At 45.6% G+C, this 243793-nt stretch overlaps 5 protein-coding genes and 2 long non-coding RNA genes across 44 annotated transcripts; 3 read left to right on the top strand and 4 right to left on the bottom strand.

Annotated features, from left to right (window-relative positions):
• Positions 1 to 1202: 1202 nt before the first annotated feature.
• On the bottom strand, positions 1203 to 13647 carry ZBTB47 (zinc finger and BTB domain containing 47). Of its 3 annotated transcripts, none has more exons than XM_063805633.1 (6): positions 13461 to 13647; positions 7529 to 9085; positions 5728 to 5875; positions 4233 to 4348; positions 3420 to 3564; positions 1203 to 3124 (listed from the first exon to the last, which is right to left on the bottom strand). In XM_063805633.1, the coding sequence occupies exons 2-6, from the start codon at positions 9002 to 9004 to the stop codon at positions 2763 to 2765; spliced, it is 2247 nt and encodes a 748-aa protein (XP_063661703.1). In that variant the 5' UTR covers positions 9005 to 9085; positions 13461 to 13647; the 3' UTR covers positions 1203 to 2762. The 3 variants fall into 3 exon arrangements, with proteins under 3 accessions (XP_063661703.1, XP_016796301.1, XP_054536556.1); XM_016940812.4 differs by lacking the exon at positions 13461 to 13647 and adding an exon at positions 12649 to 12839; XM_054680581.2 differs by lacking the exon at positions 13461 to 13647 and adding an exon at positions 12649 to 12805 and having other exon boundaries at positions 3420 to 3675.
• Positions 12956 to 25903, top strand: LOC107970615 (uncharacterized). The gene is made up of 2 exons (XR_008546954.2): positions 12956 to 13350; positions 25509 to 25903. It is a non-coding gene; the product is annotated as an uncharacterized LOC107970615 (long non-coding RNA).
• Positions 18608 to 68642, bottom strand: NKTR (natural killer cell triggering receptor). Of its 13 annotated transcripts, none has more exons than XM_009445280.5 (18): positions 68588 to 68642; positions 68290 to 68370; positions 49733 to 49807; positions 48258 to 48365; positions 47677 to 47721; positions 45869 to 45956; positions 36802 to 36831; positions 36062 to 36207; positions 34558 to 34780; positions 33646 to 33801; positions 32681 to 32768; positions 32017 to 32162; positions 28470 to 30514; positions 27629 to 28388; positions 24783 to 24878; positions 23982 to 24038; positions 23374 to 23478; positions 18608 to 21456 (listed from the first exon to the last, which is right to left on the bottom strand). In XM_009445280.5, exons 2-18 carry the CDS (start codon positions 68345 to 68347, stop codon positions 21369 to 21371), a joined length of 4314 nt encoding a protein of 1437 aa, XP_009443555.3. In that variant the 5' UTR covers positions 68348 to 68370; positions 68588 to 68642; the 3' UTR covers positions 18608 to 21368. The 13 variants fall into 13 exon arrangements, with proteins under 13 accessions (XP_009443555.3, XP_054536554.1, XP_009443557.3 ...); XM_054680579.2 differs by having other exon boundaries at positions 23374 to 23475; XM_009445282.5 differs by having other exon boundaries at positions 27629 to 30514.
• SEC22C (SEC22 homolog C, vesicle trafficking protein) lies at positions 68267 to 121420 on the top strand. Of its 14 annotated transcripts, none has more exons than XM_009445291.5 (8): positions 78509 to 78624; positions 88872 to 88906; positions 100320 to 100528; positions 105729 to 105892; positions 108121 to 108300; positions 111685 to 111803; positions 113387 to 113452; positions 115938 to 118814. In XM_009445291.5, the coding sequence occupies exons 3-8, from the start codon at positions 100347 to 100349 to the stop codon at positions 116136 to 116138; spliced, it is 912 nt and encodes a 303-aa protein (XP_009443566.1). In that variant the 5' UTR covers positions 78509 to 78624; positions 88872 to 88906; positions 100320 to 100346; the 3' UTR covers positions 116139 to 118814. The 14 variants fall into 14 exon arrangements, with proteins under 14 accessions (XP_054536569.1, XP_009443563.1, XP_054536570.1 ...); XM_063805646.1 differs by lacking the exon at positions 115938 to 118814 and adding an exon at positions 120729 to 121420 and having other exon boundaries at positions 78520 to 78624; XM_063805645.1 differs by lacking the exons at positions 78509 to 78624; positions 88872 to 88906; positions 115938 to 118814 and adding exons at positions 87027 to 87156; positions 89756 to 89872; positions 120729 to 121420.
• On the bottom strand, positions 73982 to 78478 carry SS18L2 (SS18 like 2). Its single transcript, XM_016940844.3, has 3 exons — positions 78363 to 78478; positions 77722 to 77798; positions 73982 to 74557 (listed from the first exon to the last, which is right to left on the bottom strand). The coding sequence occupies exons 1-3, from the start codon at positions 78429 to 78431 to the stop codon at positions 74470 to 74472; spliced, it is 234 nt and encodes a 77-aa protein (XP_016796333.1). The 5' UTR covers positions 78432 to 78478; the 3' UTR covers positions 73982 to 74469.
• Positions 121421 to 131814: 10394 nt separating the features above from the next.
• VIPR1 (vasoactive intestinal peptide receptor 1) lies at positions 131815 to 167493 on the bottom strand. 10 transcript variants are annotated; one of them, XM_016940827.3, is made up of 13 exons: positions 167146 to 167493; positions 155539 to 155644; positions 150060 to 150167; positions 143392 to 143498; positions 141889 to 141992; positions 141262 to 141394; positions 138450 to 138603; positions 137851 to 137911; positions 137513 to 137579; positions 137049 to 137140; positions 134279 to 134408; positions 133999 to 134040; positions 131815 to 133293 (listed from the first exon to the last, which is right to left on the bottom strand). In XM_016940827.3, the coding sequence occupies exons 2-13, from the start codon at positions 155597 to 155599 to the stop codon at positions 133102 to 133104; spliced, it is 1251 nt and encodes a 416-aa protein (XP_016796316.1). In that variant the 5' UTR covers positions 155600 to 155644; positions 167146 to 167493; the 3' UTR covers positions 131815 to 133101. The 10 variants fall into 10 exon arrangements, with proteins under 10 accessions (XP_016796316.1, XP_016796313.1, XP_016796314.1 ...); XM_016940824.4 differs by lacking the exon at positions 167146 to 167493 and adding an exon at positions 166579 to 166758; XM_016940825.4 differs by lacking the exon at positions 167146 to 167493 and adding an exon at positions 166579 to 166742 and having other exon boundaries at positions 141889 to 141989.
• On the top strand, positions 136112 to 138522 carry LOC107970616 (uncharacterized). 2 transcript variants are annotated; one of them, XR_010155170.1, is made up of 4 exons: positions 136112 to 136200; positions 136712 to 136816; positions 137287 to 137361; positions 138424 to 138508. It is a non-coding gene; the product is annotated as an uncharacterized LOC107970616 (long non-coding RNA). The 2 variants fall into 2 exon arrangements; XR_008546953.2 differs by having other exon boundaries at positions 136133 to 136200; positions 136667 to 136816; positions 138424 to 138522.
• Positions 167494 to 243793: the final 76300 nt, after the last annotated feature.

Here is a 243793-nt window from a genome sequence, read left to right as displayed (position 1 = left end):
GGCTTGAGTTCATCACTCTAGCCACCCATCGCCAGCTGGCCTGAGACCAGAGAGCCCCAAGGAGCTGGGGAGGGGGCAGACCCAGACTCCAGGCCTGAGTTCTAGCCAAACAGGCTGAGAAGTCCAGATGGACGGTGGGACCCCCACAGATCTCCTTGGGAGGGGATGATCCTGCGTCCCCTTTCCCCCAGCCCTGGAAAGTGAGTATGGTGCCCTAGTCTCCTCATTCTGACATCTGGGGGCACATTGTCTTTTTGTTTTGTTTTAAATAAAAAGATGTAAAAGCTAGTAAAACAGGAACCCCTATCCATACTGGAACTGCTGAGGTGCCATTATTGCTTCTGGCCTTGTGGTCTGGCCGGAAAGCAGCCCCCACCAACAATGGCCCAAGTGAAGAGAGTGCTTAGCACCAGGGACACAGGCTCCTATCCCCAGTGGGGCAGGGGCCTCCCAGGAGAGGGGTTGGTTGTGCCCACCTAGAGCTCCCGTGACTGTCTTGACCAGCTGTCAAGCTGTCTGGTCAGCTGTCTGGACCCCTCACCTGATCCCAGAGGGGAAGTGTACAAGAACAGGAAACCCATGTCCCAGGACAGGGTTTCATTGCCAGCTCCCCACCAGTGTCTCTGACCTCTGCTTGTCAGTATGGCCTGACAGGTCTCAGCCTGGCCACGGCCACTCAGGCCTACTCAGGCTGTAGTGGGGCCAGCAGGTGATGACACCACCAGTGCCTGTGGGAGATCCTGGTGCCAGTGATGGGGGTTGGAAACCCATGGAGGTCCCTGCCTACAGCCCACTGGGAGAGATCAACTTTTTTTGGGAAAATGTGAGCCAGCTCCAAAGAGCTGCCAGGCACTGGGACTAGAGATTAAAAATAGCAACAGGGAGGGGGGGACCCTGAGGACATCACGGAAGCCCAAAGATCAAGGAGTGCAAGGAAGAAAAAGAGCTACAGTAAAGCAGGAGCCTGGAGTCCCCAGCCTTGGGGTGGGGGTCCTGACCAGAAGCCTTCTTCCTCGGGGAGGGGCGAACCTTCTCTCCCCCAGGACAGCAGGAGCGCCTGAGCGTACGTCTACAGCTCCAACATCAATTGGGCAAGGAAGCTGCTGGCACTGTACCCTCCAAGCCCAGAGAACAACCAGGGTGGTGTGGCTTGGATTATAAATCCTCAGATCACTCGGGCACCTTGGGCCTGCCCAAATCTGTACAGAATAAAGTGCTTCGTTTATTGATGATTAAAATGTCCCCAGCTCCCTGCCCCAGTGCCATGGGCCTCATAAGGTCAGAGGGGTTCAGTCCCCCTAACCATTCCCCTGGGGCCCAAGCCTCTTCCCACTCCAGCCATGCTGGGAAGGCAATAGTGTCGGGGAGTGGTGGGGGTTTAAGGTGCAAAGAGTATAACAAACAAAACTGTATAAACACAATAGGAAAGAGCTTAACTAGGAAACATGTAGCTTATGGAACCTTCCTCCCCATATTAAAGGCAGGAATAAAGACATTAAATGACAACAAAAAAGGGTTTCCTATTAGTGCTAGCCTCATGGGGGCAAGCAATTGGGTCTAGGCTGCGCCTCCCCAGTCCCCCCAATCCCCCGAGGGGCCTGAACATGCAGGCTCCTTTACCGGCAGTGCTATGGGCGCCCCACCCACCGGTGCCTAGGCCCAGGAGGGACGAGGATGCTGGAGCCAGCCAGGGACAGGTTGTGGCAGGACCTAGAGGGAGGATAAGGCCTAGAGCGGGCCTTTGGGGGAGCAGAGATGGACACAGCCACACTTGTTCCTTCTGGTGTGGGATATATGGCCAGAGTAGCTGGTGAGGAACTGGGGTGCTCTGTGAGCAGCCGCCCTGCCCCTGCCCCAGCCCCACTAATAGCACCTTGAAACCCTACCAGCACTGCCCAAGCCTCATCCTAGGACTCTGCCCCCAAAGCTGGTGCTGCCAGTCAGCCTGTCTGCCCACAGAGGGTCTGGCTCACAGCGCTGTGAGGCACAGCAGCTTCTGGGGACATCTCCAGGACTCAGGACCCTTGGTGCCACCTGGTGCAGGTCAGGGATCCCTGGGCCTGCTGGCAGCAGAGTGGGTGGGGAAGGCAAGTCCCTGGGGTCCAGCCCCTGCCTGCCCCACTCCACACAGTGAAGCACTGGTCTGCAGTCTCTGCACCTCGCCATCCTCCACCCCCCACGCTCACCCAGGTCCAGTCTCAGGCCCTGCCTCAGTGCTTGCGGCTCTCAGACTGGGTCTACACCTCCTCAGGGGTTGTGGGGGTGGCACGCCAACTTCTCCCCAAACCCTCCAAGATGAGGAAGCAAATTAGGGGCATAGATGACATGGGGATAGGCTGCTGAGGCTGACCCAGGCTCCAACTGGCCAACCCCTCTGGCACAGGCCTTGGCAGAGGGACTGGCCACACCTGCTGCCCAGGCCCCTTTCTTTCTGCTGCAGACCCCCAGCACCCCCCTCACCTGGAGGGGAGTGCTGTAAATAGTTTCTTTTTCCTTCACTTCCAAAAAAAAAAAAAAGTAAAGGCTTCAAGGAGTCACAGAAAGGGGGGGCACTTGGGAGTGAGATGCCCTCCACCAGCTCTGGGGCCTGCCAGCCTGCATACCCCTCCTCGTCGGGGCCTCAGGCAGGGTACATCCAGCCACTTCTGGAGGTGGAGCAGGGCCCAGGCCCGCACTGCTGTGCTCCCTGGGAAGGCAGTGGGTCCCTCCTGGAGTGGGCCCTGACTCCAGGCCCCAGCGGGTGCACGGGTGCAGCTTGGCAGCTAGTTGTTGGCGTTCATCCTCCCGCCGGGGCTGGCAGTGGTGGGGAAGAGCGGAGGCGGGGGCGGCAGGTGGGGCGGGGGCGGCAGGGTCTGGGGCAGCCCCGGGAGCAGGGGCAGTGCGTGCGCCTGGGGCTGGGTTGGGGGCAGGCCCGGGGCAGCGGGGACGCCGTCGCTGGCCAGGGTGTGGCTGACGCGGAAGCACTTCTCCTTGTGGGCCTTGAGCATGTTGGAGAAGCGGAAGCGCTGGCCACACACGTCGCACGGGTACGGCTTCTCGCCCGTGTGCGTGCGCCGGTGCCGCTTCATGTTGGGCCGGCTGGTGAAGCTCTTGCCACAGATCTCGCAGATGTACGGCTTCTCTCCTGGGGGTTGGGGGTGGGCAGCAGGGCGTCAGTGAGGGGTCGCCACACCCCAGTCTGGGGCCAGCCTCCGTCTCCCATGGAGCCATAGTGGGGCCCAGCCCTGGCGCTCTCAGATCCTCCCCGACCCTGGGGCATTTTGTGCCAGCCTCACCCAACCCTGGGAGGCAGGAAGCATGGGTAAACGGAGGCCCAGACTTGAGAAGGGGTGTGGCCAAGATTATTCCAGGTGTCCTGAGCGGGGCTGAGAAGGGGTCCCAGGCCCGGCACCGAGCTCCGTCCCCAGGGGCAGCCGCACCTGTGTGGGTCTTCATGTGCTCATCGAAGTACTGCTTCATGTTGAAGTCCTTGCCGCACCATTGGCACATGAACTGCTTGTGGCCAATGTGGATGCTCATGTGTGACCGCAGCTGGTACTTGTACTGGAAGCGCTCATTGCAGTTCTGGGGGTGGGGTTTGGGGGTGAGGCCCAGGCACAGAGCAGAAGAGCAGCCTTTGTGGAGGAACAGCTCCCCTGTGGCCACAGGGCCAAGGAGGGACACACTCAGGGGCTCCTGGGCAAGGAGATGGGGACATGAGGGCAAGCCGAGGTGCATCTGGGTGGGCAGTACATGGGCACAAGAGGAGAGGCCACAAGCACCCAAGGCTTAGGTGGGGAATGGGGGTCGGAAGTGGGAAAAAGCCAGAGAGTAGAGGGAGCCCCATGCTTAAGGCACGAGGTCCCTCATCCTTCCTCCTGATCAGACGCCCAGCCCCTGCCCCCACCTCCCCACCTGCAGCTCTGTTGTCTCATCTGAGCTCCAGGCCTGGGATGCTCCTGAATCCGCCTCCCCAGAAAGCCTGCTCCTGGGGCTGTAGCCCACACACACTTCCCACCCTGAGTGTGTGGGGCTGGGTTGGGGAAGGAAGGGCAGGATGGGAGTGGGCCAGAGAAGAGTAGGGGCTGGGTGGGAGTGGGAGGCAGGGGCTGCAGACCTCAGAGGGCAGGGCTCTCTCTTTCTGGACACTACATTCCACCCCCTAGCCCTTTGTTTTTCAGCAGCTGTGCTCCCTGATTCCTGCCCCTCCCAGGTGGCCCCTCGGGCAGGCCAGGCAGGAGATGGAAGCTCACCTCACATCTGAACGGCTTCTCCCCTGAGTGCTGCAGTGAGTGCACCTTGAGGGACATGCTGCGCTTGAAGGACTTTCCGCAGGTCTCGCAGGTGAAGGGCATGTCCTTGGTGTGGGCTACGAGGTGGGCACCAGGGCCATCATGTTTTACGGGCCTGCCCAAGCACCCCGACGTTGGGCCCAGACCCTGCCTCCTAGGGCAGCCCTGTGCCACCACCCTTCTCTGGGGCTGGCCTTATACTCTGTCCCAGGACCTGTGCTGATTCCCAGGAGAGGCCCCCTGCCTCCATGGCTGGGTCTCCTATCTGCTCTGAAGGTCTGCCTCAGACATGCTGGGGCTCTGTGGTTCTTTAGCCTCTGGTCAAGGGAAGTGGCCAAGGCTGCCTTGCCCCCAAAGCTTCAGGGAAGGATGGAAGGTCCCTGGGTGGACCTGGCTTCAGCTCAAATCCTGGCCCGACCACTGGCTTCCCACTCAGTCTCTCTGGGCCTCCGCTTCCTCTCCTATAAAAAGGGACTCATAGTGGTCCTGAGCTTCAGGGGTGGTGGGCTTTATAGGGGACATATGCAGAAAGGCCCTGGCCTCAGGCCCTAGCCAGCAGTCTGGAGGAAGTTAGCTGCACTCCTCCCAGCACCCACGGATAGGTGAGGACTAACAAACTCTTCAAGGATCTGGTAGGTGGCCACTGGAGACAGAAGGCTCACCTTCAAGCTCACAGACACCAGTCCTGGTTTACCCAGCATGCTCCTGGCTGAGACCTAGGCCGCAGGGTCCCAGCTTCCAGTCAGTTCATGCTGGAGGGCCCCCAGCACTGTCTCATGGAGAAAGGGATTAGGACCTGGCCAGGGGCTCACTGTCTGCCTTGGCTACCCCTCCCCCTCAAGGCCCAGACTTGGAGCGGGCAAGGAAGGCAGGGCTGTAGGGACATGAGACTCTGCCAGGCCCACATACAGCGGGTGGGCAGCCTTGCCTGGGGTAGTGGAGTGGCCAAAACACACAATTGGGGGACCTCCTTACTGTGTCCAGGCATGAACCCTGAGGGGAGGCTGCATTCAGAGAGGCCTGAAGCCCTATGAGGACCAGAAGGTAAGAAAGAATCAGAGGCACAGCTGTCATCAAACTGACACAGGGCCTGTACCAGCCCATACAGCACTTTGTATAATTAGGAAAAGGTATTCTTTTCCCTGGGTGGACACGAGCCCATGCCAGGATGCACAGCCTGGTTAGCAGTGTGCCAGCTTGATTCCGGTTCCCACCTGCCATCTTGTCCAGGCACCCTTGTGCAATGTGCAGCCTGCCCAACTGTACATGCCAGCCCTGGCCCCAGAGCCTGTCCAGGCTACACCTGCCACTGGAACCAACCTCCCCAGGCCTCCTAGCTGACAGGGGCCTCCTCACCCCTTCACATTGCCCTTGGATGTGAAGTCTTTCCCATCCACCAGCCAGAAGCTGGTCCATCTCTATCCTCCGGCTCCATCCCCCAGTGGCCCAGACTTACCAACCATGTGCTTACGCACGTGGGCCATGGTGTAGAACTTCTTCTCACAGATCTCGCATGAGAACTTCTTCTCTGCGTAGCCGTGCACAATCTTGTTATGCTCATGGAGGGACCAAAGCTTCTTGAAAGCTTTGCCACATGTCACACACTGCAGAATAAGAGGACTTGAGGCCCTGGGTCCTGAGTCCCCAGGGTCTTGGACTTGGGCAAGCTACTGCCCCCGTCTGGCCTCAGTTTTCCCACTTGAAATATGCTGGAGAGCCCTTGATGCCAACAGCCAGCCAGCTCTGATGTTTCTAAGGTTGGGGATGAAAACTCCTTAAACACCCCCAAACACACAGCCTGGTGTCCTCCTTCATCCTTGAGTTAACTAGGGTCAGGGGTCACCTCTTCCAGGAAATTCCCCACTCTGGGCTCATTTCAACAAGGGCTTCCAAAGGCATCACCCTTTGTCTGTCTATAGAGGTAAGGCAGACAACTAGCTGAAGGGCGCCCTCTGGTATGGAGGCTACACGCAGAGATAACAGGTCCCACAGAGTGAGCCATTATCACTGCTGCCTCCTGCTGGGACCTGTGCCATGACACCATGAATATCGCCAAGAGGATGAGTCCCAGAGGCATTAGCTGAGGAGGACAGCAGGAGGCTCAAGGTCCCATCAGGCACAGAGAGTGGTGGGGGATCTTGGGGACCATGTCCCCCCACTTGTTCTCCTGGACCCTTGTCCTGCCCATCTATGCAGGACACCCCACAGGGATGGAGGCTAGGCCAAGGCTTGGGCAGAAATTGGTCAGGGTACTCAGGTTGGATGGGGCAGAAGCTTCTTTTTCCTTCAGGAGGGAGACTCAGGTGCGCAGCAGTTAGAGCATCAAAGGGCAGCCCAGCAGGCGGGCAAGTGGGCACAGGTACACAAGGGTGGGGCAGGATACCAGGTGACCCCCGGGTAACACTTTCTCCACAGGGCACTGCAATTAGCAATTAGCGCAGGCAATTAGCACCCACCTACCTGCTACCTTTCCCCCTTCTCCTGGGCCAGAAGAGGTGAAAACCACCCGTGGGAGCCTGGCTGGCCCTGTGCCACCCCACCCTGAGAAGTGAGGCTGGCACAAACAGACTCAGGCTGGCTCAAGGCCCAGCAGCCAGCTCAGCTCCCCTGCTTACCCCAGCAGCCTCTGCTCTTCCCAAATTTCTCACCCAATCCCTTTTTCCCAGGCCCATGAGAGCTGGCATCCCCAAAGAGCTGAAAGTGGGGGCTGCCTCCTGCTGGGCTGCCCCCTCCTCCATACAGCACTTTTGTGGGAAGTGGAGGATGGCATCCCTCTGGGCAAACCCCTCCTCCCATTGTGTGCTCACTTGCTGCAGTGCACAACCTGTGAAACTATACACAGTGGCCCTGCTGGCCTTCCTACAGCCCCAGTGTTTGTTAAAACCCCGTCTGACTCATCCCACCCAGAGTGGCCTGTCTTCTGGCCTTGTCTGCTCAGACAACTCTCCACTCTCATCCTCCCAAGTCCATGTGTACCCTTTGTCCCTCTGGCCAAGGGTACTGTTTGTTCCAATCCTCTGCACATCTCTTCATGCGCCCAACTCTATCCACCTCTCCCAGGAAGCTCGGCTTGATGTTACCCCTGAGCGCTAACCACCCTGAGAACTGGGCCTGGGCCAGCCTGTCTGGGGGCTAAGTCTGGTCTCCGCAGACCACCTAGGTAATGCAGTCAGCAAGACGCTGGGTGCCCAGAGCCCAGTTATGGCCTAGCCCCACCTGGACAGCCTCTGCCCTGCCCCCAGCCACGTGAGGCCCACCTGGATGTTGCGCTCGCAGTCTGTCTGCCTGTGCAGCAGCAGCTCGCTCTCCAGCAGGAAGCGCTTGCCGCACTGGTCGCAGATCTGCATGCGGCTGTGGGTCACATTCATGTGTTTCTCCAGGTACCAGCGGTTGTTGAAAACTCGTGGGCACTTCTGGCATGGATGGTGCTGCTTCTCCTCCAGCTTCACCTTGGCCCCCAGCCCATCAGTGGCTGGCGGCCCTCGGGCCGATGCAGAGGCCACTCCAGGGGGTGGCTTTGGCCTCTTCCCACCCCGCCGCCCAGCTTCTTCAGGTTCAGGGGTACCCCGGCGCCGGGTGTTCTCCCGGGACCGTGTGGCCATGTGACTGTGGGGAGGGGGGTCTGCCCGGCTGCTTCGGCTTCCCCGTGGCCCCTGCTTGCCCCCAGCCTCCCCCTCCTCCCCCTCCTCCTCCTCCTCAGAGCTCTCTTGATCCTGCTCACTAGGCCCTTCCTCCTCTTCCTCCTCCTCTTCCTCTTCCTGCTCACTGTGCCCGTCCTCCTCCTCTTCTTCCTCTTCTCCCTGACTGCCACCCTCTTCCTCCTCCTCCTCCTCCTCCCGTCCACTGCCACCACCTTCCTCTTCCTCCTCTTCCTCCTCCTCCTCGTCCTCCTCCTCCTCCTCGTCCGAGTGTCTCTGCAGCCCGTCCTCCTGGCCCAGAACCACGGTGGCCGGGCTTGGCCCGGCACCTGGCTTCCCCTCTGGCCCCGTGGACACGTGCAGTGTCTGGTTGTTGAGGTTCACCTCCACGATGATCTGGGACTGCTCCCTGCGGCTGTAGGTGCCAGAACCCCCAAGCTCTTCCTCCAACTCTTCTCCACCCTCCAGCTTGCACAAGCTGGCTGGGGGCCCACCGGCCTCCTCGACACCACCCTCCTTCTCCTCCTTAAAGAAGGGCTGGGCTGGCCCAATGGTGGCAGGCACTGTGCCACCAGCAGTCCCTGCCCCGTCCTCAACACGCACCGAGTAAGGGTCAGGGCCCTCACGGGCATAGATCTTGGGCAGGCCTGGGGTGTCGGCCTCCTGCTTGATGTCACAGTAGTAGGGCGGCGCAGCTGGAGTGCAGCTGGCAGCCGGCTGGGCCAGGGCCACAGTGCCCGGACCTGGTGGGCCTAGAGAGCGGGCGTCCAGCAGCTCTTGGCAGGACGCAGCGATGTCAGCCATCTGCAGCAATGAGGCGGCGCTGAGCACCTCGTGGACGTTGGCCGCGTTGACCAGCAGCTTGGACGTATAGATGAAGTTGAGGATCTGCTGCAGGCCACCAGGTGCCAGTGCCTCCAGGGACAGCTCCACACGCTGCAGCTGCTTGTTCTGGGTGAAGAGTGAGTGGAAGAACTGGCTGTAGGCGGCTAGCACACCCTTGTGTGCCGGAAAGACGCTGCGCTGGGGCACCAGCACCAAGTCCACGTCGCAGAGGTCAGGCTGGAAGAGGCGCTGCTCGTTCAGGCGGCCCATCAAGCAGGCAAAGTGCAGCGCCACGTCCTCCACCAGCGAGAACTCAGCCGCCGGGGAGTCAGTTGTCTTCTCAACCAGCAACTGCGGGGACAGAGGGCACAGGAGTGGGTCAAGGCCAGTGGGCCCCTGCCCGCCCTTCCCCCAGCACCACTCCCAGCATTGCCAGCCATCCAGGAGGCAGCCCATCACTTGTGGCTCCACTTTACAGCAACAGAGCCGAAACTAGCAAGGAAGGGATTCAAGCCTGAGTGAGCTGCCTCAGAGCTCAGGCTCCACTCATGACCCTCTGAGGCTGAAGATCAGGTCCTGTCACTTTTCTGGGCCTCTGGGTCATCTCCTGGGAAATGGGAAAAGTCATCCCAGGAAGGGAAAGGGAAGGAAAGGGGATGAAAGAGAGACCACAGTGACCAACCATCCAGGTTTGCCAGGGACCTGGGCATTTTCTGGGGTGCAGGGCTTTCAGTGCTAGAACCAGGACCATCGCAGGCACACTGGGACCAGGTGGTCACCCCAGGAGGGCCACAGGCATTCCTTCAGCATTTCCTCAGCCCCGTGGATTCTCTCCACATATTCACTCACACATACCAATAAAAGCAAGCTTGCCCAGCCCCAAACACCTCAAGAACAGAAGCCGGGCTCACTGCTCACTGCCCGGTCTCTGGCTACAGAATCCAAGGGGTAGCACCTGAGGGAACCCCTCATTGCAACAGCCATGTGGCTGCTGCAGAAGTTGAAACCTGTGAAGAAATCCAGGCTCAGGGCCTATACCTTCTCCCCACTCTGGTCCTGCTGCACTGCCTGGTGAGGTCCCCTCATCACAGCCAGGGCTTGGGCCAGGCTGCCCCCAACCCCTGCCTGCAGCCTCAGGCCTAGCCCCCAGCAGCTCTCTCTCACTCAGGGGCTCTGCAGGGGTGGAAGGACACAGCTGTGGAACCTGCCTACCATGCTTGCAGGCAGGAGGCCCCCAAGGCCTGCCCCAGACCCTTTTCCCTGTAGACCCCCAGACCCCAGGTCAGGTACGGTCCATGTCCACAGGCTCTGGGAAAGCCCTGCCTTAGAGGCCACACCATCTGGGGCTTCCAGAGCCCTAGGGGAGGCCCTCAATGTCTGATGGGTCAGACTATCAGGCCTGTGGGCCACATCCAGCACCTGTGAATTGCCTGGAATAGAGGCCAACTCAGTCACCCCCAGCTCTACCACAGCAGCCTCCCCAAAAGGTGGGCAGCACAGACAGGCAGCCTGCCCAGTCCCTGCATGAGGACTATCGCACGTGATGTGCAGATGTTGTTAATATCCACCAACCACCAGCCCAGCTGGACCAGCACCACTGGTTCCAGGTTCTGGCTCTCCTCAGGGCCTGCCCAACCAGGTCTGAGCCTCCTGCATTCGGGAGGTACCTTGCCACAATATTTTGATGGCCACAAAACCATCAGCTCCATAGCTGTCAGTGCCTCCCTGGGGACCCTGGGATGAATCCTGGCCCCATTCATCCACAGCCTACCGCCCCCCTTCCCCATGCCAGGCCTTCCATCGCCAGGACAGCAGTGGGTAGGCTGGGATTGGGCAGGGGTGGTGGTGGTTGAGCTCCACTTCTCAGTCACCTGAATGAGAAACCTACCGTGGGCCTCAGGAGGAGCCTCCCTGAGCCACCAGGGGCCACCTGTCTCCAGGCCTGCCCTGGACCCTGCCCCCTACACCCAGCGGCCAGGGCAGCAGCCATCCTGTGTTCCCTCACATCCCAGTCTGGCCAGGCCCCTGGCCAAGGCTACCATCTACCCCTTACCCCAGCCAAGAAGCCATCCATCTGCCCCTCTGTCCCAGGCTGTCCAGGCCTGGCCAATCTAACTGGGACGTGGCACCAAGCCCCTCCCATCTCCCTCCTCTGACTCATTCTGATTCATCTTCTGGGACCAACCCCTACTACACAGATGGAGAAACCGAGGCTCAGAATGAGAGGGTTCCACAGTCCAGAGCCCCTGGACTCCCAGCTCTGCTAAGACCACCCCTTCCTTGCTAGACCCCACATGGCTGGATTTCTGAGCCTTTAATGACTTAAAAAGCGAGAACATCCCGCCACCTGGAGACCAGCCGTGCTTCCCCACACTCACCATTATCCCCTCTACCTGCTCCCTCCTCCCTAGAGCCACTGCACCTGCAGGTCAGCGAAGGATCAGGGTACAACTTGGGTTGCAACAGGGGCTCCTTAGGGCCTCCAGGGGCCAAAGAGTGGCAGGAGAAGTGGCTTGTATAAGGGCTTGCTGAAGCCAGGCCTGTTGGGGGAAGTCCACCCCAGGCAACAGAGCCCCAGATCTCTCTGCTCTCCCTTTATGGAATGCCCTCCACTGCCCACCTGTGCCCACCTGCCACAGGGAAAGGGCAACCTTCCCATGTGCATTTTGGCCTCTAGGTCAAATGAGGCCTGACTTTGGCCCTCTGGCCTCTCAGCAGGAAAGGAGGGGAGTGCTTTCTCAAACACTCCATTGCTAAGGTAGTACTCTCAGCCAAGGCAGCACCATCCTTGGCCCTTGGGGGGCCCTAAACCTCACGACCTGATTGGACTCTCTTGACTGGGCACAGAGATGCTGCCCAAGTCCACAACTGGCAGCCCCTCAGCAGGGTTCAGCCACCCCCATGTCTGGCCCCTCCCACACAATGCCCACCAGCTGTGCTGGCCTCCACAGCCAGATGTGCTGGTTCCCGGAAGCAATGCGTGCCCCTCCCCATCCGGCTGTGCCAGCTGCAGTCCAGGTCACTCCAGCCTAGCTAAGATGCAGGACCAGGGAGGTGGTCAGGTACTCTGGTTGCCAGGGGGTTTCATGCCCTCAAACCCTTGCCCCAAGTCAGGCTGGGGATTGGCCAGGTGCCAGACATCTCTCCAGGCTGCTCACCCAAGTCAGAGCCTTCTACACCTGAGGGGTACCTTGCCTCACTGATGAGAAGCCTCATCTCTCTACCCTGCCTCAGCGCCTCCCTGGAAGGCCCCATGATGAAACCTGGGGAGTCCATCTGCGCCCCGCTCCCATGTCAATTCTTTCTATGCTGGGCAGCAGTGGGTGGGCCCAGACTGAGCAAGGGGGCACAGGCTCATGACCTCTAGGCTCCTCCTTTTGGTGAGGGAGTGTCCATGCCAGCCTCCTCTGTGCACTTACCTCCCCTCTTTCCCTTGGAAATAGACCCAGAGAGGGCGGGGGATCTGCCCAAGGTCACACAGGAGTTGGTACGGGAGCTCTGGGTGTCCTCCCACACCCCCTTGGCCCGGGTCATCCCGAATCCCCAGGCAGGGCGGCTCCAGCGCCCACGTGGCCCAAGGCCCAGGCGGGAATCTGACTCCCTCTTCCCCCCATTACCCAGCCCGAGGGCGGCGCCGTCCGGGCGCAGGGGAGCGCCCCCCTTCGCCGGTGCCTAGCAAGACCTCAGCCTCGCGCGCCGGCGCCCCCACCACAGGAATTTAACCCCCTCCCCACCGAGAGCAGCGCCACAGCGCCGCATTCCCGGCCCGCGGGACCCAGCAGATGGAGCCGGGAGACCGGGGGAGGGGGGAAGATCCCTCCAGCCCCTCCACCCGAGCCCGCGGGCCGTGTGCCTGGGAGGTCAGAGCTGGCAGGTGGGCGGATAAGCGGGGGGACAGGCAGGGCCCTGCGTACCATGGTGCCGTGGCGCTGGGGGCTCACAGGGCCCCGCGGGATCGCGCTGCCCCCGGCGGCCAGGCCAGGGCCGCTCCATGAAGCGCCGCGCTGGGGGCCGCCCCCGCGCAGGGCCCCGCGACCATGGCCCCCGGGGGCGCGGCCGGGCAGGCGGAGGCGCAGGGCCGCGGCGAGTCCAGCGCCGAGCAGCTGCGGCCCCAGAGCCTCGGGCGCGGCGGGCGGGGGGCGCGGGGCGCCGATTGGAGCCCGCGCGTCAGCTGGGGCCGCCGTCTGGACGCTTAAAGGGCCAGGCCGCCTGCGTGCCGGCGGGGGGCGCGGACACGCGTGGTGTGCGCGGTCCCCGTGCAGCCCGCCCTGCCGCAGGCTGCCCTCCACCCCCAGCCCCAGCCCCAGCCCCCAGCCCGTCCCTACTGCTCATATCCGAGCAGATAGACCCCGGCCCCACCCTCCCGTGCTGAGCCTCCTTTCTGCCGGGAAGTTCGTCCGGGAGTCAAACATCGCTGCCCTCCGGTTGCGCCACGGAGGGGGAGCCAGGATAGGAAGCTGCCGTGAAATCAGGAAGCTGAGCGCGCCGGGCCCCGGATCCGATCAGAAAAGGCTTCCACCCGCTCCCCTGAGGGATCCCACGCTGAGGGACTGAACCCCGCACCCCAGCCGCGCTCACCACCCCCACCCTCTCGCCTGGGCTGCTCTGACCTGGGGGTGAGTCTGGGGTCCCCAACTGGTCCAGTCCCCCATCCCTATCCCAGGGCGGCGCAGGGCTCACTTTGCTCTGTGCCTCCAGGACTTGGCTCCAGTGGACCCATACCTACCTGGCGGCCTCATGCTGCATAGGGCCACCCAGGGCAGGAGATTTAAATCCCAGGACTACAACTGCAGCGATCAAATCATCTAAGGTGACTGGCCCAGGGCCAGGAGACAGAGGGACCAGAGGAGTAGGGACCAGAGGCCCAGGCCCCACTGTGCCCCTCTAGCCGTGTGACCTGACCACTGCTGAGTGGCCCCCTTGCTCAGCCTCTGCTGGGGAGATGCAGCCAGGCTTGCGGAATGCTGCTCTGGCATGGACACCCGTGGGGGCAGGGGGCTGGCTCTGTTGGTAGGAGGCTGTAAAGGAAGGCCGCCAGGCTGAGCAGGCAGCAGGGTGGGGACCACGGGGCACTAGACCTGGCAAGGTCTGGATGGTGACTGGGCCACCGTTGTAGAGGAGAGGCCTCTGTGGACATCCCCTACTCCTACCCCAAGCTCACTACTGCCCATCCTGGGTCACTCTCATGTTGCCCCCATCCTGATATTCCACACCCCTCCCCACATATGTGCGCTTGTGTTTACATACAAGTCCATGTCCAGCTGCAGCAGTATCTCCTGGGTATGTTGTCCTACTCACGAGTGGGCAGGAACTCTGGCGCTGGCTCAGGGTGACTTGGTTCTAGGTGCCAGAGGAGAAATGGAGGAGATACCAGGGTATTAGGCAGGTGCCGTGAAACAGCCTGATGGTCTGTCCTGTAAGATTGCAAGGGCCTCCTCCCCCACCCCCACTCTCTGCCAGAATACAGAGGGCCTCAGGATAAGGCTATCCCAGAGCTAGGGAGAAAATGTCTCAGGGGCCAAACCTGGGGCATCTGGAAGCCCCTGGCAGCTGCTGCAGACATCCTGTACCTGCATGGGTGCACAGACACCTGGCCCAGCTCCCAGAGGCCCCAGGTTAAGGCCAGGCCAGAGCAGCTTACAGGCTTCTGACCAGCTAGCCCCCTGAGGGCTGCCTTCTGTCTCTTCCTCCCAGCCCACTTCCTCATCTGACTCACAGTGGATCCTAGCACCGGCCCAGGAGGTAGTTAGGGAGGGGCTGTGTGCCCATTGTTTGGATAAGGACTCTGAGGCTCAGAGCGGGACAAATCACTTAGGCATCAGCATCAGGAGCCAGGGGAAGGGGAGGTGGGGAGAAAGGACCCCTCCACGGGCTGGAAGAAGCCTGGCAGAGAGAGCTGCATGGGACATTGCTAGGCCCACTGCCAAGCCAAAGCTTGACAGAGGGTGTGGCCAGCGTGACTGAGGTAGTGATGCTGGCCCTATGGGGCCTTGTTGGGGCCTTAGCTCCAGCAGTCAAGCTGCAGAAAGGGCTGGAGGTTGGGTGAGAAGGGAGGGGACAGGTGGTGGGGAGGCATTCAGTCTCCCTGAAGGCCTCGGCTGTTCCCCTCTTGCTTCTCTGGCCTGCAGCTCATCAGCTGGGGAGTCCCAGGGCAGAGCCTGAGCTCTGTGAGCAGCTGTGGGCACCTGGCAACACTGGACCTGGCAGGAAGGAATGGTTTGAAGAGCTGTCTGGTGGGCCCACAGGGCTGCTCAGAGCTGAGGCTTGAACTTGAACATTAACTAGAGCAATGAGGGAGTGAAAGGGCTTTCCAGACAGAAAGCCTGCAAAGGCCAGGAGGTGGAGACAATTTAGCATCTGCAGGGAACTAGAGGGGATTTGGTGTAGTGGAGTCAAGATTCCTATCGATCAGGAGTTGTCTGGTTGGTGGGAGTGAACAGGTGGAGCTAGGCAGAGGCAGAATTTCTCTCTTGGTCCTGATGAGGGGCATGCAGTAGGAGCTTCACTTCAGGGAGGTCAAGGCAGGCTTTCTGGAGGGAGGGACTGAGTTATTGGGGAGTTGACTCCTGGGCCAGAAATGCATGCCCAAGGGGTGAGTCAGGAGTCTGGAGATGCTCACCCAGCAAGGGCACAGCTTAGTGATCTTTCACATATTTGGGATTGGGTCCTGACAAGGTCAGCAAAGCTATGCCCCTGCCTCTAGAAGACAGCTCATGGGTTTTCTCTCAATTTCCCTAAGTATCTACCCTCAGTGCTGGAGTGTCCCCAGGCTTGGTTGGGGAAACCAGATTCAACCCCACTGAAGTTAGAAAGAACAGCCCAGGTTGTGGGTATGCCTATGTGTGTGGGAACAATGCAGGACTGAGTCAGCCCGGAGGGCATGGAGCTGTGTGTAGCTGAGCCTGGGGAAGAGGGAGAGCAGAGTGGGCAATGCCAGAAAAATACAGGCAATGCAACTCAACTCGCACAGCATGGGGCCAGTGGGGTGGCAGGGAAGTTCAAAGCTACCCACTAGGCGCTGATCCAAAGCCCAAAGTTCTAGTAGGGCGGGAAAACATGAATCCCCAGGGTGTGGGGTGGGTTAAGGGTGGAGTTTACACCTGAATTCTGCCTCCACTGAACCCAGCACTAATAGGCTACAGCTGCCCTGGTTTGGGGGCCTCATGCAAACCGGTAGGTTGCCTGGTTCCCTCACAGCATAAACATCATGGCTTTGGCATTTCACGTCTCTCTTGCAGCTTCCAGGATCCTCTCCTGCCCTGTTGGTTCTGGGGGCCTTGGGCCTCTCCCTAGTGATTGAACCTGGCTCCACACATGAACCCTCTGGGACTCCTTCACTTCTCCTAGAGGCACCACCTCAGGGGCCACCACCTCTGAACCACTGATGTATGCTTGGTTTTCTAAACGTTTAATACACCACAGTTCTAGGAGGAGGAATCCCTAGCATCCATTTTTTAGATGAGCTGAATTATAGAGGTCAAGCAAATTGTCCTCCTTCCAGTTACCCAACTGGGAAGTGGCAGAGTTGAACTTGAACCCAAGCAGCCTGGTTCTGGCCCAGAGTCCTTAATGATTGTACCATAGCATAGTTGCTCATAGAAGTCCCCCTGCTTCTTCAAAATAAAACCAAATTAGGCTGGAGGCATCGAGGTCAGTGGGGACTCTTCTCAGGCTTTCTCTGGGAACCTGGCCTGATGGGAGATTTTAGTTGCTAAAGGTCCTAGGTGACCAGAGGTTGGTGAAGTGCCAGCCTATACACCCAACACCCAACCCCTGTGGGCCAGGTCCACTGGGAGGCAGACTCGTCTGCAGGCTGGGAAGGGATGAGCAGCCCTGGTTGTCTCTCATGTCTGAGTGTGCCAGTCATATATACCCTCTTTCAGGGGTTTATGAGCCATAGGAGGCCCAGGATCAGGGCTTAAGATGCAGAATGCAGGTGTTTGTCCTGAGACCTCAGGTCACTCCATTTGTTGTTTCTCAGACAGGGTCTTGCTTTGTTGCCCAAGCTGGGCAGAGATGCAATCATGGCTCACTGTAGTCTCCACCTCCTAGGCTCAAGTGATCCTCCCACCTCAGCCCTCTGAGTAGCTGGGACTACAGGTGTGCATCAGCATGCCCAGCTGCTTTTTGTTCTGTTTTTGTCCTAATAGTCTTGCTATGTTGTCCAGACTGGTCTTGAACTCTTGGCCTCAAGCAATCCTCCTGCCTAGGCCTCCTAAAGCACTAGAAATATAGGTGGCCACTCCTTTTACCCTGATGTCCTCAAGGCTCTGGGCTGAAGAGACGCAACCTTCTCCAAGCTAGCCTGGGTTCTGCAGGCTGTGAAGCTCAGCTCAGTCTAGGGAGCTGGAGTTTGATGGGCTATAGTAAGTGGTGGGTCTGGGGTCTCCAAGAGGCAGCAGGCCTACCTGGGGCCTTCTGATTCACAGTGAGGAGTGGAGGCAGCAGCAAGGGAGCACTATCTCTACCTTGTACTGAAACTTTGAAAGAAAACAGACCACTAAAGCCTCCTAGCCCTGTGTGTATGTGGCCAGGGCAGGTTCTCCTTGCCTTGCACTTACCAGGCCCCGACAAGCTTCCCAGTCTGTCCTGAGATGAACAGGTGTTCTTTCAGGGTACCCAGCGTCCCCCCTGACACCTCTGGACTCCTGAGGGGCCTTTACTGCATCAAAGAACTTCTCCCTGCTGTCTTCCCAGCTCATTCTACCACAAGGCCCTCATGGGCCTGCAGGCTCTTGCCTCACTGTGGGTAACAGCAGACTTGATTCTCTGTTCCAAAAACCAGAGTTCTCTGGAAATCTGAACCCAGTCCCTTTCACCTTGTGAGGCATGGCTTCCACATCCTTTCACCTGACCACATTAGTTTGCAACACTCCTTCAAGGCTCAGCATTTGCCTTGAAAAAGTGAGTAGAGCTTCTTTTTTCAGTAGAGACAGGATTTCACCATGTTGGCCAGGCTGGTCTCAAACTCCTGACCTCAAGTGATCCACCTGCCTTGGCCTCCCAAAGTGCTGGGATTACAGGCGTGAGCCACTACGCCTGGCCACCTCCCGTCTCTTCTAAACAGTGATGCCCAGTTAGTGTCCATAATCTCTTGCAAGAGGGGCATTTTCCTTGAATTACCTTCCCGCCTATTTAATGCCCAGCTAATTCAGAAGAGTCAAGACCAAAGTCCTTGGCACATTTTCCCCCCAATACTGCCCAACTATCAAGTTTACCACTATCAGAACTTGATCCTGCATTTTCTTTACATTTTAAAGGAATGCATCCAGATTTGACAAATTTCAGGAGTTGCCCAACTAAGGAGTCCACTGTTAACTCAGTTTAAAAACTGAGTATCTGCAGTGAGAAGTTAACTACAATAAGTTATGTTGTATTCACTAAGAAAATAGACATTCCTTTCAGTTCTGAGGAGACAAAAGTTAATTGTACTTCCCCTGCAAATTCTTATGTGTATGCTAAAAATATCACCATGAATGTTTTCTCTGGGAGTGAGTGACATGTGCTGCACTGCCTAGTGCGCTGCCGTTAGGGAGGGAAATGTAGAGGCTGTAGGTAAATGGACTGTCTCTAGGTAGAAACTCACACATGGGATGTGACATATTCCTCCCTCAGCAAAGACATCTTTATGCAGGTCATTTTAACTGGATGACAACAAAGTGTAGAGGAAATCTGGATTTTCCAGGGGAGGAAGACCAAACATCATTAATGCTTACCTGTGTAGGTTAAAATCTCTGCCTGACATTCTCTCTAGCTCCACCTCCTACACCCACCACTAACACTCAGCTAGGAGAAGAAAAGGAGGTGCCAAAGGAGATGAGGTGTCTTCACTGGCTGGGTCAGCAGAAAGATAAAACATGAACAGACTCAGACTTAGACTAAGTATATATTTTAATTTCTACAAGGTCCCCTTTCAAGTTTTAGGGAAATTTAACTGAAGTGTATACAAATTAGACATTGCTAATATGTACAAAAGTATTTTATACAGTTTTTGAACGATACTAGCTATTTGCAATAAACAGGATGTTATAAAAACAGTCCAATAATGCATTTCCTATTAAGAAGCACAATACACAACATAATTCAATTTTATTAAAAAATAACTTCAAAATGTAGAACAATCCCCTTTAGGAAGAAAAGCTATTTCTGTAGTTCACTCTGTCAGTAAACACACAAGTTGAACGCTGCAGCAGAGGGCTGTCCTTTTCCATGGAGAAAAGAAATGAGGCTTCTAGGGCCTATCTTTTCTGGATAAAAATTCCACCTACAGCTGAGATGGGCAGTTATTGCCTGTGGTAGGCAGAATTTGAAAATGCCCCTCCCCCTTTCAATGAGCTAATCTCCAGAACCCGTGAATATGATGAGATGAGACAGTACTCCTGCAATTATGTTCTATCGCACAATCAACCTTAAAATATATCTGTGGGCTTGAGCTAATCATATGCCCCTAAAACAGGAGGACGGGAGAGAGATATGAAGCATGAGAAAGAGCAGGAAGGCTGGTTTGAAGCTGGAGGGGACCACATAAGAAGGAATGCAGGCAGCCTTGAGGTGAGAGAGGGGCCTCCAGCTGAGAGCCAGCAAAGAACTGAATTCCGCCAACAACCTGAATGAACTTAGAAGCAGATTCTTCCCCAGAGCCTCCATGAAGGAATGTTGTCCTGCCAACCCTTATTTCAGCCTTGTAAGACCCTGAGCAGAGAATCCAGCCACACTGTGCCAGACTCATGAGCTACAGAACTGCTATGGGTGTTGTTTTTTAAACTGCTAAATTTGGGGTAATTTGTCACACAGCAATAGAAAACTAATACACTGCCCAAGGGTAACTTTTCTTAACCTAATTACATTTGGCAGTTTCTGCTTGGGTTCTGAATGCATTTTTTTCCTGCTGACTAGTAGTAATATTCTCCTTTGCAGGCAACTTTTGGAAACCTTTAATATAAATCATACTGTTTTGTATTCAGTATCCAGTATTGTTTGTTTGGCCTAAGTCCTGTTTTCTAATGTACTTTCTGTCTATTGAGCTGGCAAACAACTGACCACCTTACCCTGTTTTCATACCTTCTTTGGGTGATAGTTTTAATACATTCAAGGGCACCCTCCCTCCACCAAGGGTTGTCAGCTCCCTCCAACTGAGGGCTCTTTTCCACTTCCCAAATACACCAGACAAGGCCTGTGGTAGGGTGGTGCTGAGCTCAGCATCAGGCAATCAATATGAATTTCTTCTGCATAACTGGATTAAACTGGCACTAAGGTGATTAAGTACACTTGGGGAACAAATTCAAAGTAAAGATTAAAAAAAAAAAACCACACACACACACACATACACACACACTAGTTTTTACAGGTCCAATTATTTTTGGAGGAACCACCCAAAGCCATGAAAATATATAATTTATGCTATACCCTCTATCCCTCTTCCCCTGTCTCTTGCACCTGGGTCAGGTCACGCAAGGCTTTGAGTCAGCTGCAGGTCACAGTGGAAATAGGAAAAACATGCTGGTTACAACAGTTCAGCTGCTGTTGTGGTAATATCCTGTACTTGAAAGACTTGAAAGGAAAGCCCTGCAAAATGTCTCCAGGATGGTGGCAGTTAGATTTTTGATGTTACTTTTGAAGTCCATTCTTCACTCTTCCAGAGGCACACACACACAGCAGACTTGAGTGGCCAATATCTCTTACTGCCAATCCTGCCTGCTCCAGGGGACCCCAACCCACATCTGTACTTGAGAGAAGCCCCCCAAATAGTCAAAGTGAAGACAGCTCAGAATAAACCATTTTTGGTGCCAGTGATTTTTTTTGAATTTCATTTTTCTCTTTTATGGTATTTTAATATATGATATATAAGAGTAATGCTTAAAGACGCACCAAAAATTACCAAGCACCAAAGCATGAAGTAGAATTGTTTTTATAACCTAAACTTCTGATTGGTATTGATTAAAAAGAACATAAAATAGTAAGTCCTCAGAGACAGTGCAGGTATTTATAGTTAAGGCTGATTGATTCTTCCTAACCTTGCCCACAAGCCTGAGGTAATACAGACTGTGTGGGATGTATGATGACCACTTTCCTAATCCTGTGAAGTATCAAAGAAGTTAGGAATGAATTAAGAACCCCAGAGCCACTGCCTTATACTCCTGGTTACCAACAGTATCAATTCTGGGTGGTTTGTTTTTAGAGCACATATGTACAAGACTCTATGTAATCAGTATATAAATATTTGGCCGCCTTTAACAGTTCTCCTTCACAGTTCTATGCTTGGCAGCATATATGCTAAAACTGGAAAAACAGGCAAAAAGAATCTGTATTCTAAGGGATACGTAAGATAGAGTGAAATAGACTTAAAATAATATTGCAAATTATACATAGATAAATTTCACGATTTCTTGATTCAAGAAAATGAAATTCATTTCCATAGTTGGCTACTGTAAAATGTGGCATAAAAATATTTTTAGGAGACATATCTGTATTTTAAATTCTTCTCCCCACATGTAAATGAACCAGTAACAATTAAGAAGTGTCTATATTTGAAATTCACCTCTGATATTGAAATAGAACAACAGACTGTCATTACATTTCTTAAGCTAAGTTGCCAGATATTTACAAATAAGATATAATTTGTATCCGGACGTTTTCAACTATATCTGCTGCTCTCACTGGGGCTCCGGTGATGAGAGTAACTTCGGTCACTTTCACTGTCAGAGCCATAAGATCTACAACTCCTGTAATAACAAAACAAAATATATAAAAACCTTGTAACTGTAAAATCTTTGAATTCCTCTTATAGCTTGTTTTTTATATGAGTGGCTTGAAAACATCAATAGTGTTTTCAAGCCACTCATATAACTGATGCACTATTGATGCAGCATAACACAGAGGTAGGGTACTGACTATGGCAACACCATGGACTTTTCTTTTTCTTTTTGAGATGGAGTTTCACTCTTTTTGCCCAGGTTGGAGTGCAACGGCATGCTCTCAACTCACTGCAACCTCCACCTCCCGGGTTCAAGTGATTCTCCTGCCTCAGCCTCCCTAGTAGCTGCAATTACAGGTGCCCGCCACCACGCCCAGCTAATTTTTTGTATTTAGTAGAGACGGGGTTTCACTATGTTGGCCAGGCTGGTCTTCAACTCCTGACCTCAGACGATCCACCTGCCTCAGCCTCCCAAAGTGCTGGGATTACAGGCGTGAGCCACCGTGCCCGACTCACACTATGGACTTTTCGAAGCTGTTTTAAATGACAAGTTGTAGTAATGTCAAGATTAAGATAAAATAAATAAACATCACATCTTAGGAAATTTGTGTGAAATTCATTCATGCAAATGCTGGGACCACAAAAACAAAAAACCAATGAGCAGAATAGTTTCCCCATATTACCCAAAATGAGTATCAATATTTGAATAGATTACCTGAGAAAAGTAATGGGGAAAAGGTGCACAAATAGTTTCATTCAAGGAATGGAAACCAAAATGGGGTCCAATGAGGGGTGGGGGTGGCCCTGGGCATGAACAGGACCACTGGGATATTGAGTCAAGAGGACCTGGTCATGGGTCCCATTCAGTTATTTTGAAAAACATTCACTGTGAGCCAGGCATTTTGCAAGATGCTGGGAACACATACATACACACACACACACACACACACACACACACACACACACACACACACACACAAAACCAAGTATAGTTCTCTGGGGTTCAGGGACAGAATAGAATAGTCAGCAAGACAAGTAATTTAGGAGCAAGGGGAGCCACAGTAGGAGCAAAGGCTGTCTTAGAGGCACATGGGAGGGACTGTATCCTAGGATTAGGCATCAGGGAGGGCTGCCCAGGGACAGTGGAGATCTGCAGGGTAGATGGGAACTGGCCATTTCAAGTGGCAAAAGGGGAGATGGTGAAGAGGACACGTGTGTCTCCAGGCAGAAGGAAAAGTCCCAACACTTTAAAGGAGGGAAGCCAGAAAGAGTGTGAGCTGGAGTTGGTGCTGAGGAGGCTGGACCTGATCATGAAAGCAGTAGGGAGTCCTTGAAGAGTTTCAAGCAAGGGAGTATCCAGATCAGACTGATATTTACAAGCATCATTGCAGTTGCAATGGACAGGGGAAGGCAAGACCAGAAGCCACCAGAAAAGGACAGTACAAAAGTTAACATAAAGACTTTTGCAGAAGCCAAAATATGTTAAACATAATACATATAATACATAAAAAATGTATTTTACTAAATAATTGACAACATATAAACCTCAATCCTGCTGCTGAAGCAAATGATATTATGTATTTTTTTATTTTAAAAAAATGAGAAACTGGCTACTGCTAGCAAGTAGTTCTATTTAAGCAAGTGGCCATGGTTTGGGTGGCCTTCTTTCTTTCCAAAAGAAAGGTCTGTCCAAGATATGTGAATATTTAGAAACCCATTTTAGATTCAAACATTAATAATAACCAACAAATATTACCTGGCAACTCTTAATATAAAAGCCACTTTTAGTGGCTGCTTGTGGGTTGTTCAGATTTAAAGGAAGAAGTATTTCTGTCCTTGGAAGATTATACCACTTTCTCTTCCACTAGCAGCCCATCACCCTCCCACATCAAGTGCCCATCGTGGCCTACAGTGCGATAAAGGACGATAAAGGAGAGAGACCCACCTGGACCGCCGATTATAACTTCTGCCTCGGTGGTAACTGTCACTTCTCTGGCTTCTACTTCGACTCCGACTCCTGCTATAGTAGCTATCGTAGGTGTAGGACCTGCTTTAACGGCAACAACAAACACTAAATTTTCCCACTCAGATACTTATATGTTCCTATTTCTTTTTAGGATCTCAGGAGTGTTCTAGCTTAGAACATGGGCACTAGGTGACAGCATGAGGATATATTTCCAAAACAAGTACTGGAAACATTTAACAATTGCCCCAAATGAGACTTACCATAATTAAAGAGAAAAATGTTAATTTCTTTTCTGCATTGAAAAATATCACAAAGTTAACGAGTTAGTTTGAACCTGGTGGATCTCTGTAGGCAATTATATTCAATAAATACCTGCCATTACAATTTGATATTGTCATTTTTGACACTGGAGTACAATGGGCCAACAGATAAAACTTGTCGAACAGACCTCATTTAGAAAAGGTATGGTTTCAGGAGACAAATATATGCATTTAGTTACTCAATAAAATACCACTTTGAACAAACAGTTTACAAAACAAGATCTTTCAGTTCTGCCCCACTGGTGGTTTCCCAATCCCTGTTCATACCTGGATCGACTGTGGGGATCATATGAGCTGCTCCTGGATCTGCTCCTGCTGGACGTCCTAATATTAATCACATGAAGGACCATCATCTTACAGATCAGGGCAGGACAGGCTATACCAAATATCTAGACATTTATTTGCCCATCAAGGTGAAAATACAGTGAAATCCCACAGCTACATTTGTTTTGTTTTCATATCAAAAGTATATTGGATTTTTTAAAAAGCCTATTGGATTTCATAAGATCAAGTTTTATGCAGTTCTTCTCTGAGATGCATATAAAGTCACTAGGGAGGCTCTAAACTGGGTGGAGTTAGGGGAAAGGTCTGTACAGGTAGGACCTTTGTAAGTGAAGTGAAGTGACAGCAGTAGAAAATACCTCAGATGCCAAAGAGGGAAAGAAGCTAGGAGAACTAGAAATCTGGGGCCACCCTTCCCACCATATATATACTTCTTCCTCTTGGTCCCCTCTCTACAATCTTCCTATCCCAATCTCTAACCCATGTCAAGAGGTGAATGCAGGTGTAAAACTTAGGTTAAGGAAGATGCATGTGGGGGAGGTGGAGGTAGGGGTCAAGGCTTCTTAAATATTTCTACTGCTCCACTTGCCTCACTCTGATAAGATCCCAACAGAGGAATAGTCAAGAATTCCACAGCTCTTACATAGAAAAAACTACATGAGAAAATAGGCCAGTAGTATATTCAGTAATGACATGATTCTTCTCAACAACTACCCCCTCTGCCTATGTAGCCTTAAAAAGCGGACATGATGGAGACCACATCACAGGGCGAGATCACAAGCTCACCTGTGACTTTTGTAACTCCGGTAGGAACTGCTCCGGCTTCTGGTTCGGCCTCTGCTGTACCATCCTCTGCTCCGACTTCTAGAGTAGCTTCTTGATCTACAATTAAAGCAATTGAAAAAATATATAATTATGTTGACTCATCATGGTATTAAAATTAATTACTGGTAGGGCAGGAAGGGGAAAACACAACAAGAAGAAAGGCCTCTCACAAACTCCTCACAGTGGATATGACAGTGTCAGCTAATGAGGAAATCTCAAAACAATCATGGTTAAAATCAAACAGAAGAAAATACAGAAAAACAAGAAAAGATTGGCACAAGTATGTTCATAGAAGCCTGATTTATAACACCAATAACACTGAGAAGAAAATAAACCAAATCTCCACTAATGGTAGAATGGGTTAAAAAAAATTAAGGTAGAGATATATAATGAAATATTCTGAAGAAAATGAACTATAGCTACATGTTTCAGCAAGGATATATCTCTAGAACACAATGTTGAATGAAGAAGGCAAATGTAGAACATCTATATATATAAAAGTATTTAACTTATAAAAAGTGCAAACATGACATTGTATAAAGATAGAAACACTTGGGGTAAAGCTATAAAGAAAGACAACAAAATTATAACCAAAGTTTAGAATAATGGTTAACTTTGGGACATAGGTGTGCACCTAGGGGTGGCACTGGTACATCAAAGCTCTATTTTTTTTTCTTTTTTTTTTAGGAGTCTTGCTCTGTCGCCCAGGCTGGAGTGCAGTGGCGCGATCTTGGCTCACTGCAACCTCTGCTTCCCAGGTTCAAGCAATTCTCCTGCCTCAGCCTCCTGAGTAGCTGGGATTACAGACGCGCACTACCACGCCCGGCTAATTTTTGTATTTTTAGTAGAGACAGGGTTTCACCATGTTGGTTAGGCTGGTGTTGAACTCCTGACCTTGTGATCTGCCCACCTTGGCCTCCAAAAGTACTGGGATTACAGGCGTGAGCCACCACACCCGGCCCAAAGATCTATTTTTTAAGCTAGATGGCAGGTACATGAGTATGTATTATATAGCTTTTTATAATTTTATCATTTTTTATGTCTAATACTTAATAAAACAAGCAAAAATGTAAGCAGTACAATTCTGCCCCTCTGCATTCACTTGGCTCCCCACCCTTCTCCCCTACTTTAGGCCTGTCGTTCAGGAACAGAACAATACCTCTGTGTACAGGTGACATTATGTAATATCACCATAGGTTTTATTCAGTATGCACTATGTTTTGGAAGACATGACCTGCTTCCAGTATATCTGCAAGAAAATGAATACGTTATGTTCTAATAAGATTGTAGTCATTTATTCAACCAAAAATAATAAAGCCAGACCCTGTGAGGTGACTGAACGATGAGTAACACACAGTTCCTGACTTCAAGGAGTTCACAGCCTAATGGGGGTGTCAGGCCCAGGCAGGTAACCAAAACAGGGAGGCAGGGCAGCACCCAGGCTTATCCATCTCAGTCTACTACCTGTTAGCTGCATAGCCTAGAACAAGCCCCTTAGCCTTTCTACGCCTTGCTGTCTTCATTACAAACTGAAATACCACCCACTCCAAGGCAGAGGTGGGAAGGTAAATGCGAAGAGTGGCCAGCATCACGAATAGCTCAGAGCTGTCTCTGTGTAAATGGTTAAGGCAGACCATAAGCAGACAGGAAGCTGGAGTCGCTCAATAGGCAACTGCATCTATCAACAGGAACTCAGAGAGAAAAGGCCATGAGGAGGAAGAGAAGCCTAGAACACAAGGACGAAATGGCCTGAGTGGGAGAAAGGAGAGCTAGCAGAGGGCTCCAGAAGTGAGGCTGAACATATGCCATGGTACTGGCCATCAGAAGTACCTGAAAGTCTTAGTCAGTAAACTAAGAGATGCGGGGAGGGGAAGGCACAGAAGGCAGCAAGCACACAGCCGAGGAGAAAATGGGAGACCGAGTATAGATGGCACGTGGCAGTTCCTTTTTTAGGAAGTCTGGGTAGGCAAGGGAAGAAAGACTGATGAATAACTAGAAAGGAAACAAATGTCAAAGATTCTTGTGGTATTTTCAGTTCAAATGATGAATATCAAGCACAATAAAATAAGGGATATGAATAATTAAGAAACAGGTAAAACCATAAAATATTTACAAGAAAAAGAATGCAACACAACTGCTTACTAACTTCCTATTACCATCACAAATATTTTTAGTTTTTAATTCTCATCTCTGTTATCCATTCTATGCTGACAAGTTATGATGCAATTTATAACAATAACAAAAAATCTTTTCATGAAGGTGCAGAGTGACAAAGATGAGAAAAAGGTGTTTTAAATTCTTATATTGCTTTTCAAACAACAAAAATCTAAAGATGATCATTTTTATCCCTATCCCCCATCTAAACTAAGATGCATGTCTTGGGCAGGTAACTTTGTCTCTCTGGCCCTCACCTTCCACATGTGTGAAATGGAAGGTTAGATTAATGATCTGCAAATTCTATATATTCTGTCAATTCAGGATTCCCTTCTAAGGCATCACTTGACTGGCAAGAAGCAGCCTCACACCTTTAAAGATGGAGAATTTACCACCTATCATGGGAACTCATTTCTAGTGACAGAGAGCTTTAAACTGATAGTAATAGAGTTTTGTAAACCCAGCCCAAATTTCTCCTCCTGAAATTCCCTCTCCCTAAGTTTTCAAGCTACTCTCTGAATCACACAAAACAAGACTTCTTATTCCTTTCAGATATTTGAAAATAGTGATTCTGTCCCTAATCCTGATATTCTTCCAAGCTAAACAATAACAGACTCTCCTTGGGAGAAGAAAGGAAAGAGAATATTGCTCACCGATAAGATGATGTGGAACTTCTCGATCGACTTCTTGAGTGACTATAGGAGACAGACCTTGTTCTGTGTCTTGATTTGGTTTCAGATTTACTTCGAGATCTACTTGGACTCCTGGACTGGCTATCATCATCCCGACTAGGCGTCTGCTCATCACTTGAACTCTCCTGATTTCTTGGTCTACGGTTTAAGCGTGCTGTCTTTCTTACTTCATCAAAGAGAGACCCAGGCCGAACTTTATTTTTGCTTTTAATTTCTATTCTCAAGCCTTGTGGTTTCATTTCAGGCACAGTGGTCAACACCTTAACTTCCACAGCACTGGATGTGGCATTAGGTGCTGCCAGGTTCCCCACACCTTGCAGGGGCTTCCATTTCTTATCAATGAGGTTGATCTGGCTCTTCTCAGCCACCTCCTTCTTCCCAGTACTTTCTCCAGCACTAGCCAAGCTAGCAGAGCTGCTGTCCTGTTTCCCCACTTCACCCAACACTTTACTTTCGGACATGCTGCTTTCCTGTTTTACTACCTCTGCTTGAGGATGTTCCGCTGCCATATCCTGCTTCAAAACAATGTTTATATCTGGGGTATCAAGCCGTGCATTTCCTAGAGGGGAAGTCTCCTCTACTTTTGCTGGGGAACTCCTATCAGGAGTACAGATCTCCATGTTGTCATCTGTTTGAAGCACATCTTCCACTCCATTGGGAACACTTTCTTCAACGTGCTGAATGTTTTGTAAACAGGCCACATTTTCCTCAGTATTTAAAGCTGTGGGAGAAATACTGAGTTTACTATCATCTTTAGTAAACTGATCAAGATCTGATGAAACAGTCACTGTATTATGTTTACCTGAAAGGTTGTCCTCTTCACTGGATTTCTCAGTTTTTAGAATATTATCTTTTATGGTTTCATTGTTTTCAGAAACTTTTTTCTCTTTTGATTCCGGAGTAACTTGCTTGTCATCAATCTCCTCCTCCTCCTCTTCACCAAATTCTAGTGGAGGCTGCCAGTGAAATGCTTGCTTTCGTTTTGGAGCCTTATGCTTTTTGTCTTTTTTCCCTTTCAATTTCTCTTTCACTTTTTTGGTGTGTTCTCTTTTAAGACTTTCCTTTGACCCATGTTTGTGCTTTTGTGGCTTTCCCCTATTGTTTTCCCAATTGGAACAGGACCCCTCAGAGTCAGAAGTTGATGTGCGCTGTTTGCTTGATTTCCAAGCACCATTATCATCAGGCAGTGAAGTATTTGTGGACGACCTGGTTGTGGGTTTGACTTTGATGTGAATTTCACTAACCTCTGATTCAGAATCGGATGTGGCCTCACCTTCCTCCTTGTCAGAGGATGGATGGGAGTCATTTTTACTGTTTTTAGTTACATCTCGTTCTGAATTTGACTCAGAGTCCCATTTACTACCAGCATAATTCTTCCTTTTGGGCTTACTGCCATTTCTAAGGTGATCAGAAAGATTCTCTTTCGAAGTTCTTTTTTTTGAATGAGGGCATTCCCGTTCAGACTTGGATTTTTCTTCACCTCTGTTTTTTTCTTGTTTATTATGTGTTCTTTCCATTTGGCCCTGCTTCTCTTTTTCCTGGGCTGACTGTGTGGCCTGAACACTTGACTGCTCACTGTCTGAAGAATAATCTAAAGATGATCTGCTCTCGCTATACTTTCTCACACATGAAGACCTGTCTCTACCTTTGACATATTTACTGTGAAGTGTCTTTTCAGAGCTGCTGCTATGCTTTTTATGTGAAACACTATTTTTTTTCCCACTGGATCTAAGTCTCCTCTTAGCTCGCCTTCCATCATCACTGCTAATAGAAGTATATGAAGATGATCTACTACACTGTGAATGATCACTGTATTTATTTCGTGAATGAGATCTAGATGATGGAGACCTAGACCTTGAATGTGAACTAGCTAGACTACGTGATCTTGTATATGATCTGGAATAAGATCTACTCCTAGAAGATCTGCTCCTTGACCTTGGTGAGCTTTCTGAACTTCTATCACTGTATTTTGAATAAGTGCTCTGATCACTTTCTGAATTTTTTTCTCTTTTATGGTAGGATGATGAGCTACCAGTCTCTTTAATATTTGCTAAACTGTAAGTGCTTTGGATGGGTAGCAAATGGGTTGTTTTAGCTTTCATTTCCTGAATTCGCTCATAAGAGGGCTTCCAAGGTTTCTGTCCAGGCTTCCATCTTGAAGGGGGGGGACTGTCACTCAGTGGTATTACAGGAATATTTTCTGCTACAACTGGTTGTACTACTACATTTTCATTTTGTGCCATGGTTGCTCTTAAAGGTTCTGTTTTAACTGGTTTATTTTCACTTAACTGAGAAGCTGTTTTTCTTGGTGATTTTGATGCTCTCTTTCGGTGCCCAGACTTGGAACTAGATCTGGACTTTGATCTACTTCGAGAATGTGATGAGGACTTTGACGCAGTCCTTGATCTTGAGCTTCCTCTAGAATAAGACCGTGAGTGAGATTTTGATCTGTATGAGTCTCTGCTGGAATGGGTTAAAGAGCTCTGGACATCCTTATCAGATTTAGACCAGTCTCTCTTTGATGAGTGATGAGACGACAATGAGGAAGAACGAGAACTCCTTTCTCTATCACAAGAGGATTTCATTCTTCGAGTGGAAGATTTTGAGGATTCTATGTCAGACGGTATAAGAATCCTTCTCTTCTTTGTTTGTTTGTGTCTTCTGCAGTGTTTCTGCTTTTTCCCTTTCTTTTTATGCTTAACCTTTTTTTCTTTTCTGCGTTTTTTATGGTGGCCATCAGAGTGTCTTGCTGTACTAAGGTCTGAATAATATCCATTATAGGACCATGATCTGGATCTCTGAGACAAGCTTCTTTCATCCCATCGGCTTGAACAGGGGTCACTTAACCTATAGAAAGGACATAATATTCATGCGGTTATGTATAAGCATGTTTTCTACACCTTAAGACACAGCTTTGTTAATAACAAAGTTCTTGACCCCATTAACACTTTAAGCACACGCAGGAAGCGTGAATCAGAGTTATAGGCCTGGTCTTGTTATACTTTCAGAGACACACACTAAGAACTACTAACAAATTCACTTACAAAAGGATTTTTTTTTAAGCTAAGCAAAGAACCTTACATTTGTTAGGAAATGTTTTTGAAAACCAAACCAACTAATCACAAGAACACTGCTGAACTCAAATCACAAGAGTTCCTGGCTGTTATCTGCTCACAACCCTCTGCCTCTAGGAACAGTTTTTGAGGGTGAGTCAAACCAAGGTCTCAAACAATCTGTTGATTTTCTGAAGATGCAGGATAGCTGCTTGAAACTAACATGAAGCTTGTTTTTTCTCCACCTCAGACAGGTAATCCAGATTTCCCCTAAGACTGTAAACTACTTAAAACAGAAATTGAGGAAAAAGTACACGAAAACAGATACAGGCTTTACAATCTGAGTGTTAATGTCAAGGCTCAGAATTGAAAGTCCTCAGCACCACTGTGTCTGAGCCGCTTCTATACAGCAGATGCATTCCTTTTCCTCCTTTTCACAATTCCAAACCACTCTGCAGGATGTCCCCAGAGAAAAAGAGAATACTACCATGGAGGATTACACAGGGTCCCATTAGTATATTTTTCACTAGCTATTCTGGGGCCTATCCCCTTCCTAAAATAAATATTCAACTGTGGGACATCACTGAAGGTAAGAGATGTGTACACTTCTAAAAAAGCAAGTCTCTGCGATCAAAAGTCAACATGAACACCGAGTGCAGGTTTTCCTATTTACCAATGAACTCATCAGTGACCTGGCTGGCTAGGACAGAATCTGCTATATAATTTCTAAGTCCTAATTATTATTATTATTTTTTGAGACAGAGTCTCGCTCTGTCACCCAGGCTGGAGTGCAGTGGCACGATCTCAGCTCACTGCAAGCTCCACCTCCCGGGTTCACACCATTCTCCTGCCTCAGCCTCTCTAAGTAGCTGGGACTACAGGCACCCGCCACCACGCCCGGCTAATTTTTTGTATTTTTAGTAGAGATGGGGTTTCACCGTGGTCCCAATCTCCTGACCTCGTGATCCGCCTGCCTCAGCCTCCCAAAGTGCTGGGATGACAAGTGTGAGCCACCACGCCCGGTCTCTAAATCCTAATTATTTCTAAAATTGACTAAGAGGTCATTAAAAGACACAGGCTTATAGTTTTTGTTAAGGAAAACAGGATTTTGATTTAAAAGCCCAACTAGTTAACAGTACTACTTTCATCAAGTAGTCCCAAATGTATTTCCTTTGGTCACAGTCTGACTGTGAATCTTTCACTGAATCTTTAATGAAAAGTCCAGAATTGTATCCAATCCCTTTAACATTTAAAATATAACAGACACAGGATTGTGCTTATACTCAAAATTCTTACTTATCTCCTTTACTCCATTTTTCTCCACTAGGTGGTCTATATGCTCTTAATCTCTGCATTTCCTCTTTCCAGTGAGGAGGAGTTTCACTGCTGTCATCATCATCTGACTCAGAACAGGATCTTGATCTTGGAGGTGTGTGATAGCGCTTTAAAAACAAAAACAATAGTATTTTAAAAAATGCCTCTCCACGACAGTCTGCTATGTGACAGAGTTAAGTAAAAGACCCAATCTCAGATCATCCCATCAAAGGTAATGATTGAAGTTACCAAAAGGATGGTCTAAAGTTCTTTTTTTTTTTTTTTTTTTAGTTTTTAACTTTTATTTTAGGTTCAGGCGAAGTTATTTCAAACAAGGCATTAAAAGAGATGGGCAAGGCTGAGATTCACCTGTAATCCACATAAAATTTTCCTCTTTAAAGTCTTAATGATTTCTCAGCATACTCACTGATGGTTTCACATGTTCCTCCTTTCATACTCAATTAAACCCATTCAAACACAGCAGTATACTTTGATCTAACAGCAATACCTTCCCATAACCATGGAAAATACAATTAGTTCCCTGAACAGATTTTGTATTATATCTAAAATTAAAGCTAGGACTTTGAAAATAGGTAAAAATTTTTTATTAGATACATAATTTCAAAAAAAGTCTTATCACACATACAATTGTGCCCCTTCCTTTAATCTTCCGTCCAGACTTTGATACAGATGGTTTCTGATCACTTACAATGGGTGCAACATCAGGAATCTTCCTAGGAAAAGAAGATTGTGATGAAAATTAAAAATAAGCAAAGAAGCTAGAATTTTTAATAATGAAAACACATTATGTTAAGCTATTAATTCAAAGATACATGCCATTTTGCAATAGCTTTTTAAAACAAGACAATATCAGGCTTTAAAAAATATTTAATGAACTAAATGATAACTTTATGCAGAGAGCTAATTATAAATAAGGACTCTTATACTTTTCAGCTTTCAAAATAACTCTTCATAGGGAACTTATCAATGACACCAGCCATTATGATATTTCTGTTCATGAAACATTTTCTTTCAATAATTCTAAACTTGAGTCTAACACACAAAATACATTAAATACTATTTTCTCAGACCAAATCTAAAGCGACACATTCACTTTTCCAATGCAGGAAGTAATTGTTGAACAAGTTAACAAAAGTAACTTATTTATGATACTAAATTGTATCTCCAATCATCATGCAATTAATTATGCACTATTCAAATCGGAACCCATGCTTCATCACTCAAATGGATCCAAAGAATTCAACTAACTCTCTATTCTGATAACTAAAACCTCACCTCTCTAATAAAAGGCAAAGGCAAGAAGATCAGGAATAAAATCTTTCCAGATCACCAATAAGGGCTTCCCTGACCAACTTGCCCAACCTCCTCTCCCTACTAGAATGTGAATTCTGAAAGGTAGGGTACGTATCACTCAATAATCTGGTATCCCCCATATTTCCTACGTATCATTCATTAATCTAATACTCCCATACTATCTTTCAATGTGCTTCAAACATGGATCATGTTCCATACATGAGTGTGGAATGCAATGAGCTGACGGAACTGTGTTATCGGAGAAATAAAAATAAATAGTTTAGTCATCCTACTTACGGTTCAGGTTCTGCAGTAACAACAGGCATATCTCTTCTCAGTAAAAATCGGTTCTCAGGCACTGGAGGAATCTCTTCTGGGCGGACCACAGGTTTTTCCCTTTTAGCACTGGAATCAACTGACCTTTTTTCATTGGTATCACTCCTCTCAGAGTGACTTAGAACAAACCAAGTCACTGATTAAAATGTATAATATTTGCATTTCATAATAAAAGCACATAAAATTAGTTACTAAAACAACAGCATAATTAACGATAGCTTACAAGTCTCACTCAAAGGAGTTATATGATTTTCACAAAGAGAACAATATCAACCCAGTGAAAAACCCAAAGACTAGAATTTTGATAGGAAAATTGTTAAATGATCCTAACTTTTTTATTTTAAGAGTTCCAGGAGGCCAGGCATTGTGGCTCACACCTGTAATCCCAGTACTTTAGGGGTCTTAGGTGGGAGGATTGCTTGAGGACAGGAGTCAGAGACCAGCCTGGTCAACATAGCGGAAGACCCTGTCTCTACAAAAAATTTAAAAATTAGCCAAGCATAGTGGTATACGCCCGTAGTCCTAGCTACTCAGGAGGCTGACGCAGAAAGATCTCTTGAGCCCAGGAGGTGGAAGATGCAGTGAGCTATAATTGTGCCACTGTATTCCAGCCTGGATAACAGAGCAAGACCCTATCTCTTAAAAAAAGAGTTCTTAGGACTATTTTCACCCGAAAACTGAAAACACACAAATCTTTGAAATGAAATGCCTATGCTACCTACTCCTAGATTTGCCAGATTTCAATTTAAAGTTTAAAAAATGCTATCCTTTTTCAATAACAGGTAATAAAATTGAGTTTATAGAATTATACATACTTTTCCCATTCCAGAGTGTTTGTTTTTAGGTAAGAGTACATTGGTGTTTTACACGTACCCTTTTGGGTTCATTACATGTTTATTCCTTGGCTCTTCTGAACTGCTTGCTTCCTTTCGCCTCTTTTTAGAATGTTTAACTTTTGGCCTCCTCTTATGTTTCCTCCTTCTGCTTCTCTCATGTTCAATTTCACTTTCTGAAGATGATTCTGAAGAAGAAGAGGAATTGGAAGAGGAATCCGAGCCTTCTGAATGAGTTGGTTTCTTCCTTTTTTTCTCAAAAACTTTTAAGAAACATTAATAAAAACATTAGTACTAAATTCAGTGCCTACCTTTCAGAGTAAAAAATGTGATTACTGAATATCATAAAATATGCTTTACATACAGCAAACAAAAAATGAAATGTAGACAGTTTTTTTCAAGTTTATAATAAAATTACTGGCAAGATTGTAAGGTAGTAAGTCCCTTGTCTTTATGAAGCCTATATTCTTGTTGGGTCAAGTAACAAGAAATAGGCCCGGTGCAGTGACTCATATCTGTAATCCTAACACTGTGGGAGGCCAAGGTGAGCAAATCACTTGAGGTCAGGAGTACAAGACCAGCCTGGCCAACATGGTGAAACCATGTCTCTACTAAAAATAACAAAAATTAGCCAGGCATGGTGGTGCATCCCTATAATCCCAGCTACTCCAGAGGCTGAGGCAGGAGAATCACTTGAACCCAGGAGGCAGAGGTTGCAGTGAGCCGAGATAGTGCCACTGCACTCCAGCCTGGGTGACAGAGCAAGACTCTTGTCTCAAAAAAAAAAAAAAAAAAAAAAAAGAATTGCATAATATGACAAATGATAAGTGCTAAGACAGAAAAACAAAGCAGTGTAAAGGGAATAGGAAGACTAGGGGTAGTTTAACATAACATTTGAACAGAGACTTAACAGCAAGGGACAGTGTCATGCAGATATCTTAACAAAGGGTGTTCCGGACAAAGAGAATAGGCAGCACAAAGTCCCTGAGTGGTTGGCATGTCTGAAAAAAGGTCAATGTGCCTGGAAGGCAATGAATAAGGGAAAAGAGTTTAGAGAGACAGCAGAGAGCCAGACCAGTCAGGGCCTTAGAGACCACCATAAAGACTTCTGCTTTGGATGATTGAAGAAGGGAGTCCTTGGAGGGTTCTGTGCAGGCGTGACATGAATGCAAACTATGGTTCAAAGGGATCACTCTGGTTGCTGTTAAGGACAGACCACAGCAGGCCTAGGATATAAGCAATGAGACCAGTTAGGAGGCTATTGCTGCTGACAAAAGATTATAGAACGGAGGCAAGGTAAACAGTTACGACGCTACGGCAATAATTCAGACACAAAATACTGGTGGTGTGGATAAGGCTGGTGGCAAGGAAGTAAGAAAAAGTAAGATCTGACAAGATATGCTAAAAGATTAAACATGTAGGGTATGATTCGGGGCACCAAGGGCTATTGCTATACCACTAGTTCCACTACTCAAATCTAGTTACAGTCTTCAGCAATGCTTTACCTGCATCTTAGCTTCATCTACTGTCAAAAAAGTTCTTACCATCTTTTATTGATTTTGTGGCAAGTACTCCACAGTCAATAACTCGCACATCTGCATATGGTCTGCTTGCAGCATCGGTCTTCAGATTTTCAATTTGTTCGATTACTTCAAAACCAGAAATAACCAGTCCAAAGACGACATGCACCCTGTCATAATACAAATTCAAGAAACAACTGGTTTGATAATTAAGCTATAAACAGTAATCAAGACAATTAACTGTAATCAATGACATGTCCACACACCTGAAAATAAAACCAAACTGTTTGTTGTATGAAGCAACTAGAATGGAATGAGAACTTGAAATCTGCTTCATAAAAGGAAACGATTATGCAAACTGGGCCTCAGTTTTCTGCCTTTAAAACAATGGTTCTTAACCATTATAGGGTAAAGAGTCTGGTAACATTCAGATTTCGCTTGGTACTTGGGAACCTTCCTTACAGGGACACATGATATTGTACTGCTTACTATCTGACCCATTTTGGAAAACTGAAGAGAAAAAAAAAAATAAAAAGAATTATATTGCTGAGAAGCCCATCCATGAGCACAGATTGACTCCTTCAGTCACATGAGAGCCATGGGGTCTCAAAACAAGTATATTCTGTGATCCTAAGGAATAGCTTTTGCTATGAGATTAAGCCAGACATCAAGAGTGCTCCCTTGAGGGCTCAACCATGGTCCAATCTCTCTTTATGGCTGGCCACCCAAACACTTCCCCAATGTAGTAAGAATGTAACTCTTACCCATCCAGGTGTGGAGCAGGCTTTGTGGTACTATGTAATAAACATCAACACAAAGATGATGTCAAACACGATGTGTTCAGGTGAAGAGAGCAGAAAGGTTTAAACACAGCATGTAGAGAACAAAGAAGTAAAGATAAAAAGATAGGGGAAAAAGTTAAACATGATATATATCTAACCTTAAAAACCCCAAAACAGCAATAGTAGCCATCTTACTAATTTAAAAAACTCAAGATTATAATGAATTACAACCATCTCTATTAGACTATATGTATGCATACATATGAAATCAGTTTGACTTGTAGCCATAAATACACAGCATGAATACACATAAAAATTAAAGTTACTCTCAACTCCAAAACAACAAAACAAAACACTTAAAAAAAAACCCTCAAAATTTATCAGCGTAATTAAATAAGAAAAGCACCTCCTATTTGCCCTATGGAAAGAAAGTGTGATTAACATTTGCCCCAAACACTTAAATGTTTTCTTATTTGTTATTTCTCATACTGAGTCAGTCCACATTTTTAGGCAGGCAGAGGTAGGTCTCAGGAGTTCTGTTTCCAGAATTCCTGCCCATCTTCCTTCACCCAAGGTGAAGCTCTGACACAGCAACTCTGAAAATGCGATAGGGAGAAAAGCTTCAATCTGCCATCCCTTCTGACAGCAAAAAGTAATGATGGATAACATTACAGACATTTTAAATTTCCTTGGCCCAGAAAACACCCAACTGGCTTCTTCTACAGTCACCAACTGATAGACAGTCACTCTTGGGAAGCCTACAGGGTATATTTGGTTAAGATATTTTGAACCCAAGCTAGTTTTCCCATAGCATTTTCACAGATCTTCACATTATATGAATTGCAGTGGAAAAAATTCAAAAGCAGATAATTAGTCTCAGAATTATATACTACAAGCATCTTGATTTATAAGAATGAGAAACAGATATTTAAGAGATAGAAAACAGAAATTTGAAAGAGAGAAAAATATCACTAGATGTCAGGCCATGTTAAAGCAGTAAACTGTACTAGAAGCTGCCATATAAATTTCTGTATTCATTTTAAGGCAATTTTAAGACATGTAAATGAACAAAACCCAGTTTTTAACCTTCGTAACAATGCTAAAAATATTTATTCTACGAGGATTTGTAATGCTTATACTTACATTAAGAATATTCGGTTCTGTAAGAGCACTACAGAATTTAATTTAAAAAAATTAAAATGTCAACTTAAGAAGTTCCAGAATTTTAAAGGAAATACTAAGTTTTAAAAGCAAAAATCTCAAATATTCCTTAGAAGATTGAAAAGTGGAAATTCATGCCAATGTAATTATAAAAATAAAAACAGGCAGCAAAAAGAAAACAGAACAAAAACTATCTAGTGAATTAGTGAGCCACTAGTATTTAAACCATTAAACTAGCATCCAGAAACCACCTTGGATGGTAACTTCAAGATAGAAATGTGCTTTAATTATAAAACTTTACCAAAGTACACTAAAGACAAGAAATTGGTACAGAAGCTAGTGACTCTATTATATGAAAGATGTAAAGAGTGCTTTTATTTTTATTTGTTTGTTTATTTTGAGATGGAGTCTCACTCTGTTGCCCAGGCTAGAGTGCGATGGCACGATCTCGGCTCAATGCAACCTCTGCCTCCCGGATTCAAGTGATTCTCCTGCCTCAGCCTCCTGAGTAGCTGGGATTACAGGCATGCGCCACCAGGCCCATCTAATTTCTGTAACTTTAGTAGAGACGGGGTTTCACCATGTTGGCCAAGCTGGTCTCAAACTCCTGACCTCAGGTGATCCACCTGCCTCAGCCTCTCAAAGTGCTGGGATTATAGGCGTGAGCCACCACGCCCAGCCAAAAGTGCTTTTAAAAAAGTAAATTTTTCTACAGTGTAAGGGATCAGCCCCAAATATGTAGAAGTAAAAACGATGTATGGTTTCCTGATTAGATACATTCCTTCTCCTTCTTTGATCCTTTCTCCCATGACTCACAGATCCTGCAGTATTGGGGAAAGCCTGCAAATTTTTCTTAAAACATAAAGAGCCCAATTCAATTTGCCATCTTGGCTGATAGAAAGGCTGTAAAAACCACTTTATGGCAAACCTTTGGAGAAAATGGTGGAATAAAACATTCCAGAGTAGTGTAGCGATGCAGCAACATACTACTTGAGACTCAATTTGAGGATGGAATAGCTATCTTTATGACATTCAAGTTTAGTTTTTAATTCAAATGAAAACTGCCAAGAATAGGCAAACTTGGTCCTTTATAGCAGTAGTGCAGAAAACAAATGAAGACACGAATGACTCTTTCAAGGACAACTCAGCCTGCCCATAGTGCCTAAACCTGATAGGAATGATTAAAGTCCATTACTTGCATCTGCAACTCAAGATACAGAAATATAAGTCTGCACTTTAATTGGGTTAGATTACATATTAAGAATACTAAAAGTATTTAACAAAAAGAAGCCCTCTGGGGTTCTCAACCTACATTCCAGGAGTAGAAATCCCAATGTAAAGCAGGGTTACTGGCACTTGGCTAATACGTGGATGAACAGAGGACATTAGCCAAAGAGGGTTACAAAAGGGCCGAGAGAAATAATATTCACAGTCCAGACTATTCAATTCTACTAAAAGAGGCAGAGAGCTCATCTCACTAACTCTTAATCTTTCAAAACCTTCAATTAAAAAAAAATTGCATTGATCTTAAAAGCGGCTGTTTAAAGAGCTATGCAATGGTGACACATGCTCAGTAAGTTAAGGCCAGAGGCTATCAAAAATGTTTAAATTTATATATGCTTATGAAAACATACCTAAAAAAGAAAAAACCACAAAGAACATTTCAAATTATAAAACCTTTCAATATTTATGCATTTCCATTTTTCTCTTGTACTTAAAGACAGTGATTTTTCAGTTTTCCCGACCCCTGAATCTACTTTAAAAAACATGTGTGCAAGGTATTTAAGCCTTATAAATCCTAGAAATTGACAAGTGTCACTGCTACTCCAAAAACAATCTATAGTTTTATACCATTATCAGAGAACCTTTTGCCCTTATACAGAAATGACTAATTCCACACTGAAATGAGAACTAAAACCATACTATAAACTAATAACCCCACTCCCCCACCAGAAGATGTACAGGAACTTGGTGGAAACAAGCCACTGAAGTTAAAATATAGTTCCCAGGATTAACCATGAAAAATAAAATGCACTTGTTTTACATGTACTGCTGCTATACAGATAAAGCAGAAAGTTTTTTTTTTCTTAAAATGTTTCAATGCACATAACAACAGAATTAAAGAGATAAAGGCAAAGAAAGAGAGAGAGCCTTAGAGTAATGAGACATTACCTGTGGAGCGCACGGTGTAACACTCTTTCTGTAAATTTTACACAAAAATGGCAAGAAATAAATTGTAATACACTTTTAAGACAAGACTGAATCTATGTTTTAATATCAATATAACTTTGAAATTAATTATTTTCAAGTTTTATGCAGAGCAAGAAAGCTTTTTTAAATGGAGGGCTCTAAATTTTCTTTCATATGGGATATTTACGTAGAGATGAATTATGCTTAAGAAAAGCATAGTGGCTAAGTGGGAATCTATTTAGATCCTTAATATTGTAACATAGAGTGCCAATAATAGCTATTAACATATTACATTTCCTTTCACAAATCCCAGAAATTAGCTAAGACAACATTTTCTCAAAAGAGAATAGTGTATCTTGCATACATACATAAATATAAAAATCTGAATGCCCAGGACCAGTTACTACCAGTTGAAAGCAAAAATTTCATTAGAAAAAGGTGAGTTAAGATCATCCAAAATAAAATTTCAAGGAACTTTTAACTAATTCACATCAAATAATTAAAGAACCTTTCATGCTTCTACATTTGAAACCTTTGTTTGGTGACATATCACAACAGACTACTTTCAGGAGTTAATGAGCAAATGTTTGGACCCTAGTTACTGTTCAGTGATATTAGATACACATTGAAGTTAAGTCACTGAACATAATAATAAAGCAGCATTAACTACAATTTTAGGGACCTTCTCAGAGAATAAAAAGGCAAGAGAGATGAAAGCGTAAGTGCAGTCAAATCTTAGCCACAATATCTTCTTTTCCTGTCTAATCTCTGATTTTCCCCATTATGAAGTTTTTTTTTGGAGAACACACACTGACCAATTTTTATCTATATTTAAACAAATAAATCTATTACTACTCAGATCAAAATACTATTATACCATGAACAAAATGCTTTATAAGAGTTTTGAATGTAATAAATCTTGAAATATTTAAAAATAAGCTTAAAATTATCATAAAGGCATTGACAACATGAATAAGTCAAAAAAGAACATAATGTTTGAAATAATGTGGAGTTTTCAATGAATGTTGCAAAAAAAAAAAAATAAGTGACTGTAGGTGTAAAGTAGTACAGAAGAGGGAAATAAAGATAACTTCTGTCCACTTTAGCTTTTAACATGCAATGCTTTCCCTTCAACTCCTGAAACTATCACGCTGTCAGGGAAGAGGCACCAAATTGTAAAGAATGACAACACTTGTATAAGGGTAATGGAAACTAACCAAGCCACTTGACAATGCTCTACCCATGTGTTCCAAAAGTCACCAAAATAGAAGTGCTTTCTAAAATTCAGCAATAATGTTAAGATAATACACACCAAACATTACTCGATAAAAAATTTCTTCCACATTGCTAGCACATAAGTCACATAAACATTAAGTTACTAAGCCTGAATGTTAGGGATGACACTTGATATTCAGAGAATATGGTTTATGGCTAAGTTTCACGAACATCTTTGCTCATGAAAAAATCTGAAATTAACATATGAAGGTATTACCCCAAAAAAAGGAAGGAAAAAGCTAGAGCTTCTCAGGTTATTAACACTTACTAGCATTTCTTCTTACATAAATTTATGAATATGTGGGTAGAAAAAGCATTTCTACCCCGAATCTAGTTTTATTACCCAAAACATCAACACAGCTTTACAAACCCCTTAAAACCAACTACTCCTCAACTCTCCTTGCTCCACTACTTTGTAATAATCAGCACTTCTCTCCCATTCAGGTACTTGCAAGTCAGATTCTTAAATGACATAAAACATATTCTAAAACTTCTTATGCCCCGCCCCCCCCATTGCCCTATTTATGACTGTGAAAATGTAGCAAACATGTTTTGTTTAAAGTTCAAAGTTTGACTCTTCTATATTATCTTGTTTTCTTACATTGTTATAATTATTAATGACCACTGACAGTGGCCAGTGACAGGAACTGTTCTTGCAGGGTCTGCAGATCTCTACTCTATGGCTGCGCAGACTCATGTTCTAACAGCAGCTGAAGAGACTTCTGTTGCTCTTGATTTAAGATGAGCCCAATACTTCTTTAAGACATTTTTCAGACTAATGAAAACTAGGCAATTATGACTATTTCCATTAGGCAAGACAATGTTTGCACATAAATCATTCCACACATTCAGGAACTTACAACTACCCTACAAAATACCTTCTTCCTTTTACATCCATATTTTCATACCAATGTTTAAGAAAAACGAACTCAAGGTACATAGGAAACTAAAATCAAGGTTTCCTGACAGCTATATTAGTGTCCTATCCCAGAAGTTACTACAACGCTATAAACTATTTACTCAATCTTTTTCATGACTATTTTATACAACATATTTGTCTTTTTCATTAATGTATATAAAGACAAAAAAATTACAGCCAGAATTAATAAGCTATCAGTAACAGCAAAAGGAGAAAGAATGTTTCCCCAAATGTCATTTTGTTTTCCAGCAAAATGTTTGATGCTTCTAATCCTTAACTAAAATAAATTCAGAGCAGAGTGGTTAATAAAATTTTGAGCTTAAATAAGCTTAAATTTATAGTAAAGGCATTAATAATATGAATAAGTATGCAGCATTCTTTTTCTAGCTATCAGTTTCTTCCAGATTGTAAATAAAATTTCTATAACCTGGACTTTACATGACTTTTCAAGAATTTAGCATAATCTACAGAATGAAAAGGTCGGACTAGATAATCTCTAAATCCCTTTCCACTCTATGACTTTATAATTCCAGCTTTTACTGTGGTTTCTTCCTATTCTTTAACCTAAAAAATAAGAATACAAAGGACAAAATAAATACCAAATTAACTTGGTAACTTTAGTCCCAAATCTTTGAATTTCTTCAAAAATGTTCAAAATAAAACCACTGTTTCCTTAGTGATTCATGGGGATAGTGCCATATATCACTTCTTCCACATTTCTTGAGCAGTACTATTCCAAAAAGAATCAAGTTTTCTTCTATATAGACCCCCGAGAGCAAAATCATTATGACAAATACAGTACTAGAAATAAAGTTACTGTAAAAATTACAAATAGATTTATAGAAGAAAATCTGATTTTCATCATATATATAATTGTTCCAGCCAAAGAAAGCAATATATGCAAAATTATGTTGAATAAAAATGACATATGCCTAAGGAAGGGGGAGTTTTTTAATGTGTAAGTAATGAAGACAGTAGTTAATGCACAAAACATAAGAATCCTTGAGGGATGTCTTGCAAATACCCACACTAACAGCACCAAATCTACTCCTTAGGAATTGCAAAGTAGCAGATTCGTAACAAAAACTACAAAAACAATTTTGCAAGGATGTATTAAAAATCCTTATTGAGACTATAAAGCAGGAACTATAAAGACAGTTCTTTTTATTTTACCACCATTCTTACACTATCCTTTCTTTTTCAGATTCCAGAACTGCCACTCAAAGTGCCATATGAGGAGCTGTGGTAACAGGGTAAAAGGCAGGAGCCATCCTTTGGAAGCCATCAGCAAGCTCTGTGACCATCAGAGCTATTATCTGTGATCATATACATAACCTGAAGATAGCATATCATACTTTTTTTAATACTTTCAACTCCAAAAGGCTTTGGGCTTGTAAAAACATAGTTTCAAAGATTTTTATTTTATCAGCCACCATCTCCATTTTTACCTATCCTTCCCATAAATGCAAGGATATGTTTTAGTTCTGAAACATGAAAGTTAATTTGATTTTATCCTGCAACTCTTGAGAACTGATCTTTCTAGCCAGCATAAAGAAAGTATACTGACACAAAAATCTTCAGAAAAAATATAGGAGGATTAAATACTCAATTACTTCCAAGATTGCTTACTCCTTTCCAAAGGGACTGCAAACCCCTTTCCAGAAGGAAATTTCAAACTAAAAAATTTTCTTTCAATCGGAAGTTCACAGTGATTTTACTGCCATCTAAAGTAAATTAACTTTGAAAATAAGTATAAAAATCATAATTGTAATTTATTGATTCAAAATTTTGTATTTGGCATTCCTTCTCAAAAATTGTAGTCCAATATAAAATTAGGCCATGTGGAAAACAGTAAAGGGCCTTTACTAGATATTCCTAGAAAATACTGAAGCAAGTACTAAATAAAATAAAAATAAGATGTTTTTGAAGGGAGAATCTCGTATACTGAATTTTAATTAGTGTATGTTTAACGATAGCATTTTTAATGAGTTTTAACTCTAACATTTTATGAACAAGCTAATGTATGTAACAATATCAAGAAGCTGCTGCTACTTGATAAATCAAATTTTAATTGTACTGATATAAAAAAGGAAATCTAAAAGAAACTTTAGAGCCCTCAAATGGTAGCTTCTTGACCAATGAATCATTATGTTTTTCATGTTCACAGTTCAGATAAGCTTAAAAATGGAAATGGGAAACCTCAACCAAAGGATAAACAATTTTTACATTAAGTTACTATTAAAAAGGCTTTCTGAAAGTATTTCTTTCTACTCTGTATTGGCTCTTAAGAAGGTTAAGAACAGAAAATCACTCTGTTAAAGAAGAGTAATAACAAATAACCTATGGGATCAAAACAAGAGAACAACTGTTGTAGGTCTTTTACCTGTATAATTCTAAGCATAATCTTTTATCAGCTTTCCATTTTTAGGACATTCTTAGGAACAGAATGCCCCTTATCTGAACTTTATCAGATCATGTAGAAATATATTTTTCAGACAAATTTAACATTTGAGTTTTGTATGTCAGTAATATACTCCTTTAAAGACAGGGAAGCGCCATTCATACTCATTCATTCAGAAAGATGACAAAGAAAATGTTTTCAATAAATCATTAATGAAATATTTCTCCAACATACATAGCACAACTGAGATTCACTTCCAATCAAAAGCAATAACCCTCATGCTGGACAGTTATCTTTCACATTTTATATGATACAATTATGATAAAAATAGGTTTTGAAGCAGCCTTAGATAAGAATATAACTAAAAGGATGCCAAAGGATTTATTTAGAATTTTCAGATAATAAAAAGGTAAGTTTTTGGTTGTGCAATGCACATCCATGTAAATATATTTGCTTTTTCAAAAGCAAATTTAGTATTCTTAAGTTTCCTGAGTGACAATCTCATAAATTTTGGTGGAAATGACAGCAACATTGGGTTATTTCAATTATGCATGGAGACCTCATAAAATGAGTTTTTTAAAATGCTTGCTCAACAGCAGGTCACCTATCTCTATACAACATCAGAAAATAATAGTACCTCTCTCAAAATTGCCTCAAAGAGCAACAGTAAGAGAAAAAAACAACCATGCAATGGTTTACTCAAACTGCTTTCCCTGTTGAGGGGGGGTACAGTAACTGAATACTCGTCTATGAACAATTTTTACATGTTCATCAATAGTTTATGTTCCAATCTAGTTTTGGTAAAGTCAGCACTCGAATTTGACAGGGGCTTAAATATGCCGTCATCTTTTCTGAAGATGACGGCATATTTTGAAAACAATGTATAAGTTTTAAGTTTTTTAAGTCCCATTCTTCCAATTCAGGATATATGCTGAATGCTGAGGCAGTTGTTAGACCTTATAAGTTACTATGATATTAGAAATTAATAATAAAAATAAAGCTGACAGAATTTTAGCATTAAACTTGGTTTAACTATACCATCTTTCTTATGAACAGCGCTTCTCTGTTTAAGAAAAGCTCATCTCTGAATTATGCCTACTCACATGAAAAACTGGGAACCATTGGTATGTTTCCCTCGATTTGCCATTGATAAAAGGAACGCTCTGTCATGTTTGAGAATAAAGTTTTCATCTGTTTGAAGAAAACACAAATTTGTCAGTCTCCAATTATAAGTCACTTTAAAGTAATGTTCAAGTAATAAATAGAAAGCAAAAGATGAAATTCCTCTTCTGGTCAGTACAGATAACTTGACTGAACACTCAGAAAAGAAAAATTTAAGCTAATCAAATAACAAAAGCATAAAAAGGCCAAAAGATACTAATTAAAGCCTTGAGGAAAAGAACATATATTTAATACTTCACACAAACAGCCTTAGAACAGTCACTTTTAGTAGTAACATACTTTGGCTAAATGATATTTAAATTATTAACTTTCAGGGAAAACTAGTAAAATTTTAGAAAAATCTCTAGCCTACTTCCTCCAAATTTTCAATTAGCTTGCCTAATGTGCTATACATGGAAGAAGTTTAATAATCTTTTTAGGTGTTTAATTTTTATACGGTAAATTTATTATTCAACTTAATTGAAGCTAGACTGTAAGACAAAAAAATTATGTTATATTAAGTTACAGGAACATATCTAAATTAAGTATGTGTATACTCAATTGTATCACAAAATTATCTAAGGAAGAAAGCCCTGTGAAACAAAAATTTAAATAGCAAAATACAATTTTAAGGTACAAAAGTATCTGCCACAGGGAACAACCACAAAGTGGCCTACAGCATTAGTTTTAAATTGCTACATAATAGAACCGGCTAAATAGCTGTTTCCTACTAGTTCAAAGGAAAAAAAAATCTGTGATAAAGATCACTTAGAGTTATTTTAATTCCAGCAGGAATATCCTTGAAAACTAACTTAAATGTCCTTTTAACATTCATACAAACAAATCTTCTTCAGAACAAACAGAAACACAGAAAACTTTAAAAAGTGATTACCTTGGGAACAGGCTTCTGAAAAAGAGTAGTAATCCATTTTCCCCCAAAGGAAATATAAAAGACTATTATAACACTGAAGCTATTATAGCGTTAAAACCTAGTAATATTAGATTTCATTACAAATCTCTGCAACTGACTTTTCTAAGGCTTTTTGGGGCAAGTGCAATAGTTAGATTTATGCAGATGCTACTATTATGAGAATAAACACAGTCATAGTTCTAATATACAAAAGAAAACATACAAACCTTTGAAAAAGGAAATTTCAACTTTTATTCAAAGAAATTGCTTGGTTTAGGGGGAAAAAAACCCCACAACTAGACTCTTTTCTCTGATGTGAAATTAATAACCCATTGGGAAATGAAAAAAGATACAGAAGCATGTATGAAATAATACACAGAATTTTCCAAGTCTTCAAGCAATATAGAAATCCAGCCACAACCTGACCCAGACTGTCCATAAATTTATTAGGAAGGGTGCAAGGGAACAGAATTGGAGTTTGTGTTACTGAGCTTCGTTCTCTTACCTTTTCATTTTGCAAAAGACCACATTCTCTATAAACAAAAGAATATGTTGACAGTTTTAGGCAGGAAGATAGGAGTTTTCATGTATATAGTTGCCTAACCTCCATGCTGAAAGTCATGTTTAACCATAAAGTTAGCCTTAATTAATCTTGTCAATTAAAAATTATATATTACAATATAATTTATCCCCAAATTCATGCAAATAAAGTATTTTCATGCAGCATTAGTTTCATGCAAAAAGTGAACTATAAGTAAACCTCTTCTCATTAAAAGTATATGATCAAACTTGCTTTAATATCAGAACTGAAACAAAAGACCGTAAAATATTATGCCTTACCTTTAAAATATCCACCATAAATTGATTCTCCACCTTTTCCATTACCTGCAAATAATCACCTACTTTAAGCCATAATGAACATTAAAAATATACTAACACAGAAATCATTTTTGATAGCTTCAATTTGCTGAAGGAAACCTTGGAATGTTATAACTGCTGCAATAATCAAAATTCTCAGAGTCCTCAATTAACTTCATCTTTAAAATATATGTCAAGTCCCATTACAATAAATACCATCAAAAAAGTCATCTTCACAACCTACTTATTTCAAACAGTAATAACACCAAAAACATTCCAGAACAAAAGCAATCAGACAGTACTTTGGCATTCATTGTAAAGGAATTCACTAAGTAACTATAATATTAATAAAATAAACTGCATAAAAACAAAATAAAATGTCTTACGTGGTACTTTGCTTTTTCATACATTCTGGATCTATAATATTCACTCATCCAACAAGTATTCACTGACCACATTTTATATCATACTGTAATTGACACAATATTTAGAAGTAAAAGTAATAATGAAATACTTTAAAAACTGATAGATGGAGTTATTAGGAACACAACTTTTAGCTCTACCTTCACTGAAGTCCCCACCCTGAATCATAAAGTTTTTAACCACACGATGGAACGTAGAACCTTTATAACATAACTTCTTCCCAGTTGTTTTCCCAAGGCCTTTCTCTCCTGGAAAAAAAAAAAAAAGAAATTAAGTTTAATTATATATACATCCTTCCATGGAAAGAACAAACCAATTAATCCTGTGTCAAATCCTTCCTGTGTGCTAGGCACTAGAAGAGATATAAGAAATAGATGACATGATAATTTAACATACACACATGCACGCAAACCAAAATAAATAATACAAAGCAGCATGTAAATGTAAAATTGTGTGGTACAGATTCTACATGCTATAGGACATAATATTAGACACACTTATCACTCTAGTCAAAGAATGAGGTCAGGCGCAATGGCACACGCCTGTAATCCCAACATTTTGGGAGGCTGAGGCAGATCACTTGAGGTCAGGAGTTTGAAATCAGCTTGGCCAACAGGGTGAAATTCTGCCTCTAAAAAAAAAAATACAAAAATTAGCCAGGTGTGGTGGCGCAGCCCTGTAGTCCCAGCTACTCAGGAGGCTGAGGCAGGAGAATCACTTGAATCTGGGAGGTGGAGGTTGCAGTGAGCTGAGATCACACTACCGCACTCCAGCCTGTTTTTGAGACAGAGTCAGACTCTGTCCCAAATAAATAAATAACAAAATCAAGGAGTTAGTGCAAAAATTGCATATGTGTATCCAAGTAAGAATTTAAAATTTCAGTGTGTTCTAATTTTTTTTTTTTTTTTTTGAGACAAAGTCTGGCTCTTGTCCCCCAGGCTGGAGTGCAATGGCGCAATCTTGGCTCATTGCAAGCTCCGCCTCCCGGGTTCAAGTGATTCTCTTGCCTCAGCCTCCTGAGTAGCTGGGATTACAGGCGCCTGCCACCACGCCCGGCTAATTTTTGTATTTTTAGTAGAGACGAGGTTTCACCATGTTGGCGAGGCTAGTCTTGAACTCCTGACCTCAGGTGATCCACCTGCCTCGGCCTCCCAAAGTGCTGGGATTACAGGCTTGAGCCACCGCACCCGGCCAGTTTGTTCTAATTTTAAAGTAACATTATAGATGTTTCCCTCCCCATTTTTTCTATTTATTTAAAATTTATTGTAAAATTTGGAATACTAAATTTTTTCAAAGTAGTGAAATTCATAAAATTCTACCAAATCAGTTTTGAATGTGTGCTATTATTTTATAAATTAAAATGTATAGAGAAGATTCCATTATATAACGTATATTCTTACTCTCTTTTTCATTTTTGAGATCATTCCTTTCTAATCTCTTCCCCTTAAGAAATGCTTCCATGATTTCATATAAAAGTCAGTATAAGTAACTTTTTTTTTTTTAATTCACAAAACTAATATCACGAGTCCATTATTCTTCCAGGAAAATATCTATTCTGTTCAGCAAGGTAAAACTGTAAGCCACAGCTTCTCATTGGAAATAATAATTCACTTACCTGAGCACAAGCAAAGGAAGTTTTTGCATGTTTTTGGACATATGTCTGAGAAGAGCTGAAACATAATGCGACCAACTGAAATAAAATACATAGGAAAAAAATAGTAAGCAAGTTAAATATATCACATTTAAATGGGAGAAAGAAACAGGGCTAACAAATTAGAAAGTCTATTTTTGTAATTCATTTTAATTTTTTAAAAGATGTAATGGGAAAGCATTTAACTGGGTGATACCTATGAACAAGAACACCATTTTATTTGTTATTGTTAAAATTTACATGCAGCCAAATTGGTTCCAGCCCCAAAATTATAGGATTTTAAGTGTGTTTTAAAGGAACTTTGTATTATTAGATTCCTCGTAGTATAGTTCCCTATCTGAACTATAAATCTTCTTTAAAAATACTCTCAATAGTTGTTTGATTTATGCTTGGGCCCTTCCAGTGAAGAGAGTACATCAAAAGACAGTAATTCTGGCCAGTATTGTTAAGAAACATCTCTGTCTCTTTATTTTCAGCTTTCTTCCTTTAAGCAAGAACTGTTAAGAGCCACCTTCCTGAATTGCACCAACCACACTTAAAATTCACATTTTAAGCTGGGCATGGTGGCTCACACCTATAATCCCACTTTGGGAGGCTGAGGCAGGGAGGGTTGCCTGAGGTCAGGAGTTTGAGACCAGCCTGGGCAACACAGAAGGACCCCCGTCTCTACAAAAAATTTTAAAAATTAGCTGGGGATAGTGGCACACGCCTGTAGTTATTGGGGAGGCTGACGTAGGAGGTTCACTTGAGCCCAGGATTTCAAGGCTGCAATGAGCTATGATCATGCAGTGAGCTTTGATTGTGCCACTGCACTCTAGCCTAGGTGACAGAGCAAGACTCTTAAAATAATACTTCCCATTCTATCCCGAGAGAGCAGAAAGAGAAGAGGTTATGCTTCCCTACAACAAACACGAGATTACAAGGAAAAGTCAGCAACTTCAATTTAACTCTGCCAGAGAAAAATGGTTCTCAAACTCTGGTCTCAGGGCTCTTTTAAACTCATTACTGAACTTTTGTTTATGTAGTTCATATCTATTGCTATATACCATATTAAATGTTAAAACTCAGAAATGTTTAAAACACAAGAATACACAAGCACACATTCCATTAGCTGTCAGGGCAGTGATATCATCACATATTAATATATGATCTCTGGAAAACCTGACTGTATATTCACAAGAGAATGAGAGCACAAAAGGCAAATCATAATCTATTACTATAAAAATAATTGTGACTTCATGGACCTGTTGAAAGCGTATCAATAAAATAAGAAACGTAATTCTGATTTGCAATTAATTACTCTTCAGTTCCTTTCCCCTTTATTCTACAAGATCTTTTCCATTATAAACCTTTTTATTTATTCAAAAGGACTTACAGAATAAATAAAAATTAACTGTGGATTAAGCATAAATCATGTTCAGAACAGACACAAAATGACTCTGTATCACTAAGACTGTATTGTATTCCTGGCCATATCGGTCAGTTCCTGTGAGGAGGAAACAATGATACTGCATTATAGACATCGTTAATGGGTAAAGCAGGATGGAAGACCTTCCTGTGTCAACATTCTTAGCCTATAGCTTTAAAAGAGCCAAACTATAAAACAATTTCAAAACTTTGTAGCTGTTCTTAAAACCTAAGGGAATGAAGAAAAAGACGGAAAGCAAGCAAAAAGGAGGACTCAAGACTTTCAAGCAGGGAGCAGTGTATCTAAAGTCATTTCAGAATTAAAAAAAAAACCTATAATATCAGTAATAGTAACTATCACTGTATTTATATAGAAACATTTTACCAGTATAATAAATGTATTTTGATCAGCCCTCATAAATCTCTGGGAAATGGCTTAGCTGGTGTCAAGTTCAAAATCATCCAGCTTTGCATACCAGAACAGACTTAGATCTTTGCAATCCCTGTAAGATGGCTACTTTTCAGGATAGAAGACATAATCGAAATAATCAAAACATAGGGCTTTTCTTAGGGCCATAGTAACTTCAACATTAGGGTGTTTTTTGTTTTGTTTTTTTCAAAATCTTGTAATGCCTCAAAATGAAAGCTGTTCAAAGTTTCAAATGTTTTTAGTTTCTCCTTAACAGATAATTGGAAATTGTGTACCCTCCAGTAGTACAACACACACTTGAAAACAGTTAAAATGTGATTACATTCCTATCCAATATTCGGAGAGGGATAGCTAACTAGAGTGGTTTAAAAAAAAAAAAAAAAAAAAAATCTCGGCCAGGCATGGTGGCTCCAGCCTGTAATCCCAGCACTTTGGGAGGCCAAGACAGGCAGATCACCTGAGGTCAGGAGTTCAAGGTGAGCCTGGCCAACATGGTGAAACCCCATCTCTACTAAAAATACAAAAATTAGCCAGGTGTGGTGGCAGGCGCCTGTAATCCTAGCTACTCGGGAGGCTGAGGCAAAAGAATCGCTTGAACCTGGGAGGTGGAGGTTGCAGTGAGCTGAGGTCGCATCGCTGCACTCCAGCCTGCGCGACACAGGAAGATTCCATCTTAAAAAAAAAAAAAAGAAAAAACAAATCTCACCTCTAATATCTTACCCTCTTCTAGCTTGGAGCAAAAAAAAAAAAAAAAAAGTCTTTTGCCCTCCGAACCTCATGGCACAAAGGATAGAGCAGAGGTTGTATCTCCTCTATGGCATTATATTGTTAAGAGCAAGAGGAAAAATACAACAAAACTGAATTGTTTCCGCCTCAATAACAAGGTGCAAGATTAAACCTGGCACATAAGAAAAATAATTTTAAATTCCTGAAAAAAACACATTAACCTAATTAGGTTTGCAAAGCATGACAAAGGCTGAACTATGGATATTCAGACATTAGTTGAGACTTTCTTAAGTTAAAATGCTTGTATATATGCAATTTGAAGGGTTTAAAAACAAAAAGCAAGGTCAAAAAAACAAAACAGCATTATGATTTATACCTATAAAGAGGTAATCTAGTATTAATTCCCTTCAAATTAAATCCTGAGATTGAACACTACAGGATACAGATCAGCAAATACTAACTTGAACTGAAGCTCATTAGCAAGATTAACAGGTTTTCAACAAATATTTTTTATTGAATTGTATGATTTTATAGAAAACAGGCTACCATGTGATGATACTTCTATTCTGAAACTCAAAATAGACAATATTCTAAAGGTATGGTCTTTAAAAAAAAAAAAAAAGTCAATGTGGTTCACTAGTTTAGTTAGTAAATATTTTCGGTGATGGCAAGCATAAACTATGATTACAAAACGTATTGAAGATAAAAAAAATTAAGCTGTAGTTACAATAAAGAACAGACTTGGAATGAATTTGCGCAAGTCTCTCTGGCTCCCAAACTGATGAGAAAAATGAGTGTGACAGTAACCCCATCTCTGTAAAGAGTTAAGAACCCCTGCTGATGATGCCTCTTTGGAAACTAACTGCTGCTGACTAAATAAATAATATCTAAGAAAAATTTGTTACTCAACAAATACTATTTATAATTTAGTGGAATTTAGTAATCTTTTAGAATCAGTTGATACCGGCTGGGCACTGTAATACCAGTGCTTTGGGAGGCAGAGGCTGGAGGATCACTTGAAACCAGGAGTTCAAGAATCAGTCAATACTATTGATAATACTCTTATACATAGTTTTCGTCCACAGAATTAATGTTATGCCAATAGATACTCAGCTCTATAATAAGACTAAAATCTACTGTTAGTGTAAACATTAGTATGTTGCTTTTATACATGGCTAAGGACAAAAATGACACAAAGCAGGACTAGTTTCTAAATTTAATCCGAAAATACCAACATGCAGATCCTTAAAAATAAGACAGGTGAACAATATTAAGATTAATCAGGTAATATCAACACATGTTAAGCTTTGACTACAGACAGGAAAAGTCTATGTCATGGTGTAGATTCTGATTTGGCCACTAGGTGAAAGGAATAAAATCACCAAGTACACAGATGGAATAAAATCAAACATCATTTTTCAATACTGTTCCTTGTTTTCAGAAATAGTTGCGCTGGAATTGCAGATTCAATGGTTTAAAAAGGAGACATGTATTATGTACATAGAAGATATGGTAGTTGGAAAAGTGAGCATCAATTAGAAAAATGTTGCAGAGGTTGATAAACTACAGAAGGCAAAGAATAGCCCATAGAACAATTAATTACAAGCAAGGGGTGAGGAAAAGAGCAAAGGTTAAGAACAGATCACACTAGGTAGGCCAAGAGCAAAATCTAGGAAGAAGATTAAGAAACAGGAGCAGCATTTCAATAACATCGGGCCATTTACTCAAATATTATTTACTGAGATCTTACCCATATGTCAGGGAATCCAACAGTATTATATACTGTTGTGCCTGAGTTTCAAGAAGAAAGTAGTGCCTAAGTTTCAAGAAGCTCACATCTTGGCTAGGAATGACACATGCAAATGCAGCTGCTACACAATATGAGCTATCATTAGTATGAACTAAGGGCACTTATATATAACCTAGGTCTGACTGATGTGTGTGACCGCAGAGAGATAGGGACCATGACTGCTTTACTTACCACTATATCCCCAGAGACTTACGTAGTGCCTGGTACAGTTAGGTGCTCAATAAATATTTAATAATAATAATACTCAAAACAAAATTATTCAAAGACAGATTTACAAAATACTTTCATAAATGAAGGAACACCCAAATATACAGATTAAAATTATTCACTACATACCAGGAAAAAATATGTAAGTGGAGCAACACCAAGATATCAATTAATAAAGCTATTTAGTTTTGGAGATATAAATGGAAAAAAAAGCCTCCTAGTATCCAGGCAGTAGAATCATATCGTTCACAAAGAAAAAAGAAAGAAGACCAGCTTCAGACACCTTATATTACAAACTGGAGACAACTGAGCACAGTCTACCATTTTTAAGGAATAGGCTGTGAAACAAGAATTCTATACCTAGCAAAGGAAATACAATTACATTTTATCCTGAAATATCTATTTGAATACATATCCCTGAGATATAAGTCAAAAAATTAATGAATGAGAACTAGTAGGAAGAGTGGCATTGGGCACTGAATCTATTACATTACAAAATTAAACCTAAATCACTATAATTATGGTTTTAAAATAAAAGGAAATGAGGCCGGATGTTAGAGCTGCCAGGTATGACAATGCAAACTGTTAATTATAGTTTTAAATGTTATCAGTATTAGGAAACAAAGTTATGTAATGGCAAAATTTTTTTTATGTACCATCTGAAAATGTTCTTTCTTTTGAATAGGTAATGTTCTCACGACTCAAAAATCAGTGGAAAAAGGTACAGGATGAGAAGCCTTGTTTCCCAACCCTATCAACAGGTACTCACTTTCATTAATTTTCTGTGTATTTTTCCAGTTTCTTTTCATACACAAGCAAATATTGATAAATTCTTATTTTTCTTCCTTTAAAAAATGGTAGATTATGCACACTGTACTGCACCTTGCTTTATTTACTAACATATCATGAACTTTTCTCATGCCTGTGATATAAAAATAATGTATTTTATTTTTTAAGAGACAGGGTCTCGCTCTGTCCCCCAGGTTGTAGTGCAACGGCACAACCTCTGCTCACTGCATCCTCAACCTCTTGGGCTCAAGCAATCCTCCTGCCTCAGCCTCCTGAATAGATGGGAACATAGGGGCATGCCACCATGCTTGGCTAATTTTTGTATTTTTCGTTAAGACAAGGTCTCACTATGTTGCCCAGGGTAAAAATAATTTCAGTTGGAGGAAGGCAGTGGAGAATCAATAAAAACCAACAAGAAGGATTTGGACTGGTGAAAGAAAATACGCATCCTCATACTTCATAGTGGGAATCAATAGGTAGACTTTTCTGAAGCAGAGAGGAAATAAGGGTTTAGGCATACATTTTTTTTTTTTTTTTTTGAGACAGAGTCTCACTCTGTCACCCAGGCTGGAGGGCAGTGGCACGATCTTGGCTCACTGCAATCTCCGCCTCCTGGGTTCAAGCAATTCTCCTGCCTCAGCCTCCCGAGTAGCTGGGATTATAGACACCTACCACTACGCCCAGCTAATTTTTTTGTATTTTTAGTAGAGATGGGGTTTCACCATGTTGGCCAGGCTTGTCTTGAACTCCTAACCTTGTGATTTGCCTGCCTCGACCTCCCAAAGTGCTGGGATTACAGGCCACCATGCCCAGCCAAGGGTTTAAGCATACTTAAACAGGTATTCACAAGTAGAACTAACAACATTTTACATCTTTCAAGCTTCTTTGGTGGGAGGGGCAGCAACCTAGTAAAAGATATAAAACAAAGGAAATAGCCAAAAAAACATAAAATATAAGGCCGAAACAATTATTTAGCCACATGAAGCTTTTTCCATGACATGTCCATAAACACCCAGCTAAAGGTTTCCTGCAGATAGTACAAGCAGAAACTCAAAAGAGAACATATTTACTGGCTCATGTAGTTATGACGAGGATATTAGTGCAGATCAGAGAATCAAAGGGCCAGGATGTCAGGAAATGAGGTCAGATGTTAGAGCTGCCAGGTCTGACAATGCAAAGAGTGTTAAATACCACTTATTTATCCTGATCACTGCATATAGTCATAAATATTTTCATTAATGAATAAAACTAAAGATAAATTAATCACTTAACTCAGGAAGATAAAAGGAAGAATACCAAAATTTAGAAAAAAGAATTATAAGATAGTATACAGAATAAAAAACAGGCCCAATAAAGAAACTAAAATGCTGCTAACTATCCAAAAGAGTGCTGCTATTAATTCTTTAGATATAGATGAATTACTTCTAATCTTCAAGTGACATTAAAGTGTAACACCATATCAACTGTTCTAGAGCACAGCAAAAGATGAAAAGCTTAATTTTTTTGAAACAAAATAAAATCGAAACCAAAGCCTGGGAGAGATGATATAAAACAAATTTAAAACCCCATATGCCAATCTCATTTTAAAAGAGACACTATTCAACATTAGGAAATCTACTAATATAGTTTATTGAAGTGAAGGAAAAATCCTATAAAAATCCCATGATAGAAAAAAAAAAATCCCACGATAGAAACCAAAAGTACACGGTGAAATTCAACATTCATATCTACTACAGAAACAACAAAATAAATTTTAAAAAAGAAAAATATAAATTAGAAAAAAAGAAATTCAACATTCATTCCTTTATATGACACACATATTCTCAGATATTTTTCAAATCAACAATCAGCATTATGGTTAATGGTGAAACACTCCTGTAGCATTAATTCCAGTGAAGCAGGAAACAAGTCAAAAGTAGTTGTTAGCATCACTACTGTTTAATGCTGTTTCAGAAATTCTAGTCAATGTAGGCTAGGCGTGGTAGCTCACGCCTATAATCCCAGCACTTTGGGAGGCGGGGGGGGGCGCGGATCACCTGAGGTCGGGAGTTCGAGACCAGCCTGACCAACATGGAGAAACCCCGTCTCTACTAAAAATACAAAATTAGCGGGTGTGGTGGCTCACTCCTGTAATCCCAGCTACTCGGGAGGCTGAGGCAGGAGAATCGCTTGAATGCAGGAGGCAGAGGTTGCAGTGAGCCGAGATTGCACCATTTTGCACTCCAGCCTGGGCAACAAGAGCGAAACTCTGTCTCAAAAAAAAAGGAAATTCTAGTCAATGTAAGTAGACAAGAGGACAATATGAGAGATTTACAAGTAAAAAAGAGCATATTTATCACCATTTGAAACATTAGCTATACACCTAGAAAGCCCAAAAGAACCAACTGAAATACCAACAGATACTGAAGTTGTTGATATTTATATTATGACAAACAAGAACTAGTAGAAAAAAATACAGTAAAAATCACATTCTCAAAAACAACAAGAAACATTCTAACTACATAACCATAAGAGTATAGGATCTATAAAAACAAAACTCCAACTTTGAGAGGCATAATGCCAACATGAATAAAGGGAGAGATACCTTGTTCTTAGACAAGACTCAAAATTGCAAATGTGCCCAATATTCCCTAGAGTAACCTATAATAACTTAATTGCAACCTTCAAAAATACCAGTGAGATTTCTGAGGGAACTTGACAAAATGATCCTGAAGGTTGTCTGAGAGAATAAATGTGCAATTCCCCTTCTTGAACTTTTGTTTTGAAATTTTCAAATCTACAAAGATGTTTTGCCATATTTATCCCTCTCTATACACACAATCTTCTGGAACAAACTGAAAGTTAAAGACACTGTGACACTTCACCCCTAATTATTAATACTTCAGCTTATATTCCTAAAGAATAAAGATATTCTGCTACTTAAATCCAAAACCATTACTACACCAAAGAAATTTAATAGTGATTATCATCTACTCCATAGCTGTGGCATAACATGAAACATTACATTTGACCTCTGTCCCCAGTTCCTACATTTGACCTCTGTCCCCAGTTTCTAGCACAGTGCTCCTAAAACTTGTAATTTTCTAAGTGATAGGACTGATAGGAGCATCTTTTGTTCTATTTGATCTTTCTTCTTTTTTTTTTGATATAAGAGTCTTGCTCTATTGCCCAGGCAGGAGTGTAGTGGTATGATCTCAGCTCACTGCACCCTCCACCTCCCAGGTTCAAGCAATTCTCCTGCCTTAGCCTCCTGAGTAGCTGTGATTACAGGTGCTCGCCACCATGCCCGGCTATTTTTTGTACTTCTTTTTAGTGGTCAGGGTTTCACCATGTTGGCCAGGCTTGTCTGGAACTCCTGACCTCAAGTGATCTGCCTGCCTCGGCCTCCCAAAGTGCTGGGATTACCGTCATAAGCCACCACACCCAGCCTACTATTTGATATTTCTCTCAGATTCTTGACAGAGAACACTTAAATCCCTTAGCATTCGCATCCAAAGAAGAGACTCTTGGCAGACCCCCAGATAGCTTCAGGATAGGGCTGGTTGCCAGAAAAACCATGCCTTGGTTAGAGGTCTGTAACTTTCAGCCTCACTTTCCAACCTTCAGAGAGAGAAGAGGAGCTGGAGATTCAGTTAATAATTGATCACACATATGCAATCATACGTGATGAAATAATTGATCATACATACATATATTTTTAGCCACAAAACCCCCTAAATGGCAGGGTTTAGAGAGAGCTTCCAGACTGGTGAACACAATGAGGGAGGGCGACATGTCCAGAAGGCCCATGCATCTCCCCACCCTCTGCACCTACAATACCTTGCCCTAGGCATCTCTTCTGTTTGGTTGTTCCTGAGATATATCCTTTATAATAAACCGGTAATAGTAAGCAAACTGGCTTCCTAAGTTCTGTGAACTGCTCTAGCAAATTACTGAAGCTGAGCAGGGGGTTGTAGGAATCCCTAATTTACAGCTGGTTGGTCAGAAGTAAGAGTGACTCAGAAGCCAGGCGCAGTGGCTCACGGAGGCTGAGGTGGGTGGATTACCTGAGGTCAGGAGTTTAGGACCAGCCTGACCAACATAGTGAAACCCTGTATCTAATAAAAAATACAACAAGTAGCCAGGTGTGGTGGTGGGCGCCTGTAATCCCAGCTACTTGGGAGGCCGAGGCACGAGAATCTCTTGAACCCGGGAGGCAGAGGTTGCAGTGAGCTGAGATCGCGCCATTGCACTCCAGCCTGGGTGACAAGAAGGAAACTCAAAAAAAAAAAAAAAAAAAAAAGAGCGACTCAGGACTTGCGATTGGCATGCCTGCAGTGGGAGCAGTCTTGTGGAACTGATTTCTCTTAACTTGTGGAATATGACACTAACTCCAGGTAGATAGTGTCCAGAATCAAATTGAATTGTTGGACACTTAGTTGGCTTTGAAGAATCTGTTACTGTGGGAAAAAACTCCTCATAATAGTCCATATTCAAATTTACCCAACTACCCCTACAATGCCCTTTACATGTTTTTTCCCCTTTTCATTCTTTTTAATGGCTGAATGGAATTCTGTTGTTTGGCTATATCAAATTTTACTCAACCAATCCTCAACTGATTAGCATTTGAGTTCCTTCTAGTTTACTGACAAATATACATCTATTTTTTAAAATCCATGAATCTCATTCAAGCATTATATACCCATTTGGTTTTCATTTGTTGGCCTCTTTTAATCTAAAACAGTCTCCATCTCCATCTTTTTTTTTTTTTGGCACCCCATTAGAAAGCATGTCAGTCGGACCTGTTAAAGTACCTTTATAACTGAGATATTAGCCACATCTTAGTTGTAAAGGAATTTTCCTCCATTTTAAATTAATAATCTGTTGGATACTTTGCACACAGCACAACTTTTCACCTATGGTTTGGCCACTGATGACTACTTTCTGAACCAGTTATTACCATGGGGGTTGCAAAACGATGATTCTTCTGATTCCATCAATTGTTCTGTATCTATTAAACTTGAATCTTTCTGTTAAGAGCTGCACGCCTCTCCCTCTCCCTCTCCCTCTCCCCCTCCCCCTCCCCCTCTCCCCACGGTCTCCCTCTCCTCTCTTTCCACGGTCTCCCTCTGATGCCGAGCTGAAGCTGGACGGTACTGCTGCCATCTCGGCTCACTGCAACCTCCCTGCCTGATTCTCCTGCCTCAGCTTGCCGAGTGCCTGCGATCGCAGGCGCGCGCCGCCACGCCTGACTGGTTTTCGTATTTTTTTGGTGGAGACGGGGTTTCGCTGTGTTGGCCGGGCTGGTCTCCAGCTCCTAACCGCGAGTGATCCGCCAGCCTTGGCCTCCCGAGGTGCCGGGATTGCAGACGGAGTCTCGTTCACTCAGTGCTCAATGGTGCCCAGGCTGGAGTGCAGTGGCGTGATCTCGGCTCGCTACAACCTCCACCTCCCAGCAGCCTGCCTTGGCCTCCCAAAGTGCCGAGATTGCAGCCTCTGCCCGGCCGCCACCCCGTCTGGGAAGTGAGGAGCGTCTCTGCCTGGCCGCCCATCGTCTGGGATGTGAGGAGCCCCTCTGCCTGGCTGCCCAGTCTGGAAAGTGAGGAGCGTCTCTGCCCGGCCGCCATCCCATCTAGGAAGTGAGGAGCGCCTCTTCCCGGCCGCCATCCCATCTGGGAAGTGAGGAGCGTCTCTGCCCGGCCGCCCATCGTCTGAGATGTGGGGAGCACCTCTGCCCTGCCGCCCCATCCGGGATGTGAGGAGCGTCTCTGCCCGGCCGCCCCGTCTGAGAAGTGAGGAGACCCTCTGCCTGGCAACCGCCCTGTCTGAGAAGTGAGGAGCCCCCCTGCCCAGCAGCCGCCCCGTCTGAGAAGTGAGGAGCCCCTCCACCCAGCAGCCACCCCGTCTGGGAAGTGAGGAGTGTCTCCGCCCGGCAGCCACCTCGTCCGGGAGGGAGGTGGGGGGGTCAGCCCCCCGCCCGGCCAGCCGCCCCGTCAGGCAGGTGAGGGGCGCCTCTGCCCGGCCGCCCCTACTGGGAAATGAGGAGCCTCTCTGCCCGGCCAGCCGCCCCGTCCGGGAGGGAGGTGGGGGGGGTCAGCCCCCCACCCGGCCAGCCGCCCCGTCCGGCAGGTGAGGGGCGCCTCTGCCCGGCCGCCCCTACTGGGAAATGAGGAGCCCCTCTGCCCGGCCAGCTGCCCCGTCCGGGAGGGAGGTGGGGGGGTCAGCCCCCCGCCCGGCCAGCCGCCCCGTCCGGGAGGTGAGGGGCGCCTCTGCCCGGCTGCCCCTACTGGGAAGTGAGGAGCCCCTCTGCCCGGCCAGCCGCCCCGTCCAGGAGGGAGGTGGGGGGGTCAGCCCCCCGTCCGGCCAGCCGCCCCGTCCGGGAGGTGAGGGGCGCCTCTGCCCGGCTGCCCCTACTGGGAAGTGAGGAGCCCCTCTGCCCGGCCACCACCCCGTCTGGGAGGTGTACCGAACAGCTCATTGAGAATGGGCCATGACGACAATGGCGGTTTTGTGGAATAGAAAGTGGGGAAAGGTGGGGAAAAGATTGAGAAATCGGATGGTTGCCATGTCTGTGTAGAAAGAGGTAGACATGGGAGACTTTTCATTTTGTTCTGTACTAAGAAAAATTCTTCTGCCTTGGGATCCTGTTGATCGGTGACCTTACCCCCAACCCTGTGCTCTCTGAAACATGTGCTGTATCCACTCAGGGTTGAATGGATTAAGGGTGGTGCAAGATGTGCTTTGTTAAACAGATGCTTGAAGGCAGCATGCTCCTTAAGAGTCATCACCACTCCCTAATCTCAAGTACCCAGGGACACAAACACTGCGGAAGGCCGCAGGGTCCTCTGCCTAGGAAAACCAGAGACCTTTGTTCACTTGTTTATCTGCTGACCTTCCCTCCACTATTGTCCTGTGACCCTGCCAAATCCCCCTCTGCGAGAAACACCCAAGAATGATCAATAAAAAAAAAAAAGAAAAAAAAAAAGAAAAAAACAAAACAAAACAAAAAAAAGCTGCACGCACCCACCCCATGTCAAAAGTAACACAGTATCGATACAAAAAGAGCCTGGATCCCTCACATGGACAGCCCTGATCTGCTGACTCTGAGTGCTGTGTGACAGAAAAGCAAAACTTTTATATTGTTTTAAGTACCGTTATTTAACCTTTATGTTAGAACCAATCTTATCATTTAGCCTAACTAATACAAGGTATCTTCATATGAGGGTAAACTACAGTCACCAAAAGTGATTACATATCAGAAGGCTGAGGTGGGAGGATCATTTGAGACCAGGAATTTGAGGCTACACCACACTATGATCATGCCTGTGAATAGCCACAGTACTCCAGCATGAGCAACACAGTGATACCCTGTCTCTAAAAAAAAGCCAAAGGAAATTTTTTTTTTAGGGATAGTGTCTCACTATGTTGCCCAGGTTGGTAGGTTTCTAACTCCTATGCTCAAGCAATCCTCCTGCCTTGGCCTCCCAAAGTGCTGGGATTACAAGCATGAGCCACTGTGCCGGGCCAAAAAAAATAAATAAAAATTTAAAATAAAAGTAAAGACAAAATATTAAAAAATGTTAAAAGTGATTACATAAAGATTAACTGGTGTTTAATAAAATAAACATTGCTGAATTAAGAATCAGGCTTCAATTCTTTGTACAAGTATACATACATAGTCAGGGAGTGAAAGCAAGAATTCAGGATTTCACTTTACAGCACTGTCTCTCGGACTTTAAGATACAATCTCTGGGAACAAAAGGGACCAAAATCAAAGGTCTACCTGCACAATACCTAAATATGAAAGTCCCTTAACTTGACTTAGTGTCCATACTCCTGCACATGCAATACTTAAAGCAACTTAAAAAAAAAATCAGATACTGTGCTATATATACTTAACAAATACAGACTGCTCTACAAGAACAGTGATAGAATTTTAAGAAACACTGCATTATCGAAAATCACATATAAAAATAACTGTTTCCATATAAAAATGGGAACTGGGGGGGACAAGGGAGTTTCCAGTTGCAGTAAAAATATTTTTTTCTTTAGGAGTATCAATAATAAATTTTAGCTATAAGAGGACGTTATAAAATCTAAACATCATTGAGGAAACCCTACAACTGACCAAACCTCATTTCTGCCTCCATTCCCAGCACTGTCATTAGCACAGTGGCCTTCAAATCAGTTAGGACAAACAAGAATGACTCAGAGCAGCAGAGCTATCCAACTGTTCTTCTCTCCCACGCCACTCTTCCCCACCTGCTTATCCAATTGTTATACCAAACAGTAGTGTGCCTAATTAAAATTGTGCTCCTTAATCCACCCTATTAAAGTTCATGTTATTCTAATACAATCTATAAGATGGCATTTATTTAATTACTCTTCTCAACAATCTTATTATGTAAGCACTATTACACTGGAGTCCTATTATTAGGTTAATAATATAACTAATAGGTTAATGAGCATATACAGTGCAAGTCATTTAAATTTCAGGACATTGCATCTAGTCACTCTACTCATGAGCTTATGACCCAGGGTGACCTTGAGAGCGGAGATGCATTTCTCCTATGCCCTCAGAACAAACCAGATCCCATATACCTCACTCGAAGTATGAGCTATTTTGAATGTGAGTCTAAAGTTTAGTTTAATTTTGAATATAAGCAAATTTTCCTGTCCTGTTAGCTTTGGAACCAAATTAAGAACAAAACTGTATAGTAGTTCCATTTCACAAAGAGGTTGTTAAACGGCTTGACCAAGGACACAAGTAGTACTCAAACATTTGCCTGAATCCTTTGTCACCTCTTAAGACTAATTTCTTGGTATCACTTCCAAATACTTTACAATGTTTGCTAAAAACACATTTTCCAGTCTGTTTTTATGAATCTTAAGCAGTAAAGCAAATCTAAACATAACTAATTATATTAAATGTATACAGTTAAACATACTGACTAAAAGACATTGTCAGAGTGGGACAAGACCCATCTATTTGCTATCCAGAAGAAATCCACTTTAAATATTATATAGAAAGGTTAAAAGTAAAAGGATTGAAAATGATATACCATGTAAACACTAATAAAACGGAAGTAACTACATTCATATCTGAGGCAAAGGAAACTTCAGAGCCAGGAAAGTTACTAGGAATATAAGGTGTCATTACATAATAATAAAAGAGTTCACTAAGAAGACAACAATCCTAAATATGTATGTACCCACCTAAGAGCCTCAAAATGAATGAAGCAAAAACTAAGAGAACTTAAAAGAGAAATACGGCTGGGCATGGTGGCTCATGCCTGTAATCCCAGCACTTCGAGAGGCCGAGGCAGGTGGATTGCTTGGGCCCAGGAGTTCAAGACCAGCCTGGGCATCATGAAGAAACCCTGTCTCTACTAAAAATACAAAAAATTAACCAGGCATGGTAGCTCACACCCGTAGTCCCAGCTACTGGGGAGGCAGAGGCACGAGAATCACTTGAACCAGGAAGGCAGAGGGTGTAGCGAGCCAAGATCATGCCACTGCACTCCAGCATTCCAGCCTGGGCGACAGAGCAAGACTCAGTCTCAAAAAAAAAAAAAAAAAAAAAAAAAAAAGGAGAGAAATAGATAAATCCACAATTACAGTTGTTATAGTTGCAGACTTCAATACTCTTCTCTTGGTAATCAGTAAACAAGTAGAAAATCAGCAAAGATATAAAAGAATTGACCAACACTAATAACCAACTGGATTTGACATTTATAGAACACACTACACAAAAATGTACATTCAAGTGCAGAAAGTACATTCAAGTGCACAAAGAACTGAAATCATGTGTGTTCTCTAGCCATAATGGAATTAAATTAAAAGTCATTTGAGACTGTCTCAAAAAAAAAGGTATCAAATCAACAATCTATGCTTCAACATTAAGAAACTAGAAAAAGAACAAAATAAAAATTGAAGCAAGCATTAGAAAGAAAGAAAACAATGAAATTGAAAACAAAAATAGAAACAAAATTCAATCAGATCAAAATCTGGTTCTTTGAAAATGTATAATGAATAAACCTCTTGTCAGACTGACAAAGGAAAAAGACAGAAGGAAGAATTATCAATATCAGGAATGAAGAGAGACATCACTACAGACCCCACAGATATTAAAAGAGGCTGTGACAAACAACTCTAAGCACATAAACTTGACAACTTAGATAAAATGCACCAATTTCTTTAATAAAAACCACAGGCTAGGCACCGTGGCTCACACCTGTAATTCTAGCACTTTCGGAGGCCGAGGTGGGCAGATCACTTGAGGTCAGGAGTTCAGACCAGCCTGGCCAACATGGTGAAACCGTCTCTAATAAAAATACAAAAAAATTAGCCAGGGGTGGTGGCACATGCCTGTAATCCCAGCTACTGGGGAGGCTGAGGCAGGAGAATCGCTTGAACCTGGGAGGCGGAGGTTGCATTGAGCCGAGATGGCACCATTGCACTCCAGCCTGGGTGAAAAAGTGAGACTTTGCCTCAAAAAAAAAAAAAAAAAAAAAAAAGTTGTGTAAAATCCACTATTTAGTTAATATACTCAAAAAGTGCTAGTTATTTTACAAGACTGAACCATATGAAATTTCCAATTATCAAATGATTAAACCTAGAACAATGTAAGCATTGCATTTCCTTGTTTTATATGATTCGGCGTTCTCAAGAGTGCTAATCACATCTACACATCTATCACAATGAATTGCCTTGGATTTTGAGGACTGAGGTTCATTGAACATTTGTCAAACATATTCTGGAGATTTTTCACAACACAGGTTATGTGCAAATCTAGGATCTGAACATTTACTAGGAAAGGAGTACTTAACTACAGAAATTTTTACTTGTACTTTTTCTTAAGCTTTTTTTTTTTTTTTTTTTTTTTTTTTAGAAACAAGATCTTGCTCTGTTGACCAAGATGGAGTGCAGTGGTGCAATCATAGCTCGTGGCAGCCTTAAACTCCTGAGCTCAAGCCATCCTCCCACCTCACCCTTCCAAGTACAGGTGAGCACCACTCTGCCTGGCTAATTTAAAAAAAATTGTTTTTTGTAGAGACAGGGTCTTGCTATATTGCCCAGGCTGGTCTCAAACTCCTGGGTTCAAGCAATCCTCCTGCCTGGGCCTCCCTAAGTACTGGGATTACTGGTATGAGCCACCATGCTTGGTCATACTTCTACTCTTCAGCAATCTACTATTTTTCTTTTCTTTTCTTTTTTTTTGAGACAGGGTCTCACTCCGTCACCCAGGCTGACATGCAGTGGTATAATCTCTACTCACTGCAACCTCTGCTTCCCAGGCTCAAGCAGTCCTTCAGTCTCAGCCTCCCAAATAGCTGGGACTACAGGCAAAAACTAAGAGAGCCACCATGCCCAGCTAATTTTTGTATTTTTTGTAGAGATGGGGTTTCGCCGTGTAGGCCAGGCTGGTCTCGAACTCCTGACCTCAAAATGATCCACCCGCGTCTGCCTCCCAAAGTGCTGGGATTACAGGCGTGAGCTATTTTTAATTCTTAATAAAAAATAACCCTGTTATCTGAAGCATGGATTCACTACAAAATAAAGATTAAGGTCCATCAAGGCTAAGTAACACTTATTTAAAAAAAAAAAGATCAATCAAGGCTAAAAACATTAAAAAGAGAGAGAGAAGGCAACCAGATTTCTAGGATTATCTCATCCCTTTGCTCAAAACCCTTTAATATCTTCCTACCTCACTGAGTCAGTCCTACAGGCCATTTCTTACTATTCTCTTTCCTCTTCTACTCCAGCCACACTGGGCACCCTGCTGTCCCTCAAACATGCAAGTACAGTCCTCCATTGTTTAATAACCAGGACGGATTCTGAGAAATGTGTAATTAGGCAATTTCGTCATTGTGTGAACATCATGGAATATACTTAAACACACCTAGATGGTACGGCCTACTACACACCTAAGCTATGTAGTCTATTTGCTCCTAGGCTACAAACCTGTACAGGATGTTACTCCACTGAACACCGTAGGCAACTTTAACACAATGAAGTATTTGTATATCTAAACACAGCTAAACATTAAAAAGTTACCAAAAAAAGGTATTATATATAAGACCATTGTTAAAGATAGAAATGTCATTTGGCGCCTGACTGTATACTACTCCTCACCTCAGGGCTGTGCTGTTTCCCTCTACCACGAATGCTCTTCTTAAATACGGCTCACTTCATCTCCTTCTGATACCTGCTTAAATGTCATCTTCTCAAAATGGCCTTGTCTGACCAACTTATTAAAATAGTATCCCAACTACAAGTCACTGTTATTTTTTTCCTAGTTGTCTGTCTTCCCCCCAATAGAATATAAACTATAAAAGGAAGAGCCCTTTGTTTTATGCTCTGCTCTATCTCCAGACCCTAGAACAGTAGCAGGCTCTCATAAGAATATGCAGAACAAGATGTTGCACAAAGACAACACATATATATATGTCTCCAATTAAAACTTTTGTCACGGATAACAAAAAAAGCTAAGAAAACAGTTTGAAACCCTGCACGCTCTGCTACTTAGAAAGAAATAACTATGCTTTAGAAGGAAATGTTTCATTTAAAAAAAAACACTAACAAATGTCTGGATTCCCTAAAGACAAACATTAATGCTAAGTGCACGCATGCTGCAATTCTGCTGGTACAAAATGCTCTGGTTTATCACAAAAGATCTTCACTAAGCCATTTTCCCAGGAACCACGAAATTCTAGCTAAAGATTCTTAAGGAAAAATAGAGGCAAAATTAACATATTAGTGATATATCGTGATTAGGAAACACACAATATTTCCTACTAGTTGAAACTTCATAGCACCAAGCAAGATAACCGGAAATCGGATCGGGAGTGTCTGCCTCACGGAGACACTGGGAGAGAAAAAGTCCTCAAAGAACTGCACCTCCTTTTCTTGGCGCCAGGCTGGCTACGAGGACTCAGTCCGGAGATGCAGCTGGGTGTGTGGGGTTTGGCAGGAAGAGGCCCGGACTGCGAGTTAGGGGTGTGCCCAGGCCACCTTCCTCTCCCACTGATTTTCTCTCAAGAGAAAACGGAAAGTTGCCTGCGCCTCCTACCCGCTTCCAAAAAGGCCGGGGGGAGGGTTGCTGAGGGTAGACCCCTCCCCTTCGCCAAGGCAGGCCTCGGCCCCAGCAGCGCTCCCCAGTTTCCAGCTCACCCGGCTCCCGGTTGATCTCGATGTCGAAGTGGCACTGCGGCCGGTCCTGCGCCCCCATCGCGACCGAGGTGGCGGCAAGAGCTGGGAGAGAGGGGGAGGAAAGCGGTCAGGGCAGGGGCGAGGGCGGGGGCGAGGGCGGGGGCGAGGGCGGGGGCGAGGGCGGGGCTGAGACGAAGTCCGCGCCACGGTGCCTCACGCCGGCCCGTCGCGACAGCGCAGGAGGCCAAGACGAGGCCCCCTCCCGCCCCGGGCCTCGCGGCTCCCACGCAGCGCGCACGCATGCGGGCGAGCTCTTCACCTGGCTGGCCTCCAGCCTGAGCGGGTCCCCGTGAGCAGAGGAGAAAGCACTTCCACTGCAGCCAAACCCCAACGCCGCTAACGGAACGCCGTCTCCTCCCCCAGGCCGGGCCTCCCAATGCCACGCTAAACCCCGCGAGAGTCGGGACAAATACCGCGAGAGTACAGTCTAGATGGGGGTGGTCAACCGAAGGTGGCGGCAGCGGGGGCGTACGCACGGGGGCGTGTCTGGGGAGCTCTCGAGGAGCCTCCAGCCAGCGCTCCTATACCTGCGCGCTCCCTGTTTGCCCCCGGCTTTGAAGTCAGTCGCCCAATCTGAAAGCCGTGGGTGCGCCTGCGCCCTCCATCTCGTCAGGTGTGGCTGTGAGCGTCGCGCATTTTCCGATACCGCGAGACTTCCCTGTTTCCGAGCGCTGTAAAGGAACTGAGTGAATTGAGGCTTTGAGTTTTCGTTAGCCAAGACGTTGTGTTGCTCTGTGTTCTTTTTGGCCGGGGGTGGTTATGTCCGTGTCCTACTGTTAGGTCTTTTAGGCTGAAGAATGCGTTCCTTCCCGCTTTGGCACCAGCGTCACTGGCACCGTTTTTGTCCTGTGCTTACTGGCCATTCTGCATCTTTTGTGAAGTTTCAGTTCCAGTCTTCTGCCCGTTTTTAAATCTAGTCCTTCGTGTTTAACAGTTCTGGATACAAATGTTTTGTTAGATATATGTATGCTCTGAATGAAAATCTTTTGTTACATAAATGATTGCGAAGTCTTTTTCCCAATCTGGGCCTGTCGTTTCATTGTTTTGACTTTTTTGGCAAAGAAGTTTTTAATTCTGATTAAGTCAATTGGTCAGTTTTATGTTTTAATGGTTTGTGCTTTTTCTGTGCTAGGAAATCTCTGCCTACCTCAAGTTCTTGAAGATATTCTGTGTTCTCATATATGTTTTACATAGTCTTTAACGTGTAAGTCTATGATCTAATAGCATTAATTTTTGCTTATGTTGTCAAGTAAGTGTCAACATTTTCCTATTGGGATATACAGTCGTTCCATTACAGTTTGTTGAAAAGACTCTTATACATTGAATTACCTTCGCCTTGTGACCATATATGTGTGGGTCTGTTTCTGGATTTTTGTTCCAATGATCTGTGTCTGAGTACCACACTATTTTATAAGTTTTTTTAAAAACTATAAAATACACATTACATGGGCGGGCGCGGTGGCTCATGCCTGTAATCCCAGCACTTTGGGAGGCCGAGGCAGGCGGATCACGAGGTCAGGAGATCGAGACCATCCTGGCTAACACGGTGAAACCCTGTCTCTACTAAAAATACAAAAAATTAGCCGGGCGTGGTGGCGGGCGCCTGTAGTCCCAGCTACTCGGGAGGCTGAGGCAGAAGAATGGCGCGAACCCGGGAGGCAGAGCTTGCAGTAAGCCGAGATCGGTCCACTGCATTCCAGCCTGGGTGACAGAGCGAGACTCCGTCTCAAAAAAAAAAAAAATATAGATATAGATATAAATACACATTACGTGAAAGTTGCCATTTTAACCATTTTTAAGTGTACAGTTCGCTGGCATTAACTGTATTTCACACGGTTGTACAACCCTCAGTACCTCCCATCCATCCACAGAACATTTTCCATCTTGCAAAACTGAAACTCTGTATTATTAAACAGTAACTCCCCATTTCCCTCTTTTCCCAAGTTCCTGGCAGCCACCCTTCTACTTTCTCTCTGTAAATTTGTCTACTCTAGTATTTGTCTACTCATATGTGAGTAAAATCATATAATAATGTTCTTGTAGGCTAGGTGCGGTGGGTCACACCTGCCTCTGGGAGGCCGAGGTGGGTGGATCACATGAGGTCAGGAGTTCGAGACCAGCCTGGCCAACATGATGAAACGCCGTCTCTACTAAAAATACAAAAAATTAGCAGGGCGTGGTGGCAGGCACCTGTAATCCCAGCTACTCAGGAGGCTGACGCAGGAGAATCCCTTGAACCCGGGAGGCAGAGATTGCAGTGAGCCAAGATTGCGCCACTGCACTCCAGCCTGGGTGACAGTGCGAGACTCTGTCTCAAAAAAAAAAAAAAAAAAAAAATTGTTCTTTTGTAGCTGGGTGATTTCACTTAGCATGTCTTCCATTTCATCCATGTCGTAGCATGTCAGAATTTCCTTTTTTGAGGCTGAATAATATTCCATTGTATGTGTATATCATATTTTGTCTATCCATTCATATGTCAGTGGATATTTAGATTGCTTCTACCTTTTGGCTGTTGTAAATAGTACCGTTATGAACGTGGGTGTACAAATACCTCTTTGAAACCTGCTTTCAATTATTTTGGATATATGCCCAGAAATGGAATCACTGGATCATAAGCTAATTCCATTTAAGATTTTTCCAGGAATTACCATACTGTTTTCCATAGCTGCACTATTTTACATTTCCATCAGCAGTGCACAAAGGTTCCAATTTTTCCACATCGTCACCAACACTTGTTATTTTTTGGTTTTCTTTATTGCCATCCTAATGGATGTGAAGTGGCACACTGTTTTAATTAATGTAGTTTTATAGTAAATTTGGAAATTGGGCTCACTTAGATTGGGTGTCCAATCTTTTGGTTTACCTGGGCCACATTGGAAGAATAATCGTCTTCAGCCATACATAAAATACACTAACACTAACAATAGCCAATGAGCTTAAAATCGCAACAAAATCTCATATTTCTTGAAAGTTTATGAGTTTGTGTTGGGCTGCACCCAAAGTTGTCCTGGGCCACATGTGGCCCATGGGTGGCGGGTTGGACAAGCTTGACTTAGATCATTTCCGACCTGTTTCTGCACCTATGTCACCTTTTTTTTTTTTTGAGACAAAGTCTCACTCCATCGCCCAGATTGGAGTGCAGTGGCACGATCTTGGCTCACTGCAACCTCTGCCTTCTGAGATCAAGCGATTCCCCTGCCTCAGCCTCCAGAGTAGCTGAGACTACAGGCACACGCCACCACACCTGGCTAATTTTTTTGTATTTTTAGTAGAGACAGGGTTTCACCATGTTGGCCAGGCTGGTCTCCATCTCCTGACCTTGTGATCTGCCCGCGTTGGCCTCCCAAAGTGCTGGGATTACAGGCATGAGTCACCGCACCCAGCCATCCATGTCACCTTTTTAAAGTACAGTCAAACCTTTGGTACTTCCACACCATCACAGAAGTGCTGTCCTTTGTTAGGGCTTGCCCATTCTACCTCCCTGAGAGTCCAGTGTGTCTATTAGAGGAGCAGTCTGTAGGCTGAATTGAGAAGCTAGCGGTCTTGGGTCTGATTTTGCTGACAATTACAGACTTGAACAGTATGAAATGTACATGCCTTTCTGGAGATGAAATAGTTTGATAAAGCTAACTTTCATACATGGATTCATGAAAGGAAAGGATGGAGACCATTACCCAGCTTTGTAATTACTGTGTTTAGGACATCAGGCTTCAATGTAAATAGGTTTTAGAGCTCAGGAATGAAATATTTAATTTGGGATGTACTTAAAGAACTTTAAACCTAGAATTCATTCTTATCTTGACATTCCAGCAATTCTCTTCTTTCTGCCACTGGTTATGTGACCTGAGACAAATCACTTTGATCTCTCTGAAGTTTACTTTCTTCATCTGTAAAATAAATGAGATAAAATATCTCCTTTCTAAGGTCCTGCCTCTCTCAAAGATTATTTTATTCTGTCTTGTGATTTGAAATTATATTTTAGATGATTCGAAGATTAAAGTATGCAATTTGGTCTGTGATTAAGGTGAAGAAACTCCTGGGACAAGGCAGGCCTAGGGCTAGTATCAACCAAAATGACTGACACCTCCTCCATCTCTTCCAAGAGTGGTAGAAAGTTGGTATCCAAAGAGTTTACAAACTCAGGCTTAATTTGTCCATGATTTATCATGAAGGAGAAGCACTGGTAGTACGAATTTTCAGGTAATGATTCTGGGGTTCAGCCTTTTAGAGTGTGATTACGCCAGCAATTAGAACTTCAGGGGATAGGACTCTGGAAAACCATCAGGAATGCTAGTGGGGAAACAGACAAAATAATTTTCTAGAAAACAGAAATGATCGGCTGGGCGTGGTGGCTTACGCCTGTAATCCCAGCACTCTAGGAGGCCGAGGCAGGTGGATCACCTGAGGTCGTGAGTACGAGACCAGCCTGACCAACATGGAGAAACCCCGTCTCTACTAAAAATACCAAAATTAGCCAGGCATGGTGGCACATGCCTGTAATCCCAGCTACTTGGGAGGCTGAGGCAGGAGAATCACTTGAACCCAGGAGGTAGAGCTTGCAGTGAGCCGAAATTGCACCACTGCACTCCGACAGAGCGAGATTCCGTCTCAAAAAAAAAAAAACAAAACCAAAACAAAACCCAAAAAAAGAAGAAAAAGAAAAAAGAAAGAGCCAGAGCCCTCAGCACATTAGTGCTAACATAGATTAACATGTGCCCAGTTCTCAATCACGTTATCTCAATCTCACAACCTCAGGAGGCAGATGCTATTTTCATTATCCTCACTTTAGAGGTGAGGAAACAGAGCTTTCAGAGGCTAAGGGATAGAGCTGGGATTCAAAATGAGTTATCTCTTCACTATTTACATGTATTTTACAGTTGCCCTAGGTTGCAACCCTTGACTCCAAAAAAAGGAGCAGGGACCTGGGCTTCTAATTTTGGATATACTTACAAGAATCTCTTTGCCTCATCTTTCAGATAAATCTCCAAGAGTGAAATTTTTTTATAGAATACAGCTAATAAAGTCAGAAAGAATGATAAATTAGAAAATCCTCATTATGTAATCCCTAATGAATTACCAGATCAAAGCTGGGTGGATCATAATTTAAGTGAAAGGCTGGTTGGGAACTTGAAAGTCAGGTCACTCCTTGTGTGATGCAAAAGCAAGTACTTATCACCTTCTAATATATTCCTGCTAAAAATATTAGAACATGAGTCTGCATGAGCCTCTAGATCTACTAGTTTACAGGAAAAGTGGATGATAGTGGCACATAGTTAACAACACTACAGAGATACAACTGTATGTAGAACACGAGAAAATTCTAGGGTAAACACCTAGTTATTTCAACAAATAAAGAAAAAAAGGAACTATTAAGTATTCTTTAAGTAACTTAAAGGAACATCAACAAAATACAACGTGTGACTCTTATTTGGATTCTGGTTCAGACAAATCAACAAAAGACTATCTGATAACTGAAGAAAATTAAACATCATCTATTATCAGATGATATTAGATAATAATTAGAAATCACTATTCATTTTGTTGGCAATTATAATAGTATTGTTTTATATACTTTATGGTTAAGTCCTCACAGTTATTCTTGAAAACCAAATGGAATACTTATTACATGAAAACTTCTATACCTCCACATCAGTATTTTATAGAAAAATAAGCTTTATTTCAAAGCAATCTGAAAACAGCAGTCAGGGGGACCACATTTACAAACTGATAGGAAGGAGCACACAGTTACATGTCCATTTAGCAAGGTCTCAAGTCAGGAATCTCACCAATTCCTGCCCAACACCTACTCAGTTTCCTCTTCAGGTTGAAACTAAAAAGTAGACTTGAACATCCCAGTGATGTCTTTGTTATCCAAACATGCTCCAAGTTCAGGAAAGAGGACACCTGGGCTCAACTTATTGAGGGATTTGCTTAATTATTTAAAAAATATTTACATTGAGAATACAGCTAAGTTAGTAGCTTTCTTCACATTTTCACGTTTTGAAAGAGCCACAGAGGTTTCATTCATGTTTTAACCAGTTGAGTTGGTAAAGACCCTGTCTCCATTTTGTAAGAGATGGATTACATTCAATTACTCCTCACGACAGCCAAATGGAAGATTATTCTATTGCTTTTGAAAGATTATTCCATTGCTTTTGAAGTGCTGGTTGGACTGGCATCTGCAATGGTAGCCAAATAAATGAGATTTCTATGTAACACATGCTGGTACCTATGGGCAAAAAAACAGGCAAAAATCAGAGGCTTGTTTTTACCGACCATGAACAAAAAACTGGAAAATAATTTACCCACTCTAGTGGAATGGCTCATCCACTGACTGGATGATTCAGTGTTATCAACCTTCTTGTTTAACATATTTAAAGAAAATATAGTCAGATTCTCACCCATTCTTACTGATTACTTTCATAGCTACCATCATTTCTTGCTTGAACTATTGCAGTAGACACCTAGTCTCCCAGATCTATCTTTGCGCACCTACTTTATTCTCCACACAACAGCCTGAGAGATCACTGTACAATTTAAATCAAAATCATGTTATATGTCTATTCAAAACCTTCCAAAGGCTCCCATCTCATTCAGAGTAAAGGTGAGCTGTTCTTGTGTCCTAATAAGGCCCTACATGATGGGGGCCTCCAGTCCCCCTCTGATCTCACCTCTTATGGCTATACCTTTGTTCACTGAATACTGGCCACAGTGGCCTCCTTCTGTGACTTGAAGATATCCGGCACACTCCTACTAGGGAGCTTTTCCACCTGATGCTTTCTCTGTCTTACTTATCTCACTATGCCTTACTACTGCATAGCTGGCTCCCTTACCCCAGGTCTCTACTCAAATGTCACCTTATCAGACATACCATGTATAAAATAGCACTCCTCCCCCCACTTACTCTGCTTTATTCTTATTCAAAGCACTTATTATTATGTGCCTAATTATACATTTCCTTATAGATTCTAGAGTCTAGAATGTCAGCTCTGTGAGTGCAGAGCTGGTATCTGTTTTACTATGGATTTCCCAGAGTCTGAAACAGTGCCTGGTACCAGGAGTACAATTGTCCCTTGGTATCCACAGAGGATTGGTTCCAGGACACCTCCCTCCTCCCCTTAGATATCAAAATCTGAGGATGCTCAAGCTCAAGTCCCTTATATAAAATGGCATAGTATTTGTATATAACCTACACACAGCCTTCCATATCATATACTTTAATTAATTTATTTATTTATTGAGACGGAGTCTTGCTCTGTCACCCAGGCTAGAGTGCATTGGCGCAATCTCAGCTCACTGTAACCTCCACCTCCCAGGTTCAAGCAATTCTCCTGCCTCAGCCTCCCGAGTAGTCTGGGACTACAGGCATAAGCCACCATGCCCAGCTAATTTTTTTTGTATTTTTAGTAGAGATGGGGTTTCTCTGTGTTGGCCAGGCTGGTCTTGAACTCCTGACCTCATGATCTGTCTGCCTCGGCCTCCCAAAGTGCTGGGATTACAGGCGTGAGCCACCGTGCCTGGCCCCGGTTTTTGTTGTTGTTGTTGTTATTGTTGTTTTTGTTTTTGTTTTTTTGAGACAGAGTTTCACTCTTGTTGCCCAGGCTGGAGTGCAATGGTGCAATCTCGGCTCACTGCAACCTCCACCTCCTGGGTTCAAGCAATTCTCCCGCCTCGGCCTCCCAAGTAGCTGGGATTACAGGCACACACCACGCCTGGCTAATTTTTGTATTTTTAGTTTTTAGTAGAGATGGGGTTTTGCCACGTTGGCCAGGCTGGTCTTGAACTCCTGACCTCAGATGATCTGCCCGCCTCAGCCTCCCACTGTAATGCCACAGTGCTGGGATTACAGGCGTGAGCCACCACACCTGGCTCACAGTTTAAATAATCTCTAGATTACTTATAATAACTAATACAACTTAAATGCCATATAAATAGTTGTTATACTGTATTGTTTTTTATTGTTGTGTTGCTATTTTTTATTGTTTTGTGCTCCCCAATATTTTTGAAATGCAATGCAGAACCCATGGATACAGAGGACCAACTGTACTTATAAAATATCTGTTCAACAACTTCAAGAAGGGACAAAACATTTTCATGATCAACATAAGTTTACGGTGGGGGGTGGGTAGAGTTCTTCACCCAAAAAAAATAAATCAGACAAGGGGTCAGAAAGCATGGCCTGTGCAATTGAAAAACCCCACTAGGAGATTTTGATAACTTTCTTACCCTTGGGTTGAGAATTACTGTACCAAATGGAACATTTTGCAACCATTTTTCATATAGAAAAAGGAGAAGGTATTTACTATAAACTTTTAAAAATCAAATTACCAAATGCCAGAGTCAGATGTAAAGATTTACCCAAAAACTGATATCTCTACTATTCTATTAAGGTATTCAGTGAGGGACTGTAGGTAATTTTTCTAGGGGGTAGGGATTGTGAAACATTTCTTCAGTAACAATGAAATAATATATTTTTCTATAAGAAATGGGTATAAGGTCGGCCGTGGTGGCTCATGCCTGTAATTCCAACACTTTGGGAGGTCGAGGTGGGTGGATCATCTGAGGTCAGGAGTTTGAGACCAGTCTGGCCAACATGGTGAAACCCTGTCTCTACTACAAATATAAAAATTAGCAGGGCGTGGTGGCACACGCCTGTAGTCCCAGCTACTCGGAGGCTGAGGCACGAGAATTGCTTGAACCTCAGAGGTGGAGGTTGCAGTGAGCCGAGATTGCACCACTGCACTCCAGCCTGGGTGACAGAGGGAGACTGTCTCAAAAAGAAAAAAAAAAAGAAAAGAAAAAAATGGGCGTAATACCTGGACTAGATTCGGAAAAGAGACTCAGACTCTATTTTCTCTCATTTTGGTATCTACTTAGGGAGTGCATTAAATTATTATGCAGAATTTACCTTTGACTTAACTTGTAAATCCTTTGTTTGTCTTTGTGTATGTGTCACTAACAGACTGACGGGAAGTTAGAAATGAGAGGGAGCTTAGCAGCCAAATGGCCTGACCCCTTCACTTAACAGAGAAAGGATGAAGCACGGATCCAAGATGAGAAAGGGGCCATGGCTCTAATCTCCTGAGCCTAGTTTTCTGTGTGCTCTCACCCCCATCCCTGTTGTCATCAGCCGGCATAGCTTTGAGTGAAGGAGGCTTTGCAGTGAGAATAATTCACGTTTTGAAGAAAGAGCCACGTCTGACTCCAGGCTCCGCAGTGTACTCGTTGTATGGTCTTGGGCAGGTTAGCAAACTCTTTGAGCCTCTCTTTCCTCAGTTCAAAGAGGGGCTTAACTGCGATCAATCACCCAAGACTCTTAGTTCGAGAAAGCACCTTATCACACAGGTTTCCCCTCTACCCACAGGTCAGGGGCGCGGGGGTGGGGGCACTTACTGGACGCACTCGTTCCCGCGGCCCTTGTTCTGATACTCCACAATACAGCGGATCAGCTGGTCATTCTCCTCAAGGAGCTGAAAGATCAGAGAAAGAAAGGGTCAGTGCAGGCCGGGCGCAGTGGCTCACGCCTGTAACCCCGGCCCTGTGGGAGGCCGATCTAGGCGGATCACGAGGTCAGGAGTTCGAGACTAGCCTGGCCAACATGGGGAAACCCCATACTAAAAATACAAAAATTAGCCGGGAGTGGCGTCGCGCTCCTGTAATCCCAGCTACTCAGGAGGCTGAGGCAGGAGACTCGCTTGAAGCCAGGAAGCGGTGGTTTCAGTGAGCCAAGATGCGCCACTGCACTCCAGCCTGGGCGACAGAGCGGGACTCCGTCTCAAAAAAAAAAAAAAAAAAAAAAGAAAGGAGAGAAAGGGTTAGTGCAGTGTGACGTCTGGACGGCGGGGGACCGAACCCCATGCCGGGGTCCTGCCCCGGCGCCTGTGCTGATTTCGTGCCCATCTCACCCCGCACCCCGGCTGCTCAGCACCCTTCACAGTCATCTGGGAGGCCGCTCACTACAGGATGCTTCTCGCACCCCGCAGCCCCTCGGGATCCCGACTTCTCTCCGCCCGCCCGCCCGCGTGGATGCTCACCCGCTGGATAGTCTCTTGATTGACTTCCGCCTTGCCCCTCAGCCAGTCCGGTACGAAGGCCACCGACATCCCGAGGAACCTCCGGAACCACGACCGCCAAGCGACTCGATCCACGATAGGTGGGGCCTAAGCTCTCGAAGTTGATTGGATGCTCCCGCCTACAGGGCGGGGGACAGAAGGGACGTCATTTGTGACTGGACGCGCATGAGCTATACTCAGCGCTTTCCTCGGTCCCAGCCCCCAAAACGCCGGGGGCGTTTTCGTATCCTTTGCACTTGCGCAGTCTGGAGAGCGAAACTTGTGGGTTGGGGCTGGGTCTACTGCTGACCTACCTGGCGTCAGCACCTCCAGTGTTAGGCTGTGCATGCTTTTTTTTTTGAGATGGAGTCTCGCTCTGTCGCCCAGGCTGGAGTGCAGTGGCGCATCTCGGCTCACTGCAAGCTCCGCCTCCTGGGACTACAGGCGCCCGCCACCACGCCCGGCTAATTTTTTGTATTAGTAGAGACGGGGTTTCACCATATTAGCCAGGATGGTTTCGGTCTCCTGACCTCGTGATCCGCCCGCCTCGGCCTCCCAAAGTGCTGGGTGTGCATACTTAATCTATCTGCAGGAGCTGTTTGCTCGGCTTCACCCAGCATGTCTGGCACTCAGATACATGGCTTCAGATCCATTGTCCTCTCTACATCACTCTGTGCCTCCAGGTCTGCATCTGGAGCATGAACATTGGCTATGGCATTGTCTCCTGCCAGGCCAAATCTGCAGGGCCAGGAAAACTTTGGTATTAGCTTTACTCTTTGCTGAACGAGAAATTCGCGTTTTTCCACATAGCCTGGACTTATTTGGGGCAGGAATAATGCTTATTAGGTTGGCAACCCTAAAAAGCAGTGGTATTTTCTCTATTTTACAGATGACGAAACAGGTTAAGTAACTTGCCCAAGGTTCCTTAGCAAAGCCAGTCTCTGAATATGGGCAGTCTGGCTTTAGAACTCTCACCCTTAACAACCCGGGACTGCCCAGGCACCATACCGCAAAGGTGGTGTGCCGCAAGATGCAAGGAGGAAGCTGGACATACCTTCTTGGGCCACATGGTTACTCCTGGTGACCACTACAACTGAATTGGTTGTAGTCTTCTAGACCAGTGGTCCCCAGCCTTTTTGGCACCAGGAATTGGTTTCGTGGAAGACAATTTTTCTTGTCTTCCACGGAGGTGGGGGTGGTTTTGGTATGAAACTCTTTTACCTCACATCAGCAGGCATTAGATTCTCATTAGGAGGGCGCAACCTAGATCTCTTGCAAGTCCAGTTCACAATAGGGTTCACGCTCCTGTGAGAATCTAATGCTCCCGCTGATCCTAATGCCCCCGCTGATCTGAGGGGGCAGAATGCTCGGCGGTAATGCTTATCCGCCCTCTGCTCATCTCCTGCTGTGCGGTACCGGTCCCGTGTTCTAGCCATCCGTGGTGGATGTGGTAACAAGATTCGTTTTCCCTGGAGTGAGCAGCGGCCACTTCATTTAGGAGGGAGATCTTGGGAACCTACACTCCTAAAAAGGGGAGGTCCCTAGAGCTTTATTCCCCTGAGTGGTGGCCCTGATCCTGAGCAAGCTCATCTGCTTTACTGGGCTTTCTCTCCACAATCCCTTTATTCAAACCTGTGAAAAGGCAGCTTTCATCCCATTTCTTTTTTCTTTTTTTTTTTTTGAGACAGAGTCTCGCTCTGTCACCCAGGCTGGAGTGCAGTGGTGTGATCTCGGCTCACTGCAACCTCTGCCTCCCGGGTTCAAGCGATTCTCCTGCCTCAGCCTGCTGAGTAGCTGGAATTACAGGTGCCTGCCACCACACCCGGCTAATTTTTTTTTTTTTTTGGTATCTTTAGTAGACATGGGGATTCACTATATTGGTCAGGCTAGTCTTGAACTCCTGACCTCGTGATCCGCCCGCGTCGGCCTCCAAAAGTGCTGGGATTACAGGTGTGAGCTACTGTGCCCGGCCTGCTTTCATCCCATTTCACAGAGAGGTAAACCCGGTGAGAGAAGTGAGGTAACACCTGAGCTGGGGCGGACTCAGGGCTTCCTGGTTACCAAGCCTGCACTGTTAACTCCGCATCAGGCTTCCTCCTCAGGAAAATTCCCCAGAGCTTTCAGAGAAACAGAGTGGGCAGAAAAGGAACCATCAGGAGCAGGATGCAGGTCTTCCTTAGTTCCACTCAGCCCTATACCTGTTTAGACAAGTGAGGAATGACAATAACATGAGATGGTCCAGACAACAATCCTCCCACCTGTGAAAGCTTCCCTGGGATTACGGGCATGAACCACCATGCCCGGCCTATACTTTTGTTCATAAAGTTTAAGTGACTTGCTTACCAATCTTATGCAAAATTTCATGTAATTTATATAATACTATATAACATAATGCTACATATGGTATGTATATATACACACAAAGATCTGTCCTGGGTATTAAGTATCTTACCTGTAGGCTTTATGTTTATGGCTCTGAAATGGAGGGAACTGGGACATACATGTTTTGAGGAATAAAGTGAAGGGGTTTTTTTTGTTGTTGTTGTTTTTTGATACAAAGTCTTACTCTGTTGCCCAAGCTGGAGTGCATTGGCGCAATCTCAGCTCACTGTAACCTCCACCTCCCAGGTTCAAGCAATTCTCCTGCCTCAGCCTCCCGAGTAGTCTGGGACTACAGGCATAAGCCACTATGCCCAGCTAATTTTTTTTGTATTTTTAGTAGAGATGGGGTTTCTCTGTGTTGGCCAGGCTGGTCTTGAACTCCTGACCTCATGATCTGTCTGCCTCGGCCTCCCAAAGTGCTGGGATTACAGGCGTGAGCCACCGTGCCTGGCCCCGGTTTTTGTTGTTGTTGTTGTTATTATTATTGTTGTTTTTGTTTTTGTTTTTTTGAGACAGAGTTTCACTCTTGTTGCCCAGGCTGGAGTGCAATGGTGCAATCTCGGCTCACTGCAACCTCCACCTCCTGGGTTCCAGCAATTCTCCTGCCTCAGCCTCCCAAGTGGCCAGGATTACAGGCATGCACCACCACGCCCAGCTAATTTTGTGTTTTTGGTAGAGATGGGGGTTTTTACCATGTTGGTCAGGCTGGTCTTGAACTCCTGACCTCAGGTGAACCACCCACCTCAGCCTCCCAAAATGCTGAGATTACAGGTGTGAGCCACAGAGCCTGGCCTAAAGCGAAGGTTTTGAGTGAGGTTTATATAAGGATTTGATTTTTTTTTTTTTTTGAGACGGAGTCTCGCTCTGTCGCCCAGGCTGGAGTGCTGTGGCACGATCTCGGCCCACTGCAAGCTCCGCCTCCCAGGTTCATGCCATTCTCCTGCCTCAGCTTCCCCAGTAGCTGGGACTACAGGCGCTCGCCATCACGCCCGGCTAATTTTTTGTTTTTTTTTTTTTTTTTTTTTTTTTAGTAGAGATGGGGTTTCACTGTGTTAGCCAGGATGGTCTCGATTTCCTGACCTCATGATCCGCCTGCCTCGGCCTCCCGAAGTGCTGGGATTACAGGCGTGAGCCACCGCACCTGGACTGATTGGTTTTTTAACATTAAAGTTTCTATCAGGTAAAAAAAAAATGAGATGGTGTTAGGGTGAGGCAGGTGTTATAGGGGACCAACCTGTTCCAGCATACAGGGAAAGACCTCCAGAAGAAAAGGTTTATAAAGGCAGTATAAAGGCAAAGTGGAGGTTAAGCAGGACACAGGTGTCCAGATTCTGTACTCTCCTAGGACCAATGGGAGCCATGGATGGTTTTAGGCAGAAGAATGATGAAGCCCGAGATGCATTTAGAGTTTTATTGGCTGTAACATGGTGAAAGTTAGGGAAGACGCCCAGATGAGAAACAAAAAGAACGGTGACAAGGCTGCTACAAGCATGCAGGCCAGAGATAGTGGGAGCAATGAGAAAAGAAGTGTGTGCATTTGAAAGACATTAGAAGTAGATTTGGCAGGCCTTAGTGATCAAGTGGGGAGGGAAAGAAAAGGGAAATTAGGGATGCCTTCTGGGGTTCTGGGTTAAGCAACTGAGAAACTGGTGATGCCCCTTATGGAGGCAGGGAACAGTGGGGGAGATGCTGGAGTGGAAATGAAGGTGATATATTCAGTTGTGGAAATGTACAGTGTGAGGTGATGTCAAATGATGTTGAGGCTTGTGGCTATTTGGGGCTGTAACTCAGGGACAAAGGCTAGGTTGGAGATACAGCTTTGAGAAACATCACTTGTAGAAACTGACTGGAACTATGTAGTGGATAAGACTGCCTAAGGAGAATGTGATAGTTGCTCTTATGGCAGAGGAAAAGAAGCTGCACTGGAGACTGAGGGGAGAAAGAGACTAGAGATATAGGAAGAGGAAAACCAGGAGAGTGGGGTTATGGCTTTTTTTTTTTTTTTAAACAGTGACTGAAAAGGACATACAGGACAGCAATGACAAATGCTGTTGAAAGGTCAAGGAAGGGGTGGGTGCAGTGGCTCACACCTATAATGCCAGCACTTTGGGAGGCCGAGGTAGGCAGATCACTTGAGGTCAGGAGTTTGAGACCAGCCTGGCTAACATGTTGAAACCCTGTCTCTACTAAAAATACAAAAATTAGCCAGGCATGGTGGCACAGGCCTGTAGTCCCAGCTACTTGGGAGGCTGAGGCTGGAGGATCACTTGAATCCGGCAGGCAGAGGTTGCAGTAAGCCTCAGTGCCATTGCACTCCAGCCTGGGTGACAGAGCGAGACTCTGTCTCAACAACAACAAAAGAACAAGGAAGAATAAAGACTAGGTCTTTGAGGAGGGCATTTTCAGTGATATGGTGAAACAGGTATCAGAACTGCAGGGGACTGAGAAATGATGAAAGGTGAAGGTGAAGCAATGGAGTGTTCACATATAGACCACTTTTTCCATGAGGTTTGGTTGTAAAGGGGAGAGGGGAAAGAAGGTGGTAGCTGGAAGGAGAGGAGTTGTCTGGAGCTAAGGGACATCACTTTGATGGTTGCTCTTTCTTCAGTAATGGAGGTTCCTGGGAGAGCAAGCGGGGGAGGGGGGGTTGAAGAGTGGGAGATCTGGGGAGCATGCAGGATATTTGGAAGTTGATTTTGGGGGAGAGCTGGAGAGAGAGCTGCCTTGGCAAATAGGACCGCTGAAAGGTGTTGAGGACCTAGTTGAAGTTGACAATGTATGTAGCACTGATCTGTGTGGTTGTGAGATTTTGTCCAGCAGCACTTAGAGCCAAGAAGCAGATTCAGAGAAGACAGAAGGTTGGATTCTTCCAGGATTGTAGTGCTGCCAGATGGGTGTTACTATCCTTCTAGTTATGCCAGAAAGATAACTGTGCAAGGAATATAAGTATATTGGGAAGAATGTGATGGAGGTGATAAACCCTGAACTCTCAGCTGATGGGGAAGGAAGTGAAGACTCGATGGAGCTTATAAATAAAACAAAGTAGAGGGACAAATGAACTGGAAGTTTCTGCAGGCTAGAGAAACCATGAAAGGAATTCAGAGAATAGCAGGACAGATGAAAGATCAGGTGTCTGCATTTATAACTTCAGAGGTGGAGCTCTTCTGTGGTCCAGGGTGTTACCCTAGGAGTGGAGGACTGAAGAGGACTGGAAGAGAAAGACTCTGGAGTTGACTGTGAACCTGGAGCCAAAGTGACCAATGATTGGAGATGAGAGCTAGGACTTTAGGTACTACATCTCACCCCTGTTGTCCAATCTACCATAGTGCCTGAACCACACCAGTTGCACCAGTCAGAGAGTGTAAGGTCCTGTTCTAAAGCACTCGCACCACAAGTTTTGAGAGCCCAATTCCCCATATTTGTTTGTTTTGTTTTGTTTTGTTTTGTTTTGTTTTGTTTTTTGAGATGGAGTTTCGCTCTTGTAGGTCAGGCTGGAGTGCAATGGTGCGATCTCGGCTTACTGCAGCCTCCTCCTCTCAGGTTCAAGTGATTCTCCTGCCTCAGCCTCCCAAGTAGCTGGGATCACAGATGTCCACCATCACGCCCGGCTAATTTTTGTAATTTTTCAATAGAGACGGGGTTTTGCCATGTTGGACAGGCTGGTCCCTGACCTCGTGATCCACCCACCTTGGCCTCCCAAAGTGCTGGGATTATAGGTGTGAGCCACCACACCTGGCCCCAATTCCCCATATTTGAAGAGCACTTATGCTACAGGGTTTTCAATTGCCTTTACCAACCGTGAATCTCCTGGTTTTTCTCCTTCTTTGTGCCTGTTATGACCTACCCTCATTATCAGAGACTCATTGTGGGAGGGGACTACACAAGGGTATAAATCCCAGGAGGTGGTGAACCCTGGAGGCTATCTTAGACTGTATCACAATTCTCTTCAGTTTTCATTTTGTAATTTTTCTCTGGCTATGTAAGCCCCACTTCGATTTCCGCCCATACGATGCTGACTTTCAAAAGTCTATGTCCCGGCTAGGCGTGGTGGCTCACGCCTGTAATCCCAGCACTTAGGGAGGCCAAGGCGGGCGGATCACTTGAGGCCAGGAGTTCAAGACCAGCCTGGCCAATATGGTGAAACCCCCGTCTCTACTAAAAATACAAAAATTAGCTGGGCGTGTTGGCAGATGCTTGTAATCCCAGCTACTTGGGAGGCAGAGGCAGAAGAATCACTTGAGCCTGGGAGGCGGAGGTTGCAGTGAGCCGAGATTGTGCCACTAAACTCCAACCTAGGCCACAGAGTGAGACTCAGCCTCAAAAAAAGCCTGTGTTCAGCCCAGACCTCTACATTGACCTGCAACCTGTATATGCAACTGCTGTGTTGACATCTGTATTAGTCAAGGTTCTCCAGAGAGAAAGAACCAATGTGATATCTATATATCTACAATATAGATCTATATCTATAGATATATGGGAGGGGATTTATTAGGGGAACTGGCTCACATAGTTATGGAGGCTGAGAAGTCCCACAATAGGCCATCTACAAGTTGGAGAACCAGGGAGGCTGGTAGAATGCTTCAGTTCAAGACTACCTTGTCTTAGACTTGGCCTCAGAACCAGGGAAGCTGAATGGTGTATCTCCCAGTCCAAGGCCCAAGCCGGGAGAACCTGGGGAACCACTGGTACAAGTCTTGGAGTCCAAAGGCTCAATACTTGCTAAATGAATAAATGGACGGACTCTACTACCTAATCTCCTACAGTTAGGAGATTAGGGGAACGGGGAATTCTGATGCCAAGGGCAGAAGAGGGGTGTCCCAACTCCGGAATAGAGAATTTGCCTTTCCTCTGCCTTTTTGTTCTATTAGATGGTGCCTGCGCATATTGGATGAGGACAGATCTTCCTTACTCAGTCCATTGACTTAAATGCCAATATCTTCTGGGAACACTGTCATAGACATACCCAGAAGTAATGTTCCCCCAGCTACCTGAGTATCCCTTAACCTAGTCAGGTTGACATCTAAAACTAATCATCGCAAAATCCTAACCAAGTCTCAAAGGTGCCTCAAATTCAACTTGTCTAAGATGGAGCTCAAGATCAATCTTATCTCCTCTTCCAGTGTTCTCCATATCTGTGAATCCCTCCACCATCCATCCATTTATCCAAGGCTGAACAGTGGCATCATCCTTGAAGCTGCTTCATCGCCCCTTCACATCCAACTCATCACCAAGTCCTATTGATTTTGCTCCTACATTTCTCTGCAGCCTTCTTAGATCTCTTTTTCTTCACTCTCACCCTAGTCCACACTCCAGCTCCATTCTCTCTTGCCCAGATGACTGCACTGGCTCCCAGGCCAGTCCCACCTTAGCTCTATTGAGACTTCTCCATTTTGATCTGCACTTTAGCAGCCAAAGTGAGTTTTATAAAATGCAATTTTGACCAGTGTTCTATGGTCCTAAACTTTCCACTATGGTCCATAAAATCCTACATGGTCCTGCCCCTTCTATTCGCTCTAGTGGATCTCACTCCACTCCTTTATTCTCTAAACTCTGAGTTTCTTTTCTTTTTGTGGTAAAATGTACATAACCATTTTTAAGTATGCAGATCTGTGGCATTTGGTACATTCACATTGTTGTGTGATCATCACTACTATCCATTTCCAGAACTGTTTCATCTTCTCCAGCTGAAATTCTGTACCTATTAAGCACTAACTTTCCCTTTCCCCCTTTCTGGGTTTCTTTTCATCCCTCAAAGGAGCTCTGCTGCCTTCCACAGAGTTCTTATATACATGCTAATCTCTCCATCTGAAACACACTTCCTCTCCCCTTTGCCTAGTTAGCCTCCTGTGATTACCAACACCAGCCTAGAAGCTTCTGTAAATTCTCCCAAAACCCCTGCTCCTCCCTGAAGAGCAGTTTGTATTTATACAGGTGTTTGATTGTTTGAAGGGTGCTCTCACCCTGCCTCCTCTCTTAACATAGTTTTTCGTGTCAGGAATTCCTCGCTTTGTCCACAACCCCTGGCACATAGCAGGTGCTCAATACTTGCTAAATGAATAAATGGACGGACTCTGCTACCTAATCTCCTTCCAGCCGGTCATCCATCTGTGGGTGCCTCCGCCCCCAGCTTGGGGTGTGTCCCCCTGGGTCGGACTTTGGCGCCCCATCCAGGCTGGCAGTAGGTTGTGCTCTTTGGTTTGCCTATCTCGGGCCTCCCGCCCAGCTGCGCGGACCGCAGAACATACGCCCCGGGCGTATCACTCTGTCACGCGGAGCCTCCCCGCCTCCAGACGTCAGTCCGGTTGCTACCCCGGCAGGAATCGAGCTTAGATCACGAAGGCTCCTTCTCACCTCCGGACGTGAGAATTACAGGCTTGGACCTCAAACCGCCGCGGTGAGAGCCGGGAGGTGGGAATTAAGTTGGGAGGCGCGCGCCCCCGTCACACTCCCTCTCTGTTTGGGTCGCAGCCCTTTAAGAACCACTACGTTCGCGCCTTCGCCGGGACGGGGGCTGTGGAGGCGCGCCGGGATTGGTCGGTTTGGGTGCGGGTGTCGCTTAGCAGCAGCGAATGCGGGGTAGGGGGGAGGTGGGGAGGCTCAAGGCTCGCGCACGCGCACCACGGCCTACCTGCGCCTGGGCTGCCGGTGACCTGGGCCGAGTCCTCCCGGTCGGCTAAGGTTGCTGAGGAGGCGGCGGGTAGCTGGCAGGCGCCTACTTCCGAAGGCCGCCGTCCGGGCGAGGTGAGGGCTGGCGGGCGGAGGCGGGTGCCGCGGCCCGTTAGCCAAGAGCAGGCGGGTTAGGGTGTGGCGCAGGGCGGGCCCAGAGGTGGAGGCGGCCCAGGGCCCACCCGGCCCTCAGTCCCGGCCTTGACCATGGGGCTCCCCACGGGGCTTCACTGGGCTTCTTGGAGTCCTCTGTCCCCTTTCTCCCTCCAGCCTGTTCCCGGACACCGGGACCACCCAAGGCACGCGCCTGCAGGAACCCTGGGCTGACAGATGGGCGCCAAGGGCTTCTCCCAGTTGGAAGAGATGGGGAGTGAGAAAGGGGACGATTGTTCCTTTAACCATTCACGAAGCTCACGTCAGAGCATTGTTTAATCTGAATAGCAAACTTCCCTTAGCATGCCCGTGTTATTAGACTTTAAATATTGGATACACTGAACCAACTTTTCAGAGCACTAGGTGTAGGACGTTCCATTACAGGTTTTGTGTTCATTACAGATTTACACATGTACCTCCAGAGCCAGAAGGATAAAGCACTCGGGGAAAAATTAGATTTGTAGAAATAAAAGCCACGAAAGACTATTGCCAGTGTGGAAAGTAATTGGTGAAATTTGTGACATGGTCAGAAAAAAATACAGCTCAGAACCAACATATAGGGTAATATTTAATTACATTTTGCAGAGAAGAGTTGATCCCACTAAAGATAATTTTAGTAAAATGAAAAATGGAAGCAACTGGAAATGGTTTAACGTTGCCAGATAGAATTAAATAAACAAATAGTGTTTCCTCTGGAAAGTACATTTTGGACAATGTTAATAGCTCTGATTTAAGTGTTTGCATTTGCAACAGAAGCCATCTTGGAGTCAGTGTTTTTTATTCTTAGAATAACTTAGAAATCAACTAAATTCAAAAAGTAACATGATCGTAGAGAGGACAACCTGACTTCAAGGTAGTACAGTGGATAAAGAGCAGTTGTAACAAGTGTAATCTCAGGCTCCTTCCTCTACCAACAGGTCTCTGATTAGCTTATTAGTGCTCTAAGGAGAAGAAATTATTTTAGAGAAAGGGAGTAGCTGTAATTCCCAAGGTTGGATTTGTAGAAGAAGGATGTGGTGGAAAGATCGTAGGCTTTAGAATATTTGAAGTAAGGAAGTCTGGGTTGAATCTGGCTTTACCTCTTGAGCCTTACAGCTGCAGTTTTCCCACCTATCCGGTGTAGATTATGTCTACCTTATAGTTACAAGCATTTAATAACATTATCAGTGTAAAAGGTCCTATCAAGTTTAGTTCCCTACCCCTCTTAGTTCCTAACAAATGACAAAACTGACCTCTACCCTCCTCTTCACTCCATCCCCAAGCAACTTGGAGCCTTAATAGAATCTACAGATTTGGTAACCAGTTCTCAAGTCCTGTGGCTGAAGGTGAATTCAGTAAGGGTGGCACAACTCAGTTTTGTCTTCTGTATTGTGTATTTGAGTCTTCTGTATTCTGTATATACTTTATGGTGAACACTTTGTGTTTGAATATTTGTGTGCCAAATGAAGCCTGTTTTGTCTAAATTCCTATTTTGCAAGGTGCAGTCATCTCTCTCTTTCTCTCTGTTTTTGTCTTTCTTTCTGTCTCTCTCAGCCTCTCTCTCAGTGCATGTGGTAGGGGCTTGAGGAGGGGTTAAGGGTAAAAGGTGGAAATAAAAACAGGATCAAGGGTAGCCTGCAGCATAGGCATAAAGTCTTTGTTAATAGAACAGAGATAATCTATGACATGAACAGTTTATAAACAGATGCTGGGAAGAAGATTTAGGAAATAAGGGAGGCAAATTAAAATATGTTTTTATAAAACCTAGTAACACGGATGCTGTGTATTTGATTATTACTTCACTCTACTTTTAGACAAATTTCATCTGTATAAACCTTTCTCTTTTTCTCTCCAAATACAGATTTATTGTGGAAAAGTGTTCAAACTGTAGATCAGAATTATGGCAAGGGATCTGTAAACCTGCATTTCTTGTTTCAGTGAGCAAAAATAAGGCAGCCCTTAGGTCATTCATTCATTTAACTTAGCAGTGTTTACTGAGTGCTTCCTAATATGTACCAGGCAAGGTGGTAGGTTATGACATCCACTGCCTTGTGGAAGGATCTGGTAAGATCTGGAAGACATTCCAGTGTCTCTTTGTATGAACATTCTGAAGCTGCCTTTGTCCTTGTGGAATTGATTTTTCTTTTCTTTTCTTTTTTCTTTTTTTTTTTGTTTTGTTTTGTTTTTTGAGACAGGGTCTCACTTTGTTGCCCAGGCTGGAGTGCGGTGATGCAGTCGCAGCTCACACAGCCTTGACCTCCTGAGCTCAAGTGATCCTCCCACCTCAGACTCCCAAGTAGCTGGGACCACAGGTGTGTGCCACCATGCCTGGCTTTTTATTTATTTATTTATTTATTTATTTATTTATTTTTTGTAGAGATGGGGTGTCATTGTGTTGCCCAGGCTGGTCTCAAATTCTTGGACTCAAGCAGTCCTCCCGCCTCAGCCTCCCAAAGTGCTGGGATGACAGGTATGAGCCACCATGCTCAGCCTGCTTTCCTAGTTTTTTGTTTTGTTTTGTTTTGTTTTGAGATGGAGTTTTGCTCTTGTTGCCCAGGCTGGAGTGCGATGGCACAATCTCGGCTCACTGCAACCTCTGCCTCCTGGGTTCAAGCGATTCTCCTGCCTCAGCCTTCTGAATAGCTGGGATTACAGGCATGTACCACCATACCTGGCTATTTTTGTATTTTTAGTAGAGATGGGGTTTCTCCATGTTGGTCAGGCTGTTCTCGAACTCCCGACCTCAGGTGATCCGCCTGCCTCTGCCTCCCAAAGTGCTGGGATTACAGGCATGAGCCACTGTACCCAGCCGCTTTCCTGTTTTAAGTTGAATACTAGTTGTCTTTGAGCAGCTTTATTTCAAAGAGTCCTGAGATTATAGTACCTTCCAGTTTGGAAATGTGATGTAGTAAAGGAGCTATTCACTATAAAGTGTGCCCTTCAGTGTTCATGCATAAAACATCAAAATTATAGTTAATTAGCAGATAAGATATTGGTGGGGATATTTAAAAATTATATTTAAACAAAAAAGTATTAGCATAATTTAAGTAACCAGTACATGAGGATCTTAAGTTAATACTTTTTTTCCAGCTTTTATTTTAAGATAATTATAGTTGCAGGAATTTGCAAATATAGTACAGAGAAGTCTCATGTACCCTTCACCTAGTTTTCCCCATTGATTACATATTATATAATTCTAGTAACAGCAACTCCAGGAAATTGATGTTGGTATAATGTGTGTGTGTGTGTGTGTGTGTGTGTGTGTAGTACTGTCACTTTATCGTGTGTAGATTCCTGTAATCATCACCGCAATCAAGATACAGAATTATTCCATCACCAGATGCCTTTGGCCATTCATTCATAGTCACACCCATTCCCTTCCTCTCTACCATCCCTAACCTCTGACAACTGTTTATCAGCCCTCCATTTCTATAATTTTGTCATTTCAAGAATGTTACGTAAAAGGATGCATATAGTATATAACCTTTTGATAACGGGCTTTTTATAACCAAGCATAATGCACTTGAGATCCATTCAAGTTGTTCTGTGTACCAGGACCGTAGTTTATTCTTCTTCTTTGCTGAGTAGTATTCCATGGAATGAATATACTGCGGTTTGTTTAACCATTTACTATTTGTAGGACATTTTGGTTGTTTTCAGGTTTGGTTGTTACAAATAAAGCTGCAATGAGCAATTGTACAGAGGTTTTTGTGTAGACACAAATTTTTATTTCTCTGGGATAAATGTCAGGAGTGTGATTGGTAGATTGTACAATAATTGCACGTTTAGTTTTAAAAGAAACTGCCAAACTGTGTTTTGTTTTTGTTTTTGTTTTGAGATGAAATTTCATTCTGTTGTCCAGGCTGGAGTGCAATGGTGCAGTCTTGGCGCACTGCAACCTCCGCCTCCCAGGTTCAAGTGATTCTCCTGCCTCAGCCTCCCAAGTAGCTGGGATTACAGGTGCCCACCACCATGCCTAGCTAATTTTTGTATTTTTAGTAGAGATGGGGTTTCACCGTGTTGGCCAGGCTGGTCTCGAACCCTTAACCTGAGGTGATCCACTCACCTCAGCCTGCCAAAGTGCTGGGATTACAGGCATAAGCCACTGCGCCTGGCCCAGACTTTTCTAGAGTATACCATTTTACAGTCCAGTAATGCATGAGAGATCCAGTTTGTCTCCATGCTTGCCAGTGTTTGATACTGTCACTATTTATCATTTTAGCTGTTCTGATGGGTAGGTAGTATTATCTCATTGGGGTCTCAAGTTGCATTTTCATAATAGCTCAATATCTTTTCATGCTCTGATTTGCCATCCATATATCCTCTTTGGTGAAATGTCTGTATGTGTGTTTTTCCCATTTTAAAATTGGATTGTTTGTGTTTTTTCACTGTTGAATTTCAAGAGTTCTTTATACATTCTAGATTTGAGTTGCTTATCAGATATGTGGTTTACAGATATTTTCTCCCAATTTCTAGCTTGTCTTTTCATCCTCTTCACATGGGCTTTCCTAGAGAAGCAAAATTGAAAAGTGTTCAATTTTGTTGCAGTCCAGTTTTCCAAATTATCTTATGGATTATGCTTTTGGTGTCATATCTAAGAGCTCCTCACCAAGTCATAGGTCCTGAAGATTTCCTCCTATGTTTTCTTCCAGTTTTATAGTTTTATTTTTCATATTTATGTCTATGATAAATTTTTAGTTAATTTTTATGTAAGTTGTGAGGTTTAGGTCAAGATTCTTTCTTTTTACTCCCGGCACTATTTGTAGAAAAGACCACCCTTCCTCCCTTAAATTACTTTTGCACTTTGTAAAAAATCAGATATACTTATGTAAGTATATTTTTGGGTTCTGTATTCTGTTTCATTGATCTATGTCTATTCCTCCAACAATACCACACAATCTTGATTACTATAGCTATATCATAAGTCTTGAAGTAGGATAGCATGGTTTTTCCTATTTTATTCTTTTTTCAGAATTGCTTTAGCTATTTTAGTTTCTTTGCCTTTTCATACGCATTTTAGAATAATCTTATCTATAGCCACAAACTCTCTTGCTTATTTTTTTTTTCAGTAGTTGCGTTAAACCTGTATATCAGTTTGGGGGAGAATTGACATCTTTGCTTTGTTGACTCTTCCAATCCATAAAACATGATATATCTCCCCATTTATTTAGCACTTTGATTTCAGGAATATTTTGTAGTTTTCAGCATACAAGTTCTGTATATGTTTTGTTAGATTTATATCTAAGTATTTTATTTAAAAAATTATAGCTTTATTGAGATTATTTTTTAGAGTGATTATAAATGGTATTTAAATTTTGGTTTCCATATGTTCATTGTTCGTATATAGAAATATAATTTTTTTTAGATGAAGTATCACTCTGTCCAAAGGACCAACTTTTTGTTTCATTGATTTTTCTCTGTTTTAAAAATTTTCCATTTCATTGATTTCTACCCTATTATTTCCTTCCACGTTTGTGATTTAAGTTTATTTTGCTCTTCTTCTAATTTCTTGACTTGTGAGCTTAAATTACTGTTTTGAGACTTTTCTTCTTTTGGAATGTAAGCATTTAGTGCTATGGATTTCCCTCTCGGTACTGTTTTAGCTGTGTGTCACAAATTTTGATATATTTTCATTTTCATCTAGTTCAATGTATTTTTTAAATTTCCTTTATATTTCCTTTTTAACTTACGGATTGTTTTAAAGTGTGTGTTTAATTTTCAAGTGTTTGGAGGTTTTCATTACCTTTCTGTTATTAATTTATAATTTGATTACATTGTGGTCATATAACACACTTTGTATAAATTCTTTTAAATTTATTGAGTTTTGTCTTATAGTCCAGGATATGGTCTATCTTGGTAGACATTCTGTGGTTTCTTGACTTAAACTCCTGTCCTCAGCAGTCCTCCCACCTCGGCCTCCCAGAGGGCTGAGATTACAGGTATGAGCCATTGTGTCCAGCCTATTCTGTGGGGTCTTCAAAGGAATTCTTCTGTTGTTGGATGCAATATTATAAATCATGATTATATCCTTTAGTTGATAGTGTTTTCTAGTTCTTTTTGTAAATCTTTGCTGATTTCTGTTTACTTGTCTTATCAATTTTTGAGGTGGAGTTGATTGAAGTCTCCAGCTATAACTATGGATTTGTCTGTTCCTCCTTTCACTTTATGAGTTTTTGCTTCACTTATTTACATCTTTGAAGTTTGGTGCAAACACATTCAGGATTATTATGCCTTCTTAGTGGACTTATTCTTTTATCATTATGTAATATCCTTCTTTGTTCCTGGACATTTTCTTCACTCTGAAGTCTATCTGATGATAATATAACTCTTGCTTCTTTTGATTAATGTTTGCATGCTATATTTTTTCCATCCATTTACTTTCAACCTACCTATATTGTTATACTGGAAGTGAATTTCATGTAGATAGTATATAATTGGGTCATGTCTTTTATCTACTGTCAGTCTCTGTTTTGGCAATTGTCATATTTAGACCATTTACATTTAATGTAATCATTGATATATATTAGGGAATAAGTCTGCCCTTTTTTGTTTTGTGTTTGTTCTGTTTGTTGTTGCTATTGTTGTTATTTCTCCATTTTCTTTTCCTTGACTTCTTGTGGGTAATTTGAACATTTTAAAATAATTACATTTTAGGCCAGGCCTAGTGGCTCATGCCTGTAATCCCAGTACTTTGGGAAGCTGAGATGGGAGGATTGCTTGAGACCAGGAATTCAAGACCAGCTGTGGCAACATAGCAAGATCCTGTCTGTACAAAATATATCTTTTAAAAAATTAGCTGGGTATAGCGGTACATGTCTGTAGTCCCAGCTACTTGGGAGGCTGAGGCAGAAGGATCACTTGAGTCTTGAGGCTGAGGCAGAAGGATGACTTGAGGTTGAGGCAGCAGTGAGCCATGATTGTGTCACTGCGTTCCAGACTGGGTGACAGAGTGAGACCCTGTCTCAAAAAATAATAATTTCATTTTATAATCTATAGTGTTTTTTAGTATATCTCTTTGTATAGTTTTTAGTGGGGTGTATATGTGTTTGTGTGTGAGTATGTGTATGACTTGTCGTGGTTTCCTGATGTGTTTTACTATTTCAAATGAAATGTAGAAACTTTACCTCCTTTAATGTCTTTGAACCCTCCCATTTGTAATTGTCTTAAATAGTTCCTTTACGTATGTTGAGAACCACATGAGACATTATAATTATTGCTTCATTTACCAAACATAATTTAGAAAACTCATGAGAGAATAATCTGTCATATTTTTAAAAGTTTTTACCCTTTCTATTGTTCTTTCTTTCTTCCTGATATTCCAGGATTTCTTCTTTTATCATTTCCTTTCTGTTTAGAGAACTTCTTGACAAATTCCTTTAATGTTCCTTCATCTAAGTATGCTTTAATTTTTCTTTTATTCCTTTTTTTTTTTTTTTTTTTTTTGAGACAGGGTCTTGCTATGTTGCCTAGGCTGGACTTGAACTCCTGGGGCTCAAGCAGTATAGCTGGGACTACAGACACATGCCACTGCACCTGGCTGCTTGAAGGATATTTTTGCTGAATACAGGATTCTGGGTTGGCAGTTCTTTTCTTTTAGTATTTGAAAAATGTGCTACTTCCTTTTGGCCTCCATGTTTTCTGTGAGAAATGTGCTATCATTTGAATTGTTTTCCCCTTATAGGTAAGGTTATTATTTTTCTCTTGCTGCTTTCAAGATTTTTTCTTTGTCTTTAGTTTTCATAAGTTGGGCTTCTGTCTGTGTGCTGGCATGGGTTTCTGGGTTTATCCTTTCTGGGATTTGTTCAGTTTCTTTGAATCTCTGGGCTTATGTCTTTTGCACAGTTTGGGAAATATTCAGAAATTATTTCTTTGAATACTTTTTCAGCCCTGTCTTCTTTCTTTTGGCCTCCAGGACTCAAGTAACATGAATAGTTGGTCATTTTTTAGAGTCTCACAGGTCTCCAAGTCTCTGTGAAATACTTTTCAATCTAGTTCCTCTCATATTGTTCAGATTGAGTAATTTCTATGTTCTGTCTTAATGTTTACTCATTCATTCTTTTCTTCTCCCCCCCCCCCCCCCATATTTCTATTGAGTCCATCCATTGCATTTTTTACTTTAGTTAATTACTTTATTTATTTTCACACAGATGGGGGTCTCATTATGTTGCCCAGGCTGGTCTCAAACTCCTGGTCTCAGGTGATCCTCTTGCCTTGGCCTCCCAAAGCATTAGGATTATAGATGTAAGCCACTGCACCTGGCCTCAGTTTTGTTTTTTGTTTTTTTGTTTTTGACGGAGTCTCGCTCTGTAGCCCAGGATGGAGTGCAGTGGTGTGATCTTGGCTCACTGCCATCTCAGCCTCCCGGATTCAAGCGATTCTCCTGCCTCAGCCTCCCAATATCTGAGACTACAAGTGTGTGCCACCATGCCCGGCTAATTTTTGTATTTTTAATAGAGAGGAGGTTTTACTGTGTTGGCCAGGCTGTCTCGAACTCCTGACCTCAAGTGACCCACCTGCCTTGGCCTACCAAAGTGCCAGGATTACAGGCGTGAGCCATCGTGCCTGGCCTCTTCGGTTTATTTTTAATTCTAGAATCTCCATTTAGTTTTTATATCTTCTGTTTCTTTACTGAGAGTTTTTATTTTTCATTTTTTAAAAGTGGCTGGGTGTGGTGGCTCACCCCTATAATCCCACCACTTTGAGAGGCCGAGGTGGGAGGATCACATGAGCCTGAGAGTTCAAGATGAGCCTGAGCAACATAGCGAGACCCTGTGTCTACAGAAAAAAAAAGTAGTGGTGTGTGCCTGTATTCCCAGCTATTCAGGATGCTAAGGTGGAAGGATTGCTTGAGCCCTGGAGATCGAGGCTGCAGTGAGCCATGATTGCACTGCTGTATTCTAGCCTGGGAAACAGTTTATAATTGACCATTGAAGCATTTTTATGGTGGCTGTTTTAAACTCTTTGTTAGATAATTCTAATATCTCTGTCATCTTGATGTTGGCATCAATTAATGTCTCTTCTCATTGAAGCTGAGATTTTTCTGGTTCTTAGTATAGCCAGTGATTTTCTATTGAAACTTACATTTTGGATGTTTTGAGATCTGAATCTTACTAAAATCTTCTGTTTTAGCTGGCCCTTCTGAACACCACTCCAGCAGGGGAAGCAAGGGACTGTCTTATTACTGCCCAATGGAAGTAGAAGTCCAGGTTCCCTACGTAGCCTCTGTTAACACCCTGGGGGAAAGGGGCTGCTCATCATTGCCTGGGAGAGATAGGAATTCTGTCTACCCAGTGACACAGTGGGAGAGAATGGCTCATTACTGCCCTCTAGCCCCCTACTTGGCCTTCTCTGATGCTACCCCGGCAGGATGGGAGGTGGAGAATGGGGCACTTCATTACTGCAGGGCAGTGGTGGAAGTCTAGGCTCTTCACTTGGTCTTCGTTGGCAGGTGTGTGGTGGCTACAGTTTTTTTGTGATGTTTGGCTGGAGTAGAGCAGTTTTTTATCTGCAAGTTTTTTGTTTTGCTATGCATTACCTTTTCTAGTTTTTTTGACTGGAGAGAACAAAGTTTTTTTGGCTTTTTTTTTTTTTTGGTCTGTACCCATTGGCATTTCTTGCTAGCTTCTCCAACACTCAGTCTGTGATATGTGAGACAAACAAACAAACAAATAAGAAAAAACAAACTCAGCAGACTCACAGCTGTGTCATTCCTCAGACCCCAAGGTCCCTAGCCAGTCTTCTTCCTTCTCCACCTTTCAGAATTTTTATTTTTGAGACAGGGTCTCACTCTGTCACCTAGGTTGGAGTGCAGTGACACAATCTCAGCTCACTGTAACCTCTCCCTCCCGAATTCAAGCAATTCTCGTGCCTCAGCCTCCTGAGTAGCTGGGATTACAGGTGTGTGCCACCACGCCCGGCTAATTTTTGTATTTTTAGTAGAGACGGGGTTTCGCCATGTTGGCCAGGCTGGTCAGAATTTTTAAATGTTTATTTTATATATAATGTCCAGGGTATTTCATGGGAGAAGTAGGGAAAAGTACTTCTACTTCATCTTTCCAGAAACAGAAGTTCATTCTGTTTTGAGCAGTGGTCAGATCTCTTATTTGAGTACAGGCTGTCTCATAATAGCTCATAACCTGAATTCACAAATATCAAATCCCTGTAAAGATAAGCCCCTTCCTTTTTGTATTATTATTTTTCCATCTTTTAGAATACAAAGTATATTTTTACAAAGGAAAATAATGCCAAGGATGTTGTCTTCATTCTTAGACTCTTCCGTGGCAGCCTATAAAATCTTTTAACCCTTCAGGCAGCTGCCATCCTGTACATTTCACATACACTCACAAATACACACAAACAAGTTAGTATCACAGTGTCATCTTCATTAAACCATCACAAATATTTAAAAAAGACTTTTAAAAAATAGATGTGAGTTTCACTAGTTTGCAGTACTAGTAACTTGATAGAACTGAAAAACAAGAGGAGTATTTATTTATCTTGAATACTAATATTTGAGGAAAAGCAAGTTTGATCACCAAAGGATAGGATGGAGAAGTAGAGAACCTGGAGGGGTCATTTGGGTCCTTTAGAGAGTGGTAAAACTAGTTCTTCTAATTACCATCGCTTGGAAATGTCACCCTTTTCTTTTTTATTGGCTTAAGATAATACCTGGCATAAGGTAGATGCTCCATAAAGACAGAACTACAGAGGATGTTTGGAATTGACAGTTGGAGTCAGTGCACACTGCTTTCCTTTAGAGGGGCATACAATTTACTCAGCTCCCAAAAAAGTACCTTTCTTATTTTGCTTTAGGGTGTTTCTGTCCTGTCTCTAACTGTTTTGGTATCTCATTGACTGTCTCTTTTTGGCCTCAGTGTCTTCTTCATATCTTGGCTTATGGTTCTTTTTGGAGTTATTGTTGAGAGCCTAAGCCCTGGTCTCAAATTGATCTTGTAGCCTTTCCCTATGTCTGTCAGGGCTTTGTGCCCTATAACTCTTTTTTAAAAATGTTTTAAAATTAAATATTTCAGATACTTACGAAAGTATAGAAGATAGAACAAAAGGAATCCCCTGATTCCTTTTGTGGTGCCTTGAGGTCTCATCATTGGCTAGGCGTCTGCTGTAAAACCCACAGTGTCTTCTGGCAGTTGACCTGGTCCTGCCGTTGGTGCTGCAAACTTAGTAGCTTTTATGTGTGGGCGTATTTTTCCTGGGGCTTTTCACATTTTTACTCCCCAGTGGAAGGTGTGGAGAAATGGGTCAAATGGACTGTGTAGGATCTGTTGGCTGGTAGCCTAATTTTTCTTTTTGCCTCCTTTGTGTTTTTATATCACTGTAGTTTCTACATGTATATTGTGGTAATAATTATTCATTCATTCATCCATTCCAGACATGGTATTTATTCTTAGAACTTATATTTTGGTAGTGGAAATGCAAAATCAGTAAAATAGAGAACAAAGAGGTAGGTTTCCTAAGAATTTAAAAGAGGGAGAAAGTACTTCCAGCTGGACAAGTCTGAGAAGGTGGATTTGAGACAGTCTTTGATTTGCATTTGGATATGGAGAGATGAAAGGAGTGGCATTGCAGACACAAGTGAAGAATGCATAGAGGTACAGAGATGAAGAGTAGTGTGCATCTTGGGGTTCTGAGATGAAGAACTGAGATGCCAAATAAGGTTGCATCCCTAGAGTTCTTTGGAAGAGAGGTCCACTGGTATCCTGTTATCATCCTATCAAGTAAAGGGCCTGATAGTAGAGGATCCTGTCAAGTAGAGGATTTGTGAAATACGATGTGTGGACACATCCTATTGGAAAGACTCATCTGAGCTGTAACAGCCACCTCACTAATCCCTAATTGCAGGGCTGCCACTCACAGATGTACAGGTTATGCCCTGAACAAGCACCCTGCAGTGTTAACAGATAGGGCTAAAACACAGCCAGGCTCTGCTAGCAGAAATGGTGCAGGCCTGTTTCCACCAAGAGAGGCATCCTTTCCTAATCTGCCCAAGGCACCACGAGGGTTCAGATCTGTTTCTTTCTGTTTCTTAATGGTATTCACATATCATGGTATTCACATATCACTGTAATATGATTTGCTAAATGATTGCCTTTAGCCATAGGTAGGGATTCAGTCATCACTTTGAAGACTGACTCTGTATCAGACATTTGCAGAAATTCAGAAGGACATGATCTAGAGGTTTCATTTTTGCCTTCTGCTCTCCTTGTCACCAGCATTAGGTTAGATGCTCAGAATCTCTCCACCTTCTTCTATCTCCTTGCAAGTGAAGATATGGCAGCTAAACTGCTTAGTGCCTATCTCCATGGGTGACCTGAAGTTCACAGGTCACTGACATCAATCCTTGCTGCTTCAGTGTCTGGTGCTTCCTGTCTCTTTAGGGCTGTCTTGCTCTATGTCCTGCTACCTGCCATTACTACTGTTGGTCCTGAGCCCTCTGGTCCTGCGTCCGTTCTTCTCTATTCCTTTCCCCATCATCCCAGTTGGCTTAATTCTGGAAAGGGAGAGACTCATTAGAGAAAAAGAAAAAGAGAATTACAAGTGCAGAAAAGGCAGGGAGGATAATGAAGGGAGGAAAATTGGGAGTGATATAGCAGTAGAGGCCAGGGAAATAACAATAAAAGCAACATTTGCAATTATAGTAAGAATGAGGGTGAAAAACCCTAGAGTGGGCATTTCACAGGTGGGGGTATTTCTGGCACTGTCATTTGAGCCTCAGTAACAAGGTGACCTTGCTTTCCTCAGGTGTCCTCATGACTTCTCTTGTGGACCATGTCCATGATCTTTTTTGCTTGCGTGGTACGGGTAAGGGATGGACTGCCCCTCTCGGCCTCTACTGATTTTTACCACACCCAAGATTTTTTGGAATGGAGGAGACGGCTCAAGAGTTTAGCCTTGCGACTGGCCCAGTATCCAGGTCGAGGTTCTGCAGAAGGCTGTGACTTTAGTATACAGTAAGTGAGCATATTCACTTTTTCAGAATATTAGCAAAATTTGGATTACTTTTAACTACATGTAGTGATAATCTTATGCTGATCACATTGTGTATTAAAAGTAGATCTAGCATCAGTGGTCTGAGATCATGTGTGTCTACAACAGAATCATAAAAGAAATGGGTTTTCTTAGAGCCTCAGGAATGGCTGCTCCAACTTTTTTTTTTTTTTTTTTCTTTTGAGGCAGAGTTTTGCTCTGTCACCCAGGCTGGAGTGCAGTGGCACCATCTTGGCTCACTGCAACCTCCGCCTCCTGGGTTCAAGCAGTTCTCGTGCCTCAGCCTCCTGAGTAGCTGGGATCATAGGCACACGCCACGATGCCCAGCTAATTTTTATATTTTTAGTAGAGATGGGGTTTCACCATGTTGCCCAGGCTGGTCTCGAATTCCAGATCTCAGGTGATCCACCTGCCTCGACCTGTCAGAGTACCGGGATTACAAGTGTGAGCCACTGCACCCAGCCGTGGCTGCTCCACCTCTTAACTTCTGTTATGGAGTGCCCATGAGCATTGGGAGACCTGGGTTCATGTCTTTAGTTTTGTAGTTTTTTCTTCACTCAGATGCAGGGGAAGAGAAAAGGTAAGGAGGGAGGAGATACTAGATTATAATGTGGGGAGGGAAAATAATGAGAGTTAGAAAGCCAAGAAATAAGAAAAAAATTTCATTTTTACTTTATTTATACCTTTGCTTTTTAATTTTTTCACTTTTTTATGTTTTAATTTTTCACTTTTTAATTTTTAGTTATTTATTTTTTTGACACAGTTTTGCCCTTGTGGCCCAGGCTGGAGTGCAGTGGCAAACTCTCTGCACACTGCAACCTCTGCCTCCTGGGTTCAAGTGATTCTTCTGCTTCAGCCTCCTGAGTAGCTGGGATTATAGGCACCTACCACCACGCCCGGCTAATTTTTGAATTTTTTAGTAGAGACGGGGTTTCACCATGTTGGCCAGGCTGTTCTTGAGCTCCTGACCTCAGGTGATCTGCCCACCTTGGCCTCCCAAAGTGCTGGGATTACAGGCGTGAGCCACTGTGCCTGGTCATTTTTAAATTTTTATTATGTGACAGGAGCAGGGGAGTGAAAAATAAGTGAGAGTAGGTCTCTTTTCTCAAGGAACTTAAAGTCTAACAAAGTAACAAGAGAAATATATAACTAACTATAATACAGTGGGGAAAATGTTCCATTGGAAGTAGGAATCAAGTGATTACAATAATCCTGGTTACAATAACTGATATTATTGAGTGTTTTCTATATGCCAAGCACTATTCTGTGTTTTATGTGGCTAATGATGTAGGTAATAGTGTTACACCTGTTTTGCAGAGGAGGAAACTGAGGTTAAAAAAACTTAACTAAGTTTACACTGTTAGTAACTGGTCAGCCCAGGATTTGAATGCAGGCAGTTAGACACCAAAGTCTGCTTCTTACGGGTTATACAATTTCCTGTTCTAGGACTCAGAGCAAGAAGCCAGTCATTCTATGGAGGCATCAGGGGCAAGGCAGATTTTAGAATATCAAAATGACTTGTTAGATTTTACATCTATTTTCTCTTGTTTTAGACCTTTACTTAGCAAGTCCCTTTTGCTCTCCTTGTATTTTTATTTTTTATTTTATTTTTTAGAGACAGGGTCTCAGCTGGGTGCAGTGGCTCACGCCTGTAATCCCAGCACTTTGGGAGGCTGAGGCGGGAAGATCGCGTGAGCCCAGGAGTTCAAGACCAGCCTGGGCAATATGATAAGACCCCATCTCTACAAAAAAATTAAAAATTACCCAAGTGTGGTAGGGTGCACCTGTACCAGCTACTTGGGAGGCTGAGGTGGGAGGATTGCTCAAGCCCAGGAGGTCGAGGCCACAGTGAGCCATGTTCACACCTCAGCCTCCAAAGTAGCTGGAACTCTGTCTCCAGATAGATAGGTAGATTAGATAGATAGATTGATTGATAGATAGCCTCCCAAGTAGCTGAGTCTACACACCACTATACCCAGCTAATTTATTTTTATTTTTTAGAGACAAGGTCTTGCCATGTTGCCCAGGCTGGTCTTGAACTCCTAGGCTCAAGTGATCCTCCCGCCTTGGCCTTCCAAAGCCCTGGGATTATAGGTATGAGCCACCTTGCCTTGCCCCCTTTTGTTCTCCTTGAATAGTAAATTTTTTTTTGTTTGTTTGTTTTTGAGACGGAGTCTCGCTCTGTCGCCCAGGCTGGAGTGCAGTGGCACGATCTCGGCTCACTGCAAGCTCTGCCTCCCGGGTTCACACCATTCTTCTGCCTCAGCCTCCCGAGTAGCTGGGACTACAGGTGCCCGCCACCACGCCTGGCTAATTTTTTTTTGTATTTTTAGTAGAGACGGCGTTTCACCGTGTTAGCCAGGATGGTCTCGAGCTCCTAACCTCGTGATTCTCCCGCCTCAGCCTCCCAAAGCGCTGGGATTACAGGCGTGAGCCACCGCACCCGGCCTTGAATAGTAAATTTTTAGTTGACCTGCTAAGCTGAGGTCCTTTTAGGGGAATTCAGTCTCAGAATTATAAAAACAAAAGGAAAAGTCCAGGCCTGACCCCAGGCTAGGTGGTAATGTCAGGCTAGAAGGGCCATGTCCTGAAGGGGGTGACAAATAATAGGCACATGCAGCTGTCACCTGGTGATGTGGGCTCTGGATGTTTAGGAGCAAACACTGAGTTGCATCTGCCCACATGTGCAGCCCCTTTCTCTGGACATGCTGAACATGCTGTCCTTGATGGTCTCTCCTTTACTATGCTGTGATTAACTGATTTGTACTTCAAATAGGAAAGCTTTTCTCTGTTAAAGGCTATTTTTCACAGAAAAAAGAAGTCTAAGACTTCAGATTTAAATCCTGGATACTTCAGTAGTATTTTGGAAAAAGGAATAAAAAATGTTCTACTCATTTGTAATTTTGAATTAAATATTTACCATTATTTTCGCAGAGGAAATAGACTTTCTTTTCTTACAGGTGAGCAGTACCATAGCTTTTAATAGTAAGGAGTGTGTTAGTTCCCTAAGGCTGCCATAATAAATGACCACAAACTGGCTTCAAACAACAGAATTCATTCTCTCACAGGTATCGCAGGGCCATGTTCCCTCTACAAACTTTAAGGAAGAATCCTTCCTAAACCTCTGCTACTTTCTGGCAGTCATTGGCAATCCTTGGTTTTCCTTGGCTTGTAGATGCGTTACTGCAGGCTCTGTCTCCATGGTTGCATGGTCTTCTTCCTTCTGTCTCTGTGTCCAAATTTCCTTTCATATAAGGATAGTAATCATTAGATGAGGGCCCACCCTAATCCAGTATGACTTCATTTTATCTTGGTTACATCTTCAAAGACTCTATTTCTTTGAGTTAGGACACCAGTAAATCTTTTTGGGGGGACAAACTCAACCCATACCAGGGGTCCTCTTTCAAATAGAAACACCTCCATCCTAGAGTGGCCTAGACCCTTCTGAAGGATTTCTTCCATAAGGAGGAGAGTTGTCCTTTTTTTTAGATGGGAAAAGTTTTTATATAGGGAGTTACAGTTTCAAAAAGTTGGTAGAACAACATAACCTAAAAACCGTCCTGCTGAAAACATCCAGAAATGAGGGTAAATATATATCGACAATTACTTTAAATGTGTAGTTAATCTTGAAAGAAAGAAATCCTAAGATGCTAGAAATGAAAGGGGGGCAGAATATTAAGGTAGTAAGTGTGTGAGCGGACAGTGAGGCTCCTGGCATTCAGTCACCATAAAATTGGAGCTCGGTTTGGGCTTACATAGGATGGAGTGTCAGAACAAGACCCTTGTGGCTGCGTGCAGTGGTTCACGCCTGTAATCCCAGCACTTTGGGAGGTTGAGGCAGGCAGATTGCTTGAGCCCAGTGGTTCGAGACCAGCCTGGGCAACATAGAAAGACCCCCATCTCTACAAAAACACGAAAATTAGCCAGGTGTGGTGGCACACGCCTGTAGTCCCAGCTACTCGGGAGGCTGAGGTGGGAGGATGGCTTGAGCCTGGGAGGTTGAGGCTGCAGTGAGCTGAGATTGTGCCATTGCACTCTAGCATGGATGACAGAGTGAGACCCTGTGTCAAAACAAAACAAAACAAAACAAAACACTCTTGCATAAAGGAAAGTTCTTATCAGGCCACAACCTAATGGAATGGTGATAGGTGAGGGAAATAGTTTTCCCATTGATACAGGGTAACTCACGTCTACTTGGCTTTGTGTGGGAAGGAAAAATAAATTTCACCTAAGAAATTGAAATGTTGTTCTTGCGCCTTGTAAAAGGTTGAAGTTGGAGTGTATACTCCCCAAAGTCTAGGAATTCCTAAGCCAAGGTTGAAACATCAGTATTGGTCCCAGAGTGATGACACTGCTATGGTAGCCAGCCAGAGCAAATGCAGAACCACGCTGGAAGAAGTGTGCCACAACTTGGGCTTCAGGGAATTCTTACAAAAAAAAGTCCCATAGGGATGAGTTCTCAGCAAAAAATGACAAAACACAAGAGGAGACATTCCACAGTGAGTGGGAGTCAGTAGACACACAGATAGGTGACCTAGAACCCCTGTACCCTGAACTTGAAATGATTGCATGACAGCCCAAAAGGGAGTAGAAAAAGAAGAAAAGCCCTGTATTTATTTTATGAGACCAAAATAACGTAAATACCACAATCAGATGAAGACAGTATAAGAAAGGAAAATTATAGGCCAGTCTTATTTGCATAGACACAAAAGTCCCAATTAAAATGTTAGCAAACTAAATCCAGCAGTTGTATGTTTATGAATATGTAGGAACTTAGATCCAACAAGGGCTTATTTTAGGATGCCAGGATCATTTAACATTAGGAAATCTGTTGATGTAGATTAAAGAAGAAAAACGTTTTCTCAATAGATGTGGAGAAATCTGAGGCTAATTCCCCCATTAGAATATGCATCCCTCATGCATGAATAAATAAGAGTGATCACAGGCTGTCATTGATTAAGACTACTAGACATTTTAAAGGAAGTGGAAGAAAGACAGTCTCAGGAATAGGTCAAACTGAAGAGACAATATACCTGCAGCAAACAGCTACAGGACTGTTTAAAGCCAAGCAAGTGCAGAATTGAGGTAAGGTTGTGTCTGGGTGTGGGATGGGAATACATGGGGCTGTTTCCAGGTAATACAGATATTGCCCTTTTGTTTCAGTTTTTCTTCTTTCGGGGACGTGGCCTGCATGGCTATCTGCTCCTGCCAGTGTCCAGCAGCCATGGCCTTCTGCTTCCTGGAGACCCTGTGGTGGGAATTCACAGCTTCCTATGACACTACCTGCATTGGCCTAGCCTCCAGGCCATACGCTTTTCTTGAGTTTGGTTTGTAACCCTCTTTCATATTTATTGTTCTCTTCCATGGTGTTATATGTGTAGAATTTACAGTTTAGGTTTGGCTTTGACCATCAAGGAAAACCACTGGAGATGCAAAAACATGTCATTGAAGAACAGACTTGTACCATGAGATTTCATAGCAATTGAAGTGTCCCGGAAAGCGTCAAGGTTTAACACTCTGGCTTTTCATCTCCACAGAGCCTGGGGGCAGGGTGGAGGAAGGGTGAAATGTGTAGGTTATAACCCACAGCTCTCTGAAGCTGGGGTCAGCAAACGATGGCCCATAGGCCAGCCGCCTGTTTTATAAATAAAGCAGAACGTGGCTATGCTTATTCTTTTACATGTTGTCTGTGGCTGCTTTTGCCCCACGACAGCGGAGTTGAGTTGTGACAGAGACCATGTAGCCACCAACCTAAAATATTTACTAACTGGCATTGTAAGAAACTTTTGTTGACCCCTGCCCCAGAGCATTACTGCTGAAAGGGTGTTTACCATCAGGAGGTAAGCACAGAAAGTGAGAACTGGTGTTTAGAAATTCTTACAGTAATTTGACATTCCTGTGATTATTTTTTATTGCTTTTTTTAAATCAAAATATCAGTCTGCGGTGGTTTGGAAGTAAGAAAAAAACAGTTCCTTGACCCAGAAGTTTGCTCTGGAAAATGATACTTCTTTTCTAGGCTCTGCCAGAAAGGCCTTGTTGAGGCTTAGAGACTTTGGAACACAGCATAATAATCAGTGTGTGCCCTATTTTGGTCAGGTGTGGGTCATTTTGAGCTCTTGGGAGAAGAGGAATGGAGATGGGAGTTGGGGGACAGTCTGTGCTCTCCGTGTAAACAGCTGCTGACTCTGTGATGTTCTTAAACAAAGGTTTGGCAGCATTTGTTATAAATGGTCAGGGGGCAGAACCAGCACCTGGAAGTGTTGCCACTTAGGCTTTCTGGCTACTCCTGCCATAGCCCTCACATTCCTTCATGTGTTCTACTGGCTAGCCCATCGGGAATGGGGCTAGCACCCTCTTTTGGTGTCACCCTGGTAGGCAGGCTCCAGCCTGGTAGAGTTCTGCCCCTGAGTCTCCCTGTGAGGTCTTAGTCAAGCTTGTGCTCTGGGCCACACTTCTTTCTCTGAGGAGGGCTGCTAGTCTAAAACAGACCACAGCTGCATCATCCCTGGGCTGTGAGTTGATTTGGAGCTCGGTAGACCTGTGTTCTTCTCTCCCCTTATCTCTGCATGTGCCTTCCTTCTAAAGCCATTTGCTTGATCTGATGGGAGCCCCTTTTCCAGCATCATGTTTGCTCATTGTTGAGTGGGAGTAGAATGAGTCAAAGTACACTGAGAGTAGAATTATACATGATTTTGCTTTGCCAGTATGTATGAAACTTCACTTCAAGAACTGTTCAGATGTGATAATGGATTTATACTAACATAAATTTAAGAATTAAGATGAATACTTTTCAAATATATAATCCTAGTTTCCACAACATATTCATTTGTATTTTTTTTCAAACAAGCCCTTTTTTTTGAGTTAATCAGGTCAGGAATAACTGTCTCCATTTTTCAAGCTTAGAAATATTCTGTAAATTGCCTAGGGTTGTACCGTACTATCAGAAGTGGTAAGGGGCTAAGACGCGTGCCCCTTTCCCCCGACTCTCTCATCACTGAGGTTCTGTGATGCATTATTGCCTTTTTAGTCAATCACATTTTAATTATCCTGCTCTGAAGTGATTGATCAGACCGTGTTCATATTAGCAATCATTTGGCCTTTGTGTTTAACTTGACGCTTTTCAGAATCTGGCTGATTTATTAGCTCTTAGAAATGTGAACTTCAGCTGGGTGCAATGGTTCACGCCTATTATCCCAGCACTCTGGGAGGCTGAGGCAGGAGAATCCCTTGAGCTCAGGAGTTTGAGACCAGCCTGGGCAATACAGTGAGACCTTGTCTCTACAGAAAAACAATTTAAAAATGAAAAAAATTAGCCAGGTGTGGTGGCACACATCTGTGGTCTCAGCTACTTGGGAGGCTTAGGTGGGAGAATCACTTGAGCCTGGGAGGTCAAGGCTGCAGTGAGTTGTGATCGCACCGCTGCACTGCACTCCAGAGTGGGCGACAGTGAGACCCTATCTTCAAAAAAAGAAACGTGAACTTCATTTTGTACATATTGTCTTATAATATCCATTCTGATGAAAATGCTTAACTTGTGTTGCTCTCTTTTTGCAGACAGCATCATTCAGAAAGTGAAGTGGCATTTTAACTATGTAAGTTCCTCTCAGATGGAGTGCAGCTTGGAAAAAATTCAGGAGGAGCTCAAGTTGCAGCCTCCAGCGGTTCTCACTCTGGAGGACACAGATGTGGCAAATGGGGTGATGAATGGTCACACACCGATGCACTTGGAGCCTGGTAAGTGGCTTGTTGTTCCCTGATGTTGATGAAGTGATATTATGTATTTCAAATGGACGTTGATTTTTTTTTTCACTAGAAAGCTATTTTTTGGGGAGAGGGAGTAGTATAAAATATGCTGAGAAAAATATGGGCCCATCCTGTTTCTTGGTGGCTGTTATAAAAACTTTGACTACAGGCCAGGCGTGGAGGCTCATGCCTGTAATCTCAGCACTTTGGGAGGCCAAGTCAGGCGGATCACTTGAGTCCAGGAGTTTGAAACCAGCCTGGGCAACATGGCAAAACCCCATCTCTATCAAAAATACAAAAAATTAGCCAGAGGTGGTGGCTCGTGCCTGTAGTCTCAGCTACTGCAGAGACTGAAGTAGGGGAATCACCTGAGCCCGGGAAGTCGAGGCTGCAGCGAGCCATGATTGTGAGCCACTGCACTCTAGCCTGGGTGACAGAATGAGACCCTGTCTCAAAAAAGAAAAAAATTGACTATTATGACAGTGGATTGGTTTGAGGGGAAGCTATTGTGATGAAATTCAGGAGCTGAAGAGTGACTTGGCAGGTTATTTTTGTTTTTCTTTTCCTTCTTCTTCTTCTTTTTTTTTTTTTCAAATAGAGACAAGGTTTCACCATGTTACAGCCCAGGCTGGTCTCGAACTCCTGGGCTCAAGCCATCATCCTCCTGCCTCGGCCTTTCAGAGTGCTGGGATTACAGGTGTGAGCTACCACGCTTAGCTGGCAGGTTATTTTCTTAATTAGGGTGAAGTCTACAAGTTTATTATTTTTAAATTTTATGTTTTTATTTATTTATTTATTTAAGTCCAAGTTGTTCTGACAGAACTACAAGTTTAAATGTTATAAAGAAGATTCATTCTCTTTTTCTGTAAGTTACTTATTGAACTGTATAGATTGGTATTATATATATTATATATAAAATATATATAATATATATAAAACAATTATTTATATATATATATATAGAGAGAGAGAGAATCCTTATCATCTTATTTACTGAAATGTTGTAGATCTGAAACCCCTACTCTTCTTGTTGGAGGGAGGACAATGGGGATGAGAGCGTTGGACAGGGGGCTGGAGCCAGGGCTTCTAACGTTCTCACTGTCTGGCTGTCTCTGAGACCTGGGATCTCCCTGTATCCCTGTGGATTTCAGAGACCTCATGTGAAGGAAGAGGTCTTAATGAACGTGATCACAGTGTGCTGACATTCCATGCCTTTGTCATTAATGTCATTAGCCACTCAATGCTTATCACATAACAAAGTATGATTTTTTGCATTCCTGTTTATAGTTACATACAATTAAACTAATATTTAATTAAATTGGATATTTACATTCGAAGAATTCTACAATGGCATAAGAGCTGAATCCTTTGCTAAAAGAACTGTCTACACTATAATAGTCTTAATTACTTTGTTTTTAACTGTTTTATGCTAAACTCATTTCTTGAATTTTAAAAGTGATGTATTATATTCATGGTTTTGACTTAACTTTGTGTTTTAGTTTAATGTGTTTCAACCAATACTTGGATTGGCTCTCATTCCAGTCAATAAGTGTTTCTAGTTTATGTTGAGAATAAACTTAATTTTTGTAAAAGGAAGACTGGGTAATTGATCTCCAAGATTTTCCCTTACCATATATGAATGCAGGCATATCTTTGTAATGTATGTTTTGTTTTTTAAACACTTAGACAAGAGGAGCAAATCCAGAAAGTGTCACCTTGCCCGTCTTTCTAGGACATTTTACTGTGATTTGATTTACCCTATTGTCCTGAGGCTAGAATCTTTACAGGTAGCATATTCTGTTCTAACAGTAACTTTTAATTGCTCAGTGGAAACTCTAACACACTAACAATAGGCATAAGTTGGATTGTGGCGAGGTATTTGTGTGTGTGTGAAATATAAGGGTAAGAAAGGAGTATAGCGAGAGAATGGGAGGGACACCATTTAATTGTGTGAACCAAAATCAATTTCAGTGGTTATCTTTACAGAGAAAATGAGCATTTGTTCTAATTATAGTTCTAGAAACAGCTTGTAACCTGAATAATCAATGTTTCCCTCTTTCCAATTATTTTAGAATTTTAAAAATTGCATTTGCTGTGAATTGCTCTAGAAGTGCACGTGACATCGTATATTGTTATTGTCAGAGAAAGAGGACAAGTTGAATGTTGAGGCATATAATAGAAATGCTTTAAACATTTGACAACCAATTACAAATAAAGCCTTGGTCCTCTCTGGTAGTATAAGAAACTGTTTTATTTACTTACTTATTTAATTTTTTTTTGAGACAGGGTCTTGCTGTGTCACCCAGGCTAAAGTACCATGGTGCAATCTTGGCTTACTGCAACCTCCACCTCCAGGGCTCAAGCTATCCTCCCACCTTAGCTTCCTGAGTAGCTGGGACTGCAGGCACATACCACCACACCTGGCTAATTTTTGTATTTTTTTTTTAATAGAGATGGGGTTTCACCATGTTGCCCAGGCTGGTCTTGAACTCCTGAGTTCAAGTGATCCTCTCACCTTAGCCTCCCAAAGTGCTGGGATTACAGGCATGAGCTACTGTGCCTGAACTTTTTTTTTTTTTTTTTTTTTGAGACAAGGTCGCTATGTTGCCTAGGCTTGAGTGCAGGGGCGCAATCATGGCTCACTGCAGCCTCAACCTCCCAGGCTCAGGTGATCCTCCCACCTCAGCCTCCCAGGTAGCTGGGACTACAGGTATGCGTCACCATGCCTGGATAATTTTTTGTATTTTTTTTTTTTGTAGAGACAGGGTCTCACTATGTTGCCCAGGCTGGTTTTGAACTCCTGGGCTGACATGATCTGCTGGCTGCCTCAGCCTCCCAGAGTGCTGGCATTACAGGTGTGTGCCAAAAATTGTTTTAGAATTTTTCAGCCTGATCCCTATTGACATTTTTGCATCAGATAATTCTTTATTTTGGAGGCTGTCCTGTGCATTCATTGTAGGATGTTTAGAAGCATTCCTGGCCTCTATCCACTAGATGCCAGTAGCAGCCTGTCTCTAGTTGTGACAACCAGAAATGACTCCAGACATTGCCAAATATCCACTGGGGGGCAGATTGCCCCTGATTGAGAACCACTGCTTTAGATAGAAAGGAAATTAAGCACTTGAAAAACCTGTGTTTGCCTGGAAAAGAGCCTTTTTCTGGAAGAAACTTTACTCAAATACCCACATCCATTCTGTCCATCATTTCTTGGCTTTTTTCCCTCTAACTTCTGCTGCTTTTACAATTAATATGTTTGTAATTCTATGTTTAACATAGTGAACCTATCATTAGTGTAGGTCTAGTTAATGTCTTCGTTTATTTTTCTTTCATATAGAAATTACTTACACTAGACACTTGTTTTTTTCCATTGTGAAGCTCCTAATTTCCGAATGGAACCAGTGACAGCCCTGGGTATCCTCTCCCTCATTCTCAACATCATGTGTGCTGCCCTGAATCTCATTCGAGGAGTTCACCTTGCAGAACATTCTTTACAGGTAACCTTTTTTTTTTTTTTAAAAACAGTTTAAATTGAAGGACATATGGTAGAAGAAAGTGATAGGGATACATTTTATCTATAAAACTGAGGTTTTATAATTTTTCAAAACTAATATGAATTTTATTATAAATTTTATTCTTTGTAGTAAGTGCATGAATATGAAGGTTGCTCTTTTATGTCTATTGTCCTAAGAGGCAGGAGGGGCCTGCCAAGATATTGCTAAGAAATGGAGAATTTGCTACAAGGACATTAGACCACCCTGTGGCTCTTGGGACCCCAGGAGTCACTCCAGGGACTGGATTATTTACCCAGGACAAAAGTTTCATTCTCTGATTTTAAGGTTCAGGCTCTTTTTCTCCTGAGAAAAGGTTGTCCCATAATCTGATTTGTATAATGCAGATGCCACCTTCCTTGTGTCTTTGTCGAAGAATTATATGTCACTAGGAAGTTCCTTCACTGGTCTGCTCATTTCAAAGGAACTTACTATTTCAGTGCTTTTTAAAAACAGTCTTAAAATTTTGAAGTATTTTAAGAAGTATTTCAAGAAGGTATCGGCCGGGTGTGGTGACTCACTCCTGTAATCCCAGCACTTCTGGGAGGTTGAGGTGGGTGGATCACATGAGGTCAGGAGTTTGAGACCAGCCTGATCAACATGGTGAAACCCCATCTCTACTAAAAATACAAAATTAGCTGGGCGTGGTGGCACATGCCTGTAATCCCAGCTACTCAGGAGGCTGAGGTGGGAGAGTCGCTTGAAACTGGGAGGCAGGGGTTGCAGTGAGCCAAAATTGCGCCACTGCACTCTAGCCTGGGCGACAAAAGCAGAACTCTGTCTCAAAAAAAGAAAACAAAAACAAAAAAGAGGAGGTATAGAACCATTATTAGCATCAACAAATAGATATTACTTTTAAAGATAGTGCCACCATACTCACACCCATGCATATAGTGGGTAAAGTCTGAAGCATGACTGTTGTTGAACCTCAGGAGACTGATGTAGACTGACCTGTTTGGAGAATGGCAGCAGGCCTGTGTTATGAGTGGTAACTGCCTGTTACCACATCCTGTCTTTGATCAATGTGTGTTGTGGTTTCTACTCTTATTGTTTATGATTGCTCTTAGCCAGATACTTACCAACTGTCTGTTTGTTTGTATACATTAGAATTAGTACCTGGCCAGCAAGATGGTTAAGACATAGTCCCTGCCTTGGGGGCTCTCATGGCCCAGAACAGTGTGTGGTGGCAATCCTAAGGAGGCGGCAGTGCCTGGAGATGGGAGGAATTAGAGAAAGCTAGGTCTTAACAGATGCTTAGGTTTCTGAGAGGTGGAGGGATTGGCGGCCCATTCCAGGTTGCAGACTTAGCACAATCACATGGGGACAGGAGGCACATGCTGTGACCAAGCTGTTGAAAACGATTGTATGCTAACCCTGATCTGGTGCACAAACAGGAACTTGTGTCTCACCCAGCCAGGGATTTTGTACTGTCAACCATACCAGACAGAAGGCAGAGTAAAGTGCTTTATGTCACAGTGTTTCCTTTCATCTAAATATCCCTTTCCTTGTGTTCCTTGTATTTGTTTTAGGTTGCCCATGAGGAAATTGGAAACATTCTGGCTTTTCTTGTTCCTTTCGTAGCCTGCATTTTCCAGGTGGGTGAAACGATATTTTGGTCAGTGGATTAAATCCATGACCTTACTTTGTTCTTCTGTTCATCTATCAGCAAGTTTCTAGATGTGATTTTTGTTCCACCAAGGTCATGGTTCACATCATGGACAATACCAAGCCCTTAGTGGAGGACCTTAGGCCCATCCTGGCCAGTCCTCTCATTTTACAGAGGAAGAACTTTGTGCTCAGAAAGGGAAAGCCCCTTGTTCCAGGCCAAGGGGCTATTGACAGCAGCAGAACAGAAACCAGCAGTTTGGATTTGACTTCCCAGAAGGGAGGGATGAGATTACATGGGGATTGGATTAGGCCTGACTAGTGAGTGGCAAGATATTGCCTTGTGCTTATTATTAGGATAGTCCAAGCACAGAAATGTCCTTCTATAAAAGTAGCATCTGTGTACATGTAGTTTTTAAAATATAGGTCTAGGCAGGCATTGTGGCTCACACCTGTAATCCCAGTACTTTTCAAGGCCAAGGTGGGAGGATCACTTTAGGCCTGGAGTTTGAGACCAACCAGGGCAACATAGCAAGACCCCATCTCTGATCTTTTTTTTTCTTTTTTTTTTTTTGAGACGGAGTCTTGCACTGTTGCCCAGGCTGGAGTGCAGTGGCACAATCTTGGCTCACTGCAAGCTCTGCCTCCCGGGTTCACGCCATTCTCCTGCCTCAGCCTCCTGAGTAGCTGGGACTGTAGGTGCCCACCACCACACCTGGCTAATTTTTTTTGTACTTTTAGTAGAGACGGGGTTTCACCATGTTAGCCAGGATGGTCTCGATCTCCTGACCTTGTGATCCACCCGCCTCGGCCGCCCAAAGTGCTGGGATTACAGGCATGAGCCACCATGCCTGACCTCCGCAAAAAATTTTTTAAAAAATATATACATATATAAGACTAGGTCAAAGAACTGCTGTTTTTTTTTTTTGTTGTTGTTGTTGTTTTAAATAGTAATACCTTCTGACTCAAACCTGTTCTTTAGGAACTGAAGCAAACATTAGAACATTAACTAGAGGGTTTTGATTAGTTATTTTCATATAAGCTGTGTACTAAGGGGTGGCATAAAGAGGCGATTTTGAGTCCCTCATAAGCAGAGTTAATTCTAGTGAAAGCGTGGCTCTAATTCTCCTTCCTTGTCCTCCATATGGAGTAGGATTTTAGCACTGTCTCTGAATACATATTTTTTCTCCCTTTTTTTAAAATTAAAATTTCTGTTCTTAGGACACTTTCCTTCTCTTCCACATACATCCTAGAATGGTTTATTCTTAAGAATTACCCAGGCCAGGTGTGGTGACTCATGCCTGTAATCCTAGCACTTTGGGAGGCCAAGATGTGTGGATCACTTGAGGCCAGGAGTTCAAGACCAGCCTAGGGAACCCCATCTCTATTATAATAAAAATACAAAAATCAGCTGATTGTGGTGGTGCATACCTGTAGTCCCAGCTACTTGGGAGGCTTAGGCATGAGAATTGCTTGAACCCTGGAGGTGGAGGTTGCGGTAAGCTGAGATCACGCCACTGTGTTCCAGCCTGGGCAACAGAGAAAGACATTGCCTAAAAAAAATGAAAAAGCATTACCTGATTATGCAAAAAGAAATTTTCAACCCATGAAAATGCACTCATTTTTTAGAAAACAAGTCTCCAAGACCTTGGACATAGCCAGTGGCAGTTTCCTAGAGCTATGTTTTAGGACTGCAGGGATTGTACAGTTCCACCTCATTCCTTCAACTGTGTTCCTGGTTGGATAGCTCACTCCCTCCCTCTGTAGATTGAACCTTTGTCAGATTGATCCATGTTCAGCGATGTCCTTTTTTTTAAAAAAAAAAAAACAAAGCATTGAACCAAAATGCCGTTTCCACCTTTTGCAGAACAAGAATGGCCCCTTTTATGTGTGATAGTCATACACAAAATACCAGTCACTCTCCCTGCTGTGAGACCTTTCCCTGACTCAGAGATGCTTTGGAAGACATGATAAGGAGGGTGCCCAAGGGAAGGGTGGTGCTCAATGTAGTCGTGGCTCAGGAGAAACCAAAATAGTAAAAGCATGGCTTTCTCTCACCAGCTTGCTTGCCTGTCCTGGCTCCCTGAAGAAAAACTTCACTGGGGGGCCAATCAGTCACGTTAGGGTCCCCTGTCTGCAGCCTGGCTGTCTGCAGCTTACGTGCAGCTCTTCTTTCTCTACTGCCAACAGCCTGGTCATTTCTGTCTATTTCTTTAACTTCTTTCAGATGTGCCATGCACTGATTCTTCCTGTGACATCTATTTCACTTTCCTTTAATCTTCCAAATCCTCACTTTCATCCAATAATTAGCAGCAGCCTAACCAGTGGGTCCACGCTTTACTGTAATGAATTCAGTTTAATCAGCTAATGTGAGGGAAATGACACTCTTCATGGAAGCTGTGGGAGGTGAATTTTGCATATGATCTAGTGGCCATTTTATCTCTGATTGGAATTCCTCTTCTGGTCTCATTTCAGTGTTATTTGTACCTGTTCTACAGTCCAGCCAGGACTATGAAGGTGGTGCTTATGCTGCTCTTTATTTGCCTGGGCAACATGTACCTGCACGGGCTGAGGAACCTCTGGCAAATCCTTTTCCACATAGGAGTGGCTTTTCTGTCTTCATATCAGATACTAACAAGGCAGCTTCAGGAGAAGCAGTCTGACTGTGGAGTATGAGGATGACACTGTGATGAATGGATTCTTTGATTTTCTTTTGAGGATCAATCTATGTTTCTCTTTCTGCTTCTCTACTTTACACTCCAGTTTCCATCCTTTTCAGCCAACTGGACTGAAAAACCAGGAATTGGGGATGTTAAACAGTTGCAGTGGAAGTCATGAGGTTGCTTGATACCCAGCCTTGGTTCTGTGCCAAGCATTAGTGCAGGATCTCCAGCCAGTTCAGCACGTTTACTTAGGACAGCTGGATCTGGGGGCTCATCCAGAAAGAGCTTTATTGGAAGAGAGAAAGGAAATATTTTGGTCTTTTAAGTTGAATGATACAGTAAACCACTTGATTCAATAACACTGGTTTTAGTAATTGAGAGTTGTCTCCAAGGAACCACTTTAAAATCCAAATCAGCTTTCAGTCTAAACATAACTTGATTAGTTTTTTTTTTTCAGAGGGTCAGTACAGGATGAATTAAAAACCTAAAAATATGGTTCATAAATGTAAGCTAGATAAATTTTGTTTACATTTTTTCGATATCTTAGGTTTGATATACCTTTGGAATATTTAATTATATTTTGGATATAAATTGGACTTCATTTAGGGTGAGGGCAAACTTAAGCTGAGAAAATGGTTAAGAAATCTGAGTTTAATTTATATGTAACCTTTTATAGTGGTGGGACTGTTTGGGTACAGAGATGTTTTATATTTATTTGCAGGGTATATCCGAATATTTTAAAAATTAATTGAATAACCACTACTTCTAGATGATAAGTTTGTCAGCATGAGCAGAAATGAGAATTTCAGGATTACTTACAATTGACCACAACCTGGAGTAGGTGAATGAACATGGATTCAGTGGCACTTTACAGATCCGCTTGGGAGGGGCTGCTGTCATCAGCCTTTTCAGTAGAGCTGAGTGCCTGTTGTTTTAATTATGATGACTACTGTACCCTGTGTACCTGTTCCCAGAGCGCCTCCAAAATTAATTACTCCTCTGCACCTTTCCCAGTCATCTTAATTAGCTTGAGGGCCTCATTTTTTATGAACAAGAGTTAAGTAGCTGTTAACTTTTTAAAGCTTGATAGAGATATAATTAACACATACTCTGGAAAGTTACTCTCTTTCACTGTCAAAAAATTGATTGATCACAGTTTTCCAAAATATGGTTCTGGATAAGATCCCTTAGGTTTCCCGAAATTTCAGCCTGGCTTGTTTTGTACCACGCAGGAGGTCATTTTGGGAGTTTGCTCTTTGGATTGTTCTTGGTAGAAGTCTGGAATCTGAATAGTTCAACCACAGTTGCATGGAACACTTTGAGTGTTCAACTGCATTATGTGGTCTTGATACATTTTTAAAAATCCTATTTTGATAGTTTTTAAAAGTGGAAAACCATTACAAGAGTTGAGTGGATAGGGAATGTAAGAATGTAGTTTTAGAAAAATTCAATTATATTTGGTTATCACTGGTATTGTATTGTTATTGAGCTACCTTGTTATCATTTTAAGAAAAATAAGTTTATATACTGGGAACTATGTTGGGAAAATGTTGCCATAGTAACTTTATTTTTTATAATAGAATTTTCTATTTTTGACCAAACATAAAATATCTGGATATGGGCCAGGCATGATGGCTCATGCCTGTATTCCCAGCACTTTGGAAGGCCAAAGCAGGAGAATCAGTTGAGGCCAGTAGTTTGAGACCAGCCTGGACAACATAGTAAGATTCATGTCTACAAAAAAAAAAAAATTAGCCGGATGTGATGGCACATGCCTGTAATCCCAGCACTTTGGGAGTCTGAGGCAGGAGGATCCCTTGAGTCCAGGAGTTTGAGGCTTCCATGAGCTATAATCACACCACTGCACCCCAGCCTGCGTGACAGAATGAAACCCTGTCTCTAAAAAGTCTGAATATGAAAATTATATGGGCAACATACTCAGACATAAACTCCAAAGTTGTCTCTACACTGATTTCACATCTGCATAATTTTCTGCATACCCAGCAGGTGAATTTTCAGTTTTTCTGGGAGACAATTTTGAAGAGATGGTGAAATAGAATGGGAAGTTAAGGAGGGGAGGTAAAATGTTTTAAATGAGAAGAACAAAAAAGCTTTAAAAGTCAATAACACTTCGGGAAGCTGAGGTGGGCAGATCACGAGGTCAAGAGATCGAGACCATCCTGGCTAACATGGTGAAACCCCATCTCTACTAAAAATACAAAAATTAGCTGGGCACGGTTGCTTGTGCCTGTAGCCCCAGCTACTCAGGAGGCTGAGGCAGGAGAATCTCTTGAACCCGGGAGGTGGAGGTTGCAGTGAGCCGAGGTCGAGCCACTGCACTCCAGCCTGGTGACAAAGCAAGACTCCGTCTCAAAAAAAAAAAAAAAAAAAAAGTCGGTAAGAACGGCTTAAAAATGGACTGTTTTCTTTTCCTGTGTGGCATTGGGTTGCCATGTAGACCTGTACCCCAGGTGCTTTGGGCATCTGAGCCTATGATCCATATTCAGCAGGCAGTAAAGAAACGGTCCTTGAAGATGAGTCGTTCCTGGTAATGCTTCCTGACCACCGAGGCACTACCAGAGATGTTATCCACACCAGGTCGAATGTGTGGATATCAGTTAACATCTACATGGGGTGAGATTGACTTTTGCAAACAAAAGGGAAAAGATGCACTAGAAAAACAGTACAAGTAATGACCACAAAAACATTGTTTGACTGAAATCCAGCTAGCTAAAAGAATCCTCAGCTCACTGAAGGAAGAGACTGAAAATAGGAAAGAAGTTCTGGTGATTTCATCTGAGAGAAATCCCCAGGCTTAGGTTTGACTTGGTTCAGGGTTGGAGGTTTATAGCCTCTTGTGTGATCCTTGATACCAGCCAACTGGTTCCAAATCCCAGGAGTTATCCTCACTCCACCATGGACTCACTGTTGTTGTAGCACTTTTGTTTTCCCAGTAGTTAAATGCTACCTGTGCAGCTGACATCACTGGACTAGATCTGGGAATAGATGAAATAATGTTGAAAACAAAACTTTAGAGGTGCCTTCTGGTATCAGATGCTGCAAGGCCTTGAGCATCAGAGTGTGTTAAGTCCCATCTACTGTATCAAGGCCAGAGTGTGGCTCCGTGCTCTTAGGAAGGGTTTCCCAACCACGGGGCCAGAGCCCAAAAGGTTTCCCCTTCCCTAATATGCTAATGAACGAAACATGTAAATCTGTTTTCCCCTGTTAGGCTAGTCTTACTGTGATGAGGACTGTACCTGGCTTTCCTTTTCCTGGGTGGAGACAGCTGGGGCATATTCGGGTGGCATTCCCTCTCAGTACCAGAGGCCCCACTGCCTGCAGCTGGAGGCATGTGACCATAAGCTCCTGCTTTTGCTTTTTGGGCTTGCATCCCTCTTTTCTGTGAACTCTGGAGAATGCTGGAATTAAAACATTTAAGCATTTTGATTAAATGAGCTTGTTCTAGGTGCTCTTGTTCTCCAACTCTCCTGCCTCTTTCTACCTCTGCCCTATACACTCCAGCTCTGGAGACAGAGGCTGAAACTGGAGTCTCTGGAGGGATGAGAAAACCATCTTTAATTGTAACAAATGGGGTGGGTAGACGAGCTTCAGAGTGGGAGCAGATTGCATTGAGGTTCAACTCTCCCACCCATGCCTGGGAGTCAAGTCTTGGAGAGGAGTAACACTCTTGGTGGTCAGCACAGCTCAGAGTCAAAGACAACAGCCAGCAGGCCAGCAGCAAGGCTGACTGTGTGAGGCACAGGAAGCAGGGCATAGGTAGGGAGCAGAGCTGGGGGTTCTCTCTCTGCTGGAAGATAGCAGCTGCCCCTTGGCATATGGGGGTTGCACACTGCACCTTGTAGCCAGGGCTGCTATTTGCTGTTCTGTGAAGGAGTTGGCCACTCATTGTAACATGCAGGACAGTGGCCTTCTGAGAACCTGCTGCTTGCTTGCACAGTGCAGCACAAGTGAGGACAGGCAGGGGTGGGAGCATTTATGGTGATCAGATGTGCCTGGCAAGCCCCTGTTCAGACATTGCTCACATTCCAAATGTTTTCGTGTAGAATATTGCACAGGTCTGGGGACGCTCTACCTGTGCCCTGTGAGTGTTAATAATGGTGGAGAAAGAGTGTAGCTGTGCCTTTGAGAGATAAGGTGAGGGAAAGAGTGCACCAGTCAGCTGACCGTCAGCTGGCTAGGCTCTTCACTGAGTCCTATGTCGCAGTGCACAAATCACTGCCCATCAGGCCTCAGTTTCCTCATCTGGTAAATGGTGATAACATCAATCTGCCCCCCCCCCCCCCCCACCAGGGTGCTGTTATGAGGGTCAAAAGTGGTAGTGGAGGATAATACTGGGTGAATCCATTGTGTGTGGGAGGAGAAAGGCTTTACATTCACCTGGTACATGAAGGTTTTTCTGCTTCAGGCAGCACAGCACAGCCATTTCTTCTGGCCTTTACAAAAAGGCATTTTGTTATACTACAGTGTAAACCTCATTTTTTTCACTCCAAAAGGTAGCAGCCCCTCTTCTTCCCACCCTGGACCTGCCTTTCACTCCCTGGGCACAGAGCGCATGGTACCATTGATGTTTGGTTTATTCCAGGATCCAAGGAGCTGGTTCTGCTGGTTGGACCAAACCTCGTGAGCCAGCCACCCCTGACCCAAATGAGGAGAGCTCTGATTCTCCCATCCGGGAGCAGTGATGTCAAACTTCTGCTGCTGGGGAAATCTCATCAGCAGGGAACCTGTGGAAAAGGGCTTGTCAGTGAAATCTGGGAATGGCTGGATTCGGAAACATCTGCCCATGTGTATTGATGGCAGAGCTGTTGCCCACAAACGCCTTTTATTTAGGGTAAAATTAACAAATCCATTCTATTCCTCTGACCCATGCTTAGTACATATGACCTTTAACCCTTACATTTATATGATTCTGGGGTTGCTTCAGAAGTGTTATTTCATGAATCATTCATATGATTTGATCCCCCAGGATTCTATTTTGTTTAATGGGCTTTTCTACTAAAAGCATAAAATACTGAGGCTGATTTAGTCAGGGCAAAACCATTTACTTTACATATTCATTTTAAATACTTGCTGTTCATGTTACACAAGCTTCTTACGGTTTTCTTGTAACAGTAAATATTTTGAGTAAATAATGGGTACATTTTAACAAACTCATAGTACAACCTAAACTTGTATAAAAGTGTGTAAAAATGTATAGCCATTTATACCCTATGTATAAATAAATTAAATGAGGTGGCTTCAGAAATGGCAGAATAAATCTAAAGTGTTTATTAACATGTGTCTTTGCACTTATGTGAAAAATTCTGAGTTATGGATCCTTTGCTAGACAGTGTGATGTGGGCCTGACATAATGGGAGGGGGTTGTTGAAAGAAGTGAAAGTCAGGTCATCTTGTCCAGTGAGGCCTAGACAGGCGCAAGGGCTCAAATAGTCTTTAGTACTAACCCCCAACGAAAATAGCAGTCACAACAATGCCCTGGGGGCTGGGAGGCCTCCCCACTTTGCAGGCTCTGCCCCTGCCCTGCCATGTGCAGCAGGCACTTTCCGTGCTCTGCGTTTTGGGCTCTTGTCTACTGTGAAGGTGAAGTTTCATCTCCCAGGACCAGCCTGACCACAGAATGGCCACCAGGGGGCGCAGCTGCTGGCCACCTCCTCAGGTTACCAGCCAAGGGAAGGTGGCCTTTAGCAAAGGCTGTTCCTATAGCAGCTAATAAAATTCCCAGAAAGAAAGCAAATGCACTATCCTCTCCTGACCATCCTCTAAACACATTGGGGAATTCACTCTCCAAGAGTCTCTGCACCATCTGTCCTGAATCAGAATCTTTTGGAGGAAGGCAGTGACTTCCAAAATAAACATCTGAGTTATTGGGTGCTGGGATTTGGTAGTTGATAGTTTTCAGACACCATCTGCTTCAACCACTTTTTTGCTCAGGTTGAGAAGCTGAGGCTTGTTCTAGGGAGCCAGTGACAGTAAAGTTTGGAGCTCTGTTTCCCCTGAGGAGGAAACAAGTGGCTGTCCCCCACTTGGCAGTACCCACAAAGAATAAAAGATGCTCCTTCTATGCCAGGAGGGCTGGATGAGAAGTTCTGGCTGGTGAGTTGCCTTCTTTTTTCTTGGGGCCTACCCCTTGAAGGGGGCCAGGTAGCAGAAGTGCTACCTGACAGCTGCCAAGCATCTTTGGGCAGTGCTAGTGGAGGAGAGGCTCTAAGGAGCCCACCTGGCTCTGCTGAGTCAGCACCAAGACATTGCTGGGATCAAATGTGGTCGGCAAATTCTATGGAATACATTGAAGAACTTGAAGATTATCTTTGTGGCTTGTGGTGGAAAAGGACTTCTTAAGTCAAATGTGGACGGCAAAATCTGTGGAATATGTTGCAGAACTTGAAGATTATCTTTGTGGCTTGTGGCGGAAAAGGACTGCCTTAAGGCAAAATGATTGATGAATTTGACTATATACAAATAAGGATTTCATGGGCAAAGTTAAAAGAATGGGAGGAGATATTTATGATGCCAGAAACCACTAAGGGATTAATAACAGAAGAAATTCCTGTAAATCAGCAAGAAAGAGCAACCCCACTAGAAAATGTGCAGACAATTAACAGAAGAGAAAACCTAAAAAGCTAATAAGCATATGAAGAGATTTCAAATCATTAATACACATTCAAACAACAATAAGACATCACCTCACACCTATGAGTTTGGCAAATCTTGCAAAGCTGGATGGCACTAAGTGCAAGAGGGAGTGTGGAGATGCAGGACTTCGTGCGAGGTGGCAGTGAGTAGAGAGGCACGGCCAATCTGCAGAGCCATGCCACTGTTAAGAGCTGAATTCTGTTCCCCCAAAATTCACATGTTGAAGTCCCAACCCATGAGAAAATAAATGTCTGCTTAAACCACCCAGACTGTGCTACTTTGTTAAGGGCAGCCTAAACAAACTAATACAGCCTACTTACCCAAGTTAAGAGTGCACACCTTGTGAAGCGGAAATTTGACTTCTGGTTATTTGTCCCAGGAAAATTCTTATACAGATCCTCAAGGGGACATGTTCATTGAAGACTTACTGGTGTTGGTGGAAAGCAATCTGTGTATCCATCATGGAAAGAAAGTGTGCAGGCTCACCACAGAGCATCACGATGCAGGCAGATGTACCAGATTTAGATGTAACATCACAAGGATGAATCCTCAAAACTTAGAGCTGAGTCAAAAACAACCGTTATATGATAAGAAATATATGCATACAAGACCATAAAATATTTTGTGAGGATATATGCAAAAAGATACATGTTAAATACACTTGAATGGCTGCTTACAAGGGACCAGGAGCTTGGGAGTTAGGTATAGGGATAATAAGGAATTGTTTTAAAAAGAGGGTTGCTTGTGTCAGCAGTCAGTTCTGAGAGCTCTGGGAGAATGGGGTGGGCCTGCATTTCCCCTGGGAGATCTTGTCCTGGCCTTGCCCAGCCCTGCAGTTGACATGACAAGGTTAAGAAGACTGGCCTTTGGGGGCCCTAAAGCCCCATATGCTGCCAGAGTGTTTAAGCCTGCACAGGGCTGCAGTGGTGGGGGAAGGGGCGGGGAAACAAGCCTGGGGTTATATTGGTCAGGGAAGGCTCTGGAAGCCATGGGGGGCTTGGGTGGGGAAGAGCAGAGAGGAGAGATTCCAGAGGGGAAAGTGGGCAGGGGGAGCTGGTTCTGACCCCCAAGCCACTAGGGACTCTCCTTCTCATATTCGAGCCGTCTGACCAGCAGTTTCTGGCCAAGACTTTCCCATATGAGGCACTCAGCTAAAGGGCTCTCATGAGGACAAGGAACACAGCTGCAGGGGGACAGAGGTGCCCTCAAGGCAATTTCTTCCTCCTAACCCAGAAATAGCCTGTTCTGGCCACAGAGCCCAGAGTGTGGGCCTGGGGAAGTGAAGCCAGAGGCGGGTGGGGGTGGGAGGAATAAAGGTGACCAGGACCTTTATTCCCCCAGCCCTGGGGGTTATTCCAGGCGCTTTTCCTGAGGCCCCAGGGATCAGAGCAAGGGCCGGGGCAAGGAACACAGGGCCAGCATTAGAATGAACTTTCTCACAGAGCTGTCCAGCAGGGGCTGGAGAGGCAGTGAGCTCTCCACTGTGAGGTGTGCGGGCAGAAATGAGATGTGTCTAATGGAACCTTGGAACATGCTGTCCCCATCTCACAGACATCGTCTCATACAGAATGCTGGCGTCTGAGGGGACATTTGCCTATCTCCCGGAGTGCCTCCTGTTGTGTCCATCCCACAGGGCGAGTCAGACGCCAGTTGCAGGAAACAGCCTGTGCCAGCTCTTGTTTGAAGAGTAAATATTAGTCTTTTCAAGAGCTGCTTGTTCTGTGTCACTTGGCACCGAGGACATTGAGCTGGAGGCGGGCGGGGGGGACACTCCACATCCAGATGGAGTCTGTGGGCCTGGGTCACTGCTGCAATGAGGGACCCAAGAAACAAGCCTCACCATATCCAGCCAGGCATCCTCTCCTTACTGCTTGGTCAGCCCCTGAGCCCCTGCCTAGGGGAGTTCAGACCCTGCTGAGGCCCCAGGCCACCTGGTTCTCCTTAGCTACTGTCCAGGCTGCTTCTGCAGAGGCAGGGAACTGGATGTTTTGACCTGGACTGCAAGATCTCTGAGGCCCAGCTCTGATGCATATGGTTTAAATTCCTCTGATCATCAGGGAGGGGGAATGACCTGCTCTTGCCCCACTGTCATTCCCTCTGGCCACCCCAACTAACAGAGCACCCCCCTCACTCTAACCCTCATCCTGCCTTCTTTTTCTGTAACTTTTCTCATTTACTATCTGTCTCCACCATTAGAGGGTCAGTTCCATGAGGGCAAGGGCTCTGCCATGTTCACCACTGCATCCTCAGTGTCTAGAACTGTGCACACAGTAATTATTTGCTGAATGAAAATATGATGGTAATACTTTGAAAACATTAAACAGATACCATTCTCATTACCTGGCCCCTGAGATTATATCCCTCTGAAGCCCTCCACCATTATGACCTGGGGAAAGGTGGAGGAGGGGTATGTCATCTCTGCAAGGAGAAAGTGACGATGGAAGGAAGGGAGGAAAGCCCACCTGGTCTCATTACCTAGGAAATATTGAAGGGACACATTGAAACCTGAAAACAGAGGGTGTGTGTGTCCCACTCTGTGTTAGGAAGTCAGTCCTCCAAGCAACCTGTGCCCCTTAAGTGGCCCTTCTAGATAAAATGGTGGATCTATAAATTAAACGCCAAGTAGATCTGAGTGAACACCACCAAGCTACCCTCAGCTCCCAGAGGCCTGGAAGGGACTCAGAAGTTCCTGCATGCTCCCTGGGGCATGAGAAAGGTGGCAGAGTTGGAACTGGTGGGTCTGTCATGGTGTTGCCATGGTGAATGGTGAAGTGAGTGCCACAGAGGCCATGGCGGGGGGAAGCTCACACCCAAGGCTGGGTGATGGCATGGCTGAGCCTGGAGCGGTGTGAGGGGCCAGAGTGAGCCTCAGTGGGGCCAAGTCAGCTGGGTAGACCCTGGGGCTGCAGCCAAGAGAGCAGCTATGAGTACCCCAGCCAAAGACCTTGGCAGCAGGGCCAGTGAGTGTCTATGCAGACCTTAGTGCACAAGGACCTTTGTGTGGGGCTCCTCTTCTCTGCCCCAGGAGGCCACCTGTGTTGGGTCCTCTGCCTCATTCCCTATTGGCCAACTTTAGCCAGCTTCCTGGTGGGGGATCCCGACAGCTCCTCACCCTATCTCTACCACATAGCTGGCCCTTTCTGCCCTGGAGTTCCTCTGACTATGTGATGGGATGCCTGCAGGAACCTGCTTCTTGTTCATGCCTGTCAAGCCTGGAAGAGTGAGGGGGCTAACGTGGGCAAACCTTGAGCAACAGAGGCTGGGAGCCAGTGGTTAATGCTTTCCTTCTCTGTCCCTCAGGAGGACAATTTTGGGCGTGTTCTGCCAGCCCTGCAGAGGGTCCCAGTGAATTGAGTCCTGTTGCCCCAGTAGTGGCCAGTGCAATAACTCACCTTTATCGTGAGACAGGGTCTTGGTCTGTCACCAGACTGGAGTGCGGTGGCATAATCGTGGCTCCCTACAGCCTCAGCTTCCTGGGCTCAAGTGTTCCTCTCACTTCAGCCTCCCAAGTAGCTAGGACTACAGGCGTGCACCACCACACCCGGCTAATTTTTTATTTTTTAATATTTTTGCAGAGATGGGGTCTCACCATGTTGCCCGGGCTGATGACTCACCTTTATATTGGCTTTCCTCACTTCCCCGTTTCACTCTTCTGTTTCCTGGTCACAGGCCCTTGTCTCAGGCTCTGTTTTCTGGGACTTGGGCTACAGTGCCACCTGAGCCGCTGTGCTAGAAATTATCTATTGGCATTCAGCCTCTTCTCTAGCCCCTTCCATGTTCCCCTGCTTCGTTGGGGTTGGAAGGCTCAAGGCTTCCTTTCCGGAATTCTCTCACTGCTAGGAATGTGATGCAACTTAGGCTCTGCCAGAGGGAAGCACCACCAAGACAGTTGGGAAGCAGAGAAAAGTAAAGGCTGTGTTTCCTGCAGCGTGGTGGCTGATGGGTGGGATATGGCAGACCTGAGTTTTCTGCAGCAGCAGGACACTATGTTCCTTCTGCTTTCTTGTCACTAGCTTTAATGGATGTGCAACCGAGATATTGGCAGTAATGTTCGGCAAGGTGGCAGCTGCAATGGTGTGACCATGGATAGAGGTGCACCCAAACTTCCAGCCCTCCAAGCCTTCCTATATTTAATTCCCTACACTCAATCTCTTTCTGTACAAAACACCCGGAATGTTTTCTGTCTCTTACACTGAAGCATGACTGATTTGGATCTCTCCCCTCCCCCATATACTGCACCACCAGGCTCAGGTGGAGGAATATGAAAGATCACACATTTATCCCAAGAAATGTCCAAAAAGAGACTGAGAGTCAGACTCTGTTGGTTACCTACTCAGCAGCCATCCACATTTCTTTCTCAGTAGATCAACTTCCCTTATAGAACCCTCACCAATCTTTGCAGCTGTGGTTTGGGTATGTGACCTAATCCTGGCCTGAAGAGAGTGTGCGAAAGGTGGGTCCTGGGATAGATGACTGTCCCTGATAAAAGGAGACATATAGAGGAAATTCTCCTCCCTGCCAGTGGATGGGGTTCTGTGGGAACATGATGCTTGGGCAGCAACAGTCATTGTGCAGTCATGAGGGGGTAAGTCTGAGGATGAAAGTCCACATACTGAGATGGCAGAGTGGACAGACAGAAAATACCTACATCTGCGGTGACATTGCTGAGCCACTGAATTTGCCCTAGAGCTGCCTCCTTCTAGTAGACATCACCCTGACAGGATCCTTTCCTTCTGAGACACATAAAGACCAGTCTGGAGCTCTCCAGAGTTTCTTCCATGCTAATATCCTGGGACACGGGGATGCTGGGAACCCGGGAGCTGGGCTGGGATTAGAGTGAGGCAAGCAAGATACTTGCTTCAGGTGCAAAATTGAAAGGGGTGGCAAAAAAACCTCAGTGATCGAGATAATATTTTAATCTAATATTTTTTAAATATCAAAATTAATGCAAAACATATATAATCAGCAAAATATCAAGATTTTAAACAAAGAATCAGTGTCACTGATTAGGCCTGCTCTTCATGTGTTTCCACAGAGGGCATCCCTAATGGTCTCACCTATGATGATCTGTGTAATGGAAGAGGCAGGGCTCTGAAGTTTGGAGAACTGGGTTCAAGGCCAGGCTCTATCAGTGACTTTCCTGGTGATCTCAAGCATGTCCTTTCCCTTCTCTGGCCTTTGGTTACCCCGTCTGTCCTGTGTAGAGGCTGGGGCATTGCCAGGGTGGCCTTCTGACCTGTCTTCCTTATCCCTATAGCCTACTGGGGTTACTGTCCCTCTTCCTAGGAGACTGTGTCTCCAGGGTCATTGGCTCCTGCCTATTAATATCTTGGCCATCCCTGGCCTGATTGGAGTGTTTAATGACTGCCAGCTGTGGCTCCGGCCCCCTCCCCTGGGAGAGATAAGAGCAGTTCCTGTTCCCACATTGGGAGAGGCTGGGTCATTGTTCATTAAAATAGGCCCTGGGTGAGTGGTGAGAATGGAGGGGCTGATTCTGACTCTTCACCCCACCCCTGCCAGCACAGCAGATGGGGTTGCCTGGGGATATACGCTCCCCACACACCCCTCCCCAAGGGGGCTGCCCTCTGTCCCCACCTGCCACCTGAGCTCTGTCACTTTGGGTCCTGATTCCAATTGCCTTAGAGCTTCTCCTCAGATGTCCTGCAGACATTACATTCAGCATGTCCTAAACCAGGTCATCATTTCCCCAGCCCTCCTCCTCCCCACCTGGATGGGGGACTGGCAGCTTTTCCCAGCCTGCCCCTTGGGCCCTTCTCAGTAGCCAGAGTGGCCCGCCCCAAACCCACCATCATCCCCTCGGCCTCACTTAGGAAGCCTCCACTGTGCTCCTGCTGCAAAGGACCCCTGATGCCCGCCCTCTAGGATTCAGGTATCCCTGGCACCCATCATGTTCTCTTGGGACCCAGAGACCCCTACCTAGCCCTCAGAGACCACCTCGATGTTCCCTGAGACACCGTCCCCTATCCATACTGCTGGCAAACTGGCCACCCTCCTTGGGCAGCCCATGCCCTGGAGTGGCAGGAATCGCCCAGATGGTGACCTCTGCCATGGAGGGGATGGTGGCTCTCTGCACAGGGATGGTGGGGTGCTCCTTGTCCTTGTCTTCCCAGGAGGTACCCACATGAGTCAACTGGGCTTTGCCCTCAGGGACTGGGCTTAGGGCTCAGTCAGTGGCTAGGGTCCAGCCTGTGGCCAGTCAGAGGCTGGGCTCTATCGGGGGTTACAGCTGGGTCTGAGGCAGGGTTTGTGTGCAGCAGAGGTCAGTGGCCTGGGTCTAAGGGCCAGGCCCCGGGTCGCCTTAATTTCAGACTAAAGCCTGATAACCAGTCCTGCGGCCTCACTGCCTCGCCGCCTCCTCCCTTTTGTATCTCACTCTGCATGGCGCTCAGGAGAGAGGCCCGCCCTCTGGATCACTTGGCCTCCTAGGAATGGGCCTCCACCCAGGTGTTTGGGCACTAAGGTCAATCTTAGTGAAGTCCTTGAAGCATCCACCAGGGGGCGATAGAGATGAGTTGGCCTGGCCGGACAGGTACCTGGCAAGGGACCTGGGAGTGGGCGGGGCAGGGGGAGAAGGAGGGGACCAGGAAAAGTCCTGCTTGTGGCCAACCCCATTATTCCACGGCTGTTTCCGGCCTGGGAGACTGTTTCAGCTTCTCGCCATCCTTAAGTGCCCATCACTAAGCTTTGCCCTTCCCAGTAACCTCTCTGAGCAGGGCCCCACCTATGTCCTCCCTTTTGTTGCCCACATCTTGGATCTCTGCTTCATTCACTCTCCACCCTCTTGGCTGACAACTGGTCCCCTACCCAGGCTGTCTGCCTTACCCCAAAGCCATGACACACGAATACGGGGGGATATCAGGGACTGTGGTGGGTGGGGCAGATACAGTGTGGTGTGGGGGCCCCTCCCAGCCTTCACACAGCCCAGGCAGTCTATAGGGTCCTAACCTGGAAGGCAAGGTGCTGCCCTTTCCTCCGCATTTCTGTCCCCCTCTCCCTTCTCCTTTCTTCTACTGGCCTGAGTTAATCTCTCAAGGAGTCCTGCCAGATCTCTGACCTTGTTCTCTGCACAGCCTCCATCCTCTGTGTATGCCTTAGCCCCCAACTTCTTGGGGCTCCTCCCACCAGCTGCTGTCCTTCCCCTGAGCCCAGGGGGCAGAGTGGGTGGCAGAAGGCTCTGGGCAGCCCCTCGTCATTAATCATCTGTGCCTTAGCCAGGGACTAAGCAAAGTCATCTAGAACACTCCCTATTGTGCAGGTGGATGGAGAGATTCATAATCAGGAGGAGACCTGCCCATGATCTCTGAGAAAGTCTGAAGCAGAATTGGGATTAAATGACAAGGGCTGGGTCTTCTGGACCTTACTGAGAAGTATGGGGTGGACAGGGTCTCTGGAAGCAGTTCAGAGTGGCACCAAGTAGGGAGTGGGAGGAGGGAAACCAGAGAGAGAGAGGGAGAGAGAGAGAGAGAGAGAGAGAGAGAGAGAGTGGCATGCCCCAACTGGATGAGGGGAACATGGACAGACTGTCTGTCCCCTGTCTCTCAACTCCTATGCCTTGGAGTGGCGGGAATGCAAGATGCTCAGGGTCAGTAGACTGGGTGCCGTGGCTTACACCTGTAATTCCAGCACTTTGAGAGGCCGAGGTGGGCGGATCACCTGAGGTCTGGAGTTCAAGACCAGCCTGGCCAACATGGCAAAACCTCATCTCTACTAAAAATACAAAAATAAGCCAGGCGTGGTGGTGCATGCCTGTAGTCCCAGCTACTCAGCAGGCTGAGGCAGGAGAATTGCTTGAACCTGAGAGGTGGAGGTCGCAGTGAGCCAAGATCACACCACTTGCACTCCAGCCTGGGCGACAGAGCGAGACTCCATCTCAAAAAAAAAAAAAAAAAGACGCTCAGGGAAGAATGAAAGAAGTTCTAGATGCCCCAGCTCAGCTCTCCACCACCAGTACCTCACTGGTGGTCACCACTGTTGGTCTGGGCAGGGGTGGGGGCTACTGACAATGTTCTCTCTAGCAGGCCTGGGGGTACCTGAGGTCAAGGTTAGGAACAGCGCCTCTTTCTCGATCCTATGGCTGACCATGCACAGGGTAGGGCATGGAGTGTGAATCTAGATGGAGAGACCGTGCCACTCCTGGATATGCTGGGCAACTGATCAAAGGGCATTTCCCTGGGGGTGCCTCTGCCCATGGCTCACAGTCACTTCTATTCTGGCCTGAACACCCCTGACTCTGGCCTCTGAGGATACTGGGTTGGAACTGTCATTGATGATGGGTCCTGGAATGGTACTGGGTCAGACAAGGCATTGAAGTAGCTGGGCAGGCAGATCTGAGCCTTTGCCAGCCCATTCTGACCACATTTTACCAGCTTGACATCCCTCTCCTGCTCCTCTAGCAAGTTTGCAGGAGGTGGGACCCAAGGAGGTCAGCATGGGCAACGGCTTTGGAGACATCTCTTGCTGACTGATGTTATTTGCCATACTGCCTCTGTGTCTAAACCTTTTTATTAGTGCCATATTGTCTCTGCTCACTCAACTTGTGTTGGTGACATTTGTTTTGTCCACTACCTACCTCCTCTTAGCTGAGCCCTGGGTAATTGCAACATGGTCATCCTAGACCCTTGTTTGCAGCAATGTCTGCGGCCTGTGAAACACTCACACTCAACCATTTCTGGGACCCTGGGCAGCTCTGCCAGCTGTTTTGTATTGATCTGAGATTAGAATGGTCTTTTCTTGGCTGGATTTAAGGAGTGGGGGGACACAATGGGGACCTGGTCTTCATCACACTCAGAGGAGAGAGGATACCACTCAAAAAGATGGGAGCTGAAGGCCCTCAGAACTGTGAACGCCTCATATGAAAATATGGATTTCTGTCAAAAGCCAAAAGAGTGGAGGCATCTGGTTTCAGTAATGTATTAGATCACCCATCCTTTGGGTGGAGGAAGATGGCTCCAAGTTGGAAGCTGGTCCCATTTTAGGCCATATGAGAACATCAACCACCAGGGGAACCAAGCCAATCCAAGCCAACATTTATTGTTGCACAAGCCTGTTGCAGTCCTGAGGGGATCTTCTGGCAGAGGTGTGGGTAGGAAGCTGAGTGGCCACTGGGGTGAAGGGCAGACAGAGGAGGCTGTGACCAGCAGGCTCCTATCCAGATGATACATGAAATGGAGGCCTCCTCAGCCACACTCCAGGGAGGGTGGGGTGGCAAGGGGGATTCAGGGATAATGGCATTAATAATACAAGTGGTAAACAAATAACCAAGAGGATCTGGCTGGTTACGATACACAAAAGTTAGCAGTAAGAGTCTGTGCTTTCACATTCCTATCAGACAGATCTGAGTTCAAATCCTGTATGTGTAGCAGGGTGAGGTATCTGCTTTCTGTCAGAGCCCATGGGTGCACATCTCTGAGCCTAGTTACAACAGTTGGCACATAGGTGGGTGGACAAGGAGGGCAGCTCTTGATTCCTGTTGCTTCCACAGCACAGAGGGATAAGTATGGCTGGTGTGACAGATCCCACTTGACAGATGAAGCCACTGAGACTTGGAGAGCAGGTAGGCTAAGTCTGAGACCTAGCATTCGCTGGTGGCTGCCTTCTCATTTCCCAGAGGCTTCAGAGTCCCTCAGTCCTTGGGTTGCACCGTCCTCCCACCAGACTGACCCTGGGGCCACTCTACTTCGGTGGGGAACCACTAAGATACGTGTGCTCTCAAAACAAAAACTCCAGAATAGCCCACTTTGAAGACCTGATAGCTAAGCGTAAGAGAGAATGGGGTAGTGAGCTGCATCTTCAGTCAAATGCCTGAGTGGTAATGCTTAACCCAAAGGAACTTGACAGCAATGGTGAAATTTCAGGCACTATCGTGGTGTTGGTGCTGGTGACCTTCCCGGGCAGAACCTTTCTGCCCTCAGATCACACCAGTGTTGTCTGAGGATCCACCGGTTGCTTTCCTCCAATTGGGCAGAAGAGCCAGCAGGGGGCAGAGTCAGGATGAAAGTATGTAGACTTTTTGCCCTTGATTGGCGTAGGGGGCCTTTGGAGGAGGAGTCTAATGACTGAGTTCCACCTGCAATCCTCCAGGAGAGGAGCTCCCATCTCTCTTACTTGCTAGAAACGCTCCAGGCAGGCTCTAGGGCTGCGTTCTCTAGGAGTGTCCGGACCAGAGACCAGGGGGCCGGGGGGCAGCCTCCGAGCCCAGGGCCGGGGCTGGCCGCGCCCGGGCAGGCCTCTGTCCCCGGCGTCTGCCGGGGTGAGTGGGAAGAGGCGGGAGGGGCCGCCTTGGGCCCCTGGGATCCTGGTGGTCAGACCAGGGAGACTTCGGCTTGGAAGCTGGAGGAGCGGCGGGCACCGGGGCTGACGCGGGTCAGCATGGAAACCTGCGTGCTGCACGTGGCGCCGTTGCTGCCTCCCGACGGGTGCCGGTATTTGGGGTTCCAGCCCAGGACGCCCTGCAGGTGCCAGCGCCGCCACTTCCGCCTCAGCTCCGCCTGCACCTAGGAGAGGGGAAGGTGGTCAGGCCCGCTGTTGTGGAGCCTCTTCCACTGCTGATTGGGCTGCCCTGGACTTAGGGTTCTGAACTAGCCAGTCTTATTCTCTTCAGGAAATCAAAATGGAGGGACCCCTATGCTGCCTCGGGCGGTGCAAACTTGGGACTGGGTTGAGGCCAGGTTCAGAAGGAAGCCTTGGAATGGCAGGAGGTAAGAGGCAGAGAGGATCCTAGAATACAGTCCAGGGAGAGGGAGGGATGCTGCCTAGGGGTGACTGTACTCCAATTCTTCCCATCCTGGGTCTCCAGCTCACTTGAGTGGGTTTTTTGTGCAATGTAACCAGAGCTCCACAGCAACTCAACCTTCACTGGAAGCCCTCACCCCTCCCCACTCACTGCACACAGCCACTTAACTAGGTGTTTCTCAAACTCTGTTGTGCACAGGAATCCCCCTGGGGTTTAGTAAAAAGCTGTTTGTTTGTTTTTTAAAATAATTATTAAAATGCAGATTCTAAGCCAGCAGGTCTGGGGTGGTCCCAGAGATGCGCATTTTTAACAAGGGCCTAGGTGACACCAGTGCTACTAGTTTGAGGACCATACTTGGAGCAGCAAGGTTTAACCCGTCCTTGCTCTGCACATATCCCACCAATGTTTCTGGACCCTGGTCCTGGGAGTTCCATTGCCTGAGCCCCAAGGACTGGGAGGGGCTTACCTCACCATTGAGGAAGCAGTAGAGGATAGCCACCACAAAACCCTGAGAAGGAAGATGACAGGAGAGGTGAGGTAGACAGATCAGAAGCCCCCAGCCCTGCCCCACCCCTGGCTCCAGCCCCTGTGTTCCCCTGGTTAAGGAAAGAGCTAAGCACAAAGTAGGTGCTTATCTAATACTTATTACAGTAAAAAGATTGGAATCCAGTGGCAAGGGCCAAGACTCCAGGTTGAATTCCCTTAAAAGCCAGGGAAGAATGCAGCCTTAAGTCAACAGCCCATACCTGGAAAGACCCCACGACGAGCTCAAAGACCATCTTCACTTCAGGCTTAAAATTGTCCGGAAAGAAGGCGAACATGATGTAGTGTACTCCAAACAGGGGGATCAGCAGGAGTGTGGACCTGGCTAGCCTCCTGGAGACAGGGGAGGGACAGGCCATGGGTATGTGTGTCCACACATGTGGATATGATAGGGTGTGGCATGGGGGCAGCTAGAGGCACAGAAGATGGGGACAATGACCAGGAAGTGTGAGGATGGACTGTAGGTTCCTCTGAATATTATGCCCTTGTCTGCTCCTGTTCCACAGCTGCAGTGCCTCTGCCCTTCTGCCCCCAGCCCTCCTGGCCTGGAGGGAAGCATGAGAGAGAAAGAAACCCCCTCTATTCTCACCCTTCTGGAGGAGAGAGGGTAAGAGGTAAAGGAGAGGCCAGTGAGAATGATGCTAACAGGGACATGTTAGCTGAAATCCACTATTGGGAGTTCTGTTGCCTGGGCCTCCTGGTCTAGGAGAGGCTTACCTCATCATTGCAGTAGAGGATGCTCTCAGCCATCAAGAGCAGTAGAAAATCTCTTAGGCAACAAGAGATTCTGGTTCCTCCTCTCCTGGTCTCAGTTTTTCCAATTTGTATAATGCAGTAAGTGTATGCTCGACATAGTCAAATTATAGAAACAGAGGCCCACTATGAACTTGGAAGTGTTTTGGGTACTATGAAGTATAGTGCATCCACGAGAGACCATGAGAGAAGACGTACTAGGAAACAAGTCTTTCTAACTGGGTGCTGACCACATATGCCCAGGGCCACTTGGGAGGGTGATGGGGACCCAAGTTCATACCTGATCACCAGGGACAACTCAAAATTAATCAGTATCGCCCTCTATCTGTGTTTTTTCTGCTGTGTCTGCTTCTCCAGAAGTTGCCACCTTCTCTGGGGTTGCATCCCCCTCCTCCTACCTCCCCACACCAGTGCATATACTCCCAGCGTGCTCTGAAGGACCAGCTCCTTCTTCACAGCTTTGTGTGCTCAGTAGGGTCAGCATTCATTTTAAATGCTCACCCGCCTCCCGTGGCCCAGAGCTCTTCCTGGTTCAGGCCTCCCAGCCACCTGACCTCATAGCTGATCCAGGCAGTGTGAACCCATTGCTCCCTGGCTAGGAGAGGTGGGGTGTGGATAGGGAGGGTCTCTGACTCTGTCTCTCCTGCCTTAGCAGTCAGTCCAAGGAAGTCTAGCCCAAGGCCTGAGGTCCCACAGCAAGCTGGGGGCAGAGGAGCTGGCCTTGCCCCTCCCACTCCTTCCTGGACCTGGTTCTCAGCCATGCCAAGATCCTGAGCAATGCCCACCCCTCTTCGGCTGCAAAACTATCCCACACACCGGAGGCTAACAGATGGAGGCTTTCTTTAAATCAAAGGCTTATGGGGAGGTGGAGAGTGGGAGCTGACAGCTCTCCTTGAGGAGCTTCATCTCCAACTGCCCCCACCCCTTTTGCCTGCTGACAACTGTTTCCTTTCTGTCTCACCACACAGACCTGGCCCTGACCATGGCCAGCTCTGTTTGCCTCAGATTCAGGCCCTTTTGAACCATTGTAAGTTGGGGGAAATAAGGTCCCATCGGCAAAGGATAGGATAAGGGTGCACAGGCCCGATGTGCTGCCCCTCAGCAGACTGTAGATGCCCCCCCGCCCCCCAGCCTTTCCTTCTCAGACAGGAAGGGAAGCTCCACCTACACACCTGGCAGGAGAGAATGCAGTCACACCAGGAATGTGAGTCTTAGTCTCATCAGGGAGAATCACAGGATTCCAGAATAGAATCCTAAATCCAGCAGTGTGTGACATTCTAGCCAGGAATCTTAGAACCACAGCACAGACTCTCCAAAGAGAAGCCAGGCCAAGAAGAATCCCAGGACTGGAAGGCCTTGTGGGACGTCCCAGGTTTGTCTTGTGTCAATAGCACTGATACTCAATCTCCTACTCCCATCTATGAGCATGCAGACCCTACTTGCCTTCCCACAGCCTCCCTTTTCATATTTTTCATGTTTCTTTAGCTCTGTCTTCAAGCCTTGTTGCTCCCGCAAAAAAACCTGCCTCTTCCTCCAGTCCTCCCAAGCAGGGGGAACAGTCCTGACACCTTTCCAAGCCCTGGTCCATGGACATTGTGCCCCCTTCTCCCTGCCCATGGTGACCTGCTCCAAAACCCTCAAGGAGAAGGGAGTGTATGTCAGTTTCCTCCCTGTAAAGTAAAGATAATTTTGCAGGGGACTGTGTGGATGAAATGACATGATGCATGGAAATCCCTTAGCATGTGCCTGGCATGTAAACTGCAGGTGTCATCATTATTACTGAGGAATACTGAGTCCCGAACATGGCTGTCTCATTGGTGGACTGGGGTCTCCCCCAGGGCATTCATCTACTATGTGTTTATTGCACCCTTTTTCCATGTGAGGCACATGCCAGGGACTGGGCACATGGTATGAACAAGACACAGGTCATCGGTGTCCTCTTGAGCTCCCTGGCTTGGCAGCAGATGCATACCTGGGAAGGATGCTAGGTGAGTGTGGGCAGGAGAAGCATGCATGGGGCTCTGAGTGCAGCCTGGTGAGGATGGGGCTGGAGCAGGGGATGGTGGTGGGCTGAGCCAGGCCATGGTGGAGGTAGGAAAGAACAATGTGGCTTTTTGGTGACTCTGGATGTTTGGGGTGGGAGGACTTCAAGGAGATGTGGGATGATTTGAGGACTGGGGATGGAGGTACCGGGGGCTGAGGCACTAGGCCCACACTCACGAGTATGGACTGCTGTCACTCTTCCTGATATCTGGGGGCCGCAGTTTCTGAAGCAGGATTCGGATGATGCAAATAAACAGGATGAAGTTTACCTAGTGGGTGGGGACCCGAGTTCGGGCAGTCAGAGCGGGAAGGCTGAGGTGTTCAGGCCCCTCGACTGCTGGCCTGTCTTCTTTCCCAGGGTCCTGCTGCCCCTCTCTCTATCTTACCTCTCCTCTGGTGTTTCCCCTTTGGGCAGGTCGTCCGGGAACTCTACCTCCTTCAAATCCCTAAGGACTGTGCTCCCAATCCGCTTACGCTCAAGGAAGAACTGGTAGGACAGGGGTGGGGATGATCCTGCATTGGGCATTAGGAAGCTACGTTTCAGTTCTGACCTAGATACTAATTTCCCATGTGACCTTGGGCTAAGTTGCCTGCCCTTTGGGCCTGTTTCCCCATCTCTAGGTGGTGGGAGGGTATCTTACCAAGATGGAGGTGAGGATGGGGCCCTTTATGATCCACCACAGTGAGGAGTTGATGGTGTCCCAGCACCTGAGCAGACCGTGGGGAGGAATGAGAGGGATTGTCCTCAGCCAGAGAGAGACTCAGCAGCACCTCCCCCAATTGTCCCCAGCTCTGCTCCCGAGCACTTTAGCAACCCCGGGCCCAGAGTCTGTTGCTCCCCAGGTCCTCCTCCAGCCTCCCCTCTGGCCCGAGAGCTGTGGTTTTTGTCCACTCACCAAGGCCAGATGGCATTATCATCCCACCCAGGGGGTCTGCCCAAGTGATGGCGGCCGGGGGAGTGTGTGGGGCAGCAGCTCACCCATAATCCTCAAAATGGATCCTGGCGATGGTCCACACCATGGTGAATGTGCTGGGTACCCCTGTCAGGCCCAGGGAGAGTGAAAGAGCAGAGAGGGCACAGGAAGCAGGGGTAGAGGGCATGAGGGGGAGATTTTGGAGAAAAGCAGGGAGAGGGAGGGAGAGAGAAAAGGGTGGGTTGTCAGTCTACTGTGTTTGGTTGCACAGGTTGTTCACCACGGAGGGATGCTCCACTGAGGGGGTGAAGCTGTATGCCTGAAGGGCTGTGTCTACCTAGACGGACATTCTCTTTCTAATTGTGACAGAGGCCCTTTATAGATTAGCAGTGGCCCTGTGTATTTCGGGAGCTAAAGGGAAATGGAAAGATGTTCACAAAATCTGTCCCACAGGTCAGCCCTAGGTGCAGCTGCAACCTGAGGGACTTGTCCTGGGCTCAGACATTTTGAGGACTTTCTTGACCCTTGGCTGATATCCTTGCAGGCAGGACCTGCAGCTAAGCAAGACGTAGGACTGCAAGCTGGGTTGGCACCCTCCCCCTAGGGAGTTCTCCAGGCCTTGCCCCCTCTGTCCCCAGCCTGGAAGCCCTCCCTGGTACCATACCCCAGCCGATGAGTATGTACCCCCAGAAGTACTTCCGCTCAGAGAAGAAGGAGACGGCAAGCAGGGTGTACAGGTAGAGGCCCTCCACCAGCAGCCAGAAGAAGTTGGCCATGACACAATATTGGAAAAAGACCATGGCTGCCTTACAGCCCACCTGCAGGGGGAGGAGAAAAGATGGGGTTCACTGGGGCTGTCAAGGGTCCTTGACTGCCCACACCTGTGTCTGGGGGGACAAACACAGTTGCAGTGCAGCCAACTTAATCTCTTTGTTGTTTTGCATTATCCCCTTAAAAATGTACTCATTGGTTTTCCCATTTTCCCTAATTTTAGATCCTCTGATACTTTGGGATAAACTGGTGATTTTAATTATCCATCCATCAATTCATCTATTCACCTTCCCATCTATATATCTACCCATCTGCCCATTCAGTCATCCACCCACGTATCCATGTATCCATTTATTTACCCACTCACCCACTAGACATTCACTATCAACTCACCCATTTATCCATTTTTTATCCATGTGTCCATCCATCATCTATCATCTTCCCATCTATCAATCCATCCACCCATACACCTATCTCTCCATTCTTCTACCAACCCACTCAGTCATCTACCCATCCATTCATCTCTGCACCCACCCATCAATCCACTTGTGCATCCACCCACCTATCTACCTACCTGCCCCTCTGCCTATCATCTGTCCAATCTTCCTTACTTAACCCATTTATCCTGCTGCCTACTTAGCCATCCACCAACCTGCCCATCCACACTCCCACCCCACCCACTCATTCATCTAATGCCAATTTGTATTGAAGGTAGCTGGAAGGTATGAGGGAGAATTCTTGCTTGAGTTTGCAAGAGTCTGCTCAATGTGGGGGAGTGGAGGGCTGTGGACTGTGGAGTGGGGCCCAGATGGAAGTGTGGAGGGAGACTGGGACTGAGAAGAGGGTGGAAGAGGGGGAAGTAGAAATGAAGAAGAAGAGGAGAGGGGAGGGGTGGCCATTCCTCCTGGGGTTCAGAGGACTGAGTGGAAGAATGGGTTTCTTAGGCAGACGAGGACCATGAAGGAGTTAGGGAGACCCATGAGTAGAGCAATCACGGGGCTCTGGGTGGCCCACTTGGCATGACTGGAAGGTATTCTGGGCCTTCTGTCCCCTCCCAGAAAGTCCCCCATTTCAGATCAAACCTAGATGTCTGTCAGCCAGGGCTTAAAGCCACCCTCCACCAGGAAACTGTCTGGCTTCCACTTCCCCCTGTACCCAAAACATTGGTTCCCACCCTTCCTTCCTGTACCCTTGGTTTGCGACATCCTCAGAGAGAAGGCTCCCCCTGCCCCCACCACTCCCTTTGGTTGGAAAGTCCTTCCTCAGGTCTCGCTTCAGTCCCTCCAGTTACAGGAGTTCTTGCCTCCCCATCTTCCTCCCATTTGCTTTGGGAGAATAACTCAACTCTTTTTTTTTTTTTTTTTTTTTGAAATGGAGTCTTGCTCTGTCACCTAGGCTGGAGTGCAATGGCATGATCTCGGCTCATTGCAACCTCTGCCTCCTTGGTTCAAACGATTATTCTGCCTCAGCCTTCTGAGTAGCTGGGATTACAGGTGTTCACCACCACACTCGGCTAATTTTTTTTATTTTTGTATTTTTTGTAGAGACTGGGTTTCACCATGTTGGTCAGGCTGGTCTTGAACTCCTGACCTCATGATCCGCCCAACTCAGCCTCCAGAAGTGCTGGGATTAGAGGCGTGAGCCATAATCCGCGTCTGCCCATAACTCAGCTCTTTACTTCCTAGTCTGTGCTTCCTCCTAGTCTTAGAAAAGCTTCGCAGTAATGAATTGGGAAGCCAGTCTCCATAATTATCTGTAACATGTGCACAGGAGGCAGCAGGTTCCTCCACAGGTCCTGTGGCTCACAATGCTCATGTCTGACTTGGCCTCACAGCTCCTGGGACAGAACCTCTGAGAAGCTCTGGGAATGGCCAAAGTGGGTCCCCTAGGTTTTCTCTCCCCCTTGTTGAAATGCCTGAGATTCCAGTATGATCATTTCACCCTTTGGGGAGAAGGTACTGCTGACCCCTGATATAATGCACTGCCTCTGGGGTCATGCATGAAGCAATGAGTTACTGACCACAAGGAATGAGTGGGGGCTGGGGCTGATCTCAAGCTCTCTGTCAAAGCTTGGGGCACTCAGAGAGGGTCCCTCAGAATCCCTTGGAGATGGCCCCCTTAGTGACTGGCAATGAATTCCTTAGATGATCCCTTTACCTCTCTTCCCTAGGAAGGCCCAGAACCAGCCTGCTGTCAGGATCAGAACAAAAGAGGAGGACTGCATATGTATGGACCCACTCCAGATGGCATGGGGACGGGGGGAGTAGGAAAAGTGGCATGGTGAGCAGAGCCCTGGCTATGCAGGTGGCAGATGGCAGAGTTGGAAGGAATCTTGGAATTCCTTGCACAGATGGGGAAACTGAGGCTGTAAGTTCCCCAAGGCCACATAGGAAGTTAGCAACAGGTGGGACAGGTGCTCTGGGCTGTGGCCATGAAGTGTCCCATTTCCCATCTGCTTTTCTCACTGGCGGCGGCAGGTCTGTGAGCGCCCAGATGGGTGAGCAACATCTCCTGTTGCCGGAGGGGAGTGTGATTTGAGTACTGCCAGGTGGGGTTGGGTGGGGGTTAGGCTATCCTTGGATTGAGGGGTGGGGTGGGAGGGAAGAGGGAGGAGGGAGAGGGAGAAGCAGGGGGAGAAGAGGAGATTACAGTGGCTAAAGATAACGGCGAGACTGAGGGAGGTGGGCCAGGGCCAGGATCCTCACCGAGCCCTCGGAGCACTGGTCCGACTCCCCGCTGTCGAAGAGGGCCAAGTCTTTGATGAAGACAGCGGCAGCCCTCAGGATGAAGGATATGAAGAGGTGCATGTGGATGTAGTTCCGCGTGCAGTGGAGCTTCCTGTGTGGGGTGGGCAGATCTGGGAGGCCAAAGGGGCCTTGGATCCCCACCCCAGCCAATGCTGTCCTATGTGCTGAGCAAGGGTGGGGCAGGGGAGCATGTGTCCTCCAGAGGGCAGGCCCCGCCTCAAAGGGGATCCCATCCTGAAATACGAGCCCCACCCCCAGGTACCCCATCCACCTGTGCAGCTGGGCTCCCAAGTGCCTCAACCTCGTGTGTGGCCCCAGAAGCCTCATTCCTGTGTGCAGGCCCCACCCTCTGGTGCCCTGTCCCCAGGTGCAGGGCCATCCTAGGGGAGACTAGGCTGCAACACATGGAACAGCTCAGCCACGTGCCTTCTCCAGGGGAAGCTGGCCTGGCAGGAGCTGGGGAGTGTGTGCTGCTGGGGGGCAACAGTGGAGGGGTCGGGGCACGCCTGGGCCACGCTGGGCTCCACTGTGGGAGGGACACTTGCCAGGTTTGCTTTGAGGCCTGTCGCTTGGGCTGGGCCTCACCTGAACAGGCTCAGGATAGCTGTGGCGACCAGAAGGGTGGCGAGGGACAGGCCATAGCCGATGGTGTAGCCGGTCTTCACAGAACCGTAGAACATGGTCTGCTGCTGTTAGAGGGACAGGGAGAGGCTCTTGGGTGGTGGGGTGGGAGGCTCATCTAGGGGGTATTCGCAGGGGTGGGGTGCCCTACACACTCTGCCTGCCCAACCCTGCCTCAGCAAATGAGGAGGCTGAGGTCTGGGGCTCCCAAGAGCAGCTGAGCCCCTGACCCCTAACGCCCTGGTTTCCACAGACAGGGCAGGACTGTGTCTTAGGGTGGGGTGGGGGTTGAATGTACTTCCTGTCTTTGCTTCTTTACGAGGGACAAGTTGGTGAGGGAGAGAATGAAGACCTTGCCCATCCCTTTTGTTAATTTCATGTCTCCAGCCATGTGCCCGGCTTCCCTTCTGTGCCAGCTCTGAGCTGGGCACCCTAGGGGTGGGGTCTGCTTGCCCTTCAGACACCCCTCGAGGCCCTGTCTCTGTATAGGGAGGAGAGGTATGCAGAGGTTGCAGGGTGTCGAAGAAGACACTGGCACTAGTATGTCCCATTTTGGGCCCTTGGGAGTTGGGGTCGGTGGGATGAGGGCAGTCTGGCCTTTCTGGTGGAGGAGGGCAAAGCTAGGCCCCGAGGGTGTCTTGCTTGGTCCGCTCTCCTGATGCCCTCCCCATGGACACAGGTGCAGTGCAGCACAACAGCCACTAGGCAAGCCACTCCTTCCTGTCCGCCTCCCACGCTTGCCTGAGGAGAGGCAAGTGGTTAAGGGGAATGAGGGCCTATAGCTCCAGTGGGCTTCAAAGGCCTCTGAAGAAATTGCTGTCCTCGGGGGTGGGTGGAGTGAAAGCCCGGTCTGAGAAGGGCGCCTGAGGGTGGGGCAGATGCCATCGCAGACAGACACACACACATGCATTTGCACCCCAAAGCAGTGAGGGGCTCCTAGCTGAGGACTCCAGCCTCCCCATCAATGTCCTTACCAGGCTCCCCAGTCTTTACAGAGACCATGTTTTAACTGCTCCGGGGAAGATATCTGTCCTGGGACTGAGAATGACAGGCTCTGTCCCTGTTCCTGACTGGCTATTTGGTAGCCAAGGCTGGTTCCTTCCAGGACCTGCAGCACCTCGGTTTCCCCTCTGGATGGGATGGGGTGCTGGTGTCTGCCTGCCCTGCCAACTCCCAGGCTGAAGTGAGGCTCCCATGAGGCAGTGGGGTGGCCCAGCCTGGGGGAGCTGCTTCAGGTTTTGCTGCTCTGGGGGCCCCTCCTGTGGGAAAGCCTCCTCTCATACCCTGTCAGGGGGAGCCAAGGGTTGGGACCCCAGAAAGGCAGGCCTGGAGGAGGCTAGAGGAGGGCAGACTCCAGGAGTCCTGTTCCCACACAGACAGCAACCACACCCCTCGGTGGGAGAGATCAAAGTCTCCTAGGTGGGCCCCGGCGCTCTGCAGGTGGGGTGGGGGTGCCCTGAGACCCACCTCATCCAAACTCGCTGCCTTGTCATCCAAACCACAGGCAATGGGGTACGGGCCAGGCTCCAGGTGCGTCCAGCCTTCGTCGGTGCAGCTGCGGCTTACATTGCGGCCTGGGTGGAGGGCAGGGGCAAGGACAAAGGCTGAGGCCGGGAGCATGGGGACCTGGCTGTCTCTGCTTGGAACAGGGCAGAGAATTCAGCCCTACTCCCACCAACCCTGGTGCTGTCAGGTTCCAGCTGCCCTGACCCAGTTACCCAGGGCACCGTGGGGGCACCTGGGGCAGGGAGAAGCCTCTTCAGGGCTCCCGCACCGATGACAGAATCAGAGCAGACATTCTTGGGCTCAGCCCTTTTGTTATGGTCTGAACCTGACCCCAAGTACAACATACACTCTTATCCTTGTCACAGACCCTGCCTGGATCCTTGTCACAGAATGATTCCTGACCCTTGCTGTGAGCAGAATGCTGACCCTTGTCACAAGGCCACGGCTGGGGGAAGGGGCCCAGGCCTGCCCGGTCCTCCTCAGTCAGCCTGCCTGGGCCTGTGGGGCTGGGTTTCTTCTCACACCTGGAAGGGCTTAGATGTGCTGCTGGAGGGGGAGCAGGAGTGTGGGGGTGAGGAGGGGTGGAGTTGGGGAACCTGTGCAGGCAAAGGCATGTGAGGGGGAATCAGGCAGCACAGCATGGCAGGGGCTTGGGGCTGAAACAAGCAGAGGCTGAGGCTCCAGGCAAGCTGCACTTTCCACTGTCCTCAGAGGCTTGAAGCTGCAGCAAAGAGACAGGACCGCTTAGGGGGTATGTGAGGTGAGGGGTACCACTGAGGCTCCCCACTCTCCAGCACTGGGGAGGTGTCTTCTCCCTAGAGAGGGAGAGGATGGGTTGAATAGAAATTAGATGAGCCAGAGAAGAATCTCACTTCCCCATCTCAGTACCCGTTCATCACCACCACCACCACCGCCATAGTCACCATGAGCAGCATCAGCAGCATCACTGTTGTCAGCCTCATCACAATGACAGGTTTTGAGTACTATTCAAATGTCAGCGCTGGTCAAGCACTTTAGGCACATCCTGTTTAATTTCCTCAATCATCCAGTGAGGAAGTTAACTCCATTTCACAGTTGAGAAGTGGAGGCCCCAAGAGGTTGGTTACTTGCCCAAGGCCACATAGAGAGGACAGGATAGAGCTGATTTGGTCTCCAGAGTCTTCCCAGATAAGCTTGGTTCTCACCTGCATGGAGGTGACCTGAGGACTTATTTTGGTGACTAGATAAAGAGCTGCAGGAGGGTCAAGCTGTCCTATGAGCTCAGAAAGTGTCACTGGGCACGTGTGTTTATTTCCAAACTTTGCTGTATGCCCGGAATATACCAGGTGATTCCATATTCACCATTTCTGTAAATCCTCCTGGCAACCCTTGGAAAGAGGTCTTGTCACCCTACTTCATGGATGAAGAACTGAGGGACAGCTAGGGGTGGGGATGGGACAGCCAGGAAAGAGCAGCCGTGGGCTGGGTCTATTTCCACCGCATGGCCCAGGGAGGGCAGGATGGATTTGGTTGAGGAGGGGGCATTGGACTGGGCCAGTTTCCTGCCTTGGCATCCCTTTTTCTGCCCTGGGCTCCCAACCTCATTGTTGCAAGAGGCTCCTAGGACAGCAGAAAAGGCTTCAGCTGTCCTTCTGCGCCCCTCTCAGCTTCCCATCGTTGCAGCCAGAGGTGGGCCTGGCCCAGAGCCTTCAGCCCAGCCCCTCATCAAAGGGTAGGCTCTTCCTCAGCCCCAGTTCCAGGGAGCTAACTGCAGGCTCTGAGGCCCTGGATCCCACCCACAATCTGATTCTTTTGAGGACTTCCACCTACAAGGCTCAGGCAGGTAGAAAACAGGGTTAAGGGCTGGGTGTGGTGGCTCATGCCTGTAATCCCAGCAGTTTGGTAGGCCAAGGCAGGCAGATCACGAGGTCAGAGTTCAAGATCAGCCTGGCCAACATAGTGAAACCCTGTCTTTACTAAAAATACAAAAATTATCTGGGAGTGGTGGCACACACCTGTAGTCCCAGCTACTCAGGAGGCTGAGGCAGGAGAATCGCTTGAACCCAGGAGGTGGAGGTTGCAGTGAGCCGAGATCACACCACTGCACTCCAACCTGGGTGACAGAGTAAAACTCCGACTCAGGGAAAAAAAAAAGAGGATTAAGGCCAAAATCACCCAGCCTTGAAGCTGGGACACTGGAGCTTTGGGCTCCCTACTCACCAGAGGGACCGGGGCTTGAGGAGGCCAGGCCCAATGACATGGCAAGCATCTGGTATCATGAATTATGCCAGCAAACCTGGGTGACTCTGGCATGTACACAGCAGCTTCACATGCCGCGCGCGTGTGTGTGTGTGTGTGTGTGTGTGTGTGTGTGTAGTGGCGGAGGTGTTAGGGTAAACATTAATGTGTTAGGGCTAGGAATTGGTAGTTTTTGTTATCCCATCAAAAAATGGGGATCCCAAGGCTAAGAGAGGTTAAGTCATTTGCCCATGGTCACACAGCAAGGGAGCAGCAGGTGGGATGCAGACCAAGGTCTGCCTGACTCCAGATCTTTCTGGGCTCCCAGCAGCGGCCAAAGGGATACTCTGTTTTCTGGAGCCCTGGCTGCCATAGATGGTGAAGGAGAGGAGGGGAGGGGACAATGGGTCATCTCTGGGGCCAGGTGGTCTCTTTGAAGAGCCCTGGGATTGTGGTCAAGGCCTCATAGCAAGCTGCTCTCAAGGATATCAAAATGGCAGTCACCATGGGATCCCAAGAAGCAGCCAAGAGTCTCCCTCCAGTCTGGGCCTGGAAACCGGCAGGCCCAATATCTGTAGAGGGGGACATGAAGGGCAGGAGGGAGGTAGCAAGGGACTTTAACCCTGTGCTGGGAAGGACACTCCATTGGGGGGGGGGTCAGGGCATGCAACAGTGAAGGGGTCAGGGCATGCCTGGGCCAGGCTGGGCTCCACCATGGGAGGGACACTTGCCAGGTCTGCTTTGAGGCCTGTCACTTGGGCTGGGCTTCACCTGAACAAGCTCAGGATAGCCATGACGACCAGAAGGGTGGCAAGGGCCACCTTTCTTCCAGTCTTCTCCCACTCACTATGTCTCAAAAAGCAGTCATGGCCCCCGCTTGTGCCTAGCTAGGATCCTCCACTCAGTGCCTGGAGCCAGGAATTGAGGAATAATCCTCTCCCTCCTCTCCCCCATCAGTCACCAGTCCTGTCCCAGCTTCTTCCCCAGCACCACCACCACCTCATCTCCCCTGGATTAGGTAGGAGCCCCCTGCTTTCCTGTCAGCTCCCCACCCTGAGACAGCTGGAAGGATCATGCTAACACCCAGACCTGACCATGGAACTCTCCTGCTGATTCCCTGCCGTAGTGTCCCATCCCAGCCAGCAAGTTTGAGCTTCCTAGGCTGGCAGCAAGGTTTTCTTATTTATAGCATCATGATGCAGGTGGTAGGGGAGGGGAGGTATCCCATAGACCCCACAGACATGGTTAACATAGACTGTATGTCGAATTTTCTCAGCCAGAATGGCTCTCCCATATTTATTTTAAAACAAATCTTTTCAAATATTTGAAAGTAGAGGCCAGGCATGGTGGTTCACGCCTATAATTCCAGCACTTTGGGAGGCCGAGGCAGGTGGATCACAAGGTCAGGAGATCGAGACCATCCTGGCTAACACGGTAAAACCCCATCTCTACTAAGAATACAAAAAATTAGCCGGGTGTGGTGGCGGGCGCCTGCAGTCCCAGCTACTGGGGAGGCTGAGGCAGGAGAATGGTGTGGACCCGGGAGGCGGAGCTTGCAGTGAGCCGAGATCGTGCCACTGCACTCCAGCCTGGGCGACAGAGCGAGACGCTGTCTAAAAAAAAAAAAAATATATATATATATATTTATATATATATATATATTTGAAGGTAGAAACACAGATGAAAGATATGCAGACTACAGATTAAAGAAGTATGCACCTGTAATCCCAGCACTTTGGGAGGCTGAGGTGGGAGGATCATGAGGTCAGGAGTTCAAGACCAGCCTGGCCAATACAGTGAAACCCTGTCTCTACTAAAAATACAAAAATTAGCCAGGTGTGGTGGCTGGTGCCTGCAATCTTAGCTTCTTGGGAGGCTGAGGCAGGAGAATTGCTTGAATCCGGGAGACGGAGGTTGCAGTGAGCCAAGATGGTGCCACTGCACTGCAGCCTGGGTGACAGAGCAAGACTCTATCTCAAAACATTAATAAAATAAAAATAAAGAAGTGAGCTACCATGAACATTTTGATGCCTTAATGAGCAATTCCTTGCCTGGCCAAACTCCCTCCTTCAGGTATTTTATCCAGTCTAGGTAGATGACTTTTTTCTAACTCTCCACAATTTTTATCTTCTGTAAGGTTTATTTAGCTTTCCCTGTATAACCAGGTCCCTTCCCGTGGGTATAATTCTTCCCAGGCCTGTTGTGTGAGTTGGTGATGCCATCATTCCTGCCCCACACTTGCAAACTTCCCTTTTTGGAATTTCAGATCGGTTGCCCACACCTTCTTCATCTACTTGCTCAGGAGAACACTGTCTTTTTTTCTGTTTTCAGTCCCTAATCGCAGTCTCTTATTTCTCTCCACCATTTTCAGAGACCAGGCCCACAGAGTATGGCTGTCAAGTTGTTCACTCTACAAGGGCACCTGGCCGGTAGGCATATTCTGCTTGTCACTAGGTGGGCTCTAGTGAGAGGTCATCTCTGCCCGAGGAAGGACTGCCTTTTTCTTGTCAGTCCAAAGGCACCGTATGGGCCCCATTGATGGCGGCAGCCTCAGGGTTAGCTAGATGGTGGGCTGGAGTCCAGGTTCTCAAGGGCAGGAGTTGCCTTGACACATTCCAGCAGGGACAGAAGGAAGAGCCATGGGGAGGAATGCAGTTAGCAGAGTCTCAGGGAGAAAGGCAATTAGCAGGTGCTTCCAGGGATCAGAGAGAAGGCTAGTTTCCAGGCTTGGTGATGGCGTGCACTGTGAAACCTGCCAGAGGAACTCATCTCTTATCTGCCCAGGCACTGGGTGTCCCTGGAGGAGGCGACCAGGCCAGGTGGGCACTGGCCTGGAGTATGGCATGGCTGTGACCCTCCCAGACTCCTCAGGAGGGCTTCAAGTTCTGTCTTTCACTACTGAGGTCACAACAGCAGGCACTGGGGGGCAAACTGGCTTACCCCAAAGAGACCCTGGGGTCTACCACCTATCCCCACTTTACAAACGGGGAAACTGGGGTCCAGGAAGGAAAAGGCCATCTGGAGTGAGAGATGCCTGAGTTCTGTTCGCTCTCTGAATAATTATATAAGTTCTGCTCCTCATGAGTCCTCTCCACTCTAGGCCTGCCCCTCCCTCCATGCTCCCCACCCAGTCCCACTCTCTTCCCTAAGGCTCATTAAACCTAAGCCTAGGGTGGGGCCTGCTTGATTCCTCCCTCGCCTCACTCACTCCCATTCCCTCCATAAACAACTCTCCCACTTCTCTCCCGCACTGAGCTCACTACCTGAATTCAAGCCATCATTTCCTGCCTGCCTTGTGATTGGGTTTTCCTGTTTACACTCCTAGAATTCTTCCTTCTCACAGAAACCATTTAGACATTAAAAACCTAAATTGGACTTTGTCAGTCCCCTGCTTAAAACCCCCCACTTCTAACTGGACTTAGGAAAAAACTCAAGTCTTCGCCTCTGTCCTCAAGGCCCTGCATGGTCTGGCCTCGGCGCACCTGTCCCTCCCCTCCCTTCATCCCTGGTGCTTTCCCTGCTCCAGCCACACTGGCCTTCACGGAACTTCCTTGGATGCTTGTTCCATGGGCTGTTGATTCTCTCTCTCAGTTGTCCCCAATCTGGGATCTTTGCCTGGTGGTTCTTTCTCACCTCCAGGTCTTCAGATTGCAGATGAAGTGTCACCTCCTCAGAGAGGGGTTGTTTGTGAACCTCTGCCTTAAGTTAGTCCCCACTCTCCTTATTCTCTCGTCCAGCACTTTTTATTATTGATGATACATCTGTTTATTTCCTTACTAAGTGTCTCTCCAATGAGAATGCTAGCTCTGAGAGAGCAGCCCTGGGGGCTGTTTTATCCTCTCTCCACTGTGTTTGTCCAGCTCAGTGCCTGGCACACTGGTGAGTGCTTCATTCACTGCACAAAAGAATGACTGAATCTATATTGTGAATCTCTTTAATGACTCACTAGCTAGAAAGCCACCTCCTAAAGGGGCTCCCCCTTTTCTTTTCTGCCTCATTCTGTGGACATTCATTTAAGTGGAACATGACAAGGTGTGTAAGCAAAGTCATGTGGTGGCTTCATGGAGCCCAAGAGGTCATAGGCTCCAGGCATCGAAAGACTGAATCAAGACCAGCCCAAGACAACAGGACTATGGGAGCCATAATTTAATCAAGTACCTGTCAGTCAATCAGTTATCAATTGTTGAGCAAATATTTAGTGAGCCTTTCCCACATGCTTATCTTTATGTGAAGAGCTAATCAAATCCCGTGAGTTCTTTAAAGACCCAGCACCATTGCCTCCTCTGCCAGGGAGTCCCTCGGATTGCTCCAACCTCTTTGACCACTTTCCTTTGCCTTTCCACTTCCTTGAGAGGTGAGTCCCCACTCCAGCTGGCCCCACTCACGTCACCTCTTCAACCCAGGGGTCTTACCTTGAATGGGGGAGAAGAGCTTGAAGATGAGGGGACAGGCCAAGACAACTACCTGGCCCCGAGGGGTGGCTGGCCAGCAGGTGAGGTTGTCCCACATCTTGCTGCAGCCTATGGGGGTAAGGCAGAGGACACATGGGTCAGCACAGTGCAGGTGCCTCCAGCCCTGGGGCCTGAGGCCATAGGCACCCACTCTCTTCCTCCCTCTGCCAGGCTCCCACCTCAAGGAGCCTCCAGTCTGAGAGGGGAGGCACAGCCCTGCCGAGGTTGCACGGGGCCTGTCCTGACAGGGAGGCAGGAAGGAGGCCTGACTACAGTTCCTTGGTCCTTAGTGAGGGATGGAGCGCCCCCTGGGGATGTTTCCAATGCCAGTGGTGGTTTTGATTGTTGGAGCAATAGGGGGGCCTCACTGGCATTTGATGGGCAGTCACCAGGGATGCCAGACAGGCAACTCCTGCACAATGATGAATTGTCTCACATTCTGCATGGCTTCCAGATGACCCACTGGGCATATGTATAGGTGAAAACCTTTCATAATGACCAGAGCCTAGACTCTTACACCATTTTACATATAAACACACGCCATTTACTTTATTATTTATTTACTTACTTATTTTTTGAGATGGAGTCTCACTCTGTCACCCAGGCTAGAGTGCAGTGGTACAGCCTTGGCAACCTCTGCCTCCTGGGTTCAAGCAATTCTCCTGCCTCAGCCTCCCGAGTAGCTGGGACTATAGGCCCATGCCGCCACACCCAGCTAATTTTTGTATTTTTAGTAGAGACAGGGTTTCACCATGTTGGCCAGGCTGATCTCGAACTCCTGACCTCAAGTGATCCTCCCACCTTGGCCTCCCAAAGTGCTGGGATTACAGGTATGAGCCACCGCGCCCGGCCAACACAAGCTATTTATTGCACAAGTTTAACATACATGGAGTTTTCCAGGAATGCAGCCACTGAGAAAAGGGAGGGAAGATTGTATTTTGTTTTGTTCTGAACTTCACTAAGAGTTGTTCAATGTTTTGGAAAATCATGATACCCATAGCAGTGCTGCCTGTGATACTTGAGTCACCGATACAACTACCTGTGTCCATCAGTCTGCATTTGTAGGCCTCACATTCCCAGGATTTATATTTGTAGGTACAACCTTCAGACTACATCTAGTGTGGTTATGCTTGAATATGTACATGGTACTTTATTGTAAATTACTTTCCTTTTAATATTTATTTTACAGTATAGCTAGAACATTATTTTTTATAAAGTGGATCAGTATGTGTCCTGAATTTCATATTATGATAGTGAAGGAGGCATTAGAAAATGTTTTGAGACTCTGTCTCAAAAAAAAGAGAACTAGATGCATCCCAGTATACTCATCACCCCATCATAGTCTCGCTCTGTCGCCCAGGCTAGAGTACAATGGCATGATCTCGGCTCACTGCAACCTCCACCTCCCAGGTTAAGGTGATTCTCCTGCCTCAGCCTTCTGAGTAGCTGGGATTACAGGAGCCCACAACCACACCCGGCTAATTTTTGTATTTTTAGTAGAGACGGGGTTTCGCCATGTTGGCCAGGCTGGTCTCGAACTCCTGACCCCAGGTGATTCACCTGCCTCTCAGCCTCCCAAAGTGCTGGGATTACAGGCATGAGCCACCGTGCCCAGCCCGCACCTAGTTCTTGAACAACACAGATTCCCCCAACGTGGTCGGATTGTGAATTGTGATGGAGGGGAATAGTTAGGGAACAAGTGCAGGGAAAACCCTGCATTGTGGCTGCATTCTCCGCCACAGCCTTGCAGAGCCTGGCCAGTGAAAGATGCACAGTGTGGTCTCTAGGGGTCTGCTTGAATAGGCACATGCAAATGCCATCATTTAGTCTGTTCAGAAGCTTCATGCCCGTGAGGGACTAGGACTGCTCTGGACCCATCCCATGCAGGAGGCTTAATTGTCTCTTTGCAATCCTGCCAGTCCCATAGATTTGCTCAGAAAACCCAACCCCTGAGCCAAAGTCAACGCCAGCTGGGCCAAGCCCAGCCCAGCCCAGCTCAGGTCCGAAGGTTCACAAGTTCCCAAGAAGGGGGTCTGGGAAGAGGAGGTGGAGGGATGTGCTTACTTGGGGAAGAGCCTCGGGACTGTGTGCATTGGAGTGGGCTGGCAGCAGCAAGGGGCACTTTCTGGGGCTGCAGCAGTCAGGCCACATCTATAGCTGAAGGCTGAGGAGGACACCTGGATCCCTAGGGCTTGGCCAGAGATTGCAGCCTTCCATGGTCATGGACCCTGACCACTTTTCCCCCAACCTGTCTTGAGGGCTCTTGTGGCCTCATGTTGGCTGCCAGTCCCTCTTCCATTCTGGGCCAGCTTCTCTGAAAGCTGAGTAGGGGCACTTCAGGTCAGTCAAACCCTGCTGGGGGTTCAAGACCCTGTTAAGAATATCAGCAAACATTCATATAACCTTTGCATGTGCCAGGCACTGTTCTAACCTCTTTGGATGAATAACTTATTTAATGCTTCCATTTCACAGATGAGGAAATGGAGGCACAGACTGATTAGAAAACCAGCTCAAGGTCATGTTGCTGGTAAGTGGTACAGTCTATTCCCACTCCTCTTGGTTGGAAGGCCTGTCATTTCTCTGGGAATTTTGCTGCTGCTGGACTTTGTTTACCCCTCTCTGACAGCGCTGGGCACGCCCTGTTTTGTAGGCCGGCTATTGTGTCTGAGTCCCTGCCAGACTTTGGGCTCTCTAAACCTCCGGCTGCCAGCACAGGCCGGGGAGTGAATCCGGGGCTGGGTCTCTGGCCCTGAGCTCTGCTTCACTGCAGTGGGACAGAAGAGAGGAAACCAGGCCCTGCCCTTGGGAGGCCACACTTGGCCTCAAGGAATCTCAGCACAACCAAGGCTGGGCTGTGAACTGGTGCTGGGGTGTAGGGCAGCCAGCAGGGCAGGGGAGCAGGATGAGAGGCCAATATGAGGGACATGGTCAGGGAAGCAGGGGACGGGGTGACAGCCATGAATATACTTGGTACCTGGAATGGCCTGTTGTCCTGGGCTAGGCAACGGAAGTATTTCCTGTGTGCCTGCCCTAATGAGGCCCCATAGGTCCCATCACACATGTCACCAGGCCTACAGAAATACAGGGCCCAGGCTGGCTGTGTGTGCCCACAGGTGGGGCTGTGCCCTCGGCAGGAAAGCCCAACCCAGAGCTTGGGGTAAGGGATGGTGAGGCAAAATGAGGTGGGGCCTCTGCTGTGTCATTTTGTAGACTTGTGTGCACACAGAGTTACACACACTGACATGTACATGCCAGTACACAGAACACCAGGCACACATGCAAACATGCACACACGTACACTTACCTGAACACAGACCACAGACACAAGCAAATGGGCACAGAGAGACACACAACTCACAGAGACATACATTCAGAGAGACAGACATGTCTGGGTGTATCACTGACATTCACACTGATAGACATACAAGCCAACACACAGAGACACAGCACACTGGGCAGACACATCTAGGCATGTTGAGATGGCATGTGCCCAAGCTTAAATAGACACACACTTCTGACTCACAAAGATACTCAGAGTCAGACACAGAGCTATAGACCCCAGAGGCACAGACGCAGCTCCAGACAGACATGGGCCAGGAGCGCATACCTAGATGTGCATGAACACGCACAGAGCCCTACAGAAGGTCACGGGCAGACCCATGGCCACAACCTATGCCGGCCCTTCTCTGCATCCCAGCCTGGCTGCTGGTGACAGGGTGTTGGCACCCGACGAGAACACTGTGCCAGCAGTGACCTCATTGGAATCACGAGGGTGGCCTGTCCCCAGGCGTGGGAGGTGCGCAGTGGAGTCTAGAGTCTGGGCCTCTTGGGGCTGCCTATGATCCCACCGCTGGGGCCTGCCAAAGCCTGTTTGCACCTGGTCCTGGCTCCCTGCACTGGTGGAGTGGGGTGGGGCCTGTAGGTAGTGGGCAGGCCCCAGCCACCCCTTGACCCATGCCTCAGTCTCTGGGCCCTAGAGTCAAGGGGTTGTCCTGCTTTGAGACAAGGGTAGGCAAAGCCCATCTGTGAGGCTACACATACTCACTTACAGAACAGGAGGCAGACAGCCTGGGCACCAGGGCCAAGAAGAGGGACCCAGAAGGGGTTACATAACTGTCAGCTTTAGAGAGGTGGAAGGGGAACTAGGGAGCCAGGAAGACGTAAAGATGCTCCCTGCTCCTGAGCAAGGCTGTTACATAACTGTAAGCTCAGCCGCGGGGAGATGGCCTGGGATGGAGGCCCAGAACGGGCCCAGCCATCTCATGCCTCCAGCCCAGACGTGCCAGGCTGGTGTCCCTGGCAGTAAGACTTGAACCTGCCAACCATGCCCCACTCCCCATGGGAAGTCTGCCTCAGTGCCTCCCACCTTTCCAGACTCTCTGTTTCTCCAAACCTGCTCACCCCTCCAAGTCTGGTTCAAGTGGTACCAAAGAATTCCATCCTTTCTTACCTGGGGCTGCTGAGTCAAAAGGAGGGTGCTGTCATCTGTCCTGATAGCCCTGCTGTCCAGTCTTGGTAGCTGGGCACTACCCTTCACACTGCCAGGTGGAGCTCTCCCAGCCCCCTGAGGAGGAGTGGCTGGGGCCCTCATGTGCTCAGCCCCTGGGGCTGACCTTGACTTGTCTCATCAGCCGAATAATGAGCTGATGGTTCATCTGGCCACTAAGGGTGGGTTGGGATGGAGAGGCCAGTGTGTTTGCCTGTATGTGTATGCTTAGGGGCTGGGCGTGTGTGTGTGTGTGTGTGTGTGTGGTGTCACTATCGGTCCTCTGGATGTAGCAGAGGCAGAGCCTGGGGTTGAGAGGGAGGAGTGGGCCTCAGTTTCCAGGCTGAATATTGGCTGTGGTGAGTATTCCACATCTTTCCAGACAAAACTTGTGCCCCTTCTTGCTCTGGACCACTAAGATGGCTTTGAGCTTCCATGTGGTCCCTGTGGGGGTCACATATTGTGACTGAATGTGCCTCTTGTTCCTCTGGAGATGCTAACAGTACAATGTTCTAATCCTGGAGTGTGGTGTTATGGGGCTAATTCTCCCCATGCCAGCTCCAGGGGGTCCTGGAACCTGCCTGCCCTCATTGGTCACAGGTCCCCCACCACATAGCACCCTGGGCCTTGTGTCCTGGGTGGGCTGGCCGCCATGGAGATCTTCACTTTTCCTGGAGAAGAGGGATAGGGACCCCCAGAGGCAGAGCTGGCTCCATGTACTTTTCAGAACCCCAATTTAGTATGTCCTCCTCAGCTGCGGCTGGGAGCTCCCCAGACCTGGGGTGGGAATGTGGAAGCCTGTTAGCCCCTTTCTTCTTCCATCTGGCTCCCCAGCCGCTCCTCACTATCATCCAATAAATGTGGAACAAACGTGACTTGGATCTCAGCTTGAGACATGAGGAATCGTGGGCTCCCTGGGGGCATGCAGCCCCTCTCTGCCCATGGGGGCCTCACCTATTGTCTCATTCTCCAGCTGGGCCTCCTCCAGGCACTGCTTGTGCTGCACCTCGATCATCTGCACATAGTCACACTCCTCCTGCAGCCTGGCCGCCTGGCCGCCCTGAGGACAAAGACAGGGAGGGCCCATCAGCCTCGTCCATAGACTCAGGAGCACCAGGCCCAGTCTCTGGACTGCACCTGCCCTCTCCCTGGAAGAGATCCAGGTTCCAGATGGAACCCCAATACCAACCCAAGACTGAAACCTGAACCTGACCCCAACCTGTTGTCCATTGCCCCCAAACCTGGGTCGGCCCCGAGGACCCTGCCACAGCTTCTTGATGGCTCCCCCATTAGTGCTGCAGCTGTAACTGCTTTGTCTCTTTGCGGGTGGCACAACTCCAGATGGCGGCAAGAGGGCCTCCCCTTAGAGGCCTGAGCTGGCCCTCTGGACTCTGCCACTCTCCAGCTTGGTTTGAGAGTCTGTCCCTGTCTTGATCTCCCTGATGAGTGGGGCCAGCTCATGCTACTACTCTGTTATGTGGAGTTGGATCCTGGCCTCTGGTTCCCAGGGCCAGCCCTGGGAAGAATCCAGGAGTCTAGCTGTATTTTCCAGCTTCTGTCATTCCAGGATTCTGTGCTCAGTCCCCTGGGTCACCAGGCTAGGGAGGGGACTCTGGCCTTCCTTGCCCAGACCTCACCTGCCTCCTTTTTAGTTTCTAAATAATTCAAGCTATACCAGATCTACTGAGGGTGGGGAGGTTTAAGGAAGTAAGAGAGCCCCTCTAGGATCCCACCAGGCCTCCCCTGCTTCTGGAAGGTGAAGAGAAGGGATGGAAAAGTCTAAGCTTCTCCTCTTCCCCTCCCTGTACCCTGGCCAGGGATCAGGGGCGGGCCAGACCAGTGTGACTGGGGACACTGACCTTGTGGAAGACATGTGAGTGGGGGTGATGGCTGTCTAGGAACAGCCAGAAAAAACAGGTCTTGGGAGCTCTTAGATGGGTGTGGGTGGGTGAAGGCCTCCACGGAGGAAGCGTTGGACTGGCAGCACCTTCTGCGTCTTTGGCTTTAGAAAAGTGGTTGCTGGCCCCGGCAACCCCACACCAGTTTCCTCATCTCTGCCTGGGAGAAGAATGTCAGTTTCCACCAGGGCCATAGAAGAGAGTCCAGCAAGACCACTCCAGAATCAGACATTCTCAGTGTCTCCTCCAGCTTGTCCCTCCCACCCTGGGACAGGGTCCTTACCTCCCTGGGCCTCAGTTTCTCTGTAGGCTACATGGGCCTCAACCACCTCCCCTGCCGACTTAGAGATTCTTGAAGTGGGTCCGTGGGAAGAACATAGGTGGGGGACCTTCCTTTAAGGGGGTCCCTTCTGGCCTGCAGGCACCAAAGTGCTTAGTACTTTGACCATTGTTTTAAGTAAATCAGCTCCATTTACTGGGATGTGCATCCCAGCTGGCAGCCAGCAATCCATTGCTGCGGAGGGAGAGGGGTCCAAGCTGAAGCTGAACAACTCAGTGCCTAAGAAGCTGCACAGCCAAGTCCTTTCCACCCCAAACAGCTCTCTCATTCCTGTTGAGGGCTCTCTGGTGGAGCCTCTGTCTCACAGGTCACCTGCAGGCCAACACTCCCAGAAGCAGCTAGCACCATGGTTGACCTCGTCCAGGTCCAGGGAAGGCCTCCCTCTCCAGGACTCCTTTAGATTTCCCCAGCATCCAGACCTCACCTGCCTAAGTGCTGTTGCCCTGGAAGCCACACAGTGAGCACGAGCTCCATCTTGCCCCTTTACCAGCCAATGGGGGTAAAGACATTAGCTGGTAAGTCATTTAAAACTTATTGAAAGTAACACAGTTGTGTGATGGAGTATGATACAGTTACTCGTATAACTGTTAAAAGATAGGAGACTTCAAGGAAACTGTCTGTGGTTCCTCTTTGGGGTCATGTGCTTTCTCTCCTTCCCATAAGGGTTAGTCAGGCTGAAATGCTCAAGACACTCTGTCTCAAGGGATTTGTGGCTGTTTCATCCTCAAGTATAGGGGGAATAGTGGCCAGGAAGATCTCAGAGGTGGCTTCTGGAAGAGGAATCTGGGTACTGGCTACCCTGCCTTGTGTCCCATCATTGGTCTGTCTTGCCTGTCTTGGAGCACATTTCTCACCAAGGTACCATCCCAACCCCATTTCCCACCAGCAACAGGGTTCTTTCTGCTTTCTGGCCCCTTCCCAGCGTCTCCTGATTCTCCTGTCCATTCTCACCTCTCATGACACTGTAACGTCAAAACAGGATGGATGGTAGCAGATATCTCTTGTTTCTGCCTTCCACCATCCTTTACTCTCTTCTGGTGCCATGTCCTCATCTGTGTCTGGGAAACAACCTCCTTCCCTACCTCTAGTTCATGGAGTTCTGATGAACCCTCTTCCAGGGGATTGACATGTGACCAAGGCTTAAGTCCATCAGAGCATTCCTGGCCACAGTGCCTGACACATGGCCTGAGTCGGGCTACTCAGAGCCAGGAGGCTCACTCCTGGGACTTTGGATTAAGTGATTAAGCAAGTGAATTTGGTTTTTCCCACTGGACTGGAAACCTTAAAGGAAGCAAGGGCTCAAGCTTCTGCTGTCTTCTTGTTGACAAGTGGAACACACGGATAAAAACTATACAGCTGAAGGCAGAATAGAGAGATGGAGAAAAATCAGGTTCTCTTAATATTGTCTGGGTCTGTGAATGCAGCCATGCCTGAAACCAGCTCTACTGCTAGCAACATGAGCTGATGCCTTTCCTTTATGGCTTGGATCAGTTGAGTTTTCTGTTGGTCGCTGTAAACAAAAGTGTCCAGCCTTGCCCTCTGAGGACAAGATAATGGACGCCCTCACTTTCTGGGCCTTCTTAAGCCAGGACTGTGGCTATGTAGTTTGCCAAGAAATATTTGTTTCCCAATCACCATGGGCGCCTAGGATTTCTGGCAGCTTCTGCTTGCGACTCTCTGAGGGTAGAAGAGTGTTGGGTCAACTTCTCCAGCCAACTCTGCTCCCTCAGCAGCACAGACACACAGCCCTTCCTTAGAGGCAGTTTGGAGAGAAAGGAGGGGTGGGTACCGAAGCCTGTGGTGTTTATGAAACAGTGGGTGTGGTCTGGAAGATGAGCTCTCTCTTTGTCACAATTTAGTTTAGTGTTGAGCCCTATCTGGGGAGGGGTAGAGGAAATGGAGACCCAAAGAGGGACCTGAGGTCACCCAGCAAATGCGCATTCCCAGATGGGACCTAAGTCTCTGACCGCTGGTCTGGACTGCATCAATCCTTCAACACAGCCTCGCCTTGGACCCTCTGGTCAACCATTGCCCTTTGAGGGACCGGGCCAGGGCAGCTCCCTCTAGTCCTTATCACTAAGGAATTCAGGCAGACTTTGGACTTCCTCTCCCACTTATTTATTTCCCTATTCTAAACATCCTCATTATCCCTCTGGACTTCAGGAACACAGAGAGAGTTGAAAAATTCCCTGGCTGAATATAGCCAAGTCTACTGATGTCAGGGAAGTGTTCCAGGGTGGGATATAGCTGGAGTCTGGGCTTCCTACAGAATGGGTATGCTGTACTCATTCTGTAGAGGTAGGTCATGGAGGATGTGCAAGTTAGACAATTAGAAGTGGAGTAAGAGCACCCCAGAAAGTAGAGCAGCGTGTGCACAGGCATGGAGGCATGAAAATGCCTAATACATGCAAGGCTGTGAGAAGCCTGGTGTAGCTGCAGCAAGGAGTTCTGGGGGCATCAGGAGACAAGTTGAGAGATGTAGACTGGGCTAGGATTGGGAAGGGCCTGGAATGCCAGTTTTCAAGTGTGAGCTTTCACTCCTAGGCCATGGGGGCCAACAGAGACTTGAAGCAGGAGACTGAGGATGGGGGATACACATTTTACAAAGATCCCTCAGGTTGCAGGTGGTGGGGCTGAAAGCTACTGCACCAGTCCAGGCAGGAACTGATGAAGCCTGGGCAGGACAGTGGGTATAAAGAGAGGGCACAGAGAGGAGGGGGCAGGTGGAATGAACAAGACTTGGTTAGTCCCTGTCTCCAACTAGACTCAGGATTCTCCTGCCAACTCCCTGTCATTCACCTCCCATATCCCGCTAGCCCCATGGCAGAGGACAGAAGAAGACCAGGATGGAGAAGATGCTGTGGACTTCTTCAGTCTTCTTCAGCCTGGGTCCCTTCTGGGCTTAGGAACTCCTGCCCCAAAGAAGGTGCTGAGAGCCCAGCCTGGCCCAAAACTCTCTAGCCTCAGCTCAACGGCAGGGTCAGGCTGCCTTTAAGCTTACTTTTTGGAGCTCAGTCAAGCATAGGAATTGGTGAGGGGCTAGAGAGAAAGCCCTGCTTTTTCCTGTCCATGTGGGGTTCTCTGAGATCTGGAGCAAAGGCTAGGTGTGGTGATGGGGGTATGGGTGAAGATGCTGGGAGTTGTAGCTGTTAGATGCAAGGGGCTCTGAAAGACAGGGTGGGCCATGCTCAGGTTCGTAGGCCATGTTCAATCCCCTCAAGGGAAGCCTGAGACCACAGCTACTGCCTCGAATCAGAAGCCCCAGCCTCATCATCTGGGGCCAGAGAACTAGGGCAGGAGGAGCCAAGTAGCACAGCAGGAAGCATGAGTCCCTCCGAGGAGAAGCTGGTCTCTGAGAGGAGCACAAAATGCAGCAGGCTGGATAAGGTGAGGCAGGAGAAAGAACTGTCTGCAAATTGCCAAGCATGCAGAGCCTCCATGGATGATTCGTGCTTCTGAGGTTTGTCAAGAGGGCTATTTTATTTTTTTCCAGCCTGCAACTGTTAATGGAGGCAGGGGAATGGGGAGTAGAGGACAGGGGGCTCAGGAGTGGTTTCATTTACCCTCTCCCACATGACCCTAGCCCTTTACAGAAACCATCTCATATCTCACGACTTATTTACTCTACTCTGCCAGCCCCCTGCTGAAATCATGGGGTAAAAAAGAGACACAGGGGGAATGGAGGAGCCAGAGAGAAAGCGGTGTGATCACAGGCACACAGGACAGCAGCTCAGCTTCCCGTCCTTGCTGGCTTTTGCACGTGAGTGGGCGAGGACGTGCAGCCCTTGTAGTTGGGAGGCAAGAGGGGAGAGAGGAGAGAAAAGGTGGGAGGAGGAAGGGCAGAAAAGGAGTGGGTAAAGGACATAAGTTGGATCATGGGATCCAGGAGTCACAAAAGAAAGGAGAAACATGCTCCCAGCTTTGCAGAGAGCACTAAAGGAAATCAAAATAAGACTTCCCCTCATTGCAGAGCAGCCTGCTAGGGTGATGGGAATGTATAATAGTTTGACCTGGGCAGTGGTGACACAGGTGTACACATATGTGACAATTCACTGAGCTGTCAATTCAGATTTCTATATTTTACTAATTTTAAAAATATCTAAAGTCCCAGCGCAGCATGTGACACGCCGTCGCCCACCCTGGAAGTAGTAGCCCCTCTTCACGAGGTGGCAGAGCCTAGTTCGGACCACAGGTTCCAGAATGAGACTGTCTGCTGCTTCTTGGCTGGATGACTTGGGCAATTTACTCAACTTCATCTATAAAATGGGGACAATAACAATACCACCTACTTCTAGAATTGGGGTTGAGGGTCACATGTAAAAGACACCAGCCAGGCACCAGGGGGGTTAGCAGCGACTGCCGAAGCTCTAGTCCAGTCCTCATGCCAGGCTGCCCCTGCTGTCCACATCCAAGCCTAGCCACAGCCGTAGTGCCTTGCATAACCCCAGGTAGGCTGAAGGTCCTACCCACTGACAAGTGCCAGCCGTACCCACCAGAGGTCTCAAGTCTGCCAGTTACCTTCGCCCCGTACTGATTTCTCTTCCTTGTATTTTTACATCCCTTAGCCAACAGCCCAAAGCCTCCCCGCTGCAAATTCTTTTTTTTTTTTTTTTTTTTTTTGCCAGCCTCACTTCCTCTTGGGGAAGGCTGAGCTCTGGTAGAAGAGGAGAATGAGAACTGCTGTGTGAGTGTTGATGGGGATGGGGAGGAAGAGGGGGAGACATAGGGATACAGGATTGTGCTTTGGGTAAGAAGAACTTTCCACATCTCAGAGTGATATCAGGACAAGGGCTCTCATAATTAGCAGAACCCAAGCACAGACACTTAGCTTGTTCCCATCTAAGGGTTCTTCTTGGAAGGTTTCTTTTGGGGGCATGAAGCCTTTATTTGCAGAGGAACACAGGCTAAGCATTTAGTTTAAATCCTCTGCTGCTTGTTCACGATCCTGGCCACACCTAGGGAACTGGAGTTTGCAGGACTCAGCTTATAAACTGCCTGTGGGTGACGTTGGTGTTGGAGCCACCTGTAGAGGGCTGGACTCCAGCACAGGCAGCCACAAGGCTATGAGTCCTTAGTACATGGAGATTGGTTGGTGGCCTCTTCCCCCTCCTCTGGTGACCTGCTGTGCAGGAAGAACTTGTTTTGAAGTTAGGTAGTAGGAGGCACTTCCTGAGAGATAATGGGCCGCATGAGAGGGGCTGCACGAAAAGACTGGGTCCTCCCAGTGGAGGCTAGCCTGAGGCTCACTGCCAAGGCACCCTGCTTTCTCCCTGCCAGCTCGCTGGACAGTCCCGTCAGACACAGACATGAAACTCCTGCGAGAAGACCAAGCCCTGGATAATATCACCACTCATCCTGTGGCACTTCATTACATTCCGGCTGGGGATATTTGAATATTAGATATTAAGCAATTCCTGTCAATTTTGTTAGGTGTGTAATGACAGTATCATAGTTATATAGAAGAGTGTCCTTTGGTTTTAGAGATGCATTCTGAAATGATTTGGGGTAAAAGGTCAGGAGGTTTATAATTTACTTTAAAATACTTCAGCCCAAAAGCAAATGAAGCATATATTAATTGTTAGATGTTAACAATTGTCAAACCTCGGAATTGGGTATTTGCACGTTCATTATAATGTTGTCTCTGCTTGTTTAAAAATTTTCACAAAAAAAGTAAAAATTTAAAACACTATACACGTGGTGGAGAGATTAAACTGTTTTTTCTTCTTCAGAAATGCTTCTAAGGGGCCAGGCGTGGTGACTCACGCTTGTAATTCCAAGCACTTTGGGAGGCTGAGGCAGGTGGATCACCTGAAGCCAGGAGTTCAAGAGCAGCCTGGCCAACATGGCGAAACCCTGTCTCTACTAAAAATACAAAATTTAGCCAGGCATGGTGGCGGGAGCCTGTAATCTCAGCTCCTAGGGAGGCTGAGCCAGAAGAATCACTTAAACCCGGAAGCTGGAGGTTGCAGTGAGCCAAGATCACACCACCACACTCCAGCCTGGGTGACAGAACAAGACTCCATCTCAAAAAAAAAAAAAAAAAAAAAAAAAGGAAATACTTCTAAGTTATGTGAGAGAGTACATAGTGACATTTTCAATGGGTACAATAAAAATCATTTTGTGTTAAGAAGTCAGATAGGGGAAGGCAGAATCTGGGGGTTGAACAGAAGGATTTAAGAAAGGGACTAGGCTTTACATAGTCCCCAGGCCCCATTCCCTGCTCCATGGCCAAAGGGGCCACAGTGAAGGGCCCAGCAATGGCAGAGTTGTGGCACGTGGCAGGTTAGAGCCCCTACCCTAGTCTCATGGCCCATGTTGGATTTCCACTGAGGCTGCCCACGGTGTGAAGGCCCATCTGCTCTGAGAGGCCCCATTGCCTACCTAGGCCTGGAGCCTTACCCCCAAAATGTTTTGGCCACCTAATGAGGAAACGTCCCCCATTCCCCAGGACTCCTGCTGCCCTGGGAACCTGTGGGCAGATGGGGGCCAGAAATAGCTGTATAAGTTTCCACAGGGCTCCCAAGCTGGGGACGTTGGAGAAGGGATGACAGTCACACAGTTCACATAGCCACCTTCACAGCCTTTACCTCCTTCAAAGCTCACAGAAGTTCTGCTTGAAAGACAAACCCCATTTCACAGAGACCCTGGTGCTCCAGGGATAGATTATGTCCCACTCAGGAGGCAGAGTTGGCTCCAGCCTAACCCTCTCCTCCCGCTTCTCCTGCACACTGGGCGGAGGCCTCTCACCTTCCCTTTTGTGGTGAGGAACCCGAGGCCCTTTCACAAAAGTTAAAGATGTTCCCAAGGTCAAGCCATTGCCATGGAGTGGAGTGAGGACCAGCTCTCCTGTCCCCAGCCTGGGCTCCCCAAGGATGTCCCACAAACCTCAGAGAAGGCATAGTCTTAGTGCACCAGGACAGGAGGGTAGAAACTTCCAAAGGGGCTCGCTTTTCCAGCATGGTACCCTGGGAGCCCTGGCCAGGCCTAACTGAGGTGGTAACCTCACTTGAGGAGGAGGCCTGACCCAGATGCAGCCATGTTTCCCAAAGCTCACAGGGTGGCCTGCTGGGGGCCAAGAGGGCCTGGGCAGCTGTGGTCCGCCTCTGGAGAGGCTAGAGGCAGGTGGCAGGGGCAGCAGGATGCCGGTGGCAAGGCAAGGCCTTCGGGAGCTTGTGGCCACTGATCAACCTCAGAGTGGGGGAGAAGCCGAGCCTCTCCCAGTCCCTGGGACTCCTCCTTCTGGGGGAGGCCCATTGGTCCTGTCAACAGAGGCTGTTTTATGGTTTAGGGTGAAAGATTGGCCCATCTGGTCAAACTCTTTAGGGCACAGTCCTGCTTCTTCCAGGGAGCCTCCCCTGACTGTTCCTCTCAGCAACCCCTGCCCCAGTTCTAGGAGGCTGTGCCCCACATCCACCTGGACTCTTTCTCCTAAGTCACTGGGTCTGGTCTCCCACACCAGATAGAGAATTTCCCACGAGGAGGCCTGTGACCCTCCTCCCCCAGCCTCATACTGGGCATTGCCCTGAGCAGCTCTGCTTCTGGATGAGGAGTCCCTGTGCCTGCTGTCCGGGGGGCAGGGGCAGTGGAAGGCTTGACAGGTGGCCTTGGGGCAGACTTCCTCCTCTGAGACACTGGAGGTTTTCTTTCCTTTTTTTTTTTTTTTTTTGCCTCCCTGTTCAGAGATTTCTCCTTCCCAGGCTGAAGTCAGGGCACCATAAACAGGAGTGATAAGGCCTTGGGCCTTCAACCTGAACTTTGCAGCTGCCATTTTATGACTCTGATAACTCCTGGCCACCCCCCCCCCCACCCCCGCTGTCACACCGAGTCCGGCTAGAGCAGGTTTGCCCCATTCCATGAGGGAGCGATTGGTAGCTGGTGGGGAGGAAGGAGAATCAGGGATGGAAATAGGGACCCCTCACTCCAGCCTGCCCTCACCCAGTCCTGGTTGAGTCCCTTCTCCTCTCTCTGTGGACCCAGCCCCTGCACTGGGCTGTAAGAAACATGGGGATGTAAGAGATCCCAGCCCCTGACCTCATAGGATGGCCAGAATAGCCCAGCCTGGGAGGTGGGTAGGGCTGAAGGGTGGGGTTAGAGGGGGAAGGGTTGAGTTGGCTGGAGCAATCAGGGAAGGCTGTCTGGAGGAGGAGATAGAGTTGGGCACTAAACGAATAAGATGTGGAAAGACAGGGGGAGGGTAGGCATTGGAGGGAGGAGACAGATTTGGGCTGTCTCAAGAAGTGTGAAGTAGAAGTGGCCTGGTGTGAAAGGAGACCTCTCTGAATCCACTCTGCCCCTGGGCTCAGAAGCTTCTCAGGATGGAGGAATGGGGTGTCAACAGTGGTCCCAAGATCCCTGGTTCATCCAAGAAGAGTTTGAGTGGCTTGAACCCGGGGTTGGGAGGGCCAGATGGTGGTTGGAGAGGCCTGAAGGCTTCATGCAAGTTGTGCCAGAGCTGTGGCCTCTGGGACAGAGCTTGGTAAGATTTTGAGTGCTCAGGAGGTGGGTCTCATGGCTGTCATGGGTGGAGGTGAGGCTCCTGCCAATTGTCAGAGGTCCGCTCCTAGGACAGGCAATGAGCTTCCCATTCCCAGGGTGCTCAAGACATCCGCTAGATGGAAACACAGAGATACCTGCTCTAGTGGAGGTGATGGTAAGGGAAGTGATCATGGGAGAGAATGAACTAGATAATCAAGATTCCTCACCCTCCCCCAGCCAACTTGGAGTGGGCATTTATGGCCCTGCCTAAGCAGCAACTCTAGATTACTCAAAGTCTGGGGTAGGGAGAAAATCAACCTCTGTCTAGGTCTAACTGGTGGGAGACAGATGTGGCTCTTGTGTCTCTGGACCTCGCTTTGCCCATCTGTAAAGTGGGCTTTGGTAGACTCAATGAGTGCTGAGGTCTCCTCTGTTCTAGAGTGTGATGATCCATGCATCTCCTGCCTCAATCAGCATCTGCCTCCCAGCCCAGGTAAGCCATCCACAGACACACATATCACACCCACACATGGGGCACACGAGTACACATGTATCAAGGGCATACACATACCCACGTTGAGAGGAAGCAGAAGTGGGAGGAAGAGGGAGGCCACTGCTTGTTGGCATTGGCTCCCTGCTCAGCTCTCTCCATGTACAGGCCTGGCCCCTCCTGTTAACCACCAGCCTTAGCCCCTCACTGCCCACCAGCTTCCACCTTGGGGTCTGGTACCTTTTTGCTTTGCTCAGTGGGAGGGCACACGGAGGGATGTGCCTGTCACTCACCTGATCCCAAGAACCCCTTCTCAAGTCCTGGGGCCCCCAGCACTGGTTCTGCTGCTGACAGCCCACAGGCACCTCCAGACGGTCACAGCACACAAGAACGGTCCCTCACATCCTCCCTCTCACCTACGGTGTACCAAACCTTCCATCTCAATCGGCCGCAGTACCTGACTCTGCACCCACTGGCCGCCCCACCCCGCTGCGCACCCACAACCACGACAAGGAAGGCAAGTCTGGGGCCCACTCTTTCCCGCTGCCCCTCCACTGATGCTGTGCCTGCTCCGGGCTGCGCTGGGAGGGACTGGGCACGACCAATATCCCAGCCCTCGCGTCTAGGTTCGGTCTGGAGCGGTGGGAGGAGGCGAGACGAGATGCTTGATGTTCCCTATTCCTCTTACACAGACACGCGCACAGACGGCCCGGCTCCCGCCGTCCCCCACCTCCCCCGCCCTCCGCAACCCCCAGGCTGCCGGGACTCTGGGCGGCCGGGCGAACACTCACCGCCGGCCCAAGGGCGCAGGCGAGGGCGCCTGCTAGCACGCATAGCCAGCGGGCGGGCAGCGGACTTGGCGGGCGCATGGTCTGCCCTGAGCCCGCGGCGGGCGGCCCCGCGCGGGCAAAGAGCTGGCGGGCGGCGCACCAGGCGGGCGATGGCCGGGAGCCTGGCAGAGTGGCGCTGGCGCTGTGGCCCCAGAGCTAAGAGGCGCAGCTCAGGGCTGGGGGCGGGCCCCGGGGGCTCGTCTGACGGGCGGCGGATCTAGCCAATGGATGGGTGGAGGCGGGGCCGCCGCCAGGTATGGGGCGGGGCTGGGGAGCCCCTGCCAGTGAGGAAGCTCTGCGCTCTCTTTGCCAATCCCACACCTTGGTCTTCCGTCGTGAGACATTTATAGGCCTTCGCCCCTCCGGGCTCGAGACCCGAACACATCCCATCCTTCCATGCTTAGCTCACGACCTTCGCAAGCTCCCACCTCTGTACCCACCCTCAGCCCCATCCCAGGGCGCTCCTCATGTCTACCCTCGGAGCCACCTCCTCCAGGAAGCCTCCCCGCCAGCCTTCCCATTTCCCACCTGTGCGCCTCGGAGGGTTCGTGCGCGCAAATCCGATTACGAGACAGGAAGTGCCACTTATCTTCCCAGGCTGCGAGCTGGGGCCCAGCAAATGGCCAGGCGCTGACAGAGATCGGGTTGTTTGATCAATTTTAAACAACCCCAATTCATCCTTCGCGCCGAAGAAGCCGGGCGAGAGGAAGCGAGGGCTCGAAAGAGGCCCGACTCTGGGTTCCTTTGTGTTCCCTGCTCCCGGGTGACCTGGTGGGGCGCGCTCAGCATCTGTTGGGTGCCCTGGCCCTTCAAGCCTCGGGGGACCTGCTCCAGGGAGCATGAGGTGTCCGCACCCTCGCGGGTCTCGTCCAGGGCACCTCCCCAGGGAGGCTGGGCTGAAGTGCCAGCGCCCTCGCGTGGGGAGCGAGGTCTGCTCCCAGCCCGCAGGCCGACTCCGCAGCTGACCTAAAACGAACCACAGACCTCGTCCTCCTCCTGCATTCCCTATTTTACAGCTGGGGATACTGGGGTCCAGAGAGGGGCCAGGACCCTGGCCGCCTGCCTTTGGTGCTGAGCTTCCAAGGGGCGGCGGCTCGGCCGCTGGATGAAACCGGGTCAGCCCCTTTTCTCGTTTATTTGTCCCTGGCATGGGGAGCGGGGTCACCACCTCTGCGCCCTGGGAGCGCGTCTTCTTGTGGACCAAGCGCAGGTGGCTGCTAGCCCTCTTTCTACGGGCTCGAGCCTGCACAATCGAGGCTGGAGATGTGGTCGCGGCGGCAGGATAGAGTGGCTGGCGGAGACGTGTGACAGAAGGAGAGGCGGAGTTCAGTGGAGAGGCGGAGAGGGCAGCGGGTCCCAGAGCCCTGAGCAGAATGTGCGGCTACCTGAAGGAGGTCCCGCGCTAGGCTTTGGCTGAACAGCAGGCGCGCAGGAGTTCCCTGAGGACCCACCAGGGCTTCCCTCCCTACAGCGAGGGAACGTCGGGATGCTGCCATGGGGTGGGCTTGAGGCGAGTGGGGGAAAGCCGGGAAGGGATGAGTGCCCTGGCCCTTTCTTCAGGGCGTACTTACACTTTCTTTCCACTCTCTCTTCTTCCTCTTCTTTCTTCCTCCCTTCCAGCATTCCATCCCCTGCACTTGCTCTTTTTCCCTTTCCCCCCTCTCCTCCTTGCCTTCATTAAAGGGAACCTCACCACCATGGAGCCCCTCCCTCCTTTCTTCCATGCACATTTATTAATCTCTTTCTGTGTGCCAGGCCCTGTGCTGTGCACTGGAGGCACAGAGGTGGATGGGCAGCATCCCCTTGCCATGAGGGGAACTTCGGGAGCTACTGTACTCCCTGCAATTTCTACCTCCTTCCCGATATAATCAGTGAGCCTGGACACAGGCCTTTCCTTAGATTTGGGAGCTGTGGAGATGCCTCTGTCCTAGCCTTTCTTGGGTTTGTACTCGATCTCCCAATGGCGGGAGTGTTTGAATGATCCTCAGCCATCTCCTCAGCTATCCACACCCCTGACGGCTGCTGTTAGCTCAGAAATCAGGGGTCTTTGTCTCTCCTTATGACCCTGTGTACCCCGTCTCGGGTCTCAGTTCCCTGGCAGGACAGTGGAATTGTGTCTTTTTCCTGGGAAGTTACTTATGCTGGCATGGTGTCCTAGGAGCCCTAGATGTGAAGAGCAAATCTGTGGGTTTGGGGTGTCATGAATCCTCAGCCCTCACTCCTCAACACGTACATACACACACAGCACCTAGCCAGCTGCAGGATGCTGAAATCCTATCATTAATGTGTCATGCCCCCAGGGTTGTTGAAGTTCTCCTGCTCTCCTGGAGGACAAGGTTCTTGGACACTTGAGGGTGTATGATGGGTGTGAGGATTGGAGAGGCAGACCTCACTTTGCCATGTGACCCGCCAGTGAATGGCTGGTGGGCAGGGTGGGGAGGGAGGGAGAGGGACTGGCTACCAGTGGGGATGGGTTGCCTTCCCCTGGCTCTGGAGGGGAGCCCACACTACCCCTCCTCTCCTCTGTTGGAGGGCTGGATGGCCAGGTTGGAGGCAGTGAGTGGCTGGGAAGGCATCTGATGCCTTTGCAGGCCTTGCTCCCCGGAAGGGAGTAGGTGAATCAGAAATAATTGTTTCCTTGCAGATTCTTCGGAATAAACATGACTTATTTGTTCTTTCAGAATTGTTCTCCTGGGGGATCCACCCTTCCTTACCTATCAAAGGGCACAAAACATATTCAGAAATGAAAAGAGCAGAAAGAAAATAGCAAAACCAAACAAAAGCCTAAAAAATTCAACCAACATTAAATGTGACTGTGTTTCAACTAATTGTTCCCGAATGTCCTGTCCTGTGTTCTGAAGCACTGGGGGGAAGGGGGTCAACCATGGGCCCACTCTTGGGGAGTCCTGTAGAATCTGCTGAGGAAGCCATCCTTTTGTGCACCCAGTTGATCTGGGAAGGCTTCTTGGAGGAAGAGGGATGTCAGAAGCAGAGGCGGGGGGCCGACGGACTACCTGAGGGAGTGGGAAGCCTGTGGTCCCAATCTCCCCACCCTGTCCAAAGCCTAAGCCCCTCTGGAGTCTGCCTTGCCTTCCCAGTCCAGGCTTGAGGAGGAGAGCCATAGTCGCCTCCTACTCTCTGTTCCCCCATGTCCTTCTTGCATGGATTCCTCCCTGGGGGGGTCTGTTCTGAAGTCTCCCCTCTGGGATCCCTAAAACCTGTCCCTAGTCTCTAGCACCATCTCATATCCCTTCTGGATGTCAGAATCACATGGGTGCCAAGGACACGGGAGGTGGCGGGAAAGAGAGAGAAGTGGAGTCACTTGCCATCCCCCGTGACAACAGGCATGGCACAAAGAGAATCTGCAGTTACTCATTCTGAGCCTGCCTGGCTTCCTGCCTGTCTCATCCATGCGCTGTGTGCCGCCCTCGCCTCCTCTCAGAATCGTGCACTCACTGCCTTCAAGGCTTCCAGCTCAGGGGCTCCATGGTGGTGAGGTTCTGTGGTGGAGTGGGAAGGGGGCTGGGGGGCCACAGAGTGGCCTTGACCTGTACGGTGGAGGCCAGGCTAGGAGATGGTGAGGAAACCACCTGGCTGGGGGAGTCACTGCTCTAGGATTCCCCTGCCAGAGCCACCCACGTTGCTGTCTGGATGCAGGCAACATTTGCTTTCTCCGGGCTTCTGAGTTGAAGGGACCTACACTTTTGGTCTTTATCCATAGAGTGGGGCTGGTAGCTCTGGGAACATGGAGTGATCACCACCTCCCCAGGGTGCACCTTCTTTTGGGGCCAGTTCTTCCTGTGAGAAGATGCACCTTAACTCCAGGCTGTAATTTGGTGGAGGGCAGGAGAGGCCTGGGCAGGCATTTAAAGAAGAAATATTCCCTTCATCCCTTCCATAACAGCATGCAGTGAATATCATTCATTCACCCTTCACGTCTCAACACCCGCACTCATCTGGGGGCTGGGGACGTGACTGTGACTTAGACATGGGCTGTCCTCTGCAGGGAAGCCTAGCACTGCTTGGGTGTGGGATTGTGGGGGATCTTCTGTTGGTGCTACACCTGCATCTAGGAAGAAAACCAAGTTCACGGGAGAGCAGGTGATGGAGAAAGAATCATCCTGACATAACAGATTTGGAAATGAAGCTCAAGGACAAGTTCTGAAATGGCTATTCCTGGTCCTGGAGGCTGGGGCTTAGAGCTCTGTTGGGGGGAAGGGTGGTGCTAACTATAGGTGTGTCAGTTCAGGTCCTCTAGTGAGCAAATGCTAAGGTGGAGTTAGGAGTGTGAACGTTTATTGGATGGCAGGGGGACCTGTGAGAGACAAAAGAGGAGAAAGTAGGATTGGGCAGAGAGAAACTCAGACTGCATTGCAGATCTGAAAAAGTCTTTGCCAATTTGATAGCGAGTTCCAGGGCAAAGGCTGGAATAGAAGCCTTAGTAACTCTACTGTGCTTTGTCAATGTCTGGGGCTGTCTGGGAAGAGCATTGACAGGCCCAGTCATAGACCTATTGACCAGAGCCTGAAGGCAATGTGGCTAGAGGTTCCAACTCATTGCCCTCCTCACAGTTGAGTGGCAAGCTCTTTCTAGAGGGGGATCCAAGTGATGCCCCTTTGCAGCTGCCACAGAGGGGAAACTGAGGCATGGAGAATGAAGTGTGTGAGAGAGCTCCTGCTCCAGGGGATAGAGGAAGAGGGGACCTAGGTCCTACCCTTGGAGCTCCTGGTCTGGGCAGAGAGGAAAAACCTGAGAACTCCTTCCCTCAAAACCCCAGGACTCAGTTTTGTCCAGGGGGTCAGCAGTCTGTCACCAGATAGCTTAGCAAGGGGGTTGTATTATTCTGTTTGCACACTGATGATAAAGAGATACCTGAGACTGGGAAGTTTATAAAGAAAAAGAGGTTTAGTGGACTCATAGTTCCATGTGGCTGGAGAGGCCTCACAATCATGGCAGAAGGCGAAAGGCAGAAGGCAGGCAAAGAGGGGTTGTGCAGAGGAACTCCCATTTATAAAACCATCAGATCTTATGAGAGTTATTCACTACCACAAGAACAGTATCGGGGAAACCGCCCCCATGATTCAATTATCTCCCACCAGGTCCCTCCCACAACACATGGGAATTATGAGAGCTACAATTCAAGATGACATTTGGGTGGTGACACAGCCAAACCATATCAGGGGTCATGGTGTTGGGAGTGTGGGAGACTCTGAAGGGGAGGACTGCTCCACCCTGTTTTCAAAAGCAGCCACAGCTTCTGGTCAAATGCTTGCTGTAGTGTGCTTGTGTGTGTGCGTGTGTGTGTGCATGTATGTCCGCGTGTAAGAGCATGTGAGTGTGTGCCCTTGTCTGTGGGCATGAGTTCATACAGACACATCTACTTCCAGCCAGGGGTCTGAGAGCAGGGCTTGGCCAGTGTGTGCAGGGAGGAAGTAGAGTTAGGGACAAGGTTCAAGGTAGGTAGGGCAGAGAGGGGCTGAGTTTCAGAGGGTGCCCATAACCACAGACAGCACTGCATCATCTCTCAGAGCTCATTTCTGAGGCAGTGAATTCCTGAGGGGGGTGAGGCCACTTAGCCCAGGGAGAACTCAGACTAACTCCACAGGGGATCTCAAAGTTCTCACGCTCACCTCCCCCTTCCCAGTCCTGCGTTCCTGTGAAGTCCTGCGAAGCTGACCTTCGGCAGAGATTCTGGAAAAGGGAGATAATGTAGGCAGGACAAAACACAACATGGAGTTTAACATAATTGATGCCACCAGAGATTAGTGTGTGTGTTAAAAATGTGAGGGTATCCACTGGGGAAAAAAAGAAAGTATGTAACTCCCAAATAACCAGAAAAAAGAAAAATGAAACTAAGAAAACTCCATGTATCCAATAAAAGATTGTTTGTTTGGGAGGATTAAAAATAAAGATTGTTTGTTTGGGAAGATTAAAAATAAAGATTGCTCGTATGAGAGGATTAAAAATAAAATATATGATAAATAGAAGCATCAAATCATGTATTAGAAATAATTACAAAAATGAATCATCATAGTCAATGGGAATGAGTGAGAATTTAAGATAGAAAACAAAAGGCACAAAGAGGATAATTCATATTGTTAGACCACCCAGTCTCTCAAGAAGATATAAAAATGCCAAGCGTCTATGCCTCTAATGCTATAGCCTCAAGTTATGTAAAAAAGGGAGGGACTGTCAAATCTACAGTCCTAGTGGAAGAGTTTAACACCCTTCTGTCAGAAATTCTTTTCAGTTCTCAGAATAAGGAGAGCCACATCTCCCTCTATGTGTATATGTAACTAAAAATATGGTGTCCAGCAACCAAAGCAAGTTGCAGAATGATACGTATGGTACAATGTTACTTTTATAGAGTTAACAATACTATCTGCAAACAATACTATGTAACTTTTATGGATACTAATTATGCAGTAAAAGTGTAAATCATGTCCAGGAATGATAAACACAAAGGCATGTTATTAGTTACCACTGCAAAGAGAGGGAGGGGAATGGAATAAGGGAGATGTATTAGCTTTTTTTTTTTTTTTTTTTTTGAAACGGAGTCTTGCCCCAGGCTGGAGTACAGTGGCACAATCTTGGCTCACTGCAACCTCCGCCTCCCCGGTTCAAGCCATTCTCCTGCCTCAGCCTCCCAAGTAGCTGGGATTACAGGCACACGCCACCACGCCTGGCTAATTTTTGTATTTTTAGTAGAGACGGGATTTCGCCATGTTGGCCAGGCTGGTCTCGAACTCCTACCACAAATGTGGCTGCTTGAAACAGCACTCATTATTATCTCACATTTTCTAGAGTCAGAAGTCCATATAAAGGTTAGCTGGGTCTTCTGCCTGAAATCAAAGTGTCAGCCAGGACTGTGTTTTCATTTGAAGCTCAGGGTCTTCTTCCAAGTTCATTCAGGTTGTTCAGTTTTCATTGTTATTCCAAGTTCTTTCAGGTTGTTCAATTTTTTGCAGCCATAAGATTCCCTACTTTTTTGCTGGCCATTGACTTGGGTGTCATTCTCAGCTGCTAGAGGTTGACCTCAGGTTCTAGCCATGTGACTCTCTCTGTAGGCAGTTCACAACATAGAGGTTTGCTTTTTTTGACAGGCCAGCAAGAGAGTATCTGCTGCAGCTTTGAAGCTGTCTGACTTATGTCTCTGAACTCTAGAACCTCCTTTTAAAGGGCTCACCTGATTAAGTCAGGCCCACCCACACTCACAGGGAGGGGATTATACAGGGTGTGCACACCAGGAGGCAGGAATCTTGGGTGCCATCTTAGAATTCTGCCAACCATAGGAGGGATACACAGGGGATTCTCAACTGCACTGAATATTTTATTTCTTTAAAAAATGTCTACAGCAGGCCAGGCACAGTGGCTCATGCCTGTAATCCCAGCACTTTGGGAGGCCAAGGAGGGCAGATCACAAGGTCAGGAGATCGAAACCATCCTGGCTAACATGTTGAAACCCCGTCTCTACTAAAAATAAAAAAATTTAGCCGGATGTGGTGGTGGGCGCCTATAGTCCCAGCTACTTGGGAGGCTGAAGCAGGAGAATCGCTTGAACCCGGGAGGCAGAGGTTGCAGTGAGCCGAGATCACGCCACTGCACTCCAGCCTGGGTGACAGAGTGAGACTCTGTCTCAAAAAAAATAAAAAATATGTTAAAAAACTACAGCAAATATGACATTATATTAAGGTCTAATAAAACTGGGTGATGGATATTTGGGTTTGATTTTCTTATTCTTTTCTCCTGTATGTTTGGAAATATTTCACGCATAGACAATTAATAAATTTTAAAACACCAGAAATCACCCTTTTAAGTAATTATTATGGTAAGGAAGTGAAAATTGGAATTATACATTATTTAGAAGTGAATAACAATGAATATTAAAATAAGAGATATGAACATTCTAGTAACTGGAGGAAAATTTGTAGCCTTAATTACACTGATAATAAACAAGAAAGACAAAATTAGTGAAATAAGTTAACAGCTAAATATACTAGAAAAAAATAATAAATTAAATCCAAAGAAAGAAGGAATTAGTAACTATAAAAACAGAAAACAATGAAATCAAAATAAAATATCGAAGTGATTAATAACATAAATTTTCCTCTTGAGCAGACCAGTAAATAGACAAAGGTTTAGCAAGGCTGATCACAAGTGAAAGTGGAAATATACAAGAGAAAGGACATAGTTCCAAGAATAGAGTATATTTGAAAGCTATGAGGGAATACTATCTTAATGCCAATATATTTGAACATCTAGGTGAAATGGGTGCTTTTCTAGAGAAATATAAACTATTAAATTTACCCCTAAAAAATACCAAGCTCAGATAGTTTTATAAGAGAGTTACATAAACCTTTAAGGCACAGATAACTCCTATGTAATCAAACTGTTTGAAAGCAGTGAAGAAGATGAAATGTTTTCCAACATATTCTACGAGGTATCGTAATGCTGATATTAAAACAAAGCAAATATATGGTAAGTAAAAAAAAACTGTATTTCCATTTTATAATTTCATGGATATCAATAAATATATAAATCTATGAATTAATTTAATACATATTTAACGTCTAATGTTTAATTCATGTTCATACATAAACATAGAAGCAAAAATTAAACAGCAGCGTCAATAAAGTACAAAGTTGTCTAGTTCCTGAGCTAAGACAAGGGAGACAAACCACGGCTGCCCCACTGGGGAAGGTTTGAGGCAGGTCTGTTGTCAGTTGCTGTGCCTTAGGCAGGATGCTGCTGGCTGCTGCCTGGTGAGGGGAGGGGACCTGGGCCCAGGACGGGTGTGGGCAGAGGCAGCCTCACCTGCCAGGTGGGAGTTGAGACTGGAGGAGAGGACCCTGGCTGGTCACAGAGTGGCTGCCCTTGATAAACCAGATGTTTCCAGAAAGGGATGGGCCCAGAGTCTGGGCTCCCATTGGCTGAGAAGGTAGAGCACAGCCCAGGTCTGTGCCACTCTGACGAGGACCTCAGGACCCTGAAGAAACGCCCAGAGAAACCCAGGTACAGCCATATCCTGATCCTTGCAGAGCAGGGGTGGGAGTATCTATTTAACTTTCTTTTGACCCATCAGCCAGACCTGGGTTCTGACCTGGGGCCTTTGCAACAGCCACTGTGTCATTCCCCTGACTGAAGGATGGGTTCTAGGACTGGGGCCAAGCTTGTGGCTTGAAGACCAGGCAGAGAGAGCAAGAGATCTGAGTTAGGTTGGGGAAGCCCAGCTCTAATCCCTCCTCTGTCCCCCACTGCAGCCACAGGTATCCAGCATAAAGGCCTCTAGGGACCCTAGGCCCGACTGTGCCCACAGGCAAGCAGCCATGCTCACTAAATGCTTCTTCTTATCATCTTTATTACTTTGATGATTACCAGAGTGCCAGCCCCATGCTCGGCCGTGGGAGTGTGTGTCTACTCTCCCTGGGGAGACAAGGCTATTTTAGGGTCCCAAGGCCCTCTCGAGAGTGGCTGCCCTCTCCCTGATGGCTGCCCACAGTGGCAAGGTAGGCTGGTGCCCTGCCACTGGACAGGGACCGTGGCCTGCAATCTGGGGTCTGCAGCAGATAGCCTTGGGTCTCACTGGAGCCAGAAGCCACCCGTCTCCCTCCTAGCCTTTCCTTTATTTGGATGGAATCTCAGTCCATTGACTCAGGTTCAGGAAATATGGCTTGTCTTTATTTTCTAGAATTCAAGTTAATTTTGGCTTTATACTCTCATTACACCGGATTGGCAAAAAATAGAACTTCAGCCTTTCTTGGGTTCCTGCGTGGTTTGTTCTGGGAAAATGTTAGAGATCTCCTTCCTTCTCGCCCTCCATTGGTTGCTGGTTCTGCCAAGACCCACAGTAGCCCAGCCTGCATGGTCCTGGCAAGTTCAGGGTCTGGGGATTTGGGGACTGAGGATTTGGTGGGGCTGGGGCCTGGTGTCCAGGGCCCAGCCTCCTGTGTACCCTGCAGTCCCCTTCCTGAGGTGGGAGCAGGCAAAGAACAGGTGGGGAGCATGTAGTGAGTCTAGTGCTGCTCAAGGGAGACAGTTTGGAGGAATCCCAGGGAAGTCCTCCCCTTCTCCTCCTGGGTCCCCAGGCTTGGCACTTGAAAACAAATGCCTGGACAGGAAGTGTCTTAGGGTCACTTCTGCTTTTCTTCCAGCCTCCACCCTCCTCTGCAGTGAGAGGAATCATTTCCGGGAGAAGAACAGCAAAGACCATCTCATGCTGTCAATGCCAGGTTGGGTCCCTAACGCTTTCCCCAGGTCCTCACCTCCATTCCCTTCCAAGCTGGGCCAGGACAACCTCAGGCTGTGGTGGTGCTTCCTCTGTGGAGGGAGGAGAGGCCCCAGCAGCACTCTCTTTTCTCCTTTTGAGGAAACTTGGTGAAGGCAGCACTCAGCAAGGAGAGCAGGCCCGGGAAGCTGGGGGTGGTGGTGACCAGGGGAATCAAACTGGAGCTGCCTGGCAACCTAGCTGCAGAGAAAATCCAGCTGGGTAGGACCACCTGCGCAGGGCTGGGAAGGAGGCCAGGAAGACGTTTGCTGAAGATAGAGAGGCAGGAGGAAGAGAAAGAGGAAGGAGAGATAGGGGAGGAGGGATGAGGAAGGAAGGAAGGATGAGGAGGGTGGGCAGAGGATGGAAAGTTGGGAGAGACGGAAAAAATGAGAGGGGAGGAGGGAGTTGGGAGGGAAGAGGAAGCCAAATGCTGGAGCCAGGGGAGGAAGGGGGAGTCTTTTCTTGCAAGCGCATCCCTGACTTCTTTCTCTCACCCTTTGCTTGCAGTCTCAGGTCATCTTTAACTTATCCCTCACCTGTTCACCTGTTCACCTGTTCACCACAATTGCTTCCTCAGAATCTCTGGAACCCCATTCTCCAATCTCAGTATCCGGATTGAGTAGTATTATTGTTTGTTAAGAAGAGCTTCAGGCCAGGTGCGGTGGCTCACACCTATAATCCTAGCACTTTGGGAAGTCAATGTCAGTGGATCACTTGAGGTCAGGAGTTCGAGACCAGCCTGGCCAACATGGCGAAACCCCAGCTCTACTAAAAATACTAAAATTAGCCAGGTGTAGTGGTGCACGCCTGTAGCCCCAGCTACTTGGGAGGCTGAGGCAGGAGAATCACTTGAACCCAGGAGGTAGAGGTTTCAGTGAGCTGAGATCACGCCACTACACTCCAGCCTGGGTGACACAGTGAGACTCCATGTCAAACAAACAAAAAACAAACAAACAAACAAAAAATAAAGAAAGAAAGCTTCAAAATACATGAAGTGAATAAAGTATTATAATGATCTTCCATGCACCCATCACTTAATTTATTTCCTCTGTCCCTCTACCACAACCATGATCATTTTGAATCCAATTACAGATCTACCATTTTATCTGTAAATATTTGAGTGTGTACATCTAAAGGATAAGGACTCTAAAAAATAACCACAATACCATTACACACAACACAATTTTCACACTAAGAAATACCAAAATTCCTTAATAGCATTCAATATCCAATCATTATTTAATTTTCATTCCTTGCCTTGTAAGTGCTTTGAATGATAATTTATTTATTTTTACCAGTTGTTTGCTTAAATACAGAGATTCACACATTCAAATTTCATACAGAGACTCCCCTCAATCTCTCTGCCTGTGCTTCTCTTTTCCTTGCAGGCTCTCTTTTGAAGAAACTGGGTTGTGGGTTCTGCGCACGGGCATCCTCCTGTCAAAGTTTGCTGCTTGTGCCCCTGTGGTGTTATTTAATACATTTCTCTCAGACTGACTATTGTGGAACACATTTTAAAACATCAGCGAGATCCTGTGGCTCCTTAGTTCCGAGCGCTTACCAGGCCATGAGTGATGCCTCCATCACAACCCTTCACCTCTCTTCTGGTCTTCTGCTCTCCCTGAAGGCATACCAGCCTCCCTGCTATTTTAAAAATTTATTCCTAGACCCCTGTTGCTTTTCAGTCTGTACTGGCGGCTCCCTCTACTTGGAATGCTCTTCCCCGGTATTCCCATGGCTCCCCACCTCTCTTCTCAATGCCAGTCCCCCTCCTTAATACTGCAAACTGCTCCCTTCCCCCCAACTCCTAAACCTCTTTACTCTTTACTCTTCTTCATAACACTTATCACCTTCCAAGGTATTGTGTCTCTAGGGTACCTGGAGGCAGTTCTTACATCTGCCCTTTCTCTACCCACCCATTCCTCCCCTCTGGCTCCCAACCCAGTGGGTACTGCCTACTTGGTAAGGGACTTCCAGGCCAGGTGCCAAGGAAGGGGAGGAACTGGCCAGACCAGCTCATGCCTCTGTTTGCACAGGTCTGGGTAAAAATAGCCTCAGCTATGCACGCCTCTCTCGCTTCCTCTTTATTCTGGATCCTGCCCAGGCCTGAGTCACTTGCCAGCTGTGCTTGCCCCTAGGCCTATTCTTGCCTGAGATGGGATAAGGCCCAGAGGAATAAGGATAGGGACCCTGACAGCATTAGCAGCTCTGCTGCAGCTCATGTGAACCTTGACACCTGCTGCCACTCTGGGAAGCCACCCTGAATTGACCGCTGGCTTCTTTTGCTTTGTGGTGACCCTAACTTTCAGATTATTTAACCCCTTCTTTGGGGGTAGGCCTGTCTGTCCTCTGTCTTGCATGGGGAGGAATTGGGGTGGGGAAGGAGCAAGGAGGAAGCTGAACTCCTGCCCTGGGAGCTCCCAGGCTAAGTAGGGAGACCAGAGTCTCTTGTAGGAATGAGGTAGGGTGTGAGTGGAGACTGCAGGCAGAGCTTAGCCTCTCTGGGTGGTGCAGATCAGAGGAAGGGCTTCGAGGGAACTGTGCTCTGAAGAAATGGAGGGTCGGAGGAGAGGTCTTGGACTGGTGGTGGAAGAATGAGTGTGTGTGTGTAACCTATGGTGGGAGAGTGGAGAGAAGGTAGAAAGCAGAAGGCTTGCTGGAGCTAAGACCACATTTGAGGGTAACTGGCCACCAGCGGAGGGCCATACTGCGGAGTAAGAAAGTACAGAACTGTGCGTAACAAAGAAATGTCTTACTCCTGGTCTGGAGGAGTGCCAATGCATGGGGAAGCCTGGGGCTGAGGAGCCCTTAGTCTGAGGCCAGACTAGGGCTGGGTCTTACCCTACCGTCCACACGGTGGGGCTGGATGTTCTGCCATAGCCAAGCTGCTCTAGCCTGGCACATGCCAGCCACTCAGCTGAGGGAATCCCTCACTTCCTTATCCTCCTGGTGTCAGTGTGAAGACGCACCACACAGAGTTCATCCATCATCCAGTGCCCTTCTGATTGGGGGGAAACCACAGCTCCTTTACTCTTGACCCACGTAGTTCAGTGATTGGGTAGCGCTTATACTCCGCTCTGGCTCCAGTAGTGAGCACCTGCCCCAGGCCTGGCCAATGGGAGTCTTGCCAATGGTCACATGCCCCAACCTGGGCCAATGAGCATCAGCCCTGGGGCTTTTGCTGGAACTGTGGGAAAGAAGCTGCTTTTCCGCTAGTTAGCTGGGAAAATGCAAGCTTGCTGCTGCTGTGGCATATTTACCTGCTTGAGATTTAAGCAAACACAAGGAAATCAGATCCAAGCGATAGAGATAGACAGATTTCTGATGACATTGTTTGAGTTCCTGAATCCAGTTGCACCGGAAGCCCTGTGAACTTTTCTGTTTCTGTTATATAAATCTCTTCTTTGCTTAGGCCAGTATACGTTGGCTTCATGTTAAGTGAAACAGAAAGAGTTTTAATACTGCAAGTTCCAACTCCAACTCCCCAGTCCTCAAGTTGTTCAGGGACAGCAGAATGGAAGAGGCCACTTTGGGAAGGAATGGGAATGTACGTGTGGTTCGTTTTAGCCCAGGACAGAAAGAAGCACTTCTTTTGAATCTTCGTGTTGGCCTCCGCTCCTGGGCAGTCTCTCCTGGACCTGGTGCCCTTTCTTTTTCCTTAGACAGATGTTCTGCTCTGTCTCCATAGAGTGAGTAGAGCCAGTGTGGTTCCTCCAGACCTCCCCCTCAGTCCTGCCAGGATGTGCTGCTCCTTCACAGTAAGGGCTTCCTGCATCCCCTTCCACCCAACCCCACCTGCTTTCCATCTGGAAGAAACACTCAGTGTCTGTGTGCGAAAGGAAGACAGTCTTTACAATCTTGATGACAGTGTTGATCTCAATTTATTTCTTTATTCTGGGGATTCATTTCCATGTGAAATCAGTCAGGACAGCACATGTCTAGAGGAAGTTTTAGATGCTGAATTTGTGAGGATATAGCTTCAGCTACGTGGGCTAGAGATGGGAAGAACAGCGGCTTAAATAAGACAGGGATTTATTTTTTTGCATAGAGAAGCCAGAGTTGGTGTGGAGGCTCTTGCTGTGACATGAAAGGCCGAGAGTTCTTCGGTCTTTCTACTCCCCTATCCCTTGGATGTTGTCTGTATCAGTTATTGTACTGGTTTGCTCTGGCTGCCGTAGCCAAGTACCATAAGTTTGGGGGATTAAACAACAGAAACTTATTTTCTTGTAGTTCTGGAGGCCAGAAAGCCCAAGGATAGGGTGTTAGTAGGGTTGGTTTCTAAGGACTAGGAGAATCCCATGCCTCTCATCCAGCTTCTGGTAGTTGCTGGCAATCTTTGGCACTCCTTGGCTCGAAGAAGCATCATCCCAATCTCTGCTTTCATTTTCACGTTGGCATTCTCCCTGTGTGGCATGTGTCTCCAAATTTCCCCTTTTTATAAGGACATCAGTCATACTGGTCTAGGGCCCACTCTAATAAGTTTATTTTAACTGGATTACCTCTGTAAAGACATTTACTTCAAATAATGCTACATTTTGAGGTACTAGGGGTTAGGACTTCAACATGTAAATTTTTGACAGGAGAGCCACAATTCAATCCATAGCAGTTATTTAGTATTATATAAGAAATTGACCTAAAACTTAGTGGCTTTAATAAATTATTTATTATGTCTTATGGTTTCTGTCGATCAGGAATTTGTAAGAAACTTGGTTGGACAGGTTTGGCTTGAGACCTGTCATGAGTTTGCAGTCAGATGTCAGCTAGGGCTGTAGTCATCTAAAGGTTTATTTGGGGTACTATCTATTCCCAACCATTTTCTCTCTCACGTGGCTATTGGAAGGAGGCCTTGGTTCCTCCTCCATGTAGACCTTTCCACAGGGCTACTTGAGTGTCCTTATGTCATGGTGGCTGGTTCTCCAGAGTGACAGACCCCAGGGACTGAAATGGAAGATAGAGTGCCTTTTATGACTATCTGTGAGAGTCATACACTGTCACTTCTGCCGTATTCTATTGATCACAGAGGCCATTCTTGGTTGAATGTGGGAGGAGGCTACACAAGGGAGTGAATATCAGGAGGTAAAGACCTTTGTCCACATGGCCACTGCTGCTTCTGCTTTCCAGGCAGTGAGGAGAGGCAAAGGGGAAGAAGATGGCATGCCCCTTCCTAGCAACTGAGTGATTTGGAAGTTGCACAGTCACCTCTTCTCACATCCCATTGGCCAAAACTTAATCACATGGCCACCCATGGCTAAAATACACAGCTGAGCAATATAGCCTTTATAAGAGGCAGTCATGTGTCCAGCTTAAAAACTCTATTACTATGTCTCAGTTTGGGTCTCCCTAGAAGCAGAACCTGGAGCAAAGTACTTGGGTCCAGGTAGTTTATTTGGGAGGTGACCCTAGCAGGCTGCAGGAAGGGAACAGGGAGTGTGCCATCAAGCTCTCTGCTTCAGAAGATGGGGGCCCAACTCAGCGAGAACCTCAGAAGCCTCCCAGAGTGAGTGGGAAGCTGGGCCATTTATCTGTGGGTCCCACTCTGGGGAATTAACTCCCCTGCACTTCCTGGCTGCATCTCCCACTCATCCCCCAGCTGACTCTGTGACTTTTAAAAATAGCCCTGAGACAGGCAAAAGGAGAGACCTATGACTGTTGAGGTGGGATGTTGAGGGCTGGTATAGAGCTGGCCCCTGCAGCTGCAGCTGTTATCAGAGGAGGGGCCCCAAATATCTGCTACACTCCGGAAGAAGCAGAGGTCAGATGGGAACCATCCTAGCATCTCTCATATAGTTTCCAGTTTTGCCTGCCCTGCTCCCTACTCAAAGTTTCTGAGGACAGGGGTCCAGGTTGTTGCAGCTTAAAGATCTCCTGTCAGCCACTGACTCCCCAGGGCAGGTGCTGTGGACTCACTTCAGTTCGTGCCTGGGAGTTCACTTCTCGGCTCTGCCATACCAGCCTTCAGTGACAGCCCAACATGGTCCATCTCCAGGAAAGTCCTGGAATGTGGACTCTATCACTCCCAGACCCCCTACTGGGAAATTGAGGGCTGCCCTGTCAGTCCTTGGCCACCACCCAAAATCCCAATTCAAGGGGCTAAGTCTAGTGCCTGTCAGGCTCTTGTTTCTATTCCACCCTGCCAGGAACCCTCACCTGCTAAGCTCCTTGCTGGGCACAGTGGAAAAGTTCAGAATCCATAAGTACAAGTTAAAACAATAAGTAGAAAGAAGATAAGATGGAGTAAAGTCCTTTTCTGGGCAGTCTGGCTGCCAGCCCCTGCCCTAGAACATTGGTTTCTAAGATTTCCTGGCCCATCTCTGCAAGGATTGAATGAGGACCCCTCCCAATTGGAGGCCACCACTTCCCTCTTTCATGGGGGTCTGTCCACAGCAGGGGTTTGAACCTTTTTACTGCCATGGACCTTCTTTTGAAGCCTATGGACCCTCATTAGGACAATGTTTTAGTTATTTATTTTTTTCAATAGTTTTGGGGAATAGGTGGTTTTTTGTTACATGGATAAGTTTTTTAGTGGTAATTTCTGAGATTTTGGTGCATCTGTCTCCTGAACAGGTGTCTTTTTCATGTAATGACTTTTTTTTTTTCCTTTGGGTAGATACCCAGTAGTGGAATTGCTGGATCAAATGGTAGTTCTACTTTTAGTTCTTTAAGGAATCTTCTTACTGTTTTCCATAGTAGTTGTAGTAGTTTACATTCCCTCCAACAGGGTAAAAGTGTTCCCTTTTCACCACATCCACTCCAACATCGATTTTTTTTTATTTTTTAATTACAGTTATTCTTGAAGGAGTAAGGTGGTATCGTATTGTGATTTTGATTTGCATTTCCCTGATAATTAGTGATGTTGAGCATTTTTTCCATATGTTTGTTGGCCATTTGTATATCTTCTTTTGAGAGTTGTCTATACATGTCCTTTGCCCATTTTTTGTTGGGATTATTTGTTTATTTCTTGCTGATTTGTTTGGGTTCTTTGTAGATTCTGGATATTAGTTCCTTGTTGGATGCATAGTTTGTGAATATTTTCTCCCACTCTGTGGGTTGTCTGTTTACACAGCTGATTATTTCTTTTGTTGTGCAGAAGCTTTTCGGTTTAATTAAGTTCTATCTATTTGTTTTTGTTTTTGTTGCATTTGCTTTTAGGTTCTTGGTCATGAACTCTTTGCCTAAGCCAACGTTTAAAAGAGTTTTTCCAATGTTATCTTCTAGAATTTATAGGTTTCAGGTCTAAGATTTAAGACTTTGATCCATCTTGAGTTGATTTGCATATAATGTGAGAGATGAGGATCCAGTTTCATTCTTCTACATGTGGCTTGTCAGTTATCTCAGCACCATTTGTTGAATAGGGTGTCCTTTCTCCACTTTATGTTTCATTGCTTTGTTGAAGATCAGTTGGCTGTCAGTATTTGGCTTTATTTCTGGGTTCTCTATTCTGTTCCATTGGTCTACATGCCTATATTTATACCAGTATTTTATGCCATTTCGATAACTATAGCCTTGTAGTTTAGTTTGAAGTTGGGTAATATGATGCCTCCAAATTTGGTCTTTTTGCTTAGTTTTGCTTTGGCTATGTGGGGTTTTTCTTGGTTCCATATGGACTTTAGGATTGTTTTTTTCTAGTTCTATGAAGAATAATGATGGTACTTTGATGGGAATTGCACTGAATCTGTAAATTGCTTTTGGCAGTGTGGTCATTTTCACAATATTTATTCTACCCATCCATGAGCATTAGTTATATTTCCAATTAGTTTGTGTCATTGGTGATTTCTTTCAGCAGTATTTTGTGGTTTTCCTTGTAGAGATCTTTCACCTCCTTGGTCAGGTATATTCTTAAGTATTTTATTTTTATTTTTATTTTTGCAGCTGTCATAAAAGGGATTGAGTTCTTGATTTGCTTCTCAACTTGGTCGTTGTTGGTGTAGAGCAGTGCTATTGATTTGTGCACATCAATTTTGTATCCCAAAACTTTACTAAATTCATTTATCAGATCTAGGAGCTTTTTGAATTGGTTTTTAGGGTTTTCTAGGTATATGATCATATCATTGGTGAATAGTGACAGTTTAACTTCCTCTTTATTGTTTTGAATAAACAATAAAGCCTTTTATTTCTTTCTCTTGTCTGATTGCTCTGGCTATGACTTCTGATATTATGTTAAATAGAAGTGGTGAAAGTGGGCATTCTTGTCTTGTTCCATTTCTCAGAGGGAATGCTTTCAACTTTTCTCTGTTCAGTATAATGTTGACTGTGGGTTTGTCAGAGATGGCTTTTATTACCTTGAAGTTTGGCCCTTCTATGCCAGTTTTGCTGAGGGTTTTAATCATAAAGGGATGCTGAATTTTGTCAAATGCTTTTTCTGCATCTATTGAGATAATCATATGATTTTGCTTTAAATTCTGTTTATGTGGTGTATCACATTTATTGGCTTGCATATGTTAAATCATCTCTGTGTCCGTGGTGTGAAACACACTCAATCATGGTGGGTTATCTTTTTGCGATGCTGTCGGATTCAGTTAGCTAGTATTTTGCTAAGAATTTTTGCATCTAAGTTAATCAGGGATATTTGTCTGTAGTTTTCTTTGTTTCCTATGTCTTTTCCTGGTTTTAGTATTAGGTGATACTGGCTTCACAGACTGATTTAGGGAGGATTCCCTCTTTCTCTATCTTTTGGAATAGTTTCAGTAACATTGGTACCAATTCTTCTTTGAATGTCTGATAGAATTCAGCTGTGAGTCCATGTGGTCCTGGATTTTATTTTGGTAGCAATTTTTAAAATTACTGTTTCAATCTTGCTACTTGTTATTGGTCTATTCAGAGTTTCTATTTCTTCCTGATTTAATCTAGGAGGGTTGTATGTTTCCAGGAATTTATCCATCTCCTCTAGATTTTCTAGTTTGTGTGCATAAAGGTGTTCATTGTAGGCTTGAATGATCTTTCATATTTCTGTGGTATCTGTTGAAATATCTCCTATTTCATATCTAATTGAGCTTATTTGGATCTTCTCTCTTCTTTTCTTGGCTAATCTCACTAACGGTCCATCAATTTTGTTTATCTTTTCAAAGAACCAGCTTTTTGTTTCATTTATCTTTTGGGTTTTTTTGTTTGTTTCAATTTCGTTTAGTTCTTCTCTGATCTTTGTTATTTCTTTTCTTCGGCTGATTGGGTTGGTTTGTTCTTGTTTCTCTAGTTCCTTGAGTTGTGACCTTAGATTGTCTATTTGCACTCTTTCAGTCTTTTTGATGTAGGCGTTTAATGCTATAAACTTTCCTCTCAGCATCGCTTTTGCTGTATCCCAGAGTTTTTTTTTTTTTTTTTTTTTTGAGTTGGAGTTTTGCTCTGCTGCCCAGGCTGGAATGCAGTGGCACAATCTTGGCTCACTGCAACCTCTGTCTCCCAGGTTCAAGTGATTCTCCTGCCTCAGCCCCCTGAGTAGCTGGGATTACAGGTGCACATCACTACGCCTTGTTAATTTTTGTATTTTTAGTAGAGACGGGGTTTCGTCATGTTGGCCAGGCTGGTCTTGAACTCCTGACCTCAAGTGATTTGCCTGCCTTGGCCTCCCAAAGTGTTGGAATCACAGGTGTGAGCCACCCCACCCAGCCTCAGAGGTTTTCATAAGTTGTGTCACTATTATTGTTCAGCACAAAGAATTTTTAAATTTTCATTGTGATTTCATTGTTAACCTAAAGATCATTCAAAAGCAGATCATTTAATTTCCATATATTTGAATAGTTTTGAGTATCCCCTTTGGAGTTAATTTATAGTTTTATTCCACTGTGATCTGAAAGGATACTTGATATAATTTTGATTTTCTTAAATTTATTGAGACTAGTTTTGTGACCTAACATATGGTCTATCTTGGATAATGTACCATGTGCTGAAGAAAAGAATGTATATTCTGCAGTTGTTGGGTAGAATGTTCTGTAAATATTCATTAAGTCCATTTGTTCTAGGGTATAGTTTAATTCCATTGTTTCTTTGTTATCTTTCTGTCTTTATGACCTGTATATTGCTGTCAGTGGAGTATTGAAATCTCCCACTATTATTGCGTTGCTGTCTATCTCATTTCTTAGGTCTAGTAGTAATCATTTTATAAATTTGGAAACTCCAGTGTTAGGTGCATAAATATTTAGGATTGTGATATTTTCCTATTGGACTAATCCTTTTATTATTATATAATGTCCATCTTTGTCTTTTTGTTTTACTGTTGATGTTTTAAAGTCTGTTTTGTCTGATATAAGAATAGCTACTCCTGCTCATTTTTGTTTCCATTTGCATGGAATATCTTTTTTCACCCCCTTACCTTAAGTTTACGTGAGTCCTTATGTGTTAGATGAGTCTCTTGAAGACAGCAGATACTTGGTTGGTGGATTTTTATTCATTCTGCCATTCTGTATCTTCTAAGAGGAGTATTTAGGCCATTTACATTCAACGTTAGTATTGAGATGTGAGGTACTGTTCTATTCATCATGTTTGTTGTTGCCTTAATACCTTGTTTTTTGGTGTGTTATTGTTTTATAGGACCTGTGAGATTTATGCTTTAAGGAGATTCTATTTTGGTGCATTTCAAGGTTTTGTTTCAAGATTTAGAACTCCTTTTAGCATTTCTTGCAGGGCTGGCTTATTAGTGGTGAACTCTCTCAGTGTTTGTTTGTCTGAAAAAGACTTAGTTTTGCTGGATACAAAATTCTTGGCTGACAATTATTTTTGTTTTTCAGGAGGCCAAAAATGAGTCCCCAATCCCTTCTGGCTTGTAAAGTTTCTGCTGAGAAACCCACTGTTAACCTTGATAGGTTTTCCTTTACAGGTTTTCTGATGCTTTTGTCTCACAGCTCTTAAGATTCTTTCCTTCGTCTTGACTTAAGATAATGTGATGACTATGTGCCTAGGTGATGATCTTTTTTTGCAATGAATTTCCCAGGTGTTCTTTGAGCATCTTGTATTTTTAAAAATTCTTTTTTCTTTGTCTGTGTTGGATTGGGTTAATTTGAAAGCCTTGTCTTCAAGCTCCGAAGTTCTTTCTTCTACTTGTTCTAATTTATTGTTGAAACTTGCCACGGTATTTTGTATTTTTCTAAGTGTGTCTTTCATTTCCAGAAGTTGTGATTTTTTTTTATGATATCTATTACTCTGGGGATTTTTTAATCCATATCCTGTATTTTTTAAAAATTTCTTTAAATTGGTTTTCACCTTTCTCTGTTATCTCCTTGAGTAGCTTAATAAACAACCTTCTGAATTCTTTATCTGGCAATTCAGAGCTTTCTTCTTGGTTTGGGTCCATTGCTGGGGAGCACATGTGATCTTTTGGGAGTGTTATAGAACCCTGTTTTGTCATATTACCAGAATGACTTTTCTGGGTCCTTCTCATTGGGTGGACTATTTCAGTGGAGAGGTCTGAAACTCAAGGCCTGCTGTTCAGATTCTCTTGTCTCATGGGGTGATCTCTTGATATGGTGCTCTCCCTCTTCCCTGGAGATGAGGCTTCCTGAGAGCCAGACTGAAATGATTGTTACTGCTCTTCTGGGTCTAGCCACCCTGTGGGCTACCAGGCTCCAGGCTTGTGCTGCAGTATGTCTGCAAAGAGTCCTGTGATGTAATCTGTCTTCAGGTCTCCTAACCATGGATACCAGCACCTGCTCTTGTAGAGGTGGCAGGGAAATGAAGTAGACTCTGTGAGAGTCTTTTGTTATAGATATATTTAGTGTGCTGCCTTTCTTGAATGCTGATTATGCTAGCAGTGAAGTTGTCACATGGACACACTCAGGATTTCTGGTTAGCCAGGATGTTGCAGGCAGTGGAATTAGGTGTTTTTTCTCCTTCCTGGGATCAGGGTTGTTCTGTCATGGGTTGCTGTAATGGCCTGAATTGGTTGACCTCCAGCCAGGAGGTGGCACTTTCAAGAGAGCACCAGCTGTGGTAGTGGTAGGGGGATCTAAGCTTGCCCTAAATTGGCCAAGGTAAGTATTTCAATTTCTCAGGTGATTGGTGGGCTCATAAAGCTCCCAAGAGTTTCTGTCTTTTGTGTTTGGCTACCAGGGTGGGTAGAGAAATACCATCAGGTGGGGGCAGGATCAGGCACGTCTGGGCTCAGACTCTTCTTGGGCAGCACTTGCTGTGGCTACTGTGGGGGATAAGGGGTGTTTCTCAGGCCTATGGGGCTATGTTCCAGAGGGGATCTTGGCTACCTCTGCTGTGTCATATAGTTTGCCAGGGAAGTGGGAGATAGCTGGTAGCAAGAGGCCTCACCCAGCTCCCATGCAGCTGGCGAGGCCTTTCTCACTCTTGCAATACTCCCACTCAGAACTTGCCCCGGGCTGTGAGCCACCCTGCTGAGAAAGCAGGCTTTCAGACCTCACCCCTCCTCATCTGCCCACTCCATAGCCAGCTCCCATGCTCCTACACTCAAATCTGCAGCAGCTCCTGCTTGTCCCCTGGACTCTGCTTAAGAAAATTTGTGCCCAGTTGAAACCACTACTAATTTCAATTGGGAGTTTTCTTCACCCTGCAATCCCTCCCCAATTCTGCTGGCTGCCTTCCCCAAGGGCCTCTGTGAGAAATAGTCAGAGATGGCTTCCCTGGGCTCAAGCTGGAGACTGGGAGTGCCTAGAAGGCCCATCCCACTGCTACCTCTACTTTTTATATTTCACACAACTTCCTAATTCTGTTTCAGCTCTAGGCAAGGCTAAATCTTCCTCTCATGATCTGGATTTTCAGATTCTCCAGTGGGGATGTATGTTCAGAGGCAGATATCCCCCCCAACATACTTTGGGGCCTCAGTTTTTTGCCTGTTTCACAGAATTTGCAGCAGCATGCCACTTCTTTCAAAGAATCTGTGAATTATTTTGGTTTTCCTTGCACATTCCTGCAGTAGTTCTTGGAGCAAAAGATCATGGTGTTCTGTCTGTCCATGTGGGAGCTGCACGTTAGCCCTGTCTCCTATCTACCATCTTCTCCAGATAATGTTTTAAAATGCACAAGAAACAAAACATATAATTACATAGGAAATCAATTGAAATACAGTTATCAAAATATTAAAAACACATTTTGGCCGCAGTAATCCATGTGTTTCTTTATTAGTGTATCAAATAACAAGATCTAGTGGCAGGCTGAGTAACCCCAGTGATTTTAAAGTAGTGATGAGAATAAATGACATTTTGAGACATCTCCACTAATGGTAACTTGAGATTAAAGTAGCTGGGATTTCTGTTGGTGATAAAGTCACAGCTCCTGCTGATACCACTGTGCTATGTTGTCTACTTTCATCATGGAAGAGAATGCTAACCTTCAGTTAAAATGGAATAAAGTAGCCATTTTTTACCACCCAAGTATTTGGACTCCATAAATTTCTATTCATGCATTTCTTGGATGTCACTCGACCCAGGGTTAAGATTATCTGTTCTATGGGAAGCCTTAACTCAGATCTGTTGCCTTCTCAGGCCTCATGGCCCCAGCTGGACACTCTCCCTGCCTGGCTGGTTTTGATTGAGCCAACAAGGGCAGGGGCCCTGCCAGCATATGTGGCCTATGCAGATGTTCTGCATCCAGACCTTGGGAACAGGAGGGTAACTCCAGCCTCAAGTCATGGCCACCATGGCTTCCAGGTGAGGCTGGGGTAGAAGTGGAAAGGAGGGTTGGGACTGGAAGGTATTGGCCATCTCCTGAGGAGGGACTGGGGAACACTCTCTCAACTCTGCCCTCAAAAGAGTCATTTCTACAGATGGATGGAGAGGGCTAGCCCCTGACTGCTTCCTGGCAGAGCCTGGCCCTGGATAGCTTGGGCTTGGTGCTGGGGAAACTATGAGCCCCACGAGATCCCAAAGAGAGTGAGAAATGTGGAAGATACCTCACTGAACTCTAGAGCTCTTCCCATGCATTAGGGGTGGGGGCTTCCAGGAAGGAGGTCCTGGAACTAGTGCTTTGTCTCCAGTGCTTACTCTGCAGCATCCTAAGTGGTCCTAGACAACCAGGTATGAACCACGAAGAGGGAAAGAGGAAGGAATGCTAGTTCAGCAGCTACTGCTGCATCCTTAAACTCAGGTGTGTAAGAAACTGTTTCATGTTCCGTAACCCAAATTATTTCTGATTCTGGGCTCCCGCTCTACTACGATGACAGAAAATTAAATCCCAATGATTTTCTAGACTTATTGCCTTTCTGGGGGGTTGAGTCAAAGCTCTGGGGGCTGATGTAAGTCCAGCTATTAAGGGGTTTCCATAATGGTTCAGTCCTGGAGTTTCTTTGCTATTTTCCTGCTGTGCCTGTGGGATCAGAAAACTGAGGCTTCTGGCTATGCCTGGGGAGCCAGCTCTCCAGGAGACAGAGAAAGTCTCTTCTGGGCTACCCCACATGCCCATTTCCTCTTTGGGTTCTTACTGCCCCTGCTGAGGCTCTGTCTGGGGAGTGGGCCCAGGGAGCTTTGCTCTTGAGTTTCATGAACTTTTTCTGCTGTCAACATGTCCTGATCAGTTTTGAGACTTTCCTCAGAGACCTCTGGGATCATCTATGATCCAGGGGGACTCATAGGTGTTCCTTGCCTCCTTTTGGATTCCTTTAGCAATAGACCCCAAGAGCAGAATTTGAGCACAGGCAATTTATTTGGGAGGTGATCTTAGGAAGCACTCAAGGGAAATGAGGAAGTGGGACAGAAGAGGGAAGGCAGCCAATGCAGGGTGGCTAAGGACCAGGTCACCCCCATGGGTGCCTGGAACTCCAGCTCTGGGAGGCTGCATGGAACACACCTCAGAGTCGTGCTATCCCCATCTGTAGGTCAAGGAAGCTGGGGCATCTCTCCATCAACTCCCATAGGTTGTGGGTCCTTTCATGTCCTGTGGCCAAAAAAGCCCTCAGATAGGGAATTGCAGGTGCCTGCAGTAAAAAGTTACAGGTGTCTTTTGCTAGGGTAGGTGAATGTGGAGGGGATACGGGCAGGGCGCCATCCACTCCACCCTCTCTTCCCTGGGTGATGTATCCAGGTCCACAGGTTGTTTGAGGGGAAGGAGAGAAAACCTCTGCTAACTTGTTAAAAAATACCCTCCTGTGCACTGGCTTCTTTCAAGGCTGCTTTCCCCACCAGTAGTGCTCTCATGCCTGTTTTAGGGGGTCTCCTGGATGGAGCTCTGTAGGCTGGATGGGGAACAGTGCAAAGACGAACTGGACTGAGCCTCAGCCCTACATGACTCAGACAAGAAAGAAATAAGACTGCATTGAGATAGCACTTTTATGTGAGGCAAAATGTTGTCAGGGCCACCAGAGGGGAGCAAGACAGCTGGGGACCCTTAGAGGAGGAAGGCAACATCTCTGCTGGGATTCTGGAAAGTGTCAGGGAGATGCTGGCTTGTGAAAGTGTGGTGGGATTTGCAGGGTGGTGGAGGAGAGTGAGGGCATCCTGGCAGGAGGCACAGGAAAAGCAAAGGAGCTGCTGCTTGAGAGTCCAGGGAGGACAGGACTGCAAGCAGGGAGGCCTGGGCAGGACTAGGAGTGGAGCCTTCAAAAGGCAGGCAGGCTGGGCCTAGCTCCACCCTACTGAGCCCTCAGGCACTTCCTCCTGTGGAGGCCACCAGGAGAGCCGGTCCAGCTACCAGTGCAGTCTTGGCTTTAGGGCAGTTCAACCCAGCAGTGCCAGCTGCCAGGCGCTCCAGTTAGAAGCCACTACCCTCATTAGCTGGCATGAGATCAGCTGCTTTGAGTCTCAGAGCTCCGGATGTCTTAGAGGTTTGTAAATTACCAGATTAAAAAACTAATTGCAGCATTTGCCCTAAGCCTGGCTCATTCCTGTCAATGACTGGTTTTGTTTCATTTCTGGTGGGGGGTGCGGAAGCTGCAGAGAGGGGCTCAGTAGAATCCTGGGCAAACCTGAGCCTCAAGACGTGGTGGGTGTTCTGCCCTGGGAGAGCCAGTCTCTGACTTCCGTGGTGGCTTCAGCTATGCCTACCTGGCCTCTGAGTGCCAGGCAATAACATTCACCCTCGAGTGCACTTTCCAGGAGCCTTTGAAGAAGGAGGGAAGAGCATTCGAGGACACCAGTCAATTGGTTAGGGCCTGACTGGGGGACACAGCTTCCCTCAGCCACACCACACCCTGGGAGGAGGAGGAACAGGCTATAGGGCTGCTGAGCAGAAGTGGGGAAGTGGCAAGGCTCAGAGGCCACTAGGTCACTTTAATCCAGCCCTGACCCCGAAGATGCTTACTGACCTAGGTGGCTTTTGGTCAGCATCTCAGCTCTGCCCCGTGGTCCTCTACTCCCTCCAGCCCATCTCCACATGACTCACTTTGGGTCTCCCTCCTGACTTCTTCATCCTCTGCAAACTCCCAGAGCCTCCAAGTCTCCCCACAGCCTGGCTCCCTACCTTCCTTGCTGGCCTGCCAAAAAGGGCTTTCCAAAACACATATTGGCTGTGCCACTCTCCTATTCCCCACTTTCAAGGGCTCCCATTGGCTGAAGAACAAAATTTCTCAGACTGACATCCCAGCTCCCCTACTCTTGAAGGGTTATGGCAAAGTACTTCTGGTGTGACTTCTGGCTCTACTATTCATCAGCTGTGTGACCTTGGGCAAGGTGTTTAACTTCTCTGCACCTCAATTTCCTTGTCAGTAAAATGTGGATTTAGTCCCTAAATCCTGGTGAGGATTAAATGAGTTAGCACACGGAAAGCATTTAGCACAGTGCATGGCACATAGTAAGTGCTCAGTAAAATGTAGCTGTTATCTATTTCACACTACCCTGCCGCAACGGCTGCCTAATATTTTGACCACCCTTAGCTATCTCAATGACCTGAAGTTCTGTCAAGACTTCCCAGTACTGCTCTATATTAGCTATCTATTGTGTAGCAAATGACCCCAAACTTAGCAGCATAAAACAATGAATACTTATTATCTCACAGTTTCCGTGATCAGGAGTCTTAGCTGGGTCCTGTAATTCAGAACCCAGCTAAGTTCAGCTGGGTCCTGTAATTCAGAACCCAGCTAAGTTCAGCTGGGTCCTGTAATTCAGAACCCAGCTAAGTTCAGCTGGGTCCTGTAATTCAGAACCCAGCTAAGTTCAGCTGGGTTCTGTAATTCAGAACCCAGCTAAGTTCAGCTGGGTCCTGTAATTCAGAGTCTCACAAGGCTGCAATGCAGGAATCAGTCAAGGCTGTGGTTTTACCTGAGGCCCAGCTGGGGAAGGGTCTGCTTCCAAGCTCATGTAGTTGTTGACAGAATTGTTTCTTGCGGCTATAGGACCAAGGACCTCACTTTCTTGCTGGCTGCTGGAGGTCCTTGAAGGCTGTTAGCTGGAGGCTGCCCGTGGTTCTCGAGGCTGCCTGAGCTCCTTGACATGTGAGGTTCCCCAACATGGTTGCTTGCTTCGTCAAAGCCAGTAAGGGAGAGAGAAGCTCTAGTAACAGCGTTTCAGTATTGTGTAGATACTTCTGTCTCGCTGGGTTCAGTCTCCTTTTGAAGTCCCAGCCTCTACAAGGTCAGGGCTGAGTGTGGGTCAGGGTCAGGGTGTGATCTCAGGTCAGGCATGAGGACAGAGCTCCAGGGACATGCTAGAAAGGGACTGGGATTTTGTTAGATTGATAATGAGAACCAATCAGTTGGTTTTCAGAAACAAGCACAGCCCTTTCCAGGAGCCACAGTGAGCCCAAAGCTATCAAGACCCTGGGTTCTCCTCATGAAATAAGGTAACTACACTGGGGGATGGAGAAAATAGCATGAAGGGGACCCAGAGTTTGTTTCTTATACTCAGCAAAGCCACTCTGCTTATCTGGGGTAAAGGCAGAAATTTCTATTTATTCAGGTGCTACTCAATCCTACTCCTCTTTTTGGCTCAGAGAAAGGAGTGCACAATTCCTGCTGGACCAGGCCTTCATAAATGAAGGCTATGTCTGGGCTTGATCATCACTCCGAATGATGGGATTGCAGGATTTCCCTATGAGAAGGGGGTGGCTGGTCCAGTTTTCCCTGTGGCATGAGAAGAAGCACAGGGTGGGCAGAGCAGTGACCTGTTGGGCAGGGAGCAGAACTGAGTAAGTATTAAGGAGAGTCTGGGCCACACCCTGGGCTCTGTTGGGGTGTATACGTGTGCCCATTATATTGTTGAAGAAATTGAGGCTGGGAGAGGCTAAGGGACCTGGGGAAGCTCACATAGTGAATAAGGGTGGACTGTTCCCACAGCTCCTATCCTGCCTCCCTCCTGTGCTCTGATGTCACGGTCTTTAGGCCCTGTATGTGTACTTTGCCTTTTTGTACCATATGTGGGAGGTGAGATTTGGCTGGGGGATCTTTGTGGCCCCAGGACTGAGAAGCATAGTCCCCCTCTGGAACTGCAATATATCTTTGTTTTGGGGGAAGGGCTGGAAGTTTCAGACCCTGGTGGTTTGGAGGATGGTTTAACCTCCTAGCCCGTATTCTATGGAGGCAGAGGACAGAGCAGGGTATGTTTTGGGGAGCCAATAGATGACATATCTGTTAGAAACAAGAGACAGTCCCTAAGCTGGACAGTCTGAGAGATTGTCTGCCCATCTCTGAGGAAGCTGAAATCCAAAGAGCTCCAAGCTACACACCACACAGTGTGGGGCTGGGCTGGAGCTTGAGGTTCTTTTCCCACTTTCTTATGATCTCTCTGGAGGTCTGGGAACCCAGGAGCACCCCCACGTCCCTGGCTCCCAAAGAAGGCTCTCCCTGCTGGCTGCTGAAGCCAGGGGAGAGCATGCTCTGGGTAACCCAAGGTCTGGTTAACAGAGAACTGTTGCTTAAGTCATAGATGAATTTAGAGCCCCCACAAAATCCTGCTTCCCTGGAAGATAGCTAAACTCTGTGTAAGTGTCAGGGGCTCCTCAGCACTTGGAATGCCACCATCTGTGCTCTGGTGAGGCATGCAGTGCGGTGACGTGTTGGAGAGGAGCCAGCTTCCGTCTTCCTCTCAGGGTTACAGGCTGGGGTCTGGGTTATCTGCACTGGACAATGGGCACACATTCCATCTTGAAGAACAGATGTCCTGACCAGCACCAGCCACTTCACATGCACGCAAAGCCTGGAGTTGCATAATGGCTTTTCCGTGGAGCCGGAGGGAACTGGCTGGAAGCAGCAGGAGTGATTTAGGTATGTCACAGGAAGAGTTGCTTCTTTTTGCCAAAGACCCATTGGGAAGGGAGGAGAGGCGAACCCACCTCCCCAGGAGCCTAGTTCCCAAGGGCTGGGTGCTCCTTACTGCCAGGGAGGAGTCAACAGCCTCTTTGTCTTCCAGAGTGGGAGAGGGAGTTTGCCAAGGAGGGATGAGCTGCCTTTCAGACGCCTCTAACCAGGCTCCTGGAGGAGGAAACAGGATGAAATGAATCGTCCAGGAACAGGGAGGGTGGAGACTTTGCTTTGAGGGTTGGGGTGGGGATTGGTGACCAGAGCAGTTGTTTGAGAGCACTTCACCCCTGGGCACAGGGTGGTGTGCTGCAGGTTGCAGGGGGCAGGGAACCACGGGCTGTGCCACGCAGCCCTTCCTGGAAGCCCAGTCAGGAGCTACATGGGCTGGGTCCTGATGGGCACAGTGGCTTGCTCCAGGCTGGAGTGAGCAGCCTATTGAAAGCCAGGGCAGGTGAATCCTAAGTCAAGATTCCTGCCTCCTACACCATTGCAGGGCTCTCCTGAAACCAGAAGGATAGGTTGAGTCCTGGCTCTGTGGTGATCTTGACCGTGCCATTAATTCAGCCTCTGCCCCTTCTGGACCTCAGTGTTGTCACCCGTGGAATGAAGGTGTTTAAGGGAAGGAGGAGAGAGGGAGGGCAGGGGGAAAAGAGAAGGGAGGTGGGTGATGAGTCTGCTCAGAAGAACCCAAATCCCTCCAGATATTTGTTGGTTTTGGTCATTTGCCTGTTGGCCGTTTGGAGTGGGAGGGCATACCCTTGCTTGTTAATGGAGTGTATCTGTTTTGGGACCCAGGGCTCTGAGTTGAGCATGTGGGGGAAGGGGTGGTGGGTGGAGGGTGACTGAAAGCAGGGCTGAAGGCTGCCCTGGAGCCATCACTATCATCTCTGCCTGAATGTCTGACTTCAACCACCTCAAGGGCAATTTTGCAATGAATTCCCAGGCACATAGCCTCAAGTGTCCAAATGTAGACACTTTAAGAGAGTACCGGGACATGCTTTAAATTATGTATATTACACAAATATTTACATATTCATTAACAAACTATTTTATTTTATTGGTGGGCTTATGCAACATTTTCAATGAAGAATTCAAGCTGGGTACGGCAGCTCACACCTGTAATTCCAGCAGTTTTGGAGGCTGAGTTCGGGAAATTGCTTGACGCCAGGAGTTCAAGACTAGCCTGGGCAATATGGCAAGATCCTGTCTCTGCAAAAAAAATTTTTTTAAAAATTAGCCAGGCACAGTGGCACACACCTATAGTTGTAGATACTTAGGAGGCTGAGGTAGGAGGATCCCTGAGGCTGCAGTGAGCTATGATTGCACCACTGCACTCTAGCCTAGGCAGCAGAGCAAGATCCTATAAAAAAAAATTGTTTCAAATATAAAATTATTCCTAATTCATAATAGTAACATATATCCATGTACACTAAAACAAAAACCATTATGTGGATTATTCGGACATTAAAAATAGCATAAGCAGGCCGGGCATCCTGTCTCATGCCTGTAATCCCAGCACTTTTGGGAGGCTGAGGCGGGCAGATAGCTTGAGACCAGCCTGGGCAGCATGGTGAAACCCCACCTCTACAAAAAATACAAAAATTAGTTGGGTGTGGTGGTGCATTCCTGTAGTTCCAGCTACTTGGGGGGGCTAAGGTGGGAGGATTGATGCTTGCTCTCAGGACATGAAGGCTGCAGTGAGCCAGGACTGTCCCATTACTGGTAATACTAACTTTGATCACTTGGCTAAGGTAGTATCTCCCAGATTTTTTCACTTTAAAATTATCTTTTCTTCCCTTTGTTATTTGCGGGGGGTTTTTGGTTTGTTTTTCGTTTTTTCAAGGAAGGGTCTTACTCCGTTGCCCAGGCTGTTCCTATCAGAAATGACACAACTGTCATTTCCAGCTGTAATGTCATTACACAACTGTAATCCCAGCACTTAGGGAGGCCGAGGCGGGTGGATCAGGAAGTCAAGAAATCGAGACCATCCTGGCCAACATTGTGAAACCCCGTCTCTATTAAAAATACAAAAATTAGCTGGGCATGGTGGCGCACACTTGTAGTCCCAGCTACTCAGGAGGCTGAGGCAGGAGAATTGCTTGAACCCGGGAGGTGGAGGTTGCAGTGAGCTGAGATCACGCCACTGCACTCCAGCCTGAGTGACAGTGTGAGACTCTGTCTCAAAAAAAAAAAAAATGTGGTTGATTTTTGTTCGTTGATCTTGTGTTCTGCTACTTTGCTAGACTCACTTCTTATTTGGAGAATTTTTTTAAAAGATTGCTTGTGATTTTCTACATAGACAGTTGTATCATTTCTGATAGGAACAGTTTTATTTTTTCCTTCTCAATCTATTTATTTTTCTTCTTTTATTGCAGGGGTTAGAAATTCTAGTACTATATATATATGTATATATATATGTGTGTGTATATATATGTGTATATATATGTGTATATATGTATATATGTATACATATGTGTATATATATGTGTGTGTGTATATATATATATATATATTTTTTTTTTTTTTTTTTTTGAGACAGAGTCTCACTCTGTCACCCAGGCTGGAGTGCAATGGTGAAGTCCACTGTAATCCTAGCACTTTGGGAGGCTGAGGCAGGCAGATCGCTTGAGACCAGCCTGGGCAACATTTTATTTATTTTTCTTCTTTTATTGCAGTGGTTAGAAATTCTAGTACTCTCTCTCTCTCTATATATATATATATTACGTGGTGTTTATGTGGTGAATTACACTGATTGTTCTTTAAATATTGAATCAGTCTTGTATACTTAGAATAAATCATACTTGGTCTTGTTGCATAATTATTTTTATACATTTCTAGACTGAGTTTACTAATTTTTGTTGAGGATTTTGGTGTCTAAGTTCATGGGAGATATTGGTTTGTAGTTTTCTTTTCTTGCAATATCGCAGTCTGGTTTTTTATTTTTTTTTAATTTTTTTTTATTTTTGAGACAGAGTCTTGCTCTGTCTCCCAGGCTGGAGTGCAGTGAAGCGATCTCAACTCACTGCAACCTCTGCCTCCTGGGTTCAAGCAATTCTCCTGCCTCAGCTGGGATTACAGATGTGCCAGTAGCTGGGATTACAGATATGCACCATTATGCCTGGCTAATTCTTGTATTTTTAGTAGAGACAGGGTTTTGCCGTGTTGGACAGGCTGGTCTCGAATTCTTGGTCTTATGTGATCTGCCTGCCTCAGCCTCCCAAAGTGCTGGGATTGTAGGCGTGAGCCACTGTGCCCGGCCTGCTGTCTGGTTTTTATATCAGGGTAATACCAGTCTCATAAAGTGAGTTGGAAAGTATTCCTTCCCCTTCTATTATTCTGGAGGATGTTGTGTAAAGTTGGTGTTAAGTTAAAAAAAAAAATTTGGTAGAATTCTCCATTGAAACTACCTGAGCCTGGATATTTCTTTTTTAGGAGTTTTAAAATTACGAATTCAATTTCTTCAGTGGTTATAGGACTATTCAGATTACCCATTACATCTTGGTTAAATTTTAGTAGTTTGTGATTTTGGAGGAATTGGTCCATTTCTTCAAGGGAGTAAATTTTTTTTTAAATCCACGTTTATTTATTGACTTTTCATTAGTTTAAATCCTTGAGGGGTACAGCATCACTCAGATTCCATGTCCAATAGTCTTAGCAGGAAGATCACTTTGGAATTTGGCATGAACCATGCCACTGTTTCCATGGGCCTTTTTGCCCAAATAGAATTCTGTTTCATCTCAGGCATAAACACCTTCAATTTTAAGAAGAGCTGTGTGCTCCCTTTGGTTCTGGAAACCCCGTTTATAGCCAGCAAAAATGGCCTTGGACCACAGTCTTCCAGACATATTTCCTTTTATAAGTCCTGTTACCAGCAGGCCTCCACAGGAGCCAAGATGGGGGGAAGAGCAAGGGAGTCAAATTTATCAGCATAAAATTGTAGTATTTCATTTATGACACTGGTGATTCGTGTTTTCTCTTTTTATCTTTGTGAGTCTTGTTAGGGGCTTATCATCTTTTTTAAATTTTTCAAACAAGCAGGCTATGTTTCATTGATTTTTCTCTATTATTTTTTAATTTTTAATTTCACTGATTTATAATCTTATCTTTATTATTTCCTCCCTTCTGCCTGCTTTGGGTTTATTTTTCTTTTCTTTTTCTAAAGTTTCTTCAGATGGGTGCTTACATTATTGATTCGAGACTTTTTCTCTTTTCTAATGTGAGCCTTTAGTATTGTACTTCCCTCTCAACCATTTAGCTGCACCCCACATATTTTGATATGTTATATTTTCATTTTAATTTAGTTCTATACATATATATGTGTGTGTATATATGTGTATCTCTGTGTGTGTAAACATATGTATGTATGTATGTGTGTGTGTGTGTGTATATATATATGTATTTTTTTTTTTAAGACAGGGTCTCACTCTATCACCCAGGCTGGAGTACAGTGGTACAATCTTGGCTCACTGCAACTTGCACCTCCCGGGCTCAAGTGATCCTCCCACCTCAGCCTCCTGATTAGCTGGGACTACAGGCATGTGCCACCACACCTGGTTAACTTTTGTACTTTTTTTTACATGCAGCCCAGGATGGCTTTGAATGCAGCCTAATACATATTCAAAAACTTCCTTAAAACATTATGAGATTTTCTTGTGATTTTTTTTTTTTTACCTCATCAGCTATCATTAGTGTTAGTGTATTTTGTGTGTGGCCCAAGACAATTATTCTTCTTCCAATGTGGCCCAGGGAAGCCAAAAAATTAGACACCCCTGGATATGGTCTGTCTTGGTGCATGTACCATGAATACTTACAAATAATGTATATTCTGCTCTTGTTAGGTGGAGTGTTCTATATACGTCAGTTTGATTCTGTTGGTTGGTTGTGTGGTTCAGTTCTTTTATATTCTTGCTAATTTTTTTTCCTAGTAGTTCTAACAAATGCTGAGAGTGGGGTGCTAAGGTTCTCAACTCTAATTGTGGGTTTTCAATTTCTCCTTTCAGATCACTCCTGTATTTTGAGGCTCTGTTATTTGGTATTTACACATTGAACATTGCCATATCTTTCTGGTGGATTGATTCTTTTATCATTATGTAATGGCCTTCTTTGCATCTAGTAATTTTCTTTGCTTTGAAGTCTACCTTATCTGACATTAATATACCTTTTATTGGGCTCAAAGTTTGCACGGTGTATTTTTTCCACCTTTATACTTTCAACGTACCTGTGTCTTTATATTTGAAATGAATTTCTTGTAGGCAGTATATTGTATCATCTTTAAAATCTACTGTGCCAATATCTGTTGTTTTATTGGTATATTTATATTCATTGATGATTTGCCATTTTCTCTTTGTTTAATCTACTTATCTGTATTAGTTCATTCTCACACTACTATAAAGAACTACCTGAGATTGGGTAATTTATGAAGAAAAGAGGTTTAATTGACTCACAGTTCCACAGGCTGTACAGGAAGAATGGCTGGGATGCTTCAGGAAACTTACAATCATGGCAGAAGGTGAAGGGGAAGCAAGCACATCTTACCACAGTGGAGCAGGAGAGAGAGAGCGAAGGGGAAGTGCTACACACTCTTAAACAACCAGATCTCAGGAGAACTCAATCACTATCATGAGAACAGTAAGGGGGAAATCCACCCCCATGATCCAATCACCTCCCACCAGACCCCTCTCCCAATATTGGGAATTACAAAATTTGAGATGAGATTTGGGTAGGGACACAGAGCCAAACCATATCATTCTCATTCTGTATTTCTCTTTTCTTTTTGTTTATTTATATAAATTTATGGGGTATAAGTGCAATTTTGTTACATGCATAGATTGCATAGTGGTCAAGTCAGGGCTTTTAGGGTAGCCATTAGGGTAGCCATAACTCAAATAACATACATTGCACCCATTAAGTAATTTCTCATCATCTATTGCTCTCCTACTCCTTCACCCTTCTGAGTCTCCATTATCTATCATTCTCCTCTCTACATCCACATATACACATATTTAGCTCCCACTGCTGAGTTAAAATCTTCACTATTTGTTTTTCTATGTCTGACTTGTTTCACTTAAGATAATGACCGCCAGTTCCATCCATGTTACTGCAAAAGACATGGTTTTATTCTTTTTTTAATGGTGAATGGTATTCTGTTGTATATATACACCACATTTTCTTTATCCAATTATCTGTTGATAGATATTTAGGTTGATTCCATACTTTGCTATTGTGAATAGTGCTGCAATAAATATATGAGTGCAGGTATCTTTTTGATGTATTGATTTGTATTTTTTTCTTTTTGAGACAGGATCTTGCTCTGTTGCCCAGGCTGGAGTATGGTGGCTTGATCATAGCTCACTGCAGCCTCGACCTCCCAGGCTCAAGAGATCCTCCTGCCTCAGCCTTCCAAGTAGCTGGGACTACAGGTGCACACCACCATGCCTGGCAAATTTTTTAATCTTTATTTTTAGTAGAGACAAGGTCTAACTATGTTGGTCTCAAACTCCTGGGCTCAAGCAATCCTCCCACTTCGGCCTCCCAAAGTGCTAACATTATAGGCATGAGTCACTGTGCAGGCCTGATGGGTTGATTTCTTTTCCTTTAGGTAGATACCCAGTAGTGGGATTGCTGGATCAGATAGTAGTTCTATTTTTAGTTCTTTGAGCAATCTCTGCACTGTTTTCCACAGAGATTGTACTAATTTTCATTCCCACCAACAGCATATAAGAGTTCCCTTTTCTCTGCATCCTTGACAACATCTGTTACTTTTTGACTTTTTAATAATAATGATTCTGACTGAGGTAAGGTGATAGCCCATTGTGGTTTTAATTTATATTTCTCTGATGTTTAGTGATGTTGAGTATTTTTTCACATACCTGCTGGCCATTTGTATTCTTCTTTTAAAAAATGACTATTCATGGGGCTGGGCACAGTGGCTCATGCCTGTAATCCCAGCACTTTGGGTGGCTGAGGCAGGCAAATCACGGGGTCAGGAGATCGAGACCATCCTGACTAACATGGTGAAACCCCATCTCTACTAAAAATACAAAAAATTAGCTGGGCATGGTGGTGGACGCCTGTAGTCCCAGCTACTCGGGAGGCTGAGGCAGGAGAACAGCATGAACCTGGGAGGCGGAGCTTGCAGTGAGCTGAGATCGCACCACTGCACTCCAGCTTGGGCGACAGAGCGAGACTATCTCAAAAAAAAAAATATATATATATATATATACTATTCATATCCTTTGCACACTTTTGGGGGGTACACAGTAGGTATATTTATGGGATACATGAGATGTTTTGATACAGGCATACAATGCATAATAATCATATCATATAAAATGGGATACCCATTCCCTTAAGCATTTATCCTTTGTGTTATAAACAATCCAATTATACTCTTTTAGTTATTTTAAAATGTACAATTATTATTGACTATAGTCACCCTGTTACACTATCAAACACTAGGCCTTATTCATTCTTTCTAACTACTATTTTTGTACCCATTAACCATTCCCCACATCTCCTCCCTACCCTCCACTATTCTTCCCAACCTCTGGTAACCATCCTTCTGCTCTCTATCTCAATGAGTTCAGTTGTTTTGTTTTTAGATCCCACAAATAAGTGAGAACATGCAAAGTTTGTCTTTCTTGGCTTGGCTTATTTCACTTAGCATAATGACCCTCAGTTCTATCCATGTTTTTGCAAATGACAGGATCTCTTTCTTTTTTATGGCTGAATAGTACTCCATTGTATATAAGTACCACATTTTCTTTATCCATTCATCTGTTGATGGACATTTTGGTTGCTTCTGAATCTTGGCTATTGTGAACAGAGCTGCAACAAACATGGGAGTGCAGATATCTCTCTGATATACTGATTTCCTTTCTATTGGGTATATACCCAGCAGTGAGATTGCTGGATCATATGGTATTTTTATTTGCAGTTTTTTGTGGAACCTCCAAACTGTTCTCCATAGTGGTTGTGCTAATTTACATTCCTACCAACAGTGTATGAGAGATTTGTGCACCTTTAATTTTTTTTTTTTTTTTTTTGAGACAGTTTTGCTCTGTTGCCCAGGCTGGAGTACAGTGGCGTGATCTCAACTCACTGTGACCTCCGCCTGCTAGGTTCAAGCAATTCTCATGCTTCAGCCTCCCAAGAAGCTAGGATTACAGGCATGCACCACCACATCCAGCTAATTTTTGTATTTTTTAGTAGAGACAGGGTTTCACCATGTTGGCCATACTGGCATCGAACTCCTGGCCTCAAGCAATCCACTTGCTCTGGCCTCCCAACGTGCTGGGATTACAGGCATGAGCCACTGCTCCTGGCCAAAAACTTTTTTTTTTTTTTTTTTTGGAGACAAGATCTCGCTCTGTCCCTGAGACTGGAGCATAGTGGCATGATCACGGCTCACTGCAGCCTTAACCTCCTGAGCTCAAGCAATCCTGTCTCAGCCTCTGAAGTAACTGGGACTACAAGCACATGCCACCATGCTCAGCTCATTTTTAAATTTTTTGTTGAGATAGGGTCTCACTATGTTTCCTAGGCTGGTATCAAACTCCTGAGCTCAAGCAATCCTTCTGCCTCAGGCTCCCGAGTAGCTAAGACTAAAGGAGTGCATCACCACACCTGGCTGTGTATTATCTTTTTGATGTGCTATTGGATTCAGTTGGCTAGTATTTTCTTGAGGACTTTTACATCTATGCTCATTAGGGATATTGATCTGTGTAGTTTTCTTTTTTGTTGTTTTTGTTGTGTCCTTGTCTGGATTTGGTATCACGATGATGCTGGCCTCATACAATGAGTTAGGAAGAACTCCCTCCTTCTCCGTTTTTGGGAATAGTTTCTAGAGGATTGATATTAGTTCTTTGTACGTTTGGTAGAATTTGGCTGTTAATCCATCTGGTCCTGGGCTTTTCTTTATTGGAAGATTTTTAAAATTACTGATTCAATCTTGTTATCGGTCTGTTCAAGGTTTCTATTTCTCCTAGTTCAATCAGGAAGATTGTATGTTTCCAGGAATTTATCTGTATCCTATAGATTTTCTAGTTAGTGAGCATATAGTTGCTCATAATAGTCTGTGATCTTTTGTATTTCTGTGGTATCGGTTGTAATATTTCCTTTTTCAGTTCTGATCTTATTTATTTGGATTTTTTCTCTTCTTTTCTTTTTCTTCATTAGTCTGGCTGGCAGTTTATTAATTTTGTTTATCTTTCGAAGAACCAACTTTTTTTTTTTTTTTTTAAATAGAGATGGGGTTTTGCTATATTGGCCAGGCTGGTCTCTCAAACTCTTGGCCTTAAGCAATCCTCTTTCCTCGGCCTTCTAAAGTTCTAAGATTACAGGCATGTGCTACCGTGCCCAGCCCAAAGTCTTCTTATGCTTATGTTGTTTTGTGTCCAGAGATTTTTAGTTGTAAGAGAGAGGACCAGGGAGAATGGGACAATTCATTTGGGTGGAACTGGAAAACTGTATAGTTGTTTTAAAATGAAGCATTATTAGTGTAAACAAGTCTCAAACACTCTTCTCCAAAGTAACTTATTGCTTGGTAAAATAATCTGTGAGGCACTTAAACATTACCTGAGCAAAATCTGAAAAGCACGCATTCCTCTCAGCAGATTCATCTCTGGTGACACGAATCTTAGTAGAATATGCAAAAATGAGCTAAGTATCACACTTAACTCTAAAAAGGAACTTCTTATTTTGAGTTAGACAAAAGATGAATCCATGCAGTATTTGTGAAAACTAGATCCAAGTCACAGTGTTCTTAAAAGTTACTATTGTAAATTAAAGTAGATTAAAACAAATCCAAACAGTATTTGTCCAAATTAAGATGAATCTAACCAGTTTTTGGTATCAGGATCTTGAACCTGGACCTTGGAACTGGACCTAGACCTTGGGCATTGTCCTAGTCCTTATGAATCTTGGATCTAGATTCAAATATTTTCTTTGGACTTAGAAATTAGATCAGTATCTTTAATTTTGAAGCTGGATCTTGGACCTATACCTCTGATCTGATCATGACCTGAATTTGGTTCTGTGCCTTGAAACTGGACATGAGCTCTTGACTTGTCCTTGGACTTCAATCTCTAAACTCTAAGTTGAACCTCAGACCTAAACATCAGACCTAAACCCGGGCATGACTATCAATATGGATATTGGACCTGGACTTTGTACCTCTGCAATGGACCCTGACTTTGGATCAGTAACCAAGTCCTGGACCTGAACTTTGTACTGGAAATATGGACCTGAACTTTGTGCTGGAAATATGTCTCAGACCTAGACATTGGTCTTATGCCAGCATCTTGCATCAGGACCTGATTGTTGGATCTGAATCTTGTGTCTGGACTTCAGACTTTGAACTGGTCACAAACCTTAGGCCTTGGCCTAGACTATGTACATGGATTTAGATCTTGGACTGAACATAAGATCTCAACTTAGATTTGAATTTTTCCATGAGCTGGGACTTGATTTTAGATCTCATTCTTGGTCATGAACCTGGATTTGGGACTTGAATCTTGGGCATTGACATTTGACCTTGGGATCTTTGAGCTCAGACCTGGAGGACCTGAACATGATCTTGCTTAAAACTTGGTGCTAAAACTTGATCCTCAACCAAGACTGTGGGCCTGAGCCTTGGACCTGGACTTAGACCCTGACTTTGATCTGGTCTCAGATGTTGAAAGAACTTGGATTTATAATGTGGATTTGAACTGGACCTGGGTCTTAGATTAAGAATGGGAACCTAGAGCTGTATTTTGGATCTTAGATCTGGACTTCTAAACTTGGATTTGGACCTCAGATCTGGAATTCTGACCTGGACCTGGAACTGACTTAGGATATGAATTTTGAATCTGGAATTTAGTCATGGATTTTTTCATATCCTTGGATTTGCCAGTAGACCTGGATCTTGGACCTGAGTCTAGATCTAACATTTACATATTAAGTTAAACCTAGACCAGGACCTGAGGTTTAGACCTTGTCCTTGCCCTTCTACAGTAAACCTGCATTTGGATCTGGACCTCAGATGTGGAACTGGACTTGGATCTTGGAAATCAGTCTTGGGCCTTGACCAGAACCTCAGACCTGAACCTTGAACCTTGGCTTTGAACTTAGACCTTGGATCTAAAGTTTGGACCTTGACCTCAGACTTTGACATTTATTTGCTTCTTTGTCCTGAACTTATACCTGGAAATTAGACCTGAATATAGACCTTTGGCCTGGATCTTTGACCTTGTTTTGATCTAGACATTGGACCTGAGCTTAAACATGGAAATTGGACTTGCACATGGATGATGGGCCTGTACATGTATCTGGGCCTTATACCAGGACATGAACCTTGACCTGCATTGAGCTTGCATTTGAATGTGGACCTCCAACTTGGAACTGGACTTGGGATTAGGACTTCAAAGTCAACCTGGAAACTTGGACCCAAACTCAGCTCTGGACCTTAGACTAGGACCTTGACCAGAACCTGACATGGCTCTGGATATGGCTATGAGAACTTTGATGTGGACCTTGGACTTGGACCTCACACCTAGAACTTCAACCTGGATCTAGACTGTGAGCCAGGACTTTGAACTTTGGATTTGGCTTTGCATTGGACGTTAGACCAGACCTTATACACGAGAAATTGGACATGGATCTAGACCTTTTATTTTGACTTTGGACCATGATTTTGATGTTGGAACTAAAGTTTTAACTTTGATTCTGATTCTGAACTTGTTTTCTTTCTTATTGAGCAAGTACACCTGATTTTATTTAATTTTCAGCAAGAACATACTTTTGAGAAGAATGTACAAGACTGGGCTTGTTTATATATTTGGGGAAACTGCTTGTTTTCACACTTATCTGATTCATCTTAATTGGCTCTAACTTGAATAAGAAAGTACTTTTGATAATAATAATATGTGATAATAGACCTTTTCACACAAATATTGTTTAGATTCACTTTAACTCACTGTAACTTGCAATAGGAACTTCTGTGAACTCTATGTGAGTCTTAGCTGATTTTCACAAATGCTGCTAGAATTCAACAGTGTAATTGAGAGGAATGACTTTTTTTTAATTTTAGATTTTTTGCTTAGAAATGCTTATGTTCATTATAATTTCTTCTACAAAGCAATAGGGAGGTCCATGTTTTGAGGTCTAGGTTCAAGGTCCAAAATCCATTTCTAAAGTCCAAAACCTAGATTCAGTACCCTGGATCCAATGGTCTAGATCCACATCCAAAGTTCAGGTTCCAGGCCCAAGATCAGGTCTAATATGAGTTCAAAGAAAGGTCCAAGATCCAGGTCCAAAATTCTTACCCAGGTTTGAGGTCCAGGTGTAAGTTCTAGGTGCAATGTCCAGGTCCAATGCCAAAGTCTAGGTCCAGGTCCAAAATTCAGTTTCATGGTCTAAGTTAAGAGCAAAGTTTCATGCCTTAGGTTGGGTCCTATGTGCATTTCAAAGCAAGGTCCAAGATCCAGATCCAAGATTCATATTCAGGCCTGAGATCCAGGTTTAAGGTCCAGTTTTTAAAGTCCAGGTCCATGGTCAGGTCCAATGATCTGGCCAAATCCCAGTCTAAGGTGAAAGTATAAAGTCCAGATATCAAGGACAAGTCTATGTCTGAGGTTCAGGTCAAGATCTATAGTACAGGTTCAAATTCCAAGTCAATTTTTTCAGGTCTAATACCCAGGTGCAGGTCTAAAGTCAGGTTTGAGGTCCTGGATAAATCTAAGCATAGCTTAAGGTCCAACATCCAAGTCAAGTGTCATGGTGGTTGGAGATTTTATGTTCACTTCCAAGGCCTTCATTCAAGGTCAGTTCAGGTTTATGTCCAAGGTCCAGATCTGATGCCATAGTCCAATTTCTAGGTAAAAGATCCATAGTTTATCCTTGGGGTCCAGGTTCAAGGTTTATGTCTGACGTCCATATCCAAGATTTAAAGTCCAGGACCATATCCTAATTCTAGTTTCAAAGTTTTATTTGAAGGTTCAAGACTAGTATGTAGATAGTCATCTATTTTATCATTTACTACAATAAAATGTACACAAATCTATTATAAAAAGTTAAAATTTATTACAACTTACACACACAGACTGCACATGTTGCTATTCACAGTCAGGATAAATTCAAAAGTAAAGATGCAATATTAAATCATAACTGCATAAAATTAACCATGATACATACTGTATTACTGTAGTAATTTCGTAACCACCTCCTGTTGCAGTTGCAGTGACCTCAAGTGTTGTAAGGATCTGCTTAAAACACTGTGTGATGCTAAGCATCTTCACATGAAGATTCAACCCTCGAGCAAATTGCATTTTGCAGTAAAAAGTGATCTCCTGGAGTTCTCCTGTATTTTTCATCATGGTTAGTGCAACATTATAAACTTTGAATAACACCATGGGACACATACAAAGTACCACTAATGACGCTGGAAGTGCTCCTAAAAAGCAGAGAAAAGGCATGACATTACAAGAAAAAGTTGAATTGAAAAAGTCGAAAAATATGCACCATGGATTGAGGTCTGCAGCTCTGGCTGCCCACCATTTTAAAATGAATGAATCCAGTGTAAGGACTATTGTAAAAATAGTGAAGTCATCGTGCCAGCTGTGCCAACAGGTGTGAAAACCTTGGACTTACTGTGAAACAGGTTGTTATCTCATGTTGAAAATGCAGCTCTTATGTGGGTGCAGGATTGCTATAAAAAGGCATATCCTATAAACTCTAATATGATTCAAGAAAAAGCGAAGTCATTATATGACAACTTAAAGCAAAAGGAAGGATCTAAAGCCTGAGAATTTAATGGCAAAAAAGGATGATTTGATAATTTTAGAAAGTGATTTGGCCTTTAAAATGTCAAAATAACAGGAATAGCAGCTTTTGCCAACTTAGAGGCAGCAGAGAACTTCCCAGGCACCATCACGAAAAGCACTGAGGAGAAAGGATATCTGCCTGAATAGGTTTTTATGCAGATGAAAGTACTCTATTCTGTAAAAAAAAAAAAAAAAATGCCACAAAGGGCATTTATTAGTAAGAAAGAGAAGTGGGCACCAGGATTTAGGGCAGGAAGGGATAGGCTAATGCTACTGTTTTGTGCAAATGCAATCAGGTTTATGATTAGGAGTGCTCTTATCTATAAAGCTGCTAACCCTAGAGCCTTGAAGGGAAGAGATAAACTCCAACTGCCAGTCTTTTGGTTGTACAACAAGAAGGCCTGGACAATGAGAACACTTTTTCTGGATTGATTCCATTGATGCTTTGTCCCTGAAAGTCAGGAAGTACCTTGCCATTAAGAGACTGCATTTTAAAGTTATTTCACTATCAGACAATGCTCCTTGGCCACCTCTGGGTGAACCCATGAGTTCAACACTGAAGATGTCCAAGTGGTCTACTTGCCCCCAAACACAATGTCTCTAATTCAGCTTCTAGATGAGACAAGCATAAGGACAACTAAGTTGCATTACATATAGTATTCTATGGGAAGGATTGTCAATGCTATGGAAGAGAACCTCAAGAAAATCTGGACGGATTAATTACACCATTGAAAATGTCATTGTTGTCATAGTAAAAGCTGTGAAATCTATCAAGCCCAAAACAATAAATTCCTGCTAGAGAAATCTGTGTCCAGATGTGCAAGATTTCACAGAATTTATGACAGAGCCAATCAAGGAAATCATAAAAGAGATTGTGGATATGGCAAGAAGGTAGAGGATGAAGAGTTTAGAGATATGGATGTTGGAGAAATTCACGAGCTGACAGACACTACACTAGAGGAATTAACAGAAGACGACTAATGAAGATGAATGCTTCTGAACCAGTGTCAGATGATGAGGAAGAAGACATAGAAGAAGCAGTGCCAGAAAACAAATTGACAATAGATGATCTGGTAGAAGGATTTTGATTAAACAAGACGGCATTTGACTTATTTGATGACATAGACCCTTCTATGATGGGGCACTGAAACCAAAGCAAATGATGGAAGAAGAATTGATACCATATAGAAACATCTTTAGAGAAATGAAAAAGCAAAAATGTCAGACAGAAATTATGATGTATTTCCACAAAGTTACACCAAGTGTGCTTGTCTCCACTGTCTCCCCTTCCACCTCCTCCTCCCCTGCTATCCCTGAGACAGCAAGACCAACCCCTTCTCTTCCTCCTCCTTAGCCTACTCAACCTGAAGATGACAAGGATGAAGATCTTCCTGATGATCCACTTCCACTTAATGAATATCAAATATATTTTCTCTTCCTTATGATTTTCTTAATAACATTTTTCTGTAGCTTACTGTATTATAAAAATACAGTATATAATACATATACAGAATATGTGTTAATCAACTGTTTATGTTATTGGTAAGTCTTCCAGTCAATAGTAGGCTATTAGTAGTTAAGTTTTAGGGAAGTCAAAAGTTATATATGGAGTTTCAACTACGCAAGTGGTTAACGTCTCTAACCTCCATATTGTTCAAGGGTCAACTGTATGCCCCTCCAAAGAAGGCTTAACCTAGTGTTTTATCAGTAACTGTATCCCTTCAAAATCCTGGATCTCTGCATGATGGATGTTTGTTCTTGTAGTTCTGTCATTATTTTGTTTCAATATTCCACAACCTAAGGTCTGAACTGTAGGATTATCTACAACCATCAGACTCCATATAACAGTGATGTAAAGGAAGAGGGGATGAGGAAAATAAATTAAATTGTATCATTATATATTAATACACGGCCCCTTAGGAAGAAAATGTGGTAGGTTCAGTGTCTGTTTCTGTAATGGCCATAGTTTTCACTGATGGATTTCTTCTTCTAGCACCCATTCTATGTTCTTATGGCCTTAACCAGCCTTTTATATGGATTTTGACTCGTTGGGTAGTCCAGCCTTCATCTTGAGGGAGTTGAACCCTTATTGCCTTGCTTGTATAGAGTTACTGTAGTCTTCTCTGAACTTTTACACTGTACGTGGCGGCCCTGAAGGGTCCGTAGGAATTACCCGGGTTCTAGGAATAGCCTCTTCCCCCATTGTGCAGCATAAACCTTATTTACTATATTACATTATTTACCATGTTTCCACTGATTTTGTTAAATAAATGCTTCTCAATTTGTTGTAAGCCCTTTGGCCACTCTTCAGAGACTTTGAATGATTATATTTGCTAATCTTGACCAATCTAATGGATGTTTCTCTGTGGGAGTGGTTTTCCAAGTTCCTCAGACTGGCATTCTATTGTAAGGTTCTATACTGCATGCAAAGTGGTATAATATCACCAGAAATTATTCTGTGATAAATTAAATATACTATAAACCACAAAGCATACATAAAATAACACAACAATGAGCTAACCAAGGAGATAACTATTGAACCATAAAAATGCTTAATCTAAAAATGTAGAAAAAGAAGAAAAGAGTAACAAGGCACAGATGAAACAAATAGAAGCCCAACTATATAATCACATTAAATGTAAATTATCTAAGCAGCTCAACTAGAAGGCAGAGATTGCCAAACCGGATTAATTTTAAAAAATCTGCCTACAAAAGACTTCTTTAAATGTAAAGACAAAAATAGGTTTAAAGTTAAAAGATGGAAAAAGATACACCATGCTAAATAATTGAAGTAATATCAGATGAATTTGAGTTCAGAGCAAAGACTAATAGCAGGAATAAGGAAGATCTTTTTTTATGACAAAGAGGTCAAATGATCCTAAGAATTTATACTCCTAATAATAGAGCTTCAAAATGCATGAAGCAAAAACTGAGAGAACTGCAAAGAGAAATAGACAAATCCACAACGATAGAGATTGTGACGGTATTAGTTTTCTATTGCTGCAGAAACAAATCGCCACAAAGTTAGTGGCTTGAAAAAACGTATATTTACTGATCTTATAACGTTCTTTAAGTCAAAAGTATGATACAGGTCTCTCTGGGTTAAAATGAAAGTTTTCTGGACCTCATTACCTTCTGGAGACTCTGGGGGAGAATTTATTTCCTTGTATTTCCCAGTTTATAGAGGCCATTAGTATTCCTTGGCTCATGCTCCCCCTCCTCCATCTTCAAAGCCAGTAATGTTGCATTTCTCTGACCTTTTCCTCTGATCACATCTGAGAAGGGCTCTTCTCAGAGCTCATGTGATTATACTGGGCCCACCTGGACAATCCAGGATAATCTCCCTATCTCAAGGTCTGTAACCTTAATGACATCTGCAAAGTCACTTTTGCCATGTAAAGTAATACATTCAAAAGTTCTGGGAAGCAGGGCATGGGCATGTTTGGAGGCTACTATTCTGTCTATCACAGCATCCTTCTCTCAATAAAAGAAATTAACAGGGATATAGAAGACTTGAAAAACATTGTCAAACAACTTGATGTAATTCATATTAATAGGGCATTCCACCCCCAAACAGTAGAAATACATATTTCCTACTAGTGCACATGGAATATTTACCAAGATCTACCACACTCTGCTATAAAACAAGTCCAGACAAATTCAGAATAATTTAAATCATACAAAGTATATTCTTTGACCACATTGGAATTAAATTTAAAGTAAATAACAAAAAGGTGTCTTAAAAATACCAAATATTTGGAACCTAAATAGAACATGGGAAAAGAAGAAATCATAAAGAAAATTATAATATAGTTAGAACTAAATGAAAATGAAAGCACAATATATCAAGGTGTGTCAGATAGAGCTAACGCAGTATTTAGGGAGAAATTTATATCACTAAAACACCTAAATTCATTAATTTGAAAGTCTCCAGTTAATGACTTGAGATATCATAGAAGAAAAAAATTAAACTTTAAGCAGAAAAAAAGAAAATAATAAATATCAGAGAAGAAACAAATGAAATATAAGTCAGGAAATCAGCAATGAAAATCAACAAAACCAAAAGCTGGTTCTTTGAGAAGATCAATAAAATTAATAATTCTCTAACCAGATTGAAAAAAAAAGATAGCAGATAACAAATTACCAACATCAGGAATAAAAGAAGTGACATTGCTGCAAATTCTACTGATCAATGTAATTCAGCTTATTAACAGACTAGCCAAAAGCAAACATATGATCACTTCAATTAATTCAGAAAATAAACTATATTAATTTCCTAGTGCTGTTGTAACAAAGTACCACAAACTGAGTAGCTTAAATTTATTCTTTTATAGTTCTGGAGGGTAGAAATCTGAAATCAAGGTGTCATGGAGGACCTCTGCTAGGGTAGTGTGGAAGGGAAATGTGGGGTTGGAGTCCCCACTGGGGCACTGCCTAGTGGAGCTGTGGGAAGAGGGCCACTGTCCTCCAGCCCCCAGAATCGTAGATCCACTGACAGCTTGCAATGTGTGCCCAGAAGAGCCACAGGCACTCAATGCCAGCCTGCGAAGGAGCTGCCCAAAGCCATGGGAGCCCACCCCTTGCATCAGTGTGCCCTGGGTGTGAGACATGAAGACAAAGGAGATCCTTTTGGTGCTTTAAGATTTAAGGAGTGCCCCGCTGGATTTGGGGCTGGCATGGGGCCCGTAGCCCCTTTGCTTTGGCCAATTTCTTCCATTTGGAATTGGTGTACCTACCCAGTGCCTGTACCCCCATTGTATCTTGGAAGGAACAAAATTGTTTTTGATTTTACAGGCTTGTAGCCTCGCCTCAGATGAGACTTTGGACTGTGGACTTTTGAGTTCATGCTGAAATGAGTTAAGACTTTGGGGGACTGTTGGGAAGGCATGATTGGGTTTGAAATGTGAAAAGATATGAAATTTGGGGCAAGGGCAGTGTTGGAATGATATGGTTTGGCTCTGTGTCCCTGCCCGAATCTCATCTCAAATTTTAATCCCCACATATTGAGGGTGGGACCATATGTTGAGGGAGAGAGGTGATTGGATCATGGGGACAGTTTTCTCTATGTTGTTGTTGTGATAATGAGTGAATTCTCGTGAGATCTGATGGTTTTATAAGGGGCTCTTCCCCTTACACATGCTCTCTCTTGCCTGCTACCTTGTGAAGAAGGTGCTTGCTTCTCCTTTGCCTTCCACCATGATTGTAAGTTTCCTGAGGCCTCCCTAGCCATGCAGAACTGTGAGTCAACTAAATTTCTTTCCTTTATAAATTACCCAGTCTTGGGTAGTATCTTTATACAGTGTGAGAATAGACTAATACAGATGCTTAATATTATCAGCCCATGGGTCAAGTCCATGACCACTGTCCAGGTCTAAGGTCATGTTTAAGGTTCTGGCCCAATCCAGGCCCAAGGATGAGGTTCAAGGAGCAGAACTAAGATCCAAATTCACATCCAAGGTTTAGTTGTAGATCCAAGTTCCAGCTCTAAGCTTATGTCAAAGGAATTGGATAAATCAAGGTCCAAGGTCCAGGTCCAATGTCTGTGTCCAAAGTAAAGTGTGAGTGCCAGCCAAGAATTTTATATCCGACCAAACTAGCTTCATAAACAAAAAAGAAATAAAGTATTTCCCAGACAAGCAATTGCTGAGTGAATTAATCATCACCAGACCAGCCCTACAAGAGATGCTTAAGGGAGTTCTAAACCAGGAAACAAAAGAATGATATGATACTCACTACCGCAAAAGCACACATAAGCACATATCCCATGAATCCTATAAAGCAACTACACAATCAAGACTACAAAGCAACTGGCTAACAACACTATGACAGGAACAAAAGCTCATATATTAATATTAACCTTGAATGTAATGGCCTAAATGTTTTTATATAGCGTTATCTCAAACTGACATCCAGCTGGTGGTACCATGTCAAAAGGAAACCTTTGGCTGGATGAGGTGGCTCTCACCTGTAATTCTAGCACTTTGGGAGGCTGAGGCAGGCAGATCGCTTGAGTCCAAGAGTTTGAGACCACCCTGGGCAACATGGTGAAACCCTGTTTCTACAAAAAAAAAAAAAAAAAATTAGCCAAGCATGGTGGTGTGTGCCTGTAGTCCCGGCTATCTGAGAGACTGAGGTGGAAGAGTTGCTTGAGCCTGGAAGGTTGAGGCTGCAGTGAACAAAGATTGTGCCATCGGACTCCAGCCTAGGTGCTGGGTGACAGAGTAGTTTTAAAAAAAAAGAAAAGAAAAGAAAAGAAAGCATTTTTGTGGCTTTGTTGTTTTTTTAGGGGACTCAGGTTGACCAAATGAAAGACTGAGAAGTCATAATGAGGGACATGGAAGGAGGGCTTGGCTTAACTCAGGTGAAGACACTAGCAGGAAGACACTGGCCACCATGATAGAGGCAGGTGCACCATGCACATTGCAACAGTATCCTTTTCTGGTACTAATTTTCTACATTAAGACTGGCTGGGGGTTATGCTGTGGTAACAAAAATCCCTCAAATATCAGTGATTTAACCCAACAAAAGTCTATGCCAATTGGCATCCCATCTGCCAATATGCAGGGACAGGTGCAATATTGGCAGTAACTGCTACACAGTCACTCAGGAACTGAGGCTAACTGAGGCACCGCCATTTTTTAGTTACTATATCTGGGCCTGGTGGTCAATGGCCAAGAAAAGAGAGACTGGAAGGTTGTGCATGGAACTTTAATTGCCTCAGCCCAGAAACGTTACACGTCACTTCTGTTCATATTTCACACTACCCATATTTAATCAGTCAGAACTCGTCATATGACCCCAAAACAATTACAAGGAGGCTGAGAAATGCAGTCTTCTCTGAGTGGGTGTGGTGGCTCACACCTGTAATCCCAGCACTTTGGGAGGCCAAGGTAGGCAGATCACTTGAGGTCAGGAGTTTGAGACCAGCCTCACCAACATGGTGAAACCCCGTGTCTACTAAAAATACAAAAATTAGCCAGACATAGTGGCACACATCTGCAATCCCAGCTACTTGGGAGGCTGAGGCAGGAGAATCACTTAAACCTGGGAGGCGGAGATTGCAGTGAGCTGAGATTGCTTTGCCTCAAAAAAAAAAAAAAAAAAAAAAAAAAGAAATGCAGTCATGCAGTCTTCTCTAGACATCATCTACCTTGTTGCATTCCAGAGAGTAGCCCTTCAGTCTACCTTCAACACAGGATTTGGTTTTTGTTTATGTTTTATCTTTTTTACATTCCCAATGCCTGGCAAGTGGTTAATAAATATTTAGTGAATGAATGACTAAACAGGTGAAGGTTTTCTAGCTGAATGTAAAGGAAAACAAGAAAAGAAAAAAATACTGGGTCCTAGCATCCACAGCCACAGTGGTGAACTGAGTTGAAGGTGTGTGACCCCCAGGAGGTGGGTGGATGTGCACTGAATACCTACCTCAGGAGGTAGGGTGCATAATCTCTTTCCAGGGAAGGGTCCCAGGGCTCTCCCTGGGTATTGAAACAGCCAAGTGCAAAGGGGTTCCCAGAAAAACTCCAACCAGCCTGTTCACTGGGAGGAGTGTGCACTGGGGTGGAGCCACAGAAGCTCTTGCTATTTGCAGTGGGGAGGAGCCTGGTCCCCCCTCTTCCTGGATGGAACCTGGGATTCAATCTGCCAGGCAGGAAGCACACTAGCAGAACTCTGGCTTTGTGGAAAGTCCCTGTTTCCCTTTCTTTTCCTTTCAAAATCCATTAAAACCCTGCCCTCCTCACCCCTCAAACTGTGAGCAAGCCTAATTTTTCATGGCTGTGTGATAAGGATCCCTGTCTTTAGCTGAACTAAGGAAAGAGTCCTACGACAGTATGTCAGGGAGTCAGACTTACAGCTGGGATGTTGCTATCTTGCCTGAGATGCCCTAAATAGAATGGTATTTCAGCCTGCCAGCCTAGGATCCTGTCCAGAAATGGTCCCTGGGTGGAAACAGTCTTCCACGAGTCACTGGGACAGGGCTGCTCATGTGTATTGGGCCCAGATTACTAATTTTACCCATCATCTGGGATCCCTGAGCCATGAAACCAATTTAAAAACTGATTCTAAGAAGACTTGTATGTGAATGTTCTTAGCATCTTTATTTGTGAACCCCAAACTGGAAATAACAAATATTCATAACAGGAAAATGGATAAACAATTTGTGGTATATGTTCATACAATGAGATCCTACTCAGTGATTAAAAAAAAAGAAAAAACTACTGATACATATGAAAACATGGACAAATTTCAAAAGCATTATTTAAGTGAAAGAATCCAGGCATTTAAAAAATGCACACACTGTGGTTTCATTTACGTGAAGTGAACAGGCAACCCTAGTTGGCAACTGCTTGGTGGTGGGTGTGGAGATTAGCAAGGAAGTTGCCCAGGGCACTTTCTGGAGGGATGTGAATGCTCCATGTTGCAATTGGTGTGATGGTTACATAGATGTGTATATGGGTCAAAACTTTTTGAATTTTATGAACCTAAAATGGATACATCTTATTGACGAAATTGACATGTCTGTAAAAAGTTATGACAAAAGATAATTTAATAAGGCAAAAATAAAACGAATTCTAAGCTGGTGAACCCAGTGGGGCCTGGGCAGATTCTCATTCTGCAAACTGCCTAATGTAGACACTGCTGGCTGCGAACCCACCTGTTTGTTCAGACCCCTCTCAAGGGTTTGACCCAGCACCAACTCCATGCATGACCCTAATGGTCTAAACTTTGTCTCATTCCCCTGCTGGTGATTGGTTCACAGAAAGACATGTGACATAATTTTGGGCCAGAGAGAAATGAGGAGTCTGTTGGGCATTCTTCTTGGGACAATTTGCATACTTCTGTAAGAGGAAATTAAATGAGATTATTTTTTTGTCTCAGTTCTGTCTGAAGACCCCAAGAGTTCAAATTCTCACTGCCATCTGCCAGCTATGTGTCTCAGCTTCCTCATCTTTAAAATGGGGATGACAATAGCAGCTTTGCCTGACATGGTTGAGAGGATTTCCTCATTTAGTTACCAGTAGGATTTTGAGGGCTTGCTCTATGCCAGGGACAGTTTGAGGGGCTGAAGAATATACTAGTGAACAAAATTGATGACATCTCTACTATAAATGAGGCGAGGAAAGTAAAACCCATCACTCAGCATCCAGTTCACGGTAGCTTTTATTATGACAATTGAAACCAGAGGCCCCAATATTCTGTGAAAGGATAATTTTCAAAGACTGGTTTAAAAAAAAAAACTCTTATACAGATATAAAAATGAACACATCTTAAAGATTTTACTTAGCTAATTAATGAGAAAACTATGAAAATGGCAATCAGTTAAAAGGAGAACAGATACATTTATAGACACATTTTAGAAATATTGAAATGAATGTTCAAAGGGATGCAAAACTGGCTTTTCCATAGAGGGGAGGGTCATCTCTCCTCTGCACAGAATTTATTTACATGTCTCTGAGCAAGAACGATTTTGCATTGCTATCAGTTATGTATAAGATACAGAGTGGCAAATTATCTTCCATAGAATCAGAATTAGATAACCCAGACCAGTGCGTTCTAAGCAATGCATAGTTTTTCATCAAAGTACACATTTTTCAGTTCTATTGGCCAAGTGGGTTTTCTGTATTATCTCAAAGAACTTCTGTAATTGTAAACCAAAAAGTGCACAACAGTGCTAGTGGGGCTCTGGTGTGATGGAGGCACATGCCAGGAGCTGCACAGCAGGTTATCAGGGCAGGCTTCAAGGAGGAGTTGATGCTGGAGCTGTGTTGAAAGACCTTAAGTATAAACCAGGCAGACAGCAGGGAGCAGAGGGGCACACCAGGAGGAGGGAAGGTATTAATAAAGTCTGAATTAGTTACAAGTAATAGAAACTGACATGAGTTTGCTTAAGCAAGAAATGGGGGACTTATTATGTGGTCACAAAGTGTCTCATGGGGCTTAAAGGCAGGGATGAAGGAGTGCCTTGGAATGACCTAGAAGCAGGGAAATGTTGTCCCATTTCCCACCTTTTCTCCTCATTGCATAGCCATTTCTTTCTCTTGTCAAAGCACTACATTAGCTAGAGTGGTAAGAATAGACCTTATTCACTGCAATAGGGAAGAGGGTCCAAGTGAAGTGAACTCAGCTTTGACTTGTGCAGAGATGCCTGGGCATTTTAAAGGGAGAATGAGGGAGTAGAGGGGAAACAAGCAGGGGCTGGAGCAGAGACTGGGTTTGTTAATCTCATGTGTACCTCCTACAGGCCACAGCAGTACAAGTTAGAGCCAGGTGCCCCCTGAGTTGGGAGAGGGAGAGCGCTGAGATTTGCATTTCAAAGAGATGGCTCTCCTGTCTTTGGGAAGACAGTTCGGGGTGGTGGAAGAGCTACATTTTAAAGGGGAAGAGAAAGGATTCATAACTGTAAGCAGCTTTCTAAAGTAACTGCTTAGAGGAGGTGGGGAGAGGTTCAGGGGCCTGTCTGTTACTAGGTTTTGTCTGGAGCAAACAGTAAATTCTTCTGGCAGCATTGAGGTTTCTGAGGTGAGTACACTAAGAGGTCTAGGGTCATCCTATGGATGTGGTCTTGAGCTATTAGAAACAATATTAGTGTTTTTGCACATCTTATAGCTTGGAGGTGGATGAAAGTATTTGTGCTGAGCGTGTGCAGTTTTTCATAGGCCAAAGTTGAGGTCTTGTTGAAAAGAGGGCTCAGAGGAGCCTGTCTAAAGTTTGGTCAGGAAGAGACTCCCAGCCAGGCGCGGTGGCTCACGCCTATAATCCCAGCACTTTGGGAGGCCGAGGTGGGAGGACCTCCTTGAGTTCAGGAGTTTGAGACCAGCCTGAGCAACATAGTGAGTCCTCGTCTCTACAAAATAAAAAATAAAAAAAGTAGCCAGGCCTGGTGGTGTGCATCTGTGATCCCAGCTACTAAGGAGGCTGAAGCAGGAGTATTGCTTAAGCCCAGGAGGTTGAGGTTGCAGTGAGCTGTGATCACACCAGTGCAGCCCAGCCTGGGGACAGAGCAAGAAATTGTCAAAAAAAAAAAAAAAAAGTAAATAAAAATAAAAAAGAAGAGAGACTTTGTCACTCTCTCCCCACAGGCTGGCTTCCTTTGTTTCTAGTTTATGTGATAGAATATGTCTGCCTTGGGTGAATTCCCTAGAGGTAGAGCCTAACACAGGGATTTGGGTCATCTGTTGGGGTAGTGTGTTTAGGAGAAGCCTGTAATGGAGGGAAGAAGGAGGATAGGGAAGGAGCAGAGTTGAGCAAGGACGGTGGCCTGACCCAGGTGGAGGGGCCTTTGGGATGTAAATTTGCTGCAGAGTTGTCCTGCCTTGAGGACTGCCCTTGTGTACCTCTGAGGCTATTGACTTGGGGTGGGGTGGGCTCTGTGCAGTAGGAGATTTTCCAGAACAGGGGCAGCTTTGACATATTAGCAGCCAATAAGCACCTGGGGGATGGGTGTACCACCCTGAAAAGGTGGTACTGGCCAGGGCACTCACAACATACAGTTTGGGGCTGCCACCGATACCTCCTTTATTTGAGATTCCAGGCAATCTGAGCTTGGAATCTCTTACATCAGTTTCATATTTCCAGGGTGAGAGCACTCTGATCAGCCCACTTGATTTTGAAGCTCACACTGAACCTGTCATCTATGTATGGTCTGGAGGCCAGGTCCACATGTCCACTCATGTGAATGGTAGTGGTAGTAGTAGACATCTTGCCAAGTTGCACAAGGCCCAGAGGCACCATTCCTGTTGTAGTCTAAGGGGTTGTGACCCAGGGATGCCACTCACATAGGATGCCATTCACATGGGATACAATGTGTAAGGTTCTTTGGAGTAGGTACTATAGGGGCCTTAGTAGTGGGGGTGAAGGGCATTTCCCAGAAAATGAGTTTGTGAAAAGTAGTCCAGGTCACAACTATCCACCCAAAGTGTCGAACTGTCCTAGAGTGTGAGGTGGGGCTGGGAAGAATGAGGCTGGACACATCAGCAAGACCCAAAGCACAGAGGGCTTTGTCTGTCTCATTAAGAGTTTTTATCCATTCTTCCACCCAAGTGGGGAAGTTGGTGGAGAAAGGCAAAATTATAAAAGGGGCTTTCGCCTCAGGGCCCCCATCCAAAGCTGACCTTCTGGGTGAGGCCCTGTACTTTGAGCCCTGCTGAACTGTGTCATCCTCATCAAAACTCACCTGTCCCATGTTCCAATTCCTTGACCTTTCTCTTGCACAAGAGCTGGGTAATCTGGTAAATAGCTAACACGTTGATGTTGTAAACCAAAATTAAAATTCTAAGCCCCACAATGGACTGAATGGACCCCTTCTTGGCCAAGGGGATCTCAAAGAAACCTGAAACCCTGATTCAGGTCTTGATGGGAATGTAGGGTCAAACATGCCTCATTATAACCTCCTCCCTTTGGAATTTAGGCACAACTGACCAGAATTAACATTAAAGCAGAGATCTTAATAATGGCAAAACAGACTCTTTGTAGCAGTAAGATACCGCATTCCAATGTGACTCTAGTATAGTAACACATGACAGAGAGTAGGCGAAGTATTTTACCCCAAAATATATTTCTTTGATATGTTTTAAAATGGCCCTGCTGAACAGTCTCTTTTGGGGGAAATTTGCATTCTGTAGAGAATCTCTTTCCCTTACCAGGTCTTTTCCAGAGTCTGACACCTTTTAAGGTCTGATAAGAGACATTTGCTATCTATTCTCTCTGAAGCCTGCTACCTGGTAGCATCATCTACATGATAAGAACCTTGGTTTTCACAACCTCCCTTATCTAACCTCAAGAAATCTTCAAATCCACCTATGACCTGGAAGCCCCCTGCTTCAAGATGTCTGGCTTTCTGGGCTGAACCAATGTATACTTTCCATGTTCTGATTTATGCCTTGCCTGTAACTTCTGTCTCCCTAAAATGTAATAAAACCAAAGTGTAACCCAACCACCTTGGGCACAGGTTCTCAGGACCTCCTGAGGTTGTGTCACGGGCCATGGTCCTTAACCTTGGCAAAGTAAACCTCTAAATTGATTGAGACCTGTCTCAGATACTATATGAGTCCATTTTCACACTGCTATTAAAAACTGCCTGAGACTGGGTCATTTACAAATGAAAGAGGTTTAATTGACTCACAGTTCCACATGGCTGGGGAGGCCTCAGGAAACTTGCAATCATGGCAGAAGGCAAAGGAGAAGCAGGCACCTTCTTCACAAGATGGCAGGAGAGAGGGAGAAGGGGGAGGCAGCACACTTTTAAACAATCAGATCTTGTGAGAACTCACTCACTATCACAAGAACAGCATGGAGAAAATCTGTCCCCATGATCCAATCACCTGGTCCCTTCCCTGACACATGAGGCTTACAATTTGAGATGAGATTTGGGTGGGAATACAGAGCCAAACCATATCATTCTGCCCATGGTCCCTCCCCAGTCTTACATCCCTCTCACATTTCAAAACCAATCATGCCTTCCCAATAGTCACCCAAAGTCTTAACTCATTCCAGCACTAACTCAAACGTTCAAGTCCAAAGTCTCATCTGAGACAAAGCAAGTCCCTTCTGCTTATGAGCCTATAAAATAAAAACCAAGTTAGTTACTTCCAAGATACAATGGAGGTACAGGCATTGGGTAAATGTTCCTGTTCCAAATGGAATAAATTGGCCAAAACTTAGGGGCCACAGACCCCATGCAAGTCTAAAACCTGGTAGGGCACTCATTAAATCTCTGTGTGTGTATGTGTGTGTGTGTGTGTGTGTGAGAGAGAGAGACAGAGAGAGAGAGAGACAGTCTCACACTGTCACCCAAGCTGGAATGCAGTAACATGATCTCGGCTCATTGCAACCTCTGCCTCCCAGATTCTCATGCCTCAGCCACCCACTTGAGTCGTTGGGATTACAGGTGGGCACCACCACGCTGCCTAATTTTTGTATTTTTAGTAGAAACGGTGTCTCCATGTTGGCCAGGCTGGTTTTGAACTCCTGGCCTTAAGTGATCTGCCCACCTCAGCCTCCCAAAGTGCTGGGATTACAGGCGTGAGCCACTGCACTGGCCTCATTAAATCTTAACACTCCAAAATAATCTCCTTTGACTCCATGTTCCACATCCAGGACACGCTGATGCAAGGGGTGGGTTCCCAAGATTTTGGACAGCTTTGCCCCTGTGGCTCTGCAGGGTACAGCCCCTGTGGCTGCTTTCACGGGCTGGTTTTGAGTGCCTGTGGCTTTTCCAAGGGCATGGTCCAAGCTGTTGGTGGATCTACCATTCTGGGGTCTGGAGGATGGTGGCCCTCTTCTCACAGTTCCACTGGGCAGTGCCCCAGTGAGGGCTTTGTGTGGGGGCTCCAACCCTACTTCCAGTACCAATTTTCTATATTAGTTTGTTTTCACGCTGCTATAAAGGACTACTGGAGACTGGGTAATTCATAAATAAAAGAGGTTTAATTGACTTACAGTTCCTCATGGCTGAGGAGGCCTCAAGATACTTACAATCATGGTAGAAGAAGGAGAAGCAAGCACCTTCTTCACAAGGTGGCAGGAGAGAGAGAGAGAAGGGGGAAGTACCACAATTTTAAACCATTAGATCTCATGAGAACTCACTCACTATCACGAGAACAGCACGGGGAAAATCTGTTCCCATGATCCAATCGCTTCCCACTAGGTCCCTCCCTTGACATGTGGGGATTACAGTTAGAGATGAGATTTGGGTGAGGATACAGAGCCAAACTATATCAGATATTTTTTTATTTACAATGTGTTAGCAACACATACAAACCTTGGCCAACATTGATCTCAAAGTGCCTTTCTTTGAAGGAGAGATTGATCCCGCGATCAGATTCAGATTACAATCCAAGCCCTCTGGGTACAAGATTTCCAGAGAGCCTTTGGGACCCTGTCGCATTCCACTGATCAGTCTGCCCTGTGGCAGTCCTCTGTTCTGAGCACACCCTTTCCATCTCTGTCCCATTGGCTTCAGTGAGAGCCCCAGCCATGGGCCATGTGGCAGCAACACCAGTAGGTGGCAGTGGTGCCACGTTCCTAAGGCTTTAGGAAATCCGTGTAATAAAAGGAGAGGGGCATGAGGAATGGAGCCCAAGCTTTGGAGCTACCCAATAAAATGGGAATTACTGCTTTGTCACTTAGTGGTTGTAGGCCTTGGATAAGGGGCTGGATTTGTGCCTCAGATTCTTCCTCTATACTGATAAATTTGTGTAGTTGTCAGAACTAATTGTGTCATTGTAGCAGCTTTCAAGCTAAGCTTCAATCTTCCAGAATCATAATTTACTGAGGCTTGTTATGTTTAGGTTTAGGCTTGCTGTAAGATCTTTACATCTATTAATTCATTTATTCCTCAGAAAAGCCTGCGAAACATACCCTGTTATCCTCATTTTCTAGGTGGGGAAACTGAGGCACATAGAGGCTCAGCAACTTGTCCAACATCATGCAGATAATGTAAGGCAGAGCTGGGATTTGAACCCAGTAAGTCCACTTCAGAGCTCTCTTGTATAACTGCTTGGCTATACCACATCTAACACCAGTGGGTGTTTTGGTCGGCTCCCATGTTGCTGTCACTAGTTACAGCCCATGGCAGAGTACGTGTTTTCTGTTGAAGAAGGAAGACAGCAAAATCAGAAAAAATACAAAGAGAGATGCTTCTTCATCACACCACCCCAAAGCCTTGTCAACTTTCCAGACTTTGTGACCCATGGACCTAAGATTCTGCTGAAAGAGTCTTCCACAAGACGTTAATATTTTCTGCAACTGGGAGAAACAGCTCCCACCACTCTTGCAAATTACTTCCACTCCAAATGAGAAGCAGCCCTGCAGCCTGGCTGCTTAGAATATGTGGGGATTTGCGAGGGAGGCATTGCTGGCACTCTTCTGGGGCCATTACTTCCCTTTGGTGCCCATCCTGAGTGTCCAAAATGCATCGCCTAATCCCCCTTCACACATCTTGATGTGTTCCTGCATTCCTGGCAGACTACTGCTGACGCCAGTGATGGCAGGAGACTCCTGAGCACTCGCTGTGGTGGGCTCACCATCTCCATGGTACTGGCAATGTCTTTGCCTTGCACTGCCCTCACATCACAAGGCTGCTGCAGCGGGTTCCTGCTCTGGAATCCCTCAGCCCATGCATTGCTGTGGTTGCCCTGCAGGAGACACTGCCACAGCCTCCCAGGCTGGAGCTCCATGTGCTGACCTAGCCAGGACCAGGCCCTCAAGGCCCAGGTAAGGATATGGTGCCAGCCCTTGGGACTCCTCTGAGAACTCACCATGTGGAGCAACTGGAACACTCATAGACCGCCTGGAGGAGTGTGAAATGCTACAACCACTTCAGAAAATTACTTGACAGTTACATAAAAAGTTAAGTGTTTACTTGCCTTATAACTTAGGTCAATCTGTCCTATAATTGTCCTCCTAGGCATTTAATCAACAGCAGTGAAAAGCAATATCTGCATCAAGTATTGTGCAAAAATATTCGTGAGACTTTTATTCATAATAGTTCAAGACTGGAAACACACTAGGTGTTCCTCAACAGATGAATGGACAAATTATGGTGTATTCCTGTAATGGAATACACCTCACAGCAATAAGAAGAAATGAATGACTGATGCACCCCACAGGAATGAATCTCACAGACATAATGCTGAATGAGAGAACCCAGACACAAAAGAGGTTATGCTCTATGATCCCATTTATATGAAGCTCTAGAAAATGCAAACTAACCTATCGTGATAGAAATCAGAACAGTGATTTGCTTCAAAATGGGAGGTAGAGGAATTGGGGGCAGATTCCTGGGAACTTCTCTGTATCTCAGCCTCCAGCCTCCTCAGCCCTTTGCAGATACCTTGAGAAGCCGCACACCCTACTTTGTTGGCTCCATCCATGGTGAGCTGGGGGAGAGATTTGGGCAGCGGTAAAATCTACTACAGACCTGTAATTCCAGGGACTTTAAAATTCCAGAGGCTGTGTAACAGGGAATGCTATCAATTCTCAACAGTCATTTTCTTCTTTTATTCCTGATTGTAGCTGGGCACACTGCCAATCAGCCAAGTGATTACTTACTCCAGCTTCTCTTGCAGCAAGATGAGACTGTGTCACTAAGAGATGGCATATGTGACTTTCCAGAAGAGGGAAAGAACTGCTCTTTTTCCTCCTTCCTCCCTCTTGCTGCTTGGAACACATATATAATGGCTGAGGCTCCAGCAGCCCTCTTGGACCACAAGTTTGAAAGTCACCTGTAGTGAACGCAGAGGGAATTCTAGAAGGAGTTTATGGAACTGTTACAACAGTCCTGACCTGCCTGCCTCTGGAATTTTGTTGTTGTTGTTTAACAAAATAAAATAAAATTCTGTTTTTTGGCCACTGCGAATTGGGGTTTTTGGTTACTGGCGGTCACACTCAACCCCAAGTGATACAGATTGCAGAGTATGGAAGTTTAAGGGTACAGATTCAGGAACCAAACTGCTGGGCTCACACTCCAGTTTTGCCACCTGCCAACTAGGTGAGTCTGGGATACTCACATGACTTCTTTGCTTCTGTTCCCTCATGAGGAAAATGGAGATAAAAATGCCTACCTCATAGGACTGTTGCAAGGATTAGAAGAGCTGACAGAAGAGAATATAATGCACTTAGAAAATAGTAAGCATCAAGTTCTGTGAACAGTTCCTGGGATAGCAAGTGCTCAGTAAGTATGGACTTTTATTGTTTTTGTGTGGAGGCACATGGTGTGTGTGCATGCATGTGCAATCTTGTCTGCATGACCCTATCAATCCCTACTGGTGTTGTCTGATGAGACTGTCACCCCTCTGACGCCCATGGAATGCTCCCTGCAGGTGGCAACTGCGTCCTCCTCATTTCGACTTCTAAGCCCTCACCCAGAAGTGGAGTCTCATGCTTCCTCGGAGGCAGAGCTTTTCCTTCTCCTGTCGCAGGCTCCGCCAGGCACCCCATGGTTTCTCTCCCCAGCATCCCTTCTTTGTCTTTGTCTTCCTCACCTGCTGGGGTGAGGAGGCTCTTTAGGTTTCCCCTAGAAAGGAGGTGCAAATCGGGATGCCAGATTTAGCAAATAAAAATACATATCACCCGGTTAAATTTGAATTTCAGGTAAATGATAAGTAGTTTTTTATTGTAAGTATGTCCCAAATATTGCTTTTTTTTTTTTTTTTTTTGAGACGGAGTTTTGCTCTGTCACCCAGGCTGGAGTGCAGTGGCAAAATCTTGGCAAACTGAAACCTCCACCTCCCAGGTTCAAGCGATCCTCCTGCCTCAGCTTCCCAAGTAGCTGGGATTACAAGCATGCACCACAATGCCCAGCTAATTTTTGTATTTTCAGTAGAGGGGGTGTTTCACCATGTTGGCCAGGCTGGTCTCAAGCTCCTGACCTCAAGTGATCCATCTGCCTCAGCCTCCCAAACTGCTGGGAATACATGCGTGAGCCACCGTGCCCAGCCCCAAACATTGCATTTTATCTGGCAGCTCTAGGCATGGTCCCTAGGATCCCCCACCCCACTCTGCACCCATCTGAGGTCTCTGCTGTATTCTTCATCCCCTATAGGTGACAGGTGGGTGGGTTGGGGAGCAGGGCCATTTTCAGGGAAGCTCCTATTTTCTTTCTCTCTTGCTGCCCCTTATCATTCTCTCCCCACCTCTGCCCTGAGAAACTTCCTCTCTTCTGAAACAGGCAAAACTAGCCCTGATCTATATCTCAGGCTTTGGAAGTTTCTAGGTTACCTGTAAATTTCCTTTGGGTTCTTACAACTCAAAGTTGACTTTCCAAATTCAAAAGCCAAGCCAAGATTTTGACTCCCTTCTTCTCCCATCCCTGCTGTATCAACCCTCCCCTGCTGGAAGTCTTTGCTGTTGGGGCTGAGGAAGAACTGGGATGCATGAGGAAATGCAGCAAACATTTCCAAGTATCTTCCAGCAACACACAGAGGGACTCGTTGAAATCTCCCCACAGTTCCATTCTTATTCCTGTCCCAACTCTTTGTTTCCATGGCCACTAGGGTGTTTTCTGTCACCATTATCAGTCTGTTAAAGGACAAGTGCACCTGGTTTATTCACATCTTTCTCCCCTATTATCTGTCAGAAAATACAACAATCAGCTCTTTATGTTGCTTCCCAGAGGGCACTGCCATTGTGTCTGCTCTGTCAGCCAATGCCAAATGCATCACAGCAGAGAATCCCAGCCCATCCATCTGCCGTGTGATCAGGACTGAGATGAGAAGGGAGAGGAGGCTGCAGGGACTGTTGGAAATTGAGAAGTGCTTTCTTGCAGCCAAGCACAACTTCTGGCAGATGTTGCTGCAATGTCCCTGCATCTCTTCCTAATGGAGCATCTGCCCAGTAAGCTTAGAACATGTCTCTGCAGACGTGTTCAAGAGACTGAGGAGACCTGGGCATGACGTTACCTACACGGCACAGTGAACCTGCGAGACAGAGGGACACGGGCAGCTAATTCTGGCGAGTGTTCCTCCTCAGCCATCAGGCCAAAAATGTACCCATCTGTGTAAGACATAGGCCTTAGTCACTGAAGAAAGTGAATGTGTGATGAAGAGAAGCGTCCTACACTTGGCAAACTTGCTCAGAATTCACACTTTCTGAATCAAAGTCACTGACATTTTTGGAAGATCCAAATTTAATCAAGGCATTTTCAAAAGATTCAAACTGAATCAGAAAGACATGAAGCCCCATTAGTGACACGAATCTCGATGACTAGTTGGAATTGCATTTGCTAGGAAGCATAATTTTCACTGAAGGTGACAGAAAATTCAATTTCGTAGGATTTGGGAGGGGGGCCTGTTTGAAGTTACATCATTAGGATCAACTAGAAAAGAACAGTTACGCCTGAGATACCGTGTATGTCCCAATGTGGAGCTTGCAATTTCTTGGGAATAGAGTGGGCAGAGGTTTTGAAACGCATTGTTTAAGGCTTGAGGGTTGTAGATTCAAACAAAACCTTATTTAAAAGCCAAATATGCACAATACGAAAGTGAGCTGCTTTGAGGAGCAGGCCTGGAGGTGGCTCTCTGTCCCCATCTGGTATTTGCCATGTCTGCCTATTTGTTAATTATTCCTCCCCCTGCTAGAGTGTCAGTTTCATACCAGCAAGACTTTGACTTGTTCACTGATGTATCCCCAGCACTTTGAGCAGTGTCAGACACAGGGTGGGCCTTGTATTTATTGAATGAATGGGCGAATGGAAAGCCTTCTGGGGTGTATCAGACACATCCACTATTATTAGCATTACTATTAGCATCTAAGGCCGAGTGTCTTTTCTATGCTCTAATAAACTTATTAAGCAGTTTGCACACATGATCTTATTCAACAACCCTGCACAGTAGGTATGTAGATCCCTAGTTTATAGATAAGGACACAGAGCCTTAGAGAGGTTCTATGCCCCAAACCTCAGGGCCAGTAAGTGACGAAGCTGGTATTCAACACAGGCTTGCATGGCTCAAAGACTGGGAAGTACCTTGCTTCTCTCTCTCTCAATTAAATTAGTATGTAATTTATATAACATACAATTCAGTGGTTTTTAGGATAGTCATAGAGTTGTGCAACCATCATGACAATTAATTTTAGAACATTTTCTTCATCCTCCACAGACCTCCTTACCATTATCAGTCACTCCTCATCACCCCAGCAAGTTCCCCAATCCCTAGGTGCTCACTAAACTAATCTACTTTCTGTCTCTATAGATTTGCCTACTCTGGACTTTTTTTTTTTTTTTTTGAGACAGAGTTTTGCCCTTGTTGCCGAGGCTGGAGTATAGTGGCGCGATCTTGGCTCACTGCAAGCTCCACCTCCTGGGTTCAAGTGATTCCCCTGCCTCAGCCTCCCAAGTAGCTGGGATTACAGGCTCCCACCACACCCAGCTAATTTTTATATTTTTAGTAGAGATGGGGTTTCACATGTTGGCCAGCCTGGTCTTGAACTCCTGACCTGAAGTGATCCACCTGCCTCAGCCTCCCAAAGTGCTGGGATTACAGGCATGAGCCGCTGCACCTGGCCTTTTTTTTTTTTTTTTTTCTTTTTGAGACAGGGTTTTGCTCTGTCATCCAGGCTGGAGTACAGTGGCACCTTCTCTGCTTACTGCAACCTCTGCTTCCTCAGCTCAAGCGATCCTTTCATCTCAGCCCCCTGAGTAGCTGGGACTACAGGTGTCTTCCACCACACCTGGCTGATTTTTGCATTTTTTCATAGTGATGAGGTTTTGCCATGTTGCCCAGGCTGGTCTTGAACTCCTGGGCTTAAGTGATCTGCCCGCTTTGGCCTCCCAAAGCACTGGGAATAGAGTGGGCAGAGGTTTGAAACACAGCATTTAAGCAAGTGATGGTGACAGTGAGCCACCTCTCCTGGCCTATTCTGGACATTTTATATAAATGGAAACATACATACAGGCTTTCATGACTAGCTTCTTTCTCTTAGCATGTTTTCAAGGTTCATCTCTGTAGCATGTATCAGTGCTTTGTTCCTTTGTATTGCTGAATAACATTCCATTGTACAGAATGTTTTTGGTCCCAGATGGTCCCTTTAAGTTTTTCTCAGGTGAGAAAATTTCCCCAGCCCCTGAACAGAAACATGAATAATTTGTTTCCCATGCAGTCTTATGTCATATGGTCATTTTGGATTAGTAATGAGAATGCATCCAATTGAGTGTATTAATCAACATTTCGGTCTTGTTTTAAAGGGTAAGTTTATTATTATTTAGGTATGGTGAAGCCAACAGATCACATGACTGTCACTGAAAAGATAGTTTGTTACTCACAGTTCCCAAGAGGAGGGAGCATTCCCACTGTCACTCAGGGCCACACAGGGAAGCACCAAGGTGAGTCAGGAGGCAGAGCAAGCAGAGGGGAATGTGGGCAAGAGGCTTTATTGTAGTTGATGCTGGAAGGAATGGATGAAGCCAGGTAAGTAGGTTTAGGGTGGGTTGGCTGAATTGAGTAATTTCAGGGGGTTCTGGGGGATAGGGGTTATCTCTAGTTGCCTGGTACCTGGCCCTTAGGTCATCAGTGGCCCACGGTGTAAAAGCCTAATAAAGGAGGTGGCTAGGGAAATGGGCCATGGATGGGTTGGTTTGCATGTGAAAGGCACACTCAAAGGTGAGTGGAATCTTTTTTTTTTTTTTTTTTTTTTTTTTTGAGATGGAGTCTTTCTCTTGCTCTGTCACCCAGGCTGGAGTCTGGAGTGAGTGGCACGATCTCGGCTCACTGCAACCTCTGCCTCCCAAGCTCAAGCTATTCTCGTGCCTCAGCTTCCCAAGTAGCTGGGATTACAGGTGTGCAACACCACACCTGGTTAATTTTTGTATTTTTAGTAGAAATGGGGTTTTGCCATGTTGGCCAGGCCTCAAGTGATCCACCCATCTCGGCTTCCTAAAGTACTGGGATTACAGGTGTCAGGTGTGAGCCACCCAACTTGGCCTTTTTTTTTTTTTTTTTTTTTTTTTTTTTTTTTTTAACTATCTCTGGGAATTGGCTATCCTTGAGAGGGACAGTCTCTTCAAGGTCAGCAAGACCCCAAGAAGTCAAAGCACCAAAAATACAGACTAAAAAGACGTGATTACTCTATCACTCGAAGGTAAGACTGCTCTCCACGCTAAGGCCTATAGTTGGCAGCCATCTTCCTCAAGGAAGGAGGGGTGACTTCTGCTTCTTCCATACCCACCTCTCCCCCACTTGCAAGCTGTTGCTGGAGACCCCCACCAGGGTTAGGTGGATGAAGGCAGGATAGTAGGTGCAGACCTGCATAGTAGTGTGTAGTACCTACAGTAGTATGGTACTGTCAGTGTGCCCCACAATCCTGGGATGGCTCTATTGGCCCACTTTTTATGACCCTTACTCTCCTAGCTGTCTCCGTGAGCAGAACTCAATGTGGCCCACATCTGGTCCGCAAGAGACACAAACATGCCCCTAATATCCCGGGTAAGAGTGAAACTCTAGGCCATGGTGCCTGAAGAAGCTCTCTGCGTGTTCCCATTGAGGCCCACTCTTTCCAGGCCGGAAGCAGTGGAGGTACACCCCATCCAAGCTCTTGAGGCTTCAGCACAGCTTCCTCCAAAGGATTTTCTCTCAAGTCCTACCTCATTCCCAACTCCAATCTAGTTCTACATCTGGATCCAGCTGAGGGTTGCTACTTCCTTAGTAGGTCTGTGTATGGAGAAGCTGTGAGTCAAACCCACTTGGCTGCCTAAGAGTTATCATGGTGAAGCATCCTCTGAAACCGAGGCCTGAGGAGGTCTGTTTTAACAAACTACTAAATAGGCATCACAATCATGCAACTGCTCAGGGTTTCCTCTTTTCCTACTGCCTGGATATTAGGAGCTTCATGATTCACAGAGCTGAGGTCCACTTTTCAGAGTAGAATAGACTCACAAGCTAGCAAGATAACATTTTCCATGAATTTGTGGGAAGATGTTAATTTCCAGGTTAATACCTTTGCCCATCCAGAGCTACCTGGAGGGGGTCCTAGCTTCTCAGATGGTGATTGCCTCCACTGACTTCCTTCTCCCTCAAGTTATTTACTAAAAATACTTTATACATTTAAGGAAAGCCCCAGGGGCTGGAGGCAGTGGCGTGGTGGAGGGCAGGTAGTTTGGAGAGGTCTCTGGGATCATGAATCCTGGGTGAACTGAATTTATTTAACCTGGGATTTTATCTGTGTATCCCCAAGAATCACTAATACCCATCTGATTTCAGCCTAGATTGGAAGCCTGGGCTTAATTTCACAAAAGCAGGTCTTCGTGTGCCTTTCCCGCATATGGAGCAGTTGAAGGGAGGAAAATTAAGTGGGGATTTAGCATAAAAGCTTCAAAGATTTGCAGTCCCTGATAAGATATTCTTCCAAATAATCAGTCCTCCACTTTTTCGAAGATTTTATGACTTTTCTTACCCAAAACAGTAAAACAAATGCAAGCTTTGACGTTTCCGAAAACCAGCTCCAGGCAGAACCTTGAACGTGTCTCAAGTTGTGATCACAGAAGCAATGAGCTCCTGCTGGGGCTGAGGTTCTGAAGGGCATTTCATGATAAATTTATCAAAGCCACAGGAGCCAAATCTTTATAAATAATTCTAGCATCCTTCATTACTCATTATTTGCCATCAGCCCACTGGGGGCAATTAGTTTTCATAGAAAGGAGAGGCTTCCCATTTACAGAGTTGCAATCACAGCAGTTTTATTTTTATGAACCTTTCATTTCCTCAATCTCCAGATTAATTTTTGCAATGTTGGATTTTTTTTTATTTATGAAAGTCCTGTAAAACAGCAGTGTTGCAACTGAATCTAAGGATTTATCCATTCATTTTGGGGTCCTCTCCTAATGAAATGAGCCCCCACTCTTTGCTGGGTGGTGTGTTAGGAAGAGGATGTGAAATCCATGCAGACATGTCTGGAGAAATTCACATGAGTTGGAGAAATTCGCAGAGGTGAAAACAGTTAGAGTTCAATGGGAGAATGCCATCACAGAGGCCATGAAAAGCAGATAAAGAGTAAAAGGAAAGACAGCTGGGTTTTGGAGGATGTATACAAGTTAGACAAATGAAGGAGGAAGACAGGTTCTTTCAGGAAGATGGAACAGGGTGTATGACTGCATGAAGGTCTGAATCAGCATGGAGGTCTGAGGGCAAAGAGAATCTTTCCCACTACTGTTGGATCCTGAGAAGGCAGCAAGATCTGAGAGAGAGGAGGGGTGTACAGTGTGTCTAGGCAGAACAGGCTCATTCCCTGCTGTTTTGAGAGTAGAAATATACAATCCCTGGTGTGTCTGCCATTTAGAAAATACAAACAGCTTAAAATTCATTTTTGCAAATTATAGAATGATATTAATAAAATTAAAATTTAGAGAGAAGGAAAAGAGATTGATTTTGAGGAAAACAAAAAAGAAAACTTTGTCGTGCTGGGTGCACCTGTGGTCCCAGCTACTCAGGACCCCAGGAGTTTGAGTCCAGCCTGAGCAGCATAGCAAGACCCCATTTCTTAAAACAAACAAATTTTATTAGAGAGTAAAAGAAAAGTAGGCAAAAGAATAATTTCTTGAGTTCATCTTGGAAACTTTAATATGTATATATACGTGTACATATGGTGTGTGTGTGTGTGTGTGTGTGTATATATACACATACGAACACATTAGTTTGTGTTTTTAAAATTGAGGTATAAGTCACATACAGTAAAATTTACAAATCTTAAGCTTGATGAATTCTCACATATGCATACACCAAGACACAGAACATTTCTATCATGTGAGAATGTTCCTTCATGCCCCTTTCCAGGCAATCCTCCTAGTCCAGGGGTAACCACCATTCTGACTTCTATCCCCATAGATTACTTTTGCCTGTTCTTGAACTCCCTCTAAGTGGAATTATTCAACATGTGTTCTTTTGTGTGTTTTTTCTTTTGCCTAGCAAAATGCTTGTGAGACTCACCTATCTTTTTGCATACTCAGTAGTTTGGCCTTTTTTATTGCTGTATTGTATTCCATAGTATAAATATGCCACAGTCTGTTTATCCATTCTCCTGTTGATGGACATTTGGGTTTTTTACAGTTTTTGGATATTGTGAATAAGTTTGTTATGAACATTTTTATACATTTTTTGGACATGCACTCATTTCTCTTAGATATCTGCCTGCTTGTGGAGTGGCAGACTAAAGTCATTGTACCAGTTTATACTTCCACTGGCAGTGTATGAGAGTAAATTCTATTTTTAAGAAAAATAATTCAGCATCAAGTAAGTATGCCTGGACGCTTGCATTTCTGGAAGACTTACCAAATGAACAGAAGGCTGAAAGTCAGAATCCCTAAGTCTAAAGTTTAAGCCCTGCCTCCCAGCCCTGAATGTTGTGCTGATAACCTAATTTTCCCATGTCCTGGTTTGTCTCTAATATAAGTGGCTTGGATCTGATCTCTAAAGTTAGCAAAATTCTGTGGGTGGCAGTATGATAGTTAAATGTTATCTCATGTTTCCTCTGTATTTCCTTTCATGATCTCTGATTCCCACACCCAGGTGGGCCAGCAAGACCCTACATCATTCCTTGCCTCAGGAAGGGAAGACACAACAAAAAGTAGGTAAGACAGACTCCTGGCTTTTGAGTTCCAAAAGCCAAACCTTTGGCAGGGAGTGGGAAGAACTCAGGGCTGAGTAATTTGAAAGACTACAGGATGAATAAAAGTGAAGATTCCATTTTCCTGCTCTGTCCAGCCTTGCCCCTCAACCTGAAAAGATTCACTGAATGGGGTATGAATAGAGATGGAAAGGAAGAAAGGAGCCAGTGATGTCCATGAGAAAGGGTGGCAGCACTGAAAACAACCACCATTTTATTATGTTTCACAATTTTGTGGGCTAGGAATTCAGGCAGGGCTCAGCTGGGTGATTCTTCTGTTCCATGTGGCATTAACTGGGGATACTCAGCAGTATTCAGCTGGAGAGGATGGCTCATCCAAGGTGGCTTCTCTCACATAGCAGTGTGGCTGGAAGGCTCAGCTGGGGACTCATGACTGGTGTCCCTACACATGGCTTCTCCAGTAAAGGAGAACTCAGAGTGGTTGGGCTTCTTATATGGTGGCTCAGTGCTTCCACAGAGATTGTTTCAAGAGTCAGGAAACTGCTAGATTCTTAAGGCCTGGGTCAGGCAATAGATACAAGGTCACAGTCACAGTGTTCCTTTTGCTGTATTCTACTGTTCAAAGCCGTCATAAAGCCCACCCACATTAAAGGGGAGGAGACATAAATCTTACCTCTTGAGAGGAGGAATGTAAAAAAAAAATGTAGATAATAGCTGCTCTTGCCACAGGGGAAAATGGGTAACTATGTGAGATGATGAACGTGTTAATTTGTTCCAATATAGTAACCATTATACTACCTATGTATCTAATAACATCATGTTGTATACCTTAAGTATGCACAATAAAATGTATGTATAAAAAGAATTTGTAGCCATGATAATCTACCACAAAGGGTAGAAGCTCTGTTCCCTGCCCCCTTCCCTAGACCAAGCCCTGGTGAGGAGGAAGAACAGACTCCCTAAATTGGCTTGTAAGGTATAAGAGCAGATAGGTACCACTTCTGGGGTTGTGCCTGGGAGAATAGACTCTGAGAAGAGATGGCTGTGTGACGTGCACAGAAAAATGGGGCTTTGTCTAACAGAGTTCCCTGAGTCCCAGCATGGTGTGGGAATAGAGGAATTACTCCCATATGTTCATGAACATGGAAGACACACATAAAGAGTTGGTCTCAAAAGGCTGGCAGAGAATGTCAGATGGGATGTTGGGCATGTCAGTCATGCCCTTGTAGATGGATGATAGTGAGAAACTACATCATTACTCCCCTCACCTCCCACCATCACACCCTCACCTTGATACCTTGGGTTTATGAAGGGCCTGGGAAATTAGACAGAGCCCAAGAGAGCAGAATGGAACTTTTTGTAGGTTGGGTTCCTTGGGCAGCAGATTCTGAGATAGAGATTAGCCTGCAGGATGTTTGCTGGGGTGTGCTCTTGGGATAAATTCTTGTGGAGGGGAGGAAACAGAAGCAAGACTGAGCAGAGGAAGAAGCTGGACTGCAATACATTCTCAATGGAGAGCTCAGCCAACCCTTCAGGTAGCTCTGGAGCTGGGACAGCCCTTCAGAGTTGTCCTGAATTGGAGGAAGAGAACACCCCTTCATTGATCAGGCCTTGGTTGCAGCCGCAGGGAAAGGGAACCTGACCTTAAGTGAGGAGGCTCCCTTTGGCTAAGCCAATCCCCAAAGGGTCTGACAGCTGAGGGCTGACTGCCAGTAGCACTCCCAGCAGCCGGGAAAAATTTTTTTTATTCTTAAAGGGAGATCTGGAAGCACATTCCAATATCTACCACTGGACTTATCATAAAAATTATGATGAACCATAAAATGATGAAAAAAGTTTCATTTCTTGCCACCTACATTTGTGAACTGTGATTCATGCCTCCAACATGTGAATTCCATGAGTTCCAGAAAAGAACCATACGAGCTGTTATTCTGATATAACAAGACTGGTGATCTTCTCTGCACCCTTTAGAAAGAGGGAAGGCCCCTCATCTTCCTTCCTTCCCCACAGTCCGTCCCAGTTCCAGAGTTACGTGTGGGGTTGGCTGAGGTCTCCATTGAGAATGCATTGCAGCCCAGCTTCTCCCTCTGTTCAATCCTCCTCCCATCTCCTGCCCTCCACAGGACTTGATCCCAAGAGCACCCCCTAACAAACACCCTGCAGGCTAATCTCTATTTGCCTATAAACTGCCAAACATCATGTGCAAGTAAGGGATTGTTTTTTATATTTTCTCCAGTGAAAGGATACAGAGGTGCACAAGACAAGAGCTCCTTATTTCTTGGTTTTCCTAGAGCCATGAATCAAATAGGAGAGGGATGAAGAGGCTGGGAATACAACTGCCTTAGACCATACATGAGCCCCTTTGCCAGGCTGTCTGTGAGACATGTTTATTTTATGCTAGTGGCTACTTAAAATTAAATAATGTGTTATGTCTTGGACCCCTTTTCATCTTCAAAATGGGGCTGACTGGTTGTGAGCAGCAAAGACAGAAAATGAGCTGGTCAGAAAGCTGAACCAGGTGGTAACATATTGTGCAAGTGAAAACTCCCAGGTCCCTCAGGCAGAAACTTTGGGGATCCCTATCCAACAATACAGAGGAAGGATGTCTTCCTGAGGGGCTGTCTTCGTTTGTTTGGGCTGCTATAACAAAGTGCCGTAGACTGGGTGGCTAATAAACAACAGAAATGCATTCCTCGCAGTTCTGGGAGTTGTAAGTCTGAGATCAGGGGACCAGCGTGGTTGGTTCTGGTGATGACTCTCTTCCCGGTTGCAGACCGGCAACTTCTCATTGTGTCCTCACATGGTAAAAAGAGGGCAAGGGAGTGCTTGAGGGTTCTTTTCATAAAGGCACTAATTCCATTCATGGAGGCTCCACCCTCATGACTTAATCACCTCCCAAAGGCCCCGCCTTTTAATGCCATTACGTTGGGAGTCAGGATTCAACATATAAACGTGGGAGAGGGGATACCAGCATTTGACCACTGTAGTGGCCATTGGTCTGTCCATGCTGCTTGGTAGAGCTTTCTGTGGTGATGAAAATGTTCTGTTCTGTCCAATGTGGTGGCTATTGGGCACTTGAAGTGTAGCTGGTATGGTTGAGGTGCTGAATCTTCAATTTCACTTAATTTGGCTGGTCGACTCTATTGGACAGCTAGGTCTGGGGTCTTGCTCTCTAAGCACGGTTTGGGGAACAGCAGCACGGGCATCACTTGGGAGCTTGAGAGAAAATGCAGACATTCAGGTCCCACTTCAGACCTGTGACTTAGAATCTGCATCTTATCAAGAGTCCCTAGGGGATTTGTGTGTCTAACTGAAGATGAATTTTTAAGGCTCCCTCCCCCAACAAAGCCTTACATTCTGTCATCCTATGATCCAATATGGAGGAGAGTGAACAGAGGATTGGCAAAGAATGGCAAGATTCTAGATTTCAAAAGAGAAGAACTGACTTAGACACAGGTGGTTTCCCAGCAGTGGGTCGTGAAGTGGAGGAATGTTCTGTGAAGGGGTAGCCTCTGGTGGAAATTTTGCTGTGAACACCCAGGAGAACAGCGGGGAATCCGCTCAGAAGACCTCTCCTGCTTGCTCGAAGGACAGCGGGCTCTGATCAGAATCCTCCTGGGTGATCACCCACCAGCCCTTTGAGATGGCTGGGGAAAGCCTGAAAAACCACCCCCTCTTTGTCTCTCATCTTGTCAAATTCAGAATCTTCTCAACTGATCGGAAAATATCTGTCGTGCTCTTCTTTGGGGTCAAACACATTTTATTTTATCTTTTGTGTCTCAGATGGATCCTTTTCCTTTTTCCTCTCCCCCATCCTCCACCTGATTTCTACTTTAGTTCTAGCTGTCAAGGCTGTTATTTCAACCCATTCCTACTTGTTTTAATTGCTACATCAGTTTTCTGAGAAAACCCAGAGTTACTGTGATTTCTGTCTGCCCTCCCCCACCTCCCCCACTAGGTTTGATGTCTGTCTTTTTAAACAAGATTTCCTCGCCTTCATTCTTTCCCTTGGGGCTTGGTGCCTGTTTCTTTCTCCACATGGCAGTCATTTTCACTTTTCCTACATTCTTGTTATTTATCTGTAAGAGCCATTAAATCCCAGTCAATAACACTTGCCCTCAGTAGAAGACATGCTCAAAGTCACTGTGCTCTAGTGTTCTTTTTGAGGCTGCCACATATTTTTTGAAGAAAAGTTTGTGAATATGTCTTATATCCCCAGGACCTCTCTGTTAGCAAAACAGCAAGGCTTTTTGCTGCCCAAGCTAGAAGTCCTTTCCCTTCCCCAAGCTAGGATCAGGGGAAGCCAGGGCTGGCGCCACCTGAGTGCCACAGAGTGTATGGTGCAGGGCTGCTCAGTGAGGGCTGTGAATAAGACCTTAAATTCCATTCCATGTGTTCAGCAAGTATCCACTCACGTATTCAACATGCAATCCTTGTGTGCCTGCTGGGGGCCACAAAGAAGGCTGAGCCACAGTCTGGGCTCCTAAAAGCTCACAATTAATTGCAATACTTCCAGGGTGATGCGGGAGCCGTGGATCCCAGCAGAGGGGGAGGTGATTGCTAATGTTTTCACAAGAAGAGAGGAGGAGTAGAGAAGTGAACCCTTCCCCTGCTCCTCACCTTCCTCAATCTGAAGACAGGAAGAAGCTATGTGGCTACAGCACTCTCCATTCTCCAGTTGATCTTGGTGGTTTGGAGCTCAGTGGGAGCTGGAGAACAGGGTCAGGAAGACCAAGCCTTTCTGTAGGGAGGAGTGGTAGAAGGGAATGGAGCAGGGTTCCATCCAGGGGGTACTATGGGCAGGACTGATGGGCAGATGGCAGGGAAAGGACATTCCCTCTATTGCCCCTACTCCCCACAGGCCGGCGGGCAGAAGGGCACTACAACGAAAAGTTGCCACTGTGTATCCTAGACCCCATGTATATACTTTGCTCCACAGTTTGGGGGGAATTGATCATTCAGTGAATTCATTTTCTGGGGCCTGATTTGGATCTGTGCCTTGTAGACTCTGAGCAATAGATAATTGATCATTTCTCTTCTTCTCTCTCTCCCCATATGTATTGCTACATTTTATGGGTCCCGCCAACACTTTCTAAGCTCTGGGCTCGGACTAGGCTGGCTGAATCTGGAGGGACTTTGAGACAATACAGGTAACCCTGCCCTACCTCAGCAATACTGAGTCATTAGGGTGACTCTGTGTGTGTGTGTGCGCGCGCGTGCGTGCACGCGCACGCACACGCGGTTGCACCCATGCACTGGAATATTTATTTGTAAAAAGCTCCTAAATGATTCTGCAGCCATGGGACTACACCCACAAAGAGCTGGGTTGTTTCATACTTCTGGTAATTTCACCTTTATTTCTTTTAGGGTCTATTCAGCCTGAACCCATGTGCTCATGATTGGATCATGACACCTAAATGGGTTTTGCTATCTGGAAGAAGAGTGGATGCTTATTGAATATCCACTGTGGTCAGCCCTTTGACGCTGTGGCAGGATGAATGGAGGCCCCAGAGGGCAGGCCTGAGAAGCTGCCCATGGAAGCTCCATGGGCTCCATGGAAGACTCGGTTTTGCTGAGTGAAGTACACTGGACTGCAGGGGGAGGTCAGGAGGTAGGTGTGTGGGGAGGGGTTGGATGTCCAGTGGGAGCATTTGAATACATTCCACTTTCCAATCCAGCTCCCTATCCTGTTCCCAAATCTTCAATAGAACCTACATTACTCACCAGTGCTTGGGAGTTTTTTCAACTTTTAATTAGGTAATATTTCAAACATATACACAATTTGGAGAAAAAATTATGAACCCACATGTATCCCATATTGACCACATTCAGTGATAGTTCATATCAATGTGCTCCCCCTAATGCCCTCCCAGATTATTCTGCAGCAAATCCCAGAAAGTGTATAATTTTATTCATAAAAATTTCATTATGTATCTAAAAAGATATTTATCTTTAAAAACATAATCACAATACCATTACTACAGTTTATTTATTTATTTATTTATTTATTTATTTATTTATTTATTGAGACGGAGTCTCACTCTGTCGCTCAGGCTGGAGTGCAAGGGCACGATCTCTGCTCACTGCAACCCCCGTCTCCTGGGTTCAAGTGATTCTCCCATCTCAGCCTTCTGAGTAGCTGGGATTAAAGCCATGCGCCACCATGCCCAGCTAATTTTTGTATTTTTAGTAGAGACGGGGTTTCACCATGTTGGTCAGGCTGGCCTTGAACTCCTGACCTCAAGTGATCCACCTGCCTCAGCTTCCCAAAGTGCTGGGATTACAGTCGTGAGCTACCACAACCCACCAGCCATTACTTCATTTAAATTTAGTAATTCCTTATTATATATAGTCAGCATTCATATTTCTCAGATTACTTCAAATTTATTTTATAGTTGGTTCATTTCGATTAAGATCCAAATAAGACTCATGAATTTTAATCAGTTGATAAATTTCTTTTATTCAGCAGGTTCCCTTTCAATCTCTCTTTTTCTCTCTTTTTAAAAAAATTACATGTTGAAGAAAGTAGGTTGTTCCCCTATAGAATCCTCCATGGTCTGGATGTTGTTGATTGCATCTTCATGATGAAATAAAGCAAGTTCCTCTGTCCCCTGCAGTTATTTGGAAATTGGTGGTTTGATAGAGGCTTGACCAGATTCTGGTTCAATGCTTTTCGGCAAGATCGCTTCGTGGGCGTGCTTCCATTAGGAGGCATACACTATCCAGCACTCTCTGTTTTGGGGATGTGAGCAGCTATTGAGGCTCAGCGCCCAAATCCACTAGTTCATTAGCAGTTGCAAACTGGTGATGTTCTATTTCCATCATTGCTTCTGCATTTTTTTGCAAACATTCTTCTATAAAAGGAAACTCCCCCTCAACTTTTTAGTTACCCTGAGTAACAGTGTGTACAGGGTAAGCATGATGCATTTTTGAGTCTTTTCCTTTGCTAACATTCAAAGCAATAAGTCAATTCCCTAGTACTTTGGGAGTTGTGTTTGTGAATGGCAGAGATGAACCTGACCTCTGCAGGAGGAGAGAGGTAGGGGCTCTCAAATTCTCTTAATACCTTTGTAGGAGAGGTGTTAATGCACCCATTTTTCTTTTTCTTTTCTTTTTTTTTTTTTTTTGAGACAAGTTCTCACTCTGTCACCCAGGCTGGAGTGCACTGGCACAATGTCGGCTCACTGCAACCTCCACCTCCCCGGTTCAAGCGATTCTCCCACCTCAGCCTCCTGAGTAGCTGGGACTACAGGTGCGCAACACCACACCTGGCTAATTTTTGCATTTTTTGGTAGAGATGGGATTTCTTTCATCATGTTGGCCAGGCTAGCACCCATTTTTCCTAAATGGGAAAATGGAGACCCAGAGGTGGCATAAGTTAATAAGTGGAGCAGCCTGGATTTTATTTTAGGTCTGTCTGGTTGCAGAGACCAAACTCTACTGCTGAGGCAAAGCCCTTTCCCTAGGGTTATAGGGAATCACCCTAATCCTGGGATCTGGCTGGCAGAAGCTTCTTCCTTCTCTGGCTTGCCAGAAATCAATAATCTGTAGTCTGAAAAAATGATATGTGTATCCCTGAGGCCTAAGAATACTCTTAATTAAAATTGCTTTTAAAATCACAATTATAACATTGTATTGTTGGATTTCAGAATACTTGTGTTGTTAAGTTGTTTCTGAGAGTTAAACCTCAGGCTAGGCTACTTTAATCAGATTTACGTGACTCACTTATTGCAGTATAATACAATGATATCATGATTTGCAATCCTGTGGTACATAATAAACATAATTGGCACATTTGAGTGACGGAAGCTTGTATTGAAAGGGACTTAATTACAATGGATTCTGGGGATTAACTGTAGGAATGAAGGGATTTACTGAAAGTGGAAGGCTAATTTCAGGTCATAAAAAACATTTGTAGAGCAACACCGTGTGTTT

The sequence above is a fragment of the Pan troglodytes genome, chromosome 2 (assembly GCF_028858775.2).
Source record: "Pan troglodytes isolate AG18354 chromosome 2, NHGRI_mPanTro3-v2.0_pri, whole genome shotgun sequence".
NCBI lineage: Eukaryota > Metazoa > Chordata > Mammalia > Primates > Hominidae > Pan > Pan troglodytes.
The sequence above is the reverse complement of the archived record's forward strand: the minus strand, read 5'-3'. Positions and strand labels throughout refer to the sequence as shown.

Coding starts and splice junctions, on each gene's coding strand:
- ZBTB47 (XM_054680581.2), bottom strand. Junction 5,876..7,528: donor ACTGCGAGCGCAACATCCAG/GTGGGCCTCACG, acceptor CTTATTCTGCAG/TGTGTGACATGTGGCAAAGC. Junction 3,125..3,419: donor GCACATGAAGACCCACACAG/GTGCGGCTGCCC, acceptor CCCAACCCCCAG/GAGAGAAGCCGTACATCTGC.
- SEC22C (XM_001139928.7), top strand. CDS start 100,347: ATGTCCATGATCTTTTTTGCTTGCGTGGTACGGGTAAGGGATGGACTG. Junction 100,529..105,728: donor GGCTGTGACTTTAGTATACA/GTAAGTGAGCAT, acceptor CTTTTGTTTCAG/TTTTTCTTCTTTCGGGGACG. Junction 113,453..115,937: donor TCGTAGCCTGCATTTTCCAG/GTGGGTGAAACG, acceptor GTCTCATTTCAG/TGTTATTTGTACCTGTTCTA.
- VIPR1 (XM_016940824.4), bottom strand. CDS start 166,656: ATGCGCCCGCCAAGTCCGCTGCCCGCCCGCTGGCTATGCGTGCTAGCA. Junction 155,645..166,578: donor CCTGCGCCCTTGGGCCGGCG/GTGAGTGTTCGC, acceptor CTTTGTCCTCAG/GGCGGCCAGGCGGCCAGGCT. Junction 141,395..141,888: donor GCTATCCTGAGCCTGTTCAG/GTGAGGCCCAGC, acceptor CACCCCACACAG/GAAGCTCCACTGCACGCGGA.
- NKTR (XM_009445282.5), bottom strand. CDS start 68,347: ATGGGGGCGCAGGACCGGCCGCAGTGCCACTTCGACATCGAGATCAAC. Junction 49,808..68,289: donor CGAGATCAACCGGGAGCCGG/GTGAGCTGGAAA, acceptor ATTTTATTTCAG/TTGGTCGCATTATGTTTCAG. Junction 45,957..47,676: donor TTATGGTGGATATTTTAAAG/GTAAGGCATAAT, acceptor TTCTTCAAACAG/ATGAAAACTTTATTCTCAAA.
- SS18L2 (XM_016940844.3), bottom strand. CDS start 78,431: ATGTCGGTGGCCTTCGTACCGGACTGGCTGAGGGGCAAGGCGGAAGTC. Junction 77,799..78,362: donor ATCAAGAGACTATCCAGCGG/GTGAGCATCCAC, acceptor CTGATCTTTCAG/CTCCTTGAGGAGAATGACCA. Junction 74,558..77,721: donor CGCGGGAACGAGTGCGTCCA/GTAAGTGCCCCC, acceptor TTTTGCCCATAG/GTACCAGCATGTGTTACATA.